The sequence below is a fragment of the Letharia lupina genome, assembly GCF_014066315.1.
Source record: "Letharia lupina isolate WasteWater1 chromosome Unknown contig_18, whole genome shotgun sequence".
Lineage (NCBI taxonomy): Eukaryota > Fungi > Ascomycota > Lecanoromycetes > Lecanorales > Parmeliaceae > Letharia > Letharia lupina.
The window spans coordinates 825,547-1,048,266 of NW_023502987.1; the positions used below are offsets into that span (position 1 = coordinate 825,547).

The following is a 222,720-nucleotide window of genomic DNA, read 5'->3' on the forward strand; positions in this document are numbered from 1 at the left end:
AAGACGAGATATATATCTAAAATATTATAATTATTCGAGTCTAGAATAAGTAAATAAGAAATTTATCTAATATTTAGAAATTATTCTTTTTTACTAGCTCGATATTCTTTTAATTTTAAAAGTTCTAAATATATCGTAAATATAATGAATTATTAGATTTATAATTTATTTACTTAGTTTTCTAAGAATTACTAACTTAATTAACTATTTTTAAATTAATCTTATTAATCTTTTCGAGATTAAATAATAAAGTACTCTTTTAATAAACTTTATAAATAATTATTAAATAAATTATTTTAATATAAAATAGAGATAATATAGATATTAATTAGATTATTTAATTAAAATTAGAAGCCTCTTACTTAGTATAATATTATTTAATACTTTATAATTAAGCGAATATAAGCTAATTATTATATATAAGATATAGATTAATACTTTAATAGAGATCTTCTTATAAAATTTTAATTTACTCTATATAAATATTCTTAATAATCTTAAGATTTTCTTTTATAATACTCTTATTAATATTAATAAAATTAAGAAAATAACTCTTAATCTTATAAAGAGATAGTTTATTTATCTTTAATATATAAATAGTTAACTTATCTTTATATAATATATATTATTATATAAAAAAGATATTATAAATAATAAGATAAATAAGATAATTAATATATTAAAACGATTTAATTAGTCTATATCGCTTATAATATAATATACTCTTATCGAGAGATTATCTTATTTATTAATAAGTATTATCTTTATATAATCTAGATATATTTAATATATAACGTAAATTTAAAGATTTTAAGTAATTTATTATAGAGGCCTTTAATTTATTAAGAGATATATTATCTTCTTTAATAATATAGCTAATAACTATTAACTTTAACTTTTTATTACTATTTATTCTCTATTTCTTAACTCTCTATATTTATTTTAAATTATTATACTATATATAGTAATTATTAAAATTAATATAAATTAAATTTAATTAATATCTTTAGCGCTAGATTTTTAAATATACTATAAGATTCTTTAATAAAGTATAATTAACTTAAATTTATTATAAAGCTCTAAAATTAATTATTTAACTCTATATAAATATATAAGAATATTTAATTAGATAGAGATTAAGCTAGCTTTAATCTTTTATTATTAAAAATATATAATACTAAATAGTATAGTAATAAATTCGAATTAAGATTATTTAAAGTTTTTCTTTTTCTTTATATACTAGAACTAAATAATAATTAATAAGAGACTAATAAAATATAATACTCTATCCTTAATCGCATTATATAATTAATTAAAATTTATATTATAAAGTCTATTTAAATTATTTATTATCTATTATTTAAAAAGATTTAAATTATTAATTATAAGAATCTTACTATATAGTAAATTCGAAATTTACTTTATTTTCTCTAGTATAATCTTTTAATAACTCGACTAAATACGCTTAATAGACTTATTAGCTAAACTATTCTTTAATAAAGTATTAAATAAAAAATTATCTTTAATATAAAGTTTTATAAGAAGATTATATTATAGAGAATAACTAGCTATAGCCCTTCTCTATTTATATTTTTATATATCTCTTAATAACTTATAAATACTTAGCTCTTTCTTTAATAGTATATCTATAATATTCTTAATCTTTCTAATTCTTATTTTCTTTAACTTTCTCTTTTTAATTATAATAATTATCTTTAATAAGATATTACTTCTTCGCTTATTATTTAAATACTATATTAATATAAAAAAAATATAAAAATTTAATATATATTTATAGATAGATAAAGTAAGCTCTATAGCGATAATAGATAAATTAGATATTAATTAATAATATAGAAAATAATTAAAGATAAGATCTACTTAATAAGATCTAGAGATTCTTATTAAGATCTCGCTAAGACCTCGCTAAGATCTCTTCTTAATAAAATCTCTTTTATATTTAAACTAATTATTCTTTATTAATTTATCTTTTTATCTTATTAATCTTCTAATTAATTATAATCTTTCTCTTTTTATTTAATATTATTTAAATTAGAATTATTATATATAATAGGCTTATTATACTCTATCTTATTATATTACTCTTCTAAATAAATCTCGTATATAAAGATTTATTAATAAACTATTTAACGATATATTTCTAATATAATTTAGCTATTTAATATACTATATATAAAGAATATAATTATAAAGCTCTATCGTTATTTTAATTTTTTTTATATAATCTTATATAAGAAGGTTTTATTAAAAAATTTTAAAGTAAAAAGAAATATTACTTAATTTTTAATCTTCTTTAATAAGAAATATATTAATTACTAATAAATCTAAAGCTTAATATCTTCTACTATTTTTTTAAAATTATAATATTAAAATAACTAAGCGATATTCGATTAGATTATTTATAATAACGACGTAAATCTTTCTATATTTAAAGACGTCTTTTTCTATATTCTATATATCTATAAGAGACTTTAACGTTATATAAGATATTCTTATTTATTAATATCGCCGCTATTAATATCTAACTTTATATTAAAAGAATAAATTATCTTCGCTTCGCTCTTCGCTCTACTCTTCGTAAGTTCGATTATTTATTTATTTATATATATCGCCGTAGCGATACTCTACTTACTTACTTACTTACTTATTTACTTACTTACTTACTTACTTACTTACTTACTTACTTACTTACTTACTTACTTACTTACTTATTTATTTATAAAAATTACCGCGATAATAAGTTATCGCGGCGATACTCTACTTACTTACTTACTTACTTACTTACTTACTTACTTATTTATTTATTTATTTATACTTATTATCGCGATAACTCTTATAAGTCTAGTTATCTAAAAAATAAAGAGAAATTATAAAAAATAAAGAAAGATTATAGCGTCTAATTAAAGTAATAAACTAATTAATAAGACTACGTATTTTCTTTAATATATTATATTATTAGTTCGACGAGTATTATAGCGGTTATCTCGAGGATTAATATATTATAAAGGAATTCTTATATAATACTACGCGTTTATTAAGATATATAACGTTCTTAAGTATTAATATCGCTACTATAATTAAGTTAGCTAAGTTTTTTAATAGAATAAAATTAAAAATTTACTTTTTAACTATTATATTATAGCTTCTAATTTAATAAAAGCCTATTTAACTATTTATTTAACTTTTTTTAAGAATTCTAAAAAAGGTTATATCACGTAGTTACGCATTTTTATTAAGGATCATATATACGCAGGGTGTGAATATTATATATCGGGCAATACACCAAAAAAATAAGTCTTGGTAGGGTTTCCTGCTCAGACCCACTGCGTGGGGCCACTGAGACTAGCAAATACGTGGAGTAAGCGAGCGGTACGTCAGCATACACTACTTTATTGTAGGATCCTATGTACCTCTGAGCCTCTTACTCACGATCGCTCTACTCTACGCCAGTTCCTTGGACGTCTTGTGCCCTCCAAGTTCCCGTATGCTTAGCCTTTCTTGCCCCACGATTTCGATATAGGCGCGCTTGTCGCGTAAGACCAAGTCAAGTCTCAGGTGAGAGTTTCAATATGTACTCACCCGTTGTTCCCTACCCGTTATTATTATTCTCTTACTATTTCCTCCTAATCCCTACTAAACTTTGCTGTCCTCTCACCCAGTTGGCGCTTTCGCCCCCCCCCACACAGCCGAGACTCCGAAAGTCAGCCATCTCACATGCGCAGCCAAGGATATGTCCCCGATCCTCATGGGGTGCAAGGGTTACTGCAGTCCAGCTGCTTACAACAATGCCCGGAGGATGTAATTCTCTACCAAACAAGTTTCAAAAAAAAGCTTGCGGCCCAATCCACGTGCTTGATATGGCCACTTCTACCAAGGAGTCAGCCATTGCCCTCCTACCGTCTAATGATGATAATATAGTCTAGCATCTCCCCACTCTCGTTGTGCTCGCCTGAACCAATTCCACCTCATGCATTCTCAACTACAACAAGTTCTGTTACTCCCATTACGTCCATACATTCCGTCCTCTTCGTTTTGTCCATGCCGGTGACCGTCGACGCAATGAGGCGGTCCTCGTCTTTGTTTCCCGCGGCTGCGGTCTTTCTTGTCTTGATCTTGGCTGCTGCTTCGCCCTTGCAACGGTCTCACTTGATGGGAATAGAGGAATCATTATCTTCATTATCAGGATGGAATCCACTGCGTTTGCTGCAGCGGGGATCGGATCTGCCACTGCAGGAAAAGAGGCAAACCGTTAATTGCACGGATCTGTCGGCTGCTTTCAATTCTCAATGCTGGCAAGAACTTCAACTGAGTAACTTTCTTCTGGGAGGAGGGCAGTGGGGAGTAGGCTGGAACAAATCGACTCGAGTTTGCGACAGTCAATCAGCAGATGTCAATAGCAACGACGGCACAAATTGCTGCTTGCCCGGCGAGGCATGGACGACTTGTTTTCTTCGTCTTGCGCAAGGCGGAGGGACACAAGATTGTTCGCAGATTAATGCGCAGTTCTGTTCCATGCCATCGGAGAACGCGTTAAGCGCCGGCCTAGCTGATAGTATCCGGCCAGAAGTCCAATACATACAGAAAAACATCTATGGTATTCTTCTGAACTCATAGCCTCTCTTATGGAATCGTTAGCTAACTCTCGGCTTAGCGCTCAACGATTTCTTTACTACCTATTATAACGCGCTGACAGCCGCCCAAAGCGATGCATCAACGACGATTCAAGGGCTTATTAACGAAGTGGACCCTATCAAACCAGCCACGTTCAACCTCATAACACTCCTGACTGTACTCTCGGTGGGTCTGGCATTCTTGGGAGCACCAAGTATCGCAGTGACAGTGCTCGGACTGTCCTCCCTCGCGAAGTCTGCCGCTCAGGTTTTGACAATCAGTCTGCAGCAAGCGCCTTCCACCGCAAAAGCGCTCTGGCCGACGGGCACCCAGAACTCGCAATCTGTGCAAATCGGCAATCTAGAAGCGGAGCTAGGGAACAGCACAAACCAGCTCGCAGACATGGTCAATAACGCGGTTCAACTGCTCATGAGCGATATGCCAACGTTTGTCAAGTTTGTCGAAAGCGGGCAGTATTCGGGCGCCGAGTCGCTTTCCTTACCCAGCAAAGTCGAGGGCCTCGACTATGCTCTCAGGACTTACATGACCTCGGAAGCGTTTGCCCAAAACGGCTGGGTATCGACGCCTATGATTGGCCCTTTCGAGACCGTGCAAGACGTCGAGAACGCCGTGATGGGAGGTGGCGGTGGGGACTGCACCATGGGCAACAACAGCGTTTGCACCAACGGTCAGGGTTCCGCACTTTTTTGGAGCCAGCCTACGGGACGTGTTTACGCTTTCGCCAACGAGAATGATGCCTGGATAGGCGTTGATGCATATCAGCTACTGCAAGACACCGTTAACAACAACTGGGCCATTCTCCAAGTGCTGTTCGATGGCAGCTTCAATTGCACGCAGGAAGGGAACTTCGGGGATTCGATCGTCAACTTCAACTGGGATGGAACGTTGGACATTGCGTGTATCTCGCAGCTCCCGACGAAGGTTGAGTGCGGAGCAGCATGTCCTGTTCCTCTGATCAACAACCAATGTCCTTTCCCGCCGCTGAATAACGATTGCGACTCGTGATTGGCGAACGTTGAACAGCTTTGACATTGTGTACATATAGCATATCATATCTTTTGGCATTGCATTCTCGCATTGAGCAGTGGCGTTGTTATTTCTGCTTCTCAGGGTGTCGTTGGACAGCTGCGCTGGACTCACCTTCCACGTCTCGACGCATTGCTGGAATTATGGTTGTTCTAGCAGATGTATTCATCTTGTCTCATACATAATCGGTGCAAAATACCACTAGATTAGTTAGCAGGGCAAACAATCAAAAGCAAGCAAGCAGTTTCCCCCACGTCAGCGTCAGCGTCAGCATAAAGGATCAATCCCGGGAATGACTTTACCTTGAAACAATTCACTGCCTCAGTGGCCACGGTACATGCAGAGATGCAGAGATTTAGAACTGAAAGAATTTTCTGCCATTGACCATCCAAAGGAGACGGGACAAACAAGCCTACAAGCTACAAGACATTGTTCCGAGAACACCTGCTACAACTGTGGGGGGAAGCGCAAGAAACATTCAAGACAATAGACACACGCGGCTCAAGATGAAACATATCTCCCGAAATCATCCATGTATATTCTGCACGTCATGCATCTACCGGTACCATTCTAGGCTCCTCCGTACCTTTAGATTGCGGCTCGGCTCTGCTGCTCGATTTGCACACTTTTCTCATTATCATGATGGTGGAGTGCAGGTCTCTGCCATGGCAATGGGTGTCTCTGGATATCCTCGATGAATAGGTAGCTGAATATGTTGTCGAGTACCTCGGAGGATCATTCGTCGATGGCGGGACGATACGAAGACCTAGCGCGGCAGGGACCCAGGTTGATCCAAGCTGGTCGAGGTTTGATTGGGGGTCAGGGAATTGCGAAGGAGAAGTCTCCGGGCGGGGGGTAAAATGCTTAACGATGGAGCAAAGTAGGGATACGAACGAAATGGGCATCAAATGATGGAGACAGGTGATGATTGGGAGGAAGGGTTGGCATTGACTTGCCAATCTTAATACAACTCCAACCTATCGATTTTCGTGGCTCATAAGAAAGTCTTTCCACGTATTTTGATGAAGCGGAAGGGAGAAAGAAAAGAATCGTACTTTAAGGTAAGGTACATATGTTATTACCTCATTACCTCGGTACATCCATAAAGATTACGGCCGAATACCGGTCCTCCGGTAGTCTAGCGCCCGCAGTCATCTGTTGCTCTAAGGTACCTACCGTGCTACCGTACTAAAGGTACTCATACGGTTTACTCGTACCGGACCGCCAGCCCTAAAGTAAGGAAGGTGTGCCGTAAGGTACCTTATGGTCGATCTTTGAAAGCGTCAAGAGCATTAAGGATTACTCGTAAGGATTAATTCACTTGAACTTTGTCAAAAGTACATGTAGGTTGTGGTACTATGCAAATCAGGTCTACAGCAGCTCCAGCAACTCCAGCAACTCCAGCAACTCCAGCAAATCTGTTCCCACCGCTTCTTGTCTAATGCTTTCGCCATCGCCATCGCCATCGCCATCGCCATCGCCATCGCCACCAGAATCTCCTTCTTGGTCGTTGCCTCCACATCGGCGCCTTAGCCCTTATTCATTCGTCTTTGTCCTCTCCATGGAACCTGATCACATGTTCGCTCCACCAGCTGCTATACCTTAGCAATTTGGAATCCGTCATTCGCATCATTCCACCCTGATATCGCAGCATCGTTTTGGCTACTGCGAGACTGCATGTGATAATCAGACGAGGATCAGTACACCAAAGGTGGAGGAGGAGTCCTGTCGTCAATGAGCGCAAAAACAACCGAGGGAGTACACCAGAAGCCCATTGACACAACTCCGAGCCTACCACCACCTCTCATTACAATCAGATGGCCTGTTCTTCCCCCTCAAACAACCTCCCGACTCTATTTGTAACTCCTACCGCAATTCACTCTTACTGAAGCGCTCACCACCAGTTCGAACTCGACTATCACCTCGCGCTGTTGACGGCGCTGGTAATCGTCATAGTGCCAAGGTCTCCACCTGAACACTATGAACATGTCGCTTCCCTCCAAAGAAGCTACTTCCACTCCAGCCAGGCTGTCCGAAGCTCAAAGAACCACGAATAAAGCCGAGCATCCAGTGGACGCTCGATTTAGACGACTCAAAGCCAAAGTTCTTCCTGAAACGCCGTACATCTTACATGTTAGATCTACATATCGCCAAAGCCCAGAGCATGCGAACCTCTGGCGACTTGGTAGTCATTTCGATCCTAACGAAGAAGAATTGCAGTACCTCACTTTCAAAGACCGGACGAATGACTTGACCCCTGGTCTGTTTTGCCGTGGCGGGTGGGACGATGGAAAAGGAGGATTAGCACCGCCAGAAGAGCCCAACAGCAGAACTAGTAGCGACGGGACTCCACTTCAAGGGCAGGGTCAAAAGAAGAAGATCAGCTTGGCGGACTATAACAAAAGGGATAAGAACAAGGCTGTTGCAGCTACAACAAAACCCACAGGTCCGAAACCAAAAGAACATCAGAAAGATGACGCGAGTATCAAGGGACTTAATGCAAATGTCAAACTGCCAAAGCCTCTCCAGGTCGAGCAGCACGGTCAAAAGAGGTATGCTCTGCGGATGTTTAGAGGCTTCTTGGATACTTATATTTGTCAGATCGGCGGACGCGATAGAAGTAGGGAAAGATTCCAATGCTTCCGAGCAACCTCTAGCTGCTCCATCTGCTAAGAAGGCGCGAACCACGTCTGAGCCGCCCAACCCCGCATCAGCAGGGCCGCTCAAAGTTCCCCCTCAAAGAACAAGTGTTGAGATTGGCATCATCAAAGACTTATCTGATGCGCAAAAGGTCAGATCTCATGAAAGTCCTAAGGCTGAGAAGCCGCCGACAGAAAAGCAACCCGGTCCTGAGAAAGTCGTACCGAAAGAGAAGAAGACGGAGGCACTCAACCTGCATGGTCTCCCGCCAATGCTATCGCCCACACTACCTTCAGAGATCGAAGAGGAGCTCGCCAAGTTGAACCCTAGCATTCGAAGACGCAGTGGCAGCATCGCGAAGAGCAAAAGCCCTAACCCATCTTCCAAAATCAAGCAGCAGAAGAATGATACGGGCTCGTCAACGGATGAAGAGGGCGCTAAGTCAAGCGTCGGAGGGAAGGCTTATGCATTGAGCAAGACCAGCACGACAGCTTCCGTCAACTCTGTCAAACACCAACGGATTCAACCACAAGTGACCTCAGCTCCTCGTCAAGCAGCTAAGAACATTGTGTCAAACAAAGTTACACCTTCGAAACCGAATAAGCTTCTCATTTCTCCCGTCACCGCACCGGTAACGGCATCAACAACACCTCAGAGAATTGAGAAACGAAGATTGCGCCTACTTTTGAAGATCAGGAAGAAGACAAATCGCAAAAATCTTGCTCAATATCTAAGGTTGCCGCCCACACAAGGAAAGTACCCACACATCCGTCGAACGATAGAGCACGAACAGCGTTCAAGGACTCCGCAATCGGAGCAGAAGCATGCCAGCAATTCTCATGAAAATCGGCTCGAGATACAGGCGAAACCAAAGCGTAATGATCCAGAGGCTCCCAACGCTGGCGAAAAGCGGCGTGGGTCTCTAGATCGTAGAGACGAACCGGAGCTTCCCGCCAAACGTCACAAGACTCCAAGATGGGCTTCGCAAAGCGCTCATACACCGAAGCAACCTTCAACTAGCTCTCCCGCTCCATCGAATGTTGGAAGTACGCAGAAACCACAATTACTCACTCCGAAGGCTGATCCCAAGAGCGCCCCCATGCTGCGTGTTGAGTCCGGCGAAGGCTCGACCACCACACCACGAGGCCTTGCTCTGAATAGTACCCCCAATGTACCAGATGCTGGAAACCGGCGTAATTCTGTCACGTCGTCTGGTGGTCGCAAGCCTAGTCTGCAGGATGTGAAGCGTGACGCTAGCAAGTATTTGAAACAAGCAACAGACTTAAAGCATGCCTCGGATGTGTTTTTGAAGGAAATTCCGATCATGACTGATAGCGAACGTAAACGAGGCGTCATGATTGGTACAGAATCCGTACTCTGCTACATTCTGGCTTTCACCCTTTTTGATGAACCCCAACGACAATTTGGGCAGATTGGCAATATCGATGGCTGGAAGTCTATGCTTCGGCTCTTGGATCTCATCAACAGAGAAGCTCAACCGTTCAAACACCTGACTGGTCTCCTCCTCCAGCTCGAAGGCATCATTCGAGACTACATGGTCTGCTACGATTTCAAAAGACTCGATTACAATCCACTTGAGCAGAAATTAGCTGAGACTGCGGCCGCGGATCCTGCGAAGACGAAAGAATATTGCCAAGCTGCGGCATATCACGGGTCATTCCATGAATTCCGTCGCTGCTTCGAGAAATCGCAGAGTGCATGGCGTTCGGGACTGGACTTCTTGAAAATCAGCGACATCGAATCTGAATATCCCGTGACTTGGGCCAAGCGCGAACGACAGTTTCTTCTCCCTGTCAAAAGCGCAGATGCCGTAGTACAAGGCGAATATCAGCGGAAGTTTAATCTGCCCATGGGGTCAATGACTAGCGGTCTACAGGCTGTGAATTTTGGCTTGAGCTTTCTCGAGGAGTGGTCAAAGAAGAATGGGACAAAGTGGGAGCCAAAGCTTGAGCTTTAAGATATGCGATTTTATCATGATGGTAAAGGTGCGATATGGAAATCCATCTCGAGGCGTTGCAGGGCGAGTCTGGTAAGGGCATCTGTAGGGCAAAGCAATGATACTCATGATGAGAGGCTGAACATTGATACCATGTATTACGACAGGCATAGCGAGGTGGACTTTGCAGCACTTTTACGATTACCCCGGCTCGGATGAGCCAAGCGATAGTTTCATTAAAATACACGAGAATCTCGAAGAGGGTTGAGTGGGTTTTGATGGAGAGAGAAAGCGGTTTGACATCGGACAACGACACGATGTACACCGCTGAGGAAATCTCCAGAAGGGGCCTACCAGCATTGAAAAGAACAATGTTCAGCCGCCTTAATTCTCTCCGTGAATACTCGACACTGTGATCTCAAATAGACGACTGCGAACTTGGGTTTACATGCTCCCGGCGTGCAAGCTCAGTCGTTTCTAACATTACCCCTTCTTGACAGCTAGATAGGTACTCCGCCTCTGGCTCGAGGTGCCCAATCTACATTTCGCAATCTCTCTGCTCAAAATCCCCTCTGATGATGGATCTCACATTAGTACAACGAACAAGCTCCCTTAGCAGTGTCTTGACAGCTCACAGTACCATGGGGGTACTGAAGCCACGACCAGCTGGCCAAATCTCGATTTCACCCACGCCCTTTGAAGGTTCATCCAACACCCGAGGATTTCCGTAGTGCCTCATAGGAACGATAAAAAAACCAGCTCACCTGCTACACCGCTGCCTGCCCCTCCACCCTTGCTAACGACACCTGCTTTACTTCTGACACTCCCCCTCCAACATCCCACCCTTACTCTGTCCTCTGCCTCACCTCTGCAACCCCCGCTTTTCTCACATCTCCAACTGCGCCGAACAATACGTGGTACGTACACTTGGGAGCAAGATCTTCCTGTTTCACACGATATTTAGAATTGTGACCAGACAAGTTTCGGGAGTAGAAGTGTCCTTTTACTGCCCTAAAGCCGTCTCACTACCCGAGTATTCGCCCTGAAGAAGAGCCGCTGTCTCCGAACTATCCATAGAGGTATACCAAAGTAGTGGCATTCGGGTCGCCCACGACCGCGGCCCTCTTCCTTGCCTCCTCATCTTTAGCGCAAGCGAAATACCTAGCAAAAAATTGAGAAGCGATCGTGGAACAGTAAAAAGAGTGGCGGTGCGTTCTGTTCAATCTTTTTGTTGGGTAAAACAGGGGCATAATTTTTAGGGGAAGGCTTAGGAGAAGAGGATGCTGAGGTTGCAGAAGCATCAGGACAGGGATTAGTTGCAACAAGAAGAGGGAATTGATGGAGGCGAGCCAGATTGATCGCAGGTGGGGGTTGGATCTGATGAAGCTGTGGCGGGGGAGAACGCAATGATCGGGGAATGAACCTGTTAGGAAGAGCATTGATGGCCGTGAGGGAGAGGCTGACGGAGGAGAGGAGGGTCGATACAGACGACGAGGGAAGGAACGCCAAGACAGCAGAGATTGATTTTGAGGATGACCATGTGTCTTGAATTTGTGAGAGAACCTGTCTCGACGATCGGGCAACGATACAATCAGATGGCTTTAAGATACTGGTATTTCTATCAAGGAACACCAAACTCATCCCTCGATAGTTGTATTGGCAAGCTGGCAACCTCGCTACCACCGAAGAGGCGTCCACGTATGACTGCCTCCACTTCTTCACCTTTGCACCCATCAAAGTCCTCACTGTGGATGGCAAATTCCGTGCAATACGCCCTACCGAGCTCCTTTCCGCTAATCATGACATCAAAGTACGTGAATGGGCCCGTTGTCTTGCTCCACGGTAGGAATGCTGGGCGTGAATCGTCCGAGCCGCTCCACTTCCATGCCAGCCTTTTCTCGTGATCTGGAGAACGGCCTCGCTTCGTCACTCTCACGCCAACGATGGTCCAGCACGATTCCGCTTGACTTCTTGTTTTGATAGTGAGATTGAAGATCTGGCACAGCGCCAGTGGCTTTGGGTCTTCGATCAGGCCTAGACCATATACTCCAAATTCTACGAGGCGCGAGTCGGCGGTAGGGAAAGAGAGCATGATCGTCTTGTCCTGGACCTGGTTCGAACGTGGGGAAGATATTTCTACGTGGATGTAACAAAGTTTCTCAGAGTCTGAAATAATATAGCCCATGTAGAAACCTGGAGCTATGTCCGTGCTCGCTTCAAGACATTTGAACCTGATCGTAGCGGCGAGTGACTCATCGGCAAGCATGTTCAACTTAAAAAGGCATAGACGATAATGTGTTCCTCTTTGAGGATGTGAGCCCCATGATTCAATAGGGGCGGTCTTTTCGTGCATGCGGATGATCCTCGTATTCACGATTAGGCCTCCAGGAGCCTCATCTGGCAATTCTCCATAAAGCACACGGGTCGGAGGCCTATCTGACGCTTGCTCCCACGCTGGTAGCGACATGGGTAATAGATGAGGCAGTGGTCCCTGAGATCCAAGCATTGGGCGAATATGCTTCTCACTCTAGATACACGAACATGGCTTAATTGATCGTCATCAACGGACAACGAGGGCTTACCTGAGCTCCTGGATTTGCCACTCGTTGGAAAGCTCCATTGAAGTCGGTTTCGAAGAAGTGTGTCGATCCGGCAGGGAACTCGCAAGCGTGATTGACAATAGGAGTCCCGACGTACTCCCGTGTTTGATGGGGCAGTCCTTCGTGACAATCGCAGCCGAGGTCGGATGGTAAGCGCTTCCCTAGCCACAGAGCATGTTCAACGCGTTCTGCGGTGGACAGAGTAGATTCCGCAGAGGTGGAGAAATGCTCATGGGTCCAGGCTGGCCCAAAGATGGCTGTGGAAAAACCAGCCTCTGCTAAAACGCCCAAGGCCTAGATATCAGATTTAATAAGCTTTCATTCCTGAAATAAACATTTCGAATTCGCAAGGTGGTACGTTCGGTCAAAGATAGGCTGTGATTCTGAAGCTTACAAGCCCGGTGTTTGTCCCTCCTCCACCCTTCGGAGGAAAGGTGATTCGATGCGGACCTGGCATGTTAGTGTTCTGAGCCCACACATCAATACCAAAAAGGGTCTTCGTTGGATGAAGTCCATATACTTCACCCGTTGAGTCCGCTTCCTTCAAGGTTTTCATTGTCCATTTATAATTCGTGAAAAGTAAGTCCGCAGTAAGAGCGAAGGGAACGTTCTTCGGGGTCAGGCCATTTTGATGGTCGACTTCGTTATCAGTAGTCAAAGCATCATCTTCATGTTTTCGGAGTCAGTGTTACTTTTTCAAATAGGGTTTGAGTTACGAGGCCCATTCGGAGAGTGAGATACTTCCCAAAACATGTCTCACATCCCAGATTTCCCGGGAAAGATCAGGAAGGATTCATTCCGGAAAGTAGACTTACACCAGACAACGTTCCCTGCAGGCCCTAACAGAAGCTTGAGACTCCGAATCAATGCACATATCTTACTTGTAAGATCTTTGACGGATTTGGGAAACTCCAATTCGATATTGAGCAGCCATCCATCGAAACCGAAGACATCGGCCATAGCAGCTAGCTGTTTTGCTATGATGAACTCCCCATTCACTTGGTCCAGCATTCGCTCAACATTAAGTTTTCCGGGCTCAACGATGAACGTCCCTAGAACTTTGACACCATTGCGATGCATGGTGTTTATCCATGTAGGCGGTGGGACACATACGAGCTTGTGGGAGAAATAGACAAACGTATCGACGTATTGAGGGTAATTGCAAGCGTACAGTTTGTCCTTCAGCAGAGGTGGACGAACACTTTCGTAATCATGGTAGCCGCCGCTATAGTCATGGCACAGCAGTACCAAGGTAGTAGGCCTTACATGATCATGAACTCGAGAGGCCGAGCGTTTCAAGAGGGGCATGTTGGCCTGCTGGACTGGGTCGACATCTTCTGCTGACCAGGCTTCCACCTCGTCGAAGTCATCAAAGTAGACCAAACCTTTGAGTCCATCACGGAGTCTTTGTGCCCGCCGCTCTTCTCGTGATGGACCTGTATCTGCGGGAGGATTGATGATGTCTCTTAGCTTCTTGCCAACGTGCCACCCAATTCTCCTCCAATCAGGAAATCCAGTTGGAAGCATTTGATTATCGATTGTAGAGGCAGATGGTTCGCATCACAGCGAATGCCCATCTGATAAATTTCACATTAGACGAGGTTTGGTGGAAGAAGCGTAGAATTCCACTCAGATAGTCAAGCCTATCAATTCGGCACGCACCGCGGTGTAGCGAGTCTTACTTATGATCTTACCTCGAAGATATACCAACGTTCCCCGAGGATGGGAGTGAAAAAGGTCTGCTTATATGGAAGTGCGTCTGCTTGAAGTCCTCATCTTCGGTTGTTAGCCGTTTCTCCCTCAAGGCCTCCCGTTAAGGTGTCAATTATGAAGTTTAATTTTTTTTCGGTAATGAGACATATCCGATACCGGATGCATGTACCCGATAGCGAAGAAGATAACGCTACCTTATTCACTACTGTTCTTGGTGGGGTGTATACAATTTTCTCAGCGCCAAGGATTCAGGACCTTTGTGCATACGCTAATAAAGCGCGCTTTCCATTCCGCGGGATCCTTTAGCATCTCAAAGGCAATAAGGCACATATTGCAACTCGTCTACTTTTTGTGCCGTCTTGTTGCCTCATAGAGTTGACTGTTAAGCAGTGCAATTACTGTCACCAGCCATCCCACATGAAGTCCCAGGTCTTGTGAACATTGGAGCGTAGGATTTAGAAGGTGCAGGCTGTGCTTGCGAAAGATTGCCTTTCCTGCGCCATGGTTGGTTGGAGTCCCGGCCGTGCAAAAGCATTGCTTGTCCCGAATCTCCTTTGCTCGAAGCCCAGTCTGTGTTCCGTCATTATTCCGTCCTCTACGACTTTTACCTACTTCTGTGCTTTTGTCACCATGCGACTTGATTACCCGTCGTATGCCGCTTTACGCATTCTCTACTTTGCCATTATTCCGCGCAGCAAGACTTTATCGAGCCATGTTTTTTCATCAAGATATCCTCCCGAGAAGCCTTGGCGTCCGTCAAGCTGCCGGCGTCGTTGCCATTACCGAACTTTTAAGACAAAGTAATCATGCTTGTGGGTGCTAGATCATGGACCGAAGAACAACCGCGGTTATAGCCGCTGTTGGCAAATGGCTATATACTTTACCTTAGATGGTGGGGAACCGGCTTTCGCAAACAGCGGAGACAACGGAAGCGTGAGCTATAATTACTGTACGCTTCCTAAGAAGTTTTTGCTCGCCTAGACTCATTGCCAGCCTCCAGGAAATACACTACTCTCTGTCGACCTTTCTCGCAATTGGACAAACGCATCTGTGACAATACAGTCAAACAGCAGACCCAGCGGGGGTTCCTAACTTGAATAAACCCTCACTCTGGTATCAAGAGTCAGATGATTTCCTTTACTCTGGCTTTGCCGGCACTCTGCCATTTTCGGGTGGTCAGACTTCGCTGCCTCCTCTATCGCTATTGGCTTTGAAGCCCGACGGGCTCGGCGAGTCGGTGATGGGCCTGTAACTCGCCTTTCGGAGTTATTCCTTCCTATTCACAATATCCTGCATCAGCAGATTGCTCATTTTGCCAACCTTTTCACTCTCCAAACATGTCTTACATTCCGAAGTATATCTACAGATGGGAACGCTGACCCGAAGTGTGCTAGTGGAACGAGTTGGCGATTAAGGGATTCCAGACATTAAAACGCCCAGTCGGTTCTCTGACGACTTGCGGCTCAAACAGTGCATGGGCCATTGCAGGTTCCGACCCAAATCGAAATCACCTGCTGGGAATGGTATGTACATTTCCGGGTGACTCTTTCCTACCTTTAATCGAAGACCTGAATCGTAAGACGGTTTTCGGGAGCAAAGTTATCCTCCTTCCACTTCCTAGACCTGTTTCTTGATTCAGGGTCGTTGCCCTAAGAAGCAACGCCGACACAGAGATGTGCGTAGGTTCAATTTAACATGCAACAGCGAATATTCACAAATCGTAGTCTGGGAACAACCGCTCCGACGCTTAATGGGTAAGGGCGATCCTTCTTACCGTCTTCTTAACTAATCTCAACGTCACATGTCACTACCAAGTCGACCAGCACCTCAAAATCACCGGCACCTCGGCCATCAAAGTCTAGCGCCGGCACTGTTACAGGTGTTGTCGTTGGCGTCGTTTTATTTCTCGTAATTATCGCCGTCTTCGGTCTCTTTTTCTCACGACGCAGACGAAATCGGAGATCGGAGGACATACAAGTCAAAGCAAAAAATGAGGGTGTCTGTGAGCCCTGGAAGGAGCGCCATTTGTCTCATGAGTTGCACGGAAACGAGAAAGGGGCGGAATTGGACGAAGTTCTGGTGCAGGAGGTGCACGACAGACCGATAGTGGAGATGCACGGGGGAACGAGGCCAATAGAAATGGACGCGGCTGGTTGATGTTGATTGTTGATGGTTGAAGACTAAACTATTAGGGCGGTTCCACTTACCTGGTGATTGATGGACTGTCAGAATCTATAGGTCTGTCAGTCTGTGGAAGATGACGCCGGCTTCAGAAGTCAGTTGTATGGCTCTCGCCACTGCGAAAACAGGAACATGATCCGTAGTAGCAATCCGATGCTAGTGACGTGCTTTGATGTTTTCAAGGATTCCACATCAGAAAGAAGGCAAAAGGATGATTGATTCAAGCGAGCTAAGGCCTTGGCATTCACTGCAGTCTACTCTACCAGCGGACGGTACGGCAGTCGAAAAGTCTCGTCGCGCAAGGCATTTCATTCTCGGATCTCGTGTCCTTGACAGCTGTCAGCGGTCACTACGTATTCGATAATCTTCAGCCAAAAACTACCAATTAGACTGTAAACTCTTCGAAATAGACTGTTCCTCTTCTCAGAACATTTTGACGCCGCACTCCTTTTTCTCAAGGTTTGCTGGGCCTAAGCCAGCCTCCACCGCAACGATGAATATTTTCCGTATACTTGGTATGAAGCGCAAAAGCGTTGAGCTCTATCGTGGCTGCGATGAGTGTTAACATCGTCTAGCGGATCTCTCTCATCTCGTATCCATCCTGATACTCCTACAGAAGATGAAATCCTCACACGTGCGCTCTCTGTAGCCTCGTTCCCAAAGCCCCTTGCTAATCGCCCACAACAGAGCTGCTCAGGCATATCATTCAAATCGCAAGCACTTTACCTGATTGTCTACGCAACCCGCTACCTAGGTAAGCATTTCTCTTTGTAAAACTGCCTAGTCTTTCAAGCTCACTGCCCTCCAACAGACATATTCTGGACCTTTACTACCGGCTCGGTCTACAATACTACCTTTAAACTCCTTTTCCTGGCCTCACAATCCTACACCATCTACCTAATGCTCAACGACTACAAACCTACTCATGACCCTAATATCGATACTTTCAAGGTTCAATATCTACTTGGTGGCAGCGCAGTCCTCGCAGTCCTGTTTCCGTATCGCTATCAAATTACAGAAGTCGGTTTCCCTCTTTGCTCCACAGTTTCTTAGTGGTGATGCTAAAGCTTTTGTCCAAATGAAGATCCTTTGGTCATTTTCCATCTGGCTCGAATCTGTCGCAATTCTCCCCCAACTGTTTATGCTTCAGCGAACTGGTGAAGCCGAAACCATAACCACGCACTATCTCTTTGCATTGGGCCTGTATAGGGCGTTATATATTCCCAACTGGCTCTACAGGTACTTTGCGGAGGGATACGTGGACCAAATAGCTTGGGTGGCGGGGCTCGTGCAGACCGTGCTGTATTCGGATTTCTTCTGGATTTATTACACCAAGTGAGTGCTTCTCGAGCCGTGGAGCATGCAATGGAGTGGGACTGACATCTGGGCGTAGAGTGCTGCAAGGAAAGAAATTCAATTTGCCCGTATAAGAAATTCGGGATTGCAGGATGCTCATCACCGAAAAAACGCGTGGCAATGATGTCTGTAAGCTAATAGAATGTATGCATAGTGGGAGCTCTTCACGGTAAAAGCCTTATTGGGCACCTTCATCGATACCCCGTCACGCAAGCTTGATGCTTGAGGATTTTCGATAGACAATCGAATTCATGGGCACTTTTCGAGCATGGACAACTGTAACTCAATAGTACGACACATCAAAACATGTCATGCCCATAATTCATAATTCGTCATCATCCGTTTCCTCACCCTCATTCCCGGCCTCTTGAGTAAGCGTCAAATTATCCTCTGTCACTGGCCGCTTCACCTGCTCCCGCCTCCCGCCTTCTCCGAACGGCAGGTCCCTCATTGGCGGAAGGGTATCTAATTGCATTTCCTCACCAATAGCTCCTTTCGCTCCAGTAGCGGCCTTACTCTTGTCAGGCAGTCTGGCTGCCTGAGGAGCAGAATCTGGGTCATCACCACTTTCATCTTCAGTCACATCTTGATCAGACTGTTCAGGTGTATTTATCTGTTCCGACACGTCACTCTCTGGCTTTGGCTTGGAAGCCTGTGCTTTAAACCCGCTTTCTTCTGACGAGTCGGAGGCTCCGTGGCCACTCATTGCTTTTCGCTTCCCGGCCCGAGAAGCGGTCGCTGCGCGACGTTTCGAGGTTGAGCGAGCGTTTTGGAGTTTCGCTGCTTGTTTGGGATCGAACTTGGCACTAGCCAAAGTTCGTTGTTGGTCTCTGATCTTTAGCTTCTTGGTGTTAAGTAGCTCTCTGAAAGTTTGTAGAAGAGAATCCTCATGTTCTTTCTTGGCTTTGATCAAATCCTCGAGCTGATTGTTGAGCTTTTCCATCTTCTTGCTTTGCTCGTCATATTTTGAAGCCAGGTCTCTGACTTCTCTGTCCAATCGATAAGATCTTTCCACCGCCGTTCCTGTCCACCGTGTTATATCTAGCTCCTGACTCTCATCTTTCTTGAAGGCTACTTCGCCTAGCTTTTGAGTGATACCGGAAAAGTTGTTGCGGAAAATTATCGAGAGTTGGTCGCCAGCAAGAGTTGCATGGACTTCGAGCTTTTCGAGAGTGCTCGCTTCTGATCCTTGAATCCGGCGCTGAAGAAGGGTTGAATGCAACACGTTCTCCCATTGGTCGTCACTTAGTTGATTCTTCTTATCCCGGAGCTTGGAAATTCGAGACTGCCTTACTTTATCAGTGGTCAGCGTTCGCTTAGGACATATAGGGTCTGAACTCACTCGTAGCTATGTATGGACTCTCTCCCTCTGTTGCCAGCAGCTTCAGATCTAAGGGAGAAGGTCCCTCGGACGAGACATTGATTAGCACATGGTCCCCATCACTGTCCGAGCGGAGGAGATAAAGAATGTGCTCGGTGGCCATGAAGAGCAATGTTGTGGTATTCGAAGAGAAGGAGATGAGTATTTAAGCAACTAAGTGGCAGTAAATCACAACCCAGTGGCTGCATTTCTGAACCTTTTCTGCCTCTCCTCCTTTCTGTTTAACCTGCGCGCCCGCTAGCGAAATGCCAAGGCGCTAAGCCTTACAGAAAGTGGAAGGCCGGCTCGGTCGCCTTATTGATGCATACCAGCCTCTTCTGACACGTCTCACAGCCCTCGACCCTCAAGCTTACCGCTTCTTCCTAATATACAGTGATTGTTATTCAAGACCAGCTTCGGAGATCATTTGTCCGCAGCTCATCGTTGCAGTTCCTGCCCTTTCCAAGGGTCAGGGGGTGCCTCCTTACAACACCCACCTCACCTCGAGATTCCACAAATACTGCGCAACATTGGACGGCCAGCAGTATTTTAGTACATCATTTGCATCAAACATGAGCTCAGGGTTCTAGACGGCACAACCAACGACTTTCCTTTCTACGCAAGTTCATTCATATCCAACGTGGACGGACTACAACTGAGGTCCCCCCACCTCAAGTAACACCGAGTTCAATAGGGTTACGATAACATGGAGCCATTGACTTTGAAGCCGAGGCAGCCAGTAGAGGACACTATGGAGTGCTGGGATGATGATGACGATCTCCAAGGCATCGATGAACTTCAATTCCGCAATGCATCTAGCACCACAATTGGCTCCGCCCAGGCTTCTCACTTTCGGGACAGCACTTCATCGCGTATGTCGACACGCTCAGATAGAGAATCAATAGGTGGAGGAGACGAGGATTGGCAGGTCCTGCTTCCGACCGATGATGAGAAGTCAACTACAGAGGCTATCAATGCCGCAAAGACTGCTGGTATTCCAATACCCACCAATGTCCCTTCCTCTGCGCTTCTTGGCGGTACAATTAAGAGACTAGGAGGTCGGCGGTTGAAAAGGGTCTTGGGGGGAGATGATTGGGGTGAAGACATTGAGTTGCCCAAAGCTCAAGAAGGCGGCCTCCAACTGAAGAAGAACGACGCGAAGGATTTCCCAGATGCACTGAGGCAATTCAGTGCAGAGTTCCCATCGTCACCGAGTCCGTTGAAGCCTCAATCCAGCATGACATTCAAAGAACGAACGGCTTTTGCTATTAAGACCAAGACTGGGAACTCTTCCCTGGATAACTTCCGTGACGACGACGACGATGATGACTTCTTTGGAGATGTGCCCACAATCAAAATTGCCAAAAATAGATTACCACAGAAGCCGGTCAACTTCATACCTCCGTCAACGAAATTCAATGATGAGGTTGAAAACATCGAAGATGATTTGGAGCTACCTATGGACGGGCAGCCTCTTAGGCTGTCAGCCAGAAAAGAAGCGCCCAAGACTCCAGTATCCCAGCTTAACGACGATTTGGACATGGAATGGGCTGAAGGTAGCTTAGGCACGAGGTTTGGTGGCACGAGGAGAGATGTAAGATCGAATCCAAGCTCATCGATCTCCGCTTTCAGTCCTAGTGCCTCAAGCTGTTTGACGGGCGAGAGCGAAGACGAAGGCTTGGAGGGCCTAATTCTCCCGGACGGACCGTTCAAATTCGATGAGGCACTCAAGAAGCGTCTTGATAATATATCGCCCGATCCTGCAGATCTCATCTCCCAGAAGCAGCCAGTTGAGCCGGTCAAAAAAGCCGTTTCAGCGAAGGATGATTTCTTCTCTGGCATTGAGATTGGCGACGGGGATGTTTTCGATTCTGGGAAGCTTACTCTCAATCGGAACGTCAAGCACAAGACAGTACGACAGACCAGTCCAGCAAGACGAGCTGCAATGACTCTCACATTCACCAACAAGTTCGAGCCTGGCGTAAGCAAGATTCCAAAGCCTCTGCCCCAAAGTAGGTCTCGCTCCACACTGGAGCCTGTTTCCGAGAGTGGAGGCCCCATACCACATTATCGCCGGCCAGGATCACGCATGGGAGGCCATTCTGCACATTCGTCAATCTCGGCCATTCCAACTCCTGCTACCCCATCTTCCTCCCAGACCGCAGCACCATCTACTCCGGTCCGCCGTGGACTGAACACTAAATCGTCACGCGACGCCCTGAGGTCTGAGGCTACGACACATCCTGCGCAGTTCCTGAAGTCCAAGCGATCAGCGCCCGTGATGAGAAATCAGCCTTCGCCAGCTCGCACCCAAACATCGTATCAGAGGCCTCTATCTCGTGGAGGAGATTACAGCGGCCGTCAAGGTCTGCCGTCCAGACCTAAGACACCCGTCGATCGGTCAGGCGCTGAGTCGAGTCTCGCCAATTCAAGGAGGCCACCTGTCCCATTCTTGCCCGCTGGAACGTCTCAAGCACAATCTCACCATATAAGCATAAAGTCTTCGAGGCACTTCAATCGCCCTACCTCTTCAGACTCAAACGATAACGGCCCAGTCAATCGACCGATATCTCGGCTTTCCAATGCACATCACCGTCCTATCACTCCAACCGGTCGCCGAGACCATGCCCCAGAGTCATTGATTCGAGAAGCTGCGTCCAAGCGGATAGTTACTAAACCAACTCGGCGCCGAGCCTTTGGCGATGGAAACGAGCTTGATGCCTTTGACGACCTTCCTACTTCGGCTTCAACAGAGTCCAAATTCATGAAACAACCGATCTCACGCGGTGCGCCAAAGTCCGTTCAAATGCGAAGCAAAATTGGCCTCCAGTCACACAACGCTTCCACTACATCACTCAATGAGCTACCACCTCCTGCCGCACCGTCGACGCCTCTTAGCCCTCTAAGGCATGGCCATGTTCCTAGCTTCGCCCGCGACACCAATGCGTCTCGTCTTGCTCGAGAACAGCGCATCGGATCAGTCGGTGCTACTCTGCATACGACGCCATCTCTCCCTACTGTCCGCGAGAACGGGCCTCTCACCTCAATAAGCACAAACTGGAAAGCGCATACGAATACTGTCACCAACGCCAAGGCTCTTACGTCTCCGAGTGTCCATCATTTGAAGAAGCGTACGAAAGGTCTGCCCCAAAAGCCTCGTCTTATCAAGCCAATGGGAGAGGGTGTAAACACCGCAAAGACGCTGAAGGGCATGTCTTGGAACCCTATTCTCTTCCGCTGGGAGGGCAACGAGAACGCTCTCGCGCCTTTTGAAGTGCCAATTCCACAGCCGACCGCGCTAGCTAGTCCTAAATCGCCGGGAGGTGGCAAAGCGGCACCGGCACTTATTGCCAACGTAGGTGCCACCAAAGGCGTACAGATGAGCGGCGGCATGGTCTTTGACCCGCAGCGCATGTGCTGGCTCAAGATGGCGCCTCAGCATGGCGAGCTGAGGCATGGGAGTAGCTCTAATCCCATGTCTCCTGACACCCTTGATGACGACGATGACCCTTTCGCTGGCTTGGACGATCTCGATGACGGTATCAAGGCGAAGAGCACGACTGGACAAGGCAACGATGATAGCCTCGGTGGCACAGCTGCCGCCAAAGGGAGTTCATTGGTAGAGGATGAGTGGCTTGTAGGTGAGGAATTTGATGTCGGACCTGATTTCGTGAGAAGGCAGAAAGCGGAGGAAGAGAGATGGAAGAGCAAAGTAGATGGATGGGTTGGGGAGGGAGTTGTGAGAGATGAAGGGATGGGGAGAGGAGGTTGGAGGTGGGCTATTCGCGGAAAAGTAGAAACACTGTGAGCATGGAAGAAAAGAAGGGTTGTTGTAGCATGGCGTGACTACTGAGCATTTGCATAAAGATTTGTCCGCGAGAAGTAGCAATGGTGTTTCAAGGCGTGTTGTTTTGAGTTCAACGCCGATGCAGATGCAGCAGCATCTATCTGCATAGCCCCCTAGCTCAATGAAAACCACATTGTTCTTCATCCAAAGTTTCTGGAATGATGAAGTAATGAAGTGGTTCATGAATTGAAGGGTATGTACAGCCTCATGTTACCGCCGACTCCCCTTCGCCGAATCCTTTGGAGAACTAACGCTTTGTTATTCGACCTTTGCAGTTCCCCGTCGCTATTCTGCATGTCTCATCTTGCATTTCGAACATATCTATCTACATCGAGGCCGTATGCGCCACCTGTGGCGTGCCGTACGCAACCTGTGAGTTTGGTTCACCCGGGGCCTGTGCACATTTCAGGATCAGCATTACTTCTTCAGGGCAAATCCTGAAGACAAGTCTAGACGTTGAAAAGAGCCACCCGACCCGAAGCGGGGCATCGAACTAGAGAAAGTCCTTCGGACATGCACATACCATGAAGTTGGTCTTTGGATTACCCGTCGCTTTGGCTGCCGAGCAGCGTGCCATTGTTGGGGAACTGTAGCAATTCAAATGAGCAGCGTGCCAAGGACCATCGGCAGGCGCCAACATACCTTCTGGAGATCGCGTCCGTAAAGAAGAAATCCTTGATCACACTTGCAAATGGTTTGTTCTCTACCTTGGCTCCCTTGTTCTGATCTACAAGCTGCACTTTCTGAAGCTGGGGCATACCAGTCCCCTCTACGACATCGTAACGTCTCAACGCAGGACTGATCTCTTCCATACGATCCCTCAAAGCTTCTATATCATCATATGGTAGCGGCGCCCCAAGGTACTCGCTCGCTGCCCGTAGGATCTTCCAGTCATCTCTCGCTGCTCCTGGCATTGAAGTGGCGGCTCGGGTCATTTGGACACGACCTTCCGTGTTGACGTATGTGCCGTGCTTCTCTGTGTACGCAGCCCCCGGGAGTATAACGTCGGCGAGCTGGGCGCCTCTGTCGCCGTGGTGGCCTTGGTAGACTACGAATGCGCCCTTGGGAATATCGGATTCAGAAATCTCATCTGCGCCAAGCAGCCATATGAATTTAGGTACCGTGTTCGCGACAGTGGGAGAGGGCGTCGTGAAGCCGACTTCGAAAGCCCCTGCGCGGGAGGCGACGCGCTGGAGTACGTTATAGCCTTGCCACTCAGAGGTGATGAAATTAGCGGCGTTCTTATCGACAAAGGAACCGACGGTTTCGAAGATGGCTTTTGCGTCTGAATGCTCCACGGCCGAGGAACCGACAATGATCATAGGGCGTTTAGCAGACTGTAGGACTTTGCCCCAAGGACCTTGGAGTGCTTTCTTTAGGGCAGACACGTCAGCGCCAAGGTGATCAAAGTTGAAGGTACTCTCGAAGGGCTCGCCGACGAGGCCAATCTCGAGGTCGGAACGTAACCATTGCTTGCGAATGCGGGCATTGAGGCCGGCGGCTTCATGGCGGGGATTGGTGCCGACAAGGAGTATGGCATCGGCTTCTTCAACACCATAGATCTTACTGTTGAAGGTATAGGAGGAGCGGAGGTCGATTCCGTGGGCGATGGGCTGGCTGCCGAAGGGTTGGTCGAGGGCAAGATTATCAGATCCTAATTTATTGGCCAGGTCTTTCATGGCGACCAAGGTTTCCGTTTCGACGAGATGGCCAGTGATGGCCTTGAACTCGTTTTCTTTGGGAGATATGCGCTGGTAGGCGTTGCCAATCTCGGTCAAAACTTGTTCCCATGATGCTGGTATGAATTTATCATCCCGCCGCATCAGAGGCGTAGTCAATCGTTGTGTCTTCAAGCCATCGCAAGCAAATCGAGTCTTGTCGTTGATCCACTCCTCGTTGATGTCATCGTTGAGCCTGGGGATAATCCTCATGACTTCCATCCCTCTTGCATCTATTCGGATATTTGAACCCAAGGCATCAAGCACGTCCACTGATTCAAAATGCTGCAACTCCCACGGCCGTGCACGGAAAGCGTATGGTTTGGAAGTTAAGGCGCCAACAGGGCACAAGTCGATAACATTTCCTGACATCTCCGAATCAAGAGCTGTTTCAAGATATGTGCCAATCTGCATATCATTACCTCTGCCCGTTGACCCGAGCTCTGGTGCTCCTGCCACATCATTTGCGAACCGAATGCATCTCGTGCAATGGATACACCTGTTCATGGAAGTCTTGATCAAAGGGCCCATGTTCTTGTCTTCAACGGCGCGCTTGCCCCCCATCTCGTGGAATCGCCCCCGATCGGCTCCATATCGCATTGACTGATCCTGTAGATCGCATTCGCCTCCTTGATCGCAGATCGGGCAGTCCAGTGGATGGTTTGCGAGCAGAAACTCCATCACGCCTTCTCTTGCTTTATGTGTGAGTGGCGAGTCCGTCTTGACTACCATACCAGGCTGTACAGGCCAGGCGCATGATGCAACAGGCTTCGGTGCTCTTTCAACTTCCACTAGACACATACGACAATTCCCAGCAATCATGAGCTTTTCGTGATAACAGTATCGCGGTATAACCACGCCGGCCTTTTCGCATGCTTGTATAAGAGCAGAGCCGGCTGCACTTCAAGTCAGCGGTTCCGTAGCCGTAAATGAGGCTACTATCACCCAATACCTTCTATGGAGACCTGTTTGCCATCAATTGTGAGCTGCACTTCCGCTTTCCTCCTCGATGTGGCGTTGAAACTCCTCGCGCCAGCTTGCCATTTTGCATGCCTCCCTAGCCTAGCCGCAGACCTGGTAAATGGCGTACGGAGCATCTTGGGGAACAGAGCAAAAGAAAGGACGTGGCAAAAGGACAATTGTACTTTATACTCGGTGGGCAATTATTTGCAACAAATGATGATCCTCTTCACCACCATCGGCTCCGAGAGCCCTAGCGCTTGCCAATGGATAGAAACTTATTGATTGGCTCAATAGCCGCGCTAGATCTTCAAAAATTGAAAATCCAATCTTACATCCGAAACACAGTCAAAATCTCATCTTGATCCTGCAGCAGTGAACAGAGACCTTATAAAACTAGCAGACCCTTTTTGATAACTTCGGTTACTTGGTCTAGGTGTCTTTATTTGTTATCTATCTATCTTAATCGAAGGGAGAAACTTCTTCGTCTGTGTTTGTTTTTGGGGGGAGATGGGAGAATCGTGAAAGGACTTGAGTCTAATCAGCCTGCCGGACTGATCGTATGTACTATTTTCCGGGATGTGTACGGATATTCAGCACTGCAATTGAAATCACACAAACTTCGAGGCGAGTACACCATTTCCTTATTCTAATAAATAGGCTTGCCAGACTACTTCAGTTGCGAAAGGCACAAGAACCCGTTTGTCGATGTCTCAGCAAAGCTCTTGTTCATTTGGTTACTATCACATATATCCAAACCGACTGTCGCTTCGAGACTCAGGTACCGAATGCATACGTACATCGAAGGGAGCGTATGGACAAATCCAAGTCCCAATACCGGATATCTCAAGGATCCTAGACGTGACCATTACTCCTACATTCACAACTTCCGCACCCAGCCTGGATCTCGTCAATATCTCATAGCTTCCCCCTTAGCCCGATGAATAGACTTTCACCAGTGGCTAGCACCGTTCCGTGCCCATCCTCCAATGTTCCCTTAGCCCGTCACCTCATCTAGCAAAGCCGCCAATAAGCCTCAATGCGCCAAATCTATGTCGTCTCCCAGCGACACAAGAATATGCATTTCACCGACAAGAGAATGTGAGGAAGGTATATGTGTTGGGGACAGGAAGAGAGTAGAAGACGATGTCGGCGCGAATTGTAGTGGACGTCTAGAGCGTGCGGACAAAAAGAGAACATTGGGTGTTGCCGGTAGGTACGCGGGAGCGGATTGCAATGGAGTAGAATTCAATATCGTTTACGAGCGTCCGGCACCAAGCGGAGAAAACGGCTGGAACAGCCTGGAAGCAATGCCGCGCTTCCCGTACTCGTAGCCGCAACAAGCGCGGCCACAAATTAAAATCTTCCCGCGCTCGATCGTCTTCTTTTCCAATTATACTCATCAGGACGCATATTATTGTAGGAGGAACTGGCGGAGTTTAACTTCAGAGCTACCAGTTCCTTCTCTGCTAGTTGATCCAAGAGCAAGTTCTAACAGGCGCCGTAGCTGGAGCAAACGAGGTTTTCTTGACGGAGGCTGATGATGTTGTGTTCCTTACCGACGGTAGCTACAGAAGTCGATTGGAGATACTTGAGACATTTGCTTCGATGAGTTAATTGGGCACGGATCAAGCAAATTAGTTACATATCTGGCACCTGCGAGGCTCTACGATGCTCGGGGCGATTACATGGAGTTGTGGATGCACACTGTTGAGTGCCCTAAGCCACAACTTTGACCAATTTGTTCACATCTGCTTTGTTTTCTGACACTCTAGGCCCACTTATATTGCACACGCCGGCAAGCTATTTAGCAATAACGTAAAGCTGCCACTGAGCGTCACATATATATCAAAATCTCCGGCATTTAGTCATGAAGTCATGAGCTCCTCACCCAGCGCTCGGATTAATAAAAATATCTCGTGATCTCCAGGTCTCTTCCTACCTTGTTCCTGGCTGTCGCCACGAATTGCTAGCCTGACTCCTTGCTCTTGGCCGGCCCGGCCCAGCAGCATCTATTTTCTTATCATCCCCAATGACATGGCCGTTGGCATTTCCAAACATGTTGCTCGAAAATGTACTCATCGGTGACTCGTCGAAAATGGCATCCTTATTACTCAGTGGTAGCAAGGGCTTGTCAATGCTCAAGGACTCCATCTTAGCCCTTTGGCTCGCCTTTGCCGAGTCGCTTGTACGATCGTAAAGGTACAATCCAAGAAAAGTGAGAGCAATGCCAGCAGCTTGTAGTGATGTTGTGCTATTACCGAACCAGACAATGGCTATGACAATGACGAAAACACGTTTGATGAGGGAGGCGACTGAGTAAGTGACCGGAGACACGAGGGAGAGGAGGATGAAGGCGAGCATATTTTGTGCGAAGTGGAATATTCCATTAAAGAAGAATTCGAGGGGTAGGTACATTGAAGATGCAGGCGAGGGGGATGGGGTAGTGTGAGGCGTGAGGGATAGTGGTGCGGAATAAAGAGGGAGAGCGTCGGTCCATAACCAGATGGGGAAAGTGAGGACGAAGGCGAGGCCGGAACAGTAGCAAAGTAGGTTCAACTTGTCGAGCTTGCGTTGCCCTGCAACCATACCGGGTCCATCAGCTTCCGTGCGGGCGGCCTCGTTGAAGAGTTTCTTTGAGAAGATGTTTTGCGTGACAAAGATGAGGGCCCCGCCGAAAGCGCAGAGAACGCCAAAAAGGTTGCCCGAGAACTCGACACTACAGGCTAGAACGACACCGAGTGTCAGAGGTATGAGCGAGAGGTATGTTGCTGTAGGGTAGTGGATGTGGAAGACGAAGCGGTAAGCTAGGACCGTGAAGAGCGGTGAGAGGCCCTTGATAGTATGGACCAGAGATACTGGAATCTTCTCCGTAGCTGTAGAGGATAGGATGTGTCCACCGATCTGAAAAAGAGCGAGAGGCATGGTAGTAGTTATTACTTCCCGACTAGGGTATCGAATGCCGTTTTTCAAGGCTGGAATAGCAGTCTGTAGAGGAGGAAAAAGACGAGATAGGGATGCGAAGAATAGGCACCATCCGGAGACAAAGGCGAATTGTATAATAGTCAGAGTGATCGGTTTGGGAAAAGCGTTGAGAATGGACTTGGAGGAAGTATTGGTCAAGGCCGAGCTCAAGTACCAGATAAGGCAGAGCACCTGATATATCTGTCAGCTGGTGCAGGTCCCAATGCCACAGGTTCACCGACTAAAATCTTAAGAGATATAGGAGCTTTCAATGCCTCCGCAATCTCATGTGCATTTTCACTGACGCTAGCTTTCCTGGTTCGAATGTTCCTGAAGGCATCACCGATACTCCTATGCCGGCCATGTTTTCTAGGACCCGCAACGTTGAGGTGGCCGTCTCCCCATGCCAGATGGTTATCCTTCCGTGTCTGCCACCGTTCGCTGTGTAGTACGCCGTTCGTTTTTGCGGGGCTTAATGTTCTAACGGATCGATTTCTACCAGTTTCGCTCTCATCGTATTCGGGAAGACAGTCACCGGGTTGGGAGGCGTCCAAGTCTGGGAACTTTTCCCTGGGATTGGAAGAGGATGACCGGCGGCGCTCGACGTTCGGAGAGCTCATAGTCCGAATCGATCTGATGCACGATTGCGGCTCAGATCTGGACTATGCCTATGAGTTGTATGGTTCTGTATGCATTTGAATTGATACAAACGCGCGTTGCTATTGCATGATAAGTTGTGAATAGAAAGGTGTTTTTAGAGCTGACAAGTACATGGTTATGGCTCGAAAAGGTGGCTGCAGGTTTGCTGCAGGGATTCGCAACTCTGTGAACGCGCATTCGCAAGGTCGATAGCTTGTCGCTAGTAAACGAGTGTAAGCTCGACCGTTCAAGTCAAGTCAGAAAGTGGACAAGGATCAGAAGAGCTCCTGAGTCTGTATGAGCGTCTTCGAGCTTGACTGATCATCTATTCATGAATAAGCTGAATTATTTATTCAAAATTGATTGGAGGAATTACGCTACGGCCGTATTATGTAAGACGGAAGACGTAAATCAAGAGCGCCCGCTATCCCAGCCCACTTCCAATAATGTTTTGTTGCAACATTCCTGTACTCGTATGCCTTGTACTGATGAATTTGGTAAAAATGTGAGAGATGAGAGGCGTCGAAGCCTCTTTTGATTGCCATACATGATATAAGTAAGAATGTTGATCACACACGGGCAAGATGGAGGTGAATGTCCTTCAATTAGCTTCTCCTTGAAATGGGACGTGCTTGGGCCTTTTCAGATTGGAACAAGAGGTGACAAGAGCCGTGCGTCTCCCAGTCACAATCCCTAACACATGACAGAAGCAAGCTGGGGTGCAGATCCATTGGAGTTTGAGGGAGGCTTTCGCGCCCTCGCTTATGACAATGAAACGAATTATCCCAGCTCGCTTGCTCCCAGTGGCCGAGTATCTTGGTCAACCCACCAACTGGAATGCTCATCAAGTTCTGGAGATGTTGCTGAAGCTTCCTTGATCGTCGGCTTTCCCACTATCGATTGGCCATTCCTGCAATCCGTGTATGGCTGGGCTGCTTTGCAGTATCAAGCCTGGGCTCGAGGGCGTCTCACGATAGCAGCAAAGTCTGCACAACCCATTATATTCTATGCTGACAATGTTCTTGAATTCTGGATTGATGACAGTCACTATTTCGGTGGAGACTTTTACGCATACCGCAGAGCACCGTTAGTCCTTCACTTAAATCCGGGCAAACATAATGTCGACATACGATTGATCCGCGACGTTCGTGTTATGGGCGGTATTGGAGAGCCGAAGATATCGATCAAGTTGAGAGCGGAAAGCTCCGAGGGCAGCCTGGCGATAGTTGAGCAAAAGGCTATGATTCCTGCTATCGTCAATGGAGTCTTAGCAAGCCCTTTTGCTTTCGTGCCTGCTCGTAACGAAGGACGAAAAACTATTGACATCTTGGACATTACGACTAGCGCGGTATGTCCACTCACTGTCGGAAGTCTCCAATATTGCTGATGGCATCTCGAGGGAACCGTTAGTGCTGCCATGATTGGAATTTCACCATTGAGCTTAGCACCAGGCCAAACAAGGCCACTGACATTTCGTCTGTCTGCGCAGAGCAATCCGCCTATATATCTTTCTCTTGAAGTCACCTACGTCGAAAGTGACTCTCCTGATTGTCTCCTTAGCACTGTAATTTCAACTGCATTCTCGGAGCATGATAGCCACTCCCCGCACAAGATCACGTTCCTTCACCCTGGCGGTATTGTCTCATACGCTATTCTTAGAGCCCCTTCAAAGAAAGCAATATCTGGGTTGTCTCCAAACAAACGCTTGCCGATCCTTCTCAACCTTCATGGAGCCGGACTGGAAGCAGATAGCCATCAAGTGCGCCATATGCTTGATTCGGTCCCTGATCTTCCCTCATGGGTTATATTTCCCACCGGAGTAACTCCGTAAGTGCACATTTCGGAGCGAACCCTTCCTAATTAAACCCTTAGTTTCAAGCCGCAAGACACATCTCGTGAGCAGAAGGCCAGTTTCAGCCCCCCTCATTGTCTTGTAACCTAACTTTTCTGTCTCAAAGAAGCCATGCTGACTCCGAAATGTGCAGGTGGAGTGGTGATGATTGGCGTAAGTCTTCAGGGTCTTCGAGCAGTGGGGTGTTGTACTGACATTGGCCAGATACATGGGGATTCGCGGACGTGGAAGCAGCAGTAGCAGCAATTTCCGGTTGGATCGAGACTGTCGGGTGGGACGGGCCTTCGGTGGATGCCAGTGGATGGCTGGTCACTGGACATTCGAACGGTGGTGAGTACCGAATCTCGGGGCGAGAAGCAGGGTTATAAAATATCTCAGGTCAAGGAACATGGTACGCACTCACTCATCGACCGGAGAAAGTCATTGGGGCTGCTTCAGTTTCAGGCTACTCATCGATAGAAGGTCAGTTAAATTTCCCGTCCAAATGCGTAAGGCGGAGGCCTCACAATATGATATCCTAGGTTATGTGCCATATCAGATGTGGGCGGAAGCAAGTCCTGAAATCACAATGTTACTGCAGAATTCGACGCGAAGCTTTCGCCATGAGCTTCTTGTAGCCAATTTTAAGGGCATACCCATCATGCAACAGCACGGTAGCGCCGACAATAACGTCCCTGCGTTTCATTCTCGGCGTATGAATCAGCTGATCTCTCAGACGAACGGGAAATACAATCACCAATATGTAGAGCTGAAGGGCAAGAGTCATTGGTTTGATGGTGTTATGACCACCGTACCACTTCTCAGATTCTATGACATTCTTGGGCGTGAAGCGGATTGGGCGAAGCTGCCCCAAGACTTCACTATCATGATTGCCAATCCTGCTGACATGGGCGCAAGGGGCGGTCTCTTGGTAGACCAATTGAGTAGTCCAGACCAACTTGGGAGGATCGAGGTGAAAAGATGTCCACTCTCAGCAGCCTGGGTTCTGAGGACTTCTAACGTTCTTCGATTTCATTTTACCGCCACTCAAAAGTCAGACATCCTGCCTCATAAGCTAGTCATTGACCAAAGCTCACTGGAGCTGCCGCTTGGAGAGAAGAAATTTGCCTGCTGGCTCGTTCGGTCTGAACAAGGCTTTTGGCATGTAAGAAGTGTGCCAATGAACCATTCGACCCGGAAGCTTACTTTCTCAGGTGTCTCATGATCGTCAATGGCTCACAGAGCAACGTCACGGCGCGCAACTGGGACCGCTTGACTCGATTCTTCGCAGTGCTGGGCGATTTCTAATACGGACATCCGCGTCTGTCTCTGATGTAGCAGTGCAGATTGCTCGAAACCTCTTTCAGTACTTTGCTGCCGACTCCGAGATCATGGATCTAAGTGCTGCTGTAGGCTCGCAATCAGGCAATGTGATAAGCGTAACACTAGGATCCGACTCCCTAATGCTAGGGTCTCACTCGGAATCCATTGGCTTAGACGACAGCGTGGGACTTTATATTCGCAGACGTGGAGGCATAAAGAAAGTCTTTCCTTTCGAGGTCGGTATGGGAGCCATCTTCCTCAGGCCATTGCTGGATGAGAGACTTGAACTCGTCGTTTGGGGCTTCGATAAGCAGGGGCTCAGGCGAGCCGCTCGCCTGATGCCGATGTTGACGGGCGTAGGCCAGCCAGATTTTGTTGTCATCGGCAGAAGATGTGCATGGGAAGGCGCTGCAGGCGTACTTGCTATGGGATCGTTTGACAACTTCTGGAGAGTGTCAGACGCTTCGTTCATCAGTTGAAATAGCTGGCTTGATGAATGCTCAGATGGTCTTGTTGGCCAGAGCTGTGAGGCTCTTTAGACCGAGAAAGATTGTCAGCTTAATCTGCCCGCGGAAGGACACCCGAAATCGTAGAGATGGCAGTCTGTGTTGACATCAAAAAGGAACCTTGGCGGCAATTACACCTTAGCGCCGGAATTACGCGAGTTGAAAGTTCCTTTTCTGCTTACAAGTAATCTACACGCTCGTCAACATTTACATCTTGCACCTTCCTTCCTCCTTTCAACTAAAGCAGGAACATATCCTTGACCATGTTCTTAATCTGAAATATCAACACGCTCCTTCCAAAATCAACTCCACTACCATCTAGGTAACATCCCTCGAATTTACTGAGCATCTCGTCCCTTCACTTCCCTTCAAAGCTCCATCATCTTTGCTACCGCTACCATCTATCCGTCACCATCCTTCAAAGTTTTGGACATCCCAGAGCCTCAAAAACCCCTTCTACGTGGGTCGGTCCCATTGTGTCGAGCATTTGATCGGTGTGTACCCATACCATCTATCTACGCATACTTTACACGTCCCAACATCACATTGAAGCACAAAGGTAGTAAGCCCACAATCTTTTCGCTCACCATGGCTGGGCTCCCTTCAAACGGCTCCCCTGCTGCACGCGGACGTGTTTCAACAACACAATTTGCCGTCCACGATGAGATGGACCATCAAGACAACTCGATGTCTTCGCGTCAAGCAAGCTCGGTTAGAAACCAGCCTCTCGTTTCCGAGCTCGCATACTGATCCGGCAGTAGACGTCGAAGCAAGGTGTCAGCAAGCACGGTATCACCACCAATGAAGGTCCAATGCCCTTATCAACCTCGAAGCTTGGGAACTTACAGCCCACTCCAGGTCCTTCTAGTGGTTCCAAGGTACGTCCGCAATCACTATCTCTACCCTCACCCAAGAACTTCACCCATCATCCTCCACTTTTGCTCATGACAGAATAGAAGATGAAAGTCGAGCACTCTGCCGCCGCTCTCCATGATGAGATGCAGCCGGGCTCCATGGACTCCTTACTTGCGAAGCTTTCAGAGCAACAGGCTCTACTTGCGAAGCAGAAGACAAGTCTGCCGACCAAAGGAGACATCGAGAGCCATACAAAAGAAGGATCCACTGCCAGCTCGGCCCTGTTGACTCCAGCTTCAGAATCTTTCAGCTACACCAATACCGCCAATACCGCCAATGACGAAGATGACAAGTTACGCATCGAGGCATCGGAGATGGCACGCCTCAAGAAAGAACTCGATGACGCCAAAGATCAAATTGCACGCCAAAAGCACGAGCTTGATCAGACCCGCGTGATCAAGCACACCTTCGACCAAGCAATGGGACCACCCTCCGAAGTTGCACTCAGCCCTAGGACCGATGTTACTGATCCGACCAATGCGTTTATGACTTCCAACCGCCCTCTCGGCACAGTCCAGGGACACTGGGGTCATGAGGATGCCCGTTCTGATGGGTCTGATGTGGTCGGTCCATTCAATGCTGTAGCAAATGCCTGGTCCAATCCTTCTCGGCCCAGCTTCAATGCCGCACTACAACCAGACTCAGGCTGGGGCCAGCCGGGACCTCGTTCGTGGGGCCAGCGAGCGATGGGCAACGCGTTGCCTCCACCAGTATTGGTATCTCAGCAAACACCAATGCAGCAACGCAACTATTCTGTGCCGGTCTCACCAGTGTCAGGCGGAGGTGGACGTGGGATGAATGACTTCGGTCAATTCAATCAAGCTCGAAGCTACGGCCAGATGAATCCTCGGGACAATCGCAACGCTCCATCATACCAGCGTGGCAATGGATGGGACGTATACACAGGTGGCCCTGGTCCCATGGATGGTATGAACCTTGGTAGCATGAGCCCTAGCTCTACATACCAGTCCTTGAATATGTATCCATCAGCTTACCAGCCACGGCCAATTGGCACGCCTCTCTCCCCCACGGCAGCTGAGTTTAGGGCTGGCCAAGCTTCGGCTAACCCTTGGAACTCTGCTGTGAGTCATACCGAATTGCAAATCTGCAGATAGATACTGATAGCTTTACAGCCTCCCGCTTCTCCTGGACAAACATACGTCTCACCTATGGAGCCTCTCAATTACCGTCGCCTCCTCGACCGTAGCGTGACTTGCAACTGGAAGTACATAGTCGACAAGATCGTTTGCAACAATGATCAGCAAGCCTCGATCTTCCTACAGCAGAAGCTCAAAGTTGGCACAGTGGAGCAGAAGTACGAGATCATTGAAGCTATTGTCGCACAAGCTTATCCGTTGATGGTCAACCGCTTCGGGAACTTCCTCGTCCAGCGTTGCTTCGAGCATGGGACTCCAGAGCAGGTCATTGCTATTGCAAACGCCATCCGTGGGAACACTTTGAGCCTCAGCATGGATGCATTTGGCTGTCACGTCGTTCAAAAGGCATTTGATGCTGTACCCGAAGAGTATAAGGCTATCATGGTTCATGAATTACTTCGCCGTATCCCAGAGACAGTCATCCATCGCTATGCTTGTCACGTCTGGCAAAAGCTGTTCGAGCTGCGCTGGAGTGACTCACCACCACAAATTATGAAGTACGTCAACGAAGCTTTGTGTGGCATGTGGCATGAAGTAGCCTTGGGGGAGACTGGTAGTCTGGTTGTGCAGAATATCTTCGAGAATTGCCTAGAAGAGGATAAGGTACGTTCATCACTTTGGAGACATTAGATCTAACCTCAACCCGTCTTCACCCGTATGCGTCACGAAGCTGATCAGTGTACATCCAAAAAGCGTCCTTGCATCAACGAGGTCCTAAGCAGCATCGACATTGTTGCGCATGGGCAATTCGGCAATTGGTGCATCCAGCATATCTGTGAGCACGGCCTACCAGCTGACCGTAGCCGTGCCATCGACCATGTTCTCCGATACGCAACCGAGTACAGCATGGACCAATTCGCCTCCAAGGTCGTCGAGAAGTGTCTCAAGATTGGTGGCGTAGATTTCCTTGAGCGCTATCTCGAGCGTGTCTGTGAAGGCCGGGCGGATCGTCCTCGTATTCCCTTGATCGATAGTAAGTCGTCTGGAGAATCCCATCACGGCGCTGCTGATCTCGTTTCAAGTCGCAAGCGATCAGTACGGAAATTATCTCATTCAATACATCCTCACCCATGCGAACCCAAACCATCGTGACATTGTGGCTTCTCACATCCGGTGAGTTACGTCTCAGCAGTTTGCGATGATTGCTAATACTCTACAGCAAACACATGGTCTCCCTACGTGGCTCCAAGTTCGGATCTCGTGTTGGCATGCTCTGTTGCAATCCTGCCTATACAACTCATCCTGGCCCTGGGGCTGGGCTTCCAACCAATCGATTCTCGAGTGCTCCGAGCAGTATTCCCCGCTTTGGCGGAGCTTACCGTTGAAGATCAAAGCCGCGCACCGCTTCTGGCTCCCGAAATCTGGTACACCCTTGGCTTCCTTCCTTCACAGTCTCTGGGACCTTCGAGATTACTTTATCGTTGCTCCGATAGGTTGGAGGCCAGACACTTGCTCCAACCTAAGCTTTCGACCTTGGTACGACTTCGTCTTCCAGTCTTCAAACCACTTTCGTTTCCAATTTACCACATTCTAGTCATCATATTCCATTCTAGGCAGGCAAGACTCTTGCGTTATGTCGACAGCCACGGCACCTCGGACCCGGAGTCTTTGGAAAAGTTACGAGGGACATTACCTTAATGGAGACGAGAGAGGACAAATAATGGCACAGCTTGCACGTTGCAGCAAAGCGAGGCTCATGTGCGGACAGCTTTCAATTCTTAGCAGCTACTTCTTTTTGTATCTCGATTACTGTGCTGGTGGTTCTGTCAGAGCAGCAGCTTCCTCAACGTGTGATCAGATGAGGAGCGGATCATCTTTTACGTGTACTTTTACTCGGCTTCGTGCCCATTCGAGAATCAGCAGATTTACAATAGACTTGTCATAGTTTCCTTCTTCCATTCATTGTGCAAGACTCGCGAAGACGTTGTGAGCGATCCTGACCAGAGTTCTGGGGGCCAATCTATGCAATGTTCGTGAGTGAATTGTTTGTTCCAACAACCTCCTCGCCGGTACTAGCATCGTCCTTTTCCCATGGTTTTTTCCGCTTGGCCGTCGTTGGTTGAGAAGCTTGCCCTTCTAGTACAGTATTCGGAACTTCCTTGATACCTGGTATTAGCTCCCCACTTGTGATTAGCTCGACTAATTGGCTGAAGGATGTCGGATATGGTGCGGGCGGCTCTACGTCTCCTGGGCTGGTGTCTGTGAAATTGCGAGAGGTTGATTCAGGTCTCGGGGGAATGTTGTTCATGATGAAAGGGTCAGACGCCGAGGCTATGACTGACATGCCATTGGCAAGAGAGGAAGACTGCTGAGACCGCCATGTATGGTAGGCGTTGAAGTCGATGGGAATGTTGTTTTTGCTAAATGAAACGAAGCCTCAGCTTTCAGAGGCACCGATACTTGCATACAGAATACCCTACCGAGCAAAGTAGAAGCACCTGGCACGCAGAGTCAGGTGCTCAGCTTGTTCTGTGGAAGAATTTGACCCGAGTATTGCTTGTAGACCACCTTGGAATTCTGGATCCGAGTCCCAGGCGTAATCCTCAAGCTGTTGGAATGTCGCCACATATTGTTCCTGAGGTATCAGAGCGACATTCGAGTGCTGTGTAGCCATCGTCGAAACCGGTGGGCAACATCTTCAGTGCGTGTGTCCAACTACTGGAAGTTTTATACCAAGGCTGCACGATAGGGCTGACATGTACCAAGCTAAACTGTGCTGGAAATCACTCGCGAACTTCAACAGAACCACCGTCACACCTCTTCCACCTCTCACGTTTACCTCTCTACGGATCTTTCTCCTTCAAAACAACCGTCACGCAGTCACACACACCCATTGTCGTACTGGCGCTCTGAGCGCTCCACCTCACAATGGCCGAATATATTGGGTAAGGCTACATCGATATCAGGCTCAGGATGAGCTCGAGCTGACAAAGTCTGCACAGCTCTCGCATTTCCCTCATCTCAAAAAGGGACATTCGGTATGTCTCACACCTATGCAGAACAGTACCAGAACGGCATCATAGCTAACGCGTTACCAGCTATGTGGGCACCCTCCATGAAATCAGCTCCGAGAATTCCACCGTCGCACTTGAGCATGTCAAATCATTCGGCACTGAGGGCCGAAATCCTGAGGATGAAGTCGCAACGTCGGATTACGTTTATGAATACATTGTCTTTCGGGGTAGCGATGTCAAGGATCTGAGGATTGAGAAAGAGCCAGAAAAGCCTGCACAACCTCAGGTGCCTGATGATCCAGCTATACTTGGGGTGAGTCCATTGTTCTGGTCGCGTCGTGTGCTGAGTGCATGCCATGTCTGCCTGTTACGTGATGAAGTATTTCGGATGTAAATCACAAATTATATCACCGAGAGCGCAAAATCGTGTGGAAAATTCCGTTGCCTTCCTTCTGATATACATAGGATCCAGTCCTTGCTCTTAAACGAGACAAAGATTCCCTCGGGCGCTGATAACAGTTTACATGCAGAACGCTCGCCCAATCGGCACTCCTGCGTCGATGCCGCAAGCTCAGAACCAGCAGCAGCAACCTCTCTCCGAACCTCCTCAAGAGGACCAGCAAAATCAACAGCAACAGCAGCAGCGGTTTCAGCAACAACCACCTCAACAGCAAGGTCCACTGAGGTTTCAACAGCAACAATACTTTCCCCAATACTACCCTCCCCCACCCAACCAGCGTTTTGGCCCAGGAGGTCCGCAAGGCTTCCCGCCTCATGGTTACCCTCCAATACCATACGGCTCTCCGCCACCGGGTTGGTTTCCTCCGCCGGGCCAGGGTTTCTCACATCCACCACCTGGCCAATTCTATCCACCACCCATGCCGTTCGGAGCGCCAGGGCAGCCGCCCATCCAGCAAGGCATACAATCGAAGCCATCTACTCCCGCGGAACCATTGACAAGCAATGCACCGAAAGCTACCCCGCAGCAAGAGTTGCCAGTCGAAAAGCCAACAGCAACTGTTAAATTGCCTAGCTCGAGCACGACACCTGCCCCTGCGGCGGCAGCTCAGAACGGCCCACCTCCCCCAACAGAATCAAAGCCTAATGTTTACGAGGCTTTGGCTCCGCCAGCGCCCACAGTCGCAGCTGAGGTTCCTGCTGCGGCCAAACCAGCAACTAGTGCGCCCAAGAGTGGTCGTATTATGCCAGCCGTTCCAATCCTGAGTCCTGCCGTTAAGCTTAGAGCCCCCGCCAATGGTGCTCTGCAATCAAGTTCGACCAACCTTCCTGGGACAAGCCAGATTCCTGCGAAATTGGCCGCACCGCGTCCAACCCAGGTCCCCACAAAATCGCTCGAAGATGCAAATCGCAACGCCAGAGCTGCGGTGGCAGCCGCCATGGCCAAGCTACCTCCCGCCCCCGGACAACAGAAACAAACCAATGGAGAGAGCGCAATCGATAATTTGACGAACAAGGTCAATGAGATGAGGACTAATGATAATATACGTACTTCTAGACAGCCTGGCACTGGGGGATACGCCACTGGTCATCGCGGTGGACGAGGCGGCTACCGTGGCGGACGTCAGCGTGAGGAGCAACCCACGAAGAAGATGGAGGTGCCTAAGACGGACTACGACTTTGCTGAGGCCAATGCCAAGTTCAATAAGCACGAGCTTGTCAAAGAAGCCATCGCTACCGGATCTCCAATCAGCAGCCCTATCGACAGCTCCAACGACATTCCCGCAGAAGCCTCAATCAACGGTGGTCGTAGAGAGAGCGAGCACAGTGTCGTCATCCCAGCTGCTTCTGGCTACAACAAGACCTCCTCATTTTTTGATAACATCTCCAGCGAGAGCAAAGACCGAGATGATGTAGCCGGGAAGCGCCTTGGAGGCCGTGAGTTCAGAAGCGAAGAGCAGAAGAAGAATCTTGAGACCTTCGGTCAAGGAAGTGTGGACAATGGCTACCGTGGTGGTGTCCGAGCCCGAGGCCGTGGACGAGGCTATCGTGGGGGAAGAGCGCCTAGGGGAGGGAGAGGTGGCATGAGAGGAAGGGGGTCTGTTGCTGCCGAAAGCTAGGCTACGCGTATACGCGATGAAGACGAGAAATTCGGAACAACAGAAAGAATGCAAATGCTTTAGGGAGGCTGGTCCTTGTGGATGGTGGACCGGACTGGATATCGATTGTAACAATACTAGCACAGCGTGATGATGGTTTTTTACTTCGCCAAAAAGAGGATATGGCCGTCTTAGCATCTGGTGGCATAGGATGTTAATTGCTTAGAGCTTAGCCATCTCGAATCACGATCCCCTCTCGCAAAATGTGCCTCTTCATTTCAAATTTGAGCCATCCAAAACCAAGTGGCTAACAATATCAGGATCATTTGTAGGTACAGTTCCAGCATCTACATTGCTTTTTGAGATTGTGCAGCGGCTTTGTTGACAACTCTTGCGCCCCCACTCCAAATCTCAAACTCCACTCCCCTCTCCCTTTCCCCAGTGCCTTTTACCCATGGCGCAAACACAACTCGCATCCACCTTCTCCAACGCCTCGAGTTCCATTCTGCGCCTCCAATGTCGTCAACGGCTACTTCGCCCTCCCCAGTTCCTGCGCTGCCATAATCCCGCTCCTTGACTAGCGCAATTCGGCAAGTGATCTGGTTCGCCCACACGAGGCCTAGAGTGGGCGTCTTGAGATTGTGGGACGGAGTCGAGGGTTCCGCGCCCCAACCGGTAAAGAAGCGTTGTTGGTGGTCAAGACTTAATACTGATGGTGCAGGGGCGGAGGTCGTAGCCGTTGACGCTGGAGAGGATGAAAAGACATTTCCTACGGATATCGACGCCGATGCACGAGAAGTCGTGGAGACGGGGGCGAACCGATCGGCGACTTGATTTGCTACCACCACTGCGCAATTGTGTTCGCGGGAAAGGGATCGCAGGAGAGCGCCTAGCCGTACAAGCTGTGCAGAGCGTGTGGCGAGCGCGAAAGGCGTATTGGCGGAGCTACGCTCTGCGCGGTAGTTCGCTGCTATGCTGTCGAGGATCACCAAGCCGACACTATGACGGGCGAGTGCGACTGGGAGTTGGTAGGTCAGGATGTGGTCTTGGGATTCAAGATCCGGGGTGTTTAGAGTGAGGATACGATTGAGAGAGGGTGGGCTTGGATGCGAGGAGAGTACTGGATGGTTCTTGAGGATCTGAGCAAGGCGAACTGTCGGAAGAGGGTGCTCGGTTGAGATGTAGAGGGTTGGACGTGAGAGACCATCAGGTGGAGGAAGTTGGGCGGAAAGAAGAAGAGTGAGGAGGAGTTGCGTTTTGCCAGCACCACTATCAAGTCTTAGCCTTTGTTGTGAAGCAAGGTTGAAGATCAGAGGTCATACCTTTCTCCCGTGATCTCAGTGATGCAACTTGTTGGTATACCACCGCCCAATGCTTCATCTATGGAAGGGTCAAGAGTGCTGATAAGGCTCAATCGGGTAGTCGCTTCCTTTCCCGTCTTCCTCAACGAGCCATAACCCGCTTGGCCTTCTCCGGCGTTCTGATACGAAGGCGCATTGTCTGTCTTCAACCCCAATCGACATTGTAAGATGGCAACGACATGACTGGCCAGTCTCCTCACATCAAGGAGGGGTAAATGTGCCCGTTTTGCTACCTCCAAAGCATCGAGGGTGAGAAGGTCGGTTGTGGTGATTAGATGTTTCTCCAACGATGGCAGAAGATGGGTATACAGCTTTGTCGGAAAGTCTGGGATCGTATGAAGAAGGTCTGTCATGGGGATAGAGTCATGCTAGTCTGCGGGGAAATCTGATAGCAGTTGCCCTTAATCTTACAGTATCGCGGCGGCTCGCGTCGGCAAACTTTCCCTTAAGAATGTATGGTCAAAGACTCAAATGTAAACAAAAGCACAACCACAACAGAACTCTACCCCCGATACATTCCAGCTAGCTCAACGAGATCAACGAGGCCCACGAGGCCTACCATGGCATCTAAAAGACTTTACCCTCGATCCACAATCAAGAAGATCGTCAAAGCCCATTCGAATCGCAGTCTCAGCAAGAACGCTGACGTCCTGGTAAGTCACGCATCATGGTATGAAACATGCTTCGTCTGAGGATATGTCAATGATGAAAAAGGCAGATATTTCTAGACTACACCCTCTTCGTACAAGAGTGAGTCCATGCCCTACTTTCCCACCTTTACTTCGTTCAACGCCGCAGTATTAATAAATCTTGTATTCTATAGTTTGATTCAAGAAGCATCGATGCATATCAAGAACAGAAATCGGAGGAGAATCACTGCAGACAGTATCCGGGAAGCAAGCGAGGTGGGCATGCAATGTGACTTTGATGTGATTGAAGAAGGCTGATCGACTATGCAGAAGAGCCTTATGAAATTCAAATGCTAGACGCAGCTATCTTTCTCGAGTTGTGCCGTTTTAGAGTACCCACAAGAGGTTTCCGTGAGTCCATGACGATCCATGTCGAAGATGGACATCCGTGGTAGCGACAAGATTCCCCATGGATAGATTTTGAGAATAGAGATTTCAATGAATTCGAGAAGAGAAGCATAAGGCAAGTTTCTTACATTGCAGAGCGAGTAGATGAGTCAGTGGTCTTAGGCGCCCTGTCTTCGAGAATCAAGGTCATATTGCTAGCTTACGGGCAGGATTCACTCACGACCAATCCTGCTGGCATGACCCGATTGACTATCAATGACCAAGCCTGGGAGTAAGGCTTCCCATTGAATAGGACCCGCTTTGAGTCGCCTGACGGTTGACCAACAGACTGCTTAGATGTGCAGTGGAAGTCAAGGGCCTCAAGCCCACTTCGGGCTCCATCAACTTGAAAAATGGAGATATAACTTGGAAACTTTACGAGAACAGCGGAGAATGCGATCATGCTCGGCCACTGGATCACTTATACCAGTCCAAATATCATTTTCCATAAGCATGCGGTTATTGTACACGGCTGTTTCGACGATTTCTTCCGGCTGACTCATGGACGGTCATTGACGGTATCCCACAGTAGGCTACATTGCGATATCTACTTTTTGTAAACTACTTCCATCAATCTTTCCACGGACATGTCTCTTTCACTGCTGTCATGCTTCGAGTCGCTGTCATACCTGCTTCCTGTCCCTTGTCTGCCGCCACCAGTTCCTTCGCTTCCTCTTCGAGCTCTTCGAAAGAGAAGTGATGCTCTCCGTACGGCTATCTTCTGTGGATCGCCCATGTTTCCAAAATACGGTAAGCTCTGATATGACCACGAGCTTTGCTTGTATACCAAGGAATAAGAAGAGCAACCTAAACAACAGCTACATACATTCTCGCAGCTACTTGGACCTCGAAGAACAGTCTGACCAGAGCAATAGTTGTACAGCACTCGAGATTCCAATAACTCCGCTCTTTGGAATCGTGGGTTTGGTTTTAAGAACGTGACATTCCAGAATGCACAGATAACTCAGGTGTAGAGGCTACTGAGCAGATCATCGCTACCACTGAGCCATTGGCCTGTTTTGCTTGAAGGAAACATGCCGAAGCTTTTGGAAATTCTACGAAGTTGATCTCAATCCACATAGGCAGTAGACCAGGAAGAAAGTATGACCTGCTGCAATCACGACCTGAAACTTACGGCCCTTGGTCCAATCAGATCAGACTTAGTCGAGCAGTCACCATTTCATAACACAGTTTTAGCGAAATTAATCGCTTTGACCCTTTATCTACAAGCGAGACGTAGAGTACAAAGTCCTCGTCTGTACGTAAAGTACCACACGTAAATACAACCCCATCCCTTGGTCTCTTCGCTGCATAAAAAGGGTAGCCATATGCATGAAGCAACGTCCGTGATCATCCGTCCCTTGTTGCCCTTGGAGCACCGATTCCACATGCACACATACCATGAAAGAATGTACAATGAAGCACGAAGTCATCTCGTCCTTCCACATGATTCCGGCTGAGATGCTGACACACGCCTTCAGTAAAATCCATTACCTTCCGAACTCCGTATTTGAATTGATTCAGTACCTCCCTCCCTCTCGCATCATAGGCAGCATTTCCGTGCCAGCTCCGCCCATTTCGTACTTCAGCGGACTGCCTTGGCCACCTTCACCACTGCTATAGCCTATGCCGCCATAGCTACTTGCGCCGCTGTATACGGGTACTCCTTGGCTACCGCCGTGGTTAGCTGCGTTCTGGAGGCCGCGTGAGAATTGGTCCAACCATCCGCCTTGCGGAGAATGCTGGGCTTCGCGTTGGAGTTGCAGTTGGAAGTCTTGTGGGGATTGATACTGCGCTTGTTGCTGACTGTGGTTCGCTTGATACGTCTGTGGCTGTTGGTAGTGGGTCGGATAATTCGGAGATTGATGATGATGATAAGGCTGATGATCGGACTGATGATACTGATGAGGTTGTGGCTGATGATGAAGTGAGCTGGCAGCATAGGAGGGTGAGTAATGGTTGTATTGCTGGTAGGATTGGGGGTTCGTATGAAAATTGCGGTACGCTTGGGGCGAAGGGTGGTGGTAAGATGGCTGAGGTTGCTGAATAGCTGACATCTGTACGTGCTGAGGCTGTTGATATTCTTGTTTGATACTGTTGCTGCGACTATGACTTTGGCCTTGTGTCTGGATTTGGCTTATGCTCTGGCCACGCTGCAATTGCTGTTGATGCTGGTATTGTTGGGCCTTGACCTTAGCTTCCATGGAGTTCTGGCTGATTTGCTCTTGCTGGCTTGGTGTACGCGTCATGAGGTACTCTTCACTGATACTAGGGCCTCTTGGTCGGGTCTTGGGTGCAGCGGCCGGAGCTGGTAGATAAGCAGAACTGAAGCCCCCTCCAAGAGCGTATGGTGACTGATAAACTTGGGGACGAGCCTTCTCCGCATCGTGAAGATAAGTATACCTCTCTGAGACATTAATGCGAGAAATTTTCTTCGTCTCTGGTACTAGCGCTGTCAATACGATAGATTTTTCTGGGGCACTGGATACTGATGATGGGCGTCGCTGAGCCGATGACGGTCTACTGAAGGTGTGCTGGTTAGCAATAGGAGTGCTAGTCGTAAAAGGGACGCCCATCATGTTGGCAACGGGAGCTTGAGGCCGAGAGTATGGTGCAGGCTGAGGCGTATGCAGCGGCTGACTGTGCTGCTCTTGAGAATACTGCGGCCGAGCCTGGGCTTGCTGGTACGGCATAGGAGTTCGCTGAATATTGTCAGTGGACGTCACATGGAGAGAACATGTTTGAAGAGCCTCACGTTGTAGTTATAATTGTACTTAATTCGACTCCTGGGATCTTGAGGCGCTTGGGGCTGTCCAGACATCATGGGTGCTGTAGGAGCTGCAGCTCCCATGGATGCTTGTGGAGCTCGATAGCCAGGATTTTGATGGCTGTGGTACTGTTGCGGAAGCTGGGAAGCCGCTGCGTTTTGGAATGCACGCTGGTTGTACAATGCTTGCGCGTCGACATTGACACCGGGTTTAGGCTTGTACTGAGCAGCTATTGGATCCGTGATAGCATATTTGCCGTGGTATGGCCGTTCCTTGGTAGCTGCTGGCTTCGTATACTGGGTTGCCGCGGCCTTGGGCTGTGGCTTGACCTGTGGCACATGGACGTTGGCGCCAGTACGGGGAGCGTTTAGGGCATTTTGATGATTGATACCAGATGGGTACGAAGCTGAGTAAGGTACTCGTTGGGCAGGTGGCTTCGCAGCTGCAGCGGCTACTGAGGCAATCCTGACGCTCTCCAGGAAATTCGCAGTCGGGTCGTTCTGCTGGATGGCTAAATGTGCAGTGTAATGGGCTTTTGCTTCAGTAGATGATTTGCCAAGATAGTACCACAGCTTGCTCGGCTTGTCAATGTCGATCTTTACCTGAGCCGGGTTCCGGAAGGCTTTGCAAGAGTCGAACTCCTCCCAGCGGAAATTGCTATCAGGGTCACCGAAAGGATCGTTTGGTTTAGGATCGTCGTTGTTCGCAGGATCTTCGGCAGTAGTTCGAGATTTGCGGGCCAGCTCAGCGGGCAGAGGCTTGGCATTTTCAGAAGGCATTGGCAGCTGAGAGTTGATGGGATCAAAGACAAGCAGCCACTTGTATTCGACCTCGATCTTGTCCCTGTAGGACTTTTCGTTAGCGAGGGAACTCTAAGATACACTTGTCAAGGACTTACCCCCTTGGCAGAACGTGGATTAGCAGCGTCTGCTCGCTTTTCCGATTTTCCAAGACAACACCAGCGAAGATGTCTCCGTGAAGATACTGCATCTGGACCACTTCTCCAACGGGAAGCTTGAGTGCAGTCTTCCTTATCAAAGTATTCTCCTCAAGATGAGCACCTTCAACATTCTTCCCTCTTCTGCCTCGGTGGATGCGACATCGGAAGTCAATCCCAGTGTCCGTGTACTCGGTCCCGTCCTCTCCGTACACTGGCACGAGACCGATGTCGACGAGCACTCCGGCTTGAGCTGCGCACGTTGCGTGAAACGCTCGAACACACTTCTTCTGGGAGCACTGGAAGACAGCCCCCTTTTTGCTGCGACAGTGGTTGCATTTCAGTTCCAAGCGAGCTTTATCAATGTGAGCGACATCGCAGATCTTTTCACACCCTCCTTCCTCGGATATGTAGGTCTCGGGAGTATAAAGACCACAACGCCGATGAGCTTTGTGGCCATTGTCAGTCGGCAGCAGCTCTTCATAAGAGTTATCGTTCGGACACAGTATGCAAGGCTCATATGCCGGCGCTTTCATCTTAATTCGTAACTTCTTGATCTTTGGCTTGGTGTCTTTCTCGTTGGCGTCCCTCTTTCTCTTGTGACTTCGTTTAGGTTTGCCCTTGTCGCTGCTCGGAGGTGTAGGCAGATCAGTAGGCTCATCATCCTCGTCGTCTTCCTCGTCTTCAGTCTCTTCGTAGTACTCGGGGGTGGGCTCACCACGAAGCTTTCGCTCGATATCTCGAACATCAACCCAGACACTGTCAGCTTCACAATTGCACTTTCTAGCGACTTTGCCGTAATCCAACCAAGCCTCAGTAGCAAAATTGACAGATTCAGCGCAATTGTAGCCGAGATTGTAGCCCGAATGATAGCCATACGGGAAAGTGATGACGAACTCTCCTTCGTTGTGGACAAGGCGGTTGACCTTGATCTTGTGCTGCGATTCGAGAAGTTGAGGCGAAATGAGGTAGGTCTTGTGGCGGAGGAACTGATCGCAGTTCTTTGCATCGTTTGGCCAGATTGATCGCATGGTTGTTTCAAACTTCCGCGCATCTGCTTGTGAGATACTGTACCACTGCTTTGGAGCCCCAAAATGAATGTAGTTGATACTGTAGAGATCCACATCTTCCAAATGCCAAGCAAAAGAAGCCTTCCACATACCCAGGTAAAGGTACGCCGTGTTAACACCGGGCACCGATTGACCCAGAACGTCCAAAAGGTTTTCAAGCTTTGCGACATTCCACTCCTTGGTTGAGTCGTCGAAAAGAGATCCTGGCATATCGGCACCGTACAACGGATTACTAAAATTCAAGCTCTTCCAGTATGCTGTTTCAAGCTCCTGTATGCGCTCCGTGGTCCATTCTCCCTGGTTGTAGACGCGATAATCGAAGTCTTGGAAAGCCTCCTCGTCTACCACATCTGCTTGATCTCGACGGTTATGTTGTCTCCTAGACGAAACCGATTTTGATTGACCGGACTTTGGTTGACGGCCTTTAGACTTGGGTGTTTCGTCGTCACTGAACTGTTCTTTCTTCATTTTCTTTGGCTTCAGTGGTGGCGAAACGGGCGTGAGCGGTGTCTCTACTCTACTGCCATTTGCGTCTTGAGCGGCCTCCTTTTCATTCTCTTCAACAGTAGCCGCCAACGGACGGATCCTAGGACGACCAGGCCCCCTTTTCTTTGGGCCCGTATTTGTACCAGGAGGATTTCGCACTCGTGCAGGAGGCGCTCTGATAGGCTTTTCCTGGTTACGCCGACGCTCGCCTCGCTTCGCTGGTGGCTGATGACTGCTCTCTTCGGTCAAGGCTTTCCATTGCGGCAGGTTGTACGAACGCTGTTTCTCTATGTTGGCTTGTGTATAAGTGCCGTGTGTACCATGGAATTCCTGTGTAATAGGATTCTTGACTTTGATGGTCTTGACTTGTTCGTCGAGTGAAGGGAGAGAATCGCGCCTGGTCAGAATTGATTAGCCGGCGTTGAGTGGCAAATCAGCTCTTTCATTGCGAATACATACCATTCTTTAGGGGGAATGACCTTGACAATGCCTGACTTCATGCCATACTTGTCGATCTTCTGGATGAATTCTTTGAAACTGCGGAATTGGTTCATAGTCTTAGGATATGTCAGTGTGATGAAACAAGCAACCGCAGGCCCATCGCGTGCCATAGATTAGAGTCTTCTGGCGCGGGTAGGATACTTACAGGCTTGAAAACGGGCACTTTCCCACCATCATAGTAGTGGTCCGGAACAATCTCATCCTCATCCTCTACCTTCGGTTGAACAGGATGTTCCTCTAAAGATTCTTCCGGCTCCAGATCAGATAGCTCTGATCCAGATTCGTCGTCCTTCTTATCAGTATTCTCGCTCGTGGGTGGGGTAAGGGCAGGTCTGCTATCGGCCTGATCGATCTCCATCTTCACCTCACCTTCGCTGGGTGGAGACATGGCCGCATCCGCCATGGCGGCGAATGATATTCTCTTTCAGCTGACAGTCAACGGAGCGCTCGAGTACCGCTGGTTGATGGTGCAATCAGACTGTCAGGCCAGTAGTGTTATTCGAGTCTTCTCGTCGCATGCCAAGAGGCCGAAGAGTGAGTCTCGTGCCTCCCTAGGCGAAGGATGTCCCAAGAAACAATACAGGTGATATCAGAGATTGATATGAGGATCTCCAAGGTCCATTGCTTGATGCTTGTCCAGGGGATCAGCTAAAATGCCATGGGGGTCAGTAAAGACGTGGTTGAGGTCTAGAGTGTCGCTTGCGCCAAGCTTTTAGGGCTTAGTGTCCACGCCAAGAACATCCTTCCGCACGAACTGCCGGTTCTATTCAAGGAGGCTTCGAGCTTTCGCTCTTATCAGATCACGGCACTCACCAAGACTGAATACTCAAGCTTTCATGAAGCATTCGAACAAGCCACTACTGTGTCACTCTGGAATTGATCGATTTCCAGATTTAGTTGACGTTGTCTTCAGTTCAAAAAGGATGGTCTTATCTCTTCGACCAAACTGCTTGTCTACATGTACGATCACTTGCTTTAACGGATCCCAACCCTTTGCAATTGGGGTATGCGTAAAGAACATCTCTTTGCTGACCAAGACCCTCATAGCAAAGATCAATCCTTGTGTTGTGCATCTATCCCTAGCCGAGATCTTCACCATACCTAGGCTCCCAGAAATATTTTCACCAAACAATTAATCTTTTGCTTAGGGCATCCTCACATTTCCATGAAAGGAAGACATGGTACAAAGAAGTTGGACAAGCATGTCGGTAAGGTACCTTGCAGTAGATCACGTTTGATGATTCAGCCCTAGATCGGATGACAGCCGCACATTGCATGAATCGGCCGCGGCCAATTGCTATTGGGCAGTTAGACATGGTAGAAAGAACCCTGAGTCTTGTATCTTGTATCTGGTAGGATGTAACAGGAAGGCTCGGAAGGGTAAATCTCAAAGTCATGGTGCTTGAGAGAGCATCATTCTGGTAGACCCGCTCTAGACGCAATGCACCCGCTATGCTCGCAACATTACCGGCTATGCCCAAGCATCGGCAGCCACGTAAAGTGAAATGCTATACTAGTCCTCGTTCTAGCTCTTCCGGATTTTCCTTTTTGCATCATAGAAGAAAGATCGCACATGCTCAAAGGCCGCACGTACAAAGGACCTAATGAAACAGATGGTGCGGGGTCAGCGCAACTTGCCTATTGGGCTCCGTCACCACGCCCACGGTTGCCTCGGAATCCACCACGTCCACGTCCACCACCACGTCCACCGCCTTCTCCTCCACCGCGATCTCCCCTATAGCCTCCGCGGCTACGCCCTCCGCCCTCTCCACGATCGCCCCTAAAGCCACGGCCACCACGGTTACCACCACGATGCTCTCCTTGACCACTGCCGCGACCCCGTCCACCACGATGATGCTGGACTTCATGAAAACCATCACCGCCGTCAGCAGGGGTCTGCGCATATCCTGGAGTCGGCATGGAATCTGTGGGTTCAGTGGGAACGTCTTCAGCCCAGCTCTGAGTACTTGTCATCCCTGCGGGCGTGGCGGAGTTTCCAGTGTCTGTCTCGGTAGGATCACGTGGGATCTCGACCCATTCGTCGTGGCCTGAACCGGCAGAAGCCGGGTCCTTGGCCTCCCAGTTGGTTCCGGCCGCTGCGTTGGCCGCACCAGCATCGATGTTGGATGCGTCTGGCACATTGGGAGTGTCGACATGGGAAGAGACTCCATTCACTGTGGGCTCAGCTGAATCGTCGATCTCTGTGAGTCCGGCATGAGCAACCGTAGGGTCAGTTCCAATGGTCGCAGACGAATCTTCGGCAGCGGGAGGTGCTGGCTCCGACTGAGCGACTTCTTCTGCCCAAGCTTCTTCCGCTGCATATGGTGCATACTCAAACGCTAAGTCTCGGACCTGCTTATCTATGCATGGCATTTCAATGGATTGAGCGTGGATATAATGCATGGGAACTGCAAAAGACTTACAGGTAAATTCTGAGGGAGTTTGATCAACTGTTGGCACTTTTTCATCGCTACCGGCAATCAAGCTCTCCATTGCCACGACCGCACCGATCTCGCCTCCGTAGACCAGCAGCAGAGCACCTTCAAAAGCCCGATTCTCGGGTGAAGTCTCATCACCACCCTGCCGCTTAGCTGCTGCTGCTCTCAGGAATTTGCTGAGCACGAGTAGATTATCTTTAGCTTCCTTTCTGCCATCCGCTGCTGCCTCGGCGACTGCAGCTTCCTTGACCTTGTGCAGTTCATCTGTATGCGCAGTCTCGAGAGCTGATTTTTCTGCGGACAAGCGCTTCTGATAGTCCTCGTCGAATTGCTTGTACTGAGCAATCTGTTCCTCGAGTTGTGTAAGAGAAGCTTGTAGCGAAGGTTTCTTTTGAGCTTGAGCTTTTTGGTCTTGGTTGATCTTTCGAGCCGAAAGGAGCTCGTCGAGCGACAAGCCTGGGTTCTCGGCGATGATAGAGTCAACCTTTTGTGTGGCATTCTAATTACTCAATGGTCAGAGTGGTTGCAACGAACGCACACAGGGTGTTAGTCACCAGCTTTTTTTTGATGTTGCGGATGTTCCTAGAGGTCGTGTTAGCCCTTCGGATGATATTGGAGCCCCGAGCTCAACGAATAGTGAGCCTACTTATACAGCTCCTTGATATATGGACTCTCGTAAGACCCATCTGGCGCGGTTGCGGCCCCATCAACGGCTGTTTGCCCAGCTCCAGATTCCGGTTCTGTTGGTGAAGCTGCGGTTTGAACTGGGCCTTCAGCCTTGGCTTTCTTCTTCCTCGCACTCTTAGATTCGGAGTAAGCTAATGAGTTGGACACTTGGGCGGTAGACATGGCTGAATTCGGGTCGTGAACCGGAAGGAAACGTTATCTTGCCCTTGGTATCTTGCTGGACAGTGAGGTTGAATAGTCGATTGGCCGGTTGAAATGCTCCGGGAAAGGGCACTGATGTTATCAACGTGTAGCAGTGAAGTAGTTATGAATGTCGGATAATTCGAAACCTGTAGATGTCATTTGAGTTCGCGGCAAGATGGGGTGTATGAAAAGGGAACTTTACCCTCATTTGGTGGTTGAAGCTGTCAATACTTTGATAGGGCTGCACTAGCGCGTCTTGGTCCTCACTTGCAGACCTGTTGACTTTCTTGTTCAAACCGCACCCTCTCCATCGAGGGCCGCTGACACCAATTTCTCCGTTCACGGTCCTTGCAAGAAGCTGTGTCACCAGCTCTGCCTCTCCGGAGTACAGGAGGTGTTTACCTCGTAACTTTAGACCGCAATGCACCACTGCTTTCCAGGCCATTCATGATGATGTCTTGCACAGCTATTCAAGCGTTGACAGCTGCAAGTCCTTCAGGCTTTCGAAGATACAGAACTCCATCAGGGTGGCTACGAACCCTTCTAAATCTTATGATTGTGGCTTCCTCACCTTTACGTTTGATAGCTTGCAATGAATATTTCCAATGATATCCTTTTGGGGGAACCGCAATACTCGCATACGAGTAGGTACTGTTGAAGCTTTTCAACGAACAGTATGCTACGCTAACCTTCATGCTAACATCGGAGACGGAGGGTTTGAATCCTATCTATTACTCAAGTGAGCGGTGGTGGCGGGAAAAGGCTCCTTCTCTAGCCGATGGGTTTCGAGTCGGTCTAGCCTTATTTTTTCCATATCCCGAAGAGCCTCAATGATCGCCCGGAGACAAGGGGGGGCATCAAGGCCAATTCTCCCCGCGGAGGAGCCCCCCACCTTCTGACGACGCGGGGTATTCTAGGCCGTGGTGACGTTGCAGCTTGAACGCGCTCGTCGGGCTAAGAGTAAGACTGCCCTTCGAGTAAAAATTACTTATACTCTACTGATCGACAGCAAACAATTGCATCTTGGTCCGAAGCTTCGGATCATCCGATCTACTGAGGCGCATCCTCTTGTCCGTACTGCACACCCCAAAGACCTATTACACACAGCCACCTTTTGCTGTTATCTCATCATCTCATTTACCCCTAAACGCCATTCGTCCGGGCAACAGACCATTCATTATTGACCCTTCTTTGAAGTGGAGTGCATAAACGACGAGTGATCGTTGGGGGACCATATGCACGGGGAGTAAAGTGTGACGGTCGATTTTTCCCGCGCTTACTATAGGTGGTCATGAGGTAGGTGCGCAGTCCTATAGTGCATCATACAAAAGCCTGCGCTTTCGCTTTTGTCCATGGACCACAAGAACAGCACAGCGCACTCTCTGACTTCATCCCGGGGTCCGCATCATTTGGCAAACGTGTGACTTTTGTCATACAACACCTCCTCATGAGCATCCTTGCTAAGATTCCTGTTTCTTTCACATCTTGCTGTTGCTGATTCCAATGCCTTCGTATTGCCTTCAAGACTGTCATTACTTCTACAGAAGTGCTTTGAAGCTTTTGTCTATCTCGACGCTGGTGTCTCCTACGCTCACCTGACTAAAACGTCTTCACCATGACAGTACGCACTTTCACTATGCCTAAGTCTCTGAACGAGTCGTTGGCGAATTCACAGCCTCCCGTCTCCGATGCCGATCGCTCCTCGCCTAAAAGGACACAGCAGTCATACTCCGTCTCGCAGCGAGAACCTCTAGCATCGCATGGAGCGAAGCACCAGCCTGGGATCACCTTCGCCGCTCAAGACAAGCTCCCAAAGTTGCCAATACCAGAACTCGAAAGTACTCTCAAGAAATATCAGGATGTGCTCCGGCCGCTTCAAAGCAAACGAGAGCAAGAAGATACCTGTGCGGCGGCGCAGGAATTCTTGAAAGGAGAGGGTCTTGAGCTACAGGCGAGACTCAAGAAATATGCCACAGGAAAGACAAGCTACATCGAGCAATTTTGTACGTCTCCATCTTCGCAACTTCTGGCATTCCCGAGGCTGACAGCGTGCTTCGAGGGTACGATTCGTATCTGAACTTTGACAACCCTGTTGTTCTGAACCTCAATCCCTTCTTCCTCCTCGAAGATGACCCGACGCCAGCTCGAAACAATCAAGTCACACGTGCCGCATCTCTCGTCATATCTGCTCTATGCTTTGTTCGTGCAGTCCGGAAGGAAGAGCTACCGCCAGACACCCTGAAAGGGACCCCTCTCTGTATGTACCAGTATTCGAGACTCTTTGGCACCGCCCGCGTACCAACAGAGAATGGATGCCAGATTGCGCAAGATAGCGGTGCGAAGCATATTGTCGTGCTTTGCAAGGGGCAATTCTACTGGTACGACGTCTTGGATGACAACGCAGACCTGATCATGACGGAGAAAGATATGGCATTGAACCTGCAGGTGATTGTCGACGATGCCGAGGAAACACCGATTCAAGAAGCAGCGAAAGCTGCACTTGGGATACTAAGTACAGAGAATCGAAAGACTTGGTCAGGACTGAGAGATGTCCTGACGCGAGAAGAGGACTCGAACAACGCTGACTGTCTAGGTATCGTGGATTCTGCACTGTTCATCTTATGTCTTGACTATACCGAGCCACAGACAAGCGCTCAGCTTTGCGGAAACATGCTCTGCGGCACGAGCGAAGTTGTGAGGGGCGTCCAAGTTGGTACCTGTACAAATCGATGGTACGATAAGATGCAGATCATTGTATGCAAGAATGGCAGCGCAGGTATCAACTTTGAACATACTGGTGTCGACGGTCATACAGTCCTGCGATTTGCCAGCGACCTTTACACCGACACCATTCTACGATTTGCTAAGAGTATCAACGGACAAGCTCCCAGTCTGTGGGCATCAGACAGTCCTGACCCATCAAAGAGAGACCCAGAAAGTTTTGGAGACGTCAGCACAACGCCACACAAGTTGGAATGGGACATGCTACCGGAGCTCAGCACTGCATTACGATTTGCTGAAACGAGACTAGCAGATCTCATCCAGCAGAACGAATTCCAGACATTGGAGTTCACCGGGTACGGAAAGAGTTTCATGACCTCAACAGGCTTTTCTCCCGATGCTTTCGTTCAAATGGCATTCCAAGCCGCCTACTACGGTCTCTACGGCCGTGTAGAAAACGTCTACGAGCCAGCCATGACCAAGGTCTTCCTCCACGGCCGGACTGAAGCCATACGGGCCGTCTCTCCAGAATCTGCGGACTTCGTTCGCACCTTCTGGGGCGAGAATCCTGCCACCCAAAAGGTTGAAGCTCTGCGAAAAGCAACACAGAAGCATACAGCCCATACAAAAGAGTGTGCAAAAGCACTCGGCCAAGACCGCCATCTCTACGCCCTTTACTGCGTCTGGCAGCGCGCTGTCGACGAGGAAGGAGCCGAGGCCGCAAGCAGCAACGGCATGAGCTCGAATGGCTACTCGAGCCCAGTAGACGCGGGCTCAGAAGCTGGATCACCCAATCGTAATTCGTTCGCCAAAGAAGACGGCTCCGTTTCACCCTCTCCGCACGCCAAGCAGCCTACTCACCAAATGCCCGCCCTATTCGCCGATGGCGGGTGGGACAGAATCAATACAACCGTTATCTCCACCTCCAACTGCGGCAACCCTGCTCTCAGACATTTCGGGTTTGGCCCCACCTCCGCCGACGGGTTTGGTATTGGCTACATCATCAAAGAAGACTCTGTATCTATTTGCGCAAGTAGCAAACATAGACAGACGAAGCGATTCATTGATGCTCTGGAGGGCTATTTTCTGGAGATCAGAAGACTCCTGAAATCAACACAGCAAAAGAGTAGGAGCGCAAAGGCCAGTCGAGCGAGGGAGGTGGTGAGACCAGAGGTGGTGCCAAAGAGAGGAAGGGCAATTGTGGGAGAAGATGACCCTGTGGACGATGTGAAGGAAGAGAGTGATGATGACGGGTTAGGTGGTTGTGAGTATTTCCTCGCAATTCTATGAGAGAACTTGCTGATATGGCTCAACCAGATGGCTTCTTCGATGCGGGCATGCTGCTTCAAGTGCTAAAGGCCAGCCAGGAAGAAAAGGACAGGCCGAGCGAGAAGGCGATAGGCAATGCACGACGGGCTGTTGGGAAGAAGTTGAGATTGAGCGAGTACTAGTGTCACAGTAAATCGCATCGGATGGCGAGATCCACGTGTATGTATTGGATGTAAAGACCGGAGGTGCATTCGTGACGTGTGTCAGCCAGCGAGCAACGTTTTACTCGCTATCACTTCCCATCAGTTCCGCCAATTCCCTCTCCTCGTCATCCGTTATTATCCCCTTCTTTTGCACTACCTTCTCTTCCTTTTCGACCCCGTTCTTGGCTTCCTCAGCTTCCCTCACCGCCTTCCCCAGATCTTCGGCCTTCAGCGACCATCGTCTAATGGTAGCATCTATGCTCACCGTCACCACCGTCTGGCCTGTCAACAACATCCCAGTGATCTCCTCAAAATGCCCTGAGAACGTATGGTGCAACTTGCCGCTCGCCCTGTCCCAAATCTTCACGTCTTCATCTCTGCCAGCACTCACGACCCAACCACCTCTCTCATCGACAGCCACTGCTCGGACGTAGTCTCCATGCACGAGCGTGGTGTCAGCTTGCCACCCTCTTTCCCTACCTAGGCATTTAACGCTACCGTCGGCGCTTGCTGTCCACAAGTCGTCGTCAGCGTCGAAATGTAACCTGTACACGCTAGTCTCGTGCTGGAGGAGTGGTTTGTCCGTCTCGGTCTCGCTAGCGGTTGAGAGGTCGTCGCTGATACGCCACCTCCTGATTTCTCGATCACTCCCCGCACTGAAAACTACGATCGATCCTCCATCATGTTTCGCTAACGGCGATGATGGGTATGTGATAGGGTCGACGGCTAAGTCCAAGATCCCTCTCGTATGCCCTCCTTTCAACGTATGTAGCTTGTCACCAGTCTCAACATCCCAGAGGATAATGGAAGCATCTGCGGAGCCAGATATGAGTACATCTGCACCATTGACACGAATGCAGAGAAGCGCTTTCACGAAGTCGGAATGGCCAAAGTAGCGGCGTTGCGGGGCTCGCGTGGTTCTGTTCCAAGACCAAATGGATTTGTCCCAGGAGCCAGCGAAGAGGGAGTCGATAGTGGATATCGTAGAGAGAGCGAGCGAGGTAAGGGGTGTCGTCGGTCCACGATAGGTATGGGAGGATTCAGCAGTCTTTAGAATGCATCATTTTCAGCAGGATATATGGGATCAAACATGGGCAGAGGTGATCTCACCTACTTCGAGCACTACCCTCCTTGCTGTCCCAGCACTTTCGGCTACGTATACAGCGCCCCGGTCTGCAGGATGGGAGATGATGGCGAGGATTTTGCTTTGAAGACGGATTGGGGAGCCATGGTGGTTTTTGGATTTGAGGGTTTTGCGGCTGGTTTCGGCGAGGGAATGACTGGGGAGAGGTGAGTGATGAATCTAACAGAAGAAATCAATTGGATTTGGGTGGGGGGAAGAGAAGCTAGAGTACCTGGTTTGAAAGAAATGATCTGGATCTGAAGATTTTGACATGTTGCATTGAGTAACTCTATTGTACTTTCCCTTACCTTTTACTTTAACCAGGGATTCTGCTACGAGTAGTCGGCTTCCCCGAGAGCTAAGGTACTTGTACTACCTTGGTACCTTATGGTAGTATTATGCCCCATAAGGTACTTCAAGGTACTTATTTTAAAGTACCTTAGATTTACTCCTTACCTTACTCGTAGTTTATGTTCCAATGCCCAATGGTCCGGCATAACCTCACCCATCATCCATCCTCCTTCATCCTCAAACACTCTCACCCATTACCTTCTCATATTCATATTCTTTCTCATCCATCCTCATCGAGCTTCATCAAGTGAAGTTATGGATTGTAGCATACATAACACAAGTCACAGGTATCTCACCAGAGCATTCGGAACCACACTCTCTCATACCGTCAGTGCTTCGGTGTTGAGCAAAAATTCAATGCCGTCGAAAGATGAAAAGCTCATGGAGACAAATTGAAATCTCTAATCATACTTAGGTATCAGGCTCGAACGTGGCACTGAATTTGACCGTCCAAGGAGAAAAGAAAACATTCTGCTCAATGCTGCTCTGTGGCCAACTTGAAAAGCTCCAACCTTCCAAAGTATACCAAGTACCCCAATCACCCTCTCTTTGATTGTTCTATGTCTTTGCTCGGATCGAAATTCATTCTATTACTTGCCAAAGCAAGCCAACGCGGGTGGCGTGTCCCTTTGGCCCTACTCTTTGAAAGCAGGGCGTGTTTCGCCCAGCTGTTGCAATTCTCTCATTGACCTGCGCAATGCGCATCTAATTTTCTCAAACCTTCTGCGCAGAGCACCTGCTACTCTACCGCATTGCTGTCTGGGAATGGCGACAAAGGACCAAGCACGCTTACGATAAAAATGCTCAATCGTAACAACATACCTACCTAGAGCTCCGTGACTGTCAGAGCGCCCAATAGGAAATTGGCACACGAGGCAATTTCGACACTCTTACAGATACGTTAGGCCCTACCCTACAAGGAAGTTCCAGGAAGAGTGAATAGCAGCATCATCTTTGAAATCGAAAGAGTCAACGATTTACCACCTGAGCCATCTCTCCAGACGAATTCTTTATCATGTCTCAAACAAGACCTAATTCCATCGAAGCAAAGATTACCTACGTTGTGCTGATGGCGCTGCTCGGTGTGGTGATCGCGGTGGGAGTCACAACCGATTAATACGGACTACCTCCTTGGCCTCACTGGTCTGGCATGACGGAGGACGACCAAATCGTACTCATTGCTTGCCCTTATGTCGGAGCTCTTATTGGAGCTCTTTTCGGATGTTCTCTAATGGCAACTTTAAACACCATTGGCGAGCAGGCTTCAACATCTGAATCCGAACGGCTCAGATCCTCTTCAATAGGTACGACACACAGCCGTGTGCCGAAGTCCATGTCAAAGCTGATGAGACGTTTTCCGTATTACCTGAAAATGCACCAAATGGCGATATTGACCTCGAGGCTCAGACACATGAACAATCAGAACTAAATACAAGCAGCGAGATCCCCAGGGATTTCGCTTCAAAGAGCATGTTAGCCTACGGCCTAAACACAGACAGCCCACAAGTACCTCCACCTTCATACACACCCAATAGAAGACCGAGTATGCAGACTCAATTCACGTCTTACAGCTCGGTTGCACATAAAACGTCAGGGGCCTCCGGTAGAGATTAAACAGTGTGGTTTGGCAAGAAACCGCATACGTCGATCGACTGGATTCAGAACTGGGTATGCTTTGGTTCACTATACCAGGCTCGTTTGTGGAAGAAGACTGTTACGCGAAAGACGTTCCCAAAAATGCTTTGGGGCGTATCTGTACGCTTGTCACAATGAGGATACCTGAGTTGCGCCTCCATTGCATCGAAATGTGCTGTCGCTATATATCAAATAAGTGTCAATGCCTTCTTCTCAATTCCTTGCTCGCAATTGTTTTGGGATGGCACCCAGTGACGCTCAAATAAAACCGGATCTTCAGGACATTTCAACAATAAAATACCCATTCGCTATGTCATCCACACGCATGTACTTCCTAGGCGACGGTGGATTCGAGATCGAAGCCTGCTCGGGAATCGAGCGTGTAAAAAAAGCATTTACCTCCCAGATAGGCCAAGTTCGATACTTCAAAGCAGAGATTTAATTCGAACAATATTTTATTGCATTATTGCATTATTGCGTACTAGAGATGGTTTAAATCTTGGAGTCTCTCTTACAGTTCCAACATCGCCGCTACTGATAACCCGCTGACAACCCATACTCCCACCGCTCCCAGAGAGCAACCAGATAGTTATACAGCTTCGAATCTCATCAAAAGCAGTCGTCGAGATGAACTCCGAGCAGGATCCCTCTGTCTTCCTTACCAACTTCTTCAAGGCCATCATCTTTTTTTCGCTGATCGTAGTTGGCCTGCTCGTTCTGCTCGCTTTCTGGCTGGCGATTCCCGACGCTCTGTCCTGGTTGTCGTACAAATTTCATGAGCTCCGCATGCGGCGAGGCATCGGCGATGCTCTTGCACAAAACATGGAAAACGGCATGGTCGAGAACCGTGTAGTCGAGAACGGTATGATCGAGTCATCCCGAATGGGTCGGCAGGTAGCTAATATGAGACAAGGTCCAGGACGCGGCGAGGAGCGTGTCTGGTGGGCAACGGATTTTTAACCACCAGCCAACGTTCATTGACAGTGTATGCACATCTGCCGTGGAGCGCATTCCGAAGGGCTGTGCGCTTTTATAGATGGTCCGTTCCTGGCTTGTCATCGCGCTTTCCATTTCCTTTCCGAGAGACAAGCTTCATCATAGACGGCAGATCCGGGTCTTGGGTTGTGTGGTACATGAATCTTTGGTCTACATTCCTTTGAAGAATCAATTTATCTTGGTAGTATGAAATCAAGAACTGTAACCGGCATTCCTTCGAGTCTTGAAGCTTCTGCCTTTCGTGCCGCAATATTTCACCTCTGTTACAAAGCTGTGTTCATGAACGTAATCGTAAGAAAGTGGGTTGTGGCCGCTTTACTCCTTACTACAAATCGTCCGGTGTGAGATTGGGAGATCTCATTTGGCAGTTTCTCGTATTTGCACCTGATCCAAACATGGTACTTCTGATCTCGTCTCTTTAACGACCAATTTCTTTCACCGTGTGCGCTTCACTGGTCTGCATTCAGCCATGTCCGGCGCTCCCTCACAAGGAAAATTTCAGTATGTGGGCAGCAAATTCCTGTGTTCTTATCTCTATACTAGAGAAAGAGTGCGAAGTTCAGAAACGGCAGTCATGTATAGGTGGGCCGAGTCTTCAAATGGACCATTGACACTTCTCTCGATTCTGGTAGATTAAGTCCTTGGGCTGCCCATATGCCTGCTATGTCAAGCCTGGCTTCCGGCATGGCTTGTTCCGAGCAACTGTTGATGGCAGGACCGTCCTGTACTAGTTGGGAGTAGGTTTGAGCAATTGTGGGCCTAAAATGCAAAGTAGTACTCTTGCTGAGAAGAATTGAGTCCGTTCGACGCCTGAGGACGATTCGAACGCAGCAACGCTACTGACGATTCCCATCCTCATTATTTACAAGACTGTCTGACCCCCAATCTGCTTCTTGTTTTGTCCCCAGACAAATGGATTGTCCGAGAACCGACAGCTAGCATGGCTTTTACTTTTACATCAGCAGGGATGGCTGGATTTCTCGGGACTGGAACCAGTGTAGTTGCTAGTGGTACTAACACGGCGCAGTGTGGATTTTGGGGCTGCAAGAAAGCGCCAGAAACCTCGTCATCTCGGCTACGAGTTCGGGATGTTCTAGCAACAGAGCAGACGACGGGTAGTACAATACCACGACTCTACTGTTGCGCTCCGTCGCTACCATGACTGATATAGTAGCAGACTCTGCCAACACGGTACCCATCAGTGCCATCGCAGTGCTCGGCTTCTTCGTTGGAATTTCGATCATCCTCATCATCGGCAAGGTGATCAAGGGACGTCGCGATCCCAAGAGAAAGAAGGCCATGGTCGCTGATCAGCAGTGGCTCAGCGATACGGGGAAAGGTACGTTACTGTCCAGAGCACTGTGAGCGTGTGTAGGTCTGAGGTGAGGACCCGAAGCAGCTGAGATGTATGAAGATGATCTCTCGCCGGATCATCGTGCGAGACACGAGGCTGGGTATTTTGGTGGGGAAGGATGCAGTCACTGCTGAGTCAAAAGCCTGTCTTTCCAGACGATGAGACGCCGTCAGCCAATTAAGATATCAAGTTGATCGGCTTGAACCCCGACTTTGTGCACGCTGGGGGCAATGCCAGAGGTCAGGACGTGGTAATAGGCTGCAAGAAAGAGGGGATTTGGATACAGAGCAAGTTTTGACATTATAATGCAATTTCCGAAATCTTCAGAAATAAAGCATTCTTCTCATCTACGAAATAAAATGCTGTACTCCATTCGTTTCTTCCTCAGGAGTCCAACCCAACTGCACCTTTCCGTCAATCACCAAAACCCACAAGCCAAACATCACAGAACGAACGTGTTCAATCTGACTTACGTCCTAACCTACCTGCAAGCGTCCACTCCCACCAGCTACGACTCCTCTCGAGAATACTCGGGTGTTGTCCCCAAAGACCCCTCGTCCAAACACACGATGCTCTGCCTCATGGCCGTCACGGCTTTGGCCCTCTCCCACATCTGTGACTGGCGGGAGCGAAGGAAACGGGATCAAAGACAGCAGGATAGGCTTGCTGCCCTCGAGAATGGCATGATGGATCTCACGGGCAGGCTCCTGCCAAACCCAGGATATCCCCTACTCGACGAGGACGATGATTTCAAACTTCCACCACCCGCATATGAGCTTCACGAGGGGATTCCTGAGGACTGAGAAGGGGACGTGGATGAGAAATGCACCACAGGGTGCCGCGATTCGTGCAAGCGATAGGTGATGCTGCTCGTACTTTGGCTTGAGTCATTTGCTGGGAAAAGGGAATATTTCGAATTGCCAAGGACGTAAGGTAGTTTTCGCTTGGAAAAGTAGAGTATTCTAGACCCACGCGCACAATTGAACGAGATTTAAATTTCTCCACTTTTATTGCCGTGCAGTTTTTCCCTTGTAAAGTACTTATACCTCCAGCCCGACAGTACTCCACGTACTTACATCCCAAACCGGACTGTGCTGCTGTACTCACGCTCCAAGCCAGACACCCCATCCAGCGCTCAACGCCAGCTCTACCATGTGTCACTCCTCCCACGTCATGAGGCATTCTGGCTATCGACACTTCGACCCTCCCGAGCACACTGCAGATGGCCACGAAATGAGTAGCATGAGCGTCTATATCCACGCGTTCTTGCTTCTTTGCTGGTTCCTGGCAAGCATGCACTGGGCATGGGTGTGGTATACTAAGCGAGGAGACGCTCGGCGGGAGCAAGGTGAACAGCAGTACTGCTTACCACTCTATGAAATCCAGCGTCGAGATGGCCGGAGAGAAGATTGTGGAGATCAGGTTGGCTTGTTGCTGTGGCTGGATGATATAAGTAACAGTGAGAACGCCGGCAAGTTGTACCTTTGTGCCAGAGTGGCTGACTGGTGAATACTTGGTAGTCGGTTTCCACCAAGATAAGGAAGGTTGTGGAATTGCATACGCCCACTCTATACCAATCACATGTCACGAAAAGGAGAGAATGCTCCTTGTCCAACCACGAATGTGTCGTTGCGAGGGAGATTGAGTGTCAGCGAAAGGGTTCTCGGACTTTCGATCCTCGAGCTTGTGAGGCTCAATGAAGACAGGACACGAGTGCCGAGGGCGGCAAATTTATCGAGGAATATATATTTATATTCTTCAACAATCCAATAATCCTATAATCCGAAAATTCAATAGAATGATAATCCAATGCAAATGGGGGAAAGCAGTCATGGAGATGGTGATGGTGATGGTGATGGTGATGACTGTATGAAGTCTGAGAAGTGTCCATGTTAATATTGGCACTCACTGATCAGCGCAAGACGTCGATGAAACATGCCGATTTCTGACCTGCATTGATTCTGGTCACGCGCAGCGAAACGAGCTAGTGAAGCCTTTTAATTAATTACCTTACAGTCGTCACTGTCAGCGTAAACTATTCTTTGCCCATTTGCCAATTTCCTGAGAGCTCACCTTTCCCCAATGCCACCCCTTCGGTCCCACCAGCTGCAAAGGAAACAATCCTACAAGCAAACTACGCATCATGCACACAACTTCCACCTCTAACACCTTTCGTACTTCTCACATACTTCATACTTCTCACACAATACTCCACACATCTCACACATCTCAAACATCTCACACGTCTCACACGTCTCATACGTCTCGCACCTCTCACCCCTCTTACCCCTCCCACACCTCTCAACCATCTCACACCTTTCAACCATCTCACCCCCCTCACATTTCTCAACCATCTCACACATCCACACCACACATCACCTTGCAAACGCCGAGCCCGACCACACCCGCCTTCGCTGCCGTCGCTTTTCCGTGTTACCTAGACAGTGAGCTCCGCGCCCTGTGGAGTAATTCAGAAGACGCATCACTCTTCTGCCCTCTCTATCTCGATTCCCAGTCCCAGATCCTCCTCCCAACCTACGTGGGCCAATTCGGGCGCCCCCAGATCGAGAGCGCCTGTTCGTGCTTCGATCATGGTGATAAACCGGCGGGAAGCACGGCGCCAACGGTGAGGACGGAGGCCGAGTTCGTCTTGACATCCACGGCGCCATCCTCGAGTACCATCGTATCAACCAGTCATCATTCCAGACCATCTTCGAAACCGAGTACGAGCACAGCTAGAGGAAGCGTAATTCAGGGGAATAGAAGCAATTCGGCTTCAAACCCTCCGCCTGGTCGTTTTGCAGTGTTTTTGGTGTCTGTGCTAGTAATATTTCTCGTGGTGGCGTTGCTGAATGATTTAATTGCGATTTAGGTGGGGGCTGGGCCCTGCTGTAGCCTTTGCCGAGGGAAGCATTTGCAGGTTCAAGAAAGATATGCCGAGGAAGGTAGATGGAGGCAGAAGGCTGGAGGCCCCGACTCAACTCACAAAAGGGTAAAGAACCATGGACTGACAGAACAAGAATGATGCTGGCAATGTCAGGGCTCCCAAAGCCTGCTCCTGAGAGACACGGTCAGGGAATTTGGAGAACTACCATTAGCCCAAAGCGTTGTAGCGTCCGCAATGAACACAAAGCATGCATGAAGAACTGATTGCTGAGTACTAACACCTATGAGACAATGCCGAACCTGGACGAAACAACGACCTCTATCCCCATCATACTACGGCCATTAGAAATGCTGAGGTACTCGATTCCAAGCCGACAAGATTCGCATCATTAGAACCCTCTAACGCTCGTAAAACCAACCATGACTGCAGGCAGACACATGTTGTATACGTAGACCTCATCGGAGGCAGGTCTTCCATCTTGACCACAATTTAATCTTCCTCTCCCCCCCCATGCTTCTATTTCTCTAACAACACCCGCCGGCCGAACCCGATTGCACTCCCTGACCTTGTCCGACTTGGACGGTGGGCTTGTTGTTGACGGTTGTGGTACCCATTCGCTCTTTAATCTGTCGCGCCATGGTCAAGAAGGCTTGTTCGACATTTGAAGCGTTCTTGGCTGATGTTTCTAGGAAGGGAATGCCAAGGCTGTCGGCGAACTCCTATGTTTCCATCAAATATCAGACTTGATTCGCGGTGGTATATCAATGTCGTCAATTATATGATACGTACCTTCGCAACCGTATACTCCACCACTTTCTTGTCCGACATATCACTTTTGTTGCCCACCAGCAGCTTGTTCACACCCTCTGTAGCGTAGCGGTCGATCTCTTGAAGCCATTGCTTGACGTTGTTGAATGAATCCATATCTGTCACATCGTAGACAACGCAGATGCCATGTGCTCCGCGGTAGTAGGAGGATGTGATGGTTCGGAATCGTTCTTGCCCTGCGGTATCCCACTAGCACTTATATCAGCGTCCGCGGACTGAATCGAGTGACTGCTATGCATACGATCTGAAGTTTTACAGTCTTGCCATCCAGCTCGATCGTCCGGATTTTCTGGTAGAGCCTGTCAGCCATCTCGGGTTCTTGATCTGAGGTGGATTCTGGAAGCGCCATACAAAGTCCACACCAATGGTCGAGATATAGCTCTCAGTGTATGTATCATCGGCAAATCGCAGCAGCAAACAGGACTTTCCCACGCCGGAGTCACCGATAAGGAGGAGCTTGAAGAGGTAATCGTATCTGGAGAGAGGCGGTGATTAGCAAGGCTGCAATCCGCCCAGCAGTCCTGAGGGAAGCGAAAGCTTGATCCTGCTGCGAATCCAGCTTCTTCTTGCTCTGGGGACGGCAGGGTGTTCTCTGCGAGATCCGAAGGTCAGCGTTCTGTGAGGCCTTGTGGTTCCATGTCTCCCCAACTTACTACTCTGGATTCATGATGAGCGTCGAGAAGATGGATGTTCGAGCTTCAGGAAGAGAAGTTTCTAAGAGTTCGACAAGTATCAGATGTCAATGTGTGCAGAGAAGGATGATGTTGGTGATGATTCTTCCTAACACAGAGACACAGGACATCAGGACATAAGAGCAGAATGGCGCTAGTCCATATTCGACTGGGCTGAAACATTCAGCCTTGCAAAAGCCACATGAACATCGACTTCGGGAATGGTCTTGGTCATGATCAAATCATAATGTATCACTTGTTCTGAGATGACAGCTACAGGATATCTTGAGGCCAATTTGCGCCTCTAGAATGTCATGAACTGCCAGTCGTCCGACCATATAGTGAATCGTGGCAAGATACGTGAGCATGAATCGTTGCTTTGGACTCCTTTCCACCATTGCTTTCATGATTACACTCATATCTCGTCAGCATACTATTTTCGAGACTTTCCCTCCTCATACGTAGTCATGGGTCTTGAGCCATTCCAGCACCAACGCTTCATCACGCTCCTTGTAGTTTGCGTTTGCCTGCACAGTGTCTGAGACTTGTACCAAGCCTCTGTCATAACCCTTTGTGTCCTTGTCTTTGAAAAACGCCGCTATCTCTTTTTCCATCTCGTGGCTTGCAAATTTTGACAAACACGTCTTGAGATAGCGATCCATCACCACTGAAGAAGCCGAGAGTTTCTTGCTTATTGGATCCCAGTTTTCCTTGATATACTGCCACAGGGCGTTGCGAACCTTGGAGTTCGCAGCTAGCGAGACCGAGCCAGTATGGACATCCTGGAGGGCAACCTTGTCGGAGAATTGGAAGTCGAGGAAGGATTTGACGAGATCGGCTGTTTGTACTTTGCCTAGCGCTAGCAAACAAGTCTCTTTTCCGTCAATGGATGTGGTGCTGGTATATTCATTGAGAACGGCTTCATAAGCGGTTTTCCCTCCTTCGCGGACCACGATCTGGAAGACAGCTAGGCGGAGACTGGGATGGACAGCTGAGCGATCACCCCTCTGGTAGGCCTGGAAGCGACGCTTTGCTTCGGCGATCGTCCTGACCTAGATGTTAGCAGTCAATCCAGTACCTTATGGACGCGGGAGGCTTACTTCGCATGGCCTGCATTGCCTGCAGTACTTATCAACAGAGCGCGCATCTGTCCTGTCAAGAAATTCTCGTTTGGAGCAAAGTCCCATCCTATCTCTTCCGTCGCCGGTGTAACAAGACGCAAAGTAAACGCTTTCAGTCCGTTGGCGAGTGTTTCGTTGTCCGCAAAGATGGACCGAATGTTGCCGAGCGAGCTAATAATCTGGGACCAGACGCTAAAAGTTTGCTGTCAATATCTCGCGCTCAGATACGATCTGGCTAACATACGCTTTGTTCTTTTCATCGCTGAACTTTTCGACCAAGACCAAGAACCCAGCTGTTGTACCTTGACCAGCAACAGCCAATGCTGCGGCATCTGCAACCAGGCCGATCTTGTCCTCGACACTGAGCTTGTGTCTCTCTTTACCAAGCAATTCCAGTCTTGCCGGCGGGTAATTGGTGCGGTAAAAGCCTACCTGATCGCTGTTGAGCTTGTAAAACGTCTCATCCACGTCACGGAGCGTGTCTTCTTTGATGGTCAAGGCTTTCGTGGCGGCTCCCGTTGCTTTTGGATCTGTCTTCAGACCTAGCGGAACCCACCATAGGGTCTCATCCTCTTCGCCTTTTACGTCCCCTGTTTGGAGGAAACGGGACTGGCGGACGCCAATTTGCCCGGGCTCTTCTGCGACAGTAAGGACCGGAAATCCGATCTTTCTGATCCATGGATCCTACACATTCTCAAATCAGCCCTGAAGAAAGGCGTCACAGCCGTGAGACAGACCATGAAAACATTGACATCTTTTCCAGATGCTTTGCTCAACGCTGCCCAAAGATCGTTGGTAGTTGCGTTACCTATATGAATGTTAGCTATATCATGGAAACGAAGGGCCGAGTGAAATTACCGTAGGCGTGCTTCTTGAGGTACGCAGAGACTCCTCCCAAAAATGTGTCTACGCCTAGATGACCAGACAGCATCCTAATCACCGAACTCCCTTTCAAATACGAGATTGCATCGAAAATTTGCTCCACCTCAAGAGCATCTCGAACAGGAACTTCAATTGGATGAGAGGCTCGCAAAGAATCCAAATTCTGAGCAGTCTGCACAGCTTCCGTGACGAACTGGCTCCAGACCTCGTGATCGGGATATAGATGGTCAACCGCCAGCCAACCAACCCAAGTTGCAAAGCCTTCGTTGAGCCACAGCTCACTCCACCAATCCATGGTAACGAGATTACCAAACCATTGATGGGCTAGTTCGTGCGCTACTACGTATGCCACACGGTTCTTGTACTTGGCGTCTGATTGTTTCTCGTCAAAAAGGACAGCGGTCGTTCTGTAGGTGACCAAGCCCCAGTTCTCCATAGCGCCGTGCGAAAATTCATGGACTGCGAGGAGGTCCATCTTTGGTAGTGGATAATCGATCTTGAAGATCTCGGAAAAGTAGTCCACTACCTGATGACAATTTTCAAGAGCGAAGCGTCCCTGCTCCTTCAAGCCTTTGGTGGTGTAGACCCTGCATGGTAGCTGCTTGCCTTGGTACTCTCTCTGTGTGAAGCCTTCCACGTACTCGAAATCTCCGAAGGCCCATGCAAGAAGGTAAGTACTCATCACTGGGGTTCTTTCGAAAACTACGGTTTTCAGGCCAGCTCTTGCTTGCTTGACCTCTTTCTCAGGCATATTGCTAAGTGCTATTTGGTCCTCCGGGATCTCAATACTAACATCGAATGTAGCTTTGAGGTTTGGCTCGTCAAAGCATGGAATGGCTCTTCTCGCGTCGCTAGATTCGAATTGGGTAGAAAACATGACATGGTGCTCTCCGTCCATAGGGACAGACTCCACGGGAGTAACTGTTGGCTTATACTTGGATCTGTAAAACCCGGCCATGCTATTATTCATGGTACCAGCATATCGGATAGAGAGCACAGCATCACTAGAGGCACTGATTTCCTCTGGAAAGACCAAGGTGACGCGCTGTGACTTCTCGTCGTAAGAGACATCAGTAGTTTTTTGACCTAAGTAATTTTAGTAAGCGGTCACCTTGGAGTCATGTCCTTCTACCAGAGATTTCGCCTTCATGGATCGTCAAATGATGAGCGTTCAGAGTAATACTCTTGGTCGCCGACTTAATCTTGACTTGGATCTTTACAATCCCTTGGAAGCTAAAAGCACCGCCAAGCTCAAGGTCGAAGAGCCCAATGTCGTAATTGATAGCTTGGACGCTAATTTTGTCAATATAAGGCCTCTAGCAATGGAGGACAAAACGTACGTATCAGGCAAGATGCTTCGATCCGCGGCAGCCATGGTGGTAGTAGACCTGCGTCGAAGCGTGATCGAAGGAAAGGATGACTTCAAACAGTTCAGACTTTGACTTGCTGATGAAGGACGTCTAGAAAGTAAGGCCGGGTAAATATATTTGTGTTGACAATGGATGTCAGGACTGCCCCGGACCTGCAAGTGCAAAGAGCGGAGGTTCCCCGCTCGCAATGGCTGCAATGGCCCGTTGGTTTTCGGATTTGGAAGGTGGGTTCCAGGAAATACCTTGCCCAGACCTCTACTACTGCGTGAAAAAAGCATGCAATGTTTCGTCTTTGGAGAATGACGGGGGTCCTGGTCGTATGGCAACGGGACAATGAACTTATGTCTTGGTGGGGAGAATAATCCGATTTTCCTACAAAACAATCGACTTAATAGTACTCTTAGTGACCCTGTATAGAGTGGGCAATGTCCAGTTTCCAAGGCTTTGTAGAGACGTCGATGGCCTTGATCGATCCTAAACGCTATGTTTCCCCAAAAACCCCCAATTCGCTAAATGCAAGCAGACCATCCGGCGATTCCCATAACGCCAACAATGCTCGCTCGCGCAACCATACACGCTTTGTAGGGTATCAACAGCCACTTTATTTTTACAGTCGGACGTAGACGTCAACGCATGGCACTCTCCACTGCCTAGCTCCGAGAAAGCTCCTGATCCATCCCAGACCAATGCCGGTCCATTCCGCTTTGTATGCCATCCTTCCCTTCATTTCCTCTAAAGCAGCTCCAGCCAAAGCCGACGCCGTCTCGTTGATAGCCGTTACAAGGAAAGAGCCATCCCCAACAACTCCATCCGCATTCGATGCCGACCAATTTGTAGCATTCGATAATGCACTCGACAGTGGTGAAGCAAGGTGTTTGGTCTCGAACCAATTGCTGTGCATATCAAAGAGGCACTGGTCTCTCCATGAGCAGGACGAAATGAATAGTATCAAGAGTAGCGCAGAGCAGTCTGCGAGGATTGTCAGCTCTATCATCTTATCGTCAGATGCAGGAAGGACACACAGATGCATGGTCTGTTGAGGAAATAGGTGAGGACGAAGAAGGTCACGACGAATCTGCAGAAAGACTTCAGTATGCTATCTTGAGGAAAGCCCTCTAAGATGGGGGCGTAGAGGAAATACTAACACCGGGCTTGCATTAGTTGGCAGGAACAGCAAAGGCACCCAAGCCCTTAAACAGAACATTGTGTGGGGGGGGAGGGGCCCTAGTATCTTCGTCAAGTGAAGGGTCAGCTCAATGTTGACAGAAACTTGAGTTCCTCGGTTGGCCTACTTCAGGTTCACGTTGTGTCGAAACGGTTTGCCGAAGTTGAGCCGACAGACTCAGCAATTGAGGCGACGCTAGAAGCTACAACACATACACTGGCAAGTGGTAGGTCATATACTGAAGTCTCAAGTCCCTGTCTGATAGTCCCTGTCTGATATGCAACCAACCCTTAACAGTATAGACAAAAGCTAAGTCGACTAGGCTTCCAATCAATACGCCATGTTTCTTTGCCCGGAGATCCTCAAATCCTACAGAAAAAAATCATCCATGATATTAAGAGGATCAAGCAAAAGTCACGCGTGGAGAGGGAGATCAGGCGTGCGGAAGTTACGAAGATCCAGTGAGGTGGAAGTTGAAGCTTTCAAAGCTCTACAGTCAAGCAGGCTGTTAGAGGGGAAAATTGGAATCATAGGCTTTTTCTTCTTGTCTCATTCTGAGATAATTGTGTGGGTCTCAAGCAGTACAAGCTGGTTTTTCATCTCAAACAACTTAAAAGAAAAGGCTATCCGAAGCTCGAAAATGATCTCCCTTCACTAATAAGGACGAGAATACAGGGTTCGTTTGGTCAAAACTGTTACCCCTTCCTGGGACAGTGCTTATTGAGACCTCGAGATTTGGAGATTCCCTCTGTGCATTCCCGCCTAAACCATTAAGAGCGATAAGTAGGGAGGAGAACCATACTCATACGCTCTCCCGCCTTTTCTTTCACCGCAATTTATGACTTTATAACATCTCATCCTTGTTTTTCTCATAAGACAACTCCTTTCCAAATCAAGTACCAAAATCTTGATCTTCTTTACTTCTACCTCAGCCTTTCCAGATCTAACGATAACCAGCGATCATCGTTCACTATTCCATAGATGTGCTCTGGCCTCAGTCCGTTACTACTCAAGACATAGTTTGGCTGACAATATGAGCTTTCCTTTAGCTTCTTCATCGCCTTAGTATACCCTTTGGAACTATCATTTCAAAGTGAGTGATCAAGTTTAAAGCGTCCTCACAAACCCGCAAGCAACTTTTCCTGCTTTTATGAAAGTTCACCCACTTGGAGTGCGGTCTATAAGTAGTTTCAGCTTGATGAAACCCTGACTATTGCATGTCAAAGCGGATAAGCGGGTTCCGAGGCCTCACTTGTCACCCATTCAGATTGTTTAATCGCAAATGATTCCCCTGATTCTCCTTCTCATCCACTTCTTAATCTGGCTCTTTGTGCTTACTTAGCTACCACAGTATGTCTTCATACCGGACTCATTGGGATGACACGAATCTGGTACTCAAGCATGAGGCAATGTCTAGCCCAAAACATCATAGCATAGCAACACCCGAACACACAAACCTCATTCAAGCACAAGTTGAAGGCCATGAGAACACAGCAACGCCCGAATGGACAAACAACAATCCAACCCAGGATGAGATGGCTACTGACAACAGTGACGACGAGTTCGACGCTGGCGAGGAATTCCGAGATAGGGTTAATGTCATCAAGAACGGAGCCGACACGGGGTACAACCCCATGAGCGAAGCACTCCCAAAGCTCCCAGCCTACCACCCTTCATTCATCAAAGCTGAGAAATACTGTTCAGAATTGATGGAAGATGCGGCTCTCGTCCTCAAGAATGCTGAGTACAAAGATACCCGGATTCTGCAACTACTCGAGAAAGCGTCAAGCAACCAAACTCTTGAGTATCCCAAACCTAGAATAGTTGGCTTGATGGGCGATAGCGGAGTTGGAAAAAGCTCGCTCATCAACTCCCTTCTAGACACTCCCGATATTGCTCTTTCAGGCGCGAACGGCGAAGCTTGTACCAACGTGATCACTGAGTACCACCAAGCGCAGCCGTCCCAGAAGGCCCCATTTATGGCGGAGATCATCCTGTTTGAACCATCCACCGTGCAGCGAATATTGGAGACTCATCTTGGATCATATTACCGTTACGTGCATGGATCCGTCGGAACCATGGACCAAGAAGCCATAGACGAATTAAACGCCCAAGTCTCAACGGCTTTAGAAACATTCCAAGCTTTGTTTGCGAATCGGGAAGAGTTCAGTAATGAGGAGCGTACGAAAGAGTTCCTTGAGCAGGCAAAATCGGCATCCGATTCAGAGATGCTGCAAAAGCTTTATGGCTGGATTCAGGAGTCCATCTCAAAATGTGGTGCTGAAGGTGGCATCATACGCCGAAGCGTTTACAGCCCTGAGGAGCTCGGAAGTGAAACTGAGCGATTTATTAAGTCATGCAAAAATTTGCTCGACGAAAACGACTGCCATGTTCCTTCGCTATGGCCGCTAATCAAAACAGTCAGGTATGTTTCTGGGTGCCTGTTAACTGGGGACCAAGCTAAGACGACCAAGGGTATTCTTGCATTCGCCGTTACTGAAGCGTGGTCTGATAATCACAGATCTTCCAGGTGATTGGAGAATGGTCCCCGGAACGCATAGCAGAAGCTAAATGTCTCGCATCAAGGTCTTTCAGATTCCAACACAATCAGAACAACCATCACGACCAGATACATGCGACGTTGCTACTTTGGGTTGTTGATTGCGCCCATCGCCCGCATCCAAACAGATAATTTGGTCCAAAGACGACTTGGCGAGCTACACAGGCTGTTCGGAACTCGCAGGGCGCTGCTGTGTTCGAAGATTGATGTAGGTTGAATATTCTTATCACCGTGACTGGACTGACCAGCCAGGATGTGCCTGCTAAACAGAAGCCTTCGGATCTTGATGCCACTCCACAGGATATCGAAGAGCATGAAAGATTGATGGCAGCGTACGACCACGTATGCAGGGGAAAGAGTCGCTTGACTAGCTTGAAGAAGCTGGAGAGGGGAAAAGCAAAGCAAACTTTCACTCAGAAGATTGTAGATCTAGAGTTAGTCCACCACGTACTTTTGATTGGGAAAATTTAACAGCATCGCAGGCTTAACAAGAAGATCTACTCTGCGTTGTATAGACATCTTTATGGTGGGCTTCGATGGAGAAGCCTAGCTAACATTTTTCAGATTGCGGGAAGGACTCATCCTGATGAGGAATCGAAAGGTCACTACGATCATGCGTCAGAAGGATAAAAACATCACGCAAGATCGTGCCCTACTCTTCGTCTTTGCGGTATCCAACTCGGACTATATCAAGCACAAGGACGGTTATGATCTGTCCGAGGAAATTCCCGTCTCAATTCATGTGACAGGTATACCTCATGTGCGTTACCAATTGTCCAAGATGCCAGCGAGAAGCCGGCTCGACGCCTTGAAGCACTACTGCCATGGTACGGTAGAAGACATGATTGGCTCACTGCACAACTGGAGCCAACAGTCTATAATCCAACGGCGAGTAGAGCTTACAGAATTGGTGGCGAAACCGCGCGCAGTAAGAATGCACTGAATCTGCTTCGCATCTTGCTAACAGATACTCGCACAGGCTGTGGGAGCCGAAATCTTCAAGTACGTTGCAGAATTGAAGTCGGTCTTGGAAAGTTGCATTCTGCAGGAGTGTGGTGCGTTCTCCGCAATAATAAAGGGTTTCCCAAATCCTGACCCGGACTAGAAGATTGCCAGGAAGCGTGGGTAGAGAACAGTGTTCGGCTGTTCGAGACATGGACGAAAGAGGTAAGAATTTGTCCTTGCATAGTAGAATCAGACAGCGCTGACCGAGTGTAGTGGCATGGCTCGACCTTTGCAGCATGGTGCCGAAATAATGGAGCACACAAGACCAAAGCCCGACCGTACGTTAGTTGGAACGCAGAGATCCTGGGTCCGGTGTCCAAAGACCTGACAACCGCCTGGCAAATATTCGATGACGAGATTGCTACCGCTAAGGAGGACTGCTTCGCGGCCCTCGTCGGATTGGTGGATGGCATCGGCGAGGATCTGGCTGGTAAGCGGCTCCATCCCAACCATACACTCCTTGACGAACTTAGATTGACGCGTGGTACAGCTGAAGAGGGCATCTCTATGGAGCCAATGGCCCCTTTCTTGTCCTCACTTGCTTCCAAGAAGACATTGTTGCGCAAATGCCTTGACGATTTCTCGGTGAAGGTGAAGACCATCAGCAGGTATAAAGCCTCGATCATTTCTTTGTGCGATGTTCTAATGGCGACAGGGACACGAAATTAAATATCACTATGGATGATGAGGATCCAGATAGCTTCCTTCTACAGGCGATGTCCCCACTTTACGCCAAGTGTGCGAAAGTGACAGGTAAATCCAGCCATCTGTAAAAGCCTGGGTTTGTGCTGAGCAGAGGATACAGGCAAGAACATGCATACGCAGAGATGCACCTTACTGAATGACGCAATGTCGAAGGGAGGGCCCTTCGCTGGCTTTTGTCCAGGAATCAAGAAGGCTATTGAGGAGGAGATCGATAGACAACAGTCGGTAGTCTTGGGGGGCGTGCAGGGGGTCTTCAACATGGTTCTTGAAGACTTCAATTCGACATTCACTGTCGAAGAGATACCAGATCCAAAGCGAGATCTTCTGCGCTCTCAGATCCAGCAATTCGTCGACCACGCACAGGCCAAGATCAACGGGCCTCTGGCAACTGAGTTGGCAACGGCTATGGCGGATTCGGAGTGAAGGATCGAAGGAAGCAAGATACATGTTGCGTGCTACTCAAAGCACCCAGTCTCCTTATACCAGTCCTCCAGTTGGCTCTATGCTTCATGGCGCAACTCGCACGTCGAAGGACATGGTTACTATCATTCTCACGACAGCAACGAAGGACGTGGTGCAAGCTACGCAGCTTGACCTACTGATTTGAGCATTTGATCTTATAGTAATTTCGTGGATAAAGAGAATCAAGCGCATTTGTAGACGTCCCATTACGAATGCCTGTGAACCCAACTGAAATCTTCTCAGGTGATAAGATCTGGTCCCGTGACCAAAGTCTTGGCGTGATTGTCAATTCGGCGCTACCAAAAGTTCTCTGCAACCTACGGCAATTCCACCAGGCAACAGCAGCAGACCTTCAAGATGTTCGGAGGTCGTAAGTAGCCCAGTTCCTTATGAACCAGAACCCACTGACCCAACCCCAGCCCAAGCACCGCCATCGAAGGCCGAGCTCAAGGTAATCACAGTCCTGGAGATACCCTAGAACTGCGAACAAAGCACTGGACGACAGTATCGCTTTGCCACGGCCTGCTAATCAATCAAACTACAGGCAGCCGAAGACGAAGCATTCCAGACCGTCAAGCAAGTGGCCGCGGCGAGCATATTGCTCTATCTCTGTGAGTCCCAATCGTCTATGCTGTGCTCTGGGGATCACTTGGGGTGATGGAGGCACCATGGCTGATCACATTCTTGCATGGTACAGCGCCCTTCGTCATCGACTACGTGAAGAAGCTTGTTTAGAGGAGTAAGAGGAGGAATTGGACGCATGGTGAATATCACAGCATCAGGCCTACGCGCAAAATGGCGGAAACATTGCATAAAGACGGCGTTGAGAAGAACGGGGCTGTATGATAGGCACTCTTGAAGAAGCAAAGCTACGGACTCTCGTGACATCAATGAGTGAATTTAAGAATACCCGACCCTGCGTTGAATGTCAGCCCATCGCCTCTTCTTTTTCGCCTATATCACTCTCCAGCCAATTCTCAGCATCATGCAAGGACGCGCGCAGCGATCTTCTGAAGAGACGATGGGGGGATTCTCTGTTCGAGAACTTCTTTCAAGGACTGCATTATGCTGTCCCAAGTCTTGCGCCATATGCACTTGCAATTGATACCGATCATTTGTCTTCCCCTGATTGCTGTTGTCTTTTCCGCTCAAACTTCTATGATCTCTAACAACACTTTCCTGGAGAGAATCGTCAGTCTCAATACCTCTAACGATGCTCTTTCGCCGCCCTCAAGTCTCCTTGCTCTTGCGTACACTAAGTCAGATTCACAAAATCTTTCTCCCCTACAAATCACTCACCCCTATCCACTACAGCGGCGAACCCCACTACACATGCAAGCTCCCTTACACGCCCATGTCCTTGAACTACACCCTAGGCGCCTCCATCTCCAAGTCGGCCATAGGCGCCCTCCTCATCTCTGCCCAACGTCATATTCAAACCCAGCTCAACATAGGCCATGGCTCCGACCGAATCCAAAACATCCTTCCGGGCCGGTTCTGGCGTTACAAAGCTGATTTGTACGTTATAATTTTCGAGGCAATCCTTCCCCATTCATGCCGTCTTATGAGTCGTCAAACATGTCTCCAGAGTTCTCTGCTCCTAAGAGATGTCTCGTCACTCAGATGTTCTCCCGAAAGAGTAATGCTGACTCCGAAATCATCAAGGGTACTCTATGCGAACGATTTGCAATCTGAGCGTCGCGCCTTCACATGGAGCGAACTATTTCAGGCGATTGATTTGGTGAGGTACTGCGGGTTCGACAGGGGAGTATATCTGGAGATGTTCACGGATGTTTACATACGGTATACATGGGTAGGGTCCATTCGGGTCAAGCTTTCGAGAGGACCTTCGCTTGGTGGCCAAATGAAGACGGATCTCATAAAAGAAAGTAATCATAGCCTCGCTTCCAACGAAAACTGAAGGGACACCGTGGCAGACCCAAATCCCGACTCTCATCATTCACCTCTTCGAAGATGCGGAGAACTATGTATGTCTGCTACGATTGAGATCACCGGAACGCCATGCCTGCGACCAAGAATCAAAACATGTTCATACAAGTGCTACCTCCCCACGCCATTCGTGATCGCGAGAGGTTTCGACTGCTCCCACTCGGCCCAATGGTTTTGAAGCTGCGCTAGCTCCTTTGTTAGACCTCCGAGTTGTGAGCTGTAATCTTCCAAGATCTACATCAGGTTAGCCAGCGTCGAATTTGACAGGGTGGTGTGTACCGCATACCTTCTTCACCCTCCTCATTACCTCCTCGTCAACCACCTGCCCCTCTTCCTGCGATAGACTCCTCCCAGCCTTCTCGAACTCCCGCTGCAGCAGTCTTCCTCGTTCTCTAACGCTCACCATTCTTGCCCATATCTCTTCGCTTCTACCATTCAGCGCGGGATCAAGAACGCTTCTTTCCAACAACAAGAACTTGTTCCTCAATTCCTCTTCCGGACCGTCCATAGCATATCCTCTGTTTCTCAAAACCTGCGTCTTGGCCGCCAACCCTAGGCATTGATGACTCAATCTGAGATGCTTTCTCCGACACTCTGCCGCCCGAACGGATATGCTCAACTCGTGTTTCTGCAGTAGTTTACTTAGACCACTGTTGATCTCATGTAGTCTACCACCGAGAGTATGCAGAGCCTGAAGTTGCATATTCATCCGCATTCCAATCTCGCGGAACCCTTTGACCAAGACTGGGATTGCCCCGGGACCAGGTTTCTTATTGAGCGCTTCTTCCCATTTTGTTTCGTCATCTTGCGCTGTGGGGCCGTAGAAAGGTGCCTGCTCTGGTGGGACAGTGTTGTAGAGGTATGTTTGGAAGGGAGTAGCGGGATTTTGAGGATTCCATTTCGAGAAAGCTAGGTCGATTTGTGCGAGTACGGGCTTTTGTCCTATCCAAAAGCTGCATAAGCAGGTACATAATCATTGAAGGATACAAATGAAGCTTACGTGGAGCATTCTCATTCTGAAAGATGGAACCTTGGCTCTGCACGAACACACTTCCTGGCTGCTGGTTCTGTTGCTGCTGCGGTGCAGGCTGACCCACATTTCCAAATAAGCTACTTCCCTGCTGCTGTTGGTTCTGCGGTTGTGGCTGCTGATTTGTAGTTGCGCCTGAGCCGCCAAAGAGACCACCTCCTTGCTGAGGCTGCTGCTGCTGGCTTTGAAATAGACCACCCTGTTGCTGTTGCTGTTGCTGCGGCTGCTGGGTAGATCCGAAAAGCCCGCCCTGCTGTTGAGGTTGTGTAGAACCAAACAGTCCTCCACCAGTCTGCTGAGGCGCTGTAATGCGACCAAACAATCCACTCCCCTGCTGCTCCTGAGAGATTGGGGCACTCGTGTTCAGGGAGCCGAAAAGTCCTCCCTGCTGTGGCTGAGAGGCTGCTGTAGAGCCGAATAGCCCTCCTCCTTGTTGCGGCTGAGAAGTTGATGTAGAACTAAATAGTCCTCCCCCTTGCTGTGGCTGCGAAGTCGTACTCGTATTGAGCGATCCGAAAGGACTTGGCTTGCTGGTGTTCTGCTGCTGTTGATTGTTGTTGCCGAAGAGCGAGCTGGTGGGTTGGCCGAATAGGGAAGACATCGGTGACAATGTCTAGCGGATCTCGCGCGTCGTGCTGAGAAGAGGGCTGGAAAGATGGCGACAGAAGAATCGAAGACAAGGGGCGCGCTCAGCTAACAGAGAAGTTGAAAGGCAAATCCAAACCATTACGCGCGCAGAAATTACCTGTCCTTCTGTAGCCGATAGGAGCTTTGACACAGGAGTAGCGATAGCGGTAGTAACGAAGGTGTTGCCTACCTGGGAAATGTTGTGGCGCCGACTTTGTTCATTGTTTTTGAAATTCGAGGCCGTTATTCCCTTTAAGCGCGTCTCCCGCGCAGCCAATCACAACTGTCGATTCATTAAAGTACAGTAAAGTAACGCTATCCACCACTTTTTCTACCGTCAGAAGTCTAGCTTCGCCAATTGGAAGCACATCCTCCACAATGGCCGCCCGCCAACCCAGGTAACCCACCCTTATGTTCTAATTCCGCATTGTTCCTCATCAGCTACCAAAAACTAATCTCACCGCCCATAGGTTCAACCAAAATGTCCTCATCGACACCACGCCCCTGCCCGATTCCGTACCCAAGGTTCCTGAAATCGGCGCCTCTTCCGCTCCTTTACTCAGCGCGTCGTTCTTCATTGGAGCAAGGTGCGGTGCATACAATGATGACTACATGAAGTGCAAGACCGAGGCGCATGGGAAGGGGGAGGTGGAGTGTATGAAGGAAGGGAGGAAGGTCACGAGATGTGCAGCTAGTGTGTGAGTGTCTTCTCTTGCAAAGTCTATGGGGGTTGAGCAAAGACGAAGAATGCATGGGTGCATAGGCAGGGTGGGGATTTTTGGGAGAGACGGGAGTTGCATAGGGGCTGGGCTAATTTGCGTAATCGGCAGGCTGGATGATATCAATAAGAACTGCCTTGAGGAGTTCCGGAAACACTGGCAGTGTTTGGACAATAACAACCAACAGCTATGGCATTGTAGAAGACCGGAACAGCTGCTCAATGCGTGTGTATTCGACAAGCTGGTAAGGCTCTCTCTGCCTCACATAGAACATACGCTAATCAAGACTCTTACCCAGAAACTCGAGAAGATGATACCCGGAGCGCCAGAAAATGAGACTCCTGTACACTTGCGGGATAGGCAAATATTCTCACATAACATGTCGAGCTATCGTAAACCAGAGTAGAGGTCATCGAGGGTCACTCATGAATGTATATATTGGAGTTTCCAGGCATGGATGAGTTAATGCAATGCAAGGATGTGAAAGACGCAGATCGAACTTCGTATCTTTGAGGGGTTCTAGGTACAAAAGTCGAAAGCACATTGATGCGAATCCTGGGACGCCTCGAAGCGATAAATGAATACCCATTAGGGTCACTCGTTTGCTATCCCACTCCGCCTTCAATGCAAGACTTTCTGAGGATGAAGCTTCGTTCTGAATGTAAAGATCTTGAGCCATGTAAGTATCTCATTCCAATCAAAGAAAAAGTATTGAGCATCGCCAAAGCGAAGAATGTCCACCTGTGCTAAAAAGGTTTACCATCGTCGCTTCCGTGATGAATACAGAAGTGATATTATCTGCAATGCGTTGAAGGTTCGTGTCATCTCAACAGGGATCCATGCTGATGTCGGTTCAAGCTTTCACCCCCAGCGCCGTTGATCTTGAGGTATTGAGTTGTTGTAGTCCACGACCCCGAGACTCGGCAATATGGCCATGGTAGGGGACTTGAACTGGAACCTCAAGTCTAACCAGTCTTCCTGATCTATGATCATAGAATGTTGCCCATCGTTCATTCAGTGTAAGACTTGAGCTCACGTGCCTGCCTTGCCAAACCGGGAATCTTGCGGAGAGCGGGATTCTGAGGTTCCTCCTCAGCAATGCGCATGTACTCTCCTTCGAGACGTTGGCTCAATATTTCGAGTATTTTGCCGACAACATCACGTATGTCTGGGTCCTAGACAGTGTCAACTAGCGGCGCAAGGAATACTAAGGGACACTTACTCTTGGATTGACCGAATGGAAAACGGTCTCAAGCCAAGACAAGCGCTCCATAACATTTGTCGCTAGCGAAGTAGTCACGGCAGCTCCGACGGAAAGTATCACCAAAGGTGAGGCTTGTCCGAGATAACCTGGGTTGCAGCTTACAAATAGGTTGTCAAACAAAGCTACTTGTTGGTTTGATTGGAGCCACTGCAAGGATCAGTGTTTTGTTTTGATACATTGCAGAAGTCTCGTCACATACCATAACCGTAGCGTCTTCGAAATGGCCCTCTTGCATTGATGCTGCGATTGCTTCCAGCTCTTCCTGTTCAGGGGAGATGTGCATGGATGCGGATTCGCTAGGACTTGGTGAAGGCCGACGAGCCAGATTTTGACCTTCCTGGGCAGCCTTTTGTTGAAGCTTGAGAATCTCGAGTTGGAAGTCGGACTGTGCAGCTGCCATTGTGTGCACAGTTTCAGAAAGCCCACGGACCAGGTCCGTGAGCTGATCAATCTTGACACTGTCATCGCGGTGTTGCAATTCCGCTTGTTGTAATTGCTCACGCACACGACGTTCTGTATCATCACTAACTTTCTGTGCAACAGTAACTGCAAGATTAGTGAAGTTAGGCACGATGACGTTGTGTAAGGTCGTCGTGAATTCGCGCTCCACATGGCCAGTCAACGCTTTTGTAATGTGCTCTGAGATTGAGCGAAGAAGGTTGGGATTCTGCATAGTTCGGCCAATGGCTTCTGGTAGAGCAGATTTCATAACGCTTTGCATAGCTTCGTTGACATGCTTAGCTACGACTGTTGGGAGCACGTCAACCAGGGAAGCCGAGGTGACATCGGCAACGGACGGAACTACAGAGTCCTGAATATTCTTCAGGATGATCCGAGATAGCGACTTTTCCACATTGTCACTGAGAGTACTCGATACCAGACGAAGCATCGCATCTTGCTTGGCTGCTCCACCAGCGTCTTGGACACGCTTGTCTTCCGCGAAGCGTCGGTACAGAGTCTCAAGCTCCCGTCGAAAAACTTTGTTGAACTCGTTAGAGACTCCGACCTCGATCTTCTTGAGCTCCTTGTCGAGGAATTCACCCGATATGCCCAGGCTGATCGACTCTCCGTTGGCTATCGAGCGTGTTGACTTATCCCCAGTGGAAGCGGGGACGGTGTCAGGCGCTTCCCGTGAGTCATCCTTCAGCGACGAAGGCCGGGACGTCTCTTTCGTAACACTCGGAGCAACTTGAGGGGTGGGAGTCGATGCTCGCTGGGCGGCACTGGCATAAGACTCGGGCGCAGGAGATGGAGCCGCAGGGCGACTAATCGGTTCGATAGCGCCGTTCCGTTTGCTCTTCTTCTTGTCGACCTTTTCAGCATTGTTGGGGGCAGCCTGCCCGTCTTCTGTTGCGGCACGTTCCGATTTCGCGATCTCCTTCGAAGGGGTCTTTGGCTTTGCAGGAGAAGAAGTGGCTAAAACCTCGCCATTCATTGAGGTTGACGACGGCTCACTTGCGGAGATCGCTGACGGCTCTCGAAGCTCCTTGATAACAATTTCACCAGCCTGCTCTGCATCTATCGAGTGAAGGACTCGGCTGTCGCTTGACCAACCAAGGTCCTCCTTTTTGATACCTAGACAAGTGACACCTTTAGAGTGCATCACATAAAGTTCGAACAGCAGTGGGTCTTCTTCGTCTTCCACAGCTCTTGCAGGCTCACCGGAAGATGGTACCAGCTCGACACTGCGTAACTGGCCCTTGCTCTCGAATGAGTATTCGCGCATCCCGCTCATGATAGCGGTAGCTTCTGCCTTTGGTAGGCTAGAATCCTTATTGGCCAGACGTTGTACAAATTTGGCTTGCGACATGCTCGGCAGGTTGTACTTCGGTGCGGATAAATGGATGAAATAGATGGAGTTGCGGGTCGGATGACCAACAGTGATGATACCTGAAGCTGGATGATACGTGACACTGCAGATTGCGTCGGTTTCCTTCTCGTGAGGGAAACTGAGCTCTTGAACCGCTTTTCCTAGACAAAGGTCCCAAAGCTGAAGCGTATGATTCTGCTTCATACCGACAATGATATATCGAAGGGCTATTCCTTTCGTATAAGGGCGAAGTTTGTCCACAAAGAGGACCGAGGTTGGCCACGACTTTTCTGTCGAGTGAGCCGTGCTGAAAGATAGCATTGGAGCTTTAACCTCGATTGGTGTAATCATCGATGCACCGGCATTGGCTTCATCTGTTAACTCGCGAATATCCCAGATCCTGAGCTTCCCAGCCTTGTCAAGGGTAACGATTGTGCTGTCATCCTCGCTGAAAGTAAAGTCCTTGCCCGCCTTACCGGTAGTGACCTTCAAATTGCGCTCCGCAAAGTACTTATCCGTATCCAGAACTGCCTCCTTGTTCACTAAAGAGGATTTCTGCGCATGTGCGGTGAGAACGATGTAGATGGATTTGCCGCGGCCTATCGCGAAGAACTCTGGATGGCGGCTACTCTTCTTGGCACGCGTCTTCAATTGACCACCCGATGTAGAGTCGAGCTGATTGGGTACTGGCGGAATAATAAGGCCTTGTTTCTCCATGTCGTCTTGGGTTAGCTCTTCTCCCGGTCTGGCTATGGCGGTCCAGTAGACAGTCCCGCTGACGCCAGTGGCGATTACCGTCTGAGTGCCTCGTAGTGGGCTCCCTGGATGAGCGGACGAAATGCCGATATTGAAGATACGATCTTGGGTCTTTGAATAGATAAGGCTGGAGTTTCCATTGTCTTGTTGAATTATTCGTATGCCACCGTTCTTTGGCATTCCGTAAACGATGTATTCATTCGTAGCGGTCCCCAAAGTTCGGTCTGCTTGGTCAAAGTCTTTCTTGAATCTTGCGATGTTGACGATTGAATCCTCTCGAATGGGGAGACTAGCAGGTTCCTTTTGAACAAGATCGATGGACACGAACGGCCGCATCGGGAACTGGTGAACTTGGATAACACGATTGGGATTCGCCTTGTTTGCATTTCCTTCGCCCTCAGCGCTCTCCCACTCGTCAGCGCCCTTGCCCTGCGCAGCTTCGTCGATTACCTCTTTGACGGCTTCTGCCATCGATGCTGGCATGGACTCCTCCAACGCTCCTTGATTCTCAGCTTTGTCTAGCTCTTTCTTGACTTCAACAGCCGCATCATGTACAAGGCCGTCCAACTTTGCCTGCTGTTCATCTTCGAGCTCTTCCTGCTTGATGTCTGTTCCACGTTCTTTGCCTTCAGTCTTTTCCTCAGCCCTGGCCAAAGCGCTTTCTACCTGTCGATCGACTTGACTCCCAACCTCGTGCAAGGCTTGGGCAACCGTCTCAGCATCTTTCTCGACATCTTTGCTAGGCGCACCAATGCCGACGAGGGCCTCGATTTGACTTCGACCGTCATCAAGAGGTGGTGGCGTTGAAGTTTCGATACTCTGTAAGACGTCTTTGGCCGATGGCGTAAGTTTTCGCCGTGATGAGGCATGGACGGCTGCAGGAGACGAAGATTTAATCTTGCGCTTGTGGATGTCGCCGTTGGGCGAGACCTTGGGATTCACACCGCGAGGCGACGACGCAGCAAGATTTTCGAAGGGGTTGACGTATGTGAAGATGGGTCCCGTCTTCTGAGAGGGCTCTGCTTTTGGTATATCTTGCGGCTCGAATGGCGTTGGTGTAGTATTTTCGTTGCTGCCGAAGAAACGAATCGGTGACTCGTTGCGTCCAGAGACACTGCTCTTCGTATCTAAGACAGATTGATGCTGGTCTTCTAATGAAGAACCTGCCAGGTCTTCGGAAAGCTGGTTGGTAGTAGCGTCTGTAGACTCGGACAGTTTCTGATGAGCAGCATCGGCTCGGGAAGTGGTTTGGTTGAGAAGCCTCAGTAAAGCATCTTGATGATTGATTGATGATGTAGCCAATATCTTCTCACGCTGTGTAGACGTAGTTGACTTGCCGCCTGTGAATGAGGCAACTAGATCCGACGCTGATATACCACGTCCATGTACGCTGTGGGTGCTGGCGCTGCCATACTCTGGTCTTGATGGTGCTGCAGGTTGCTGCAGTGGAGAGGCTTGAGGGGAAGCTGTATTCGACCCAAACTTCAGTAAGTTGAGCAGGGGGTTCGTCAACTGTCCTGAATTGGACTGAGAGCCAGGAGGGACTGGTGTGCGCGCGGGCGTTGTATTTCGGCTGACATTGGCGTTGACACCGGAAGCACGTGAGTGAGGTGGTACGAAGGCAGACGAGAAATTAGGGGACATGATGCCTGACTGATGGGAAATTTGAGAGTGTGGTTGAGGTTGAGGTTGTGGTGAGCTTGGGGTAGCAGCGGCCGCGGAATATGGTTGATGATCTGCACCTTGAGGTGAGCTTTGGTGAGGGGCTGTCTGGCCGTGATTGGCGTGATTGGCGTGATTGGCTCGTAGGTTGGCAAACAAGCCTGGCAAATTAGATGCAGGATCAGCGCCGGAGGTTGACATTATGATGAGGCCAAGTTGGCGCACAGGAGGGAAGTTGTTGTAAGTTGGCGTGTAGAGTGGAGGAAGTGGAGGGAGTGGAGGGAGTCAGGAGTAAGGTAAAGAAAAAAGATGAGTGTTCGGTAAATAGTACAGTCAAGTAAAGTAACTACATACGGTACGATAAAGTAAAGTAGGTTAAAGTAAAGTAGAAGGATCTAAATTTGCTGAAATTTGCATGATCGGGTGGATTCTTTTAAGGTATTATTTGCCGCGATAGATCTGGAGCTAAGAGTAAAGGAGATTAGTGAGTGTCAAAGAGTGTGGGTAGAATCTGGTGGTAAATTAATGACATGAACCGAAACGGCTTCAAGCATGCATTAGTGCATAAATTGCATAAACTTGGCCACTGAATTGGATCCATCGGGCCATCCTTTCTAACGTTCGGCTACACATTCTACTCTACTCTACATCTGCTTTACTGCAGGTACAAGCCATCCTTCCAATCGTATCCTCCTTGCTTTGCAACGTACTTCATCTTTTGACGAAATAGTAAAAGGGGTGCAACACATTCTAGACTGAAGAGAAAGGTGTGAGTCGGCGGCAGGAGCAAGATGGCTTACACATTCTGCTATTCGCGGACCCTAAATATGCCTTGATAGAACTGATGCATCATCCAATGCTCTTCCAGCCCCAGCCCCCAAATTGCCGCTTGAATGTCCCTCCGGATTTCCAAGTTGAAACATCCTAGTCCAGACAGGTCCCGAACATTTGCTTTGCGGCAGGCCAAGTAATCCTTGAACGGCTTACTTAGTGCTCCACATTCTATCTGACAATCTGCACGAGAGGTACGAGGGTCTCGGGAAGGAGGCCAGATAATAGATGGACCCATCCACGTGAAATTTTGGAGAAAAGCAAAGCTATCAGAGCGAGCCAGTGAGCGGCTTTTCAACGGCTTTTCAAGGCGGCTTTGAAGCCTTTGTATATTCAGCATTGATCTGCACCGCGGTCTTTCAATCAAGGCCAGAACAAATTTCAGTACAGAGGAAACACTTTCCAAAGCCAAGGTCAGTAAAGTCAGCCAAATGACTACCAAAGCACGCTAAATCTATACCGATCTAGTGGACATCCAACAAAGGATTTGCTCAAAATTGAAATCTACCTAGCCTTGTCATCCAGCTCACCTCTCCGTCCAGATCCATAAGACTGCGTGACTCTCGTCATGGCGTGTCTGACAACTTTACTAGACGGTAGCGGTGGGTGCAGCTGGACCCATGTGTAAGAGCCATTCACATCCGCGACGGCCGTGGTAGACCTGGAGCGCAAGGAGTTTAAATGCTGACAACTTTTCCGGTCAAGGACTGAGCGAAGCTGATCGTGGCCGTCTTCTTGTAAAGCTACAGTCCTCAAATTGCTCCAGATTGAAGCAACGTCCAGCCGGGACAGCCGCATTTCGAGTGAGTCGCTAGCCAAAGACTTATTTTGATAAGCCGATGTTATGGAAAGCGATAGGGAAATATGTATGAATTGCATTGAACGAGACGTGATTGAAGCTGTTGATGTTGTCTAAGCTCTTGATGATCTTGTTGATGGTGTTGAAAGAGTGGGCCCGTGAGGATCTGCCGGGGTATACTCCTTCTTCAGCAGGCTGTGGTGGGATAGATGGAGCAGATGCAGTCGGTAGCTGTCTCGATGTCGTTGATGTCTTTATTAAATCCAGCAGCCTCTGACTGACAAATGTCATACGTCGTACGCATGGGCGTACATAGAAGTGAGAAAGGCATGATTCTCATAGTTTTCACTGATTGCAAGCCTGCCAGGTATGGAACTGGTTTGAATTAACCTTCTAACAAAATTGCATCTAAGGATTGTTGAATCCTGGCCGATAACAGCTTATATAGCTTTCTCCTTGAAATAGAGTAGCAGAAGTAATGTGATTCTCACGCCCCAGTGTTGTCGATACCTAACCGTACGATGTAGAAAAGATTGAAGATGGATTTAATACAGAGTCTTTGAGGCTCGTTGAGAGGAATTAGTGCGAGTACTTTCCGGAAAAGGCGCCTGGGTATAGTTTTCCAGCCAAGGTTCCCCAAGTTGGCGCCAAGACTTTGGGGCTTGGCAACCGCTCGCGGCTTTTGGTGCGACTTCACGCTTTCAATCAGGTAACTCAATAAACACCAAAATGATTGTCAACCTCAACCACACAAAGTAAAGAGAATTCCGACGTCGGTTACCTCACCTCATAACAGCACAAATCAATCCATATCAATGCTCCTGACTACGGATATATTTACAACTGCCACGTCACCCTCACATCTCAATCATGTCTTCATCCCCTTCACTCTCAGATCATTCTCTCCCCCTGTCACCCGAGCCTGAAGTAGGTCATGATTCAAGAGATCAAAATCGAGCTCTAGAAGACAGCCAAGAACCTCCTGCAGCACTCAACCATAGAGCAGATATGGATGATGTCTCAGATAACGAGTCCATCCTCTCCGATGTTGACGAAGCCCAATTCGAAGACTTCGATCCTAATCAGATTGCCATCGAAGAACGTCCCGCCATAGCTGTTGATGAAGAGAATGTTAAACTCCTAGGTCGGCACAAGCGTAAGCGAGATGGGGAGATGGATGGAGAGGGAGGCAAGAAGAAGAAAAAGGAGGGAAAGAGAGAAAAGCCAAAGAAATTAAGAAAAAAGCAGGACAGTGACGATGATTTCAGTGGTGGGCAGGAGATGGAGGGGAAGAGAATCCGCAAGAAGAAGGCATTCACAGAGAGTGGGGAGAAGGTGCGAAAAGAGAAGCCAAAGGCTAGGAGAGCGACACCCGAAAATGAGGAGGCAATGGATCCCGAGGAGCGTAAGTCCACAGTCCTCCTGTCCCCGCGCATGTAAAACGGAGACTGACAAAGCATGTACGAAGGACGTCGACGTGCCCTTGACAGAGCTATGGATGCTGCCCTCAAGAACCCAACCAAGCGACGCCGCAGGGCAGGCGAAATGGTACATCTCTTCCATCTTATACAAGCCTTTAAGCTCCACTGACAATCCATCTAGGACCTCAATAGCTTTGCCGATGAGGAAATTGCCAACCTCCGCAACCGCATGGCCGAAGCCGCCGAACTCGATGTCACAGCCCGCAACTCCATCCCCCCAAAACCAGCCATGCACAAGCTCCGTCTCCTCCCCGAAGTGACCGCGCTCCTCAACCGCAACAGTCGTGAGGTGGAAAACGCCATCGTCGACCCTGAGAACAACCTTCTCGAATCCGTCCGCTTCTTCCTCGAGCCCCTCTCCGACGGCTCCCTACCGGCCTACAACATCCAGCGCGAGCTTTTCGCCAGCTTGGCAAGACTGCCGATCGATAAAGAAAGCCTGATATCCAGCGGCATCGGCAAGGTAGTCCTCTTTTACACTAAATCTAAAAAGCCCGAGCTCTCCATCAAACGCGCCGCAGAGCGTCTTTTGGGAGAATGGACTCGCCCGATTCTCAAACGAAGCGATGATTACCGCAAGCGTGTCCTCGCGTCCGCAGACTATGATCCCACTGCCCCCCGCCAAAAGCAATCCCAGCCCCTGTCGGCGGTTGAGACGGCAAGCCAAGCTAGGGAGAGGGCTTTGGCGCCGCCTAAAACGAACAACAGAGCTAGAGTGGAAGTCGATAGGAAGACTTATACTATTGTGCCAAGGAGCGGACAGGTGGCTGGAGGCATGTTTGCGAGACCGTTGGGCGCGAGTGGTGAGGACGCTTTCAGGAGAATGAAGGCGAGGCAGGCTGCGGCGGCTGGAAAAGGGCCCAGGCGGTAGAGTGGTTATTAGCGAGAGAAGGGCGTGTAATTTGACATAGCCTTTCAACGAGACGGTATGGACATTTGCTTGCTATGCCCTGTGTCAGAGGCATCGAAATGCACAGTCTGCGTCTACACACCACAGTAGACATCGTTCACACATATTTTAAGACGTCACGTTTATGGGAGGAGTGGACCCAATACAGAAACGATCTTGTGCAGCTACGAAAGACTCCAATTATCAGGAAGATGATTAAGAATATAATTCATCGTCTCGATCGTTGAACCATCATACCCTACATATTCATGCCATCCAAAAATGGTCATCCATGATAACGCACTCGCTCGAAGCAAATTCCGTCTATGCGCTTGCTATCAAACATCCAAATCACCTTCTCCCTCCTAGGAAACCTTCGGCCTCTTCATCCGCCCCTGCCGGATCATCTCCAAACAACCATTCCGCTTCTCTACAATACCTGACTTCTCCCTGCCCTCTACCTACCTCGCTTCCCCAACAGACAACCACTGCGTCCACTACCCCTGCCACTACTCCGTCCATAGCGCCGAGGACTCCCCAGCCTATCGCCGCTGCTATCAGTCCTACCACGTAGGCGTAGAGACTACCTTTGATGGTAGATCCCGGAGCACCTTCAGCATTGGTAAGAGTGAGAGAGCGCGCTGTGCTGACCCAGCCTCCAAAGCCGAGGGCGAGGGATGTGATGAGGCGTGTTGCGCGGAGGAGGAGGAGCGATAGGGTGTACGAATGTAGCGGTGTACGGGGTATCGAATTGCGAGCACGGAAATTGGCCGATTGAGGAGCATTGGAAGCGAGGAATGACAAGCGAGCGAGAGCCCTTGAGGAGGTGGTGAGTGATTGCGAGTGGATTGCACTGTAGGTGAGGGTTAACGGGTTGGTGAGAGTAGCGATTGAGGAAGGGATGACGGTGTAGGAGCATATTCCTACGAGAGCGAGTACGCGGCGAGGGAGGATTAGGAATGGGAGGCGGATGCCAAGCGTGAGGAGCGTGGAGAGGCAGATACTGCCGAATAGGGTTGTAGTGGCGTGAGAGAAGGCTGCATTAATGACCTCTCGGGAAGTGGGCGCTGGGATGCTAAGGCGATGGAAGTACCATTGGGATACTGTCGCCGCAGTTGTAGCACGCTGGATGCCGGAGAGAACACCGAGGGTCCACAGATAAACGAGCACGAAGAACGCGCCGAGCCACCAGGTGCTGGCGTCGATAATGAAGGAAGCTTTGGCGTTCGAGAGGTGGCCGCCAAGAAACACACGCGTGAACATCGCCATCCATACCCATGACCATATTATGACGCCGATGAGGGTTACGAAGCCAACGACAAGGAGGCCAGGGTTGGCAGCAAGGATCCTGCAGCAGAATTCGAGGATACTGATTGCTTTGCCCATTGAATGACGACCTTTATAGACCGAGACCGCCCACACGAGGGCTAGAACTCCAGGTATGAAGGCGAACCAGCGCATTGCCTTGTCCTGGATGCTGGCCCCGTGGTATTGCCCTCTATAGCTGGCGATGAGCGGGTAGAGGAAGAACGAGAAGAGTATCACAGGAACAACCACAAGAATCATGTAGACCAGTGGTCGAACATAGGATCGTAGGACTGCTAACCAGAGTAAGGAAACGATCACTGCCACCAAAGTGTCAATCGCCAATAAGTGGTAGGACGCATGCAGTGTCGTGTAGACGGTATCGCCCAAGGGATGCTTGAGAGATGGCGCCGCAGTGTGCAGGTAGACCAGCAGAAAGCTTGCGAACAAAGCTGCCAGCGAAATGAGGTACAACGAACCCCAGAAAGCATCATGCCGAGGGGGCTCCTCCACAGGGTAAGAGACAGTAGGTGGGGTTGAAGATGAGTCTGACTCTGGTGGACGAGGTCTGCCGTAAGTACCGTTAGGGCTCGTCTCTTGGGGTAAGAAAGGTGATGCTGGATTAAATGGTGTTATTGGCGCTTTTCGAAATTGTTGTATCGATGGAGGGTCATCGTCCTGTGGGATCTCAATAGCTAGGTCGTCTGGAGGATCGTCCCCGTCCAGACCATCCGTACTGCTTCGGGTCGCGCTCTCAAGTCCGACATCTACCATCTTACCTTTGCCAATGCTGCTTTCCTCACTCTCTACTCTGGCAAGACGAATCCCGTCATCCTGGTCTATCTTCACCGTATCCGCTCCTGTACCACGTCCTCGCGCCCTATCGCCCGTCCACGAGCTCTTGATACCCCCACCTCTGCCATACCCCCGATCTTCGGTAGCTCTACCGTCACCGCTTTCTTCTAGCCCCGAAACCCTGCCCCCCTCATCCTCGGCCTCGGAAGACTCCTCCAGGCGGCTTCCGCCGAATTGTCGTCTCGATTTTTGCAGTGCGTAGAAGTCGGCTACTTCTCTTTCGTGCTCTTCTTCGTCATCTTCTTCTCTGAATTGATCTGTAGCGCTGTAGAAGAGTGGGGCGTTAGGTGCAGCGGCACGTGAAGCGAACGGAAACTGCGAAAACTGAGATGCGCTGGCTTGGTAGGGGTTGCCTAAGGTGGGCCGTTGAAGGTAAGATCTTGAAGAAGGAAACCTTGAAGAACCCTGCTCTGGACGCCGTTGCCTTTGTAGGGGATTTCTGGGTGGTTCTTCTGGCGGGCCCAAGCCAATTCTGGACTGTGACTGAGCAAGAAACCGGCTGGCATCTGTATCACCTCGTCAGCCTGATCGTTCTGTTGAAAGCTTCGAATAGAAGGTCGAGACGGGTATAGGCATCCTCACATTCAGAAAACATACTGAATTAGGTATTCGTTCTTCAGAAGCCCCTTTGATGCCTCCGAGGAGGCAGTCTTGGTGTGAGCTCTCTCCACAGCGATAAGGTATCTAGAGCAATGACGTCCGCTGGGTGCTGATGCGCTGGAAGCAGCAAAGAGGATGGTGTTTGATCACGGGTTTTTAGGGCATGGATGCGTATGTCTCATGCTCAAGTATCATTCTTGTCTAATAGTAGTAATATATCACACGTGTAAATGTTTGAGGTAGTGTTGGGTCAGTCTTGTGCCTTTTAACGGTCATACGCCGGCCTGGGCGCTCAGGCCGCGGGTGTTACCTAGAGTTTATTAGGCTGCCTTTATGCTTTATGCATGCCGAGACATAAAGGCATCATAAATCATAAATCATCACTGTTGAAACTTGTGAAACTTGAAACAACGGAAAGTATTCTCCAAGAAGTTGGCTATCAAATGTCTCAAGTCCTAGTCCTCGACACTGACATTGAAACATGGCACTTCAACTTTTCCATGAACAAATCATCAAGTAACAATACTTCGTAACGCAGCCGACAAGCCCGCCCAAACCGTCCTCATCCATCCTCTCCGGCGATAATAAAGGTAGAACAATGTCACAACCATGGGATTATATCGCCAAGCTCGTTTGCATTGGTGACTCTGGTACGGGCAAATCCAGTCTCACAATCAGGCTCTGTGAGGGCCGTTTCTCGCCTCACCATGACGTGACAATCGGTGTGGAATTTGGATCTCGCATTGTCGCTGTTGGGCCACCCGCCTCCAATTCCACGTCCTCGAACCCTCAAGATCCTGCGCATCCGTTGGGCGAAGTCAAGCAGAAACGCATGAAGCTCTCTCTCTGGGACACGGCAGGTCAAGAAACCTACAAATCGATAACCAGATCCTACTTCCGTGGTGCTTCTGGAGCCCTGCTAGTTTACGATATAACTCGGCGATCGACCTTCGAGCATGCAACGGCCTGGTTACATGACCTCAGACAGATTGCAGAGGAAGAGATTGTCGTTATCCTCGTGGGCAACAAAAGTGATTTGGCTTCGTCAACCACCGTTACTTTAGGAATAGCGAGTGGCGAGGCGCAAGGATTGGAAGCCACAAATAAAAGGGCTGTGACCGTTGACGAAGCAGAAGAGTGGTGCAAAAATAACGGGGTGATGACGTACGTGGAGACTTCTGCGAGGAGTGGGCAGAACGTTGAGAAAGCGTTCTTGGAAGTAGCGGAACGAATATATGAGAATGTGGAGCGGGGAAGGTATGATTTGAATGACCGGAGGAGCGGTGTTCGGGGACCAGGAGCTGGTGCCGCAGGGAAGGGTGGAGGCGGGACTGTGAGGGTAGGGATGAACGATATCGGCGGGGGAAAAGGTGGGAGAGGGTGGGGTGGAGGGTGTTGCTGATGAGGGATGAAACCAAAGACATTTGTACAGTATGAAAAGATACCATGGATGGGTAATGCATCGCGAAAGGCGCTGGCTAGGAGCAAAAATAGACAACCGGAAGGATAGAGGCGCGTCCGCTTGGTAGGTATACCATAGTCTGCTCATTCTCCACGGGAGAAAGAAGAAGATTGTGGAACAAAGAGGTAGCGACGAGACTGCTAGCACTCGTTAATTTCATGATAATTTCCTAGGCATTCCGATCTTGTCAGCGCCCAGAGAACCCCTGAGCTACGCGAAACCCCAGAGTTACCAGTGTGTATCTCTTCTGTGAAATGGCTCTATGCGTCTGTACAGGTGCCCGAGTATAAACAGAATGCCACGCCAACGTTCTCAAATTCTCTGCCAGCTGCTCCCTGCAGTCTCTCGTGTTTTGGACTCATGGTGGAACGCAACCGGATACTGATGCTCGAAAGCCGATTGAAAAGCTGTCAAAGCACCTAGGTAGAATACAGGAGCAACTATCCTGTCGCTAGTTATTCGTCTTCGTCTGATGGAACGCCCCCTTTTCTTGGCTTGCTCTGCACCATTCCCTTGCCCACATAGCCTTCGGATGATATACCTGTGATGGGTTCGGTTTTTTGGTTCTGACGAAACGACATCGTTAGTTAGATAAAGCTCGAGATAAGCAGATTGATGCCTCAGGCATGCTTGTGAGCGTTGCGTACCTTTAGATACTCGTTGGTCATCTCTTGCCATTGGGCGTTCATTGTCTTTGGCTCTGGTCGTGCAAATGTCCGTATGGTCCAGAAAATAACGAAGGAAACGCCAATGCCGAGCATTGTAAGTCGGAAGACATACCAATTCTCGCCAGGCGGAGGGAGAGCGCGAGGACCATGAGGGCCGAAAGCAATCCAGTACGCTGTGTTTTAGGATGGTGTTAGAATTGTAGTATTACGAGACGCACACGTGTAAAACTGTTGCCCGGGGTCCAATTTCGCGTTGGACGTATGTGACGTAAGGAGACGCAAGCAGAGCGTCTGGACTCGAACTACACGGTGAAGAACCTAGAGTATGCTCACGTACCAGCTTTCCTCTCTTGCAGAGTCAATTCGTGCCAGTCATTCTTCATCCTATCCCTCAATGCCATCCACAAATCAGCCTGGTCCTGAGGAGGCATGCCCTCCCATCGCTTCTCAATCTGGGAGAGAGTCGGATTAGATATAGCATGAGCAGCGACCGAGCGCGTCTGTTGTTGTTTTGCATCAGATGTGCATAGTGGGAGCGTGGTTCGGGGGTTTCGTAGAGATTTGCGAATTGATGGACCTCGGATTGAGGATGGAGCGGCTCGAGGGAACGAACGTAGCATTGTGGAGGTCGGACAAGTGGTTGGCGGAATGGAATGATGAGCGAGGCTACTCTTGAGCGTGACGATGGAGCTCCTCTTGGGTGTGAGAGCTCAACTGATCATGTTCCGCATAGGTGAGCAATAATGATTGTAGTTGTCGTTCACAAATTGGGTTCACCAACTAGCGTCAAGAAGCTAGCTGATGCTAGCGGGAAATGGAATTTCAACCTAATCTTCTCCTCTGTCAATCAAGCTCTGGGTACTGCCATCAGTCCAAGTCCAACACTCCACTCCGACTCTCACCGTCCCTTTACATCAATCACAATGTTGAAGAGGTACGCAAAACCCTGTCTTCGTATCTTGTTCAGTTCAATGGCACCCGCTAACCCTGGTGATTCGGATGCAGCGGGCTCGCTCGAACTCTCAGAGCCTCTGGATTGGCACGGCCAACAGCAGCTCGACGCGCCTTCCAACCCATAAGAAGCAATCTCGCTCCAGCTCTTGGAGCTCGATTCGCAAGTGGTGTAGGGGATGGCAAGATACACCAAGTCATCGGTGCTGTCGTAGACGGTATGCAAAACGCCTTAGAGAAAGCTTGCGCCTCGGTGGCCAGGTATGGACCACGAAGGGCGTGATCATTAGCTGATGCCACTCTCTTGCAAATAGTCAAGTTTGACACTGATGCGCTACCTCCTATCCTCAATGCTTTGGAAACCGAGAATGCCGGCCAGAAATTGATCCTCGAAGTTGCTGTACGCTAGCTATCTGATGCCACGAGGTATTTGCTTTCAAGGCTTACTGTTCGACAGCAACATCTGGGTGAAAATGTGGTCCGAACTATTGCCATGGACGGTAGATTTGCGTCTTGGAGATTGTTTTGTGATAAACCAATACTGACACATGCTCAGGTACCGAGGGTCTCGTACGAGGGCGGTCGGCTACTGATACTGGATCCCCCATCATGATTCCCGTTGGACCAGGAACACTTGGCCGTATCATGAACGTCACGGGTCACCCAATTGATGAGCGTGGCCCTATCAAACATACCCAGAAGAAGCCAATTCATGCCGATGCTCCTGAATTCGTGGAACAGTCAACATCCGCTGAGGTGCTCATTACCGGTATCAAAGTCGTAGATCTCCTCGCTCCTTATGCTCGTGGTGGAAAGATTGGTCTCTTCGGAGGTGCCGGTGTCGGCAAGACGGTGTTTATTCAAGAGCTGATTGTACGACCCATTGGGATGAGCTGATTGGTCTAAAGGAGCTGCGCTGACTCGAACTGCAGAACAACATCGCTAAGGCCCATGGTGGTTTCTCTGTCTTCACTGGGGTCGGAGAACGTACTCGCGAGGGTAACGATCTGTACCATGAAATGCAAGAAACTCAGGTCATCAACCTGGATGGCGAGTCAAAGGTCGCCTTGGTGTTTGGCCAAATGAACGAGCCCCCAGGAGCTCGTGCCCGGGTCGCTCTGACTGGTTTGACTGTGGCCGAGTACTTCCGTGACGAGGAGGGCCAAGATGGTAGGAAACTGCAGTGACGTGGTTATGAAACTACTTCTTTGCTGACCTCTTGGTTAGTGCTCCTCTTCATTGACAATATCTTCCGTTTCACTCAAGCCGGTTCCGAAGTGTCTGCCTTGCTTGGTCGTATCCCGTCTGCCGTCGGTTACCAGCCAACTCTCGCCGTCGACATGGGTCTTATGCAAGAACGTATCACAACAACCCAGAAGGGATCTATCACCTCTGTGCAGGCCGTCTACGTGCCAGCCGATGATTTGACTGATCCTGCCCCTGCCACCACCTTTGCCCATTTGGACGCCACCACTGTCTTGTCTCGCGGTATCTCTGAGTTGGGTATCTACCCCGCTGTTGACCCTCTAGATTCCAAGTCCCGAATGTTGGACCCTCGTGTCGTTGGTCAAGACCACTACGACACCGCGTCGCGCGTGCAGCAGATGTTGCAAGAGTACAAGTCGCTACAGGATATCATTGCAATTTTAGGAATGGACGAATTGTCGGAAGCGGACAAGTTGACAGTCGAGCGTGCCAGAAAATTGCAGAGATTTTTGAGCCAGCCTTTTACCGTTGCACAGGTTTTCACTGGCATTGAGGGCAAGCTTGTGGACTTGAAGGATACCATTCGTAGCTTCAAGGCCATCATGAACGGGGAGGGTGACGATCTGCCAGAAGGTATGCATTTGCAATCGTATACAACAGTAAACACTTTTACATATTCCTGTGCTAATTCAAATTTGCAGGTGCATTCTACATGGTCGGCGATATCGACTCTGCACGCCAAAAGGGAGAGAAAATTTTGGCAGATCTGGAGAAGAACTAGATGTAAACTGTTGCATAGAAGTTGCGGTGGAGAGGTGTACACTTAGTCAAGGGGATGCCAATTCAGCAATGCTCCAATTTCACTAGCTGTTTGTCGCTTGCAAATGACTTCTCAATCCTCGGTCTACGCCCAGCTGGTTCAAGCTGTACTCGAGACATCAAATGCATGCCCGTCCCCAGCGTTCATTATACTCTGAGTCTTCAACCTTGGTCCATTCCTTCATTGATTATGCACCAAAACCAGAATGCCCCAACGCTATCTCTCGAACAGAGAGTATCGAAGTACCGAACAGAACAAGCTTCTTTGGCAGATCGAGATGGCAAACCTCGCTACGGGATCGCGTACGGTAGAGAAAGAGCTTCCACCGTAATATACCTTTGGGGCTTCTGGCCGAACATCTGAAATGTCTACCAGAGGGGAGGTTGTTGTATTCTTACTGTACTCAGGCAATCAATCACTTATGACCAGGATGAACAGATAGGCACAATATTTGTGACGGGAATCTGTCTTGGCAAATTCATGTGTGGTTAATGGAATGAATGTTCGTCTATTCAAACGTTGACATTAGGTACGAGAAAAGGACCGTGATCATGAAGCAGACGTAGTTTCCTCCATTTCCACTTGTTGAAGCCCGATGCTGACATCCAATTATGTATCGCTTACTTTTTTGTAACCATCCTTATAATTCTTTTCGAACATCCTCTTTGCGCCGTGTGTCGATACATGCGATCAAATCGACCTACAATGCCTGGAAAAGAGATCACTGGGCGCCCCGAGACTCCCCTCTCTTCATGAGTTCCAGGCTCCTTGGGAAGTAAGTCTGCAGACCGAGCTTAGTCCTCAAGAAAGCTCCCGTCTTGTCCAGCCTCTTGATGTCCCTTCCGACCTGCCATGGTGGATCCTCTCCACTCGCAGGCGCGAGTCGCAGTCGCACAATGTCCAACATGCAGTCATCAAGCCGGTTGTAGAACTCTGCCCGGCTGCTCGCGTCGGCGTCGTTGTTCCAGCCTTCATCACCCCCGTGTGAGTTCAGATTTCCGCCAAGCTTGATGATGAGCTCGAATGCGAGCGCAGGGCCGCCAGGCAGAGCAGATAAGTCTTCGATGGACGGAATGAGCTGCGCAAGGGTGCTGGCGAATGTGGCTGTTGGGAGGTGCGAGGAGAGGGAGTCTTGAAGGCGGTGGAGGTCGTGATTGAGCACCGTCATTTTGCGATCGAGCTGGTAGTTGAGGGTCTGTGCGGAGGTTGGGTCGCTGTTCATCGCGTTCGCAATGGATGGAGGTACATCTGATGACAGTCAGTATGCTTCGGGTGTGACATCAATTGGTTCGAAACTCACCAGCTCTGAGACCGCGCTTGTCAATCCAGGCGTGCATGTCTGCGCGCTCGTCCTCGAGTTGCTGAAGCTGATAGTTGGTGTCCTCGACCTTGTTCTTGAGATCCTCAATTTGATCGAGGTAGGGTCGGATGGCATCATTGAATGCCTTGCTCAAGGGATCGGGTGTGGGTTCCACTGCTGTCGAAGTGATTGGACGATTGTTCACATCAGTCGATGTGACAGGGCCTCCACGAGGGATGGTATTGTAACCCTGGTCGCCGGCAGTAGAGGGTCGAAAGGATTGCAATTTATCTTGAGAATTGAAACCGCTCGAGTATTGGGTGTCTTTGTAGGGCGGGCTTTGTATTTGTTGAGGGTCGTAATTGTTGGTATCTTTGGAATAGGGTCTGGAAGGCATTGGAAGATCTTGCTCGCCTTTGGATGAGCGATCTCTAGACAGTCGACGAAGCCAGGACATGATAGAAACGAAAGAACAGTGTCAAGGAGACCACAACTTTAAAATAGTGATGATATGTTTAATGAGCCTGCCGGAGGCTGGGACTGATTGAAGGGAAGGCTGGAAAGGTGGAAGAAAGCTGGGAAGGAAAATAAACAAGAATGGGCTGGGGAGGGGGGAGAGGGGGGAGAGGCCCTCTCAGGTGGGAGAGTGGCTGGCGAGGTCAAGGTAAATGCGCACGGTTCCATTGGCTTCAGCGGATAATCCCGGCACTGACCGCTTTTAGCGTCTTGGCACACAGCAAAACAGCAAAACCTTAAAATACTTTACTCTTCTCAAGTCTCTCAACTGCCCTGGTGAACCAAATTTTGGATTTAATGATTCTGTGCTTTTGATCCACTCCTTTTCTCTTCACGACTACCCGCGCGCTTGTCCAACTTTCGGTCTAAAGTATTGTATTGCGGACCCCGGGTTTCCTGTACAAACAGTCTTTGTAGCAGCTCTCCTCTCATCATACGACGAGCCGCGAGACCCAAGGGAATCCAAGGGGAATGGCTCCGCAGGTGGTGGAGACCGTCGCCAGTTCCGCTGCAAAAGAGTTCAAGAAAGAATCGGCCGCTGCCAGACTCCTGGGGTCGGGTACATTAATTCAATTCCTACCCATCCATAGCCACTGACCTTCCTCAGGATCCGCCGGGATCGCCGAACTCGCCATATTCCACCCAGTTGATACCATCGCCAAACGATTGATGAGCAACCAAGGAAAAGTCGCATCAGCTGCTAGACTAAATGAAGTGGTTTTCAGAGATACAGCTCATGCGACAGTTGGGAAGAAATTTACCTCTTTATTTCCGGGGCTGGGTTATGCTGCAGGATATAAGGTGCTGCAACGCATATACAAGTATGGCGGCCAGCCATTCGCAAGAGACTATCTAGCATTACATCACGGAGACCAGTTCGACCGAACGTTTGGAAAGGGTAACGGGAAGGCAATCATGCATGCGACTGCCGGAAGGTATGTCACTGAGTATCTTAGAGCTTGGCCCGAATAAAGCTGACCTGGTTTGCATAGCTTCATCGGCATAGGCGAAATCGTCCTCCTCCCACTCGACGTCCTGAAAATTAAACGCCAAACCAACCCCGAGGCCTTCCGCGGCCGCGGTGTCTTCCGAATCGTAGCGGACGAAGGCATGGGACTCTACCGCGGCGCCGGCTGGACCGCCGCCCGTAACGCCCCCGGCTCGTTCGCTCTCTTTGGTGGTTCAGCAGCCGCGAAACAATACCTGTACAAACTCGATGATTATAACTCGGCCGGCTTCATGCAGAACTTCGTTGCCTCAATCGCTGGTGCAACCGCCTCCTTGCTTGTGTCGGCCCCGTTGGATGTGATTAAAACGAGGATACAGAATCGGAATTTTGAGAATCCGGAGAGCGGGTTCAAGATTGTGGGGAGCATGATGAAGAATGAAGGGTTTACGAGTTTCTTCAAGGGGTTGACGCCGAAGTTGTTGATGACGGGCCCGAAACTGGTGTTTAGCTTTTGGCTTGCGCAGACGCTGATACCGGCATTCAATACGATTGTATAGAAAGGGCCAGCTTTTCGGATGGATACCCACGCCTATCTGGCAAGCTGTTGGCTGGGCTCAAGCCCACCTCAATGTATAAATACCTCTCCGCTTCCATGTTGATTAGTTATAGGGCTGAGGGTTACTTACATACGATCGAGGGATCATCTTCGTCTCTTGATCAAGATAACTGTACATCATTAACATCATCGACATCATCTTAATTCCTACATCATATATAAGGTCGTCATCATAGATTTCACTATCACCAAGTCCACTGCTCAATCCCTCTCGCACCTTCCACAAACAATCTTCTCCCATCCCTCCGTTGCTCTGTGTCCACGAATCTCAAACAGCTCGCCGGCCCTCCTAAATCCTTGCCCATATCCCCTCCCATGCCCACCGTCACCTCTCGCCCACTCGCCCCATCAAAAATCTGCACCCCTCCCTCATCCGTACCCGCCGCAACAAGATTCCCACAAACGTCAAATCCGACCCCGATGCCATTGAGCTCTTTATTGCTGTACCCTGGGAACTCCACGTAAGGTCTCGTGACACCATTGGCGAGATCGCTCTTGGGTCGTATGTAACGTAAATCGTAAGCCGCCATCTGCCTCTCCAACCCAGCAGCTACGATCCTATTCGCGTCGAGCCTCCTGACGTGATTGATGCAACTCTGATGCTTCACTCTCCAACTCGTCCCACTGGCGCCACAAGTCCGCGCATCCCATAATCTCACTGTACCGTCTCGACATCCGTTGAGTAGGACATTCGTGTCGAGCCAGTCAACAGCCAGCACCTCGGGGCTGGCGTCAGGGTCCTCGTACTTGAAGGTCTGGATTCGATCAAATGTCCACGAAGATTGAGATTCCGCAACAATTACAGTACCGCACGTTGTGGCGATGGCAAAATCAGAAATCGTGGGGTCAGGGCGGGAAGAGGAAGCCCAGAACGTAGTATTCGTTTGGGGGCGGATGGTGGTAGAGACATCGCTTGTGTACGACAGCGGATCATTATGTCGTTCATGTGATCGAGTCCTTGTATAGCCCTGGTACCGCGCCCTCCATTGTTCCGGCTGGATGAGTTTGGTTAGGTGAACGCAAGCTGGTTGGCTGCCGCCCATGGTCGTCGTCCTGTTGGAGCATAAGTAGATCGAATCATGTTTGTCGATTGACGATACACCAATTCTGGAGAGAGAAAACTGAAAAAGAAAAAGCCTCCAAAGGACGAAAGGACGAAAGGACTAGAGGAAACGGAGCTTGGTGGAGGGACGTTGGGCAAGGATGTTGGACAAAGAGGGTGTCAAAGCAAGCACGGCAGAATTAATGAGTGAAGCTAAATCAACATGGAGTAGGAGACAACAGAGCATAAGCAGATAAACACGCGGTACTCACATGAGCACCCTTGACGGCGAAATGTCCATCGAGGTAATCTAACACACACCACGCCATCAGCCGAAAACTACCGTCCCATCTCGTGGAAACTTACCTGAGTATCGAAAACATGCCAACCCGACAGCCCGCTTGACTCAACCCAACTACCCCTTCCCAAATCACAAGCAGGGGGCACAATATGGTTCCTAAAATGCGCATCATCAGCATCACGTCCCCAAAGTCACAATCGAGATGTCCACGAACACGATAAATAAAGCATCGGCTCCATTGCCACGGAGCGCCTCAGCATGCGTAAGAACCCCCATGGCCGTATCGTACACGAATGTTCCAGAGCCACCATCGGGGCGACGGAAATTCAAGACTTCCATTCTGTGCAGACCCTGCGCCCAGGCTCTCATGATGGTACTGCGGTCAAGTTTCGTCACGCCGAGCTCCCTCGTAACACCCCATCCCCCACCGAGTGGACTCTCTAGCACCTTTGACCGCTTCACTTTCATCTTCGTCTCCCTTTGTTCAAACAATTTCCTCCGCTTCTGCTCGCGCTGCTCCTCGGCTTCCTTCTCCAGGGTCGCCTTCGAGTACTTACTCGCTGATCCATGTGCTGCAACATGATTGGGTTGGATCTTGAAATACCTTTTCTTCTCGGCGTCATAGTAGAAGCCTGGGAGTGCAGGCGGCATGACTCTTGAAAGATGTCTTTTTCAACAAGGTCGGAGTGAAGGGTCAAGAAAGGTAGGAAGACAAAGTGTTTTGGAAGCACAGCAAATCAGGAGGAGCATGCCCTTATGGGTGGAAAATCCGTGCGTGGCAGGATATATGGCTTCGAATTGCTGAAACGGGCAGAGACGGCATTACAACAATGGGCGGACAATCTCAAATAGCTGTCCGCGTATGTGTCCGTTAGTTGTATGACTTCTGAATATTTTATGCAGCCATTCATTTATATCAAGCCGTGTAATGGAATCAAGGATGCCAATATTCATTGAAGGGTACAACATATCAGGCCAGAAAAGTTTACAATTATTCTACAATAATAATGCCCCTGGACCCTAGAAATGAACTTTTGACGCCCCGAATTCCAACCCCAGAGTTCCCTCCGTTCCCCCGGAGCAGCCCCTTAAACCGCCTTATCGTGCTGCCGAGAAAGCCTATCCAGAGCGAAAGCTGCGCCACGAATTTAAGCGCTCGCCCACCAAATGATCAGTTCTGAGAATCAACGTACCTAAATCCTCCATGTTTTTATTCTTGTGCTTCCTTTCCCGTGGCCATTTTCCGTGCATGATCCGATCAAATGCTGCAAAATCATTCAAAAGGTAGTAGACGCCAGCCATCAAACAAAACACACCAAAGGAAAAGATCCACACTCGTGCCGTTGTGACAAGGTGTTTTACTGGCTCCTTCTGCCCGCCGTTGAGCAAGCCAAATACGCAGAACACAGTCGCAACAGCATCAACCGTCAAAACAGCCGATATCAGCTGCCAGGATGGCCAAGAAGTCCAAAACGGGCCATCAGCACGAGTAATAAAGATCAGCCAATTCTCCGACAGAGCGATTTCGAGGAACAGAATTGAGTCTCTTTTGCCAAATTTCTCGGCTATACCCCCTTTTACAATGCCATCTTTAGTTTGAGCAAGCACCATTGTTGTGAGACATATAAATGATGCTCCAGCCAAGATGAGCCCCATAATGACGGAGATACCCCATAGCTTTGGCAAATTCCACTTGACCGGGGTCCGCGAGAATGGCGCCCTGTCATATGCGATTGCAAGTGTAGCAATGTCTGCGAAAATGGCAATGAATACCACAAGTTGAATCTTCAAGCTCTCGTTGAGCACGGCAATCCAGAGGCCCAGGAAAATATCCATGTGCAGAGACAATGCAATACGGTACACCACGTACGCATGCATTCTGTGGAAGATCTGTCGTGAAGTCTTAATTGCATCAATGATGGCCGAAAGGCCAGGTGCGAGAAATACAATATCGGCGGCAGAACGTGCTGCATCCGAGGACCCTTCCACAGCGATCCCAGTGTCAGCCTTTTTGAGCGAAGGAGCGTCATTCACACCGTCACCTGTCATTGCAACTAAGTGGCCTCGCTGTTGCAGGATATCGACCACGTTGTACTTATGCTGAGGGAAGACTTCAGCGAAACCATCTGCGGCTTCAACGAAGTCATAGATTGCAGATCCTGGCATGTCCCCTCCACCACCGAGTCCGAGCCTCTCAGAGTTGTAAACGTTTTCCCCTAGGCCCAGTTGACGAGAGGTCTCCTTGGCAATCCCAACCGCATCGCCCGTCAACATCTTGATCTTCAACCCAAGATCAATGGCTTCTCGAATGGTCTTGGCGGTGTCGTGACGAGGCGGATCGGAACAGGGCATAATACCCAAGAGCTGCCAAGGGTTGCCGGCTCGCTTGCGAGCAACTCCAAGGGAACGGAAGCCACGGCTTGCGAACCCAGCCACTTTCTCGTTGTATTGTTGGACTGTCTCTTCGGATAGTGGACCGGCTTCGAGGACCATTCTCATGATGCTTGGCGGTGCTCCTTTGACGCAAATTATCCGTTCACCTCGAGCTGATTGCACGAGAGCGGTTACTTTCTTGGAAACGGGGTCGAACGGTGTGAACTCAACCACCTGATAGTTCATGAGCATGTCTTTGACACCAGGATAACGCCTGATTGCCTTCAGAAAAGCTTTATCAATTGCATCGATTCCACGTTTCTTGCGTGAAGCAGCCAGGCATGCTGTGAGCATGAGCTCGCTAGTGTCGATTCCCTCAACAGTGTACGGTTCTCCTAGCGATAATTTGTTCTTTGTAAGGGTACCGGTCCTTGAGACAAGATGTTAGTATCCAGACTCGCTCATGGTTAATACTTCAGGTAACAGCCCCTCAGAGAAGATGGTTGAGTAATAGTCCGGTCGATTGTGGAAGATTCTTGGGAGGTGGCCTTAACTTACTTGTCACTGCACAGAATCTCAACCCCAGCAAGGGATTCAATGGCTGACAACTTCTGTACAATAGCGCGCTTCTTTGCTAGGAAAGCCGCACCAACAGCCATTGTGGTAGTGACGACGGCCGGGAGACCAACTGGTACGCCGATGATCGTGATGGCGAGCGTAAATGTAAGAATTTGAACGATGGGGTTTGAGCGATAGAATGAGGAAATCCAGACGACGAACAGTGTGATTACGACGAGGACCAGAAGTACACTACCGATACCGTGTAGTACTTGAGTGAAATGACCGGTGCCTGCTGCGGCAGCATTGACGAGGGCGGCAGAACGGCCAACAAACGTGCTGTCACCGATTGCCGTGACCATCATGTAGCCTTCTCCGCGCTTGATCGTGGAAGACTGGTAAACCGTTTCACTCATTCTCTTTTGCACAGCGAGCGATTCTCCGGTAATCGAGGATTGATCGACCTGCAAGTAGGCCCCGGAAGTAATTAGGATACCGTCCGCTGGTACAATGGTGCCCTAGAGCCGTCGATGTCAATACCTTCTGCATCCGATTACTCAGGCTCGAAACCTCATGGAAACGTACCTCATCAAGGTGGACGATGTCCCCCGGAACGAGGCTAGGCACATCCAATTCGGCCAGAATCCCACCGTTGCGCAAGACTGTACATTTCTGTGCCAGCGTCTTCTTGAGTTCCTTGACAATATTCCCAGCTTGATAGTCTTGAATGAAGCCAACAACTGCATTGAGCAAGAGCAAGCCAGCAATGACTCCTAGATCGATCCAGTCTTGCAGGCCCGCGGCAAGGACAAACGCCAACTACCAAAGTCATGTCAGCTGGAAACCGACTGGTGTCGAGGGGGATGAGCCTCGACAGAAAATCGGCTCGAGGGATACGCATCCTGACTTACGAGCATGACACACTGGATCGGCCCAACAAAGAACATAAGAAACGTTTTTAGATGACTACGATTCTCCTCTTTCATCATGTTCCATCCATACCTCTTCCTCCTCGAGAGGACCTCGGCGTCATCTAAGCCCTGATCGGGAGTTGTCTCTAGCAGCGAACTGGGAACGGCTCTAGCCTCTCCAACAGTAGGAATCTCGTCTTCGATGGACAGCTCCTCTTCGTCATCTGACTCGAGCGAGGCAAGCAGTGCGTCAAAATCCTCGATCGGATCAGTGTTCGCGGGAACGGTATCGGGCTCGCTGGGTGAAAGCTGGGCTAGAGCATCTTGAAGGGTGGATTTCTCCTGGTTGTAGTACCCGCCGATTTGGATGCCGGGAGAAAAACGCCCTGGATTGCTGGGCCTTCGATTCTCGTCGGAGCGCTGCCGAGTGGGCGAATTGACAGCAGTTGTGCCAGCAGCGGTTGTACCAGCCATCGTAGCGTCCATCTCGTACTCTTCGGACATATAAGATTGATATACGTTTTAGTATGCAACGAGAAGGGCTGTAATCAAAATTGCTGTAAACGGAGATGGGTAAGGTGCCGGAGCAAGGTGGGCTGGAAAGGTAAGCATGCTGCATACATGGTTTGCGAGGAAACAGAAGCTGGGACGCTCTTGCCATAGTGGGTATATACCTCAAAGAGTGATTGGAGAAGGGAGGCACGACAAAAACAAATGCAGCCAGTCAGACCAGCCTTTACATGTAGTATTCTTTCTTCTTTCGAAATAGCGTGACCGAGTAATCGAGTGACGGCCATCAGAATACCCTGCCTACTGCCAAGACGATCTCTTCACCAATGATTACGGGACTCAGCAATGACTGCCTCTCATAGCTTTGTGAAATGTTCGAAGACTCGAAATAAAAGGTGAACATGACCCCTTTTCTCTCCTCTCATCTCCACCCTTGAAGCTGACCCAGTGCCATCGACCATGTTCGAGAATCAACGGTCCGATCAAGCCCAAACTACTCCCTTTCTCCAACCACTCTTCGGCCAAAACTTTCCTCTCGATCGCAGCGATCGATCAAGTCGCCCGTTCCTAGAAGAACAATCGCGCGTCGGTAACCCTCTGCAAGACTGAGGGACACGACATGCGTAATAGAGAGCCAGGGCTAGGCAAGTCAACGCCGAAGATGTGGCTGGTTATTACGATTGTGATGGCCGTTGTTGTTTTGGGGCATGGTTGGGGTGTGAAGAGATGGTGGTGGGAGGTTTGGGAGCGTCGTGAGATGGTAGATAGAGTGAGAGAGGAATAGAGAATAGGCGTATAGTACGAGGTTCCAAGCATGCACTACGAGACTGTATATCAGGGCCTTAATTTTGCATCATTGGTCTGGTGAAGTTCGATTGTCATTGCATCTCATCGTTGCATGCAAGTTTGCTTCTGATCTAAAGTACACGCATAAGCAAGTATTTCTTGCTGCCTTGGGATGAGCAGACATCTCTGGAAAATACATCGCTATCCTAGCAAGATTCTCCACCACCTTGCATTCCGCGGACAATTGGGTAAAACTCTCGTACGTGAAACTTTGCTGGAGTGCAGCTGCCTGAGCGAACTAAATAAATAGTCGGCTATTGGTCGTAACGCCGTGCCTGGAAGAAGTGCGCAAGTCCATCATCGAACGCCGTTGTGGGTATGTCGCTAGAACCGATAATGCCCTGAATGCCTTGCTGCTCGTCGGTTAATCCACAGGAGAAATTGCTTTGAGAGCATTCAAGTAGCCCCAGGTGGCGGGGGCTGCGCTGGCGTAGTCCCGGGCATGATGAACCCAGGCGGAAATTGGAAACCATTTGGCATGCCAGGGAATTGAAAGCCAAAGCCAGGGACAGCAGGAGCAACGCCGATGGTATTGTTGTCATGGTTGTCGTTGCGCTCTGGCTGACGGTAGCGTTGCTGTTGGGGTGGAGGGTTCGAATTGCTCGGCGGATCTCGAGTAGAGCGCGGGCCTTGCTGACCGCCTTTGTCTGTAGCCATACGTCTGCTGATTGCTATGTAGAAGATCAGTATTAGGTATCAACTGGAGAAGAGGGCGGAGGCGCGTTACCTTTGGACGAGACACCAGCGCCGATCTCAATATCCGGCTCTTCGACGACGATCCCTGGCTCGATGGACTTGCCACCTGTACCACCATACTCTGCTGACAACATCCATTTGCGATCTGCATCGGTGAGGCGGTCGATGGGAATGATGCTGATACCAGTCTGGTAGTCGCTGCAATCACGGGGCCCGAAGCCGACGCCCCAGCGAGTCTAGATTATGTCAGTCAGTAAAGGAAGACCATGGGGGCCGAAGAGATGCTTGAATGGGAAGGGTGATAATGGACTTACTCGAAGCTGCATCTCAGCTGATTTATAACGCTCCATTCCTTCTTTTGCAGTCATTGCGTCGCTTCGAGAAAGCATCTTGACAAAGGCGTGGCGCTTGTCGACATTAACGATGCATGTCTGCACTATTCCGAAACCCTGAAATATTCCCCGCAGAACATCTTCCGGGGAACTTGGAGATGATTAGAAACATTTGGGATATCTGGATAATCAATTCACTCACGTTACACCACCGACGAACAGAGTCCGACTGAGGACTTTATGATTGTCAGTATTGATTGAGCACTCTTTCGTGGGGCTGGCTCGGCTTACCCTTGATGTGGTTAGGGGGAAGTGAATGGTCGTACTGCAGATTTCTCGGTCCTGGGGGTGGCAACACCTGCTCCTGTCCGGGACTGTCACTCCTACGATAAGGAGCTGGTGGGCTTCTTTGACGATATTCATTTCGGTTTCTCTCTTGGCGGCCTGACCTGCCGCCACGACCATAGTCACCGTAGCTAGGACTATCCCGCCGACGAGGTGGAGTAGGTTCGCGACGTCGATTATAGCCACTTGGTGACCGGGAGCGCGAACGATGGCCTCTATATCGGCCGGAAGGGGAGCGCATATTGTACGAGTTATCATACCCATTACGATCACGTGATGAGTCATCCCTCCCTCCATTTTGCTGCCAGCTGGGTTGGGCTGGAGCGCTGGAAGCACCACCACCAACAGTGCCAGCAGCCATGAGAACTTGAAGCACAGTGGCCCATTGGTCTTGTGGGACACCTTGCGCTTGCAGCATTTGAATAAGTTGGACCTGTTGCTGAAGAGCTTCAGGCGTGGTGCCTTGCGGCATCACTGGGTTTGCGTGCACGTTTGTCTGCCCACTGGGCATACCCTGATTCAGACCAAAGTTCGAAGCACTACTCATGACTCCAGCAAATGGGTTTGCGCCGATTGCGGCTCCTGGTACATTTACAGGCTGAACATATTGCGGTGCAGAAGCAGCTGGGTTTACGGACGAATTCATGTGCTGCTGATATGCATTCTGTAAGTTTGGTACATTGATTGGACTAGCCTGGGAAGGCATTCCAGGCGCTGCAGTAGTATTCGTCTTAGCCATATCTGCGAGAGCCTTCAGAATCTGCGATGTGTCCGCTCGGGGAGCACCAGCAGTTGCGATGTTCCCATTTGATTCGTTGAGGGGGATGAACTCCTTTGGGGGGGTTCCAGCGGGCGTCGTTGATCGAGGATCTACAGACAAAAGAAATGTATCAGAAGCCATATTACACCCAATTGCGTTTTCCTCTTTCTCAGAAGCAATTGATTTTGGGGGAAATCTTACCGTAGGGAATGGGAGCTGCTAGCTTCTGCTTAAAGCCGTCAAGCATGTTGCTCGGAAAAGTACTTCCACGCTCCCAAATGTCAATGAGCTTCAACAGTCTAGCCTAATGCGCAGAAGTATACGTGAGTATGGAATTACAGACAAGTACGGGGGAAGGAGGGATTTTCTTGTTTTTATGTCGACAGATCAGAGTGGCCACAGCAGCGCAAGCACCTATGCTGATGACCAACTGATCCATAGCCCCAAGCATGCTTTCTAGGAATCGTACCTTTTGTTCTTCAGGGCAGTTGGTGAGGATATCTGTCATGAAAGAAGGCAACAATTCAGTAACACGATTGACACCGGCAGCGAAAGTACCATCTGGTGCAGATGGGCCAAAAGTCTGCCCAGCCTTGCGTGCCTGCTCTACCCATGCTCGTGTTACAGAGTCTACAACATAGAGAACGCCTAGCTTATGTGATGCAGGAGCCTTTTTGAAGTGTGTGTAGACGCGTTGGATGAGGACGGTTTCGGACTGTAAGGAGGCAGGGAGGTTAGTGACTGTTGATTGAACGAGATGGGAGGGGTGTACATGAGCAGACGTACTTGGATGTTTGCATTGCAGAGAGTGGTGATGCTCGAGATCTTGCCCCCAGTGACCCCAGGTGGCTTCAGGGCCAGCATGGACTGTAAGATGGCGTCGAGCTCTGCTACGCAAGACATGGCTGCGATGTCAGAAGATCGATAGATACAGCTTACTCCAGCCAATTTCAGCTGTGCCTTTGATCGAGGAACAAATTACGGTCGCAGTACGACTAATTGCCTTGCCAGCAGAGGCGAGTAATGCCCTTTGTATTTGCTATTGAAGTGACAAAGGAGAGAAAAGAAGGTGTGAGCCTGAAGGTGAGTGTCGAAACGTGGTGACTGGAGGCGTAAGAGTGCAGAAGTGGTGAATAGTCACAGAACTGGTGCGGGAGTGTCGCACGAATCGAGGTCTGAGTAAGACGATCAACAGAGCCACCACAACCTGCAAAAGTACTGGTGATGCAAGATCTTGACCTCCGCTACACTTTAAACCGTATGCTGATGCGTGTTCGATTTTCTTCTTCCGTGTGGTGATAGAAGGTGATTGTTGTGGATGATGTTAAGGTTGGTAAGAATCAAGGTGGAAAAGCGGACAAGTTCATGACTGAGAATTTCACGCTAATGGAATCCGGCAAGTTCCGATTCGGAGTGCCAAGTGATTCTGATCCTGGTGGTGCCACTCGTCTTGAATGGGAACAGAGCAGCTGGTGAATGAGGTTGAGACCTAATAGTTGAAGACAAGTGGAGACATGAAAGCAGCAAGCAGATGGGTCTGACGCAAAGTCGAGAGTACACAGAGGAAAGGACAGGAGAATAAAAGTAGGTAGGTACTTTGAGACTTGAGAGTGCCCGAGATAAATCGGTAATTATCGGCATTACATACCTTACCGTACTTTAGACTAGCGGGCGGGCATTGTAGCCGGGCATTATTACGTTGAGCTGATGAGAGCATTTTCTTTTCCCTTTGAAAGCCCAGCTCTCTCAAAGCAACACCACAACCTAATTGACTTTTGACATTCCCATATACTACCATGGCAACAGCTCTACGTTTCAGCAATGCTGCCCTGCGCCCAGCATTGAGCTCCGTCCGATCTCCAGCTAAAACTGCCGCATTCAATGGCTTACGATGCTACTCTTCAGCTAAATCACAAGTAGGCTTAACGCCTACCGCATGGATGAGCTAGCTGACTGGCCTTCTAGACACTCAAAGAGTCATTTGCCGAGAAGCTCCCAGGCGAGATTGAAAAGATCAAGAAGCTGAGAAAAGAATACGGCTCCAAGGTCATTGGCGAGGTGACTTTGGACCAAGTCTACGGTGGAGCGCGCGGTATCAAATCCCTGGTCTGGGAAGGCTCTGTCCTCGACTCAGAAGAAGGCATTCGGTTCCGAGGGAAGACAATTCCCGAATGTCAAAAACTGCTGCCCAAAGCTCCTGGCGGAGAAGAACCATTGCCGGAAGGTACAAAGACCTGCGGACTTCCCAGACTCTCCATAAAGCTGATCGACATTAGGTCTCTTCTGGCTCCTTCTGACCGGCGAAGTTCCCAGCGAAGAACAAGTCCGAGATCTCTCAGCAGAATGGGCCGCCCGCTCTGACGTTCCTAAATTCATCGAAGAGCTCATTGATCGCTGCCCCAATGACCTCCATCCAATGGCTCAGTTCTCCCTTGCGGTCACAGCTCTCGAACACGAATCTGCCTTCGCAAAAGCTTACGCCAAAGGCATGCCCAAGAGCGAATACTGGAGCCACACATTCGAAGATTCAATGGACTTGATTGCCAAGCTACCGACCATCGCCGCCAGAATCTACCGCAACGTTTACAAAGATGGCAAAGTGCCTGCTGTACAGAAGGACAAGGACTACGCCTACAACTTTGCCAACCAGCTCGGCTTCAGCGAGAACAAAGACTTCATCGAATTACTGCGATTATATCTCACAATCCACACCGACCATGAGGGCGGCAATGTCAGCGCTCACACTACGCACTTGGTCGGCAGCGCTCTCAGCTCTCCCATGCTCTCACTCTCAGCAGGTCTCAACGGCCTAGCTGGCCCGCTGCACGGCTTGTTCGTCTCCCTTTCTACCCCTCCAAAACCACACCGCTGACTAATTTCGCAGAGCCAATCAAGAAGTCCTCAACTGGCTACAAAAGATGAAGAAGCAAATTGGTAGCGATCTCAGCGACAAGGCCATTACGGACTATCTCTGGTCCACTCTGAAATCTGGACAAGTCGTTCCCGGCTATGGCCACGCCGTCCTACGCAAGACCGACCCCCGCTACGTCTCTCAGCGCGAGTTTGCTCTACGTCACTTGCCTGATGACCCAATGTTCAAGCTGGTCAGCCAGGTATATAAGATCGCGCCAGGAGTTTTGACAGAGCATGGGAAGACGAAGAATCCGTTCCCTAATGTTGATGCTGTAAGTGGCCCCTTAGCTCTACCACAATGCAGGGCGCGAGCTGACTTCTGTTATAGCACTCCGGTGTTCTCCTTCAATACTACGGCTTGACCGAAGCTAGCTTCTACACAGTCCTCTTCGGTGTTTCACGTGCGATTGGTGTCCTACCACAACTGATCATCGACCGTGCGGTTGGTGCGCCCATTGAGCGACCTAAATCTTTTAGCACGGAGGCTTGGGCGAAGCTTGTTGGAGCAACGTTATAGGTAACTGCACGCTATGTAAAATTGGGCGGGGTGGTGAGTGGTAAGAAAACTGGATACAGAAGAAGGGAGGGGCTTGGTTTTAGCGATGCAAGTGTATTGCCTAGATTGATTGATGATATTGCGTCCTTAGCTCCAAAGATTGCATTCTCAGCTTCACCGATTCCAAGTGTGCCATTGCAACTGTGCTTTGTGTATCCATTCGTACCTCGTCAATGATTCTGTGCACTTTGACCCAATCGCAGTGTATAATGACCTTGAAAGCTGGGTTTCTATATCAGAATGACAGAAGGCGAAACTACGATCCGTCTCACATACAAGTACAAATCCCCCTCACCGAACACTTGTAGCTTGGCAGAAATCTATCACGAAGCTTTCAGCATCGTCACCAGACATTGCCGACATCGGTAATCACGCAATTCGATCATCTCTCTCGCCCTGATGGGCAACATCGTCGACGCTATCCGACGTTCCTCCTCTGCCACAAATATAGACTTCATCGCTTCGATGTTGTAATTACTCACTCCCTTTCTCTCTTAACTTTTATTCTTCCAGTTACTAGCTTTCCAGTCTGGTTTCCTCTCCTCCACCACGTCGCGCTGCGGTGATCCTTCGCTGCTCGGCAGATAGCTTCTCTTACTACATGAATTGTAGTACATCGGTCCGATGCTGTACGTACTTATCATCTATCCTTTCTCGGCATTGCTGACGTTTTTCAATTCACACCAGCTCGATTCCTTCTACCCTACCACATGATTTGTGATTATTTCTCGGCAGCTCGCCATCTGCTTCGAGTCACTGCGTAAGCACTTCTCTTCAAGCAAAGAGAGCCTCTTGATAGATTTCTTCTTTCCTCGTTGCACCTAGTAGTACACTGGATTCAAAATCGGGGGCATCTTGTCGTTGAGACAAAGAATTGATTTAGAAAGGTAAGCTAGAATTCTTGCCCGAGTTGAGCCATGCAAAGGGGGTATGCGCTGGAAAAGCCACAGAGTGTTATTGTAGCATGCAACATCTTGCTCCACTTCCGTTGCTTTCCAACAGAAAAAGCTATGCAGCAATGGGTGTCCGCCAGGCAAAGCAATCCGAGTCTCGAGATGAGATCCTACAGCCGCTCACAACAATCATTCGTTTCATGTCCGTAATAGCCAGCTCAATGGCCAAAAAGATCTTACCGTGTGAATAGCCATTCACACCATCAATGACGTAGTCTCGTATGAAATGGATCATCCTGGTGTACGTCACACGTTTCCCACCATCATGGCCTCACTTCGTTCCTTCTCCGCTCGAGACATTTTCCATTCCTCCCTGTAGTATTCTGGATTGTAAGGCTTGCGAGCACCGCCAACAGGCATATCGTCCACTACTTCCTCCCTCATCTTCCCTGCGTAATTTTCGGAGTGTTTGCTCTCGCAATCCCCTTCGCTCTGGATGAAATCCTTCAACAGAGCCCCTGCGTCCATGAAAAGCCGCCACTCTGGCAAAAGGCCGCCGTCACCGTCCATATCTTTTGCCACAAGTTCCCATTCGACGGCATTTCGAAGTATTGCAAGAACCATGCATCCTGCGAGCCACCGTAACTCGTCATTTGAGTGTGTGATTTCATCGATCTTTTTCACGTTTTCGCCAAACCCTGAGCGTAGCTTAACAAGGAAATTCCCGCAGCGTAGATGTAATCCAAAGTAGTCGAAGGTAAGAACAGATAATTCCGTGGTAATGGCAGTTTTGACACATTGAAGGAGTGGAACCATACCGATCTGCCAAGATTTGATCCAATGTTCACGGGCCGCGCGTTGTGAAGCGCTGTTCTTCGTAGGCTCCTTAAAGACAGCTTCGACGGTCTCGAAGGTCCACTTGATTGTGTTGTTCATAATATGTCGGTCTCGGAAGGCGCTGATGACTGCAGACGCTTCGTGCCAGTCTCGACCAGTCTTGGAGATCGACGGTGTAAAAGGGAGGCTCTTCCGGCCTGAACGTCTCTTGCCACCCTTCGCGAAGATCTTTGGCGAGATACCTTGCATGGGCATCAATCGCTTGAGGCAAGATTCCAGGTTGTTTGGGAGGCCTCCAAGGAAAAGCATTTCTGGCGTGATAATGCTAACGAAAAGATCCATGTCTGGCCACGCAAGGTCCAGGTTTGATGTCAATCGAAGCGCAAGGTAAAGATGAGTGGTGGGAAAAGTGAACAGAGAGTTTTTGGCAAACTCTACTCCCAGATTATGAAGCATGATGCCTAAGGGAATTTTAATCAGACCACAGAGAAGCAGGTCACGAACGAGAAGCCTGCGCGGTTCCGGATGATTCGCACATACCGTGTCGTGCAAGTAAACCGTTGCCTAATCTCAGCGTTGTCATCGAGGATGTAGCCATGGATATAGTAAATCGTTCTCTCGAAGCGAGAGTCCTTCGCTAGCCGCTTGTATTGAGAGCCAACTTGGGCTTTGGGTTGCAGCTGGCCTATTCTCTCTATATTCTCTAGTGTTGCTATCGCGTCTCGACCTGCGATTTGTAATTCCTGAAAAGCCTTCCGATAATCACTGCCGGTAACTTTGTTAATGTCAAGAAAGACCTGAGTAGCGAAGCAGAGCCAACCAGAAATTGACTTTTGACCCCTTGCTACTTCCCTAAGACCTGCTATCATTGTATCTTCGCCAGGGATGGCAAGGCCAAATAGGCCAAGGTAGACGATCTCAGTTAATGTCTCCAACAAGAATATTTCGTCCTCGGCAAGCTTTGCTTGGACTTCAGCGTAGGCTTTGCCAGACACCGTGGGACTACTGCTAGCATCGCAGTCGCTACGTGATTTCCTAGACGCCTCAGGTTCTACCTGATTTGGGAATCGACGTTCCCACTCGAAGAGGATCTGCGTAGTAGGCATGTAGATAAAATCTGCCATGTCTGTGATTTCGTAGTTGAACAAGTCATCTGGCGCCTCCTTGTACATAGCGTCCACGCCACTGACCATGCAAAATCTGAGGTAGAACAATAAACTGACTGGTCTATACTTCTCAAGCGACGGAAAGGCCTCGTGAAGTTCACCATCCGCCTGGCGGACCGCATCAAATGCAGTGTCCGTCACAGTGGATGCTGTCATGAGACTCGCTTTGCTGAGCTTATAGTCTTCCCATGTCTTCTGGATGAACTGGCGAATGCTTTGCAGATCGGCAAAGCAGCAAAGGACTGCAAAGCGTACGTCATGGTCCTCGGCCTCGCATACAACATGGCGCCGTTTTGGCTGCCCTTGCCGAGCCGATGTTGGAGTGCTTAAGTCGTCCACTTCTGTCTCTGTTGGCTCATGGACCTCAAGGGCAGCAAATCGGTTCTCCAGACTGGCTTCCTTTGCATCCGGTTTTGTCGTCCGCGAAACTTCGGGTCCTTTACAATAGGAAGCGTGCTGAGATTTCAATATATTGAGGACACCTTCCAGTGTATCGATGAAGTAGTCGTGCGTCGCGTTCGACTCGCGAAGCGAAGGGTCTTCTTCAGATGAGGCGAAAAGGCTGGAATACTCTCTTCGGAGTTTGACTGTATGCTGCAGTAGATTGACGAAGGTTTCTGGAATACTGAGTCTCTTGTTTTTGACAATGATGTGAGCAAGCTCTGTAAATTGAGCCAAGCGTAGGCGAAATGCTGGAGCAAGGGAGAAAGAAGATGACTCCTGTTGTTGGGCCTCCTTTCTTGCCTTACCTTTCAATCGACCTCCAAGCGCCTTCGGGGATATGTTCTTATTCTGGCAAGACGCTGGTCTGTAACCACATCGTTCAGCTGTCTCCAATAGCCATTGAGCGATCCTGTCAGTCTGCTTCTTTCAGCGTTTGCAAGTATTGTCGAAGAACAGATCTGACTATAGATATAAGGAGAGGAAGAGAGGCGTTAGACACCTGTGGGACGATTTTTCTGGTGTTCGACGTTGTCTGCTTCACAGATAAAGTCGATCTAGGAAATAATGAGAGGAATACAAACCGTTCTCTGGCAACAAGACGGAAGGAGAGGGCGCGAGGAAAAGTCAGCGTTAGTGTGGCCTGCTTTCCGTTGCTGTGCGTGCTGAGTCTGTGGGCAGTGATTGTCAGTTCGTCAATTCCTGTATGCTCGTTAATCTGTAGAATAAGTGAAGCTTTGGCGCGTCGTGAGGCTCTCGGCGACCGAGATAGTGGCCTATGGAGGTTAATAAGACGATGAAATGTTTTGATGAGCACTAAGCCAAAAGATTGGCCTGGTAGCGCGCCCAACCAAGCGCGCCAAGCTGTTTCGGTTAGCGGCTGGGGAGTGGACCCTGAATCGGCATGGGAATTGGGAACGGTGAGCTTCAAAGAACTCCGAAGACCTCGGCGATTATCAAATTCATCTTTTCCGCCGTACCGTCTTCATACCTTTCCATTGCGATTGGAGTTGCGGATTCTGACCAGTCATCCTCTACAAGACTATACTGGGCTCCAAGTCTCAAGCGAGGTCTGGTCTTATCTGGTTTGAAAGAGAGAAAGGATCCCCTTCTTCTTGCTGCAAGCTAGATTTGAAGGCTCGACCTCTGTACTTGTCTCAGCAACGAAGCGCCACTCTTCCCTTGGTCAGGGCCATAGTCATACAACCCAAGTGTAATGGCCGCAACACCAGTCGCAGGCTCTGCACCGGCAACGCTCGAGAAGAAGCCTGTCAAGTTCAGTAATCTTCTATGTGAGCAACATAGGACCAAACGCTGGTCTGGCAAGTCTGACATGGGTCTGATATAGTGGGTGCTGGTTTGAACATGTTTGAGTAAGTCCAGTTATGGCGTGGCGATGCTTGTGAGTGCGCTGACATCTTGCCTCTCCAGAGTCACTACTCTAGGCCAGGTACCATGAGCCCGCAGTCAAGCATTGTACCTGACGGCAGACTAACGCCGAAACCTAGCCTCTTGAGGTAGTCAAGACAACGATGGCGGCCAACAGAGGCGACAATTTCGTCGGAGCTCTCTCAAGAGTTTGGGGACGAGGCGGTGTACTAGGATGTGAGCTTGGCCTTCCTATGACTTTAGGCCATACCTTCACTAACACACTACCTCAGACTACCAGGGTCTTATCCCCTGGGCCTGGATAGAAGCTTCCACAAAAGGCGCAGTTCTCCTCTTTGTCGCCTCCGAAGCCGAGTTCTACGCCAAATCCTTCGGAGCCAATGACTTCGTCGGTGGCATCTCCGGTGGTATGGCCGGAGGTGTCGCCCAAGCATACGCTACAATGGGCTTCTGTACTTGCATGAAGACCGTTGAAATTACAAAACACAAGATAGCGGCAAAGGGCGTTAAGCCCCCAGGAACTTTTGAGACATTTATGGATATCTACCGAAAAGAGGGAATAAGGGGTATCAACAAGGGGGTCAACGCTGTCGCGATACGGCAGACTACGAACTGGGGCTCAAGATTCGGTCTATCACGTTTGGCAGAGTCGGGCATCAGGTCAGCAACAGGAAAGGAGGAAGGGCAAAAGCTCGGCTCTTTAGAGAAGATATTAGCCAGTGGACTTGGTGGTGGACTGAGTGCTTGGAACCAACCCATTGAGGTCATCAGAGTCGAGATGCAGAGCAAGACCGAAGATCCAAATCGGCCTAAGAATTTGACTGTGGGAAAGACGCTAAGATACATCTACTCGAACAACGGCCTCAAGGGTCTGTACCGTGGTGTGACACCTCGGATTGCCTTGGGTGTCTGGCAGACAATATGCATGGTGGCGCTGGGTGACATGTGAGTTGTTGCTCATGCAACACTCGAGTCCATCACTAATAATTTTCTATCAGGGCGAAGGAAGCTGTCGAGAAGCTCACTGGGGACGAAGTTACAGCCAAGCGTGAGTCATCTTCGACGCTCCCGCGACCTCCTTCATGACTTCATATTTGATCGCAAAAGAGGCATGCTGACTCCGAATACCTAGACTGAGGGGGAATGAACGTCTATGTACCTTGAATCCTGTACGTCGATAAGAAGCGTAGTATTACTCCTGCTGCCGCGCGACTTGTAACACACATGAGGCGATCAGCTTTGTTATTGAACGGCCAGCACGGCCGAGCTCGGCTTGTTCTCACACGGCGAATGGATAGAGATTGTGGAACAGATCCGCCATGTGACAAGCCAAAAATCATATTGCTCTAGCGTCTTCGCCTAAGACTCCCATTCTTATATACAGATCGACGCCAGCCCCGTGCCTTTCGCAATGCCCAATGCTGCGCTATATCCGCTCAGTAAGCACATTCACAAATGATGCATAACATATCATATCGTTACATGACTCCAGCAGCCTTGCTCTTCTCTCTATATTCCTCAAAGCTACCAGTTCCGCCATCTGCACTAGCACCATCGTCCTTTTTCTGGTCTTTGTCCGTCTTCGCATCCCATTCTTCTTCCTCCGCAGCAATGATTTGTTCAAATCTATGCTGCTGGCCTCTGGCGAGGTAGATGGGCGCGGACTTGCGCTGCGCAACGGCTTCAGTCATGAGGACGTACTTGATGCTTGAGCCTGGTGCCTCAAACATCGTCTCCGTCAACAACCTCTCACAAACGGTTCTCAGCCCTCTCGCCCCCGTTCCCATGCCCAATGCACTCTTCGCCACTTCTATCAAAGCCCCTCTTGTGAATCGCAATTCTATACCACTCAGCTGAAATAGCTGTTCATACTGCTTTATCATGCTGTTTCTCGGCTCAGTCAAGACTCTTACCAGCGCGTCTTCGTCGAGTGCCGATAGAGCCGCTGATACAGGTATGCGGCCTACAAGTTCAGGTATCAAGCCGTACGTTTGCAGATCTGTAGGCTCGACTAGATCGAGAAGGTTATATTCGGTTAGTGTTGGTTGGTCGGGCGATTGGGGTGCGAAGAAGGGGAGATGTTTTTCAAAGAGCTTGCTTTCCTCTGATCCGGCCTTCACAGAGATGGTGCTATCTCGGCCACCTGACGACACGGAAGATGATGAGGAAGAAGAGCGTATAGGCGAGCCGAATCCTATCGAGCCTTTGGCAATGCGATTCATGACCATTTTTTGCAGACCAGTAAAGGCGCCGGCGAAGATGAAGAGAATGTTGTCTGTGCGAACGTTATATGTTTCTGCTTTTGATGGGCCAGAGGAGGTATTGCCTGAGCCGGAAGAGGTGGAGGAGGGACCGCCCATCATGCCGCCGGAGAGCGGACTGTTGGTCGGATAGCTGGAGTTGGAGGAACCAGGCGCGCGTGCGGACTTCTCTTGCTTGGCTTGGATTTGGAGGGTCGTTCCTTCGATTATTTTGAGAAGTGCTTGCTGTACGCCTTCACCTCCAACATCTTTGCCGTGGCTGACTTTCGCCGTGCTAATTTTGTCTATTTCATCGAGGCAGATGATACCTCTTTCTGCAGCTGCAACATCGTAATTTGCAGCTGCTAGTAATCGCTGGACGCAGATTTCAGCGTCTTCGCCTATGTAACCTGCTTGAGTGAAAGGCGTGCAATCGGACATGCTGAAAGGAACCGCCAACACCCGGGCAAGGGTTTTGGCCATAAGCGTCTTGCCTACGCCTGAGGGCCCGAGGAGGAGTATGTTGGCTTTCTCGAGGGTGAGCGGTGATGCGTCGAGGATTGGGGCAGCGCCTAAGCCGGAAGACGGGGGGTTCAGAGGGATGGCTTGCTGGTGGCCCGGGAATTCGTCTTGAGCGCAATTAGCAAATTTACATTCTCCACGAGAAGTTTTGCTATACCCTCCATTGGATGGCTTTCAGCCATCTCCCTTCGTAGCTGCTGTTGTAGAATCTCATGCTCTTCATCTTCTCGCCGTTGCGACTCTTGTATCCTTTGATAATGATTGTATACGGCCACACTCAAAACCTTTTTTGCCCGTTCCTGCCCTACGACAAAGTTATCAAGATGCTCCTTCAAAGCCTTTGGTGTTAGTGTCGGCGCCCCAAGAATGGAGGCATCTCCAAGAGGCCCCGATGTTCTCCCTCCAGGCTCATATGACCCTGTGAATGGCTGGCCTGTGAAGTCTGAGCGGCGGAATTGGGAAGAGGAGCGTGATGACGTGGACGTGTTGAAGGAGCGGTATATGGAGGAGAGGGATAAATATGAGAGTCTTGCTTGGGGTTGAGGAGACCCGCAGGCAACGAGAAGGAGAGCCATTGACTTGGTTTCGATTAGGAATAAGCCATGGTGCTCTTAGCTCCTTGTATCATGCTGCCTTGAATTGAAGGAGCGTAGGCAGCAACCGCTCTCTTCTGCTACCACTTGCTTTGATATCGAAGCTTGCTCACATTTGAGACATTGTCATTGTCGCCGATACCGATAAGGGCAAACTTGAGGGCACGGGGCTGGCTAGAGTAGTTCCAAGGACTCGGGCAAACTCAGCGTTCGACCTAGCAAGTCCGGCGTACTTTAGCTCTCTTTTCGTTTCTAATTTTCTTCATTTCTACGCTTGCCATTGACAACGAATCGAACATTTTACGCTCGTTATGCTTCTAAACGATTCTGAGATCGTTGAGTATTGTGCGCCCACCCGGAATAGCACGATGTTTATCAAAAGGGGGCGCAATATCCTAAGATGTGTCATAATCATCGAGGGTCACAGCACTACCCTGACGTTGACGTTTACCGTAGGGTACAATTACCCCTACGGATCGGAATCGGAGCACCCTGTGTTAAATATATCCACTGTAAGATGTGGATATCCTGTAAGACGTACCAAAAAACAATTCTCGACACCTGGATCTTTTCTTAGACTGGGCTTCACGTCGGCAAGAAACCTTCACAATAAAGCTCAGAATTAGACAACACTGGAGCAATTGCAGCCAGAGGAAGCACACCGCAAGGAAGAACGGCACTAAAGACAGTGAGTATGCTACAACAGCAAATATAGTTCGACCTCGTCACCGAAAAAGTCGACTAGTGGTCCTGCTACAACGGCACTCAATTCTTATCAATCCTCTTTCTACTTCAGCTTACAACGGTATTGCGGCAAAGTATAAACTACAGCACCAGTTCCACAACAAAAAGATGCAGAACACATGCGTGAGAAGCTGGAGGGCTGAGAGCATGAGCTGGAGCATCAAATAAACTTTGCAAGCGCGCTACAGCATCTACCGGGCGCAGGACCTATCCAAACGCATACATCGTGGTGGCTCCACACATTGAATCTCAGGTACGTGCTAATCCTCCGGTGGGATGTTGGGTATCCACTGTACTTCCTTCAGGCGGCACGCTCGCTACACTGACAGAGACAACGAGTTTGCCTTGACAGATTTCAAGTTCCCCGCATCCCACCCTTTCTGCTCGAATTTGCTCCTGTGTTTCTGTGTCCCACGCTTCTTCTTAATTTTCTTTGCCTGAGGATATATCTCGCTGATATATCGAAATCGTCTCACCGAAAAGAACTTCTTAGTGGTAGCGGCACAATAAGAAGGTGATTTAGTGACGAAATAATACGTTGATATGGCAGTTCGAGGTGGCGACGAGATCATAATCCTGCTGTCCAGAACGGCAATACCGACTTAATTGGTCGACTGTTTGCTAGAATGGTGTTTGATGTTAGACAAATACTTAAATCTAATGGCAACAAAGATGATCTCGTTTGGAAGCCTAGACCGTGAAGGCCTAAACGTCAGTTCAAAATGAAGAAGTTGAAAACCGTTATTTGGGATGGTGTATCCGCGTATCACGATGCCATGCTAGACTTTGGGGTCTAGTTGATGTTTCCAATAACTCTCGTGGATGCTATAATGATCTCACGAGGCTTTGTCGGGTCTCGCTTGGATACTGCTTTGTCCGACTTCCTTGTCTTGAAGTTGAGCGAATGTGGATTGTCTGAGGAATTCACGGGTGATTACCATGTCCACTCTTTCTAGGATTGAAAGTGCGTACGAGTATTTACTTCTGAAACTTGATTGTGTTGGGCTGGCTCGCTTTGAAGACGTGAAAGCTCCGACTTCCGATGAATTACTCAACGATTTCGCTGAGGACTCGAGGGCATGTTCCGTGTCGACTTATGGTTAGATACTGATGGCAATGGTGTCATACTTGTCTCTTGTTAGTTGGAATGCTTCTCGCTCAAAGCAGCTGGTGGCTCGGTCTTGTCATCGCTCGTGGAAGTCTCCCTGTCTCCTCCCGGAGTACTAACCTGACAATCTGAGTGAGTCACAATTGTCCATTCCCAATGACGTCGGTTTCAACACGCCGAAGCTGGAGGGAAAGGAAAGCTTTGTCTGAAGAGCAGTGGTGGGCAAAGGATGGGCTCACGGCAATAAAGGGCAACAAAAGACGAGAGATTTCGAGGCTCAACGAAGCGCCGAAGACGTTCTAGAGATGGCATCGAATTCTGCTGGGTATGTCACAAGTCACAAGGGCTTTCACACAAGGGCTTTCACAAAATGACTTTCACAAAAGGGCTTTTGTAAGTCAGACGGAGGAATGCGTCAAGTCCGAATTCACCCTCGCAAATTGTTGTTGCGTATTGGAATTTCATAGTCTCTGGGGTACTAGTACGGATACGGCTAGAGATTTTGTTGCCGCCCTAATGCACCATGACGATTGCGGGGCAAGTCGTTGGACGTTGAGCTAGCCTTCACGCTCCTAGAGCAAACCCACCATCAACACATGTCCATAGAGTTAATTATCATTAGAGGAAACACTCTCGACTCTTCTATTCCTTGCCTTGCATTCAATTGAATCTTTCTTTCTCCATCGGTTGTGGCCTTTGCAGCAACTGATCCGCCTTGGCCAAGCCGTCCCACCGCATGCTCAAACGAGTCCGCAAGGGCGTTCACAAAATGACTTCTGCCTTGAACTCCGAATCCGAAAACTCCGTCATGGGGATGACGGGTGGAAAGAAAATACCTGCAGATGGCACAGGTAAGTGCCCGTCGAAAGCTTCGAGGTGCCCCAATTGACTTGTTCAGGCGTAATCAAGCTCGACCCATGGCTAGAACCTTTCAAAGATGCTCTCCGAAGCAGATACAGCCACGCTCAGAAGTTGATCAAGACAATTGATGAGACAGAGGGTGGTCTGGAGAAATTCAGCAAGGGTACTGAGAAATTTGGCTTTGTGGTCCATGACAATGGAGACATCACGTATCGAGAATGGGCTCCCAATGCTTTACGAGCATATCTAATTGGCGATTTCAGTAAGGCGTTCTCCTCAAGTTCTTCCCTAGGTTCATCGCTTATAGGCATTCGTCACAAGATGAATGGAACAGGGACGCCACGCCAATGACCAGAGGTGAATATGGGCGCTGGGAGGTTACGTTACCTTCAAGAGATGGGCAGCTCGCAATTCCACACGGCTCCAAAGTCAAGGTGGGCTCTATAACTTGGAGGTGATAGGCTTCAATTGCTGACATATGTGCACAGATCTCTCTGGTCATACCTACGTCACATGAACGCTTAGAGCGAGTACCAGCATGGATCACTCGCGTCACCCAGAACCTAAACTTCTCGCCTGTCTATGATGGAGTATTTTGGCATCCACCACAAAATGAAAGATACACTTTCAGACACCCACGGCCGCCCAAGCCAAAGAGCGTCCGCATATACGAAGCCCATGTAGGTATATCATCTCCCGAGCTACGCATCACAACCTACAAAGAATTCACGAAGAATGTGCTACCAAGGATAAAACATCTTGGATACAATGTCATACAATTGATGGCCATAATGGAGCATGCATATTACGCGAGCTTTGGCTACCAAATCAACAGCTTTTTCGCCGCGAGCAGCCGGTTCGGCACCCCAGAAGATCTGAAAGAGCTGATAGATACCGCACATGGCATGGGCATCACAGTGCTCCTGGATATGGTCCATAGTCATGCGTCGAAGAACACTGAGGATGGTCTAAACCAGTTCGATGGGACAGACAACCTGTACTTTCATGAAGGTAGCAAGGGCGTGCATGAGCAATGGGATAGCCGGGTATTCAATTACGGGCATCATGAGGTTCTACGTTTTCTATTGTCTAACTTACGATTCTGGATGGAGGAATATAGATTTGACGGGTTCCGTTTTGACGGTGTTACGAGTATGCTTTATACCCATCACGGCATTGGAAGGTAAGTAACCCGGCAACGACTTTCGTGAATGCCCACTGATACGCGTAGTGGATTCTCCGGGGGCTATCACGAATACTTTGGGCCCAACGTCGACGAAGATGGCGTTATATATCTCATGCTGGCTAACGAAATGCTCCACAACTTGTACCCTAATTGCCTTACCATTGCAGAAGATGTTTCGGGGATGCCTGCACTATGTGTGGCGTTATCCCTTGGGGGCATTGGCTTCGACTATCGGCTTGCTATGGCGATTCCAGATATGTACATCAAGTGGCTTAAAGAGAAAGAAGATGCGGATTGGGATATGGGTGCTCTGACGCACACTCTCGTCAACCGAAGACACGGGGAGAAGACAGTCGCTTACGCTGAAAGTCACGACCAAGCGTAAGTCGGTTCCGGCGATACCGTAGGATTGTGCTGACGGACTATGCCAGGCTCGTGGGAGACAAGTCACTACTGATGTGGCTATGTGATAAGGAGCTGTACACTAATATGTCAATCCTCTCAGTATTTACACCTGTCATCGAAAGAGGCTTGAGCTTGCACAAGATGATTAGACTCGTCACGCACGGTCTTGGAGGGGAAGGATATCTCAACTTCGAAGGCAACGAATTTGGCCACCCAGAATGGCTTGACTTCCCTAGAGATGGTAATGACAACAGCTACTGGTATGCTCGGAGACAGTTCAATCTCCCGGACGATGACATGCTACGATACAAATTTCTCAACGAATTCGACTGCAAGATGCAATGGACCGAGGAGAAGTACGGCTGGCTACACTCGGACGAAGCGTGTCTTAGCTTGAAAAACGAGCAAGACAAAGTGATTGTATTCGAACGGGCTGGACTTTTATGGATCTTCAACTTCCATCCTACTCAAAGCTTCTCAGACTACCGTGTGGGCATAGAGGCGGCGGGGACTTATCAGATCATTTTGGATACAGATGACCCGGCTTTCGGTGGATTTGGAAGGAATGCCAAAGGGACAAGGTTCTTCACCACACCTTTCCGGTGGAACGAACGGAAGAATTTCATTCAGGTGTACATCCCGGTCCGCACTGCAATTGTGAGTCATTCCGCTCTCGTACACGGAGCCATGCTTTGGATATAAGCTGACAAATGCCTCGACAGGTGCTTGCATTGGAGTCTACGCTTTAGACCGAAGGAGCACCAAAGGCCAGCCTGGCCCGTCACGGCGGTGATGATATTGCACCTGGTCTTGGTATCCTAGGGTAATTGGCTAGGTCGTATATAGCAGCTTTGAAATCGTCTTCGTTTTTGAGCATCATGAGACCCAAGATAAGTGTTTTGTAGAACCCAATGAGCCCGTTCGGCTCCCCCCGATGCGGAGCATGGACATTTGGTGGGGGAGCCAAGTCCGCCGGCAGCTCGGCGTTTACCCGAAGTGACGTGCCCCACCCAAAATTTCCTTTTCCAACAACGACATCATCAACAACAACGCAAAAAGGAAAAAACAAAAAACAAAAAAGGTCCCCTCAACTATTCCCAACTCTTCCATTCTTTATTATACACATTAAAGATAATCATGTCTGAAACACTCGTTGGCATTAACGGTTTCGGCCGTATTGGCAGAATCGTCTTCCGTAATGCGTATGTGCCCCGCCGTGCTTTTTCCCTGTCATGCCGGCAGCGGAGCTCAAGATAATAACCTATTGGCAGCGTCGAGCACGGTGATGTGAAAGTCGTGGCAGTCAATGACCCCTTTATCGAGCCTCACTATGCTGTAAGTTCAGACTGAGGCCTCTCGATTGTCAACGTCGCCGAGTCTTCGGAAGCTCGGACTAATTCGACATTGCTTTTTCCTAGGCATACATGCTCAAGTATGACTCTCAACATGGCCAATTCAAGGGCACTATCGAAGTCAAAGGCTCAGACCTTGTCGTCAACGGCCAGACCGTCAAATTCTATACAGAGAAAGATCCCGCCAACATCCCATGGAAAGACACAGGCGCATACTACATCGTTGAATCGACTGGTGTCTTCACCACCACCGAGAAGGCCAAGGCCCATTTGAAAGGTGGCGCCAAGAAGGTCGTTATCTCGGCACCTTCCGCAGACGCGGCCATGTTCGTCATGGGCGTCAACGAGAAGGAGTACAAGTCCGACATCGAGATCATCTCCAACGCCTCTTGCACAACCAACTGCCTGGCTCCTCTCGCCAAAGTCATGCATGACAATTACACCATCATTGAGGGTCTCATGACTACTATCCACTCCTACACTGCTACCCAGAAGACCGTGGATGGACCTTCTTCAAAAGACTGGAGAGGTGGACGCACCGCTGCTCAGAACATCATTCCCAGCAGCACTGGTGCGGCTAAAGCCGTCGGCAAGGTCATCCCCAGTTTGAATGGCAAGCTTACGGGCATGTCTATGCGTGTACCTACTTCCAATGTGTCAGTTGTTGACTTGACTTGCCGCTTGGAGAAATCGGTCACCTATGATCAGATCAAGGAGACGATGAAGAAGGCTTCAGAGGGAGAGTTGAAAGGTGTGACTAAAGTAGTGAAACGACACTTGGATTACAGCTAATCATAATTAGGCATTCTGTCCTACTCGGAGGATGCGCTTGTTTCCACTGACTTGAATGGAGACAATCACTCCTGTATCTTCGATGCTACCGCCGGCATTTCCCTCAACGAGCATTTCGTCAAGCTCGTTGCATGGTATGACAACGAGTGGGGCTACTCCCGCCGTGTCCTGGATCTCTTGGGTACGTACCAATCTTTGGCTATGTCGCTAGGCGAGCTCTGCTGACTGTGCAATAGCCTATATCTCCAAGATCGATCACTCGAAGTAGGAATCAGGACAGAGCGCTGGGGTTCGATGCATGCTATGAGCGACCATGTCTAGGCCTCGAGATTATGACCTCTCTGTGGCTAGTACGGTGGCTATGTGTTGATGCGTTGTCAAATGGCTTAAATAGATACATGTGGCCAAATGAAAAATCAAAACCATGAACAACTTTTCCAAATACCACTCACTACTCTTTCTGCCAGACCTATACAGGATTTGGGAAAGCAGCCATGCATGTCATGCATGCACATAAGATTTTTTTGACGGCACCGTCATAACCATCACCGATTCTTGACATGTTTTTCCCAGTCTCACAGCTTGGCGAACAAATTCTACGTTGAAATATGGAGTGAAGCGATAGCTGTACACCCCCTTTGTGCCCATCCGCGCCCGCCCCCCCCACTTCTCCAAGCCAAACATTCGGGTACTATCTCCGGGCTGATTGGGCTAGGCGCAGTGTCGGAGCGCTTTAAAGCCGGGTTAAATTGCTACCTGAGTGCGTGGCTTGTGAACCGGATCCTCCCTCCCTTCGGGGATCCCCTCCTGTACAGTACTCGCTCCTACACAGTTTTCGGTGGATATTCGTATTGACCCGGAAAGTGCCCCCAGAATGCAAAACAGAGTGCGTCGGGTCTGACACCCATGGTGCCCGGAAGCTGTACGCTAACCGTAGGCGGTTGTGTCCCCCAACCCCTCCCAACTTTGAATACGATACTTGTTTTTAACCCACAAGTGCGGTTGGCAATAATAACTTACCGAGGTATATTTCTTGAACGACGAATCGCGGAAAAGACCATTCGCATACAAAGTGGTCTGGAATATCAGAGCGCATAAAATGGATTGCAAACGGTCTTTTGTTAAATAAGATGATTGGAAAAGGATGTGATACACGTACACCCCCTTTTGATACATGTACACCCCCCCAAATCCGATTAGCTTCCGCGCGGCCGCTAGTTGCATGAGGTATAAACCTCGCACATAGCCGAAGTAGGGCCGAAAGAGGTGGGATTACACGAGGCGGACAGCGAGGTAGTCGACAGCGAGGTGGACGTGGTACGCCAGCCTACATGCAGAGTAACGAGATCATATTTGATACCTTTCAGCTGTAGGAAGGCTAGGTGGCCAATAGGTAGTGGATATTCGAGTACGATAGGCGTATTTCTAGTAGCAACGAGAGAGGGTAGCCAGCCAATCAGCTATCGCCATAGAAGGACAATCCAAAGACCTCATAATTCGATGATTTGAAACGGTCTGATCTTTTAGACTTTATCAGGAGAGGTCTGGGAAGACTTGCCTTGCTATCACCAAGAGTCTCGGCAATATTCCCCAGTAAGCTATGTGCGAGGTTTTTACCTTACCTGTTATCACTAGGAAACGCAGTTTACTAGGAAATGCAGTTTTTTTAAATCCGATAAATCCGGCGCAACATCAAAATGCCTACTTCCCACTAAAATATGGCCTGGCCTACTGTCAAGGAAATGGATGACTGGGTCATGAATTCATGTGTGGTGTAAAAGATGTTCAATATTCTAGGTGCCCGCAGGGCAGATATGTGCGGTGCCAAGCCACGCTAGGCCCAAATGGGTGGTGGCTCTGGAGGAGGCCTTGGCGTACCGTAACAACATGCCCGCAAAGAAAGAAAAAAGACACGTCCTCGTGGCCTATGCCATTGACCAATCAGAATACACCGTTGTTACCGGCCATGATGCTCCTGATTCGCCTCCTTATCGTAGTAATTTGGCTGTGATCGTCGCAGTAGATCCTTCTCTTGTTTGCTCATTCCAGTGATGTGCCACACTAATGTGATATTGCCTAGGCATGCAGAGATAGCAGGCCAAATTGTAGTGTCGTTCTCCGCTTGCTGAGTGGCGATCTGACGTGGGATCGTGGAGAGTATATGACGTGGGATCTTGGAGAGCTGAGCCGTGTTCTTATTCTTCTCCGCAGTTTTCTCCGTAAATTTCTCCGCAGTTTTCTCCACATTTGCCTGTTGCAGATCGAAGTATCCCATCTCCTCCGCTCGTAAGTCGCCTAAGTTTGTATGGTAGGACGAGTCGTTCGTGTGAGAGAGTTTCTGCTGTGGTATTTCAATGCTGGGAAGCGGAGTCGCATTGGGATCCGGAGTCGAATTGAGAGGCGGAGTAGGATTGGGAGATGAAGTAGGATTTTGGTATAGTGCGGGGCCCAAAAACTGTTCGATTCTCTCTAATCTCTGCTCAAATCTCTGCATTTCTTGACGCATCATACCACCAAATGCAGTCATTAGGTCATTGATCGTAGCTTGTGAGAGGCCGGGGACCATTGACTGTGAATCTGGTGTGTTGAAGGCTTGGTAAGAGGTGCTTGGCACGAGTTCTCCGCTTGTTTCTCCGTTGTTAGAAGACATGATGTGATGTCAAATGGCCTAATGAAAGGATTGACTGTGTGGTCTGGTAGGCTGGTGAATAGCCTAATTGTCTGATTGCGTAGACTGAATCTAGCTGCGTAGCGGAAGCGCAAGGGAGCTGACTGTCGGTATATTGTGACTACTGGTCGAGTGACGATATAGACGACTTGGAAGAGGACCTGGGTTAGGTGTGGCTACCAATTGTCAAGGAAATGGATGACTGGGTCATGAATTCATGTGTGGTGTAAAAGATATTAATTATTCTATGTGCCTGCAGGGCAGATATGTGCGGTGCCAAGCCACGCTAGGCCCAAATGGGTGGTGGCTCTGGAGGAGGCCTTGGCGTACCGTGACACCTACCCTAACGCACTGAAATCTATATTCTAAAGAGTATAAACTATAGAGTATATTCTATAGTATAATTCAGAATTTAAATAATATAAATTAGTTTATTATTAACTAAGTAATAATTAATAGAAGGATTTAGAATTATCTATCTTTATTATAAGCGTACTCTTAATACACCACTCAGCCCTATGGCTTAGTGCCTTGACAGGAGGCATCTCCTACTATATCATGCCTCCTTCCTACATAAATAGTTCGGTAGCCTTATTATCCTTGATCTACCTCACCCATACTGATATCGTACCTATGCTAGTCTTGACAATCTTAACTATAACTTACTTTTTAACTAGTAATAATAACTTCATAGTTATTATAGAAGCTTTATACTTATAAACATTATAATTAATATATACTACTATCTATTATTCGAGTTTAAGATTAAGCGATTTTAATAAAGAGTAATAGATTAACTAGAGACGAAAAAGCTCGCTTAGCTACTAGCGAGTAAATATTATATTTAATATTAATATTTACTTTAGAGTAATTAAACTTACTTACTATAATAAATTCGACTTATAGAAGTAGCTATATATCAGTATATATAAAAGAATAAGGTAGGGCTGAGCTTGGAAACCTTGAATTTGTATGTGCAGCCAATCATCAATTCGGGTCCTGTACGCTTTTTGGTTAGACCGGCTGAGTCAGCCCGGTAGCCCTCCCGCGCCTCCCTCATCAAAAATTTGTATGTAGAAGTTTTACACTTTGAAGTACTCAGCTTGCGATACATACAGTTACTTCATAATTCCTCAAATTGTAGAGCTCGCTTTGCGCTTTCTAACGCTGTAAAAATTATGAAGTTTGGCCTACTATTGGTGGATTAAATAAACATTCAAATATAATAGTCATGGTAGTCACACCAGACGCGTCCGGGATCGGATAATAATCCTTCCACCTGTTTGTGTAACCATTATTCTTCCACCACTCTACCAATTCTACCAATTCCACCAATATGAACACAATCGTCTTCGGTACCCCTCGCCCAAAGGTTACTCAACGTTTCAGGCACGTACACCCCTTTTGCCCGCCTCTTAGAGCCCCTACTGACGCCCCCAGGCCACCCCTCGGCGAATCCGCTACTGCTGGCAATCGAGGCCGCAAGCGAGCCCAACAGCTACCAAACGCGTTGGAAGGCCCTCAAAAAGAGCCCGAACGGATACGTCCTCCCCTATATACTCCTCCCAAGCCAGCGGTAGGTGGGTTAAACTGACATTCAAATATTGTAGTCACACCAAACGCGTCCGGTTCAGGCACGTACACCCCTTTTGCCCGCCTCTTAGAGCCCCTACTAACGCCCCCAGGCCACCCCTCGACGAATCCGCTACTGCTGGCAATCGAGGCCGCAAGCGAGCCCAACAGCTACCTACTACTGCTCATAAACGCGTTAAAAGGCCCTCAAAAAGAGCCCGAACGGATACGTCCTCCCCTACATACTCCTCCCAAGCCAGCGGTAGGTGGGTTAAACTAACATTCAAATATTGTAGTCACACCAAACGCGTCCGGGATCGAATAATAATCCTTCCACCTATTTGTGTAACCATTCTTCTTCCACCATTCTACCAATTCTACCAATTCCACCAATATGAACACATTTACCCTCGGTACCCTCGCACTCAGTTAAACAAGAGGAGGATCTACAACAGGCGAATACGGAGAACACTGCGGAGAACATTGCGGAGACAGTCATCAGCAGCAGTGACACAACAGGCCTACTCTCCACGATCTCACACCAATCCACTCAGCCAGTGCAAGAGAAGTCAATACAGCAGGCGAATGCGGAGAACACTGCGGAGAAACCAAGCGGCAACAAGGCCCCCAGCACCAAGAACACGGCTCAGCTCTCCAAGATCCCACGTCATATGCTCTCCACGGTTCCACATCAAATCATCACTCAGCAAGCGGAGAACACCACTACAACTTGGCCTATCATCCCTACTATATTGATATGGTACATCACTACAATAACGTCATAAGAGGAGGATCTACTGCGACGATCATAGTCAATTAGGCCTCTACAGGAGGAACATCGCAAGAGGAGGAACTATAACAGGCAAATGCGGAGAACACTGCGGAGAACACTACGGAGAACACTGCGGAGAACACTACGGAGAACACTGCGGAGAAACCAAGCGGCAACAAGGCCACCATCGTCAAGAACACGGCTCAGCTCTCCAAGATCCCACGTCATATGCTCTCCACGGTTCCACATCAAATCATCACTCAGCAAGCGGAGAACACCACTGCAACTTGGCCTATCATCCCCACTGCATTGATATAATACATCACTGCAATGACGTCACAAGAGGAGGATCTACTGCGACGATCACAGCCAATTGGGCCTCTGCAGGAGGAACATCGGACGATACATATTTGGACGAATTGAAATCGTCCGATGTCTTGCTCTGACAGCTATTTCATTATTCGAAAGATTTCACTGCGGCAGGAGATAATGTGGGATTCACACCACTAATTGGCATGTTGTCTCCATTTCTTTCCGGTATTTCGATACTTCTTGCCATAAGGACATGGCCTTTCTCTGTTTTTTATGGGCAATTATTACGGATCAATTCTTCACACTCGATACACCTTCCTAATTAGGCCTTAGCGCGCCTCTCTCCGCATATATGTGCCTGTATATAGGTCAAAAACGTATAGCAAGCGATCAGAGTTTGATTTGACTTAGGGCTAGGGCTAAAATTCGATTTAACTTAGAAAAATTCAACTTCATAAATTTAATTTATGGGCCTTTACTTGTCTATATAGATTATAAGATATATATTATTATTATATCTAGTTATTATAGAATTCTGATAAGAAGTAGATATTTTAGTGTTGCGTCGGATTTATCGGATTTTAAAAAAACTGCATTTCCTAGTAAACTGCGTTTCCTAGTGATAACAGGTATGCGGCTAGCGGCCGCGCGGAAGCTAATCGGATTTGGGGAGGTGTACATGTATCAAAAGGGGGTGTACGTGTATCACTTCCCAAATTAAATTGGGGGTGCCGTGGTAAATTAAAACCTAACTAAGAAGTACATTACCGGGCAGAGACAAGTGAAATTGTCTTGGCAGCGAAGAGAGCTCTGTGAATGCATTCTTGCTACCGCCCACTTTAATAAGGTTCGTTCACACGGAGACTGGACACTACTACAAACACTTGATTATACTGTTCTCTCACTTTGGTCTCGCTCATATATCACAAAGCAAGACATTAGCTTGTAAGTTCAAAACTTTTCGTAGTGTGAAGTATGAATGTTCTACTTGCCTTTGCCATTGGTGTCTATTGTTGCCAAAGCTCGATGTTTGGAGAGAGAATACTATCACCTTGTTTCTCCTTTGCAACTCTCATTAGCCACAAGAAAAAGTTATGACAGTAATCATGTGAATTCCGAGCTTCCAGAACGGACCAGTACTAACCCCAGACCTCTTTCTCTACCAGAAGAATTCTGAATTCAGACCTCATAGACCATGACTTCAAAGTTGTTTTGAAATTGATACCGCCAGGCTCATTCTATCTTCCGTAATATGCTGCTGCGGAGAAAGCTCTTTTATGACGTTATCGCTTGTCAACAAGGACATGGACCCCTACGATGATGATTCACAAATGCTGGATGTACAAGAAAGCTATTCAAGAGGCACTCTACACACATCTGTAGAAGTGGAAGGACCTATTCATGGCTCCATTCCTTCCACAAGCATGGCTGGAATGTTGGCGCCCAACGGGGATGCGGAGTATCTGAACCTAGCAACGAAGCGACTCCAAGAACCATCTCGAGAGTCTTCCGTCTTGGCAAATAATGTAGCAAACCATCTCAGCATTGAAATCTCGGAGGACCCAATGCAGCAGGAACTTGACGATTTCATCGATGAGCTGGATGAAGCGGAGCACGGGCCTACGGCGCCGTACGTCTCATCATTACCTACCGGACTTTGCTACGATGTCCGTATGCGTTACCACTGCGAGCTCGATCCACCAAAGCAGAGTCGGGACTTTCATCCTGAGGATCCGCGGCGGATTTTCAAGATCTACAAAGAGCTATGTATGGCCGGCCTGGTCAACGATCCTATGCTGAATACCGGGAATTTGATACCCAACCCGCTTCTTCGGATCGACGCTCGCAATGTCTCCGAGTCGGAGGTTTGTTTGGTACACGATAAAAGACATTGGGACTTTATGGTGACTACTGCAAGTTCGTATAGTACCGAGCTTACACATTGGTCATGACAGCTGATGTCGCCGTTAGGTATGGCACCAGACGATCTGGTTGTCTTGGAAAGAACGTTCGATTCTATCTATCTGAATGTGACGACTTTTAGATGTGCGTTACTGTCTGCTGGGGGAGCTATCGAGACTTGTCGGGCGGTTACTTCACGGCAAGTCAAGAATGCCATTGCGGTGATCCGACCTCCGGGACATCATGCAGAGTGTAATCAACCGATGGGGTTCTGTATCTTCGATAACGTCAGCATTGCCGCCAAAGTTTGTCGGTCGGATTTTCCAGAGACATGTCAAAGGATCCTGATACTTGATTGGTATGCTCTCCTCCAAGTTGAAAATAGCACTTATTGACTCGTTCGGTGTTGTAGGGATGTTCATCATGGTACTTGGGATTTTTCGCCGCTCCTAACGGACTTGGCTGACAAATGCTAGGTAACGGCATACAGCAGGCGTTCTACCAAGATCCAAATGTTCTGTACATCTCTCTCCACGTTCACGAGGATGGCAATTTTTACCCTTCTGGTAACTATGGTGATCATTTGCACTGTGGTGGTGAGGCTGGATTAGGAAGGTACGTGGTACTTGGAGCCTTCGGGTCATGACTTCCGTTAATCTGTAGTGCAGGAACATTAACATCCCCTGGCCCACCAAAGGCATGGGCGACGCAGACTATATGCTTGCCTTTCAGCATATTGTCATGCCTGTTGCCTACGAGTTCGATCCCGATTTGGTGATTAGTGAGTTCTCGTAGGCAGAGATTTCAAAGGATCTCTAACAAGCTACAGTCGCCGCTGGATTTGACGCTGCTGAGGGCGATCAACTTGGCGGCTGTTTCGTCACTCCAGCGTGTTATGCTCAAATGACACACATGCTTATGAGTCTTGCACAAGGAAAACTTGTAGTGTGTCTTGAGGTTCGCGTCTCCCCTACGTATCTACTTCTACGGCCTTCTGGCAACTCCTGACCGCCAACTAGGGTGGCTACAACCTCACATCAATCTCGAAATCGGCTTTAGCTGTGACGCGAACTCTTATCGGTGAGATGCCAGACCGGATACGAGATACAAAAGCGACGGAAACAGGCATCGAAACCGTTCAAATGGTGGCTATGTACCAGTCTCGGTTTTGGACAAGTCTTTACCCCAAGAACGCGCATCAAGGTTGCTCTCTTATTCAAGTGACCATGAGCCTAGCTGATGACCGATCCAGACATTGGCAATAAACATGGCGCGGAGCGCATGCACGGTATGCAGCTTCTACAGTTCCATACCCTGACAGAATTTGACCCTAGCCAGATGTGATACGTTACTACCAAGCAAGCCAACTCAAGGAGAACCACAACATGATTAATGTCAAGGTGTATCGCGAGAAGCTTTCCAAGTCATTTGAAAATCAAGTGATTGCAACGTAAGACACTTGTGAAAGGCAGCCGAGTTCATGAGTGACCAGTGTGCAGGCCCAATTTTGAGGAGGCAGTGCCACTAGTAGTGATCTTCCATGACCCGTAGGCAGTATCGTATCAACTGTTTAGATTCAAGGTACTGACTTCAGCTTAGGCCGGAATTAATGGGGACGCCACATCCTGTCACCCATAAGCTGGAGTTGCATAATACATGGCTCGTATGTTACACGTTTCACTTTGCAGCGATCCTTTGCTGACCGGCAGAAGGCTGATGACTTGAAGCATTATGTCGATTGGGCCGCAAACCTCGGATACGGAGTTATTGACGTGAACGTTCCTAAGCACCTCACCACTACTGAAGTATGTTCAGGCCTCGAAAATCATGACGGTATCGCTGACTAGTGCATTAGGAAAACAAAGGCTATGGGGTAGAAGATGAGGCCGAGCGTTTTTCTGCAAGCAATGAGCTTGCTGTATATCTTTGGGAGAACTACATCGAGTACGTTCATGCTCTGTATGACTTCGGAGCATACGTCTGCTGACGTTCCATAGTTGCAATGATGCCACAGAGATCTTCTTCTTTGGCGCCGGATTTGCGTATGAAAGCATTATACATCTCCTCATCAACCGAGGTCAGTGATGTTTTCAAACCTCATTTTTTGCCAAAGCAAGCCGCCAGCTGACGATTTTTGCAATTTATAGAAGAAGATTTCACCAAGCGGGTCACAGGTATGGTCAACTTCATCTCCGGAAATCGCCTGAAAGCGGTCTCAGACCACGGCTTCTTCCAGCATGGCCAGTCATTGTCCAAATGGTACCGAGCAAATTCTGTCAATTTTGTGGCAAATAACCATCTGGTCTGGGATATAGACGGTTCTAAGAAACCCTCGAAACGCTTTGGGAATCTCGTGCGGAGTCCGGTCTGTGGCTTGAACGACATGCTTGGGCAGCATCAGGAGGAGGTACAGGGTTTCATCACAAGGAGAGTGGTCCGGAGAGACGATGACATCGAGGAAGAGGAGAAATTGATGTGATTATTAGGTCAGACTTTTCCGGTTCCGCCTGTGATACGATGGATGTTTTTGAGACCTTTAGAATCTGTGAGATGATATGACTGGCGTCTGGGTAGATTAGGACCAGGATATCACACTCTTGTAGATATCAAGCACTGTCTATCCTGCCACCACTGCAGTTGAACAGCAGGCGGGCTATCAGAATCAGTGGCAGTTCCGCCAAGAAAGGCAACGAGAACATTAAAGGCCAAGTCAACAATGAAAGGATTTCGAAACTCACTTTTGCTTGTAGGAATATAGGTATTACTAACCGTAGCAACTTTGTAATTGAAATAATCTTCTTGAAACCTCTTCTTGTTGAGTTCTCGTCGATAACTCGAGGCGCCAAGACTGCCACTTATTCTGGTGGTCAGCCTGACAGGCATTGATATGGATTTCTTGGCAGATGACTAAGCGCGCTCACCGCCAACCTGTTGGCGCTAATTCCTCTATGACTTTCGAGCTTCTCCTTATTCCTTTTCGCAGCAATCATGATATCCGAAACAACCATAGCCCTTCGAGGGTTGGCCTCAAATCTGATAGGTGTGCTCCAGAGATCATCTCAAGATGCATCTCTATCGACTCATAGCCCCAACGACGGGGTGTTCGCCGGTTGAAATCCCTTGAGATATACCATTCGACGAGAGGGGAGTGCAGCTTGCACAAACCCTCGTCAATTACAGGGGCGTGAGAAGATAAAAGGAAGGGCTGAATAGTAGGTCATGCTTCTTTGCTAATATGACCGTAGCTAATTGGGTACAAAAAGAAAGGAGCGTGAACAACAAGAAACCTCCCCTCCCCCAAAAAAAATCAAAACCAAAAAATTGCACGCTTCACAACACCTATTCTCTCAATGTATATCACAGATCTAGCCAACGAACTTCTCCTACACATCTTGCAATCCTGCCCGACCGTCCCTTCCCTCCTCGCCCTAGCTTCAACCTGCAAGCATCTACACTCCATCTTCGCCCACCACAAATTACCCCTTCTCTACCAATCCTTCGAAGCCCAATACGGCCCCTCGCATGATGCCATCCGCCTTGTCACATACAACAGCAGCCAATTCGCTCACTTACCACGCCCTGCCCCACCGCAGTCGATGGCTCTGCTCAAACGCCTCGTCGAAGTAGGACTGATAGCGGAGAAATGGGCGACTGTGTATCCAAGCCAGAAATGGACGGGAGACGAGAGTGCCAATCGCCGGCTGCTGTCTAGCGAAGAGAGATGGAACTTGAGGCGAGCATGCTACCGCATCTGGCTGTACGATATGGCGTTCCACACACCGCAGCATGCTCGTACGGGCAGGGTTCTGCCGCAGGTTGTGAGAACGAGGGCGCAGGTACTGAGGCCTTGGCCTGGAGAACAGTTGGCGGAGATGTTGGATCTGTACGCTATCTTTCGCGCCATCTTACATTCACATATCTGTCCTAGCAATGGCACTGTTCTACGTCGCCACAAGCAGCGATTCCCGGACGATCCATTCCCGCTTGTCTCGACGACGAAGGAGACGAAGTACAATGACCCGCTTGTTGACTTTCACCAAGCCTTTTTTCACAGCACACCGCACGTCTCGGGATTGTCGATGGCGAGAAACCACCGCCAATATGGGGCCACCGTGGAAGGATGGGGCGACGAGATTGCTCAGTACTACGTCGTGGAGGATATGCTGAAGCTTGATCCCGGGCAGCTGATGCATCTGTTTGAGAGCCTGACGGGTCAAGCTGGTTCTGATGCAGAGTTGACGGCGGGCTACGGTTTTGGCAGCAGGAAAGCAATGGTAGAGCATTTCGTGGCAGCCCTGGGGGACTGGTTTGAGAACAATGGGGAGACGTTGGTTGAGACGATTTGTTTTGTCATTGGGGAACGTGGTGGTGATGGAAGGGAGTTGGGTGAGCTGGTTGAGGGTGGGTTGGAGGGGATTTGCAGGAGGGAGCTTGTAGATCTTGTTGAGTGAAAAATGGGTTGCTTTGATGGGTGAAGACATTTGAACTGCACATGCTCGAAGAGCTTGAGCCATAGATGTGATGGACTCCGTATATGGGTACAGTGGGTACAACGCTCCTTGGTCAAGCAATGCGATACTAGAAAACCGTTTGTTTCCCACTTCCTGTGCAACATTGACATCTTCATGCTCGCTCATAATCCCATTGACTTACTCGATCTCGTTATGCGAGACTTTTTGATAAGACCCACTTGGTCCTCATCCTCGGTCGCTTCCGCACGCATATGCACCGCTGCTGCATCCTTCCCATCCTCTTCTCCTGCAACCCTCTTGCCTACCTTTGCCGACTTCTTCTCAGCCGACGTCCAGCGCCTTTTCCTGCCCTGCCCCACCACGCTGCTTCGGCTCCTTGCCCGTGGCTGTAAGCGCTGACCCCGTCGACAGTCTGGGATTGATCCCGATGATTGATATCGAGGCTGCTCGGGCCGCCGGTCGTTGATCTGGCGGCAGATGGCGGAATCGACCGCTTGGTTTTAGGTGTGGGCGGAGGCTTCTCTTCGGAAGGTCGGTAGACTCGAGCACGCTGGCACGGGGGACACGATGTTGGTAGGTCGTATGGGGAGCCTGAAAGGTCATTGATGCGGGCGTTGGAGTAGTGGCAGAGGGCGACTGGCAAGTGTGGGGAGGGCGTTGGAGTGGTTTGAAGCTGAGGGGCAGGTTGGAGTTGGGTGTTTGGCTGGGCTATGGGATTGGCTTGGGCGTTGGGAAGCAGCTGTTGGTTCTCGGGGTGGGAAGCTGCAGGATATTCACCATCGGCAGGCTCAGGGAATTCACTTGGAGCCGCAAAACTGAAGCTCTGGTGGGGTGAGTATCTATGTTGAGGACTAGAGCTTTTTCCACGTCTACCGCGGCGTCCACGTTGAAGAAATGCGATTTTGCTGTCAGTGCGACTCCTTCGTCGATGAGGTTGCTTCTTAAGGCCACTTTTCTCGAAGACCTTTTGCTCTGCCTTCAGTCCCGAAAAATCGTTCTGATCAAAGTCAGCCTCGAGTACATACTCTGAGATGATTTCGACATTGTTGTTTTGTCTCCGGCTCTTGCTCCGATTTGTGAGGTTGGCATCGTGACCAACTGCACTCTGCAAAGAGCCTCTACCAGCTACCTGCAAAGATCCACTTTTCTGGGCTGCGGTCATAGGTAAGTACTGTCGAGCTACACCCGCTCGCTGGTCCGTTGAATAGGATTGCCTTCCAAGTGCGGATCAGCAACCATTTGCAGGGACGAAGTCCAAGGAAGGGATCAGCATACAGCAGGGCCGGTGAGTGAACTCTTGAAACACATAGGCCAGTACCTTGCGGAGTGGCTGTAGCCGGCTCTTTGGCCCCTCCACCGAAGTCGGTCGCTTTGGTAAGATGACCTCGTTTGATTTCAACTGCCGTTTGAGACCTCACATCCTACACCACGAAGGTCAAAGAACTGTGATAACAATGGGTCTACTTTCTCACTACTCAAATAGGAGGGTAGAAATGAATTGAGAAGTCGAATTTGCTTTGATCGAGGTCTAAGGGAAGGATGGAGTAGTGTTCTTCCCGTCACTCTGACACTAGCCTAATAGCATTCACATGTTTACTTGACCTGGGTACATCAACACCCGTGAAGCTTAATTAGGCTTGATTATTGCAATTACAACACTTCCCATAGTCTATTCTCGCCCCTTTGTGGAGCCATGTATACAGAGCATCAGCAAGGCCACCAGCTCTGCCTAAAAGTCTCTCGGCGCTAAAGAGAACACGCAAGGTGTTAACGGTAACGTCGAAGGTTCCATTCTTAAAATAATAACCTCTGTTTCAAAGGAGCAGCCCAGCGTGCTCGCCGAAATGAATCTTCGCGTGGTGATACCTGATATGCTGAACTTGCATTTGTACTCTAAGGCTATGTCTTTGAGGGCAGAAGCCGAAGCACAGCAGGATGCGTTTGCTGTGTCTTACAGTCGTTGCGTGACAGAACGTGGCACTCCATTCAGCTACTACCGGCAAACTTCTGACCAAGTGCAAAGCACAGCGTTATCAAGACTTCATAGACGCTTCGTGCAGGCAGAACTTGAGCATGATCATCCGGCTGTCAGGATCGTCCTCTTGAATTATATAGCAGGACTTCAAGGCCGCCTGAGCAGATACGAGCTCGCGTACGACCGGAAGACGTTGCGAGACGACTACCAAACCCATGATCTCAAGGCTGAGATAGAGTTCCTTAGACGGACTCTTTGTTCGCTCCTTTTGCAGCCAGTGGCGAAACCAGAGAGTCGCGAGCAGACACGGTCCCAAGGTGTGGACGCTGTGAACATGGAAACAGACGTGATCGCAGCTGAAGCAGATGTGAAGGAGCAGAACATCCATGAGCAAACCAGTAGTAAGGTTTCGGATCCAGGAGTGAGCGACTATCCTATGACGACTGGCCACGCCGAGATCCAAGCCGTGAACGAAGCAGCCAAAGAGGTATCGAATGCCGTTCTCAGCCTGAAGAACTTTATCGAGGATCTGCCATCTCAGTCATCACAGGACCATCAGACTATTCTACACAATAACCTAGAGGGTGTAAGTCGAGGTCTATCGCGGTTTCCAGATTGCTTGACCTCTCTTCTAGTGAGGCGGAAGGCCGATCTGGATGCAACCAGAAAAGATAAAGATGTCGCAGCTGAAACCCTGACAGCAGCCGAAGAAAAGATGATGGCGGCAGAGGCGAAGCAGATGGAATTGGTACTAAAGACTGAGGCTTTCGGACGAGACAAGGATGTGGCTGACGAGAAGATGGAAGAGGCGACGGAGCTGTTGCGCGCCGTCGAGACAAGAGAGAAACTTGTTGCGGGTCGCGAGCGCAGAGTCGTGAGGCTGGAAGAGGAGCAAGCACTCGAAGACTTGCACCATGGTGCGAATGCTGCGATGGAAGACGAAGCCGAGGCAGCAGCTGCTGAAGCAAGAGAGAGTGAACGTTGGACTAGCCCGATCATAAGACCCGGTGCCGCTGTGAAGAATGAGAAGTCCCCCACATATCTCGAGCAAATATCCAATTCCATCTCCGCAGGAGAACACGTCCTTTTGGAGATGGACACTGCCATCGCAGCCAGAGAAGAAGAGTTGTGGCACAAGGAAAATAATCTCCACCACCGCGAGACCGCCCTCTTCGCCCGCGAGCAGCTCCTGGAGCAAATGAAAACCGCCCAGATCCAGCTGGCAGAGAACTGGAAAGCGCAGGTCGACACTTCATATGCTGGCTTGGAAGCAGAGGGCGAAGACTTGGGGGCGAAATTTCGAGCGTTGATCGCTCTGAAGAGTAGGGTCGAGGAGACGCAGGCGAAGGCTAGGAGTTTGATCGGGGAGGCGAGGGGGATGGTCAGGGTGGGTGGTGGGGATAAGGGCGAGGATGAAGGGGCTTGAGGATTGGATTCCCGAGTGACCGATGACGAGGAAGTCTCTGGGAAGCTTGGATATAAGGCTCGTTGACGGGAGAATTTGATGTTGACCTGCCCGGATGGAGGAATCGGAACCAAATTCTTTCGACTCTAGTCCTGTAGCTCATTTCAACAACACGATGAGTCCAACACATCCGCATTTCTGTCTGATTGCACGCTTAAGGTTTTGGGGCTTGAGTGTGCAGTATATAACACCCAAAAGTGTGAGGGTTGTAGAGGTCGTCCGGGCCGTCACATGTTTCTCAAAGTGTATCGAGTCATCCTAAATCAACCCTATGCCTGTTCAGAAGGCGCCTTCCCTTTCTTCTTCTCCTGTTCCATTTCTCGCTTTGCAGTCGCCAACTCCTCCTCTGATGGCATATTCACAATCATAAGATACATGACATTCTGTAAGACATAACAGTCAGCCATCCATTTCTGTTCCTAGGATATCAAAAACATCGCGATCGACTCACCTGCCTCAACATCTTCTTTACGGGCTTCTCCCTTCTGATATAACCGACCGAGCCCCGAATCAACCCTAGCCCTCCCCTCCCCGCTCTCTTGCTTTGGTTCTTATTATTCACCCCCCTCGGATCGACTTTACCCCCGGTGACCAGACTGATCAAACTCCCACTACTCGCGGGATGATTTGGATCCGCATATCTCGACTTGAACTCCGGCGCTCCCGTCGAGAGGCTTGAGTCAGGATTCTCAGCATTGTACGTAGCATTGGCTCTACGATCCATGTATTCGCCGATGAACCTGCCGCTCTTCTTGAACGCGTTTGGTTTCTTCCCAGCTTCTTCTTCGTCGGCGGCGGCGTCGAGGTGGGGAAATATTAGGGGAGCGGCTTCGGGCAATTCGAGCTCGGTGTGGGTTTTGCCGGATGTGAACTTGAGGTCGTTCTTGAGCTTGGAGCCGAGGGTGTCGGTGTCGAGGGCTTTGGAGACGTCGTGCGAAATGTCCGTTGGGGCGGAAGACCAAGGATGGCGAGATGGCTTGTAGGTGACCAGCATTGCGTAGAGACCGCGGGGTCGGAAGAAGTGGGTGTTCATTTCGTCGAGGAAATTGTTTGTCCTGTGGGCGGTGGTTAGCATACCATAACCCACAATAATGTTGGGGGCAGGGAGGGGGAGCAGACCTGTGGCGTGATTGAACTACTATTGCTGCTCCGGCGGTGGCTTGCGTGATGATTGAAGCGATCATGGCCGAGACACTGGGAGCGTAGCCTGCTACATGACCAGCGAGGAAGATCACCGTGAAGACAGGCGATGCCTGAAGACGTTAGCTTCGACATCGGAGAAGCAAAAATATTCAGATGAAAGAGCGTTTCCTTACCTGACTAGCCTTGTAAAAGGTCTTGAGAAACTCGAGGAAAGCATCTTGATCAATACCGCAATCAGCAAGCACAGGCGCATACGCCCTCACGAAACCACGGCTCTTCGTACGCGGTCGTCGCTGGGGAATAATGACCGGACACGGCAATCGTCCCGTTCCATGCGTAGGTGCTGGATGCGAAGTGAGGAATTTCTGCACCAGCTTATGGACGTCAGGTTTAGCTTCTCCACTTTCGGGCTCCGCATGATCGATTTCGCCTCTCACCGAGGGCGAGTAATCATATGCTGGTGGATCTGGGCCCGTCGCTTCATCAAGCTCCCAATATGCTTCGTCATCGTCGGCTCCCTCTGGATCGCCTCCGTTGACTTCGTGGGGTGCGCCAGCGGGTAGAGCTTTGCCTTGATCAATCAATTGCCTGGCTTCATGCTCATTAGCAACCTCGACCAGCCCATAATCTGTGGAGCTTGGGTCTAGAGAATCATATGCAGGTGGTGCTCGGTTGGCGCTGCCACTCGCTGGGGCAGACGGCCCAGGCGAACGTGATCTTTGCTTATTTTCTTTGCGGGCAGCAAGGGCTTCTGATGCGAGACCGATGCCGGAGCCTACAAGTCTGACAAGAGGACCCATATTGTACTAAGTGGTGGAGTATATAGACTAGGAGGAAAGTTCAGTTGCTTGAGACACAACGTGCAAAGACTGCTAGAAATGATATGATATACACTGTGTTGAGATAGAGGAGAGAAAGATAGAACTTGAGATAGAGAAATGCGAAAGGGGAGACAGCCTCTACTTATACCTGGCGACGTGTTCTTATATTCTATTTATACACGGCGTAAAGAGTGCAGATGGTTTCAAAGGGAATGGCACAGTTCACACAGGAAGCATTTAATTGACTGTGGAGACTTCCTTATATCCACAGCCTCAAAGACCCTGTCAAGAATCGCGAGCTGCTTGCCACTCGTAGACTAGTGTATTCTAGCGCTGTCGCCAGCGGAAGATCGTACTCTATGGCCGATAGGGCAAGGCTATGAATACTGACTAAGTAAAGTACGTACCAGGAAGAACTCGGAAGAAAGCATATGCTTCACTTTCCACACACAGAATCCCCAAGATTCCATTAATCATTCACTTACAAGATCTCGTGATTCACGGGGTGTTTCTCGAATCTTCTTCGGCATGGAAGCGAGCCAATCACCAAAATATACGAACAATTCGGTTCGACTCACCTTCGCCAAGAATGTCTATTCTCCCCCTCGCTCCCACCTCCAAAGGCAATCTTTTCTTGCAGCTATACAGAACCCGCAGAATGTAGATGAAATCTCTCGAGATCTTGCAAGAAAAAAGCTCGAGTTGACGAGGTTATGGCCGTCAATCAGTGGTGGCAGTCGAGCTATCATTCTCGGGAAGAAGCTCACTCGACGGAATCCTGAATCCAACCAGACATGAGCCATGTCTCACACACACACCGCTGGATTTCTGCTTCTCATCGCTCTCTGGGCATTAATCTACCTGGCCCACCTTCCCTACATTGGGCCACACACTCAATTCCCAAGAAGTGCGCAGAACGACAGCCCAAGCTTCAATGGCTCTTGGTTTTCACCGGACAATACACAGATCAATGACCTCGAAGCCGTGATCAATGGCACCGACGTGTTCGGATTCATATTCAGCGATGTCTACAACCCGCCTGGCAATGCTAGTGATGGAATACGCAATTGGTGCAATATGCCCCACGTCAACTCGGACACCTATCCCGTGCCTCCTGTAGGTTATTCACTGGAGTACGTCGAAGTGGTCAGTTTCCAATCTCATCATCTCACGAAAAGGGAATCATCATTGCTCAAGGTCTCTAGATTCACAGACATCACAAACGTACGCCGTACGCTGCCAATACCTTTCCTCGAGAATCTTACGCTTGGGATTGCGATGATGAGGGCCTATTCACTTATGGCAAACCATTGAATCCAAGCGGGAAGGAATCGGTTCCCACATACTGGTCAGTTTATACGAGTCCCTCAAACCCATTCGCCCCACCAGGATTCAATGGGACCTGTCAATTCCCACAGATCACGAGAGGCGGGTTAGATGATAGCTGGCAGCATGGCAAAGACCTCTTCAAAGTTTACAAAGACAGATTTGGCTCCCTCCTCGTCAACTCAAGCGACCAGGTTTCATATAGGGTCACCAACAATGTCATTACCTCTCAAGTCGCAGGTATGGTAGTGGCTGCGATGTACGAGTCTGTCAAAAAGGAACTTTCACTGGCGCTTCAGCCGGCGAGCATCGACTCTCTAGAACCAACATATACCTGCGATGCAGGCGCTGCCTTGTACTCTTCGTATGGGGTTGGAAGTACGAATCCCAACTGGACGGAACACTTGACTGCCTCACAGCCGCTGTTCGATATTCTAGATAATATCTCCGGTGTCGCACCCAACGACCCAGGTTTCCACCAGTCGTGGGACCATTACTTTGATAATCTCTCTTCGCGACTATGTCATGGAAAGCCGTTACCATGCAAGGTCTGCACGAAGGTTTCCAAGCACTGAGTCCTCCTATTGACACCCTACAGATCAGCAACTCAACATTTTGCGTCGCCCCCTCCACTGCGAACGCCGTCTTCCGCCTCGGCCTCTACGAATACTCATATATCTACCGCTCCTCCTCTCAAAGCCTTCCCGCCAGTACCGCCAGCTACGGTGTCTTTATTGCAGAATTAGCTCAAAACATCCGCGACAGCATCAGCGGCGTCAGCCCTATCATATACAAACACAACGTCGCCCATGATGGTAGCTTGGCGATGTTGCTGTCAATACTGCAAGTCGATGTAATGGTATGGCCTGGCTTGGGCGCGGAGGTGGTGTTTGAGATCTATAACAAGAGTGGGGAGAGGTTCGTGAGGATTCTATGGGGTGGGAAGTTGTTCCGAAGCTCGAATCCGGTGCTTGGGCTTGTGGATATGCTGCCGGTTGATACGTTATTGGAATACTTTGATGGACTTGTTGGGATTGGTGCTAGTAAGGTCCCTGAGCTGTGTGCGAACACCGGCTAGTATAAGATATGGTTCCACTTCCCTGCATTCTCTGTGACTTTGGAGACCTACCAGCAGCCATCGCGGCGCGTCTCTACGCCATCGGTTAAAAGTCGTCCAACTCAGGGACTTCCCAACCCAACAGAATGCCTCAAACGGCAACACCGCATCTGCTCGATCTCCATCCTTCGTAGACGAAAATGCTGAAAGCAGAACTACACATATTCAGCTATCATCATCGACGCCGTCGGGTAAAGGACCGTAAAGATCCGACCGAGGCAAATAAATCGTAAGAGAAGCATCGATGCGTCTTCCCTCCGGCTGCGCATAGCGACTCGTTCATAATTCTACCCGCGATCGTCAGACGCTGTTACTTTACGCCATGGCTGTTGGGAGAGGGTGGGTGCTTTCCGCACATCTACCTAAACCTGAGCTGGGATGGTGGGCGCATGGCGGGACGGATGGCATATATACTTCTAGTACGCACCAATGTGAGAAGGATGCATAGCCTGTTGTTTGGCCTGGTGTCGTTCAAAATGTGTCTGGCAAGTCTGTAGGCCTGCTAGGATAGCTGCGTTCTCACTATTGCTGATATAGCAAGGACAAACTCCAGACTTCGTGCTTTCATTCAGATATCTGCCATTGACTGTAGTTTTCTCGCTCTGCACATGTCACCGACTCCTTGTTCGAAGCGTGATCCAATCATCATCACATTTCACCTTCTGACATGAAACTATCTTCGGTCCCCAAAATCTCCAATCAGCCGCTCATATCCATGCTTTGGGCCATATCATTCCCGGCCGCTGAAGCTTCACGACTTGTCGTCGCGCGTTCCCAGTCCTGAGCCTTTGGGGGGGGGACCGGTCCTGTGCCTGTGGTAACATCAACGACCTCACGCGGCCTCACTTGTGTCCATTGCATCCAGATCCACCTCGCCGTCCTTCGCCGACTCCTCCCACCATCTATCCACAAACACCCTGTCCGTGTCCACTTTACATTCCTCAACCTCCTTCTCACTGCCGCCCAAACCTCTCAGGAGCTGACGTCCAGCGCTCATCACTTCCTCTTTCGTAGCACCTGCGTCTCTGAACGCTTGCATTCTGGCTTCCAAGGCCACCTTCGCAGCTTCTCGTTCCTCCTCGCGGACCTTTTCGGCCGCAGCTCTCTTAGCCGGCAGTTCTTCTTTCGACTTCCTGCGTCTGTCAGCTTCCATTCCGTCGAGCTTGCTTTGAGCGGTGACTCTGTGACGCGTGAAGGCGTCTTCAGGTGTCATGACTTCAATGTGACCCCAGGCCTTCTCGTAATCCGAAATAGCTCTCTTGGTAAAAGGATCATCGTTCGTGTAGCCCAGGATGACGTTGTATTTGCGGAAGTTGTGAAGGTTGACCATGGCCCATTCGGCGAACCATTGAACAAGGAGATCGTCGTTTTGTTTGATGTTGTTGTCGTCCGGTTCTCTGTCCGCTCCTTCGCCTTTCCACTCTTTGCGAGCTTGTAAGACACGTAGACTGGAGGAGCTGACGATGGGAGCTTCGTCAGTGGGGGTTTCGTAATCCCATTCGTAGCACATGAGGCCGTTGTCGCCTGGATCAGGGCTTTGGAGAAGCCAGTAGATTTCTGTGTAGATATCCGCGAAGATCTGTATGCTGCATCCGAAAATGTCTTTTCCTGAATCCGAATATGCATCCATGATACCAAGAAGCCATTCACGAACATGTGGCCGTACGGCAAGCTTCCAGGTGCCTGGTGCCTTCCCCGGGATGTGAACACGACGGAACCACATCAGAATTCTGAGAGTCTCACGCGGCCGGTATAGAACCAGAGATTCGGTTAAGAGCAGGACGCCCCCGTGAGGGAAGAGGCGAATTAGATGGGGGTGTTTTTCCCCAGGGTGCATGGGAGACAGAGATGTCTTCCAAACACTAACCGAACCATGCAAAAGATGCTTAGCAAGGCGAGGGACTAAATCATAACGAATATACGCATCATGGAACTAGTCATATCAGCGATGTACTTTGTTATATCTCAAAGTCGAAGAAGTGCTTACAATGATCGTTCCAGACTTGACGTTCTTGAAGAAATAATCCCAAGCACCGTTATTATCAATCTCTTGAGAGCCAGTGCTCTGCATACTATAGATTTCTTCGGCGCCGTTTGCTTGGAGGAACTTGATGAACAGGTCATGCTCTTCAGATGTCCTCATGCGCAGAGCTGAACGCTTTGTTGAATCTGGTTCGTAATTCTCACAGCCTTGAGGAATGAAGCAGAGGAAGAATATGTTGGTTGGGGGGTGCTGTTGAGGCCCGTTCTGAGCAACGAGACGAGCGAAATCAATTTCGAACATGTCGCGGAACACAATGTTGATATTTTTGTCTTCGGCCTGGATAGGATTCTTTTTTATTTTAGTCATAATTTCCGCGTACCGTTCGGGTTCTCTCTTTGAAAGTCGATCAGTTGCTAGCCCGCGGACGTCTGCTAGTGTTGGTGACAGTGGTCTGCGGATGACGAATCTCAAGGATGTCCCAAGATGGACATTTGGTAGATTTTTATCCAGAAATGTCCAAACGCTGGCGCCGGCAGGGTAGATGAGCATGGTGTACTGATGAGCGAAGAACAGACCCCCTTGCAGATTGTTCGCAAGGATTTCTGTTATGTCCTCCACAGCCAATGCGCTTTGGTTATATGAAATGATAGAGCCTGACCCCAAGTAATCGGGAGGTTCCTATCTAACGTTAGCAAACACTCTTGCATCGGCACCAAGAACTTACTGCTGGAAAGTATTTTTGGTATTCGCTCGCCAGACAAACCGTTTCGAACACGAAATGCATTGTTCGAGGCCAGGACTTAACGGTCAAGAGAAGTTTCTTCACTTCAAACTCAAAGCCTACAAGTTTCACATTGATGCTTTCCTGATCATCCTTCCCAAGGATGATATGCCCTATTACCAAGTTGGTGTCTATCCTGTTAAGGAGTTCGTTCTTGTGTTCCCACGAAGGATAACTCCTCAGGGTAAACCTCGAAGGGTCATCTGATGAGTACGGTCGATGCGAGCTGACAACGGCTTCGTTCAAAAGATGACTGGATGACATTGAGCGTTTCGTGTAGTCGTGTAAAGACATTGTAGGCATTCTTGCTGTCTCTTTTTTAGGTCCAAGAGGTACATTTATGGGGAAACCATGATGTGGGGAAGCTGGCGAAGGGCGGCTGAGGCTGTTGATATGCGCCGGGCGGTCGATCATGTCACCAGCTGTAGGTCTGATCGCCAGTGTAGAAGCATTCGATATTGATCTACCTGTTTCAGGTACTCCTTGCCTGTCAGCCGTCAGTTCATGGTTTTGGTCTGTGCTTTGTGGTGGTGGATCAGGTTCGTTTGTACTAATGAGCGTGGCGTCTTCCACCTCTTGAGCCTGACGTTGTTCAGCTTCTCTCGTAGCAAGTTCTTCCTGATGTAGCTGCAGAGGCGTTTTAGATAGCATCGCGGTAGCCGAAGGTGCAGGGACTGTTGTGGGTGCCTTCCCGGTCTTGGGATCTATGAAGACCAAACGATTCGGATCTGGTACGCGTCCATCACGACGACTCTTGTAGATTCTATTCTGGACTGACAACTTGTAACTGCGTTTTGGAGCCTGGCCATTCACTGGATCTACATTCGCTGTTGCCCAGTTATTCGACTTTCGCTTCTTCGGCTCCGCATTCCATGCAGCAGTAACATCGCCCGTCAAGCTCGGCTTCTTCGGTTCAATTTGTCCAAGCTTGGGCTTTAGTTTCAAAGAACTAAGACGAGTTGGTCCACTTCCTACGGCTCCTAGTCGAGATGATTTTGATACCGATGGGCGCGCCGTTGGCGTTCTTGCTGTTCCGGACCAAGTAGTCCGGGCTGTCTCTTCGCGCATGATTTTGGTGTTTTCGGGTACTTTTGCGCGGGAAGACTCTGGCTGAGTAGCAACATCTGTTGCAGGTTTCGCATTTTCGTTTGCAGTAGGAGCTAGGCTCTTTGGCTGACTTTGTGCTTGATGGATAGCACTGAGATTGGACGGCTCTTTTACACGATGTCCGTCTTTCGACTGTCTTCCCGGATGCGATACATCCGTGCTACTTTCTTTGCCTACGGTTGCCCCTTTTGTATGAGGACCTGTTTTGTTGGGGTGAGGTTTGGTTTGCGCAGCTTTCGGAGTTTTTTCGAGGGTTTCCCTTGTAAAAGCTACTTCCGCTTTCCGAGCGAGTGCTTGAGAAGCCTGGGAAGCTTTGGGCTTCCTGCCCGACATTTTCTTTGCAGTGTCTGACTCTTTCTCCCGTCCTTTTGCAGATTTTAGGATTTCTGTCGAATTGGTAGTCTGCTGTGGTCGACTATTCTCTCGATTCTTTGCTTCCCGGATCCGTTGCTTCTCATCCAATTCTGCCATCATTGAATCCGCGGACGTACTTCTACTGCTCCTTTTTGACGCTGCTCTGCTTTGACCCCTGCTTTCAGAATAGACATTTGGCGTTGTGGTCCCTGATCCTTTACTGGAAGCTGATGTCGAGAAAGGCTTTAAATATTCGGGGGGCTCTCTGCCGCTGTCAACGAATTCTTGGCGTACGCTTTTTGCTTTGTCGTACAAATCAATGGGCGTTTTGTCTTTCAGTACTTGGCTTATTGTACCGTTATGCCCGTACAGGCCTAAGATTTCCCTCCAGCGAGGGCCTTTCAAAGTCCGAAGACCCTCTTCCAAAGCAATCGTTTCGGCTTGTGTCCACTTAGAACTCGAGGCGAAGACCTCTGACTCTTGTCGAGATAATAGAGGTCTGTCACTGTCCTCGGAAATGGAGCTGGACGAAGGATCAGAGATTGATGACGACGGCGATGAGTCTTGATGCACGCTTCTCCTCTTGATGCGTTTGTCAGGCCGTCTCGGAGCAGGTTCTGGACCCGAGCTTTCGATATTGGCGTCCTGTCCTCCCGGCCCCGAAGCCAACCCATCTTGGTTACTGAGCCGAAGTTTCTTGTCTCGGCGTCGCTCCCTCCGAAGGCGAGTTTCCTTTTTGATCGCCCTGCACCTCTTTTCCCAAGCCTTGACATCAAAAGGTCTCTCAAGACCTTGAGTCACGCGCATCTTGGTCCTGGTCCATTCACTAAACACATCATCCTCGAAAAAACACTCCCTGGGCTCCCAGCTGTGACGATGTTCGGGGTAGTCTTTCCACGCTGTCAAGTACTTCATAACTCCATTCGACTTCCTTTCAGCGACGATGCAGTCCACTTCATAGCGTTCGGTCTTGGCGCTAGATACAGTGGACGTAAGTGAAATGGAGTCATCGCTAGCCTCCAGCTCGCCCACATCCCTAGTTCTAGCCATATTGCCTCAATTATTACTGAACAAAGTGTCTGGAGCCGAGAAGAGTGTTATAAGATTACCAGGCCCAGATGCAATGCAATGAGGGTAGGTCGAGTGTAGTCAAAGGGGATGAGAGGGTGTCTCAATGGCTCAAGAGAAGGTGCAGAGGTGCAAACACTGTTGTAAAAATTTATACTCTGAACCCGGCCAGCTCCACCGCTTAGTACCCTCAGACAGCTTGCTCACTGGGGTATTACGGAACATCAATTGAAGTTCTGGTGATGATACAGTAGAGGCAGTCGAGGTCGATTTAGAGAGCAAGGAGCAAGTACTCTTCACTTGCTGAGCGTGCCAAGAGAATCCGGAGCCGCCATCACCAACTTTGACTCGCCGTTTGGCAATTGCGAAAAAGGTCTTTACTACAGATCTTCTACGCGACTACTTTATGGCAAGCTTTTAGGGGTACATATATACCCCAACAGGAGCTCTACTACAAGTCGGCAAGTTCAAGAATATCTGATTATACGATTAAATCGATAGTGCTTCGAGTGGCCAAGCCTTTACAATAAGGATTCGCTACTTTATACATGGGTATGGATATAGAAGGGAGTCTCTTAGATAGAACTTCTTCAAAAAAATCCAAGCTGATCTTCTCAGCAATCATGTGTGTCCCATCGTGTCCATTATCTGAGCTGGGATTCAAGCCCAGGAACGGTATGTACATGTTCCTGTCGCACTAAGAAGCCTTCCAGATCAAGAACGAAGCAACTTGCATTCCCCTATACCCAGCGACAAATCGCGGGATCTGCTGTCGTTACGAAAAAGGATTTTTGCCTGACACATTTCTTCTCCTGGGAACCTTCTTTGCATTCGTAGGCCTAGCATCCTCGCCCTCATCTTCGTCATCTGAATCGACCGCTTTCCTCTTGAGGTTGGGGTCAGAAGGACGGCGCTCTTCTCTGTCTCGTCGTACTCCACGACTCGAACGCTGACTGGAAGATGTGTCGGAGCTGTTGGAATGGTCAACATTCTCAAAGGAGAGGGTATTTCCATTAGGCTCAACGCTCTTCGAGCTTCTCGACACAACAGTAAGCTCTCCGGGCGTATTTCTGGCAGAGCCGGTCGCATTTCGAAACTGTAGGTGAGTGACATTACGGATCAGATCCGTTTGATTTGCCTGAAAATCGCCGATTGCTTTGACATATTTCGCTTCGACGGCCGTCACTCTATCTGCCAGTTCATCGATTCGGTTGCCATGGTCAGAAGTCTCTTGCGGACGGTTGTTGATTGCTACTTCTTTCAGTCCCTCGATGTCCTGTTTTAGACTGTGGATGGTGGCTAAGAGGATTTTTCGGCTCTCGGTCGTGAACTGAGTGATCTCTTCGATTTTAGAGTCTGTGTCCACTCGGGCAGCCATTTGAGATTCGATGTTGGCTAGACGATCTTTGAGATTTCCACTGAGATAGCTGTCCACCCTAGTTTGCCTCGCTACAGTCTGATTGAGTAGAGCAAGAAGATTGCCTGGGTGATGCGGGTACATCTGCTGCATTTGATGGACCATGCTCTGCACGACGCGGTCTGAGGTTAGTCCATCAAACTTCTGTTGTTGAGAATTGACGAACAACTCGAGACCTTGGGTGGTTTTCGTCAGCTTTGTGAGCCAGATCTCCACGTCTTGCAGCTTCTGGTGATCTGGTTCACGAGGACTCGTGGAAGCACTAGCGAATGGTGGTGTTGGAGGATGGTTCGGAACCGTTTGAGAAGCCTGCGATTGCTTGACTACTCTGAACTCGTTTTGAAGACGGGCTAAGTCTTCACGTTGTTTGTTCAGACTCATTTCCATCACTTCGAACCCTTCAGCTACGCCCACATCCTTGAGCTTTTCTTCATTGATTAAAGAATCCAAGTCGGTCCGAATCAGTGCGACCTTCTCTCGGTCGGCTTCCAGAGCATCCAGGCCATGCCGAATCAACTTCACCTCTTCTTCAATGCTCGTATCGACCTTGGCAGATGCATTAGAGACCTGAGGCGAGGATTCGATTATTGAAGCAGCTTGGAGGTCCTGAGTTTGCCGTACCACATTATCGAGCTTCTCGCAGTCTTGTTGTAACAGCTGAATCTGATCTGAATTTCTCAGGACTAGTGTTTCCAAGCTGGGATCGTCATCGCTCGGATCGCGCCTCACGTAAGTGTCGAGGTCGGTCAGCGCTTTGTCTTGGGCTCCTAGATCGACCTTGACAGTAGCATAATCTTGTCTTTGTTCTTGGAGTATCAGCTCTAAGCGGCTTAGCTCCATCTGCATGTCGTTCAAAGAGGTATCTAAACGGCCGAACCGAGAAGATTGTTGCTGATCCCTTTCTTCCGCTGTCTCGTGATGCTTGTGTATGGCAACTTCAACGCCTTTTGTTTTCTGATTTAGATTTGCGTTCTCTACGATCAGCGAAGCGAGTTTCTTCTCCGTTGGTACCAGTGCCTCGGTAACATGCTTGCGAACCTCATCTGTAGTGACACGACGAAGCTCATCTTTAGTAACCAGTCCCTGAAGCTCATCTTTGGTCGCCAGACCACGGAGCTTCTTATGCAATTTGTCGGGCATTACAGCTTCGCGGTTCAGGTAGTCTATATCCTTTCCAGCAGCCTTGAGATCGGCCTTTATATCAGCAAGATGTTCCTTGAAGCGGCTGCGATCACTGGTGTTCTCCATCTCCTTTTTAGCAGCCTTGAGGTCCGCTTTCATATCAGCAATAGCATCCTTGAGAAGGCCTTGATCACGGGCGCTGGACGGAGCGTCGGAGATTTCAGCTTCTTGTAGCTGGGAGGCTAAGGCAATGACGATTTTGGTTTGGGCCTCCGAGCTCAGATCTATCTGCTTTTCGATCCCCACGGCAACTTTCTCGACACCTTCGACTCTTGCTTCGGCATCTTCAATTAGTGTAAGAAAAGTAGATTTGAATTTGGCCTGTCGGTCACGCTCCTTTTGCTGTCCGACAGCCTGCTGCTTGATAAGGTCGCGTCTCACGGTCAAGCTAGCAGCTGACATGATATTTTGAGCAAAGCCATTGAGGCTGTCGAGTAGAGGTATTTGGGGCTGGGTAGTCAAGAATTGCCGGCGTTCAAGGTCACTGTTAGTAGGCGAAGAGGTAAGTTTTGGAGTGGAGGCCTCCGACCGAGTAATCTTGGTGGCATTGGTGGGGGGAGGCATGATGTCGGATTTTCGGCGTGGTGGCGGGTTGGCATTATAAGGGTAGCTATCGTTTAATGGTTTCCGTGGATCATGGCTTGGTCGTGACTTTTCATCTTCGAGGTAGGGTCAGTGGGAATGGATCACGGTGGGCGGTGAAGTGATGGCTGAATACTGAGGTCCTTCCTGGAGATGAGGTCACTTACTGGAATGTGAAGTCATGGCGGGACTGTAATCCGGACCTCGTGGATCGAAGCTGCTCAAAGTGCGAATGGTGTCTATGCGGAGGTTTGGGTGTGACGGTGAAGGAAGAAATGTAGCTGTGTGAGTGTTAAACTTGGTGAAGCAAATGAGAGATGGGAAGGGAAGGTGCATGTCCGATATCCAAGTAATTGCACGCCCTTTCAAATACTTAGCTCTCCAAATGAAAGCAATGACTTACTTCTTTGCTCCTCAGTTTCAGTGTTGTTGATGTGCTCTGGGCTTCGTGACAACGGACTCGGAGGAAAGTCCGCCTTGTCTCCGAGAGGACCGGGAGCAAAAGCGGAAGCAGGCGCAGGAGCAAGAGCAGGAGCAGGAGCAGCATTGAAGAAGTTGGCTCGCCGGTCCGGATGTATTGGCGGTGACGGCAGTGGTTCCGTAGCCACGGGAGACGAAGCCGATTCTTTTTTCAATGGCGATGATGGATGATGAAACCCATCTTTCATAGCGGTGGAATTTCCACGAATTTTGTACTCTTGGTCGAGTATATTTCCAGTCCCAATTCCAGTTGAGCCACGCCTTCCATTATCATCTCTCGTGCGCTTTCTCGAGCTCTCTTCACTGCTTTCCTCCGCAGCGCGCTTCCGACTTGATGCCCTCCTCCATTCGCTTAATAACTGCATGGTCACCTCTCACGCGAAATTGATATATCAAAAACTGGGATACCTACGGTAGGTAATCACATTCCGGATAAGTACAGGAGGAATTCGGACGCGTCTCTTCTTTCTCACATCTCTCCTGGCGGGAGAAAGCCAAAAGGCCGATACGTAGTACATTGACTTCTTGTTTTTTGAGATTCTTGCCACTAGCCCTACGCTATGCATCTAGCGCAAGCCTAATTAATCTAGTGGAAAATTAGTCGCTTAACCCCTGCTGGATTGGCGAATGAAAGGCAATGATAGGCAGTGATAGGCTGATAGCCAATTCGAACCCCACTTTGAAAAGCTGAACCATGTCTTCTCCCTTTCTTACTCGTAAGCGACACATAAAAACCCGCCGGCAGCTTTGGCCAGCGGACGAGGGTCGGTGACATTAGTCTCTGCCGACTTTCTCCCGCAGCCCCCACTAAAAGTCGGCAGAGACTTTTGTCACCGACCCTCGGGATCATATGATCCATGAGTCATGGCGGTCAAAAGAAAAAGACAATGATAGAATTGGCCTAGAGCATATGTCCGTCGTTTCCGGACAGGCTCATTTGCATTTACTTTAATTACCAGCATAACGGGGATAAAGGAATATGGGAATATGCAAATATGCAAATATGGAAATAAAGAAAGGGCCGACACAACCTGGATCCTGCCCGAAGACATGGCCCTTGAGCCTTTCCAGCTCCACATTTCTCCACACCGAGGAGCACTCTGCATGGAGGAGCTATCACGCATTACCGATATCAAGATACGCATCCTGTTCGGAACAGTTTATTCCGAAGAGCAGCATGCAACATTGTTTTGAATAAAGGAAATTCAAACATTCCAGAGACCACGGACGCTTGCGGCAGCAGTGCAGCAATAACAGCAACAGAACACTCTGCACGGGTGCATTGCGCATGACAGCAGTATCGAAGGAACTAATCTAAACGTCTGTCCATATAATTCTCCAAACCAAAGGCAACTCTGCATTTGCTTGTTGGACGACTCTGCCAACCAACGGTGAGAGGGCACGTTGAAGTTACCAGATTATGAAAGAAGGTGCATCGAGTGTTCCGATTTGCTGAACCCTCCGCTTTGACCGTTACAGCTCTCACCACTACAGCGGAAGGCAGCATCCTCGCTCTGACAGAGGAAGCAACACCGAGGTACAGCAGGACAAGAAAAGGCTTTACAACAGGAAGAGAGCTTGGCAGACCTGCGAAATCTGCTGAATTGATCCGCCTTGTCACGAATCTCGCCCAGATGTTAATCATACACCGTACCTGACGGCATATGCATGGTGGTCAAGAAGAACCTCACCCGCGGGTAATAGACGCGATGTCACTGCATTGTGGCGACGATACTGGTCACGTGCCATGGTTTCAAAAACGGATGCAGGGTACATGTCAATTAAGAAAGTTGTTCCACCGTCCACTTATGCTGGAAGTTAACCCGTCTCACCACCGCTAAACTACAAGCAGAGTTACTGCTTCAATAACATCAAGAAATACACCGGCTTGGCTACGAACATATGAGCCTTGCATGCGCTGGGGCCTTGTACAAAAAGTATCCGTCAAGGCCCCAGCTAGATGACCTCGACGTTGCTATTACTACATTGGGAAGTTGCGTCTTTGCGCTTCGATTGTACGATGTATATATCCATGGCCCTGGCTCGTTCAAGAACAGAATCTGTCAGTTGCTTTGCTTACGTTTCTATTAAGCGATTGAGTGCTCAGACATCCGACCACCAACTGCCATCGAAGCTCCCGAGGCACTGTTGAAAAATAGCCTCGCGTTATAGCTAACCAATCATACGTCATATCGAGGCTGTAATCTATTGAACCCATCGTACTTCCACAGCTCCAACTTATCCACGTCAATATCTTTGAACATCCGTACCTTGGCCAAATCAGCGGGTTCCATAGCAGCACCATCACGAAACCGACACATACATTTACCACTATCAATTCGGGATCATCCATGTGAGGATCCACAAACAGAGACGATCCGCATGTCGGACAGAATTTATGCATGCATCTCTTCTCTCCGAAGAGGTACCCTTTCATATGATCTTCGCCCTTGTGGAACACCACGTCCGTACGCTTGGGATAGACGTTGAGATAACCGTTCTTGCAGCAGATCGAACAGTTGCAGTTGGTAACTTTCTGCGTTTCCAGCGATGGTACGTTGACTCTGTACTTGATGGCTCCACAGTGGCAGTTGGCTTCGTACCAGACCTTGGCTGGACTTTCGGAGTTCGACATGGCGCAGGACTCGAATAAATCAGAAAAAGATGCGATTGGGCGATTCGGAATGCTGCGGCAGCGAGTATTGAGATTTCACCTTATGGAGTTGCAACGAGTCCCAATAGTGTTCCGTGAAAGACTGGCTCTTTGATCAAGTCTCCACTTCACTGGACCTTGATTTGTTCGAATTTGATGGGGTAGTCGCCAGAAAGTCGTAGTCGACAAGCCAATCTTGTGTAAGGAGGTTCAATCTCTGAGTTGGTCCTGGATCATGACATTAGCTGCTCGAGCGTAAAAAGAAATAAATACTCGAAGAAAGCCGAAAGAAGGAGGGAGATCTCCCAAGATAAACAATCACTTTGTGCAGTCAGCTGAGTCAGCGGTGCACTAGATCTGCCTCAGTCCCTCAGAGTGCTAATCGTGTCTACCCCCATTTGCGCCCTACCCCCATTTGCGCCCATTTAAAATCCGATAAATCCGACATAGATAGCTACCACTACCATGGCTATGGCGACCACTATTACTTATTCAAATAGCTTACTACCATAGTCTAGCATGATGGCTAATGCTACGGTAGTATAGTCGCCGTCTATAGGCTTGATATAGTAGACGTTGGAATTATCGGATCTAAAATGGGCGTAAATGTAAATCCGACATAGATAGCTACTACTACCATGGCTACCACTATCATAGCTACCACTATTACTTATTTAAATAGCCTACTACCATAGTCTAGCATGATAGCTAATGCTACGGTACTATAGTCGCCGTCTATAGGATTGATATAGTAGACGTTGGAATTATCGGATTTAAAATGGGCGCAAATGAGGGTAGGGCGCAAATGGGGGTAGACACGATTAAGGTAAGCTCATTCTTCGCTGGCTAAACCCCTTCGAGTTAGCCTCTTTGCTTACTGTGGATTTCTGTCACCCGCGTGGCCCCGAAGGCTGCAAGTCAGCTTGCTAACCAGAAGGGGCTTAGCACCTTGGCACGTCTTAGGGACTGAGGCGAGGATGGCGACGCGGGTTATCTTTGACCGCCTGCTTTGTGTTGTATGGAGTATCTATTTCCCCAAATCCTTCCGTCAAGTAATTAACCAGGATACAGAATCTGCGAACCATGCCACGCACTTATTCCATACCTCGTTCCGCGCCACGTCGGTCGGTCAGTCGTCAGGGATCCGGCGTGTCAGCTACCCTCGCAAACGAGCGATGCAACTAATTGCCCTATATCCAGCGGGGCCTTCAATGCTATTCACCCCTCGAACAGTGATTTTGGTGACCATGGATTGTTTGCAATGGACATCTTTCACAAATATGCTGAATCGGAGAGTTCTAAAGATTCTCTGTTGGAATATGAAAGGCATTTGCCACCGGCGTCATATTCTCCTGACATGATCATCTGAAAATTGTGCTCCGTTGGCTTCCCCGACCCGAGCAGTTTCCTGAAAAAACATCACTGTGTTTGCACGACCTCTCGGATCACTTTCAGACAAATTCCCACAACCGTCTAGCCGCACTGGCCACATTGTGTACGCAGGAAGGGAAGAATGGCTGATTTGGCCAACGTCAACGAACTCCCCAATATATTCGAGCTGAGGTGGCTTGAGCACCGCAAATCCGAAATGGACGTGTTCATTCTTGACCATTTGAGACACCGATTTCACAATCTTAACGATCTTTCTATTCTACCCGCTCGTCAGCCGGAGCCATCCCTCGGAGCTCTCGAGCGTCCGCTGGGGATTCTCTTGCACCATCCTCTTGCAGCTAGATCTCTCTTCCCTGCACAAATTCCCGCGCTCGCTCTATCGCCCTGTCCATGCCTCAGTACAGAGACAATCTAAAACCCAAACCTAATCTCATGGTCACTCATCATCTCACAGGTGTAGATTGGCTATTATTCCATCGCTCGCATCCACGCACTCTGGAGAGCCCAGAATGCACGACCTGCAATACTTTGGCGCCTACGTCTTCCTCCCCGGCCTCCAGCGCTGCCGCCAAGCGCGCCGTGAACGACGTTGATTTCCTGCCCGTACCTTTGGCCGTGGCAAAGGAATCCAACATGGCCTGCAGAGGAATCATGACATAGCCATGGTGCCAAACTGAAAACCCTTCCTGAGAATTATGGGACCCGCATGGGAAGCCCATCGGGACGCGACACTAGACGCGCCTTCGCCAGCAGAGCAGAAGCGAGGAAACCAGCACGGAAGAACAAGACCAGAAGCCCCTGGTCCGACGACCACAGCTTGAAAATGTACGAGCAGCCACACTCCACGTGCCCGGCACCAACGCCGATCTCGTCCCAGAATCAGCGCATCTTTGCCCCCGACTCCCGTCGCCGCAACTGTGAGGAAATGTGCAAGGATCATCTACGGCACCGCCACGATCGCCAGCTTCCCTCACCAGTCGCCGTGACCAAGGACCCACGGAAAAAACTCCGACGGAACAAATCCATGGGCGGAGCTTTTGACGTGCCGGGCCCGCGATGGACTCGGTTCCAACGTGAAAGCATGTCATCCTACCACACAAGCCGCGATGCGCCACGGAGCCGAGAACGCTCAATGCCAGCCTCGGCTACACGTATACATATACATAAGTATCCCAGCCAAAGTCCCCTCGTGATGGCTGGAGCGCAAAGCCGGGTCGTCCCTGGCAATGATGGCGCCGGCGTCAGCGCAAGAAAGCAAAGCCGCGGCGACGGGTGGTGTGAAACTGCAGGAATCGATTAGATAGATAGATAGATAGATAAATCCTCGACGGAATTTCAAACCATATCCCCGGACCGTCTTTCCCACCCCTGTGAGAACCACGCTCGATGCCGTGTCCCACGACTCGGGCCCACCGCGGTCCGAGAGCGCTCCATCCGTTGTTCGTCAAAGGGGGGGGGAGCTTCTCCCTCAGCGGTTCCCCCTCCAGATGGGCATCCCGACACGCCTCGGTGTTGGAAAAAAGGCGTTATCGGTCGTACACAGCACCGGCAAGGGTCGCGTCCGCTTTTCAATCTCGTCGCTGATGATGCATTGCACGCGCGCTAATATACCCGTAATAGTGATAGTGATAGTGATAGTGATAGTGATAGTGATGGAAAAACAATATAAACGTTCTCGCCGGCGAAGGCGTCACCCAGGCCCGATAGCGAGAGCGAGATGGATTCACTGATGATGAGCGAGATGCCCCTTTCGATCTGCCGATATACGTATACGGTCACGCATCACGGTATCCGTTGAGGGAAGTTTGGATTTTACTCGGGAGGAGGAAATAGACCGTGGCAACGAACGAACGAACGGTATCGGATGGGATATGTTCAATTTGGAAATGCCTCGCTGCTCGCACATGGTATATACACTGCATATCGTACAACACGCAATAAACAAGCACGGGGTATCAACCTCCTCGCTTCCACACACACACACCCTTGTCACCCTTGTGTCATCAACGGAGAATCGAGCCAACGGTGCTCGCATCTTTGGTCATCAATCATAATACATTCCACCACCACCACCCCCTCCTCCTCAACTGTACCCTCATCTCCGAGGCTCATACCCATAGGTCCTCCGCTCGCCCTCCCCTTCTCGCCTCATACTCTGCATCCCTTGCTCCCCCCTCACCAGAGTCTCCTGGTACCTCTCCAAAGCCTGCCTGTCTTGCCCTTGCAACCCCCTCCTCGCCTCCTCCTGTCTCCTCAACGCTTCTTGCTGTTCCCGGTGGGCCAGATGGCTTCGCATTTCAAAGTCTTCCGCCATCTGCGCATCGCGCTGGCGGCGTTGCTGCTCCAGTTGGTGTTGCTCGTTGTGCTGCTGGTGCTGGTGTTGATGATGCTGATGCTGGTGATGGCGTTGGCGTTGTTGGTGTTGTTGTTCCAGTTGCAGTTGTTGTTGAAGTTGAAGTTGTTGCTGGTGCTGTTGCTGTTGCTGGTGCGCTTGTTGTTGCTGTGCATGCTGCTGTGCGTGCTGTTGCGCCTGCTGATGTTGCTGCTGCTGTTGGTGTTGCTGCGGGTGCGGAGTCAATGACGCATAAGGCGAGGGGCGAATGTTGGGTTCGGCAGGTGCCGAAGGTATTGATGGTGGTGGAGGTTGTTGTTGCTGTTGCTGGTGATGAGTGTGAGACTGCATGGTCTGGAACGATGAGTTGCGCGAGTGCGAGATATGCGGCGGTGGACTGGGTCCATGGTTTCTTTGCAAGGCTTGAAAAGGTGGCCGCGAAGACGGTGGTAGAAAGCTAGATTGCGCTTGTGGCGACACCGTTGATTGGGGTTGTGAGTCGAGCCACGGACGTTGCATTTGGTTTGGCTGAAGCGCAGAGGGCCAGTTTCGTATAGGTTCACGCGGTTGAGACGTCTGCTGCTGCTGGCTGGCCTGGTAGGAAGCTCGTTGCTGTTGCTGTTGCTGTTGCTGTTGCTGCTGCTGCTGGAGAAGCTGAAGCGATTCTGCGGTTGTATCTCGTCTCTGTACCTGCGATTGCATTGTCTGACTTGCTGGCTGATACTGTTGAGTCGAGGTCGAAGGTTGCGGAGGTGGCGGTGTAGGAACAGCTGGCCGTTGATCGCTCGGCCTTTTCCGAGGTGGCTCGGCAGGGTCGTTGTTTAAAAGATCTAGGATACTTGACTTCTTCGGTGGATCACGGGGAGGCAGGGGTTGAGCTGACGCATGCACAGGTACAGAGCTTGGCCGCATTGTCTCGGAGAGAGGAGAGATGGGTGCTATTGCCAGATTCGCACTTGCTGGAGATTGACGAGGGGTGAATTGGCTGGGAACATTCCCATAAGCAGCAGGACCTAAACGGCGCATAGCAGGTGCTGTATCAATACGCGGCTGTCGCTGCTGCAGATGCTGTTGAGAGGCCTGTTGCATGGCTTGCTGCTGTTGCGGTTGCAGCTGTTGTTGCGGTTGCGGCTGCGGTTGCTCCTGGCGCTGCTGTTGGGTGGCCTGCTGTTGCATGGCCTGTTGCGGTTGCTCCTGACGCTGCTGTTGGGTGGCCTGCTGTTGCATAGCCTGTTGCTGTTGCTGTTGGATTTGTTGGGCCTGTTGCTGCTGCTGCTGCTGCTGCTGGAGTAGTTGCTGAGCCTGTTGCTGAGCCTGTTGCTGAGCTTGTTGTTGAGCAGCCACTTGCTTCTGCGCCTCGAGGTAGTTCCGAGCCTTCTCATCCATTTTGAAGTCAATTGTGCCAGCCTGTAGATTGGAAGCTTGTTGTCCCAACAGCGACGTACGCAAAGAGTCCGAGACCAGATGTGGGGCATGTGTGTTATACTGAGCACTCTGTTGCTCTTCGCGCTGCGGCGGAATATGTTGCTGACGCATGTGCATTTCAACCTCTCTCATCCTTTGTTGATCTTTCACCCTCTCAGCCTCTCGTTCCTGAGCGTGCAACTGTTGCCGTGCCTGCATCTCCCGCTGTTCTTTCTCCTTGACCGTTTCCCTCGATGAGAACAATGCTCGAGGTCGCTCATCCGGTGGGAATGTGCCTAAGTGGGGACCTATCACTGCCTTTTCTTTGAGCGGGATCGTGATACGATTCAACAGACTATCGCGACCTTGTGCTTGCATCTGCGAAGACACTGCCGCCGCTCCTTGCTCGGCAGAGGCCAAAGTAGTGAACTTTGGAGGCTCTTGCTTGAATCGAGGCTGTGATTTGGTTTGCTGTAACTTTGGAGATCCAGCCTCGCCTTCCATGCCTTCGACACTCGGGGCCAACGGCCGTTGGGATTCCTTCGTCATGCTGTAGACATAGCGTCGTTTCTCTCCAATTGGCGTTGGAGCTGGCAGAGGTCCCATGTCTGCACCTTCTGCTCTCATTTTGTCCGCACGTGCACCATCTTCCTCCAACTGCTTGCCAAAATCACCTTCCTGAATCTTTCGATTGTAGAAGTTCTTGATCTAGAAACCCAATCAGTACTTCTGCCCGCTTGTTGGGCAAAGGGACCATTACCATGATGTGAGTTTTAGTCTTCATGGACGCAGCGATGGCGGGCCAATTTGTTCCGAAATATCGTAGGAGGTTGTAAAAATCATTTTGTTCAGGCACAGACCAATAGCTCGATGTAGTCCCGCCACTCTTCTGTTGAGGCGCAGGTGGCTGTTCTTGAATGAAAGGCTGGACTTGCTTTTGGGTTGGATCAACGCTCATTGGCACGGGTTGATCAACAGGCCAGCTTTCCGTAGGAGTCTGCTGCACGACAGGCACCGTGTATGGCTGGCTACTGGTAAGTCCAGCAAGAAGCTGGGCTCCCTCAATTTCCTCGACACGCTGCTCGTTGTCCACGGTCGGTTCCTTGCTTACGGATCTCATAGCTTCAGGAATACTTTTCTGAGGGGAAGGACCGGGTGCTGCAGCCAGCAATGGAGCTTTACCCTTTCTGCCCACTTTCTCCTTCGCAGGTACCGTTCGTGTGCGCCTGGCAGTAAGCTTTTCGGTACTGAGATTGCCATTCGCCTCTTTAATGGCGGCGGCGCTGCGTCGTGCGGGAGTTGGTGCAGGCGTTGCGGGCTCAGGCTCAGCGTTATCTCCAAAAGTTGGTGCAGCAGCACGCTTTGGCCGTCCTTTCTCATTAAGCGGAATGTTCTGCGTTTCGTAGTCCATCCCACCATCGAATGAAGAGATCAAACCGGCAGCCCTGGGCCGAATCTGCTGACCACGGGCGGAGGCGGCAAGTTTCTTACCCTTCTTAGTCTTCATGAACGCTATCTCTTGGTCCTTGTACTTGACGAATAGCTTCGTAAGATAGTAGTGTTCCACGCAATCCCGGAAGTCCCGTCCTTCCAATGCTTCCGCAATGGTGCCAAATCTCTTGGGGTACAAGAGGTAGTTGTACAAGAAAGTTTCGTGTTCTGCTGGAGTGAAGTCGTCCTTTCTCGGAATGAAGTTGAGAGCATCGAGAGCATCCCCGTGATTGACCAGGTTGTTCCTGTCATTGAATGTGGAAGTCTCTTTTTCGTACGAACTTAGCATATCAGGGACTACAGCCTCTCTGTCTGGGTTGAAAGTCTCTGGAGGGACATAGACAGGTGCTTCTCGCTCTCGTCTAGCTCGGTCCTCTTTGGCGGCAGTCTCTTGTGAAACTTTCAGCACTTCTTCCATGTCTAATTCACTGATGATCTTTCCACGTCTGCCCACCACCGGCGGAGCTGGTGCGGACAATGGCACGCTGTCAGGCACTGGTGAAACAGCCATAGGGTCCTCTGCCCTTCTTTGCTCTTCGTAGTCTTCAATATTAATTCGCCAAGACTTGTAGTGCGAGATGAATTTCTTTCTTTCAACCTCGTCTTTGGTTTGCTGAAGGTCACACTGCCTTTTCACTTCCTCAACGAGCAAGGCCTCAATCGCCTGCTGTCGGAATGGATTTTCTTGCAGATCCTCGATATCAGAGAAAGGAGTAGGAGGTCCGGAAACGAGGAATGGAAGGCTCGCAACAGGAGGCGTTTGCGGGCGAGTCTTGAAATGAGGAGGACTGTCAATCTCGCGCTTGTAATCCATCTCGTCTGCATCGTCGACTTTGGGCGACGGCAGTCCCAGTGGAACAGTTTGAGCAGGTGGCTCTCCGTCTGATGGGCCCGTCTTTACCCTCTCCTCGAGGGCGCTGGCCAAGGTATCAAGCTCTTCAAGCAATTCCAAGATACTTGGACGACTTCGAGGCGTCGGTGGTCTTTTCGCCTCCAACGCTTGTATCTCATGATCAAACTTCTTCTCGGCTTGAGCGAAATCTTGTTCGTCGAGGTCCATCTCTCCTTCCTCAGCAGCAGCTTCGTCAGACTCTTCATCCTCTTTTTCCTCATCGGGTCCCATCATTCTAGGCTTCGGCTCTCCGTGATCGGATTCTTCGACTTTGATTCCACCGCCAACAGACTCTTTGCGCTGCGCTTCCGGAAACAATTTGTGGTCGATGTCCTGGGACTTCTCGGATGCAGTGCGAGCCTTGATGGTACTGGTGGGTACATTTTCACGCCGCCATTTATCAAGTGCAAACTCGGCGGACTCGGTGCTCGGTGGACCACCCCGGGCTTTCTCGTCCCCAATATAGTCTCTTTTAATTGGCACGGTATTCATGATTGAAGGTCCTCGGGGAGTATGTTTGGGTAAAGACGGATTCGGGTTGACCCAGGACCAGGCGCCCCCACGTCCTCCACGCTGCATCATTGGCGGAGGCCGATTTGGAGCTGCACGTATGGTAGGAGGGGCTGGCTGTCTGATCGAAGGTGGAGCACGCTCTGCACGAGGTCCAGTCGGGATCTTGATGGGTGTGCCTTGATTTGAGGAGCCACCCAAGGGCGGCCTGAGATTGGTAACGGGGCCAGCTGCTGAAGCCTCCACATTGCCATTACGGCCTTGTTCCTCAACAGCTTTTCTGACAGAGGGTTGTGTGGGGTCTGACGCGCCAGACGCTGACAGGAAAGGGGGCCGAATTGGAGAGGTATCAGAGAAACGTTTCGAGACATTTGGAACTTCTTCAATTTCTTTGGCATTGGCACTTGTTGACATAGGCAATGATTGATGCTGAGGTCCAAACCCGCTCGCATCATTGCCAGGCGGACGCCGGTTAGGATCGAGAGTCTCATTAGATGGCCATCTCTCCTGTGTCTGCTGTGCTTTAGGTGCACTGGGCGCATTGCTAGGAACTTGAGCTTTTGGAGCGGATGGTGGCTCCCTAGATGGTTCCAGCAGACTCAATCGAGACGGATGTACTAATGGAGAACGGTCTTTGGGAGAGTCTTGTTTGGGCTGAGGCTCTTGATTGTATATTGGTGCTCGATGTGGTATGGATCCAAAAGCTGGGACAGGAGGAGCTTGTGGTGGCGGAGAGGCCGTTCGTTGTTCATAACGATCACCAACGGGACGTCGGAGATGCAGGTCTCCTCTGTCTAAGTCCATATCCATGCTCGCACGTCTTGCGTCGACATTGTAGCCTGTAGGTCTCGGTCTCTGCTCCAATTGAGAATCCCGAGAATCCCGGTTATTCTGACCAAAGCGATCGAAATTGGCCACGGGAGCTGATGTCACCGAAGTTGAACGAGATGTGATGGGCGTTTGTTGTCCGCCTGTCGAATTTCTGGAGTCTGGACGAAAAGGTTGCTCTCTTCTGAAACGATCATCTCTTTCGCGTTCCTCCCGCTCCCTACGAAGGTCGTCCTCCTGCCTATTGGTCTCGAAATCACGTTCACGATCTCTGTCATCGCGCATTTGCCTCTCCCAATCTCTGTCGCGGGATCGGCTTCTGGGTGTAGCATCGTGCCGCTCTTCAGGATACGACCCTCTTCCGCGTCTATTGAAGTCCCAATCACTCCTTCCTCGTCCCCGGAATCCGCCTCGTCCACGAAGGGGGAAGGCATCAGAGGGCGCTGGCAGTGGTCCTTCTCGGAGATCCCTCCTGTCATCTCTAGGCGTGAATTCCCGGACATCGCGTGTGTCTCTGAATTCTCTCGAGAGCGGAGATCTAGACCGATCGCGACCCGAAGGCGAAGGTCTTCTATCTCTTCCATCGAACCTCTCTCTGGGGCCCCATTCTTGACCTCTACCGCCTCTCCTCACGAATGGCTCGTCTCTAGGCCCCAAATCTCTTGTATCCCGCTCTCTTCCATCACCCCGTGCTAAGAATCCTCTTCCTCTTGGTATGAACCCGCCACCTCTTGGTGCATCCCGAAGAGCCTTGGGGCCACTCGGAGGCTCGCGCGGGGGTTCCCGTCCTCGACCCGAGTAGCCGTAGAAGTCATTGGAATTGGTGCGTGAACCGGGAGGGCCGTCATTGTAGGCAGCCGATGGCCGTCTGTCAAGTGATCTCGGGGGTGAACGCTCTCGCGGAAAGCGAGGATCGCTGGGATTTGGAGGAGGGAAGCGTGAAGACATAGGACATGGTCAGATATGGTATGATTGTAGGGGTTGATGTCCACAGAGAGATCCAGGACTTGGTCCGTGAGACGGATGAATATGGTAAACAATGAGAATCTTGAGTCGATGGGGGTATTGGCAAGGCTTCCAAGTCACAGCGAAATCTGTACAGATCTTTCGTGATCTTGGTGGTGTTCCCCTCGATCCTTTGTCCTTCGATCTTGGATGGGCCAATCGGTTCAGCGCGCCTAGCCGAGGCTGTTGTTTGGTCAGGACTCAGCCGGGGCGGCTCCGGCTTACTGTGTAGATAGATGCACAGGAAGAGCAAGGATGGGAGTTTTGATTCTCGAGGGGCACTGAATGACTGAGGATTATGAGTGATGTTCTGAAGGAATCAAGGAGATTTCTTAGGTGTTCAGCAAAGGAGTTTGAGCTGAGGCTCAATTGATCATCAAAGATGCCGCTTGGCTAGCTAGCGCGAACCTATTCTAAGGTACATGTACCTTAGGTTGGAGATGCACGTTTATAACTTCCGCGTTGACCTTGCTATTTCTCCTTCACACGTGCCTTCATCCACCAGCTACCGCACATGAGTATCTTACCGCAAACCACTATCCAGGCCGACTCGTGTGCGACGAGCTGTCCTCTTCGGGGGGCAGCGCAGGCCGGTTCCTTCTTGACAGATTAGATCTGCTACTGCAAAGTAGTACAGCTTTCAGACACTCCATCTGTGCGAACATGTCTCTCTGATTGACTTCCGTCATAACTTTCGTTGTCGGCAGTGGCGTATGTTTGGGGATATGAATGATCTTGATCCTGATCCATCGATAGGCAGTGGTAGCCATGCTGGGAGATGGGAGATGCTTTGGTCTATATGCTTTGATTATTGCAGTAAGTATGTGGCTTCTCTAGAAAATCTCACTTTCTGCTCCGCTTTTCGCCTCGTATCCTTGGCTTTTTCTTCTTATCACGATTTAGCAATTTATGTATAGAGGTCTGCACCGAAAGTCCTGCACCCGCCAAGACTCTTGCGCTCAGACTTCGGATAACGCCCCACCTAAAGGGCTACCTGGACAATGCGTCTGGAGTTCTTCGGAATCGCACCTAGCCCTAGCCAGGTTTCGGGGCTTAATGCCTCTATCAAGCCAAAAGAAGTACCTAAAGTCCCATCCATGCGCTGTGAGAAGATATTTCTAGGCTTCCCCTCTACAGGGCCGCTTTCCGAAAGTAGGGTTAGGGCTGCACTAGTGCGGGTGCAGGACTTTCGGTGCAGACCTATGTATGATTTGACGACAGATCCTCAGGCAAGCTTGGCGCGGTAGTAGGAGGCCAAAGGTCGCTTTCAACGTACCCACGGGGCCTGACTAGAGCCATGGTCCACGCTTTCTTACGTTCCAGAACCTTCTCAGTGGGAAGCCCATAGGGAAGCCGCGCCAATGCAAATGCCAAGACAGGAAATTTTCCTATCTTGGATCTATCATTATTCTCTTACAGCCTCAAAGTGGCTCGGAAATTACATAGACTGCACAGCTTAGAATTCTCGGCTTCTGCACATTTTGCAGACATCACTTCTGTTATCACCTTAGGTGGAGATGGCCTTGCCTTGAAGCCCACAAATCATAAGTATACAAGTCTCAACAAATTGATTTATAGCATGAGCATACAGGTTAGCATCTAAGCGTACAAAACAAGCTCACACATTTATTGAAGCAACGCGTAAGACGACTGTTATCCATTGATAGAGCATGTTGATGAAGCTATTGTAACGTGTGATTTTCATGTGAGTGCTTTAAAGAGCCTGTTGCAATTATGCTGGGAGAGACTGGCTGGCATGCGTGGAATGATATCTCCACAAGGGAGACGCATCTGATCTGTGCAAAAGTCCTGATATTCAAAGTCTGACATCAATTACAGAATACTACCTGACTATTATCTACCGAAATCTAAGCACACAAACTCCAATGGAGGCATACACTGCCAAAACGCAAAATGGTATCATATCAAACATACTCACTCCCCTACTCAATCTCGCTTGATCTCATCCACGACTGGATCACTGCCCGAGCCCGACCCAGTATGTCTCTCCTCAACCTCCGGATTCTTCCCCATAATAATGCCCGCCTGGTCCTCAGCCATAGCGGCACCATGAATTTCCTTTCCCCTCAAGGGCCCATTTACAAAAGCATTTGTCCCTTCACCAAACACATATGCCTCCTCGCCGTGCATGGAATAATCACCAATTAACAATTGCTCGTCAGACATCCTCAATGGAATACGCAGAACATATTTGATGAAGCACATGATCAAGCTTGTCCATACGACATTCCAGCCAATGACAAACATGGCGCCTGCAATCTGGTAGCCGACTTGCACGCCATTTCCCGCGATCGCACCGCCGGGGTTTGTGAGAGCAAATGCCGTGGTGCCGGATATAGTAGCGAAGATACCGGTGGCGCATCCTCCGACAATACCAGCGACGAAATGGGTGTGGAAGACACCAAGGACGTCATCAACGGAGCGCATGAATGCGACCTTTTTGCCGAATATGTTCATGGAGAGCCAGGGCACGGTACCGGATCCAAGACCTATGGCGATAGCACTCCAGCCCGCGATGACACCTGCGGCCGGGGTGATGGCGACCAGACCGCAGATCATGCCGTTGACGGCGCCAATGATGGAGGGTTTGCCGTAGTAGACAACGTCGCAAAGCATCCAGCAGAGCATGCTCATGGCGGCGCAGATGTTCGTGTTCAGCACAGCGACGCCCGCGTCTATGCTGGCGGCATAGGGGTCACCGCCGTTAAAGCCGTTCCAGCCAAGCCAGAGGATACCTGCTCCTATCAAGACGGAGCCAATGTTGTTGGGGCGGTTGTCTTCGCGGTCCGCGTCTAGGCGGGGTCCGATCCACCATGCGCCTACGAAGCCTGCGGTACCGGAGGAGAGATGGATCACGTAGCCTCCAGAGTAATCGATGACACCTAGGACCGCAAGAAAGCCGCCGCCCCAGATGGAGTAGGCAACGACGCAGTAGGAGAAGGTAAGCCAGAGGGGCACGTAGATGACCCAGGCGAGGAAGTTCATGCGGCCGAGGAAGGCGCCGGCTGTGATGACGAGAGTGATGGCTGCGAAAACGAATTGGAAGTAGACCATGACGGACATTGGAAAATTGGCGCTGATTCCGGAGGTTGGTAACAAGGCTTGGGTGAGTTCGTATTCCATTGACAGTGTTGGGCCTGGTATGCCAGCGAAGGGCAGCATGTGTTTTCCGAATGCGACTTTATAGCCCCATATGACCCAGCAGATGAGGACGGCGCCGAAGGCATAAAACGCCATGAAAGCGGAGTTGATGGCCCATTTGCTTTTGACGATACCTGCGTACAAAATCATGAGTCCTGGCACGGACTGCAGCCCGACGAGGGTAGCAGCGGTCATTTGCCAGGCATTGTCGCCCTTGTCGAGCCATGCTGGTTGGGTGGCCATGGTGTGAGACGGGAATGAGAAGCTTCTGGGAGCTCTGGGAAGTGGTACAAAGGAATTGGTGCGATGTATTTACATGATGTTTAGGGACCCTGCAGGACTATATAGCTAGTGGGCTAGCCCGGCCTGAGCTGCAGTCATCCCAGGGTCCACGGCCGAGTCTGGAGGCGCATGCGCATAGCTCCAGGGGGATGTGAGGTGTACGAGCGGAGGTGCCGCCGATGTTTGGGGGGGGGGGAGAGCTTGTCAGGACGAATGAGAGGCATTAGCGTTATCAGCGCTTTGTTTGTTAGAATGTCAGAATATCGTTGGTTTGAGTGCGGGTTGAAGGGGCCCTAACCAATTAAATCTTTCATTGTTGGGATTTGGCGGTGGTCATGAAATCAAGTAAGATGAAGATTCCAGCAAGGCCAAACTTGGGGATGATTGCGAACAATCAAACTTAGGTGAGACGGACCCGAGCCTTGCCGTTATGCAGCCATCTGCAGCCATATGCAGCCTCGTCTCTTTTTTCCCTGCAGGGACTCGGGACGTTGCATTTGCCGGCACACGCGAAAGAAAACCCTCGAATCCCTTGAACCGCCAAGGAACTAGACCCCGGTTAAAACCAACCTACTTTACTCTTACCCCCACAATGCTTAAGCGAGGGCATCCGATGAGCAACCTGACTAAAAGCGCCACTCAGCGGGATCGCTACGCTCGCACTGATAAGGACCACTGTTCAACCAATCATAACATGCATCTACCCAGACTCTGCTGTCAAAGAATGCACAAACCCGACCTGAACAAACAAAATCAAAGTACCTAGGCAGTACCTTATTCACTTCTTGTAAAACGTAAAGTACCTAGCCTTCAACTCGCAGAATTGCCCACGCATTAGATGGATTTTTCACTCTTAGCATGCGACAGCGGAGGCGAAAGCGAGTTCCTCTTACTCATCGCTTCCACAATATGTAATACATTGGATGTGTCAAAAGTGAGAGAGAATGATAGCATCATCACTGCATCAGTGATCCCACCTTCTCAAGCCCAAACGGACTGCAAGTCTGCAAAGCCGTTCTCCGTTTACCGAGACCTGCCGCTTACCCGCAGTTGAGAAGGACCTTCGACTTGGCATTATTCATGGCAACGTCGTAACATTGCAGTCGAGTCCCGAGGTGGTGGAGTCGTACGAAAGGATTCCGAGCTCGGAGACTGCAAGGCTGAAGGATGGCTTAGGTAGGCGACTTTCCTGCTTAGCATTACTGGACAAACGCTCCGCAAAATAATACCAATTGCATGAAAACGGCATGGCATTGGCAAGTCATCCAGAATCAACACCTCCTTGGTGATATCTGCTTCCATATGTCGACGTTTGCAGGTGATTGCTGAGCTAGCTCACGCGTATCGCTCGTTCCATGACGCACGCGGTCGTGCCTACGATATCTTTACTGTCATGCTTTCCATAAATCCCAATCCCACGAGGGAAACCATCTCGAGATCAGCTAGCACGAAGCGTGTCTAAGCGCCACTTTCTTACCAAGTTGTTGCTGGACCTCTGCACTGTTGCACACGCGAATGAAGCCGTGAATAGACTCGTCCAGAAGCCGCAAAAGCTGGCAATTTGGATCGCCCTGGACTTGTAGTTGGCAATTGACGTTGGAATTACCCGGTTGGGATATCGGGGAATAATTGCTTTTTCGCAGTCCTAATCGCATATCGCACCATCTTCCGCGCCTATGAAACTTCTCACTAGAGATCTTGATATACTAACATCATCCGGCGTCCAGCTAAATCAAGCTTGAGGGAGCCGCATGTTCGGATCGAGCATTGAGACAGAGGACGCACGGGGCAATGGCTCTGTTCCTCACGAATGACGAGTGCTCTCGAGTCCAAGACAGCTGTTCAAGGTGCCGAGATGCCTACATTTTTTGGCTCTGAGAAGCAGATACCTAGATCGAAAGAAAACAATCTAGACCTCGCAAACAATACCGTTGCTGGCTTCAAAAGCGATCAGATGCAGGTCCAAGCGGGATGAACCCGCACGAATAGAGATGTGAGACTGGGAATGTGAGGTGCACGGATAAAAAGAGAGCCATCGAGGCGAGGCATGACAGCGGCGTACCTATCGATAGACCAACGCAGAAGACCTAAGAAATCATGTACAGCCGCATGTTGAATCCTATGTAGACAGAAATCTGGACGAAATTGAGACATGATTCTTGATAGATGTGGGGAGAGCGCGCTTTACCTACTTAGAGTATTTGCTTGCTGCAGTAAGGCTAGACCCTTTTGGTCAGGTATCAATATTATGGTGCGAGAAACCGAGCATCTATATCTTTACTCACCAACCCCGAAGGATAAGACTCCAAGGTCAAGAGATGAGAAAAGAGTTGGCCAAATACGCTGCTACCTTGATGCCAACCAAAAGACAGCATGTTCACTAGCTCCTGTTAAAACTTGCCATTCACGTTTCTCACGAGAATGGAATACTTTCCAGGACTTTCAGTATATGATATCGAGTGGAATTATCCTCGGAATCCTCTGAAAGCTTCTATCGAGAGCTAGGGAAAGTACTCAGGCTATTAACTTCAATTTTTGAGGAAGGACGAGCGTTCAGTCTCTGCTGCAACATCTCTGTCAAACCCACGATCTATCACCACAAGTCGGGCTTGATTCTACTTAAATTCTTAGAGAAAGAAGAAAAAGAAAATAACCCCCCTCTAAAATCCTGCCGGTATTCGACACCATCACCATCCATCATGGCACCAACGACCACCAAGGACCAACCAAACACCCAAGCCCCAACCCTCTCCACAGACGCCGTCCTCAAACCCTCCGCCCCCGTCCCCGCCGGGGTCCACGAAGTCTCCGGCATCGAGTTCAACGACTACGCCGGCCGCGACGTCACCGTCGCCGAACTCGTCTCCGACATGACGACCACGGGGTTCCAAGCCAGCGCCGTCGCCGACGCCGTCCGCATCATCAACGACATGCGCCGGTTCCGCGACCCGGCCACGGGCGCGAAGACGACCCTCTTCCTCGGCTACACCTCCAACCTCGTCTCGTCCGGGCTCCGCGCCACGCTGCGCTACCTGGTCCAGCACGCCCACGTCTCCGCCGTCGTGACGACGGCCGGCGGCGTCGAGGAAGACCTCATCAAGTGCCTCGCGCCCACCTACCTCTCCTCCTTCGGCGCCGACGGCGCCGACCTCCGCCGCCGGGGCATGAACCGCATCGGCAACCTCGTGGTGCCGAACAGCAACTACTGCGCCTTCGAAGACTGGGTCGTCCCCATCCTCGACGCCATGCTCGCCGAGCAGGAATCCTCCAAGCGGACCGCCCCCCGCGACGAGGACCGCCTCGTCTGGACGCCCAGCGCCGTCGTCGCCCGCCTCGGCGCCGAGATCGCCGACGAGTCCTCCATCCTCTACTGGGCGCAGCGGAACTCGATCCCCATCTTCTGCCCCGCCCTCACCGACGGCTCCCTCGGCGACATGCTCTACTTCCACTCCTTCCGCTCCGCCCCCGCCGTCCTCGACATCTCCATCACCCGCGACATCCGCAAGCTGAACGACATCGCCATCAACGCCCGACGCGCCGGCATGATCATCCTCGGCGGCGGCTTGGTGAAGCACCACATCGCCAACGCGTGCTTGATGCGGAACGGCGCCGAGAGCGCCGTGTATGTGAACACGGCGCAGGAGTTTGACGGGAGCGATGCGGGAGCCCGGCCGGACGAGGCGGTCAGTTGGGGGAAGATCAAGGTGGGGGGTGACAGCGTCAAGGTGAGTGGAAACCCCTTTGCTCCCTTGGTGGTGCGGAGGGGAACGGACTGACGGCGTAGGGGGAGGCAGGTGTATGCCGAGGCTACGGTTGTGTTTCCACTCATCGTGGCAGCTACGTTCGCGAAGGCTGGGCAGAAGGGAGGGGATTGAGTGGCACTGTGTCGGTGATGTAGAACCGAGGAGGGGGGGGAGAGGTGATGTAGAACCGAGGAGGGGGGGAAAGAGGGGGTTTAATCCGTCAGATATCGACCAGGGCTTGCTTGCAGGCCGAGACGCTTGCGATCTGGAGGGGCGAGGTGCGGGGAATGAAGGGGATGGGTCTAGTACCGCAGGGTAAAAGATGCAGAGATGAATGCACGTTTGGCTATGGTCGAAAAAGTGTATGGGTAAACAGGCTCAGAATAGATCTAATGATACACGTCGGCTCCTTGTGAATGCGATTTTGACAAACAAGCAGGCATTGAAATGCAAGATCATGGGGACCCTGGGCGTAGTCAATAAGCTTGGATGATGATATAACCCCTGTGATTATGCTATGCTGGCCGGAAATGAATGGCTTTGTCCCGCAGGACTGGGCATGCTGTATGGTACAGAACCCACTCTATCCATCAGAAGCCTCTCTCAAGGATAACACCCCCGCTATTAATCAATCTCATGCACAATCATTATCTCGTTCTCTCATACCGAATCTCAAGAATGTGAGCTTCCTTATCAAACCTTCCAAACCTTCACCACTTGCTTGACCATCTTCCTACAAACCGGGCAGTCGTGGTTCTGCATCTGCCTCGCACAGTCTTCGCACGCACTCAGATGCCCGCAAGGCAAGAAGACCGCATCGATCTCATTCTCCCAGCAAATATGGCAGAAATAATCTTCCTCGTCTGCATGCTTGAACTCCATCGTTCCCCTGCCAAAACGTTTCCGCTTTTTGAATTCGCCGGTGTAGACATTGCCATGTTTAACGTATTCCATCCGACCCCGACCATTGGGCTCATCGGCTGCCCATTCACCCTTATAGCTGTCACCGTTTGCATAATCCATGGAACCTCGGCCGCATTTCCTGCCGGCGACAAAGTCGCCATCGTAAGCATCGCCGGATAGGGAAATCAGAATGCCGTTGCCGTGGGCCCGGCCGCCTTTGAGGGAGTGGGCTCTGTAGCCGCAGCCAAAATAGGAGCTGTTGGCTTCGTTGCGGAAGTATGAGGGGTTGTCGAGGCCGCGGAGGAACCGGAAGAAGTCGATTGGGTTAGCACACTTGCCTGCGGCCTCGAGAGACGTGATCGAGCCCGGGAGACTGACCGTGTCCATGGTACTGGATAGTTACGTTAGTAGAACTCTCAAGTTGTAAGGCAGGAGCGCATACTTCTCTTTAGGGGGACGGCGCTGGGCGATGAATATACTGCCGTCTCCACCCACGTCACCGAATCGATACTCGAACGTCTCATGGTCGCCCACGAGGTCCTTACGCCCAAGTTTCAAATGTCGCTCGTGATAGAGATCCCATTCCTCGCTCAGGCCAACTTTAAGTAATCGTTTGGCCTCATCCGAGATCTTCGCATCGCGCCTGGCAAAGTGGCTATTTACTCCACGAAGAGTCTGAGTCTCGGCGTCGAAAAGCTTCACGAAGAAGTAGATTTCTTTAGGATGCCCAAGCGTGTGAGGCTTTACAATTTCTGAGTCATTCGCCAACGGGGTCTCGTGAGTCCCAGTTGAGGCTTCAGCCATCTCAGTATCACCTTGGCCTATATCTCCGCCACTTGCTTCCTCAGATGCCTGGCCGGCTGGTTCAATATTTGCCCTTGTAGCTGACAATCCGGCATTAGCCCTGGAGTCTGACTGGGCTTGCTCGATGCGTTCCGGGGCTGGCGATGGGCCAGCCAGACCGAATTTGGCCGCGGTAACAGGATCAGTCGTCTTCAAAGCCATCCAGAATCGACAGCCACCGCTATGGTGAATCATGTCGCCCAACTCTTCCTCGCTGTGATTTTTGAATGAGAGGAGTTGCGGATAGGCATTTGGCATACACGAAGCTCTTGTGTCGAGTGGCCACAGTTCCAAACTAATTTCATCTGACACGAGCCCAAATACATCTTCCTCCAAATACTTCTTCACCTGTCTAAGTGTCGTCGAGGCGGGGAACGAATGTTTGTGTCCTGGCAAATCGCCGCTTGTTTGATCTCGGAACCATGGGTCGAATATTCCTCGACCCGAGTAACCTTCAAAGAGCTTGTGACCATGCACATAGACGGGGATATCATGCTCAGCATCTTTGTTGTCTGTGATCATATCATTTGCTGCGCCTGGAAGTTCTTGTGCGTGGTCGAATTGTGTGGTTTGCGTCTCATTACGATGAAAAGGAGTGCACAAGATATGAGGGATTATGTCGGTACGTGCATAGAGGACAACATAGGCAACTGCTGCTGTTTCATCTACATTCGTGCCACTTCCCTCATGAGCATCGATAGCTTGCTTTGTTGTCAGTACGGTGACTCCTTTGGAATTGCTCTCGTCTGCATATCTGAGCCATCTTGTTCCAGGTCCTTCGGGCCGTATGACAGAGTAGTACTCGGTGGACTCCAAACCGCCCTCATGTACAACGATGCCGTAGAGACTATAATCTACCCCCCTGAACGTCAGATCTTCTTCGATCTTGATCTGATGTGTGAGTTTCTTCCATTTTCTAGCTACCTTGTCAAAGTCCTGCCGATGTAATTCGACCTGCAAGATCGAAGGACTCCCAGAAGGGATCTGAAGTTGCCCTGCAAAACTTTGCCACACTCGGAAAGAGTTAGCTGGACCTTGAGAAGCTTTGATCAGGGTTTCCGTGACGCTCTGAGGTTCGGTGTCAAGGATCTCGGAGTGATATTCCCCACCCAGGCTCTGATACTTGGTAACGGAGTCGTCTTTGTCCATCAAATCTGGCTGCTTGAGTAGCAGTATCTCTCGAAATTGATCATTAGCAAGCCCATTCGCATCTTCCACGGTACGAAGATCTGAAAATTCAAAGTTGATAATGCGCCGCAATGTCTCCCAAATCATTACCACGTCCATTTTACGGTCAACTTCCGCGCCATAAAAGTTCAGAGTTCTTACAAGGTCCGACAGGGGAAGAGCACTATCAGCAGGACTGAAAAGATCCGAGTCCTCGTTGAGAATGTCCTGAAGCTCCTCAAGCACTGGTCTCATCCGTGTCTCCGGCTCCAGAACAGGATCTGGTATGTGGGTGGTGCGAATGAGATCAACAACAGGAATGAGGTGCAACCATGCTGACAAAGCAGCAATCATGGCACTTGACTGGTATTCCTGGCACTCGAATGCCCTAATACCAGTCATTGCCAGGCTGTTCCATCCGGGCTTGTCGTCGGGAGGGCTCCACCACAAGGTCTTGGTATCGTCGTCAACGGTACGAATATATACTGTGAATGAGAGTGTATCGTTTCGGAGAAGTGCTTGCCGTTTCAGCCGTCGACGTTTGTGTATCTCGTCCCACGGAAGTGTATCCGGCCCCTCCCCATTGAATCGAACCCATCCATACTCTGGATTGTCCTGATAATAGCGATGACAGCCCTTGTCATGGACATAAACCCGTGGTTCGTCAGGGTTATAGATGATGCAGCTTACTTGCGCAGCCACTCCCCATGACTTTTGCTCTTCGAGCTCTCTTTCCTTGGGTGGGGTAGGGGTGGAATCGGCGTCTTCCTCTGAAATATTTGGAACATGCGCATCCTCAAGAGATGGTGGCGCAGCTCCAGGTGCAGCTGCGTTATGGTGGTTCTCCTCTACAACGATCGACGTTTGGTCTGCATCTGGCACTGCCTTTGACGATGTAGCATTGCTCGCTTTATGTTCCGCCTCCTCGTACGGTGTTGGTGAGCATTCGATGTAGACACTCATATGATCTGTTCCGTCTTTTCCGCGAGGGTAGTACTTAATGTTCCAATAGTATCCATCTATAAAAACAGATGGAGACCTCATGATGTTCTCTCTATTCGGCTTCTCGGGAGTGCCACGTACTCCATCTACAGTCCAAGTAATACGTCCCGACTCCGCAGGAACGTACTCTGGATCATCAAGCGGCTGATACGCTACCTCCTCCCAGTGGTCGTGGTCAAGAGCACTGAACTCGACCTGATTTTCAATCTCTTTGAGCTCTTGCTCATCTGGGGATGATTCGTCTTCCCTGAGATTCGTCCAGTATGGATGCTCTTCTTCGTCTGTTGAGTCGTCGCTGTCTTCTCCGACGCCTTCGGGCACATCATCCACCTCTCGTGCCAATCTTCTGGCTCTAGCCCTGTCCCTCTGGTCGCTTCGACGTAATTCTGCCAACTCCCTTTCTGCAGCTGCTACCCTTGCGTCCTGGGTATTGCCGTCTAGCCCTGGTGGTAGATGTACAGATGCTGCAGCAAGAACGGCTTGTTCCCGCAGTTGTGCAGTACTCAGATCACTGGTAGGAGCAGGGATGGTAACAACGCGAAGAGCAGTTGATTCGCCGGTCTCTGGGTTGGTCTGTATGACAATACTGGTATGTGGTCGTCCGAATTCTGGATGCCTTGGGTCTGACTGATGGTCTGGAGATGTATCCATCACTTCTGCCTCTGTTGGAGGTGGAGGTGCAGTCTCCATTTCTGCATCTCCTGGCTCATGCTCTGGAGTATGGTCGTCAGGACCGGAGTCTGACTCGTCGCTCTCATCGTCCATTTCCATTCTATCGTGGTCTTGGCCTTCAGTGTCGAGCTGGAATCCCGGGCTGCTGCTTTGATGTTGTTGGCCGGATGAGGCCATGGCTGGCGGAGGGCTGGGCGGGGCACTGATGTTTCTGACGCTGGTCAGGGCGGCTTCGAGGATAAAGTGAGGTGGAGGTGGGTCTGAGGTCTCTGGTGTTGCGTAGCGAATATGTCTTCGATGGTGTGGGGGGGAGGGAAGAATGGGTGAATGGTGGGCCGGAAGAGTTTCATCTGATGGTTGTAGGGGCTCGGTACCACTCATGGATGCTGGATCCATGGTGGTAGCCCTGCGATGTAGAATGTAGTTTCCAGTAGCACGGAGATAGCTGATAGCACCTTCTCAAAGCGAGAAGAAATGGAGAAGTAGGTGTGGGTATCAGGATGGAAGACTATTGAAGGAGAGAGGCAAGAAGCCTCTGTATGAAATTGATTTGACAGAGGAAGCAAAGTTGGAATTAGTCTAAAGGTGGATACATGTCGAGATGTGTAGTGTAGTCATGCCAGAATGAGGCTGCAATGAAAATGAAGGCAGATGAATCACACTGCTGCAGCTACTGCATGTACTTCTTCTAACATGGGAGCTTACGAGTACCTATCAGCCCGCTAAAAAAGGTGGGCCCGCTAACACGCAGGCAGCTCCAAGCAACTTAGCCTCCAACCCTCCAAGCTCTTAAGGTACTTATTTACATGTACGGGGGATCATCATACCAATACTATAAGGCATAAGGTACCTTACCTGGGTACTTACTCTAGGCGCGAGGATCCGCTGTTTGGTGGACCGTTTTGAGGCGGCAGGTGGGGTCGTCTAGGCTTCAACAAGCCTAGAGCCTGTCCAGTAGAGAGAGAGACCTCGGAGCTAGCATGAGCTTATCTTCTGGCATGTTCAGATTCTATCGAGTACACCAATTGAAATTGTCATTACCTTACATCTCAAAGGTCAAAATCACGTCGGTCCGCCGGGCGAATTCCCGCACCCCCGATCCCCAAGCGTGTAGAATCGTTCACACAACAGCATTTTTCATTCGTCATGGCCTGTCCGCAAATGTTGTCTCTTTGCTATCCTACGTCTCGGGGGTGCAATCAACAGCCGAGAATCTTGGACGATACCTTGCAATATCTCTTACACATCTCTCATCTCGTCCTGAGCCTGATCGATTTGATTTCACGAATTCCTGTCTCTGGAAGGGAAGCAGAAGAATTCTCGATCAAGAGGCAGACGGGGAGGAACGCTGTCGATATGGCATGCATAAGACGTAGATAGAGCACCTCTGGTTGCGTTTTTGTGACTGAGATCAAGACTCTGGGAAGTGTGACAAAGCTAAGTTTAACGCCAGCATGACATATTCTCTGCGACATTGGACGAGGCGATATCGGAGAGTGGGGTACTTTGATCGAGAACAAAGTATAAAGCTGAGTCAAGACTCTGGTGACTCCAGTAGCAGAAAGGATACAATACCGCATGTCATCATTCCTGAGGAACACGGTCACGGTGGGACTCGCTGTGCTTTATAGGTAGTAAGGTAGTGTTCGGTCACTTCGTCGATGCTTATCATTATGCGTGAACATTGACTTAGTCCTCGTGAGATTAAGGTAGACGTCTTTGGGCCCGTGGAGCATTCTGCTTTTGACTTGTCCGATTTGGAAGCTTCCATTGACCAACAGTTGAGACCTGTCCTCTATACATAATCAATTTTCCTCTCTCCCTGACTCTGTAACACGTGCAACCCAACGAACCAACACCAATTCCAAGGTAGATCTACATAATTAAAGACCAAAGCACAAAAGATCCTTTTCCGCGAATGCTTGTGTCATTCAACGCAAAACCCGCGCCATGCTCAAAACTAAGGTACTCCAATGGCTAGCCCAAATCGTAGGAAGTCCCCAGACGATCACATTATAACGCAGTCCTTGTCCTTCTTATCACCCTCCAGCGAGACAGCCGAGCCGGGTGCACCACTCCGTCTCCGAACCACCCCAGGCGCACAATCCACCCCAGCAATACCTCCTCTTCCCGTTCCAGAGGCTGAGGATCGAGGCATGTGGCCTCTTCGTGAAGGTCCATACAAAGGCGAATGTCCATACGAAGTAGTATGTTCGATGTACGCACTCGATGAATGCCTTGGCCTCGTCGCCGACATAGGACCTGGTCTTGACGGGATGCCACCAGGGCTTGGCGAGGCGGTTGGATGTACTGGGTGGTTTGATGGAGGAATATATGCTGGACCATTCGCAGCTTGCTCGTAGGTAGGCGGTGGCGCGTCTTCATCATCATTGGCCGATTTCGTTGGTGCTTGTCTTGCACTTCCACGGCCACGAGGAGGAGGGCTGGGACCGCCACCACTTGCGCTAGCGCCGCGACCGAAACCTGGGAAGGTACGGCGACCTTGCGAGTCTGCGGAATTGAGATATGCTTGGGAGAGTTCATCATCACGTTTCCGTTTGGCAGACTCTTGGCGCTCCCGCTCCTCCTCTTCCTCTTGGAGTTGCATGGCGAGGGCCAAGTCGTGATCCTCTTGCTCGGTGTTTGCAGATACGACTTTTGGATGACTATCATTGATGTTTAGTGTATCAAGAGCTGGTAAACTAGAATTAGATTTGCTTGATTGTTGGCCACGTCGAGATCGACTACCCACTGTCGTCCACCCCGAGTCATCTTCTGCTTGGTTGCTTGTCGCTTGCTGTTGGGTGTCTCCAGCGACATTACCCACAGGTCTGAAATCGCCTGCGAAGAACTCGCAGCCTTCACCACTGACGTCTACTAGACTTTCCCAGACGACTTCGTCATGACCGGCATACCCCATGTCGGTCACCAAGGTCAGAAGCTGACCCGACTTTGGATGCCGGTATAGTGTACTGAAGTGGTCGTTGCGAAATAATATCGCGACGGAGCCTGGCGCGAGGGTCTCGGTAACCGTATCGAGGCCGTAGCCAGTAAGCTGAGTTGCGGTAGACGACAAGAAATATTTGACGCTGGCAATATCCTCGAGGATCAGTTGTTCTTCCGGGCTGAGGCCTTGTCGCTGGAGTTTCTCTTCCAGCTCCTCTTCTCTAAACAAAACATTTTGTGCATCCTCATATGTCTCTGCTGTACGCTTCAAAGCAGCAAAGGCGGGGTGATTTCTTGGAGGGATCCATCCATGAATCAAAGGGATTGAGAAGGTGCTGTAAAACCTCATCTCTCGGGTGTCCTCAAACCCTCCGGCTTTTCGAGACTCGTGCAAGCTCGTTGGCATGTCAATTGGAGCATCCATCAGGCTGACTGTGAGTTGTTCTGAAGGGACAAAACGTGGGTTCACGTTCATACCTGTATGTAGTGTGACAAGGAAAGCGTAAAGCTCGCTGACATCAGGCAAAATCCCGCCCGAGCCTCGTCTTCGGCCGGACATGAGCTCGTCGATGACAGCATCAAGTAAGAGGCCTAAGCTGACTTGCTCACGAACTCTCAACGTCTCTACCAAGGCCGTACTTACATCAGACCGAGTCGTGAGTACTAAGGCGTTGACCAGCGCAAGAAGTGGACAAGGGCCGTTGGCGTTTTGAACCATAATGGGCGACCGTCGCGGATTAGTAGGAGACGAAGCATCGTACCAATTGACCAGCCGAATCTGATAGCTTTCGCCGGCTCTGTTCGGTCTCATAGACTCATCCCGAGGCACTTGCACTTCTGTTGTGGATGCTGCGTTCCCGCTGTTATCGAGAGTCTTAGGAGGCCTTGGAGGTTGCGGGGGTAGCCTCTCTGGTTTTGAAAAATTTGATGGCAATTCTGAAAATATCTTCTGGGCGTTGGAGTCATTGATAGAAGTGTGATTGATAACATCGGAGGTCTGTCTTCCGTCATCCCAAACGTTGTAGGAAGGGTCCGCAAGTCTTTCTCCACTACCTGGCATCTGCCCTAGCTGATTGCCTTGGTTCACTGATGGGCGTACATCCACCTCTGGAGCTCCTACAGCTTGAGATTCGAACTGCAAAGCTTGCTGGTAGGGCCTCATGCTCTCGTTTGAGACTGGCGCTGGGTTTGTTGCGAATTCGAGGTTTTGTCTGGTATCCGCAAGATGAGATTCAGAATCCAACTGAGGCGGAGGCTGCTTTTCTGGCGATTGACTGAAGTCCATCCACGGCTCAGTGAACGGATCTCTTGTGTCAGTTTTTGGACCCTCACCCCAAACATCAGCACTGCTCTCTCCGCCGTAGTTTTGCCGATCTGGCGCTTTTCCATTGTAATCGTTGTTGCGGCGAAATGGATTACTGGAAGATGATCGCTGTCTCCGTTGGATAGGTTGGCCGGTAGTACTGGCACGATCTGAACGTATATGTCTAGCTGAGCCGTTGGACCTCTGGCTTTCGGATGAGGTCCTCGGTGTGGCATCCGCGGATCCAACTTGTAACGTAGATGGCAAGCCTCCATGTAATGGCGTATCACCATTGCCTGCGAATCCTGCGCCCACTCTCAGCGGAGGAGGTAGCTCATGATTCATCGTGCTTTCAACGGGGCGTCGCGGGCCATCGGCAAGATTAGGTGCATTGATACCCCCTGTTGCTCTCTCAGCTAACTCTTGTGATTGCACATCACGAGGAGAAGCTGGTAGCTTCGAGCTTCTTGCAATGGGTGATGAAGGCGTGACTGGATAAGGGACCGCTGGTGCAGCCTGACCTCTGGCAGAGTTAAATGGCTTGCGGACCATCATGCTTTGTTCTTGTCTAATTGAGATCGAAATGGGCTATATTTGTGATCGCGCCTCTCCACTTTAAGTCGATAATGTAGCAGAAGAGGACCTGTATCGTGAAGGTAGCAGTTGAGGTTCATTCCGTCATTCAATGACAATTTAGGCAGAGAGGTTTGAAGAGGCGGTGCAAGTTGGTAATTAGGGCGGTAGCTAGATGCGCAACGGTCATAGCTGGAGATGTACAAATTTCGGCAACAGACTTGACAAGGTAATGGCTATATTCAAATTTAACCTTGAATGAAGTTTTGAGATTGTCTGCATAAGATGGATGAGAAGCAAATGGGCGACGTAATAGAGTACGCATCCACAACCAGGTGGTGAGAGTCCCGGGGTCCCGCCGCTGGCTTATCGATAACGAGGCAGCGCTAAAAGCGGATTTTCAGGAACGATACCACCATACCTACCTTAGGAACCAAATCCTAGAGCATCCTCCAACACAAATACCAATACAGTAACAACGAAATACTCTGCAAATCCATTTCAATTAGAGGATGAAGCAAGAGCTTGTTCAGCCACATGCATATGTTGCGCTACGCTTGCCCTCAGATTCGACCATAGTTGTCCAGGTCCTGCCAAATACGTATGTGAAGTAGCTGGAGTGAGCGGTCTCACCTTCTCCTTCGCGTTTCGCGGCTGACGACAGAGTAAGTACAATCTCCATTGGCAAATATGGGGCCTTCCAAGCAAACAATATCCTGGGTCGGCCCTACCACCTTACCTTCGAGATTCGAGATTCCGTCACCAGCGATGGTAAAGCACAGTCAGGGCTTCGGATAGTGCCAGCCGCCGAGCTCTACGCAGACATCAAGGACGAGGCTCCTGAAACTCCTACTGAAGCAGAAGCAGGAAATCTTGGCGCGAGTGGAGATGGTGTGGAATACGAGATAGTGGGCCAGAATGGAGAAGTCGTCATGCGAACCAACCGTCGGATCACCGATGATCCCAGCAGCCAGATCATGACAATGGATGAGATTGAAGCCTTAAAGGCGCAAAGTACAGGATCGGGGAAAGAGTTGATTGCGAAGATCCTCGAGTCACACTCAGCTTTGGACCAGAAGACGGCGTTTGCCCTTGCCAAGTACACGTTGCGAAAGACGAAGAAGTACCTGAGGAGGTTTACAGTAGTACCCTTGGATGTCGCGACATTGGCGCGGTGGATCCTGACCGACAAGGAACCCATGAAGATCATGGAATTGAGAGAAGAAATACTATCTATGATTGGTAGCTGGTCAAACGTGCACTGTACACCCTCGGTTTCAACACCGTCCCTCGACGGGGAAGGTATGCAGACCAAAGGAGGAAGGTGGCTTGTAGTCGATGAGACAGCAGGGCTGCTGGTGGCTTACATGGCGGAGAAGATGGCAATCCTACATCCTCCCGACCACAACGGAGAAGAAGCGGAGGGCAAAGTATTGTCGAAGCAAGAAACCGATGCCGTCAACGGAGACGATTCAATTGGAAATCCCGCGACCAAACATGTAGTTGCACCACCTCCGGACCACCTTCGCCCTCGCAAGACATCCGGCCCAGGCACCACAAATACGATCACTCTTATCCACGCCAACGCTCAACCAAACCTGTCCCTGCTCAAATACTTCCACTTCGACGCATTCAATCCATCCATATCCCACCCGCTCGAGAGCCACCTCAAGACCCTCTCCTGGCTTCAGCTTCTTTCGCCAGAAGACGACATGGGCTGTGCCGAGCCCGAGATCGTCTCAGAAGAGACCATCCAAAGCTGGAAGAGTGGGAAGAGAAGCAATCACTTCCGAAAACGTCGGCGATGGGAGCGTATAAATTTTGTTGTGGATGAAACCCGCGCTGGTGAATTCGATGGCTTGATTGTCGCCTCAATCATGAACCCTGTCTCAATATTGCGGCATACAGTTCCACTTCTACGCGGTGCGGCTCAAGTAGTCGTTTACTCGCCTACCATCGAGCCACTGGTCGAGTTGTCAGACTATTACTCAACAGGCCGACGGACGGCATTTGTGACGAACCCACCGGATTTCAATTCGATGCCTACGGAAGACTTTCCTCTCAACCCAACACTCCTGCTTGCACCTACAATACAGACAGCACGCAGTAGAAGTTGGCAAGTACTACCTGGGCGAACACATCCTCTCATGACAGGGCGTGGTGGCTCAGAAGGCTATGTCTTCACTGCTACTAGGGTACTGCCAGCAGAAGGAAAAATTGAGGCAAGAGGAACATTCAAGCGGCGGAAGGTTGATGATGGCGTGACACGCAATTCGTCACGGCAAGAGAATGCTGCATCTGGAGACAGTGGCTCAATGGAGATTGATGCATCATAGATATGATTGCTTCCAAACAAATAAATACAATCCAAACCCGTTCCTGTACGTTCTTTTCTTGATTCAACCTGACGCTGTCTCTTACATCGTTCTGGATCAATTACTGCGCGTCTCCCAAACCCCAATCATGTGTTTAGGGTGGTGCAAAATGGTTTCCTCGCTGTCAAGGATTGCCAAAAAGGTTTTTCTCTCCGAGATCACATGACCAGAATGGACCCAGGGTAAAGGGTCGCGCTTGGAAGGACCCGCAAATGCAGAACGATCAGTCAAAGCTAACCTTTGCTCGGCAGCCAGTCATTTTCGCTGGTGAGCTGTTTGGCAGCAGGCTAGCATAAAGCCGATGAGCGGACCCACTGACCCTCCCACCACTCCGAAAGTTGATACACAAAAGGACTCCTTTTCTTTTGGGGCACTGCGTCATACTTTCACCCTTCCATTTCACGAATACACTCATGGAACAAAGGCGCACTTCTATATCCCTAGGTCGCAATCACTGGCCATGGTGATCGTCGGGGATGAGACTTCGTGTTTGTCCGCTGGGGCCGTGAGGGACACCCATGTCCCATGACCAGCGAAAGAGGGGTTCGCAGCAACGCTATGGTAGTCTTCCTGCAGGTTGCCATAATCAGCGGTAATGAGCGCAAGCCCAAATAGATGCAGGATTGCGCTCCATGGCAATCCTAGTCACGACTCGAGGATACGGTACTCCTTTTTCATGTCGTCAACCCCAAATCTTGAAGGGTTGTGTAGCAACAGTCTACAGATCTCCTGAGCGCGTGGGAGCTGGGATATCTTTCCGGCCCCTAAAGGCTGCTTCCGTCATAGTAGCCCCCGACCACCTATGCCTAGGTAGCTTAGCAGACGTCCAAATAGACTAGAAGCCTACTAGAAGAGCAGATCTTTGGCCTCCAATTGACGGCGGCGGCGGCATCACGCTGTTTGGCAGATAGCTCGGTGGGGAAGACCCAATCATGCGTGCAAAGCGGCGTGTGAACGCTCTGTATGGAGGAGCAGGAAAGCGGTAGTTTACACCTCACGGGAGTTATGGTAGAGAGTAGAGTATGACCAAGGAATAGGAAAAACTGGCGAAGTGAATTGAGCGGGGTGGCCAGGCCGTTTGCAGAGAGGAGGGTGATTCTGTTCTGATTTGAAGATCTCGTATTCACAAGTATGTACCTTAGACTTGTTGAAGATGCACCAATTAATGCCCCTTTTTCAATAATAAGGTCCATCAAGCACGTTTTGATTGCTTACAAGGATCCCCTCGACCCATTGTTTCGGGGTTGACCAAGGCCCCCCCCAAGCGAGAAATTACTTTAGCTGCTATTAGCGCGAAATCCTGGATCATAATTCTACTTTACACTCGGTCATGGGAGAGCTCTTTTGTTCCTGCTTCAACCTTTCGCGATCATCTATTCCATCGCATCTCTCATGGCGCATTCCTTCTGACCGACATTATATCTTTCCAAATTGTCTGCATTTATTACGGCTGTCTAATACTACAAGCTTTCTCTTAACAGGCCCAAGTCCTGCTGTATGCGTGTCCCTTGAGCCGTGGTCCTTCCTCTCAAGCCAAGCTCTGGGTGAAGCTTCAGCTTGCATGGAGAGCTCTTGATCACTCCTCCACGGCCGTCATCAACGTACTTACGACTGTCAAGCCATACCAATCTGCTTCGGCTCCTCACACTCACTGTCAGATCCTTGTTACGACTCACATTACGATACATGACCACTGAAGAAACGATCTACGACCTCCAACCCCCCCGATAGATCTAGAGCCAACTCAAGCCAACCTAATACCCCTTGAATTTCCAACCATCGCTGCAGCTGAGAATACTCGAAACGTACCCACCTCTGTACTCGGCCCAAAAGAAAGACGTCTATCGAATCCAGCTATCGCCTTGAACTACTCCAAGACTGCGAGTCTCCAACAGCTTCCGCCTGACACCGGAACTCTCATCCAGTCACAGAAGATAGCCAACATGAATAACCATCATCATCACAATGAAATGTATTACGAGCAGGCGTCATCACGCTCTCCAGGCTCTCACCGCCATCAACAGCAAATGCTCCACCGCCAACCTTCCCGGCACTTCGATGCCTACGGCCAAATGCCAAACAATGTATATACGCCCGACGATCAATCTATGAGATATGAGACGAACAGATTTGATAGAATGAATGGTCAAGTGCAAGGAAATGGTTATAGCTATGAGCTTCCTCCAGCTCAGACGTGGAACCCCAACGCCTTCAGCAGCAACAACAACAACAATTTCGCTCCTCCTTTCGCAGCGGCTACTGGAAGGATGAAGTCCCAGACACGAGGACGAAGTGCTCTGCCCACAGTATGTACACCGCGCTCACAGCGCCTCAGAATCCCACGTCCTTTTGCTAATGCTGAGACGTGCAGGGATGGATGGACACACAGCAAATGTCTAATCCAAACCTTTATGGAGGCGGTCACGGCCCTTCGCCTCTTGGGATGTCTCATATGCGGTCCGAACAATATGCGACTGATCCTGACGAGGAGCTCATACCAACTGCCATCGTTATCAAGAATATTCCATTCGCCGTGAAGAAGGAGCAACTGGTAGATCTTATGACCTCATTGAATCTTCCACTGCCATACGCCTTCAATTACCACTTCGATAATGGCGTCTTCCGTGGCCTTGCATTTGCAAACTTTACTTCGCCGGACGAGACTCAGCAGGTGATCGAACAACTGAATCACTATGAGCTGCAAGGGAGAAAATTGCGCGTGGAGTACAAGAAGATGCTTCCACTGCAGGAAAGAGAGCGCATCGAAAGAGAGAAGAGAGAGCGCCGTGGTCAACTCGAGGAGCAGCATAGACCAATGGGTGGGCCTCAGCTACACAGTCAGCCATCAATGTCATCATTGTCTTCCCACAGGCTAGCAAACACTCCGTCACCTATTGGCACTAGAAATGAAATGCCGGGTAAGCAGAAGCTGTTTGGCACATGTTTGACCGGAGCTAATCACGTTTCGCAAGACATAGATCTGAACGATCCCCAGACGCTGTCATTCTATAGCGAGCTTCTGCTCTTTAGAGACGACAAGTCAAGGGAGGCTTTGATATTCCCATCGACTCTGGCTCCACCTCAACGGCGCATAGTACATACGCTAGCGCATCACATGCAGCTAGCACACGTCTCTCGCGGTAATGGAGAACAACGACAAGTCCACGTCTACCGTCCAGATATGAGTCAACAAGGCATAAGCCCTCCAATACCGCAAGTTTCGGCCCTTCAAGGTGGAGATCCATCAAGGAGCAGGGGCCTCAATCGAGCTGCTACAATAGATTTCAACGAAGCTCGGAACAATTCTGACTCGGGAATGTACAATACTCTCCGAGGCCAGCAGTCTTCTGGCTTCCTAGGTATCCCCGACTCCCCAAGTGGCTTTGGGACGGCACAAAATCTTCGGGCAGCCAAGTCTGTTGCAGATCTACGATCCTACACCCCGTCGCCTGTCCCATCTACAGCTAGCTTTCCGCCTAACCTACAATCCAATATTGCCAGGTTCCAGGACTATGGGACTGGAAGCGCATCGTCCGCCGCACCAACCTTGACGCCCACTGCTTCTGGCTCCGCCCTCGGGCAATATCGCGATGAAAGTGCTCTCGTCAATGGATTTGGCAGTATGTCCTTAGGAGGAAATTTGGGACCCAACGGAGGAAGCCCTCGACGTCTGAGAGGGGCTTTCTCTTGGGACCAAGATAACCAACAATCGGCTGCTGGACCGTCGGGACCGTCGGGACCGTCGGGCGCTGGAGCTATTGGCAGCAACCGGTCCTTTAGCATGAATTTTGACAACTCCTCACAAGACAGAGGCTTGCCCATGAGGCAACCGCGCGGGCCATCAGAGCGTGGGCCTCCGGCTTTTTCCCGCGGACGACAGAACGGCCATCAAGCTCGAGGTAGCGATGAGCTGAGACAGCAGTCCAGTCAAGTGGAGATCATCGTTGAGTAACCGCTAGGTTCCGAAGGCTGCTCGGCTCTGTCAGAGAAACGAATCACGACGGATGATGATATGACACCTAGACAACATAACAGGGGCTACCCTTTCTCCATTCCCATGCTTGGTTTTTGATGGGATACCCCGATCCTTGAGATTGGTCAATGAATTTCAATTTCCTTCGCAGCGCATTTACTCTCATCATCTTCGCCACCTGCTTTCTTCTACACTCTATAATCAAATTCGGCACCGAGACCCTTCCTCCCCTTTGCTATTGCAAATGTTGGAGCTCTAGGCATTCCGAGAACGTACGATACGGCAAGATAGAGACCTACACCTACAGTCGCCGCATCTGCTCGGCTGGGAACAGATCACAGCCTCACTTTATTCCAGTTTATCTTCAAGTACATCTAAGTCTTCTTCAGTTGTTGACGAGCCTGCCGGATCAGGATGAAATGGGGGTATGCAATAGTCTTTCGTGCACTAAGAATTGCAATCAGATAGTCGTGCCTACATTTGATTGCATTAATAGATCTAATATCATTCCGTTTGCCTCTAGTCGCACCTGTGACGCGCGCTTCTTCAAGGCACCGCTCTCAAGTGCTGCAAACCTGGGGTCGCCGAGTCAACTTGGCCTGCCATTTACACAACAATGATCCCCAAACAATAACATCTTTTGACGTCATCGTATATTTCAATTTGCATATTCCGATACTGACCCTGGTCATCGAAGATATCAGAAAGACGGTAGCATCCCTCCGATCGCCCCAGAACTGGCTTTACTGGAAAGACCCTGGGCATTCGCCTAGCTTTCCAACTGCTGTCGGCCATATCAAAGCAGAGGGCTGTCCAACACTTAGGACATGACTTTTGACCACCGTTCGGACAAGCAGATCGAAGTCGCACATTGTAGGAGTACCTGTCTTATTGTATAAGCCGCTATGTGTCTGGCCGCATGTCCGGGAATGGCAAAGTCCATGTGGGAGAAGACCGGAAGTTCGTAGCAGGATATCCAGCGGACGGCCCTTGAAGCGCTCTCGGTTAGGACTTTCGAGGAGGTTGCTTGAGGCAGGAGAGTATAAGTGCCTTGTCATGGTGGTGGAGCTTTCTCATTTTGCGCTACACTGCGAGCAGTTGATAGCAACGTCTACAAACCTGGGTACCGCTCCAAAAGACATCGTTCTCAATCGCCTTTCGGCTGATTCCTGTAGATGGATAGTGGAAGGATGTCATACGGTGCAACAGTTGAGAAGGTTGCTTCACCTGGAACGCCGCGGATTGGTTTAGGGTCCCACCCGTCCACGTCGCCAGCACGAAGTGGCAGAATCCTATCTAACGAACACGTTGTGCCATCAGACTGAGAACTGGACATAGCTCGTCCCTCCTAAATCAACGTGCGCAGGTGAATCACTAAATGAATGAAGCTGAGTAGGTGTACCCACAAAGCTCGTTCAACTTGCAAGATATCCCTTCTAAAAGCCCCAAATGAAAAGGTGTCAAGGTGCGTTGCCAGCTGGATTGCACAAATCACGGGGAACAACCCCAGCATGTCGGCATATCTCCGTCTCATATCCACGCTGCCCAACATGCCCGGAGGGGTTCTGCCTTCTAGCGGCCCATAGTGGATCCTCGCTTGCACCAAAATAATAAAGGAAAGGGATCCATGGATATGCTGGCGACCGCAAGGGGAAAGAAACTCCAACAAAGCCAACTACGAGGTGGCCTCTTGCGCCAGTACATCAGTATAAGAAAGCCAAATTTATATTTCTATGCTGTTCATCCAGCTATCTCAAAGGCGAGAATTCCACCCTTGCATGCTACAGCAAGTGAAACAAGCCTATATAATAAACGTATACTGAGGCTGCTACCACTATACGATTGAAATTGTTGAATCGAGGTCCATGCTCCGTGTGCGAGTACATAGGTCTTTACCAGGTCGATATTGAAAGAAAAAGTGGACCAGATCCGGGCTTTTAGCCATTTTGGCCTCTGCAAGATGGGCTAGGATACATATATTAATAGAGTTGTTTTACTTCTCGTTTTATTTTCTGAGATCTCGTGCTGCCTCTGTCCCACACCTTTGTCTCGATCGACCCAAGGGATTGCCATCTGGAAAACACGCCAGTTCCACTTTTCCATCCGTAATGGTTATGCTTCAATCACTCGGTCTCTTGATGAAACTTTAGTTTCCTATCTTCCTTTCCTCGTCCAGAACTTCCAACACCCTCCTGACCATTGTTGCATCACTAGCGAGAACCCTTCGTCTAAATGCAAAACCGAGACTTGACTAATACGAATGATAGTTGTCAAAACAAACCATCCCATATCACCAACAGCAATCACAACCTCGTAACAACGTTCCAACTACCGCCAAGGTGCCCGTGGAAAGCAGAGCTCCTGACCATCACATCTTCCTTCTGCTCTTACGTTCTGCAACTCTTCTCATACAACTGCTGGAAGCGAATCACATCATTCAAATCGCCTCCAACTCACTCCTTCACTCAACCCCTATCTCATGTGTCCACAATCTCTTTGACAGTCATGGACTCCAGAGAACGAGCACAAGGAATGCCCCTCTTTACCCAATCCAGCTGAGGGCTACGCGGAAAAACTCCATCTCCTCTCCAAGAAATGCTTTCCACCCTCCTTCCTCCACAATCCAAGTCAAGACCTTGAGAGACTGCCATTCGCAGTTCCACTAACACGTCACTTGCAAGTACCAGCTAAAAATCGTCCACGCCGTCAAAAACAAAGACATTGACGCGACTGAAATCGCCACCCATTTCCATGGTAAGATGCAATTTCCTTTCCTTTCCTTACCTCTCCTCTCCCTTGCTTCAAAACCCTCACCGCACACTCCTCCTCAGAAGCTTCCCATCAGGACATCAATGCACGCCAACACCTCACAACCCCAGGCGCTCCACCCCGAGCCATCACGCAACATCTTGGAATCCTCCGCGAAGACGGCAAAAACCCCCCCCCGGGCGCCCCTATCGTCGGAGGCTCCGCCACCCCTCCGGGGTCCCGCAAACGCGGCGCTGCTGAGTTTGCATACGAGGGGGATGGAGCGATGGGTGTGAAATATGGAAGAAGAAGTGGGCGATGATGGAAGGCGGCCCCTGAAGCGCGGCAAGAAGCGCAAGGCGAGTGTTTGATGCTGGGGGTGTGGGAGAGGGGATGCGAGCCTGGGAGTGGGGATGAAGAGGGGAGGGGATGGCTGGGGGGGGAGGAGAAGGAGGCTGTGATGATGATGATGCGTAGGATGTAGAGGGGGATTGGTGTGCTGACGTTGCTGTCAGATATTTCTTCCATTCTTTGACGGTGTGAAGGCGTGACTGGCCGGAATCTACGGCTATGGAAAAGCTGGGTTGTACGTATGTGGCAGCTGGGGGCGCTGCTGTCGGTGCCGGGTTGTGGCAGTTGACCGTTGGTGGAGGAGAGACGTGTGGTAACGGACTGTATACTTTCTGCGAGGTTGCACGCATAGTGAATGGAGATACTGGAAAAGGATCATGTCTCGTCATTGATTGAAGGTCTATTTATTGGTTGATCGCTTGCCGGCCTGTGACACGCTCGCTATGCAACCCTGCCTGCAACGCCAGCCATGCATATGTACAAATTTGTCTCATTTCGGCGCATCTCTCAACGTTCTCCCACCCAATTTCTGCCCACCCCCTGCACCAGGATCTTTCTTCTCCGCTTCCTTGCCCTTTTCTATCTTCTCAACGGCATCCGGCTCCCCACCCTTGCGCTTCAGGCCTCCTCTCAGCGTTTGTCCCTGCCCTTGGAACTTGGGCTTGCTTTCATCTTCAACTTTCTCTTTCTGCTCGCCGGTCTTGCGTACGGGTTTGACTTCGTAGCCGAAGAACAGTTTCCCCGGTGGCAGGCGGAGTGGTTGTGGTCCGTTGGTGCGTCTGATGGTAGTTGGAGGAGGGTTCGTCGAAGCGCCTGCGACTGGGGTGGACGCTTTGGGTGTGGGCGCTTTACTTCCCTTCCGCACGTTGAGCTTTTGGCCTCCGAGGAGGAAGTTGGAGGACACGGCTTTTGCGCCATCGGCTGCTGTGGATGATGTAGGTGCTATGGAGGCGTAGTTGATTGCTTTGGACATGGTGCCAGTGTTGTGTAACGTTCCGCCGGGCGGCAAAGCGCCTGTCATTGATCTAGGTGTGCTGGTACCACTGACGCGTTTCGGCTCTTCATAGCCCACCGGAGGGGCGAAATCAACTTCTAGATCCGTCTCGAGTACACTGATAGCTCCTTTTGCAGCGATGCCGGGTTTTGTTTCGAGCACTTTCATGGAATAGACACTGTCGTTGTACGCAAAGGTGAAGACATCGCCGACGGTTAAGCAGGAGAAATTTCGGAAGGCATTTTCGAGGACGGCTTTTGGGTCGGATATATCGAGGAACGATGTAGATTGAGCTTGGAGTTTGACAAATTGGCCGGAGGGGAGGTCGGTGGATTTGATTTGGAGAAGGTCGCCGGGTTCGAGAGAGAGGGTTTCGAGCATCTAGACACCGCATCTCTTTAGCAATATGCTATTAGATGACCATATGCTCAGGATGATCGTACCCAATAAGGCAAATAGATCTTTCCCTCCTCCGCAATGAACTCCAATACACCTGCGTGCGTCATAGTATCCTTGTTTCCATTTATTAGCTCGAAGAGCATAGGATATGTGATGTGTAGGCGTGTCAGCTTGTCGAGAGCACTGGGCGGCATGATCACTTTTCCGCCGTGGTTCACATTCTCTCGCTCGGGACCAGGCAGCATGGCGACGGGGTAACAGCGGTAGTATTCGTCGAAGCGGCGAGGTGGCATGCCGCCTGCTCTGCCCATCATGCCTGGGGGGAACATGCCGGACATAGGGTCGTCGTCCTGATAGAAGCCTGGATTGAACTGATGGTGAAGATTAGTATTATGGGGTTAAAGAGCTTGGAGGTGGAGGTAGGTACCATTTTGAAAGTTCTAAGGCTAATAAGAGAATATGTTGATTCAGAGAAGCTGGAGAAATGATGTTGAAGCTGGCAGAAGCTCGGTAAAACACCCTGCGGGATGACGCCTGAAGCTCAGCCTTAGGGTGCTGCAACAGCATGTAAGGTAGTACTCAAGTCCTCACTTGTGTTGAATTTACTCATGTCATATTACCCTATCATTAAAACTGCTGGCTACCCCTGAGTATGATACAACACCCGACCTCAGCATGTCGAATCGCCGTCCAGCTCCCCGCCCCAGTCGCGGCGGCGAAGAATTCGCTCGTACCCACTACCTCGAGGAAGAGGGTCCATCATTAAAGAAGCCTCGGTTCGACGTCCGCAACCCTTCTGCTCTGGCACCAGATGCTCCAGAAGAAGATGCAATTCTCGAAGCCGATGAGATTGGGAAGAGGGGTCAGCAGACGAAACGCAATGCCGTAAACATCGATGGCTATGAGTCAGATTCTTCGAATGAAGGTTTCGATGCCAGGGCTGATGCTAAGGCTAAAGTGGTAAAGAAGAATGGAGGCGTTGGTGGGAGTGGAAATGGGGGGAAGCAGGAAGAGGAGAACGATATGTTCGCGGATTTAGATGAGAATGTCAAGGACGGAGATGAGGATGAGGAGGTCGTGAGGGAGGGAAAGAAGAAAAGGAAGGAAGTGCATTTCTTGGGAGAGGACGAGATTGAGGGTCAAGTTGCGGGGAGTAAGAGTGGTGGTCATGTCAGTGTGGATCTACTCATGAATGGAAATGGTGCTCCCCAACGAAAAGGAAAAAGCAAAGAGGTGGATAGCAGTAGCGAGAGTGACGTAGGCGAGGAAGAGAGAGCAGACGTGGGAGAGGTGGATGAGGAGATCGGAGCTGGAGGAAAGAAAGAACACGCCCCAAAGCTCGACGCTTTCAATATGAAGAACGAACAGGAAGAAGGCAGGTTCGATGCGCAGGGCAACTTCGTGAGGAAGGCGGCGGATCCAGATGCGGTGCACGATTCTTGGCTAGAGGGGGTGTCGAAGAAAGACATGAAGAAAGCGAAAGAAGCAGCGGATAAGAGGGACGAGGAGAGCAGGCAGAAGAGGAAAGAGGATGATGCTATACTGACGAGCGACATCCTGAAGACGCTGATACCCTACCTTGAGCGAGGAGAAACGGTGCTCGAGGCTCTGGCGCGGTTGGGGAGAGGCAAGGAAAAGAAGAAACCCAAATGGCATAATAGGAATAAGCGGAAAGGAGACGATGCTATGGATGTTGACCACGAGAAAACTCCTGAAGACCCAGCAGAGACACGGCGGCGGGAAGCTGTCGAAGCTATAACTGGCCCAGCAGATCAACTATTTACAAGAGGACAAACCGAGATATATGATACAGAGCGGGAGGTACTGATGCGGCAGTATAGCCGCGAGACCGGCGAGGACTGGGTAGACGCTCCTCGGGATGAGGAAGAAGAAGAGGGTGCGGATAGGGTCAGGGAAGCAAAGCAATGGGAGTACCGGTGGTCAGATCGACGAGATGGAGGGCAAATTAACGGGCCTTACGATGGGAGTATGATGGTTGCGTGGAATGATGCTGGATACTTTGGGGATGGGGTCGAATTTAGAGAAGCTGGCTCCGAATGGTGGAGTCGAGATGTAGATTTTGTATGAAAGAAAAGTTGCATAGCGGATGATCCAATGCATTCTATGATCGAAGCAGATTTTTTCAGGTTCTATATGATGTCGCTCTTCCATCGGGTATTATAGTACAACATGCATCAGCGCTTTTCCCACCAAAACGCCAACGCTGATGGCCGGAGTGCTTTCTCTATGACATCTCCATAGCATCACCGTTAGTAATCGCGAAGCTGACAGCGCCCTCGTCGCTAATAAAGCGCTTCTCGAAATCGCTAACGAATTGGACACTCCTCGTAGGATCGTAGAACAACGTGTAGCTTCGCTCCACATCCTGCTGGTCGATCTTATCTGCTTTTCGCTTTTGGCTCAGCAGTGTAGATGTGGTGATTAGGTTGCTTGCGTATCTTAAGCCTCGTTCTTTGCCGATCTTGGTAAGGAGTTCGAGGGCATTGGCTGTGACTTCGACTTCTTCTTCCTGCGCTCGAATGGACAAAATCTGTCGGATCTCGTCTTCGCCGTACGCTTGCGTGCTGACGATGACGACTCGATCTAAGAAGTCTAGGGGAAGACCGTGAGGTGAGCGATAGCTTGTGCCTCGTATCCTAGTATTGCCTCGATTGCTTGCCATGATGACGATGGGCGCTAACTCGTCTTCCAGCGCGCGGTTGATGTATGAAAAGCACTCGATGTCCAGCATGTGTACCTCATCTATGAATAGCACTCCGGGTACTATCTCAGCCTTCCCCTCCTCTTTCCACTCCCCTACCTTCGTATTGATCTGGTCCCGTACCTCGCTGCGTATCTCGCCAGTGTCACCCGAGAAAAGCGCCAGGAAACCCTGGGTTCTCGAGTTGATGACATCTATCTCGTGCAAGCTGACTGTATGTATGACCTCTTTGCGCTTCTGGAGTTCTCCGTCTGGACATTGCACGAATTTAGTGTCTGCGCCCATTGCATCGTAGTCTCGTGATCGTGTATATGATCTGCCTAGCTTTGTGATCTTGCCGGAAGATTTGTCTATTGAGATGACGTCGCCGGCCATGACGCGCTCTTTTGACATTGAGTCGATCATCTTCGTGCCCATATCGTAGATCGTTTCCATGTCGGTGGTTTTGATGGTTAGTTTGCCTTGCTTGTTGCCCTGCAGTGGTAGTCTCTGTCAGTCCCGCAATCCGTCTCGACATCCAGAGAGACAGCACGAACCCCTGTCACACTCCGGTCTATCTGTATCTCCACCACTTCTCCCTCGATCATCTCGCTCTCCTCCTTTATTCGCACACCAATCGATTTTCGGAACGCCTGCGTCAAGGCCTCCGTCTTGGACATCTCCAGCGAAAAGATTTCTGATGATGCTAGCATGGTGAAAGGTGTGTCCGATCCTAGCGATTGAGCCATCCCCATTGCTATTGCAGTCTTCCCAGTGCTTGGTGGACCAGCGATCAATACAGCTCTTCCAGCAATCTTGCCTTCCTTGACCATCTGTAATATAACTGCAGCTGCTTTTCTTGCTCTTTCTTGACCGACGAGCCCCTGAGAAGAGGCTCGCGGCGTTAATGTATCTTCATCCACGCCTAATCCGCGAATATGAGAATGGGCAGCGACGAGGTTGAGGCCGCGAAGGTCGCGGCTCTCAGAGACAGTTGTAATAGCCTAGAACACATATCAGCAAACGATATTTGCTTCGAATGATCAAGCCTTACTGCTGCCATTGTGAAGGTGTGTCTGTAGAACGACGATTTCCTGTGGTGTTTCTGCTGCAAGTGAATGTAAGGCTATAGTTTACGCCGCTAGTATAGCGCTGTTGTATTGATACCGGCGCTTCAATGCGACGAGATTGGGATGCCTCAACTACTCACCCTTTTTGGACATCTTCTTTCTTTGGCTTCTTCGAACTCATGACAGGCAGTGGCAACAATAATGTCTCTCCTCAGCTTTGAGCTATGTCGTCTCCGGCCTTGAACGCCACCATTATGTCCAAGATAATCGGACGGCGATGTATGGTCTGATAGCAAGTCAAGAAAATTTCTCTCCCTCACCGGCATCAATTTGAACAGGCTCTCTCTGGGTCAACGCACACGAAGCAGAACTCACATTACATTTAACATGGCTCTTACATTCAAATGCCACTATGAAGCCTTTCGTCGCAGCATCAGCTCGAGTGCGGCGGCAGAAGCTGGGTGCACGTGACCTTTGATAGCACTAGAGTGCATCGAGATAGCGTTATGCCTAGCAGTTTCGAAAACACAACATCACGCCTCGCAGCCTCCCGGACCATCACACTATCAACCATCGTCACTTTTTCAACAAGGATCTCGCGTCTACACAACGGTATCACCACACCCTCACCAATACTCCACTGGCGTCGCGTAACCATCCTCAAACCTATTCTAGCTTTCGAACAAGATCGAACGCAAAATGGCTGGCGGAAAAGGCAAATCCACTGGTGGGAAGGCAGGACCCAAAGAGAGTCCACCGCATAAGCAGAAGTCGCACTCTGCCAAAGCTGGTCTACAAGTCAGTATCAATCTTCTCTCACTTCTCAACGCTCATCTCTGTCTACGGTGGGCGCGTCCTCGGCGCCTCGACTCCAGCCAGAGCAGAATAGTTGCCTTGTGTCCATTGGACTTCAAGAGTCAGAGCGCGCGCAATGTGCTCCGGCTTCCATTTGTTGGTATCAAGGACGCGCCGCAGCTCACCGCACACTCTCTGCGCGTGGTTTCAACAAAGCCTGCCGCTTAGCCTATCAATTTTCCGATACATAATAAATTATTACTGACTCCTCATGTCCTAAAACAGTTCCCCTGCGGCCGTGTCAAGCGTTTCCTAAGAAACACCACGCAGAACAAGATGCGCGTTGGCGCCAAGGGTATGTCCGAGGTTTTCTCACCATAAATGTTTCAGTCCCCAGACCGAGGACAACCTGTCTCCTGCAAGACTTAGACTAATATTCGGAATCTACTAGCCGCCGTCTATGTCACCGCCGTACTCGAATACCTCACAGCCGAAGTCCTCGAGCTTGCCGGTAACGCCGCCAAAGATCTCAAAGTCAAGCGTATCACTCCTCGCCATTTACAGCTTGCCATTCGCGGTGATGAAGAATTGGATACCCTGATTCGTGCGACCATCGCCTTCGGAGGTGTGCTGCCGCATATCAACCGTGCTCTGTTGTTGAAGGTGGAGCAAAAGAAGAAAGGGAAAGGCGAAGCTTGAGAGTGACTAAGTGCAAAAGAACCATGATAATGTGAAGGAACAGTGATACCAGGACGAATCAGCATGAGATAGTCGTGTAGTCATATGGGGCCGAAGTCGGATTGTTTGTTTCTGATCCGGCGTGCAGGGCGTGATTCAACCTTTCCTTAGGGCTCTCCAATACTCTTCGGTTTGCTCCATACGCTGTTCCTTAATGAGAAAAGATGAAGCCTGCCAAACTTCACGCGCCTTCTCCAAGCTATGCGCACCCTTGCTACTGACACTAACGGGTAAAATTCTGCTCATGCCAAGTAATATCAGCCCAACTCGGGGATAAGTACATCCTCCCGAGATCCTGGTAGTGACAAGCCTGACCTTGGCCGAAGAAGATAGCCGAAAGCTTCCCACGGAAGTGCTGGCAAGCTATAAAAAGCCACTTCGACTACCGACAGACTGGCTAACCGCAATGATGATGAGGTACTCTGTAAGATCTTCGGGGTTTTGAAGTCTGACTCCTCCACAGTCATGCGACTTAAGGAGCAACCTGCTCAAATATCCCAGCCTTTACGTGTCGAGCCCATGAAAGTCAACAATGATACTCAGAATGCCCAGTGGCCATCGCGCTGGTATCATGAAGTAGACGACCCATCCGCATGTCGACCTGGTAAGCGCTTCCCGGTTCCTGCCAATTCGGGCCTCAACAAAGACTTACTTGATCCCAGAGGTGTACGGCTATTATTTCCCTTGATGTTTGGTGTGTCTGCAATGATGGTACACCGCTATGAGCATGTGACAGCGGAGATGCTCACTATTCTCTGTGTGTCTTCTTAGCGTTAGCAATTTGATCCTCTTGTCCTTCTCGTGTTTTGATACTTACGAGTGCCCTGTCCAGATCATCCCGTCGCGGCTTCGAGCTGCGTCAAGGCCAGCTTCCGGAGTGTCTTATCAAAAACCCGCATATACAGCACCTTCATCTTCCTGCTCAGTGTCTTTTGGCTCACGGAGGACGAATTTGTTAAATCTTTACGCGCACCGAAACAATGTAGGAGCGGTGTTGTACAAGAGCTGACTCGTGAAGAAGGGGAGGATTGTGCCATGGAGGGCTGCACTTTTTAAGTCGCAAGATAAACCACGATCATAAATTGTCTCTGATGGAACAATGACTTTGGCTGATTTATGACCGGACCAAGGTCGTGTGTAATGCACCAGCTTCACGGATCTCGTGATTAAACCTTGATCTCTCACAAGTCCACTGGACAGTCGGGTTAGAGGCACGTTGCTTCTTCACGTGTTCTCTTAGCTGCATGTGTTTACGCAAGCTGCCTTATACCCGCGCACCAGATAAACACTACCATATCTCATCGCCGCTTCGAGGAAGAATCGTATTGAGTTTCGCATGCTGTTTGCTTTTCCAAATTCATTGTGCAGACAATCGTTCTTTGTTAATATCCAAATCTCAACACAGCTACAAACGAGTATTTCAATGACGGCGACAGCGACGGCGACGGCATGGAAATGTAGTGGATCAGATTATGTATAACGGTGCTCAATGGGGGTGGCGAGGTGCAATTAATAAGTCGAGTTGACATTTCTGGTAACTACAGGAATTGCGCCCCAGATTTGTACTGTCTAAGCCTGTTCCGGGTTTGTGAAGAGTACAGCTGATGGAACCCGACTCCTCCGAGGATGAATGGGTCGAATTGACTGATCTTGGTTTCCATTTACACATTGGGGTTCTGAACTGACTGAAAGTAATCCCAGTTACGATGCTGGGGTCACAGGCCACAGTCTACGCGTCACCCACGCAGGCGTAGCTGCCACCGAGCTTCGGGCCGTCAACAGCACCTCCACCTCATTGGTACGCAGCCCATACTCTCCCAATACCCTCTCTCGAATATTAACATGCGACTAGTAGACCTACGGCCAGCCCCGAATCGGCAACAACGCAACAACCAATCCGATCAATAGCTCCCCACATTAAGATGGCCCCAATTACGCCGGCAGTTACCGCGTTACCCACCTCAACGAGCCTTTCCCTGACCTTTCTCCCTACGCAGCCACATTAAGGGGGGCAATTCGCCGGAACCACTTTGCAAGCGCCCATCACCGTACCCCGCGAACGCAGACGACTGGACGCGCTCGAGCCCGGAGTACCATATAAAGACTGGAGATTGTGGTATCCAGGCGCAGGGCATCAACACGTTTACGGGCCCCCTGAATCGTGGTGGGAATAGCGGATTGGTGGAATTGCCGTAGAATCCACAGAATTTTTGTGCGGCCGCGAATTGTACGGCGAATGCCTATCGTTTCGGGTGTACTTATGGCTATATCGCTTAATGGGCTGGTAGATGGGTTCAGGTTGGTTGTGTGGAGTTGCTTTCTTTCCCATGCGAGACACGAAGCACTCTCAGCTTGACCAGTCACACCGGAGGCTCACGCTACCTATGGAGGCCAGCTCCGGTGATGTGGTAAATCTCTAGCCGCGCTTGGCGCCTCTTAGTCTTGGCAAAAAGCTGAATGTAAAGTATGAACCATATTTTCCAGTAGCACCTTGATGCTATGTTAACTATGGGCACTGTAGGAGAGATCTGAAAACCGTGAAATGGGCTCCCGATGCGGTATCTCATGGTATGACTGTGAACAGACCTTGTGGGTCACGAATTCTGTCGCAAAATAGTAAACAGGAAAGGTTGCTCGAAAGGTTGCTCGAAATTAAGGGAGACTTTGCCTTGCGAGCTTGGTTACAACATTCAAGGAACGGACGTTTCAATGCTTTACTACTTGTTTCTCGCCAACATCTGATCTATGGAGGGTGTTTTTAGACACCACTGGATGAAAGCCATCAGATGATAGCAAGGATGGCTCAAGGAACGTTTGAGGACTTCGCCGAACTTTCAGACTTCCAGAGGTGGAAACATTCCATCAATGCCAGATTTTATCTGGTGGAGTCTCAATTGCCCAGCTCAGCGTCTGGATCGTCAATTAACCCCTCAGCATCGCCGAGCGTGGAGATATTCATTGCAGCCTTCGTAGGTGCACCCTCATTGGCTTGTTCGGCTGTCTTGAGCATGTCCGTCTTTGGCCGCCGTCTTGATGCGTGTATATGTACTTTGGCTGTCGTTGCGTTGGCTTTCTGGTAGGGTTGATCATTCCCTGGTCCTTGTTGTGCTGCGTCTCTTTTTCAGATATGGAGCTTCCTTGCTCAATAAGCTCGTTTGAGGCTTGTACTACCGTCTTGCATGTATCTTTGATGTTGCAAATTTGGCAGTCCTTTCCATCTGGAATCCGGCTCCGATCGGACTTCTTCCCTTGATTGGGACTGCAAGCCTTGAGCAATTTTCCAAGATCTTCCAGGCCAGGCAGAAAATCGGACCTTTTGTGATCATTGCTGTTGCTAGCAGAATTACTCATATTTTTTGGAGACATATGGTGGTAGTATGTGGGCGAGGGCGAGGGTATGCAAGGACGTGGTGAAGAATGGAGAACTTGAACATTACTGGAAGTTGGTTTAAGCTTTGTCTGAAGGTCAGTATACATGTGTTATCAGGCGAAAAGTTTCAGGGACCGTTCACGAGTTTGGTCTCGGTCTCGACCCTTCGCCCCTAGGTCGTGTCCTTCCAGGACAATACTATTGTAGATGTCTTTGTACGACAATCAACCTTTAAGCCAATACAATTGATTGTTTTTTTTCGATATGGACTCGATCATTTGGCACAAAGCCCTTTGGGGAACCATCAAGGGTGAATCCTCACCTTTGTCTGTTGGCTAGTGGCTTTCATGTCCAGGGCTTTCACCACGCACAATACCCTTTGTCGAGAACCGAGACACCGATGGATGAGCAGGCATTCTTAACTATCCACCTGCTCTCGAGTAGAGTCGTTCCTTAACAATCTCGACTGCGGTTTCAAGCACATAATCAACGCGTCCCCTGCCACGCCCTTATCAAGCTCTTTAAAGTTTCCTTGCCTGCGGCCTCCTCAACAAGGAACTTTGTCTACGTGTGAACCGCGATGACGAACCCATTTTCGACGTCAATGGCTTTTTCGAACGACGACATGGCAGAAACAGTATCCTCTGCTCCTCATTCGCTGGCAGACAAGACATCCTCTGATTTCAAGCTTTGCAATACCAACATTGTTAGGAACTATAAGAGATCGAGGTTTGACGAGGTCGAGAGTTACAAACAGGTTGGTCACGTTGGATCAGGTGGCTACGGAAACTGTTTATTGCTACAAAATAGGTCCAATATGAGTCTGCGCGTCTGCAAGGTTCAAAAGCGGCGCAAGAGCATCTCGAAACCTCTCGAAATCGAGATCCTGCGGAACATTCTTTATGATCATCCTCGAATCGTGGTTCTCCATGAAGCGATCATGCACACCAACACGATGCAGCTCTACTTCGATTACTACCCGGGTGGAGATCTCTTCAAACTCATGGTCCGCTACATCGAAGAGTGGCAAGGAGTACCGGAGTCGTTCATCTGGCATTGTTTCCTCCAAATCAGCGAGGGTTTGGCCTATATCCATCACGGTTACGACCGGCGACAACTTGGTGGTCCTCCACCTGATTCGGAGTAAGTGCCTTACAGTCTGTGAATCTGCCTCAAAGAAGCCATGCTAACTTTGGAATGTGTAGGTGGCAGCCAATCATCCATGGGGACATCAAGCCAGAAAACATCTTTCTTGGCCCTCCAACTCCTGACAGCCATGGCTATCCATCGCTTGTTCTTGGCGACTTCGGCCTTGCTACCGTTGATGAAACCTCCTTTTCTGGGACTTGGAAGTAAGTGATCATGATGCTTCCCCATCTTGATTTGCAACATAAGTTTCTTGAGAAGCCGTACTGACTCAGGGGCGCAGGTGGCAGCCTCCAGAGATGCCAGTGACTTCGAAGAAGGCAGATGTGTGGGCTCTTGGTGCCGTGATCCGTACGTACAATTCCCAGCTGATCCTTCCTATTTGGTATTGAAGTTGAGTCGCAAGACATGTTTCGGGAGCAAGAAGACCTTTCTACACCCGAGACCTGTCTTGCCACTCCAAATCTTATTTCTGCGCCGAAGAAACAACGCTGACTTTGACATCTGCGTAGACGCGTTGGCGCATGATGGACGTCCTCCACTCCGACCCCGTCCAGAAGGTATGCCTCACCATGATTTCTATAGGTGGCCTGGAGCGAGAGAGCCGACGTCATTTCTAGGCCTCTACAGTGACGAGCTGCATAACCTTGTCATCAACGGAACTCTGGAATTCAATCCACATGCACGATTGTCGAGCTTTGAGGTGCTTCAGTGTGTGGTTGTTGAAGTCGAGTTGGGGGTCGCATCGGATATGGGCTGGGAGCCATTGCTTGGGCCAAACTTTTCGGCCAAGACCTACGATGAGAATGGAGTCACCGAGAACACAACTGTGAGCTCTGATGAAAGTCCTCGGGGTGTTGACCCGATGAGTCTTCGCGAAGTAGACCAGATGCCGTATTGCGACCCTATGGTGTACGCATCTTGCTATTGAAGGTTTCGGGTCTATTTGGGGTAGGTGGCGCAGGTGAGTGTCTTCCTCTTAAGGTGTCGCTATTGGCTCCATGGACATATATTCTCAATCGATCAAGAGGGTTCTCAATCCTGATTACACGCTGCGCATAAGGTAAGTGACCCAATATTAAACGTATGAACCGTATTTTTGCATCTGTTCTAGGAGCATATCTGAGGGCTTGGTTTTCCCTATTCTTTGCGTTGAGCTGTCTTGAGAGTTTTTTCCTTCATTGAAGTCTCTTGGTGACGTCAAAACACCGAATTAGACGTATCAAGTGGCGTTCGAGAGACTCCCATTGTGCTACACTACTCAAGGCTACATTTAAGGAGTAAACTACGTCTGTCAGAGGGGGCGTTCATTTTGCCTTCACTGACAGTGCAACAGTGCCCAATTCAGCCCTTCTTTGGCATGAGTATGCAGCCCTTCCTTTCCTTTCCTCTTATCAATCCTTCACTGATCATCATAGATGACAGTGCGATAAGCTCATACAGAATCTCCAAAGCCTCAATCGTTCCGCAAGTGAATATTGTGAGGCAACGTTCCGCCGCCATAATTCCGACAGTCCTCGAAAATGTAACATTGGCGTATCTGCAGCATTGAATTTTTGCGGAGAAGGGAGTGCTCTGCCAGCCGGACATAATGCTCTTAAGACTGTTGCCGAATGGGACAAAGATTCCGATGGGTGCAGAGGCGCTGCCGGGAGAGGATATTAAAGGGACCTCTTAGAGAAGGATGAGGCTTGGTCCCGTTGAAGATACTTGGGTTCTGTTCGTTGCTGATTCGTTGAATTGCATAGGCTGCCCATTGATTATTATGCGGAGCCAAAGCGTTGTACTGTTGTTCCTCAAATGATTTTGCAAGAGTCTATTCTTGAGTGACTCGGATAGAGCCCCGACTGATATCACGTGAGTCGTCAAAGGATCGCGAATCACTGTGTACTACAGCATGTCTTCTAGGGAAATGAGAAAGTACTCAAAGTGTTCTACAAGAGAGGGCTTCTTCCGGAACTTTTGTGATTGGGATGTGCCTGATACTATTGCGACCGTTTCTCCTAAACCTACCTAGATGCTCAAGATACTTCCGAGTTGTTGATATAGTACATCGCTCCTTCAGTCACCGACTCCATGCTTGCTTGCTCCTTGACCATGGGTACAGGTCTAGTGGCGATTCGTCCCTGACTAAGCAGGGTTTTGATATGTAGTATCGTGTCTCCGCAACAAATGCACACTCTACGCTAGCCAGAGAGAAATCGTAGGAGCTCGCAATCCAGAAAACGGACATTGTTGACAGTTCGGTATACAAGTCTCGGCAAATAGTGGGCATGGCTGTATGGTTAACGATGAGCGCGAGCACAGCCGCTCGATTTGAAAGTCCGGCCAATGTCTGAGGGTCCTGTTGGATCATCCCATGGCACAATGCAAGGTACTTTGCAGCTCAGCAAGCGCATCGATGCGTCAAGTTTGGATTCCTTCAAACAAGGTGGCCCTCCCATTCCACTTTCCCCACCGCCTATAACTACCAGATTCAAAGTCGAAGTGAGAGCCAGCTCTGATTATTGATGAAGTAAAAATCCCGGTTGCTGTTGACTTAGCCCAGTATCTACCCACGGAGTTGTATTTTGGAAGACCTTCCCTAAGCTTGTTCTCGTTTCAACGACCTCAACACTGTCTGGGTCTTAGGACGACGAGGTCAGTGAAGTCCATTTATTGATTGTGTTGAGGACCTAAGATCAGCCGTGACTGCGACGTATCGTGGTTGGTAGAAGGGGTAGCATCTCCAAGGAAGTCATCGACGAGGGCATCAAACCTATCAAAGTCAACGACTCTAGAGACACCATCCCCATCAATTTTTTTCCCAGCCAGAATCCGGTCCCACGCACCCCTTCCCTAATCCTTTCACTTCACCACGACACAGTGACGGGTGAACAACCCGGGCTCAGTACAAAACCCCCCTTCCTCCCCCATCCTTCAAACCCAAATACTCCTTCACTAAACCCAAGCACTCCTCACTCACGACATCTTACCCTTCAACCAACACACTTCTTCAACAACAGCCCATCAAACCTCGCAGCGTCGCTCACTTGCGACCTGGCCTCTTACACAACCGACAGTCAAGATACCGCGAAACCACCGCCAGAATGCAGTGGGGTCCTGAATCTGATGCAAAGGTATGTCCTCACATCACCTTCACAACGTCAAACTTGGACAGCGAGACTTTCTGCCGCCCACATCTTGGGTCTTCTGTGTTAGCTCGTGTGGTATGGTGCGCTGACCCTGTGTTGCAGTTCTTCATGCACGTGTTGAAGATCCACAATGTCAAGCTTGACTACGGTGCCCTTGCTATTGCTATGGGAAATGGTAAGCGCCTTGTGCTTTTGTCTACTGTCGCAACGCCTGGACAAATCAACCCAGCGGCATGGAGCACCACTTACTACCCATTCTGTGCAAATGTTGGCTCCCCAATCTTGCCTACGCTCGTTTATTGTCTCCTTCATTATCTTTACCCCCACCACCACCACCACCACCACCACATTTCCTCACCCGAAACATTCATCGAACAAAAAAGCCCTTCTCCCCCCCTCTTTACCTACTCAACACCCTTCGCCATCCACGCGTTCCCGCAATCCCAGCCCGCTAACCTCCCACTCCCCCCAGACGTAACCCCCAAAGCCCTCGTCCACCGCGTCGCCAAACTCCGCTCCATGGCCGAAGACGCCTCCACCCCCGTCGCGGGCGCCAGTTCCGGCCTCGGCCTTCCCCAGCCCAACAAGCGCGCCCCGGCCAAGCGTGCCCCCCGCACCGCCCCTGCTCCAGCCGGCAAGAAAGCCGCCAACAAGACCCCTAACGTTGCCGGCGCTAAGCGCACCGCTGCGGGCACTGTCAAGAATGGGAACGGGAAGGAGAAGGGTAATGGTGGAAGCCCGTTGCAGAATGTGTTCGCTGCGTATAATGGCGGTGAGGATGAGGGGGGCGAGGATGAAGAGGGGGAGGAGGGGAAGGTGGAGGTGCCGAGCAAGAAGGTCAAGGCTACTATCGCTGGTGTGGCGCTTGAGGATGAGAGTACTGATGCCGAAGAGGGGGAAGGGGGGGTCCGGTATGCTTGATACCGGGGGCAACGCGAGGGATGTCGTCTGGCTTGAGCTTTGGAGCCGAAACTTTGGCTGGCTCGGATGGATGGATCTTCGCGCTTGGACGAAAGCATGTTGGTGCTGGGAATGATCTTGACAGGTGCCCGGTTCGATGGCGATGTGTTTCTCGGGTGATGGCTGGACTGAGGACGGGAGGTTGTGGCTTGGCTGGATGGTGGTGGTTGTCTTTACCGTTCAGCTTGACGATAGGGAGGGTCAATGTCGTTATTAGTCCCACTTGATGGGGATGCAAATCCAATGCAAAAGCAGATATATCGGTGCAGTTCATGTCAATGATAGTGCTTCTTTATCACACGAGCATATCATGTAGAAACTAGTATGTTGTCATTGATTTGGTTGCTGCAGTGGCATGCTATGCCATGCAATACAAGCCACCACCCGCCCTGGCTGCATGGCCCAGACTTGCAAGGCTCGTTGCGTAAGATACATGATGAAGCTCCTCTAATCTCGTGGCTGCTTGATATTGACAAAAGGCTTCATGAAGGAAGAGGGACCCATCTGCTTGCCACTTGTTCATCCCTCGAGCTTCCTTCAACGTCCTTCGCCTAGCTTCCTCAAGCGTAGGCAACCGACTCTACAGCATCGTATTCGTCAAAAGGGTCCTCATAGACGCTGTCGTGGAAGGTGCCGTTCTCCTCCTCTTCACCCTTCACCTTGACTGGGTCCCCGTCTTTACCCTTGCCCTTGGCTGTGCTGTTGATCTTTGTCTTCCTCTTGGGAACCTCGTCATCCGTAGCCTCTGACCCATTGTTGTCGGACTTGAAGCCATCAGGTTCGGTGTCGTCCATGACTTCGCTTCAAAGTCGTCAGTATCTCAACTCGAGTCAAAGTAACCGAGTAGGTGGACATACTCGTCGCTCATCCTACCACCACGCTTACGCTTGCCTGCTCCGCCTTTGGTTCCGTTGGTCTTCTTCGCTGGAGCTTTCTTTGCGATACCATTTGTGGCCTTCTTGCGTGGTGTGCCAGCGTTGGAGTTGGCAGAGGGCACGGCGAAGTGGCCAGCAGTACCCGAGGCTTTAGCTTTAGCGCGTATCTTGAAGATGCGCTCGGAGATTGCACGTGAAGTAAGACGGTCTAGGCCGGCAGCTGAAGTGTTCCTGTCAACATAGGGCTATGGAGGAGCCTTGTGGAAAGGACTTACGCCATCTCTCGGCAATCTCGGCACATTTGGGGGAAACGTCAGAGGTCTCGAGGATTTTGAGCAAGAGCTTCAGATAGTGGATCAGCTTCATGGCAAAAGTTCTTTTGGGCGAGACTTGAGAGGAGGGAGAAGCGAGAGATGAGACGGGACGTATGGGAGCTTACTATCTGATCTGTCTCGGGAGTCCATCTGATTGGCATCTTGCTCGTTGAACGTTTGGTGATTTGGTTATGGAGATTGTCGATTGAAGCTTTGATGGCTGAAAGCCGCGAAGTTGAGGTGAAGAGGAGAGCTGGATAAGGAAGAGGGAGCAAGAGGAGGTTGAAGGATACTTTGTCCGTGCGCAAGGGTGGAGCTGCAATGGTAGAAAGCTAGGACTGGGAATGGAAGAGAGGTTTTAAGACGCAGAGAGCTGTTGAAAGAAAGAAGGAAGGTTTCCGAGAAGAAAAGAGACAGGTTGAGAGGAAGAAAGTATGAGGAGGAAGACAGAAGACGAAGAAACGGAGCGCAAATCTCAGGATATGTGAATGTAAATGGGAACGGGGATTGAATGGATCCACGCTGACCAAGTGAACAGGGTGCTGCAAGCAGCCAGAGCCTTCCCGTTGATAAGTAATTCGAAAAGAGAGGTAGACCTCGCGTAGAACGCAGCCACTTGTAAGAAGATTGGCCAGGTTGGATGGCAAGCTTCAACGAGTCCCAGGGATTTGATCTTCTTCGACTTTCCAGACTGCTGGGGCTCCTCTTTGAGCTATCGAGCCCGTTCTCGACACGCGTACGGACATTGCAGGATGGCGAAGCATGAGTGTGGAGATGTAGGTATCACATTCTGTCATGTTGCAGGACATGGCATGTCGTCCACGCCAAGCTTCAGAATTTCCACGCATCTTCTCCACTAAGCACCGCTTAAATAAATAGGGCTCACAGCTCGGCAGGGGTGAAAAAAAGTTCGGCAGGGGTGAGTAGATGCTAAGTATATACACCTCGTCCGAGATAAAATGGATACACTCAGCATATATCAGCACCTTATCGAGAATAAAGAAAATTAAATTTAATCTAGCGACGTTAGCCCGCGCGGGGTAACTCATCTATAAATTTAAAATTTTACTCTTACTTATATCTAGTATATATTATAATATCTAATATATTTATCTAATAAGTTTATAACGCTATTATAGCGGAAATTACTTAATAATTAAATAATATTAAAATACTTATATCTTATATATATATTATATCTATATTATATATATAATATATATATTAATAAATAACTTAGTTTAATTTATTAGATTTTTATAATAAAAGTAATAATAAATAAGATAACTTAAAAGTAAAGAGCTTAAAGTCTATTATTTCTCTCTCTATAGACTTAACTTCTATAATAAAATCTATACTATATTAATATTTATATATACTAATTATATATAAAATATAATTAAAAAGATAAATATTATTATTAATTAAAATAACTAGTATAAAGTAATAGTTAATAAGATTTAAGATTATATTATTATTACGAATATATAGTATAACTAAAAGAATTCTACTATCTTGACGAAATCCACGCTCTTTTGATCTAGTGGTAGGGATAGTCGCCCTATCCATGACAAATGGTAGTAACACCGGTTCGACTCCGGGTGTGGTCGGTTAGTTAAGATAGGTTACTTGTCGCTACACTGAGATTTGATAGAGGCTTATAAACCCTGTGCCTTTCTTAAGCTATACACACCAGGCCATCAAGTAACTTACGGCTGTGTATATCCGAAGGGCTTCTATATAGAAACATACGTATAGGCCAGCGCATGGGGATATACGCCATTTTTCGAAGTATATAATTATTATGAATATATAGTATAACTAGAAGAATTCTACTATCTTAATAGAATCCACGCTCTTTTAACTCAGTGATAGAAATAGTTATTCTGTTCGTAACAATTATTCTATTTAAATATTCCAAGATAAGTATAAATAGAATTCTTTATTTTATATATATTAGATCGAAATTCGATAGAAAAAATTATAAGAGTACTTAAGAGATAATTTATTAATATATATTTACGATAGACTCTATATATACTTAGTCTAAATATATCTTAGCTAATTAAAATTAAATATAATTTAATTATCTAAAGATTAATATAATTTATTTTTAAATAAAGTTTATTAAGATATAATTTTTAGCTAAAAATAATAAAAAGAATAAAAAGAAAGCGATATAAAAGTAAGCGTTTAAATATAGTAAGATTAAATATTATTAATATATTTATTGAAATATAATTATTCTATATTAAGCGTATAATCGAGTTAATATTATAAATATTAATAATCTTTAATAAAGATTTAATTCTTTACTTTACTCTTATTTAGTTAAGAAATATCTTAAAACGAATATCGAGTATTAATATAATACGTTTTTTATAGATTAGTAGACGTAAAGTATATATTATAAAAGTCTATAATCGAATATTACGATATATTAGAATTAATTATCTACGATATTTAAGTAAAATAAAATAAATATATATAGAGTAAATATTAAGTATATACTTATAATCTATAAATTATCTTCGTTAGTTATTTATAGAATAATAACTTAAAGTTATAGTATTAAGTAAGATATTTATTATTTATAGTTATACGTATAAATCTTAATTATCTATAAAAACTTATTTAATTTAGATTATAATTCTTATAAGAGAATTATATTTATATAGATTATTCGATATAATAATATAAATAGTATAATAAGTAAATATCTTATTATTCTAATTCTCTATTTAATATATATTAAGTTTATATAATATTTAATTATTTTTAAGAATAAGATAAGATAAAGTTATTTAGCTATAATATATAATTTAATCTCTATATTTTAAATAATTAAGATCGCTTTTTATTTTTTATATTAATCTTATATAAAGTATATTCTTATTATTCGCTATATCTAATTAAGCTCTCTAACGCTATTATAAATAACGTTATTAAAATTATTAAGAAATATAATTTACTAGATCTAATTATATATAAGTTAAATATATATTAAATAAGCGCTATATATATACTAATTATTTTCAAAATACTTTATTATCTTCTTATTTCTCGCGAGTTTTAAATAGAAATATAATAAAGATTCGCTATAAGCGATTTATTAAAGTCTAAATATTAAAGATTAAGTTTCTACTTTAATTTGAAAGTAGAGATTATTAAAATATAAATTTAATATAGCTTTAATAGATATATAACTTATAATAAGTATATACTTCTTTAAACTTTATTTTAACTTTATAAATACTTTAATAGAAATTTAATATAAATATACTTTTAATTAGCTAAAAGATAGTAAAGATTAATAAATTTAATTAATTATCTACTTTAATAAAGAGTATTATATAATTATATACTATATATATATATAAGCTAAGATCTTTTAATATATTTAATATATAGAAATAGATTTAGCTTTTAAAATAATATAAGAAAAGATATAGATTTTCTCGCTTATCGGATAAAACGCGAATATTAATTATAAATATAATTTATACTCTATTTACGATTAATATATATTAACTATAAATAAAAATTAATATCTATTATTATATTTTTATAAATCTCGAAATATATATTACTTATTATAAAATATTTATAGAGATATTTAAAATATTTAAGAAAGTATCTTAAAGATTAATTAATTTTACTTATATTATTATAAATTAAAGTTTTTATATTATAATAGTAGATATAAATAAAAAATAAGTTAAAAGTTAAATATAATATATTTTCTACTTAGATTTAATATATACTAACTTATATAATATAGAATTTAAAGATTTTCTTTATAATCTAGATTTAAAATTATAATAAAATAAATATCTTTAATATATATTAGTTTTCTATTAAATATATATTAAATATAACTTTATTAAGAAATTTCTTAAATATCTAGCTCGCTTTATAATCGATAAGATTTAAAATATAATAAGTATAGAAGATATAAAAAAGAAGATAAATAGTATATATATAATTTATTTTCAATTTAAATTATAAATTAATAATAAGAGAGTGCTATAAATTCTTATAGAATTTATTTTAGAAAATTTCAAAGTAAAAGTTGAATAGTAATATTATACTCGAAAAAATATAGAAATTAAAGAGAGTAATTATTTTAGTAATAATAACTTTACTAATTATTAATTATTTAAATTTATTATCTATTTTTAATAAGTTATATATTCAATATATATTAAATATATATTAATAATTATAGATTAAAAAGTTATATATAAGAGATATTTACTAAAAAGAATATAATAAAATAATAAGAAATTAATTAAATCTAAAGAAATAATAGCGAAATTATATAAATAATTATATTTATAATAAAGAAAGATAAAATTAATTAATTTTTTTAATTTAATATATACTTTATATATAATTATTTAATAGTAATCTTCTTATCTTAAATTATAGAAATTAGTAATAAGTCGCTCGACGAATTTAAAATCTAAATCTTCTATAAAATTCTAAATTTTTTTATAATAATTTAGATCTAATTATTAATATTAATTATAATTAATATAAATTTAGCGTAAATTTAACTAATATTTAATTTATTAAAACTACTCTATCTTTTTAATTAATTTTAATAAAAAGTCGTATAATTTTAACTTCTATTAGGCGTATATTATTATCGCTATTTTTATTATAAAAAATATATCTAATAATAAAAATCGAAGATATATATATATATGTTTTCGACTTAGATAATTAATAATAAGATATATATATAGCGTATATAGATTAAGTATTAAAGAATTATTAAATTTAAATAATAAAGAAAAGAATATAAATTAGATTAAAAGTTATAGAATCTAGAAATTTAAAATATAATTTATATAACTAGTATAGAATTAGCATATACTTAATATTAGTTAATTACTTTATCTAAAACTATAACGTAATTTATTTTTATCGCGTAAAATTAAAAAAATATTATTTTAAAATACGCTTAATATAACTCTAATAGACTTATCTAGAAATCTCTTATTAAATTCTCTATTTATTAAATTCGAATAATTATAGAGAATAAGTATTCTTATTAGAAATCTATTTAGATATTATTAATTATTAATTTTTAAATATTTATTAATATTCTTAGAATTTCTAATAGTTTTCTAATAATATAAAAAGAGAATAAAATATATATTATATTTTATAATAAAGAAGGTTATTAAGCTTTTATTTAAGCTCGAAAATCTAGAGAATTAATAAATATTTATATATTAGAAAAGTTATATATATATAAATACGAAGTATAGAATTAATATATACGAGATATAAGCTAGATTTAATTAAAAATAATAACTATTTTATATCTTAATATTAAAAATTAGTTAATTATAAAAGTTAATTATTTATAATAAAAGTATATATTAGATATAAATAAATAATAAATTTTATTTAATATATATTAGTTAACTTTCGTCGATAATAATATTATTTAATATATATTAAATCGAAGCTTAGTATAAAAAAGTAGTAGATATTAAGTATCTTAATATAATATCTTAATATAAAGATAAAGAATAAGTTATATATATACTAGAATAAAAAAAGAAAGATAAATAACTATATATAAAAACGCTATCTAATTAAAGTTAAATTTATATTAAATAATATATATTAGATATAAGCTTTATATATATATAAAATAGATATATAATATTTTAATATTATTAATAATATATACTCTATCTAAATAATAGCGATAAGATAAGAAAAATAGCGAGGTTTTAATCTTAGTATTAGCGATATATATATTAAATATATATCTAATTTTATTTATTAGATAGCTCTTTAAATTTTTTAGCTATTAATATATATTAGATATATATTAAATATAGAATAAGCGTATTTATAATAAAGAATATTTTTATAAGAGTTTAGAGTAAGTAATTCTAAATAATCGCGATAGAAAGAGAAGTCGCTATATTAAATATATAATTAAAATATATAAAATATAAAGATTATATATATTTATCTTATATTTACGCGTAAACTCGAGAGTTCTATAAAAGATTAATTAAGAATCTTCTATTAGTATATACTTAATATAAGCTAAATACGATTAGATATTAATTATAAAATTATTTAAGAAAATAAAGATAGATTTAATAGATATTAAGCTTATATTATATTTAGAATTTAATAGATTAAATAAATCTTTAAATTAAATATAAGTATTTATAGATAGATAATAATATATAATAAGTTTATATTTAACGTATACTCTATTTATATAATAATAAAATCGAGTTTTATAAATTATAGCGAAATTAATCTTAATATATCTACTTAGCGTTAACTTAATATATATAATATATATACTCTAACTTACGCGATAATCTCTATATTAATTATATATTTATTTAAAAAGCTATTTATAGATCTAACTCTACGAGATATTAGCTCTATATACATTTAATATATACTTAATATATTTAGACTTTAATTAGATAAATTTAATTTTATTAACTTTTAAAGAGAATATAGAGTTTAAATACGCTATTAGATATAAGTTTAATTTATACTTTATATTTATATAACTTATTTCTTATTAATAATAGTCTTCGCTAAGATAATATTATATCGAATTAAATTAATAATTAGATATTATTAATATATACTTAATTTAAATTAAATCTTAATATCTATTAACTTCGTAGTATTTATTATAAATATATTAATAAAGTTATTAATAAATAAGTTTAAATTATATATATATTTAGTATATTTCTTACTTACTAAAAGCTATTATTTATAAATATTAAATATAATTTTATATAATTATATCTTATTAATTATAATATAATAAATATATATTATTAGTATATATTTAAAATATATAAAGTATAATAATAATTAATATCTTACTATTAATAATTTAGAGAGTTTTTTTAAAATTAGATATTATTATATATATTTAATATATATCTAATAAATAATTAAGATATATAAACGCTAGTTTTTAATTATAATTATCTAATTATCTATATATACTTAATATAAATATATTATAAAGATATTTTAAATTTATTATTATAATTATTTATAGTAATATTAATAAAGCGAGCTAATTATTAATTTAATATATATTCTCTATTCTTTTAATATATATATAATTTATAAAATAAAATCTAAGTAGTATTTATATTAATTATTAATTTTATTATATATATTTAATATAGTATTTACTAATTATTACGATACGCTAAGATCTTATCTCGTCTTAGAACTAGAGTTATCTAGCGTAGACTTAGCATTATATATATCTATTCTATAAATATATAGAATAATTAATACCTTTTATATTACTATAAATTTATAATTTAGTTATCTATTTTCTTAATATTAATATCGAGTATATATTTATTATAATAATATTCGAATATAAAGAAATTAACTATATTAATAATTTAGAGATTATTATAAATTATTATTTATATAAATAATATATTTAATATATATATATAATATTTAATATATATATAATATTTAATATATATATAATATTTAATAATAAGAAGATAAGATAGTATAATTTATAATATATATATTAAATATTAGAAACTTAAAAGATAAATATAAAAAATACGCTAACGCTAGATAAATATAATATATATATATATATATATATAATTTAAAATAGATAAGTCGAGTATTTAATTAATAGCTTAATAAAACTTAATATACGCGCGAAGCTAAGAATATATATTACTAATATTAAGTATATATAGTATTTTAATAATTATAATATAAACTTAAATATCTATAAATCTTCTTTTCTTTACTATTATAATATTAAATAAAGTAAAGATTTATGAATTAAATTTATAAAGTTGAATTTTTCTAAGTTAAATGAAATTTTAGCCCTAGCCCTAAGTTAAATTAAACTCTAATTGCTTATTATACGTTTTTAACCTACTTTTATTACTACGAAATTAATAAAAAAGATAAAAATCTTAATTCTAAATTAAATCGAATTCTATTTACTTTCTATACGATAAATAGCTTATTTCTATTACTATAAATTACTAATTAATTATATTCTTATCTAAAAAAGAAGTATTTACTTAATAATCTTATTCTTAATATATTTTATTAATTAAGTAAATTATCTTTTTAATAGATCGTCTAGAATTATAATTAATAGATTAATCTTATTAATAACTCGACTTAGAGTTATATATAATTAATTATAAATAAAGATCTCGAGATATAGATATAAGTCGATTTGCTATAATAATTAATTCTAGAACTTATTAATTATTATATTAAAAACTAATTAAATTAAAAATTAAATATATTGAAAGAGAGTATATAGATCGTTTAAATTAGGCGAAGTTAGAGAAATACGTAATATATAGTATTATTTATCGTTATATTTATTTTTAAGAATATAATAATTAAGTATTTTAGACTTAATATACTTAATTTATAAATATATTTTATTATATAGATTTATATATTATTTTAAATTTCTTAATAGTATTATTATATAATTCTATTTTAATTTTAAGTAATAGAGTAAAAGTAAAGTTAATTTAAAGATATTTATTATTTTAATAGATAGAAGAAAGCTATCTTTCTTATTAATAACTTAATTTCTATTATTATAAATAATCTTAATTTTAGAAAACTTATTAAAGACTTAATTATTAAATTAAGCGATATTCTTATTAAGAGTATAAAAGATTATCTTAAATATATAGAAATTAATTATTTAATATAAGCTAAGATTATTATAAATAATATTAATTAGCTAAATAATAAAATTATTTAATAATTATTCGATAGATTAATCGATAGCTTCTTATTCTTTAAGGCTTATTAAGATATTATTATTTATATCTAATAGCCTTTAAGCGAATTCCTCTATATTAGTTTAATTTTAATTAATTAAATTAGAATTTCAAAGTCTTATATTCTTTATAAGTTTAAGAATTTAAATATAATTTTAAAGATAGAATACTTTTAACGTAGTTTAAGCGATATAATCTAATTTAATATCTTTAATAATTAAAAAAATTTAATAAAAGTTATTATAGAAGTAAGATTCTTTTAAATATCTTAAAGTATATAATCGATAGCCTCGATATTATAGCGATTTTATATAAAGATTTTATTTTAAAAAATAAGCTTAATTACTTTTAATAATTAAGCTAAATTAAACTCTATTAATATATTATAATTAAATTAAATAATAATATTAAGAGAAATCTTAAAATAAGAATAAATAATAATATAATTTTAAAGAAGAATAAAGATAATATTAGATAAAGCTATAGTAATAACTATTTTAAAGTTATATTATACTTTTTATAATATAATATTTTAAAGTATAGTCTTACTAATATCTTTATAGTTATTTAAAAAAAAAGTTAATTATTAAAATAAGAGATTATATTTTAAATAGCGTCGGCTATAGTAATTTAATTATTATTAAAATTTATTTATATTTACTTTTAGATATTAGTTCGATAGCTATATTCTTTATATAAAAGTTAATTTTAATTATTAATATAATATCGTTTATAATCTTACTAGATTACTAATAAATTAAAATTAATAATAAGATTAATATTCTTTATAAAAATAATATTATTCTTTTTTAAGCGAATTTAAATTAAATAGAAATATAAGTCTTCGATAACGACTTACTTATATTATATATCGTTTAATAAAAAAAGAGTATAGTACTAAGTCTAAAGAATATAAATATAGTTATTAAATAATTTAAATAAAGAATAATATATATTAGTTAAGAAATATATATAAAGTATAAAAAAAAAAATTATTTATAGATAAAAAAGAGAAAAATATATCTAACGCGAAAAGTTTTAGTAATTAAAAAAAGAATATTATATTAAAAAAAGTCGCGATATTTTAAAAGTATTATTAGCGCGATAATCTTTTTATTCTATAACTTAAAATACTTTAATTTATTAAAGAAATTATTAAGAAAAAATATATCTAACGCGAAAAGTTTTAATATATAAAAAAAGAAATATTATATTAAAAGAAGTTATAATATTTTAAGACCATCGTTAACGCGATAAGCTATTTATATTACACTTAAAAAAATTTATTTAATAAAAAAGAAATTACTTATATATCTTAATCTATAATTATTCTATAAATCTAGAGAATTATCAAGTTTATATTATAATAAAATTATTATAAAGAGATCTCGTAAGTAGTATTCTTTCTATTAAGCCGCTACTTTATTTAATACTTAATTTTATTTAATATTATTATAAAGTAAGTCTCTTACTATATAAATACTATAATAAAAAAAAGAATATTATTATTTATTATATATAAGTCTTTAAAAAATATAAAGTTTAATATATTTAAAAGAAGATATTATAGATAGAAGAGCTTCTTAGCGTTTAAATTAATATAATATACTTTTTTAATAACATCTTTACGCCTCTAACATAGACTTTATTTAAATATATATATATATATATATATTTAGATATATTACTTTAATAGATCGATATAGAAGAGATCTTCTACTTATCTTCGCTAGTAATATTATTAATTTAATTAGAAAAAAGCTATTAGCTTAATCTAGTATTTATATATTATATTAATTATCTAAAATAAATTATTATTATTATTAAATATTATATCGTATTAATTTAAAAGATAAATAAATAATCGTTTAATAGAAGAATTATAATTATATAATTTAAAGCTAAAAATTCTTTAATAGACTTTTTATTACGGTTTCAGCGATCTTACGACCTTACTTATATTATAGCCTAATTAAGCTTAGCGTACTAAGGCCTTTCGACCTTTCTATCTTACTATAAAGTCTATACTTATAATAATTCTATATAGATAATATTCTCTTTATATTATAATATAGAGTTATTATATATACTATTAAGTCTTTAATATAATACTATTTATCTTTCTTCTAAAGCGATAGCGACTTATTTACTAGTTATACTAAATATATAACTAAGAAAAAAGTATATTATTAAGAAATTAGTAGTTATAATTAAAAAAGCTTACTACTTAAAAGATTATTTAAAAGAAAATCTTTTACTTATATAAAGGCTAATCTAATTAAATTAAATAAGAATTTAAAAAAAAAAATATCTTTAATATACTAAAAGAAATAAATCTTAAACTAAATCTTCTTTATATACTTACTAGCTTAATATTAACTATATATCCCTTAATTCTAAATCTAGATAATACTTAAAGTTAAATTATTATAAGTAAATTATAAATATATTATCGTTTAGAAGAATTTAAGAACTTCGATAAGAAGATTCTAAATATTAGTAAAGCTAGATCGTTTATATAATATAAGAGAAAACGTTTTATCTCTAGAAAATATATTATTAAACTTAATTTAGATTATATTAAAATATAATTTATAAATATTATTAAAGAAGAGTTAACTATAATCTTTATATCTATTATTAATTTATAGAACTTTATAAAAAGCGCTATTAATACTTCTAATATTTAATATAATAAATTAAAAACTTTAATAAAGAGCTTTCGAACTACTAATTATAATATTAAGATATTTTAATAATAAAATAAAAAACTTAATTAGAATATCGCTTATACTAAGATAAAGATATTAATAATTATTACTTAATTAAATAATAGTAATAATTAATTATTTTATAAGCGAGAAATTAATAATAGACTTCGAGGTTCATATAATAGATATCGTATTAATACTACGAAATTTATTAAAGAAAATAAGAAACTTAAGTAAGACTTAAAGCGTAAAGAGTAATAGTTAAAAGAGTAATAATCTTATATATTAGTTAATTTAAAAAACTTTAATAAGAAAAATATAAAGATTATATCTCGTTAGTCGAGTATTTTTATTAATAATATTTATTAAAACTTACGCTATATTTCTATTATAAATCGCGTAGAGAGTATAAAATTAAATAAACGATATCTCGATATTTTAGATTTTTATAATATTAATAATCGAAATAAGTAAAATAGCTAGCGTTAATATCTTAAAGCGAAGTTTAAATAAAGCGCTATAATCTTCTCTATTAAACTTAAGAAAATTAATTATATATAAGATTATTATAAATCTATTATATATAACGTTATTAAAATAAGAATAAATAAAGATATCTTAAATCTATACTAAATCGTTTAAAAAATAATTAACGAATTAGATAATATATTCGAAATATATAATAAAATTACTAAATCGAATATTAAAATATTTAATTTTAAATTTAATAT

General features: G+C 48.0%; 70 protein-coding genes across 70 annotated transcripts; 34 read left to right on the plus strand and 36 right to left on the minus strand.

Annotated features, from left to right (window-relative positions):
- Positions 1-4,533: 4,533 nt before the first annotated feature.
- On the plus strand, positions 4,534-5,658 carry HO133_003693 (uncharacterized protein; the record flags this gene model as incomplete). The annotated part of the gene is made up of 2 exons (XM_037294615.1): positions 4,534-4,615; positions 4,673-5,658. The coding sequence occupies 2 exons, from the start codon at positions 4,534-4,536 to the stop codon at positions 5,656-5,658; spliced, it is 1,068 nt and encodes a 355-aa protein (XP_037149303.1).
- Positions 5,659-7,659: 2,001 nt separating this feature from the next.
- On the plus strand, positions 7,660-10,297 carry HO133_003694 (uncharacterized protein; the record flags this gene model as incomplete). Its single annotated transcript, XM_037294616.1, has 2 exons — positions 7,660-8,231; positions 8,281-10,297. The coding sequence occupies 2 exons, from the start codon at positions 7,660-7,662 to the stop codon at positions 10,295-10,297; spliced, it is 2,589 nt and encodes an 862-aa protein (XP_037149304.1).
- A 1,600-nt stretch (positions 10,298-11,897) lies between these two features.
- On the minus strand, positions 11,898-14,403 carry HO133_003695 (uncharacterized protein; the record flags this gene model as incomplete). The annotated part of the gene is made up of 5 exons (XM_037294617.1): positions 11,898-12,803; positions 12,859-13,170; positions 13,271-13,542; positions 13,692-13,706; positions 13,758-14,403. 5 exons carry the CDS (start codon positions 14,401-14,403, stop codon positions 11,898-11,900), a joined length of 2,151 nt encoding a protein of 716 aa, XP_037149305.1.
- A 2,860-nt stretch (positions 14,404-17,263) lies between these two features.
- Positions 17,264-18,200, plus strand: HO133_003696 (uncharacterized protein; the record flags this gene model as incomplete). Its single annotated transcript, XM_037294618.1, has 6 exons — positions 17,264-17,285; positions 17,346-17,404; positions 17,458-17,524; positions 17,582-17,790; positions 17,855-18,105; positions 18,164-18,200. The coding sequence occupies 6 exons, from the start codon at positions 17,264-17,266 to the stop codon at positions 18,198-18,200; spliced, it is 645 nt and encodes a 214-aa protein (XP_037149306.1).
- A 248-nt stretch (positions 18,201-18,448) lies between these two features.
- HO133_003697 (uncharacterized protein) lies at positions 18,449-19,610 on the minus strand (the record flags this gene model as incomplete). Its single annotated transcript, XM_037294619.1, has 2 exons — positions 18,449-19,419; positions 19,469-19,610. The coding sequence occupies 2 exons, from the start codon at positions 19,608-19,610 to the stop codon at positions 18,449-18,451; spliced, it is 1,113 nt and encodes a 370-aa protein (XP_037149307.1).
- Positions 19,611-20,192: 582 nt separating this feature from the next.
- On the plus strand, positions 20,193-23,294 carry HO133_003698 (uncharacterized protein; the record flags this gene model as incomplete). Its single annotated transcript, XM_037294620.1, has 1 exon — positions 20,193-23,294. One exon carries the CDS (start codon positions 20,193-20,195, stop codon positions 23,292-23,294), a length of 3,102 nt encoding a protein of 1,033 aa, XP_037149308.1.
- Positions 23,295-23,658: 364 nt separating this feature from the next.
- Positions 23,659-26,148, minus strand: HO133_003699 (uncharacterized protein; the record flags this gene model as incomplete). Its single annotated transcript, XM_037294621.1, has 4 exons — positions 23,659-23,727; positions 23,857-23,920; positions 23,976-25,947; positions 26,004-26,148. 4 exons carry the CDS (start codon positions 26,146-26,148, stop codon positions 23,659-23,661), a joined length of 2,250 nt encoding a protein of 749 aa, XP_037149309.1.
- Positions 26,149-27,949: 1,801 nt separating this feature from the next.
- HO133_003700 (uncharacterized protein) lies at positions 27,950-28,936 on the minus strand (the record flags this gene model as incomplete). The annotated part of the gene is made up of 1 exon (XM_037294622.1): positions 27,950-28,936. One exon carries the CDS (start codon positions 28,934-28,936, stop codon positions 27,950-27,952), a length of 987 nt encoding a protein of 328 aa, XP_037149310.1.
- A 1,240-nt stretch (positions 28,937-30,176) lies between these two features.
- HO133_003701 (uncharacterized protein) lies at positions 30,177-33,247 on the plus strand (the record flags this gene model as incomplete). Its single annotated transcript, XM_037294623.1, has 8 exons — positions 30,177-30,273; positions 30,322-30,962; positions 31,014-31,441; positions 31,600-31,619; positions 31,671-31,796; positions 31,845-31,928; positions 31,988-32,610; positions 32,660-33,247. The coding sequence occupies 8 exons, from the start codon at positions 30,177-30,179 to the stop codon at positions 33,245-33,247; spliced, it is 2,607 nt and encodes an 868-aa protein (XP_037149311.1).
- A 615-nt stretch (positions 33,248-33,862) lies between these two features.
- On the plus strand, positions 33,863-36,671 carry HO133_003702 (uncharacterized protein; the record flags this gene model as incomplete). The annotated part of the gene is made up of 7 exons (XM_037294624.1): positions 33,863-33,985; positions 34,036-34,152; positions 34,231-35,271; positions 35,323-35,949; positions 36,040-36,319; positions 36,369-36,459; positions 36,506-36,671. 7 exons carry the CDS (start codon positions 33,863-33,865, stop codon positions 36,669-36,671), a joined length of 2,445 nt encoding a protein of 814 aa, XP_037149312.1.
- A 635-nt stretch (positions 36,672-37,306) lies between these two features.
- Positions 37,307-37,960, minus strand: HO133_003703 (uncharacterized protein; the record flags this gene model as incomplete). Its single annotated transcript, XM_037294625.1, has 2 exons — positions 37,307-37,706; positions 37,767-37,960. 2 exons carry the CDS (start codon positions 37,958-37,960, stop codon positions 37,307-37,309), a joined length of 594 nt encoding a protein of 197 aa, XP_037149313.1.
- A 254-nt stretch (positions 37,961-38,214) lies between these two features.
- On the plus strand, positions 38,215-40,378 carry HO133_003704 (uncharacterized protein; the record flags this gene model as incomplete). Its single annotated transcript, XM_037294626.1, has 4 exons — positions 38,215-38,231; positions 38,289-38,324; positions 38,385-38,613; positions 38,831-40,378. The coding sequence occupies 4 exons, from the start codon at positions 38,215-38,217 to the stop codon at positions 40,376-40,378; spliced, it is 1,830 nt and encodes a 609-aa protein (XP_037149314.1).
- A 326-nt stretch (positions 40,379-40,704) lies between these two features.
- Positions 40,705-42,071, minus strand: HO133_003705 (uncharacterized protein; the record flags this gene model as incomplete). The annotated part of the gene is made up of 2 exons (XM_037294627.1): positions 40,705-41,626; positions 41,680-42,071. 2 exons carry the CDS (start codon positions 42,069-42,071, stop codon positions 40,705-40,707), a joined length of 1,314 nt encoding a protein of 437 aa, XP_037149315.1.
- Positions 42,072-42,278: 207 nt separating this feature from the next.
- HO133_003706 (uncharacterized protein) lies at positions 42,279-43,030 on the plus strand (the record flags this gene model as incomplete). Its single annotated transcript, XM_037294628.1, has 2 exons — positions 42,279-42,371; positions 42,803-43,030. The coding sequence occupies 2 exons, from the start codon at positions 42,279-42,281 to the stop codon at positions 43,028-43,030; spliced, it is 321 nt and encodes a 106-aa protein (XP_037149316.1).
- Positions 43,031-44,314: 1,284 nt separating this feature from the next.
- Positions 44,315-48,959, minus strand: HO133_003707 (uncharacterized protein; the record flags this gene model as incomplete). The annotated part of the gene is made up of 5 exons (XM_037294629.1): positions 44,315-45,496; positions 45,550-46,405; positions 46,461-48,452; positions 48,515-48,612; positions 48,702-48,959. 5 exons carry the CDS (start codon positions 48,957-48,959, stop codon positions 44,315-44,317), a joined length of 4,386 nt encoding a protein of 1,461 aa, XP_037149317.1.
- Positions 48,960-50,194: 1,235 nt separating this feature from the next.
- Positions 50,195-51,843, minus strand: HO133_003708 (uncharacterized protein; the record flags this gene model as incomplete). Its single annotated transcript, XM_037294630.1, has 4 exons — positions 50,195-50,916; positions 50,980-51,493; positions 51,549-51,576; positions 51,641-51,843. 4 exons carry the CDS (start codon positions 51,841-51,843, stop codon positions 50,195-50,197), a joined length of 1,467 nt encoding a protein of 488 aa, XP_037149318.1.
- A 1,636-nt stretch (positions 51,844-53,479) lies between these two features.
- HO133_003709 (uncharacterized protein) lies at positions 53,480-56,036 on the plus strand (the record flags this gene model as incomplete). Its single annotated transcript, XM_037294631.1, has 3 exons — positions 53,480-53,867; positions 53,924-55,849; positions 55,903-56,036. 3 exons carry the CDS (start codon positions 53,480-53,482, stop codon positions 56,034-56,036), a joined length of 2,448 nt encoding a protein of 815 aa, XP_037149319.1.
- A 100-nt stretch (positions 56,037-56,136) lies between these two features.
- Positions 56,137-57,453, minus strand: HO133_003710 (uncharacterized protein; the record flags this gene model as incomplete). The annotated part of the gene is made up of 3 exons (XM_037294632.1): positions 56,137-57,105; positions 57,172-57,337; positions 57,413-57,453. The coding sequence occupies 3 exons, from the start codon at positions 57,451-57,453 to the stop codon at positions 56,137-56,139; spliced, it is 1,176 nt and encodes a 391-aa protein (XP_037149320.1).
- Positions 57,454-61,320: 3,867 nt separating this feature from the next.
- Positions 61,321-62,319, plus strand: HO133_003711 (uncharacterized protein; the record flags this gene model as incomplete). The annotated part of the gene is made up of 3 exons (XM_037294633.1): positions 61,321-61,501; positions 61,577-61,616; positions 61,905-62,319. 3 exons carry the CDS (start codon positions 61,321-61,323, stop codon positions 62,317-62,319), a joined length of 636 nt encoding a protein of 211 aa, XP_037149321.1.
- A 2,608-nt stretch (positions 62,320-64,927) lies between these two features.
- Positions 64,928-65,541, minus strand: HO133_003712 (uncharacterized protein; the record flags this gene model as incomplete). The annotated part of the gene is made up of 3 exons (XM_037294634.1): positions 64,928-65,122; positions 65,193-65,420; positions 65,473-65,541. The coding sequence occupies 3 exons, from the start codon at positions 65,539-65,541 to the stop codon at positions 64,928-64,930; spliced, it is 492 nt and encodes a 163-aa protein (XP_037149322.1).
- Positions 65,542-66,056: 515 nt separating this feature from the next.
- On the minus strand, positions 66,057-69,280 carry HO133_003713 (uncharacterized protein; the record flags this gene model as incomplete). Its single annotated transcript, XM_037294635.1, has 8 exons — positions 66,057-66,206; positions 66,364-66,949; positions 67,003-67,215; positions 67,268-67,707; positions 67,761-67,831; positions 67,882-68,991; positions 69,038-69,198; positions 69,246-69,280. The coding sequence occupies 8 exons, from the start codon at positions 69,278-69,280 to the stop codon at positions 66,057-66,059; spliced, it is 2,766 nt and encodes a 921-aa protein (XP_037149323.1).
- A 681-nt stretch (positions 69,281-69,961) lies between these two features.
- Positions 69,962-70,394, plus strand: HO133_003714 (uncharacterized protein; the record flags this gene model as incomplete). The annotated part of the gene is made up of 2 exons (XM_037294636.1): positions 69,962-70,255; positions 70,281-70,394. The coding sequence occupies 2 exons, from the start codon at positions 69,962-69,964 to the stop codon at positions 70,392-70,394; spliced, it is 408 nt and encodes a 135-aa protein (XP_037149324.1).
- Positions 70,395-71,792: 1,398 nt separating this feature from the next.
- HO133_003715 (uncharacterized protein) lies at positions 71,793-75,133 on the plus strand (the record flags this gene model as incomplete). The annotated part of the gene is made up of 9 exons (XM_037294637.1): positions 71,793-72,865; positions 73,249-73,434; positions 73,565-73,928; positions 73,980-74,055; positions 74,106-74,167; positions 74,219-74,435; positions 74,496-74,613; positions 74,661-74,758; positions 74,811-75,133. 9 exons carry the CDS (start codon positions 71,793-71,795, stop codon positions 75,131-75,133), a joined length of 2,517 nt encoding a protein of 838 aa, XP_037149325.1.
- Positions 75,134-77,233: 2,100 nt separating this feature from the next.
- Positions 77,234-78,753, minus strand: HO133_003716 (uncharacterized protein; the record flags this gene model as incomplete). The annotated part of the gene is made up of 3 exons (XM_037294638.1): positions 77,234-77,356; positions 77,409-78,064; positions 78,123-78,753. The coding sequence occupies 3 exons, from the start codon at positions 78,751-78,753 to the stop codon at positions 77,234-77,236; spliced, it is 1,410 nt and encodes a 469-aa protein (XP_037149326.1).
- Positions 78,754-79,157: 404 nt separating this feature from the next.
- HO133_003717 (uncharacterized protein) lies at positions 79,158-79,904 on the plus strand (the record flags this gene model as incomplete). The annotated part of the gene is made up of 4 exons (XM_037294639.1): positions 79,158-79,177; positions 79,250-79,477; positions 79,610-79,742; positions 79,797-79,904. 4 exons carry the CDS (start codon positions 79,158-79,160, stop codon positions 79,902-79,904), a joined length of 489 nt encoding a protein of 162 aa, XP_037149327.1.
- A 455-nt stretch (positions 79,905-80,359) lies between these two features.
- Positions 80,360-85,191, minus strand: HO133_003718 (uncharacterized protein; the record flags this gene model as incomplete). The annotated part of the gene is made up of 4 exons (XM_037294640.1): positions 80,360-80,481; positions 80,535-80,673; positions 80,721-80,909; positions 80,962-85,191. 4 exons carry the CDS (start codon positions 85,189-85,191, stop codon positions 80,360-80,362), a joined length of 4,680 nt encoding a protein of 1,559 aa, XP_037149328.1.
- A 2,299-nt stretch (positions 85,192-87,490) lies between these two features.
- HO133_003719 (uncharacterized protein) lies at positions 87,491-88,972 on the plus strand (the record flags this gene model as incomplete). Its single annotated transcript, XM_037294641.1, has 3 exons — positions 87,491-88,025; positions 88,089-88,168; positions 88,223-88,972. 3 exons carry the CDS (start codon positions 87,491-87,493, stop codon positions 88,970-88,972), a joined length of 1,365 nt encoding a protein of 454 aa, XP_037149329.1.
- A 369-nt stretch (positions 88,973-89,341) lies between these two features.
- HO133_003720 (uncharacterized protein) lies at positions 89,342-91,745 on the minus strand (the record flags this gene model as incomplete). Its single annotated transcript, XM_037294642.1, has 2 exons — positions 89,342-91,656; positions 91,733-91,745. 2 exons carry the CDS (start codon positions 91,743-91,745, stop codon positions 89,342-89,344), a joined length of 2,328 nt encoding a protein of 775 aa, XP_037149330.1.
- A 603-nt stretch (positions 91,746-92,348) lies between these two features.
- On the plus strand, positions 92,349-93,152 carry HO133_003721 (uncharacterized protein; the record flags this gene model as incomplete). The annotated part of the gene is made up of 1 exon (XM_037294643.1): positions 92,349-93,152. The coding sequence occupies one exon, from the start codon at positions 92,349-92,351 to the stop codon at positions 93,150-93,152; it is 804 nt and encodes a 267-aa protein (XP_037149331.1).
- A 515-nt stretch (positions 93,153-93,667) lies between these two features.
- Positions 93,668-94,500, minus strand: HO133_003722 (uncharacterized protein; the record flags this gene model as incomplete). Its single annotated transcript, XM_037294644.1, has 3 exons — positions 93,668-93,778; positions 93,860-94,053; positions 94,218-94,500. The coding sequence occupies 3 exons, from the start codon at positions 94,498-94,500 to the stop codon at positions 93,668-93,670; spliced, it is 588 nt and encodes a 195-aa protein (XP_037149332.1).
- Positions 94,501-94,623: 123 nt separating this feature from the next.
- Positions 94,624-96,818, plus strand: HO133_003723 (uncharacterized protein; the record flags this gene model as incomplete). The annotated part of the gene is made up of 8 exons (XM_037294645.1): positions 94,624-94,814; positions 94,886-95,049; positions 95,146-95,231; positions 95,289-95,331; positions 95,388-95,704; positions 95,764-96,001; positions 96,059-96,670; positions 96,739-96,818. The coding sequence occupies 8 exons, from the start codon at positions 94,624-94,626 to the stop codon at positions 96,816-96,818; spliced, it is 1,731 nt and encodes a 576-aa protein (XP_037149333.1).
- Positions 96,819-97,578: 760 nt separating this feature from the next.
- HO133_003724 (uncharacterized protein) lies at positions 97,579-98,554 on the minus strand (the record flags this gene model as incomplete). The annotated part of the gene is made up of 2 exons (XM_037294646.1): positions 97,579-98,105; positions 98,158-98,554. 2 exons carry the CDS (start codon positions 98,552-98,554, stop codon positions 97,579-97,581), a joined length of 924 nt encoding a protein of 307 aa, XP_037149334.1.
- A 590-nt stretch (positions 98,555-99,144) lies between these two features.
- On the plus strand, positions 99,145-100,179 carry HO133_003725 (uncharacterized protein; the record flags this gene model as incomplete). The annotated part of the gene is made up of 3 exons (XM_037294647.1): positions 99,145-99,232; positions 99,281-99,608; positions 99,666-100,179. 3 exons carry the CDS (start codon positions 99,145-99,147, stop codon positions 100,177-100,179), a joined length of 930 nt encoding a protein of 309 aa, XP_037149335.1.
- Positions 100,180-100,423: 244 nt separating this feature from the next.
- Positions 100,424-102,232, minus strand: HO133_003726 (uncharacterized protein; the record flags this gene model as incomplete). The annotated part of the gene is made up of 2 exons (XM_037294648.1): positions 100,424-101,345; positions 101,763-102,232. The coding sequence occupies 2 exons, from the start codon at positions 102,230-102,232 to the stop codon at positions 100,424-100,426; spliced, it is 1,392 nt and encodes a 463-aa protein (XP_037149336.1).
- A 437-nt stretch (positions 102,233-102,669) lies between these two features.
- HO133_003727 (uncharacterized protein) lies at positions 102,670-105,927 on the minus strand (the record flags this gene model as incomplete). The annotated part of the gene is made up of 5 exons (XM_037294649.1): positions 102,670-102,716; positions 102,775-104,384; positions 104,513-105,030; positions 105,098-105,331; positions 105,424-105,927. The coding sequence occupies 5 exons, from the start codon at positions 105,925-105,927 to the stop codon at positions 102,670-102,672; spliced, it is 2,913 nt and encodes a 970-aa protein (XP_037149337.1).
- A 1,248-nt stretch (positions 105,928-107,175) lies between these two features.
- On the minus strand, positions 107,176-109,815 carry HO133_003728 (uncharacterized protein; the record flags this gene model as incomplete). Its single annotated transcript, XM_037294650.1, has 8 exons — positions 107,176-107,450; positions 107,507-107,711; positions 107,790-107,958; positions 108,010-108,043; positions 108,099-109,022; positions 109,114-109,216; positions 109,382-109,627; positions 109,699-109,815. 8 exons carry the CDS (start codon positions 109,813-109,815, stop codon positions 107,176-107,178), a joined length of 2,073 nt encoding a protein of 690 aa, XP_037149338.1.
- Positions 109,816-110,708: 893 nt separating this feature from the next.
- HO133_003729 (uncharacterized protein) lies at positions 110,709-112,342 on the plus strand (the record flags this gene model as incomplete). Its single annotated transcript, XM_037294651.1, has 5 exons — positions 110,709-110,828; positions 110,878-111,136; positions 111,189-111,744; positions 111,797-112,097; positions 112,154-112,342. 5 exons carry the CDS (start codon positions 110,709-110,711, stop codon positions 112,340-112,342), a joined length of 1,425 nt encoding a protein of 474 aa, XP_037149339.1.
- A 1,238-nt stretch (positions 112,343-113,580) lies between these two features.
- On the minus strand, positions 113,581-114,567 carry HO133_003730 (uncharacterized protein; the record flags this gene model as incomplete). The annotated part of the gene is made up of 1 exon (XM_037294652.1): positions 113,581-114,567. One exon carries the CDS (start codon positions 114,565-114,567, stop codon positions 113,581-113,583), a length of 987 nt encoding a protein of 328 aa, XP_037149340.1.
- Positions 114,568-114,587: 20 nt separating this feature from the next.
- HO133_003731 (uncharacterized protein) lies at positions 114,588-116,717 on the minus strand (the record flags this gene model as incomplete). Its single annotated transcript, XM_037294653.1, has 3 exons — positions 114,588-116,085; positions 116,303-116,389; positions 116,710-116,717. 3 exons carry the CDS (start codon positions 116,715-116,717, stop codon positions 114,588-114,590), a joined length of 1,593 nt encoding a protein of 530 aa, XP_037149341.1.
- Positions 116,718-116,934: 217 nt separating this feature from the next.
- HO133_003732 (uncharacterized protein) lies at positions 116,935-118,244 on the plus strand (the record flags this gene model as incomplete). The annotated part of the gene is made up of 7 exons (XM_037294654.1): positions 116,935-117,010; positions 117,067-117,091; positions 117,150-117,168; positions 117,227-117,323; positions 117,380-118,052; positions 118,106-118,155; positions 118,240-118,244. The coding sequence occupies 7 exons, from the start codon at positions 116,935-116,937 to the stop codon at positions 118,242-118,244; spliced, it is 945 nt and encodes a 314-aa protein (XP_037149342.1).
- Positions 118,245-118,585: 341 nt separating this feature from the next.
- Positions 118,586-120,444, minus strand: HO133_003733 (uncharacterized protein; the record flags this gene model as incomplete). The annotated part of the gene is made up of 2 exons (XM_037294655.1): positions 118,586-119,976; positions 120,027-120,444. The coding sequence occupies 2 exons, from the start codon at positions 120,442-120,444 to the stop codon at positions 118,586-118,588; spliced, it is 1,809 nt and encodes a 602-aa protein (XP_037149343.1).
- A 2,606-nt stretch (positions 120,445-123,050) lies between these two features.
- HO133_003734 (uncharacterized protein) lies at positions 123,051-125,515 on the plus strand (the record flags this gene model as incomplete). Its single annotated transcript, XM_037294656.1, has 7 exons — positions 123,051-123,165; positions 123,213-123,437; positions 123,497-123,609; positions 123,664-124,358; positions 124,407-124,742; positions 124,793-125,423; positions 125,489-125,515. 7 exons carry the CDS (start codon positions 123,051-123,053, stop codon positions 125,513-125,515), a joined length of 2,142 nt encoding a protein of 713 aa, XP_037149344.1.
- Positions 125,516-125,903: 388 nt separating this feature from the next.
- HO133_003735 (uncharacterized protein) lies at positions 125,904-127,178 on the plus strand (the record flags this gene model as incomplete). Its single annotated transcript, XM_037294657.1, has 5 exons — positions 125,904-125,968; positions 126,038-126,101; positions 126,185-126,869; positions 126,921-127,091; positions 127,147-127,178. 5 exons carry the CDS (start codon positions 125,904-125,906, stop codon positions 127,176-127,178), a joined length of 1,017 nt encoding a protein of 338 aa, XP_037149345.1.
- Positions 127,179-128,867: 1,689 nt separating this feature from the next.
- On the minus strand, positions 128,868-129,560 carry HO133_003736 (uncharacterized protein; the record flags this gene model as incomplete). The annotated part of the gene is made up of 1 exon (XM_037294658.1): positions 128,868-129,560. The coding sequence occupies one exon, from the start codon at positions 129,558-129,560 to the stop codon at positions 128,868-128,870; it is 693 nt and encodes a 230-aa protein (XP_037149346.1).
- A 1,354-nt stretch (positions 129,561-130,914) lies between these two features.
- On the plus strand, positions 130,915-131,935 carry HO133_003737 (uncharacterized protein; the record flags this gene model as incomplete). The annotated part of the gene is made up of 3 exons (XM_037294659.1): positions 130,915-131,158; positions 131,213-131,416; positions 131,580-131,935. The coding sequence occupies 3 exons, from the start codon at positions 130,915-130,917 to the stop codon at positions 131,933-131,935; spliced, it is 804 nt and encodes a 267-aa protein (XP_037149347.1).
- A 1,723-nt stretch (positions 131,936-133,658) lies between these two features.
- Positions 133,659-136,615, plus strand: HO133_003738 (uncharacterized protein; the record flags this gene model as incomplete). The annotated part of the gene is made up of 16 exons (XM_037294660.1): positions 133,659-134,151; positions 134,206-134,280; positions 134,341-134,494; positions 134,549-134,562; positions 134,613-134,751; positions 134,805-134,917; positions 134,966-135,093; positions 135,156-135,339; positions 135,389-135,424; positions 135,475-135,586; positions 135,636-135,683; positions 135,736-135,799; positions 135,849-135,941; positions 135,992-136,080; positions 136,134-136,213; positions 136,284-136,615. 16 exons carry the CDS (start codon positions 133,659-133,661, stop codon positions 136,613-136,615), a joined length of 2,154 nt encoding a protein of 717 aa, XP_037149348.1.
- Positions 136,616-137,486: 871 nt separating this feature from the next.
- Positions 137,487-138,587, plus strand: HO133_003739 (uncharacterized protein; the record flags this gene model as incomplete). The annotated part of the gene is made up of 1 exon (XM_037294661.1): positions 137,487-138,587. One exon carries the CDS (start codon positions 137,487-137,489, stop codon positions 138,585-138,587), a length of 1,101 nt encoding a protein of 366 aa, XP_037149349.1.
- A 322-nt stretch (positions 138,588-138,909) lies between these two features.
- Positions 138,910-139,770, minus strand: HO133_003740 (uncharacterized protein; the record flags this gene model as incomplete). Its single annotated transcript, XM_037294662.1, has 1 exon — positions 138,910-139,770. The coding sequence occupies one exon, from the start codon at positions 139,768-139,770 to the stop codon at positions 138,910-138,912; it is 861 nt and encodes a 286-aa protein (XP_037149350.1).
- Positions 139,771-140,452: 682 nt separating this feature from the next.
- Positions 140,453-142,009, plus strand: HO133_003741 (uncharacterized protein; the record flags this gene model as incomplete). Its single annotated transcript, XM_037294663.1, has 1 exon — positions 140,453-142,009. One exon carries the CDS (start codon positions 140,453-140,455, stop codon positions 142,007-142,009), a length of 1,557 nt encoding a protein of 518 aa, XP_037149351.1.
- Positions 142,010-142,317: 308 nt separating this feature from the next.
- HO133_003742 (uncharacterized protein) lies at positions 142,318-143,991 on the minus strand (the record flags this gene model as incomplete). Its single annotated transcript, XM_037294664.1, has 4 exons — positions 142,318-142,431; positions 142,500-143,103; positions 143,168-143,301; positions 143,365-143,991. 4 exons carry the CDS (start codon positions 143,989-143,991, stop codon positions 142,318-142,320), a joined length of 1,479 nt encoding a protein of 492 aa, XP_037149352.1.
- An 822-nt stretch (positions 143,992-144,813) lies between these two features.
- Positions 144,814-146,416, plus strand: HO133_003743 (uncharacterized protein; the record flags this gene model as incomplete). Its single annotated transcript, XM_037294665.1, has 3 exons — positions 144,814-145,158; positions 145,218-145,886; positions 145,937-146,416. The coding sequence occupies 3 exons, from the start codon at positions 144,814-144,816 to the stop codon at positions 146,414-146,416; spliced, it is 1,494 nt and encodes a 497-aa protein (XP_037149353.1).
- Positions 146,417-147,287: 871 nt separating this feature from the next.
- Positions 147,288-151,731, minus strand: HO133_003744 (uncharacterized protein; the record flags this gene model as incomplete). The annotated part of the gene is made up of 3 exons (XM_037294666.1): positions 147,288-148,388; positions 148,443-149,117; positions 149,164-151,731. The coding sequence occupies 3 exons, from the start codon at positions 151,729-151,731 to the stop codon at positions 147,288-147,290; spliced, it is 4,344 nt and encodes a 1,447-aa protein (XP_037149354.1).
- A 793-nt stretch (positions 151,732-152,524) lies between these two features.
- HO133_003745 (uncharacterized protein) lies at positions 152,525-155,775 on the minus strand (the record flags this gene model as incomplete). The annotated part of the gene is made up of 3 exons (XM_037294667.1): positions 152,525-155,007; positions 155,098-155,211; positions 155,334-155,775. 3 exons carry the CDS (start codon positions 155,773-155,775, stop codon positions 152,525-152,527), a joined length of 3,039 nt encoding a protein of 1,012 aa, XP_037149355.1.
- Positions 155,776-157,590: 1,815 nt separating this feature from the next.
- On the minus strand, positions 157,591-158,045 carry HO133_003746 (uncharacterized protein; the record flags this gene model as incomplete). The annotated part of the gene is made up of 2 exons (XM_037294668.1): positions 157,591-157,680; positions 157,734-158,045. The coding sequence occupies 2 exons, from the start codon at positions 158,043-158,045 to the stop codon at positions 157,591-157,593; spliced, it is 402 nt and encodes a 133-aa protein (XP_037149356.1).
- Positions 158,046-161,550: 3,505 nt separating this feature from the next.
- On the minus strand, positions 161,551-167,860 carry HO133_003747 (uncharacterized protein; the record flags this gene model as incomplete). Its single annotated transcript, XM_037294669.1, has 2 exons — positions 161,551-163,899; positions 163,952-167,860. The coding sequence occupies 2 exons, from the start codon at positions 167,858-167,860 to the stop codon at positions 161,551-161,553; spliced, it is 6,258 nt and encodes a 2,085-aa protein (XP_037149357.1).
- A 2,004-nt stretch (positions 167,861-169,864) lies between these two features.
- Positions 169,865-171,322, minus strand: HO133_003748 (uncharacterized protein; the record flags this gene model as incomplete). The annotated part of the gene is made up of 1 exon (XM_037294670.1): positions 169,865-171,322. One exon carries the CDS (start codon positions 171,320-171,322, stop codon positions 169,865-169,867), a length of 1,458 nt encoding a protein of 485 aa, XP_037149358.1.
- Positions 171,323-174,060: 2,738 nt separating this feature from the next.
- Positions 174,061-175,236, plus strand: HO133_003749 (uncharacterized protein; the record flags this gene model as incomplete). Its single annotated transcript, XM_037294671.1, has 2 exons — positions 174,061-175,086; positions 175,156-175,236. 2 exons carry the CDS (start codon positions 174,061-174,063, stop codon positions 175,234-175,236), a joined length of 1,107 nt encoding a protein of 368 aa, XP_037149359.1.
- Positions 175,237-175,797: 561 nt separating this feature from the next.
- On the minus strand, positions 175,798-180,087 carry HO133_003750 (uncharacterized protein; the record flags this gene model as incomplete). The annotated part of the gene is made up of 2 exons (XM_037294672.1): positions 175,798-176,398; positions 176,450-180,087. The coding sequence occupies 2 exons, from the start codon at positions 180,085-180,087 to the stop codon at positions 175,798-175,800; spliced, it is 4,239 nt and encodes a 1,412-aa protein (XP_037149360.1).
- A 1,612-nt stretch (positions 180,088-181,699) lies between these two features.
- On the minus strand, positions 181,700-184,495 carry HO133_003751 (uncharacterized protein; the record flags this gene model as incomplete). The annotated part of the gene is made up of 1 exon (XM_037294673.1): positions 181,700-184,495. The coding sequence occupies one exon, from the start codon at positions 184,493-184,495 to the stop codon at positions 181,700-181,702; it is 2,796 nt and encodes a 931-aa protein (XP_037149361.1).
- Positions 184,496-185,025: 530 nt separating this feature from the next.
- HO133_003752 (uncharacterized protein) lies at positions 185,026-186,849 on the plus strand (the record flags this gene model as incomplete). The annotated part of the gene is made up of 2 exons (XM_037294674.1): positions 185,026-185,114; positions 185,178-186,849. 2 exons carry the CDS (start codon positions 185,026-185,028, stop codon positions 186,847-186,849), a joined length of 1,761 nt encoding a protein of 586 aa, XP_037149362.1.
- Positions 186,850-188,915: 2,066 nt separating this feature from the next.
- HO133_003753 (uncharacterized protein) lies at positions 188,916-190,840 on the plus strand (the record flags this gene model as incomplete). The annotated part of the gene is made up of 3 exons (XM_037294675.1): positions 188,916-189,194; positions 189,260-189,806; positions 189,867-190,840. The coding sequence occupies 3 exons, from the start codon at positions 188,916-188,918 to the stop codon at positions 190,838-190,840; spliced, it is 1,800 nt and encodes a 599-aa protein (XP_037149363.1).
- Positions 190,841-194,450: 3,610 nt separating this feature from the next.
- On the minus strand, positions 194,451-195,783 carry HO133_003754 (uncharacterized protein; the record flags this gene model as incomplete). The annotated part of the gene is made up of 3 exons (XM_037294676.1): positions 194,451-195,335; positions 195,398-195,724; positions 195,781-195,783. The coding sequence occupies 3 exons, from the start codon at positions 195,781-195,783 to the stop codon at positions 194,451-194,453; spliced, it is 1,215 nt and encodes a 404-aa protein (XP_037149364.1).
- Positions 195,784-196,028: 245 nt separating this feature from the next.
- HO133_003755 (uncharacterized protein) lies at positions 196,029-197,441 on the plus strand (the record flags this gene model as incomplete). Its single annotated transcript, XM_037294677.1, has 1 exon — positions 196,029-197,441. The coding sequence occupies one exon, from the start codon at positions 196,029-196,031 to the stop codon at positions 197,439-197,441; it is 1,413 nt and encodes a 470-aa protein (XP_037149365.1).
- Positions 197,442-197,598: 157 nt separating this feature from the next.
- On the minus strand, positions 197,599-199,117 carry HO133_003756 (uncharacterized protein; the record flags this gene model as incomplete). Its single annotated transcript, XM_037294678.1, has 3 exons — positions 197,599-198,549; positions 198,612-199,058; positions 199,109-199,117. The coding sequence occupies 3 exons, from the start codon at positions 199,115-199,117 to the stop codon at positions 197,599-197,601; spliced, it is 1,407 nt and encodes a 468-aa protein (XP_037149366.1).
- Positions 199,118-199,823: 706 nt separating this feature from the next.
- HO133_003757 (uncharacterized protein) lies at positions 199,824-200,618 on the plus strand (the record flags this gene model as incomplete). Its single annotated transcript, XM_037294679.1, has 3 exons — positions 199,824-199,922; positions 200,205-200,274; positions 200,371-200,618. 3 exons carry the CDS (start codon positions 199,824-199,826, stop codon positions 200,616-200,618), a joined length of 417 nt encoding a protein of 138 aa, XP_037149367.1.
- A 2,929-nt stretch (positions 200,619-203,547) lies between these two features.
- Positions 203,548-204,008, minus strand: HO133_003758 (uncharacterized protein; the record flags this gene model as incomplete). The annotated part of the gene is made up of 2 exons (XM_037294680.1): positions 203,548-203,686; positions 203,707-204,008. 2 exons carry the CDS (start codon positions 204,006-204,008, stop codon positions 203,548-203,550), a joined length of 441 nt encoding a protein of 146 aa, XP_037149368.1.
- Positions 204,009-204,652: 644 nt separating this feature from the next.
- On the plus strand, positions 204,653-205,383 carry HO133_003759 (uncharacterized protein; the record flags this gene model as incomplete). Its single annotated transcript, XM_037294681.1, has 2 exons — positions 204,653-205,170; positions 205,233-205,383. 2 exons carry the CDS (start codon positions 204,653-204,655, stop codon positions 205,381-205,383), a joined length of 669 nt encoding a protein of 222 aa, XP_037149369.1.
- Positions 205,384-205,472: 89 nt separating this feature from the next.
- HO133_003760 (uncharacterized protein) lies at positions 205,473-206,457 on the plus strand (the record flags this gene model as incomplete). The annotated part of the gene is made up of 3 exons (XM_037294682.1): positions 205,473-205,524; positions 205,686-206,085; positions 206,391-206,457. The coding sequence occupies 3 exons, from the start codon at positions 205,473-205,475 to the stop codon at positions 206,455-206,457; spliced, it is 519 nt and encodes a 172-aa protein (XP_037149370.1).
- Positions 206,458-208,262: 1,805 nt separating this feature from the next.
- Positions 208,263-209,228, plus strand: HO133_003761 (uncharacterized protein; the record flags this gene model as incomplete). The annotated part of the gene is made up of 3 exons (XM_037294683.1): positions 208,263-208,292; positions 208,410-208,482; positions 208,780-209,228. 3 exons carry the CDS (start codon positions 208,263-208,265, stop codon positions 209,226-209,228), a joined length of 552 nt encoding a protein of 183 aa, XP_037149371.1.
- Positions 209,229-209,827: 599 nt separating this feature from the next.
- On the minus strand, positions 209,828-210,617 carry HO133_003762 (uncharacterized protein; the record flags this gene model as incomplete). The annotated part of the gene is made up of 4 exons (XM_037294684.1): positions 209,828-210,068; positions 210,125-210,362; positions 210,418-210,484; positions 210,582-210,617. 4 exons carry the CDS (start codon positions 210,615-210,617, stop codon positions 209,828-209,830), a joined length of 582 nt encoding a protein of 193 aa, XP_037149372.1.
- Between the last annotated feature and the right edge of the window lie 12,103 nt (positions 210,618-222,720).